Below are 282026 nucleotides of genomic sequence, written 5' to 3'. Positions count from 1 at the left end.
TTTGCAGCAAACTGGTGTCATGGAGTCACACAATGCAAATTGAAAATGGAACAGATGTGCTGTGTGCACGCTATTGCTTGTGAGGTGCATCATGCGAGATACCTGACATGCATCAAAAAGCTTCAGATTAAGACACACACACACACCCCGTGTAAATGTACCTTTATTCTCCCAGGTCACTAAAGTGTTTTTGAAAAATTCAGGCTCTCATCACCACAACATAGTTCCCCTTTACCTTTGATGAAGTCACAGCACAGTTATAAGATAAGCAAGGGTAATCTCTGGTGGTCAAAAGACAGCGAGAAGCTATACACGGATGGTTTTTCAAAAAATGTTTTCAACTTGAGTCAATTGTGCATTTCATTTCTGCCCCACTGGGTGGTGCTCTGATGGCTGTCATTGAACACAGCCCTGTCCAGTTCATTCTTGCACATATGTGAAACTTCGTCTGTTTGACTGAATAAGCTAAGACAGCCTACGAGGACACGGAGGGAGCCCAGCTTTTCCCTTTTCCTAACTTCTGGTCTTTGAAAAGCTTGCTTTGATTGCAAGAGCAGGAATGGTTTGGAGACTTGTTCTGTACAATTTGCTATTTTGAATGACATCTTGCCAGTTACCTTTTAAAAAACCGTGCATGAAAAAAACATCAGAGCAGTTTAGCGGGTTTACAAATCCCCTTAGTCAAGAAGGCTATCCGTCCTGTAAATCAGCCATGCTAGTGCCCCCAAAGGCGAGCCTTTCTATTGGAGAAATGCGAAACATCAAAGCTCATATGAACTATTGTATCTGGAGAGGGCCTCTAACAATCGCCAGCTTCTACTACTCCAACTCCATCTGCAGCTCTGACAGTTTCTAACGCCTGCTGTGAGATGTCTGCAAAACAGTTGCAAGCCATCCCACAAGAATGAGGTGGAAACATAAATGCTTGTTTGGTGCTCTTGGGAGTTGTTGTGACTGCAGTTTGTTCAGTCATAGTCCTGAAGACTGAAGGGAGACTGAATATAACTGGGCAGTTGTTTTTTTTCCTGTTAGCGCTGGTGCCTCAGCTAATCGCTACGGTCTGGGGATCTCTGGCCCAAACCATATGTGACGTTATAGATCAACAGAGATGTTTTTGGTAAGGGCAGACAAAGAGCTAAATTTGGAGGTGATATGACAGACTCCCTTAGGTCATATTTCTACCCAGTTACCAAAGGGTGAGAAAGTCTAAGGCAATAACATATACCCTATGATGCTGAAGGAGGTGTAAATTTCAGTAGAGATGGCCTGCTTCAACTTACATAGTCCTATACCTCCTGTTAGGACTAGTTGACACATACGTTTTGCCAGCAGAGCTATGTCAGTTAGGGCTCTGACTTTTTCGCCAAGATAGCTGCCAGCAAAAGCGCTAGTGTTTATACCAGCGAAAAGTGCTTTTGGTGGTTATAACACATTTCACTCAGAGGTTCAGTCTCTGCTGCCCACCTGACAACAGGGGAACCAACTAACTGGCATAAACCACACGGGCCAAAGGACTGTTTTTTTTTTTTTTCTGATTTAACCTCGCCTTCACAAGGAAGGTTTGCCAGTGTAGCTTTACTGGTATAGCTATACCAGCAAACCCTTTTAAGTGCAGACAAGGCCTTAGTTGCTTTTCTTGCTTGCTCCGTGCTGGCCCTTTTGGAATGTGAGTTAAACCATCTCGATGCTCCGTTGCTCAGTGGGCAAAATTCAGAGGTGACGCTTAAGGGAAGAGTGTAAGTTACAAGCTGGTGAGGAGCTGTCAGTCATACATTAACAGAAAGGAGTCCCATCCAAATATGGGCGCCTTAATAAGTGGGGCGGTTTTTAATTGGGCCAAGCACTGAACACTTCCCACAGATGTCAGGGCTCAGCACCTGAAAATCAGGCCACTTTTTTAGGCCCCAAAATTTGGATTTTGGATCTAACTTTAGTCGCCCAGTTTTGAAAATATTGGGCAAAGGAATCTACGTTGATGTGATGTGTGCTGGGCAGGACCGGCTCTAGGCACCAGCTTGGGGCAGAACTATTCCTGGGGCGGCATTCCGGACATTCTTTTTTTTTTTTTTTTTTGCTTGGGCAGTTGCACTCTTGGAGCTTGGGCAGCAATTTTTTTGCTTGGGGTGGCAAAAATCCTAGAGCCGGCCCTGGTGACAGGGAGTCAGGAGAAGGGAAAAGTGGGGTTCTCCCATTCTGAGACTTTTCTCTGAATATTCATAGATTCAAGGAATGTGAGGCCCGAAGGAACCATTAGAGCATCTAATCTCATCTCCTGTATAACACAGGCCCTGAAATTTACCCCTGCCTTGAGCCCAGTAATTTGTGTTTGGCTAATGCATGTCTTCCAGAAAGGCCCCCAGTCTTGGTTTGGAGACATTAAGAGATGCCGAATCCACCACTACCTTTGGTAGTTTGTTCCAGTGGTTAATCACTCCCACTGTTAAAAATGTGTGCCTTATTTCTAATTTGAATTGGTCTGACTTCATCTTACACCCATTGGGTCTTGTTATGCTATTTCCTGCTAGCTTAAAGAGCCCTTTAGTAGTGAAGGGAGGGAGTGTTGTACTTTTATCTGGTCAACTGTTAATGTTCTAACTTGTTCCAAAAGAATCTACTTTTAAGTGATCACCCCGTCCACATGGCTTTCATGATCCCGCTAAAGTCAATGGAAGCGTTGCACTCCTGGAAATACGTATTGGGCCAGGGGCATGCCTGACAATCAAATTACTGGGTCCCTCTGTCTCTCCCAAAGTGCCTCCGCTGTGGCTCCCAGTGCCTTTCTTATAGGTGAGTCATCCAAGAAGCTGAAGAAATGTCTTGTCCAACCTCCAGTGTAATGGTTCTCAAACTGTAGTCCATGGAGCTTTTGCTACTCACATGTTGCTGGCTCTTTCTTGTTTCCAGCTGCTAAATGTCATTAAAGGAAGTTGAAAACACACAAACCCCTTTCTAGTGTTACTCCCCCACTTACGTGACTGCTGTAGTTGCCACAGGCACATTCTGTAATACAATTTCTAAGAAGTGAGCCAAGTCATTGAGGGAGCACATTTTTAGTACTGCTTGGGGGGGGGGAACTCTCTGATTGGCTGCCTTCCCCCCTTGCCTGCCTCCTGGCATAGAGCAGCCAATCAGAGCTGCTGCAGGACGCAGGCAGAGCTCTTTTCCTGGGAGCTGACACCATTCTCCAAAGAGGGAGTAGAAAATCCCCAGCAGCTCAAGGCATCTTTGCTCTCCCTCCCTCCCTGCAACACCCAGCCTGGGAAAGGGGATCCCAGTGCAGCCCCCAACCCAGCCTGACATAAGGTGACAAGCCTCTGGGGGTGAGGGTGAGGTGTGTGGGTGGGGAGCCAGATATGGGGACTAATTGGGGGGTAAAAGTGGTTGCTGAATAGGGGGATGGGCAGACACAAGGGTAATGAGACCCCCCACACACACACACACACTTGTTTTCAGGTCACTTTAAGCACTGCCACACAGGAGTAGCTTTAGCAAGAGCTAGAGGGGAACTCCAGCAGAGACAGAGAAACCTTCCCTCCTTATCTCGCCATTAAGTTAGTTGCTGATCACATGTAACATAAATGAGGCATAGAGACTTACCTCTTTACCATTAGAAAAGGTTGTTTATAGAGTAAGCTGACCTGGGACTTTTGAGAAAATTTAGAAGTCCTTCTTGGGCCTTTAATTATCCTGAGGCTTCAACCTGCGAGGGGCTGAACAGGTCTGCACTACAGACCTATATCAGGATAACTACATTGCTCAGGGGTGTGAAAATCCACCCCACTCAACAACATAGTTATACCAACCTACCCCCGACGTAAACAGTGCTGTGTCGATGGGAGATTGTCTCCCGCTGACATAGCTACCACCTCTCAGGGAGACGGGTTAACTATGCCGAGTTGCTGATGGGAGAAATCGGTGCAGCTGTAGTACCATACGTGTACACAAACCCCTACTCTTTTTCAGTTTTGGTTAAGTTTGAGAGAACGAGGCTGGAACTCCCCAGTAACACCCATCAGCTATCAACACTAGCCTGGGAAAAGCAGAATCTTTAATCCCTGAAGGGATAGGTCAGACTGATGTTTGCTTCCAAGAAGAATGTAGAGCTTTTAAAACACAACTTTGGGGCAAGCCATGGACTTAATAGCAGCAGCCTTTGAGCTGAGCAAATAATTCCCAGGGAATAGTTTACTCAATGAGCTTAGCCTCTGTGAGCAGAGGGGCAAGTCCTTCAAATGGTCTCATTATTAGATGAATCCCTTAGAATGTTTTATGCCATGGATTGATGGCAAATACTTGAAATTCATGCTATGTTGCTTAGCTATGATTGGCCAGAGGCATTCCATAGTATTGTCCCTGATTGGATGAAAGCATGAAAGCTTCCAGCATCAAGGCTTGAACATGCCAATATAACATTCGTTATTACGCCCGTAACTTCAACATTCACGTAAACATAGGAATTTCCATACTGGACCAAACCCAGGGTCTATCTAGTCCAGGACCCTATCACTGTGCTAGTGGCCAGTATCAGCGGTTTCAGAGGAAGGTGCAAGAAACCCTGCGGGAGGCATATATTAGATACCTGTCCAAAGCTCGATCAGATAGATCTTGGGGAATGAGTTCCATGAGCTAATTGTGCAGAGAGGGTGGAGGGAGGAGGAGAAGAGAATAGTTTTACTAGTTTTGAACTTGCTACCTTTGAATGTCTCTGGGTATTTTGTATTTCTGAGACAAGCTGACTAATTCTACCTTCCCTGTGCCTGTCAATCTTGTGTATGCCTTTACTGTGACCCCACTCAATCACCTCTGCTCTTGGGTAAGCTGCCTCAGACCTTTCATCCTCTCACTGTATACAAATTTTTCTGTGCCCTTAACCGCTCTCCACCAATATCCTTAGTAGGGACATGTGTTTGCTTTAATGTTCTCAGAGAGGGACCGCAAACCAGCATGAGCATGCCTGAAATGAATCTGAAGTGCTAACCGATAGTCACAGCCTTGTTTTCGTAACTGACCCAGCACTAGTCAGAGTGCTCTGTACTGCCGTCCACGAGACCTGGTTTTATTCCCAGTCTGGTGGTGCCAGCAGGTCTGTGGAATCAGCTTCAGAGCTGAGGGCATGATATAGAGGAGGGGCGACCTTTTGTGCTGCTCAGCAGTGATCCTTGTGATGAGCTCTGAAGGGAGCTCCAGGCCCTTCTTTTTTGCTAGAAGGATAGATATGATCCTGCAGGGTCTCAGGGAGGGGAGTGGGGAAACCTTTGCGGCAGTTTTGAGATGATTTCCAGCTCAAGTCATCCTACTGCAAATGCTTTGAGTCAGTCACTTTATTACCATCTATCAGGGCAATTGATCATCCTTGGTACGTTTCAGTATTGAACGTTTCCTCTTCAGAGATGGCTGTATCCCCTGCAGGTACAGTATGGCACTAGCCAGAGACAGCAAAGCACTTCCATCCGGTAGCATCAAGCTAACAAATCTCTCTCCAATAAGTGCGGCATTTAAGTATCAGGGGGTAGCCATATTAGTCTGTATCCACAAAAACAACAAGGAGTCTGGTGGCACTTTAAAGACAATTTATTTGGGCATAAGCTTCTGTGGGTAAAAAAAACCACTTCTTCAGTTGCATGGAGTGAAAATTACAGATACAGGCATAAATATACTGACACAGGAAGAGAAGGGAGTTACCTAACAAGTGGAGAACAAGTGTGGACAGGGCCAATTCAGTCAGGGTGTGTCCCAGGTCCTGTAGCAACTTCAGAAAAAAACCACATAAAAACAGTTCCTTTCCCCACTGACCCCTGGGGTCACCAGCTCTCTATTGCAGGCTTGTGTAAACCTTCCCCTCTTCCCTCCCCCCACCCAAAAAAAAGCTTATGCCCAAATAAATCTGTTAGTCTTTAAGGTGCCATCAGACTCCTCGTTGGTTTTGTGGCATTTAAATACATGCTACGTCCTCTGCTGACCAATACCAGTTCAGCAGTTAATTTCTGGGTGTGTGATTGTTTTAAATAGAGAGAATACTAATAGCCACGCATATGGACAGAAAAGCACAGTCAGTCATTGGATTCGCTTGCTGGACTTTCTAACAGGCAGCCGTGTCTAATAGCTAATGCCAATGGTATTTTTGGTTCTGCCACTTATTTGTAACGTGACCTTTGGCATGTCAAGTGATTCTCTGTGTGATTCATAGTCTGTAAAATGGGGCTATTGCGAAGATTAGTTGGTCAAAATTCATATAGTATGTTGAAGATGTGAAGGGCACCATGCTAGTACTTGGCACGGGGCTGCTTGCTTTCATTTCTGTGCACTGATTTTTAGTTCCTTAATCTCTTTTTCTCTCTTTCTGTGCCATGTTCCAGCCTGACCCATGTGTGTGTCTGTCTAACTCACATTTCTCATTCATCCATCTGTTTCTCAGTACTGTCGAGTGCTACGTACGTAAGTGAGAGCAGCTTCGTGTCTGCCAAAGGAAGGGCGTGAATCTCTAGGAGTCCGAGCGCGTGCTCCTCCCCTAGGTGAGATCCATGTGAGTGATTGTGTTCCAAGAGAAACAGTAACTGTGCTCAAAGCATTTCAGCCTGCACAGAGGTGGGGAAGTTTCATTACCTCCATTTTTACATAAGGGGAAAGATTTGCCCAAGGTCAGAGGCAGGAATTGAACCCAGCTGTCCTTACTCCCAGTCCGGTAGCCTGCCCACTAACAGGCTGCCTCCCCATCTGTTCCCCAGCTCCCTTTATTGGGGGAAGGCTTGCCTGGCTGAGGAGTGCCTTTCATTGTGCCCTCATCCTCATCTGTGGTAATGAGGAATTGCACAGCTGAGGGCCCTCTGCCCAGAACACCCATCCCCTGATTCCGCCCCAGGCCGACCCTGGGCCCAAAGGAGGGGGACCATCCACCGCAACACCCCCAGGGCAGGCAGTGGCTTGCAGGGGAGAGGTAGTCTCTAAACTCATTAGGCCCCAGCCTATTGTGGGACTTTAGAATCAGGAGCTAGGACCCTGGAATGATGCTGAATGTATCTTTCTGCATGAAGGGTTTGATTGCAGCACCCCTGACGAGAACTTTGGCAAAGGGATGGGATATTACAGTATGTGTTAGATGTCCTAGGTTGCTCCCTGTTTGGGAGTGAAACCCTGGCCCTGCCGAAATCAGTGGAAGAACTCCTGACTCCAGCGGGGCTTGTCTCTGGAGCTGGACCCTCACGGCTGATGAAGGGTGACCAAACCAACAGCTGCTCATTAACTGGATTAAAAAAAACAATCTCAATTGGTGTCTGTAGCTATTGTTCTGAGTAGTAGACATAGGGGAGTGGGGCAGCAACCATTAAAGTGTAGAGCCTGTGGGCAGCACGTGGCCTGGGTTCATATTGCTCTTCTGGTTCACATTCACAGGGAACAGGCTGAGTCTGAGCCAGCCAGGAGGCAGCAGCTTTGCTGTGTTTTTCACTGCCTTGGAACAGACGGCTGTGTGCATTCCAGCCCAGTGAATGGCACTGGGCAGGAAGCTGATCCTCCCGGCTTATGTGTGCTTTGTGTGCACACCGCTCTGCCCTCCTGCCCCCGGGCGCACATGCAACCTGCCAGTTTGTTTTCAGAGGGATTTGTTTAGTTTCTGATGGGGCACTGGACAGGACGGTTAGAAAAACGCAGTGTCGCGTGGCAGCCAAATTATGGTGCCAAAACCACACCAAGCTTGTACCCCTGTGCGGCCATGGTTTTCTTGCCTTTGTCCTAAGCAATCCTCCTTTCCTGAAGCTTTTATGGTTGAACATTCCCTTCCTTCCATCGTGCCCACTTCCGAGGGCCTATGAAAATACAAGGGATTTTACTGCAGGCCAGCATAAATCTAAAGAGCCCACAGGGCCAGATTTGCGATTGGTAATGAGAGAGGGAGGCATTCAGCTCTTTATGGCCATCTCATGGAAAACACTGATATAGGTTTGGCCAGCATCCAGCCAGACGGCTATTGTCTTGCAAGGCTTTTCGCTAGACAAGTTTGCAGGCCACATTCCTCTTCCTTTTCCCTGACTCAGGAGAGGTGGAGCCATGTGGAAATTGTCATCTTCCTTTCCCTTTCACTGGAAGGTCTCTGGGGGAAGAAGAGTAGGGAGTGGTGGGAGCAGGGGGTGTTAGTCTACATACCATGCTTAGATAAGAGGTTGGTATGATAGATTAGCTCAGCTCTCTGGGGGCAGGGAAAATGTCTCTGAAGAGTGTCTGCAGTGGAGCTCCCTGATAAATCCCGGGTGAGGACCAGGCCCTTTGAGAAAGTCCCGTTCTAGTGTGTTTTCACAAGGGATTTGAGTGACGTGGTTATTTTTGTGTGTGTGGTTTTACTTTAAAACTGCTTCAGCCCCTAAAACGCTTTCTGCAGAATTAGCTAGACCTGCCCCTACCCCCAGATGCCACCACTTTCTCCAGCACTGCTCTGGCTCTGTGGGAAATGGCCAGACTGTCTCAGTCCAGCTGCTAGCAGACAAGTGCCCACAGCACAGCCACCGCTGGAAGCAGTCGCGGTTGGAAGCTGCTGGGTCATATGGGGAGGAGATGATCCCTCCATCTCAGGGTGGAGGCATGTTGGCACAGAGCTGTGCAGGGAAGATTGTGCTGCTGCTACCTGTGCTGGGCTTATTCTGTGGAAAAAGGCAGGACTCGAGGCCTGTCGGTTCCCTGCTTTTCATCAGCACTGACTTCATTAAAAACCTGTGCAGAAATGTTTGCACAATGTGCTGATTATTGAGATCAGACTTCACCCACAGAGCACATCTCTGATCTACGTATCTAGGTGCTTCCATGACTCCCAGCCAGAGGCGGCTCTAGACATTTCGCTGCCTCAAGCATGGCGGCATGCCGCAGGGGGTGCTTTGCCAGTCGCCGGTCCTGCGGCTCCGGTGGACCTCCCACAGGTGTGCCTGCAGAGGGTCCACTGGTCCCGCGGCTCCACCGAAGCCACGGGACCAGCGGACCCTCCACAGGCATGCCTGTGGGAGGTCCACCGGAGCCCTGCCTGCCGTCCTCCCGGTGACCAGCAGAGCGCCCCCTGCGGCATGCCGCCCCAAGCGCGTGCTTGGCGTGCTGGGGCCTGGAGCCGCCCCTGCTCCCAGCCACATAGTGTTTGCGCACCTCAAAGCCAGCAATAGATTGTATCCCCATGAGACCCCTGGCAAGTAGGGAAGTAGCCTCCCATTCCGCAGATGGGGAACTGAGACACTGGATAGGTTTAGTGCTTTGCCCAAAGTCACACCAGAAGTTTGTGGCTGAGCTGAGAACCAAACCCAGGCCTCCTGAGTCCGAATCCCTACTGTCTTGATCAAACCTTGCTCCCCCAATCAGGCAGAGAGACGGTCAGTCTTACTTCTGATGGAAGAGATTTCCAGAAGGCTGAGAAGGTAGGAGAAATACCCCAGCTCCCTTCTCAGAGCACCTACTAGGCTGCCTGGAATGGCACCAGGGTACAGAGGCAGGTGCTTATGTGCATCACACACCTGGCCTTCTGTGTTGATCACGTAGGGCTGATAAAACTCCACCTATTCATGTTGAGTGCCCAGAACTGTCATTGTCTCTGAACCTGGAGTGAAGAGGCCACCCTGAGCTGCAGGGTGGACTAGTAAAAAATGGGCTGGTTGTTGCATTTGAGACCTCCAACCTAGTCTTCTCTGCTGCAGAGACTCCCTGAGACAGAGAGCACATGTAACACCCCACTTGACATACCTGTTGCACTGGATGAAAGTGGCCTGAATTTCCATGGTTCTCAGCAGGCAACTCCCTGTGAAATCAACAGCAACTGCTGGTGGCAGATATCACACCAGTGACACAGACGCCAAAACATTGATTTAGATGCCTAACTTGGGCACCTGTTTGAAAATGTTGGCTACAGGGCACAGAGAACATAAGAACGGCCATACTGGGTCAGACCAATGGTCCAGCTAGTCCAGTATCCTGTTTTCTGACAGTGGCTAATGCCAGGTGCTTCAGAAGGAATGAACAGAGCAGGTAATTGTCAAGTGATCCATCCCATCACCCATTCTCAGCTTCTGGCAAACAGAGGCTAGGGATACTTCAGCTCATGGTTTTGCATCCTTGCTCATCCTGGCTAATAGCCACTGATGGACCTATCCTCCATGAACTCATCTAGTTCTTTTTTGAACTCTGTTATAATCTTGGCCTTCACAACATCCTCTGGCAAAGAGCTCCATGGGTTGACTGTGTGTTGTGTGAATAAATACTTCCTTTGTTTGTTTTAAACCTGCTGCCTATTAATTTTATTGTGTGATCCCTAGTTCTTGGTGTTATGAAAAGGAATAAATAACACTTCCTTATTTACTTTCTCCACACCAGTCATGATTTTATAGACCTCTATCAATCCGCCCTTAGTTGTCTCTTTTCCAAGCTGAAAAGTCCCAGTCTTATTAATCTCTCCTCATACAAAAACTGTTTCATACCCCTAATCATTTTGTTGCCCTTGTCTATACCTTTTTCAGTTCCAATATATCTTTTTTGAGATGGGGTGACCAGCTCTGCACACAGTATTTAAGATGTGGGCGTACCATGGATTTATATAGAGGCAATATATTTTCTGTCTTATTATCTATCCCTTTCCTAAGATTCCCAACATTCTGTTAGCTTTTTTGACTGCCACTCTACATTGAGTGGACGTTTTCAGAGAACTACCCACAATGACTCCAAGATCTATTTCTTGAGTGGTGACAGCTAATTTAGATCCCATTATTTTATATGTATAGTTGGGATTATGTTTTCCAATGTGCATTACTTTGCATTTATCAACATTGAATTTCATCTGCCATTTTGTTGCCAGGTCACCTAGTTTTATGAGATCTCTTTGTAATTCTTCACTGTCTGCTTTGGACTTAACTATCTTGAGTAGTTTTGTATCATCTGCAAATTTTACCACCTCACTGTTTACCCCCTTTTCCAGATCATTTATGAATATGTTGAACAGTACTCGTCCAGTACAACCCCCTGGGGGGATACCACTATTTACCTCTCTCCGTTCTGAAAACTGACCGTTTATTCCTACCCTTTGTTTCCTATCTTTTAACCAGTTACTGATTTGTGAGAGGACCTTCCCTCTTATCTCATGACAGCTTATTTTGCTTAAGAGCCTTTGGTGAGGGACCTTGTCAAAGGCTTTCTGAAAATCTAAGTACACTATATCCACTGGATCACCCTTGTCCACATGCTTGTTGACCTCCTCAAAGAATTCTAGTAGATTGGTGAGGCATGATTTCCCTTTACAAAAACCATGTTAACTCTTCCCCAACAAATAGTGTTTATCTATGTGTCTGATAATTCTGTGCTTTTTTAACCAATTTGTGTGGTACTGAAATTAGGCTTACCGGCCTGTAATGATCCCTTCTCAGAAAGCCTACTGCCTGGGGTCACCCTGTAGCATGGACAGGCCTGGAGTACCATGTGGCCATGTAAGCTCTGAAGTTCCTAGGCCAGCCCTTTTTCCTTCTCCAGCACTGGGAAGGGACAGGAAACAATTGGATGCCGCTGGCTGCTTGCCTTCCTTAGATCCATAGATTTCAAGGTCAGAAGAGACCACTGTGATCATCTCGTCTGACCTGTTGTATAATACAGGCCACAGAACTTCCTTGACTTAATTCCTGTTTGAACCAGAGGAGATTTTTAAGAAAAATATCCATTCTTGATTTAAAATCATTCCAATGGTTAGTCACTCTCACTGTTAAAAATTTGCACCTTGTTTCTGTTCTGAATTTGTCTAGCCTCAACTTCTTCCAGCCATTGGATCACGTTATACCTTTCTCTGCTAGAATGAAGAGAACTCTGTAAACACATTTCTGTTCCGGTCTAGGTGCTCCCAGTTGGGCCAATTAAGAGGCTGGGGCAGCACCTGAGGGCTATCGAATCTCAATCAGGAGTCAGAGCAGACTGAATCCGTCAGGAGATGAGAGCTGCTGCACACAGAAGGTGGTTCCTGGGAGAGGGCTGAAGGTGGGAGACGTTTGCTGGCTGACATCCCCGAGCCAGAGCTTGAGAAGGCTTGAATTCAGGAGGAGCAGCAGAGGAGATGCCGACTGGCTCTAAGCCAACAGCTAAAGCCGAGGACCAGAGAGGGCTGAAGGCAGGGGGAGTGGCAGAGGGGCTTATGTCCTGACTTCTATTTGCTGGAAAGCTAGACCCCGAGGAACAGTGAAAGGGCCAGGGGAAGTGAGGATGCCCTCCGGCAAGGCTGCACCCAGCAGAGAGGCTGTGGGTGTTCCCGCTGGGAAGAGCGGGGTTGCATCCCAGAAGAAAAGGCTGGAGTGGCTGTCCCAGCAGAGGGCAGAAGAGGACAGACAAGGAGCCTATCTGTGATGGAAGACACTAAGGTGTGGTGAGAACAAGGACTTTATGCAATGGGGTGATATTGGACTATATCTTGGTACTTTTGCTATGTTTTGTTAATAAACTATATTGATGGAGTAGAGGACAAGCTTGCATGGAGTTACCAGGGCCCTAAGAAGGAAACTGAGGTGAGGGGCCAGTTGCAGGGCTGCCACAAGGGGCACCAGGGAGGAGGCCATTCCTTTACATCCACCACGAATCCCAAGATTTTTTCAGAGTCACTGCTTCCCAGAGGGTGTCCCCCATCTTGTAAGTATGGCCTACATTCTTTGTTCTTAGTTGTGCACAAGCACATCCTCCTCTTCCAGCTACTGAGCAGACCTGCCATAGGGGAATGGAGGGCGTGAGCCCTGTGCTTCCCCCACCCCCAATTTCCTACATGTTTTTTCTTGGTAAGGCACGATCTCCTTTTGAGTGGCTAGTAAAGGGTTTGCCAAGGATCCGAGGGATGCTGTCTGGAGCTGCTAGGAAATGGGACCATGGACATTCTTCCAAGTGTAGTGATGGTGGAATGTGCCCCAAATTAGCTGCTCTTAGCTGCCAAAGCTGCGGGCCCACATCTCGTCGGCTGCCAGAGGTGGTGCTTGCGAGAGGGAGCAGTGAGTGCTGCTGCAGCTCATGTGCCCCCGCCTCACACCTGTTTCATAGCATTACAGTTATATTAAGCCCTCAGAAATGTTTCTCATACTTGTGAGTCTAGATCTAGATCTAGAGGAGGGAGGTAGAGGTGAGGGAGGCAGGTTTCCCACAAATCTCCCACTAGTGGAAAGAAAGCAGCAAACTGGGGTAGTCAGCACCAGAGCAAGTCTTGGACACAGCCACTGTGGCATGTCCACTAGTGAAGACGAGGCCTTAGAGTGGGTTGAAGTGGATATCCAGAACTATGTGATGCAGTACACACATACCCAAACAAAAGCCTGACTGGGACCTCATCCCCCCGGCAGACATGGTGACGCATGGCCTGGCAGGGACCTCATCCCACCCACAGCCAGACACGCTGACCTACGGCCTGACAGGGACCTCAAATCACCCCCAGCTGGACATGCTGACCCAGACTTCATCCCACAGCCAGACACGCTGATGGTACTCCAGGCCTGTCCCCTGACGGGGATCTCATCTCACCCGCAGCTGGACAAGCTGACACACGGCCTGTCAGGGACCTCATCCCACCCACAGTCAGACACACTGACACACGGCCTGACAGGGACTTCATCCCACAGCTGGACATGCTGACGCACAGCCTGACAGGGACCTCATCCCCCCCACATCCGGACATGTTGACATGTGGCCTGACAGAGACCTCATCCCATAGCCAGGTACGCTGATGCACGGCCTGACAAGGACCTCATCCCACCCATGACCGGACATGCTGATGCACGGCCTGACAGGGACTCCATGGCACAGCTAACCATGTTGACGCACAGCCTGACAGAACTCCCCCCCCCGCCCCCTGCTCACAGTTGGACATGCTGACACACAGCCTTACAGGCACCCATCCCACAGCCTGCCATACTGACGTACAGCCTGATGCAGATCTCCCCTCATCCACAGGCGGACACGCAGGTACACCCTGGCGCAGACCTCCCACCTCCACCCACACCTTGACATGCTGACTCATGCCCTGACACAGGCATCCCCACCCCCTCAGTTAGACATACTGACACACACCTCCCCTTCCCAGTTTAACCAGCCATACAAACAAACCTTCCTACATCCCACCCTATACAGAAACACACACATAGTCCTACATGCCCACCCACTCATACACGCCAACTGATCAAGGTCCATAATAGCACATACCCTCATGCATGTCAACAGTTCAGTGCAGAGAGACAGAGCAACCAAGACCCTCTGACAGACACAGAATGCTTCTTTGCACACACCTTACCACAAACACCTAGGGGTAGCCATCCTGAGACTCCCCACCAACCATTCACACACACTTGATGCAAACCCACTGACCCTAAGCAGCAGAGTCTCTTCAAGCCAGCGGCAGAGCCAGTGTGAGTGGAGGTCTGTGGAAAGTAGCTGGTGAGTGGTAATGCTGGGAGTGTAAGTGGAGACTAGGTGAAGCAGACAGTGTGTCCGGAATTCTCCCTCTGCCTCTCTGGGATTGTGTGTGCTTCTAGGGTATTCAGAGAGAGACAAATTGTTGTGAGGAAATACGTTCCTCCTCCTGCATTTGCTCATATTACTGCCTGTTTTTCCCTTTGACCCCTGACTGCCTGTCCAAGACTGTGCTGGGATAGAAAAGAAGCCATAACTGTTCAGATAATGAGAAAATCAGTTGGTGTCCAAAGTCCAATTACAAGCCATGTCTGTGAGCTGCTTTCTTCCAAGGACGCTAATTGAAAACACATTGACACTACTATTAGGAATTATAAGATAAGAGGCATTTTGGAGTGGAGAATGACATACAGTAATAACACTTAGCACTTGTGCTGTGCTTTACCTCTTCAAAGCTCTTTACAGACAGTCAGCCTAAGAATCTTCAACCACAGTAAGGAGGGCAAGCACAGGTGGGGAAACTGAGGCATAGAGGGACCACTTGCCAAAGAGCCTACAACGAGGCAGTGCAGAGCTGAGACTGGAACTCTGGAGCCCTGACTCCCATCCCCTGCTCTCACTATTACATCACGCTCCATGCAGGTTAAAGCAATGCTCTGAAAAAATCGGTGAGCTTTGACGAGACATTAAAAATAACCTGGTCTCTGAGACTGGACAAGTCTCTGTGTAAATGAGCCATATCCCAAAGCATCATAGTTCTCCAGTCTTCTCCCAATGTTTTTGCTCCCCTACAGATTCTCAAGTGTATGAAGCATCATGTGACACTGGCTAGTCCAAAGTTCATGAGAGGGCTGGGAAGGAATGTGCTAGCAGCAGACTGTGAAATGAAGGGTCTGTTTTTCCTCCTCCTTTTCGTGCAGCTCCTTGGTGAGTAATGACAGGACCTGTCTGAGAATGGAGAATGAAGGCAAAATGGCTTTTTCCGTTTCAGGCTTTAGGTAATGTGGAATAAAGTCACAGACTCTGTACTTGGTGACGTATTTCTAATGCAAGTGGAAAAACTCATTTCCAAATGGACAAAGACAGAGCGAGTGGGCTGTGATTTGCATCTCCTGTTCACTGCACCTCTGCTGCTTGGGTTTCTCAGCTCTTTTTATTTAAGGCTCTGAAGAGCTGTCTTCTGTTGAATATGCATATGTATTTAATATTCAGAGACCATGATTCCGCAGCAAAAGGACTGATTAAACAGTCAAGTGATGTTGATATCGAGGCAAAAGGTGCATTAATGCAATACTGTCGTGCATAGTTAAAGTCAGGAATTGCATAAACTGAGGCGGCAACAGTTCAGTTAACTTGGCTGCGTTGCGCAATTTGGGGCCAGATCCTCAGCTGTGTAATTCAGCCTTACTTTGTTGAAAGCAAGGAAACTATGCCGATTTACCGCAGCTTAGGATATGTCTGTATGTTTTATGGTACTGGGTATGATACACTTTATAAGGTAAGCTACATATATCCGGCAAAACAGGGATAGAACTTACTACATATATGCAATGGAATGAACTTCTGCATTCTGTTAGAACTTTAACCTTTCCTTTTCCTGACTCTTGGGGATTTTAACTTGGCAGTTGTAGCATTGCATTAACAGTTTTTTGTATGTAATTGTGTAGGGTTTTCATCTAAAAGAAAAAGACAAAACAAAAAAATGCCCATGTTTAGGTTTCAGTTCAGTAAGGTTCTCACACACATGCCCAATTTAAAACTTGTGAATTTGTTCTACTGGGTCGGAGTCTCATTACACTGCTCTGGCAATGTAAAGGGGCCTTAAAATGGATTTTAAAAATTGCCTAATTTAAGGCTCCTTCATGGCCTTAAATCAGACTCATGCCTGTTTGCTTCAATTAGACTACTTGTGTGCTTTAAGTTAGCCATGTGTGTATGCCCCTTGCTGAACCAGGGCCTTAATGTTAGCATTGGAATGGTCCCAGTTTGGCTTTGGAATTCACACTGGGGGGAGGGAGTGAATTCTCCATATTACTGCCACTATGGTGTGGCTGCAAACCCCCCACTGCAAGGCTGGGTTAGCAGGGCAGCAGCATATCTGTTTACAATGCAGCCCTCCCCATGTAAAGGACAGAAACATTTTCATTTTAATGAAGGTGTGACAGTTCTTGGGGTACCCGGGACTGTGAGTCACCTTGTTCCCCTCCCCCCCGCCTCCGGCATAAGGGAGTCATACCTGCGCTAGCTCCTTAACACCACCAGCATGTCAGCCTCTCAAGCTCACTCTTCTGGGATATGCCAGCCCAACCTTGTCTTGCAGCTTACCAAGAGATATGCTCCAGTGCCTGAGTCCCTGTAAAGCATTCCCCAGTGAGACCCAGCCCCTGACACTGGCTACTCCCAGAAATCCCAGAGCCTCTGCTCCCAAAAAAGCAGTGTACCCCAGTTTATCAGTTTTACCTTAAATCACTGTACCTGTATAACACACCACACTTGTGAGCACTTATAATAAAATAAAATAAAGTTTATTTAAGAAAGAATAGAGGTTCCACTAGAAATGAGAGAGAGAGATGGAAACAAATGGTTACAATATAAACCAAAATCAGAAAACGTGAATTAGGGCCTCCATTTAATAATAGTTATCTTTCCTGCCTAATAAAGCAGGTCCCCCAACCCCAAAGTTCAGTCTGTTGCAGAGCCCAGGAACCAGGATCCAAACATTCATGAAACACCCCTACTCAACAAGATGTCTCCTCTGTGAATGGACACAGTTTCTTCCTCCACCCTGCGATATGCTGAACCAGTCTGTTGTCTCTATTCACAGGCTTTTATAACATTCCTTTTTACCTCCAAGTTCTTTCAATTGTTGGCTGTTGTCTTTGATGGTTTGCCATTGACAGTTGTGGGTTGGGGCAAGGGTAGACAACTGAACATTGCATTATATCACTGGCTGACCAGAGAGCAGTGACAACTCCCTTCCACTTGAATGGCCCATCACCAAGACACAGGATTCCCTGGTGACTAACTTGTACTCCAAGACCATAAGGCATAGTTTTCAATATAGTTATGTAATTCCTTAAACATTACCCATGCATACACACCTCACAATGGGAAGTTACAAGCTGTCAGCCGAGACCTCACATGCCAGCCTTCCTGGATGGACACTATGAGAGTGGGTATTAGGTGTATTGAGTTTCTCAGGTCTGAGACAGCAGTTGATTGTAAAGAATAGTGAACCCTTTGGTACCAATGGGCCTTGGGTCACAAAAGAATAAGAATGTGCAGGACACACTAGAAATTTTGGAAAGTGCTTTCTATGGTTTTCAGCCCCTAATGTTAAAGGCGAAGTGGGGGGTTTGTTTGTTGGTTGGTTGTTCTGTTTTGCTGTGTGTTTCAGTAAGACCATAAAACCACACTGTAAGGTGTTGTCTTCAGTAGACAACTGGTGTTATTTTAACATATGTAGGTCTTGGAGGCATAGTCCAGGAAGCCCCCTCCCCTGAGTTTGCCTCCTGCGGTTCCCCACTAAGGTTTAAACCTCGACCAGTTAAAACATGTTAAAACTACAACTGTCCTGTCTACACTATGCTGCTTTTTTGTGTGTGCATATTTTAAAAATACCCCTTTTTTCCTAGTCTGCATATGGCCATACGTAGTGATTGTCTCAATAGCACCCCTGACCAGGCCACACAAAAATAATGTTGCAATTATGTTGCAAAGGAGATCATTCGGTGCTGCTAAAATTTCAGCAGAATCCCACTTAGTCTCTTCCCCATCACTCATAGCATTCATTTTAACATCTCACCACCACATGACGTAAGTAATGGCACAGTTGCTTTTACTGGTTAAAAAAGTGGTTAGAATTTTTAACCATGAGAAAAGTGCAAATTTATTTTTACTGTCCAGTAACTCTCATGATTGAAATCATTTTACTCAGAATGTTGTCAGTTACATCTTCAGAGACCCACCTTAGAAAATGTTAGCACCAAAGGAGAAAGTTTCCATTCCTGTCTCCTGTTTTTGCACAGCATTTTTTAAACAATCTTGTAACCTTTTCTATGACAGAGGCTTTCATTTGATCGTGCTAATTTCTGGAGTGAGATACACTTTCTAAACATGTCCCATTTTTATCATTAAAAGATCCACATTAGTATTGTTGGATGGCAGGTGGTCCTGACTTTGAACCATCATTCCTTAAACTCATCCTCTCAATCCACAACAGACAGAGGGACAGAGACAGAGTGAGACACGCATATTGCTGCACTAGTGACTTTTGCTGGCTGATGGAAGGGTTATACTGATCAGAGCAAATGTTTGTGCCTGTGTCTATAATTTAAAAATATGGCGGGCAGGGAGATGGTTGAGAAGAGGGCTAGTAAAAATGTCAGGAATTCACCAAATTCTTGCAGGATCAGACAATGTGAGACAATTCCCACAAAAAGGATTAAACCAATTCAGTGTTCTGTGTCACAAATGCATGTTCAATGGGTCACACAGACTCCAACAGTAGATATACAAGGAGTGGCCCGATCTGAATTACTGTGTGAACTCCATTTATATACACACTTGATAAGACAAACTTCATTTTCATCTGGTTTGGCTGGTGACTGCCTGTGACTGTTTTGTCCACTGTGGCAAGCACATCTCCCTCTTCCGTTACCTTGGACTCACCCTCCACCCCTCACTACCTTGTCTATTTAGTCACCCCTTCTACGTTGTTTAAATTGTAGACTATGGGGCAGGGACTGTCTTTGTGTTTGTACAGTACAATGGGGCCCTAATCCCCATAGAAATAAATAATAAGTAATTTTAACACACTGGTATCTTGTAGTACAACATTCTCATTTACCACCTGGAGACATTGTACATGCACAGACAGTGCTTCTCTCTCAGCCATCAGTGATCCGCAGCTACATGTTAATCATAGCATTGAAAATGTCCCCTGTGCTCACTGATCGCGAGGAAGGGAGGATTTTGACATTGCTTAATTTAAGACATACGTGCAGGCTATGATGCTTTTTTGCTCCTATGCAGAAAATTCCATCTCTGGCATATATAGAGGCAGAAGGATGCTCTAAGTCTCAGATAAGTCTCTTTAAATCTATCCCCGCAGAATGAAGCAGGCTGTGTATAATTTAATCAGGCCTAGGTAGGCTGGTTGAATACTGCAGATCTGGTGTGTATATAAACATTGGTTCAAATTCCCAACTGCTGCCTGGTACAACCATTGTCATGCTCCTTTGAATTTGCTATGCACAATCATTAGTGCAAACAGGTTTGTGTTTGCACAAGTGTTTAGGGACTGGCTATTCTTCCTGCAATTCCCATATTCATTTGCAAGGCAGAGGACTTGTGGCGAGACAAGTGTGTTTATTTGTCTTGTGTATGAAAAGTCAAGGAGTAGAAACAATATCATGTGACTTAGCTGACCACACGCCTTGAGTAATGAATAATAGTGAAGAGTCCAAATGAGTTGTTTGCAAACAAACCACAAACTGAGGCTGGTTCAGCCAGATTATTTGGCAAATGTTTAGAAATCACCAGTCCTCCCCTCTCTCACCAACGGGCAGTTGGTCCAATAAAAGCCTTTAGCTCACTCACCTTGTCACTAATATCTTGGGACCCCCACGGCTACAACAACACGGCTTAGGCACTACTAAGGCATCTGCAGAAGAGTCAGTTCATAAAAGAAAGGCAACAGCTACATTTGTCAGGTAGTTTATCCACACTGAATAATTGGGCCCAACTTCCTCATTTTTCACTATGGCATTTTGACAGCCACTCTAGATGGTATTGATTGTTCACAAGTGCTTGAGTCACCATGAGATCCAGTTGCTAAATTAGACCTTGTCTACAAAGGAAAGTTGTACACTGCATTAGCTATACTACCGTACTGCCTAGCATGCTGACTCTTTGTACTCTCCGGTCTGTCTGCATCCCTCTGTTGTCTCTTGTCTTTATAAATAATAAAAAATACAGATATAAAGGTGCTTTGGCTGTAGCAGTGTAGCTATTCCTGTATGGGGTGAAGAATAAGTGTTACCCGTATAATGGCTTGTCTACACTTAAAACTCTTCTGCAGCACTGCTGTACCACTACCTATGCTGACAGCAAGGGTTCTCCTGATGGCAGAGGCATGCCATCTCCCCCAAGAGGTGGTAGCTAGGCCAATGGAAGAGGTCTTCCATTGACCTAGCTCTGTCTACTCGGGGACCTAGGTTTGCTTAACAACTTTGCTCAGGGGTGTGCATTTTTCACACCCCTGAGTGACTGAGTTAAATCAGCCTAATTTTCTAGTATAGACCAGGCCTCGGGCACATTTATATAGCTATGACTGTCTCCACATTAGGGGTTGTACCAATATAACTGGATTGGTAAAAAATTCCATCTCTAACCTACATAGTTATCCTGGTATAAAAGCCGTGTCTCGACCAGGCCTTACTTGCTCTTCTTGTTTAAAATCATCTGCATTTTTTTTCTTGATCATTTGCACTTACTCTACACTCAATCCCAGCCCTGACCTAATTAAACTCCTGTCTCCTTCCATGAGTAATAATAATGCAACTGCAGAGATAAATAAGAGGAGAGCTGTAGACTTGGTTGACTGGTGAGGTGGAAGAACATGAAGGAAGGTGCTCCACATGGCAGGAGCCAGTGTCACCAACTCTTATGATTTCATCATGAGCCTGACAAATTGAGGTGTTTTTCTTAAGCTCCTGGAGTCATGTTATTACTTGAGAATCTCAGCTTTCATTTAAAAAAAAAAGTTTCTAGTCCTCCTGGCTGCAGACAAAAGCTTGCAAACATGGCCTGTAAAGGCTCAGAGACCAGAAGGCAGATCAAAAGGACCCAACAGGCAGTATTATTCAAATCTGATGATTTTAAAGCCAAACTCATGGGATGGGGGAGGGGCCTGAATCATGGTGTTTTGAATGCTTTGGGTTGGCAGTCCAGAGGCGCTGCACAGGAGAAGGCTCTTACACCAGCAGTGCGTAGGCTGCAAACCAATGGCAAAGTCAGCAAGTTGATGAGCATTTTGCCTGAGTAAGATCCGAGGAACAGCTGACATGACAGGGCCCTCTAGTTCCAGTCTGAGACACTGGCTGCTCCTTTCTTTGCTGAGTGTTGTTTATCTTTGTGTGACTGTATTAACTCATTCTGGGAGGGGCCTATACAGGGCCAGATCCTCAGCTGGTGTTAGTTCCTGTAGCTCCATTGACCTCAATAGAGCTACAGTAATATACACTATCTGGCCTACAGCGTGTCTGGAAATTGCTGTGTAGAAACAGAATAGAACTGAATTCCATTTCTTTCTTTGCCTCAGCTGCTTCGATTGCTGTGTACAAACAATGGATTCCGAACACCAATTTTGAAAATGCTTCCAACTGGGATAAAGGCAGAATCCCATGTGCTAACAATGTGGTCCATTTCAAGAGTAATCAGGTATTTGATTTTCAAAATAGCATTCATTTGGGCCAATCTCTACCTGCTTACAGAAAATGCCCTCAGCTTTTTTGTATTTCTTGCAGGAGATCTCGGTCTTTGTCCAGTCAACTCACTCTCTGACAGACATGGTAAGGACACGTACTGCAGCACCAAATGTGGTGGTTAGGAGCGCTGTCAAAAATATGAGACAGGGCCAGCTAAGTGACGCAAGGACTGCCACAGTGCAGGACACCTGGGTTCCCTAGCCGCTTCTGGTGTCTCGTCCGATGACCTGGGTGGCTCAGGTGTGTTTTCACAGGCAGCTGGAGTCATGGGGGTGGGTGGACCCCCCCTTCAGGGAGGCTAGCCCCCAGCCCTGCTCCTTCCTCCCAAGGCCCAAACTCCTGTGGCCAGAGCCCTGAGCCCCCTTTTCCGCCTGCCATGGTTGGAGCCCTGAGCCCACTCACCCCCACTCCCCCCTCAGCTGGAGGAGCCCCAGGCAGGCCCGAGCCCCTCTCTGCCCCGCCCCCACCCCATGGCTGCACCTGGCCCCAGCTGTACTTCCCAAGACCCAGAGCTGCTTGGTGGGAAAAGCAAAAGCTCTTCCCAAGGAACGCTGAGCTTTTTATATGCACCATGCAGGTTCTGAAGTGGCTGAGGAGGTGGTATCTGCTCCTCAGCTTCCCAGGTTCATCAGTAATGTCTCTGGAGTCCAGGGAGAACTTGGGAAGCTGAGGAGCAGATACCACCTCCTTAGCTTAGCCTCCCCATGCCTATTATACCTACCACCTATGGTTGGAGTTTTGCTGGGAAGGCCAGGGTGGGTGGAGCGTTACAGAACAGCCCCATATTGGTTGTTTTTGGAACCGTGTCAGAGCTGTTCTCCGAGGAAGCCATTCATTGTCTAGGCCGAGCAAATAGCACTCTTCTTGTGTCCATGGGGAGCAAAATGCTGGTTCTGACTTGCACCACAGAAAAGAGTCACCCCAGGATAACCAGACATATTAATGTAGTTCATGGGGGGTGGTACCAGAGCGGGTGGGAGGGGAGGCATTTGGAAAGAAATCAAATTATCCTTCAGTACAACATTGTGGTGGCAGTGTATGTAGGAGGGATCAGGCCAAGGCTCTGGGGCTGAGGGCTCCTCCATGGTGAGGTTGAACCTTGAAGGTGTGTTCGGTTCTGGGCATCCATATCCCAGAGAGATAGCACTAACTTGGAAGGAGGGCAGAAAAAAGCATCAATAATGGCTCTGGGGGTGAAGGGAGGAACCAGCACAGAATGCCGTATTTATACAGTAGCTTGAGCAAGTGAATGAATAAGATCCAGTGCTGAGAAGTTCTGAGCTCCTTCATCTTCCACTCACTGCTGTGGCAGCTGAGAGCAATCACTGCCTTCTGAGAGGGTATTTGAAGGGCATAAAAACAGCAGGGAGTTGTAACTGAGTGTCATGGGATCAGGTGAAAAAAAGGAGAAGTTAAGATGGCCACAAGGGAGAAAATCCTATTGGCAAAATAATATTAACAATAATAATTTTTGTGCATGAGGCCCCGTATGCTGTAGCATTCTAGTTCATAACAAAAGCTATCAAACGAAAACACCATCAAGTCCTCAAACGGATCTGAGAGCTACTGTACGGTGCCAAAAAAATTGATGGAAAAGCCTTCCTGAGGGAAGCGGTGGCAGTGGAAGACCTATCACTTGAGTCAGAGCTCATTGTCTGTCTAGTCACTGACTTCCATGGGACTACCCATGTGTATAGAGCTAAGCAGGTGCTGTGGTGCTTGGCTGGATCAGGGCCATAGTGAGGAGTGTGGTATAAGAACTATATCATTGGGGCCCAGACACCAGTGTGCCTTTCCTGTCTGGCTCTCTTCCCAATCTGTGGTAGTTCCAGGTTATCCTATCACTGCTTAGCACCATTTAAAAACTGGCAGGACAGAGCGAGATCGAGGATATGCTGTAGGGAGCACTAGTGTTTGCAGGGGGATGAACTAGGCAGCTGAATGGGTCTTTCCTGTTTTTTATTTCTTGTCAATGAGAGGCTCCTCAGGATGTCAGAGGTGCTCCATACACAAGGAGAGGTATGAACTCTCACTTGGCACTTTCCATTCATTCAAAAATATCATGCTTAGCTAATGTCCCAAATCTTTTCCCCTCACTTCACTAAGCTCTCTTTTGAATAGTGACCATTTTTAGAGAGTTTCAAAAATTTATCATCTAGGGAGGAAATGGGAGTTTAAAGCAAATTGTGCGATGTGTGCACCGCCCTGGCAGGCAGCCAGATATTCCTGTTAACCGCGATCATGTCACACCAAAGTCAGTCTGTCTTGATTTCTGTGCAAAGAACATTTGTTCATGGAAATGGCAGCTGTGGTTGCCACGGTGACCTGATTTTTCTAGCTGTCCTTATACCTATTATAATTGGATTTGTTTTGAGCAATTCTAATGTACCCATCACCTTAGCGTTCAGGCCCTAGGATTGTCACCCAGATGTGATCTAGTTGTGACAGAATTGTCCTTGTCATTTATTTTTTTTAATTTTTTTTTTAGCTTCCATAAGTAGTTTGAAAACTGGCCATTTTCCCCGCCCCACCTCCTTTTTTTTTTTGGTGTCACTGTATCCAAATAGGCCCTATACAATTTTGGATTATAATTTGTACAAGATGCCTAAACTACTGATAGCTTTGGTGCATTAATAACACAGAGTGCCACATTTAACTCTTCTACAAATGCTTGGAGGAATTATCATCTATCTATCTAAACTATAAAATACGGAGTTTTTAAATGATGTGAATATTAGCAGGAAAAATAAATGCCAAATATCAGTTCAGTAGATTTTATTTTGTTTACTGATTAATGGATAATATTTATAAAGTACTTTGCAATCCACTGTTGAAAGTGCATAACTGCAAAGTATTTATTATTATTATTCATTATGGCATTAGCCTTTCAAAAAGAAGCTTAACAGCTAAGATTTAAAAAAACCTAAGACAGACCATATTTCCTGACAAAAAATAGACAGACATCATAAAAGCTTAATACAAATAACAACTTCATCTGTAATAGAATAGGAACTCTTTCTTACCTGAAGGACTTATGAGGGAACATTGATTTATCAGGATTCTACAGCAACTAAGAAAGGGTCAAGTTATTAAAGCAGACTGAAGAAACTGTTACTTGCCTGATCTAAGCACCACATTGTGCTGTGGTTTTTAGACAGAACTTGCCATTTGAAATTAATGCTGCAGTTGTGCTTAAAAATAAACAGGCTGCTGCTGACCTCAGTAACTAGTTCATGCCTAAGAGGCAGGTTTGTCGCTTGCCACGCGTAGGCGTTAGGTGGTGAGGATTTAGAGTGGTAAATATAACTCATCTCACCGGCACAGCAGCTTTCCCCTCATCTTTATCAATATACATGATGGAGGGGTTGATCCTGCAACACGCTGAGCATCCTCAAGTGCCCATGGAAGCTAATGGGAGTTGAGGATGCTGCACCCTCCCAGAATCAGGCCCTTAACTAGCTGCTAGCTTTGCTGCTGTGACGTCAGACCCTTAGTTCCAGCCTGACTCCCAAACCTCCTCCCCGCTCCCTTAGTTTGCACCCCAGAGGAAGTGTCTGGCATCAGCTGACAGGAGCTCTGCTATGAGAATCTCAGCTGAAGATTTCATTCTTGCCATGCTCTGAGGGATTTTATCTCTAATTACGGCTCTGAACCTCCTCAGCTTTAGACAATTATTTTGCAGCATATTATATAGGCTTCTAATGAATGGGAATGTGCTAAAGTCATTTAGCCTCAGAATTTATGTTTTATAGGATTTTTGTGAGATAGGAACCCAAAGCGAAAGCCCTCAGTCTTCAGGGAAGTTGGGATCCTCAACTAAATCCAAAGTCCTCTGCTTAGGCCCTTTTCTGTGAAATGGACCCCGATTGGAACAACTGGCTCTGAATTTTGCCTTTTGGACTTGATGTCTATAAAGTGGGTCCAGACACTCTCCAGATCTAATCCCATCAAAAGACTTAAAATAAGTCATGCCAAATCAGAGTGCCAAGTTATTACTTTTTGACATTAAAATGGCACCACAAATGTACGTGGTACTTTACAAGATGTGGAACAAGACTCCAACCTTGCCCGGAAGAATTTACAGTCAAAAGCCACTACAAAATATATGGGGTCAGATCCTCAGCTGGTGTGAATTGTCACAGCTCCTTTGACTTCAACAATTTACAACAGCTAAAGGTCCACCTCAGGACCCTTTGCATACTGACCCAAGTGCTGCTGCTGTAAAACAGGGTGTCTCTAAACAACGAGACTGACATCAGGCCCCCAATCAGCCACCATATATAATGCAGACCATTCATTCGGTCAAAGTGTAACAGACATAAAGATTTACACTATATTGATCAGACCAAGTTTTCTAGGTTTCTGATTCAGCTCAGCTCTCTCCATGTATGGTAGGTGGGTTTCTGTTCTCTGTTCTTTGTCACCAGGTGATAAAAATAATGCCAAGGTTCAGGATTTTTTAAAAATCAAGGAATTGATCTGCCCTCTTACTCCTGGGAATGGCCTGAAATTTGGTGACTGGGTCATCAGAAAAATTGATTTTCAGGATTAGAGAGAAAAGCAAAAATGTGCCTTTTTAGACTGTGGCCTCAATATTTCTGTGAAATTAATCACATAAATCAGCAGGACTACGTTAAGCTTTTGAGTCTCCATGGAGACGCTATACAGCCTTTGGCCAAAGCAGTGCCCATCACATACCGTACAATCAAAGGGCGAAATTCAGATAAGGGACTTAAGCTCCTATTGACTTGAGTGATTTCATGGGAGTTAGGCATCTAAATACCTCTGAGGATCTGGATCTTATAGATCTCTTGTCTGCAAGTTTTCCACATCTTCATTCTCCATTTTCCTTTTCTTACTTCCATCCTATTCGTTCTACTTGTCCCCACCTCAAATAATCTCCCTTTCTCCTAGGTCTTACCCCTTTTCAGATATTTTGTAGACAGTTGTCATACCCATAGTCTATTAGAGCAGTAGACAAGCTAATTCTCGATATTTAGCTCTTTTTATCTTTCCTCAGAAATCAGTCCCTTCGTCCCTCTGATCATTTTTGCTGTTCATCTCTGAATTCTCATCAGTTTCTCTACATCTTTTTGATACTGAGGCACTCAGAACGAACTGCAGTGTTCCAGGGGAGCTCCCAGTTTATGGCTGTTGGTGGTGTCCTGCCTGTTCACATGGGAATGCACAGCATGACAAAACCTGGGTGCTGTGTGTGTGTGCGTACAAGGTAGTGATGAAGGGCTAAATAGGACATGGAGGTTATCATTTTTGTTTTGATAGCCAATTCTGGATTTTGTAGAGAATCAATGTAACTCAATATTCCAGCCGGCTCTGCAATGACATTTAGCTGTGATGCAGGGAGAGAAAGCGTGCTCTCCTTATTCAGCTAGAATCTTAAAAACAGGAACTTATTTCATGCTCTTGGGGTGAAAAAAATCAATGTGTAAAAGCCTGCTGCATCTCTTTGGAAGTGTCCTCAGTGCTGTCACTCATAGGAGCTACCTGTCAAAATCTCACTCCACACATTAATCTGCCCTGGATCTAGCCCAGGTTTAACAAAGCCCATAAACTGGCTGTGCGTGACAGTCTAACAGGAGCTGAGCAGAAGCTGGCTGTTGCAATTTGCCTCAGAGAATACAGGATTCACCCTCTGCATTGTGGGCCATGAGGTACTCAATATACATAAAGCTTGGTGTCCTATAGGCTGTCTCAAAGGGCTTGCTCTGGCCTTCAGCTCCCAATGATCAGCTTCTGAGCTGGGCTCCATGAACATGCTGGGAGTTTGGAGGACTCTGCACCTGGCAGAACTGGGCCCATTCTTGTACAATTCAGTAATTTGGACAGAAGCCAAATTTGGGTTGTTAGTGGATCAGAACCTGGCTCTAGGTCACCACTTCAAATCCAGACTAGGGGTACAATTTTCAAAAGTACCTAAGTGATTTAGGAGCCATTTTCAAAAAGAGCTTGAGCACTTAGGGCACTAAAGGGCAGTATTTCAAAGTTATTGCGGCACCTAAAGATGTAGTAGGTGCCTAGTGGGATTTTCCAGAAGCGCTGAGGTGCCCAGTGCCTATTGAAATCAATGGGAATTAGGTGCCTAGGTGCTTTTGAAAATCCCACTAGGCACCTATTGCATCTTTAAGTGCCTAAATGCCATTGACAATTTGGCTCTTAGGCGCCTTCGTCTCAATGAATGTCAATGGGACTTAGTCACCGAAGTCACTTAGGTGCTTTCAAAGATTTTACCCTAGGTTTGTACTGGCTGGAAGTTGTTCCTATCTGATGGCTGCTCAGTAGTGCACTGAAACTGAGTTCTGTAGCCTCAGGTTAGTTCCCAGTGGATCGGTGGCCAGATCTGAAGAATCACCACCTCAGCTGGCTTGGATGGTGATGCTGCCCACACCATAGAATCATAGAATCAGGTCTCAGGGAGACCTGGGGAGGAGGATCAGAGTCCAACTGGTCAGCAGGACCCCACAGCAGGACCAAATCAAATCATCCCCTTGTCAATCCTGACCTTAACCTTAAACCTCTAAGGAAGAGGATTCCACCACCCTCAACCCTCCCCCATTTTTTCCTTTTCCACCCTCAAAAAGTTTCCTTTTGTTTTAATTCCTAACCCCCCCCAACCTCCCCTGCAAACCATCCACCACTTTCTCTTTCTTCTGTCATCTTTCTGAGATCTCTCTAGATCTATCTTTTGGAACCCCCTTTCAGGTAGTTGAAAGCAGCAATCATCATCTCTCTTCATTCTCTTCTTCTGCTCACTTCCATCAAATCCTCTCTCCTCCTCTCTCTCTCTCCCCTCTCCAGCCCCTCATTTTTTTGTTTTTTTGCCTCCTCTCTCTCCCAATTCTCCACATTCTTGTAGTGTGGGTAGTGGGCCAAAACTGACACAGTACTCCAAATGCCTCACCAGCTGAGCTGAGAGAGAGGGAATGGGATCACATCTCCTCTGCTCTCTGCCCCTACTTATACAACAACCCAAAATTAGCCTAGCCTTCTTCACAACACACTGTTGACTGACTCATCATTTTTCTTTCGTCCGTAACCCCTAGGTCCTTTTCTGCAGAACTGCTGCCCAGCCATTCGGTCCCTAGTCTGTAGCAGTGCATGGGATTCTTCCGTCCTAAGAACAGGGACTAGCTGGACAATGGAGACTGAACCGCGTGCTCCCCTCAGAAATAGGCCCTCTAGGAGAGGGCTGAGGCGCATTGGCCAGAGAGGCTTGCAGTGCTGCTCCCCACATCGGCTCTGTGCTCTGGTCTCCAGGGCCACTCCCAAATCTGTCAAGCAACTGTGCAGCCATTCTATTGACATGGCTGGAGCAGCCCTGTGTGCCTCTAATGTAGCCCTATTGTGAGGAGGGGGCAGAGACCATGCAGATATGGCTTTTTTGGCTCCGTCCCCATCCTTAACCATGCTTCACCCCCTGTCCTGCAGCCTGCCCCCCCATCTGCCTGATCTGCCCCACACAACTGTGGCAACCACCTGGAATCCTTCCCCTCCCTTTGTGCAGTGGAACTGCATTGGGCCTGTGGCCTCGGAGATCCCTTGTCAACATACGGTTATTTTTGTAACTGTCTCCCCCCGCAGTGAGTGAAATGGGGCAGCGCCTGTCTACGGCTGCTGGAACGTGCACTGCTGAATGTGGGTATTGATGAAGAAGCTCTGCAGATGTAAACAAGGGGGTTATTGCAGCATCAGCCAATGTATGCAGGTCGTCTCTCTCCTCACTCTGTTATGTGAAAGGAGAAGAGTGGCCATAGCAACCTCTGCATTGGTAGCTTACGGAGGCTGCTGCTGAGCGCCCAGGCTCTTCTGTGAAACAACATTCCCTGGTTAATGTGCCTTGCACACGTACTCCTCAATAATGTGATAAGGACAAGATGTGCATGTAAACCCTAGCACACTGAGCCTCCTTAAAAGTGCAGGAATGAATGCTGATCCTCATGAGCAACACAATCCTGCAGAGAGAGGGGAAAGAAATATGTTTAAAAACCAGTCGAGTTGCCTGCATGCAACTGGGAATTAGCATTCTAACCCTGGAATCGCTCTCCAACATCTGTTTCACCGCTGTCTGAGTCAGATGTCAGCGTTGCAAATGGCTTCTAGTACTGCCAATCTCATGCAGGCTCTTTGCTATTCAGGCTGGCTAGGTGAAACAAGCGCACAAATGCGCAGGACTGCTGGTGTGCAAAGTGCTCATCTCCCCGGGTTATATTTTTAGTCACCTAATTGAAAGAGCAGAATGTACTAAGTGTTGCAGCAGGACACTCCTCTGTTTCTGGAAGAGGTTGATCTTGAAATGCCAATTGCTCTCCAGGGGCCTGGTTCTAATGAATTGCGATGTTTCACACTAGTCCACTAGGCACTGTAGGTCCCTTAGCTTCTGAAACAGCAGGAGTGCTGGCTAAATATACAGAGAGGAAGGGTGATTTTCCCTGTGATGAAGGTGGAAAGCTGTGCATGTCAAAGGGTATCTTAGGAACCTGTGAGTTAGGTATCTATGTGTGCATAAAATTACAGGGCCAAATCAAACAGAATTCCCATTGACTCCTTGTGAATGTGAGAAAGGACTGCAATCAAAGCCTGTGAGGTCATGCAGCACAACCCCTCCTGGAGCATGGTTGTTCCCTACAAAACAGTTTCTAGTGGAGGAGCTTTTCAGATACCATCATTTCCTGTTACTCTTGGGAACAGCAACAGACTAGAGCAAAACAAAACTCTGTTTAGATTCTTTACACTGTATAGGAGAAGCCTTCTCAAGGGCAAAAAAGCCTTCTCAAGGCCATGTCTACACTACAGCTGTTACAGTGGCAGAGCTACAGAGCAGCACCTGTGTCCCTGCAGCAGCTGTCGCGTAGACGCTTCCTGTATCCATAGAATGGGTTTTTCCATTGATGTAGTTAATCCAGCTCTCCGAGAGGCAATACAAACAATTCATACTAGGGTCTTGCATGCAAACTCTTCAGCACAGGGACTTTGTCTTTATTTGCCTGTCACCACAGACAAACGTATTGCGCTATGTAAAGAAAGATACATACTGCTGTGAGGTCTATATAAGGCTTGACAATAGCTAGATAGCTGGTGTGCTGAGACCACTGCCTGTCGTGCTGATCAATCCTGTCTCATTGTTTCCTTACATTCCCCCCTCTGTCTATATCCATCTGTTGTCTACAGTCTTAGACCATCAACTCTTTGGGGGCAGGGACAGTCTTTCTGTTCTGTGTTCGCTCAGTGTCCTGATCCTTGACTATGATTCCTAGACCCTGTGGTAATGCAAATAATAAATAGTAACAATTGTTAGAAAATGGTGCTTTTCACCTGTTGATCTTAAAGTGCTTTATGAACGTGGGTTAATCTAAATAGCCCCAGTTTATAGATGGGTAGCCACCTGTACAGTCCCAATGGCTTCCTGTTCTGCCCCCACTGACACCTGGACAAGCGTGGAGCTATGCTGATAGCAACCGTTGTAGCTGCTAGCACAATCACCTCATTCCTTGCCACAGGACTAAAATTATCCATAATCCTGCTGTATTTCAGAGAGAAAAGAACAGGAATCTGGAGTATAGGGATCATGGGGGTGGATGTTTTATGCCTATATAAGGCAGCTCTTGAACAAAAGCTTTCTCTCTCATATTATTATCCAGCAGAAAGGGAATTTAAATACCTAGGTTAGCTGGTTGCTGACAATGGCCATCCTGCAATGCCCAGTGTGATAAACTCAGGACAGACAGTTGCAAGGGGGGGGGGAATCAGTCCAGTTAAAGCCCTCCCTCCTCCTCCTTAGAGACAACTGAGACACACAATCAGGTTCAGCTGAGAAAGGGTTACCAAAGGAAAGGTTTAGAATTAGAATCAGCTGAGGGGAGGGACCTGAAGGTAAGGGTGATCCAACTTGGGGCTGCCTGGGACCCCCTTTTTTTTACTTACCTTGGGGGGAGGGAGGAGGAGGAGAGAGAGAAGAGAGCTGGCTGCCAGCCTGCAGGAGCAGCAGAGCACACACCTCTCAGGCAGGAAAAAAAAAAAACTTTAAATAAGGGTGGTGGGGAGACAGGAAGACAGACCCTGAGTCCTAAGGGGGACTGCAATTGCCCAAGCCTGTCTCCCCAGGGCTAAAAACAGCAGAGGCTGGTGAGACTGAGACGGTACTTTGCCACACCAGCATCATACCAAAGCAATTTGGTGCAAATGGCAGGAGCTGACCCCAGTTCAAGATGCCAGTAAAGTTGAAAGGTAGAGTGTATAAAACTGTAATTCAACCTGTTCTAATGCATGGAGCAGAGACCTGGCCAGCTACCAGCGATCAGCATTCTTTCCACTCCAGAAATGATGATGTTGAGATGCAAGCAGTGTCGAGATGGTCAAATGGTTGGACACTCTGTGATAGAAAATGAAATAAGGTTGTGAGGGACCTAATGCAGGTTGCCCGAGTTGAAGAAAAGTCGAGGGAGGCTAGGCTACATTAGTATGGACGTGACCATGGAGACCTGAGAGTGATATTGGTTAGGATGGCTCTTGCGATGGTCGTGGTGAACGGAAGACAATCAAGGGGAAAGCCAAAGACTTGTACGTGGACCAGATATCAGTGGATCTTAGAGAGATCAGTTTGCATGACAGCCAGGTATGTAATCGTGTGTTAGAAAAAGGCTACAAAAGTCGCTGAGCCTGAATAGGGAAGTGGCAAGAAAGAAGAAGAGATTTAGCAGAGAGGGAAAGGAATCAAGTGACAGTGAGGGTGGAGAGCTCTCACTGGGTTAGATCAGTCCAGGACCTGGGCTGGTGGGTGGTGATTTTGCCTTTAGCAACCAAAAAATTGGTGGGCACATTACAGGTATCTGTGCTTTAAAACCCACTTTCTATTTGCTTGATCAATAAATGAGTTAGCAGCTGTGTTCTTAGCAAAAGACCATCGCTTCAGCTATTGGCAATGATCCAGCTGCCCTGAATCGAGATTGTGCCGTCAGGCTGTGTCAGTACAAATGACAGTCTAGAGATGGATTTCTCTGGGGAATCCTATTCATTTGCAGGTGTGCTCCTCGGGGAACAGGAACACTGCACAATCTATTGATACAGCTCAGTGCACCAGACAGGGGCGGCTCTAGAAATCGGGCTGCCCCAAGCAGCCGAGCGCCACGCCGCTTCCCGGTCCGCGGCCGGTCCTCTCTTCTCCGCGGTCCCTCTCGCTGCTGCTCCGCTGCGGCAGGTCCACACCGGGCCGGGGCGCGCGGACCTGCCGCAGTCATGCCTGCGGGAGCTCAGCGAGGCGCGGGAGGGAAGGGGCGCCCGCCCCGCGCGCGCGCGGCAGGTCCGCCCGCCCCGGGCTCCCGCCTGCCGCGCCGGCCGCGGGCGGAGCCACATGGAGCCAAATGCGCGCCGACGGAAGGAAACGCGGCGCGCTTGCGGCGCGCTGGTGGCTAGAGCCGCCCCTGGCACCAGGCATCCAGGACAGTGACCAAAACAGGGGAAAGAGACCCTAACATTTATTCTAGGGCTCTTCCATCCACAGTGAACAAGGGGCTCTGGTCTGGTGATGAGAACAGGCGACTGATAGTCAGCCCTCCTGGGTTCTAGCCTCACTTCCCCCACTGATGGGTTCTGGTTCTGGTAAATCATTAAGACTTTCTATGCCTCGTAATAACTTCCTAGGGGCTGGGTTAGGAACTGCTGGATTGATCCTTTTCTTTTAACTTAAAATCACTGGGTGACGTGCTGGCCCCAGGGAGGTCAATGGCAAAACTCCTGTTTACTTCAGTGAAGCCAGGATTTCACCCATTTTGCCTGGGATTTGCACCTTGATTTCTAGCTGCTTGTAACAGGGTGTGCTCTTTTACCGCTCTGTTGCCTCCTAGTGGTCCATCCGGGAATTAGCCCACCACATGGTCTGACACCCCTTCCTGTGGTTGCTCAGCCTGTTGTCCCACTCGCTCGCTTCATGGCCTCTCTCCTGGGCCCAGACCTGCAGCGCTTTCCTCTTTGTGGTGTAGCCTTCTGGCCAAGACACATTGAAATTCTCCCCCTTTCTGGGGTATTATCCAAGTCTCCATCCAAACTCTCCCCAGGAGTCCCCAAATGGACTGTCCATAGCATGCCACCCCCAAGGTGACTTGTAGGGGAACTCATGCCTGCCCTCTACACTAGCTTCCAATCCAGGGACCCTAGGCCCAGCAATTCAGGGCTTTATTCTCCCAGCCCTTACTGCTTTCCTACACTGCCTATGACAGGGTACTACTCGTCCTCCTTGAATCAGGGAGCGTGACTGCAGGCTTCCTCACTGCAGCCACCTTCTCTCTTGCTGGCTCCCTGGCTTCATAGAAGCCCTACCTGTTTCTGCCCAGGTGAGCTTCATCCCCAATTAAACCTCATTGCATCCTAGCTCCCCTCCAGGTGAAGCCCATGCTAATTGGCCCCCTCTTGCATAGGCACTGACAGGGCTGGAGCACCCACAGGCAGCCAGCTTCCCTCCCACCCCAGCGCCTCCCACCCACCAGCAGTTCTGCTGATCAACTCCTTCCTCTCCCTCCCAACACCTCCTGCCTACCACAATCAGCTGTTTCGCAGCATGCAGGAGGCTCTGGGAGGAAGGGGGAGGAGCAGGGAGGGGGTACGCTCAGGAGAGGGAGCGGAACCGGGCAGGAAGAGGTGGGAAGAGGCAGGACAGGGTGGAGACTTTGGGGGAAGGGGTTGGGTGGGGGCGGGGCCTGGGCGGAGCAGGGGGTTGAGCACCCCCCCCCCAGGCTCAGAGGAAGCTGGCACCTATGCTCTCTTGCCTACATTAACCCCTCCAGGGGGTAGTGTGAGGTGAAAGCCCCATCGCACCGCCCTAGTAACATTTGCCATTATTACTCTAAAGAGGGGAGTGTCTATGGGAGCCCATTGAGGGCTATAGCCTGTAGGGCTTGGGGTACTGACAGCACTTGCCTCTGAGATGAGTAGTGAGCTACCTGCTATCTAGAGGGGACTGGTGTCCCAAAGCCCTCACAGCTTCACCCTGCAGCAGGGTTGGTCACAATACTCTTATAATGAAAGGCTACACAACCTCCTGCTTGGCAAGGCCTTCTCACTGGGCAGTAAGTGTAGGCTGGCCAGGTGGTTAGAGCACTAGCCTAGGACCTGGTAGCCCTCAGTTCAATTCCCTGCTTCACCACTGACACTCTGTGAGACCTTTGGCTTGAGACACTGGTCTCTTGGTGGCTCAGTTCCCCATCTGTAAAATGAGGAGAATAACCCTGTTTTATCTCCCAGGGTTGTTGTGAGGCTAAATACCTCACAGATTGTGTGGTGCTCGGATGTGACAGCAATGGGAGCTGGACCAGTACCATAGAGAGCCAGGAACTGACTGCAACTAGAGGCCCTGCTGTCCTTGGGAGGGTCTCAGGCAGAGTCCCAGCATTGCCAGCAGATCAAGGGAAGAGATTATTTGGCAGTGGTGAGGCCACGTCTGGAGTATTGTGTCCAGTTTTGGTCCCCCCACTACAGAAGAGATGTGGACAAATTGGAGAGAGTCCAGCAGAGGGCAACAAAAATGATCAGGGGGCTGGAGCACATGACTTACAAGGAGAGGCTGAGGGAACTGGGGTTATTTAGTCTGCAGAAGAGAAGAGTGAGGGCGGACTTGATAGCAGCCTTCAACTACCTGAAGAGGGGTTCCAAAGAGGATGGAGCTCGGCTGTTCTCTGTGGTGGCAGATGACAGAACAAGAAGCAATGGTCTCAAGTTGCAGTGTGAGAGGTCTAGGTTGGATATTAGGAAACACTATTTCAGTAGGTGGGTGGTGAAGCACTGGAATGGGTTACCTAGGGAGGTGGTGGAATCTCCATCCTTAGAGTTTTTAAGGCCTGAGGTTTTTAGTTGGTGTGGTCCTGCTTTGAGCAGGGGGTTGGACTAGATGACCTCCTGAGGTCTCTTCCAACCGTGATATTCTATGATTCGATGATATTCATTTAGCTGAAGTTTGCATGGGTTGTGCAGAATCGTTGTTCAAAGTCATCAAATCTTAGTAGTTTCAGTTGGTTGCATCCAGACACAAATGTGGTTCCATCCTAAATCCACTTGACCATTCTGACAAGTCTGGATCACAGGCGATGAAGTGGGTGAGAACCGATGTGCCTCTGCAGTGCTGGGACGGGGAGTTCACATAGTTCCTGCCCACCCTTCATTCTGGCTGCAAACAGCGTGGACCAGCCCGGCTCCGAAATATGCAGCCTTCCATTTTTAAAGTGCTAACTGTTTATGTTTAGGAACCATATGTTATTGGCTGTCCCTAGTGTTGGGATTTAGCTGCCAGAATGAATGAGTTTAGGCTTGGTCCTGCCCAGAGCAGGTGCAGCAGCTGCAGGTTGTGCATATAAACTCAAAGTAAAGAGTGATGAGCCGACAGATCAGGAGAACGGACCCTGCATTAATGAGAGTGCTGCTGCCAAGCTGCTCCAGCCTAGCTGCAGGAATGGGGCTTGTGGGGAAACACGAAATTAAGCGCCTCAATAGCACATGGAGAATTGTGCTTATTCCCAGGTCTCCTTAGACACACCCAGTCTTTGCCCACTCCCCACCTTTTATATCCTGCCCTCTCGCAAGTTGGGAAGGACACAAGGGATGGGTTCCTCAGTGCAGTGGACTGTGCCCAGCACTTACTCTTACTTGTGCCCGCTAGCAGCCTTTGCTCACTTGGCTGGTGGAATATGCTCCCCTCCCCTCCACCCCGCTGCACATTGCACAAGGGCCGACAGGACCAATGCCCCAGTTGAACACTTCACCCCTGGAACAACAGCAGAAGTCTGCTCTCTCCCATGGTAAATGTCCATGACACTGGGCTTCTCAGCATTGAAGAGCACTGTGCGGAGCAAGGGAGGAGATGCAGTTCAGGAAAAAGGCTTTGTTCACAGCTTGCCTGTGGATCTGAAGCAGGGCATGCAGCTGATTCTCAGTGCGGGTAGTTACTGGATCCTTTCTTGCACTGCACAGAGCATGGGACGCGCCGTGTCATCTTTACATGATCTGACAGGCCATGTCCAGTCCCCTCATTCAGTCTAGGCCATTAAGCCTTATTAAAAAGATTTCTGTTCATTTATTATTGCCTTTGGCACACTCTGCTTAATCAGCCCATTTGGGGCCGGCCTGGGCATGGTCATAGTAATGTGATTCTACGGGGATGTCTCTCCTCTCTTGGGACCAGCAACTAAAGCTGTTACAGCCTCAGAACCAAACAGTATGTAAGTAACTGTACCAGTGTTAGTCTGGGAATGAAGCTGGATATGAGTCGACAGTGTGCCCTTGTTGCCAAGAAGGCTAACGGCATTTTTGGCTGTATAAGTAGGGGCATTGCCAGCAGATTGAGGGACATGATCATTCCCCTCTATTTGACATTGGTGAGGCCTCATCTGGAGTACTGTGTCCAGTTTTGGGCCCCACACTACAAGAAGGATGTGGAAAAATTGGCAAGAGTCCAGCGGAGGGCAACAAAAATGATTAGGGGGCTGGAACACATGACTTATGAGGAGAGGCTGAGGGAACTGGGATTGTGTAGTCTGCAGAAGAGAAGAATGAAGGGGGATTTGATAGCTGCTTTCAACTACCTGAAAGGAGGTTCCAAAGAGGATGGATCTAGACTGTTCTCAGTAATACCTTATGACAGAACAAGGAGTAATGGTCTCAAGTTGCAGTAGTGGAGGGTTAGGTTGGATATTAGGAAAAAACTTTTTCACTAGGAGGGTGGTGAAGCACTGCAATGGGTTACCTAGGGAGGTGGTGGAATCTCCTTCGTTAGAGGTTTTTAAGGTCAGGCTTGACAAAGCCCTGGCTGGGATGATTTAGTTGGGAATTGGTCCTGCTTTGAGCGGGGGTTGGACTAGATGACCTCCTGAGGTCCCTTCCAACCCTGAGATTCTATGATTCTATGAACTGGCAGGGACACATTGCAATGCTGGTCTCTCTATGCTATGGCTAAGGTGAGTATTTTTGCCTCAATATCTACCAGGAGTGATATCCTACCTCTACTGAAGTCAATGGGAGTTTTGCCATTGACTTCAATAGGGTCAGAATATCAATCTAGGTTCGAACCCTGCCATGGCTCCACAAAGATTCCAATAATGGGTTGGTACCAGTATTGCTCTGATGGGATGAATCCCGTGTTTCTTAGCCAGGGAGAGGTCCGAAGGGCTGGACTAGTCTATATCCCCCCAAACAGATAGATAGGTGCACAGGCCTCTCCTCATTCATCAGGACAACTTGCCCTCTTCCTTGTTGCAAAAGCTGCTACAAATTGTCTCTCACCTGAGGCTCTGGCTCTCCATGCCTTGTCTGAGCATAGGGAAGTGATCCATGAGCAGGGACAGCGAGGAAAGGGGCAGGTACTCTCCTTTCATGGCCAGCTCCCCACCCCCATATTACTGGCATTTGATCATTTCTGCTTCTTCCACCTGTCACTGCCCAGATGTTCTTTCCTTTAACTCCTGGTATAACAGTGTAACCCTGAGGGTGGCCAGGCCCTGCAAAGATTTTCTTAAGCTTTCCAACTTTTCTTTGGTATAGCTCAGTGATTTATTCATTGCCATGGGCCAGACCCGAGTTCCAGTCCTGAGCTCCCTCTGCTGGCAGAATTGGGAAACAGCATGAGCCAGATCCAGAGCGGGTGTTAATCAGAGCAATTCAGCTCTGCTGATTTACAGCATCTGAGCATCAGGCTCCATGTGTTACTTTCCAGTGGCTTCCTCTGGCCAGCTGGAGCAGCATCCCTGATGGATAATAGCAAAAGTCACATCCAGTCCTCCCCATAGGAAGGTGGTCACAACAATGAGAGGCCAGTAGATGAAAGGCGCCAGTGATGCTGTACAGATCTTTGAAGATGAGCTGTGCTATATATTTGCAAAGTATTATTATAATAGAGGAAAACAGGGGCTTTTCCCCCCTTCAACTCTGCACAAGAAAGAAAGAAAGGCCCTAGAGGCATGGCAGATAGGGGTCTGGAGCAGGTCTGAGTGTGACTTTGGACTGACCGAGGCCATATGGCTTACATGGGCTCTGGAAATGTGCAAAGGAGCAGTGAGGACCCTGTTTTTCAGAAGTGCTCAGCTCTTATGTGTCCAGCTTTTCCGGAGCTCAGCGTGGTGGGGGCATTGGTAAATTTCCTTGGCCCATATTTAATGGCAGCTGAGTGCTTTTGCAAACCAGGCCCCTGCTGTGCGTGCTGAGCACTTGAAAATCTGGCCCATAAATAGGTAGCAGGCAGTATGCGAGGAGGCCCTCTGGGAGAGGTGCTGCCGTGCAAGGAAAGTGTGCATATGTAGGCATGCGGGCGGGCGTGGGTTAGGGTACAAGTAGCAAGCCCAAGAGTGGAGGTGCAGATTTCATCCACGCAGAAAACCCCTTGTGGCAAGTTAATCGGGGACATAACTTGAGTGAAGTCAAAGGAATTGACCCAAAGGTGGATTTGGCCCAGAGCCTTGTCTCTTCCTACAGTAGAGTGACCAGAGAGTAAGTGTGAAAAATTGGGACACTCTTTTTCGGGGGGGCAGAGGGAGGAGGATAGTTGCCTAAATAAGACAAATCCCCTAATATTGGGACGTCTGGTCACCCTGCCCTAGTGCCAACAACCTGATCAGACCTAACTGACCCAGCTACTCCTTTTGTATTAAAGCTTGTTCTCCGAACACCCAGCGCTGCATCAAGAGGATATTAACAAACTCCCTTGTACTCCTAAATTTCCCTTTCCAGTTAAAGAAAGAATGCCCTGCCTCTGCCATCTCCACACTGGGAAGCCTGCCTGTGTGTAAGCTAGTGCTTGGGCACGTTGCTGCCATCTGCAGGAAGGAACTGGCAAGCACACACAAGGACAGATTTGTAAATAGAGGTGAAGGAATTAGGCGGATGATAGTGAAATCTGCTTTTTTTAATACTTTAATTACTGTGGTGGCTTAACTTAACCAGTCACTCAATGATACTGTAGTACTGCTTTTCAGACGCAGCCCTGCAATGTCAGCTAAGGACTCGATGCTGGGACTAAGCAGTCTAGGTACAATATATCACAAATCAGCACATAGCCTTGACTGCTAACTAGCTGCTTGCAGAGCTCACACGTGCTTGTAGCACTGCAGAGCCCAATGTTCTGGTGCAGTCACTGAGTTACAAACAGGGAAATCTGGCACAAACTAGACAAAGCAATCGTAGTTTGGCTCAGTGAATGAAAATAAAGATGATGGAACGGTCAACTGTAATGATGAGCTTTGCTCTTTTGGGTGAGCAAAGGAAGTTTGACATTTTTTTCCTGCATTGATGATTATGACACATCAGTCACGGTGCCATTGCTGATCAACATACTGTAACCTTCATTAATCAGCTGGACCTTTAAAGTGACTGCATCTGGTTATACGCCTTGCATTTTAAAAGACCCATTCCCATGTCTGTGTCCTTAGTAGAACCTTAGATTATTAAAATGGACCTAATTCTAAAGGGAGAATTTGAGTCTCATCATTTCAGTTGCTTGTTCCCCCCCACGACCCCTCCCCATTTCTGAAAACAGGCTAGTCAATTTCATTTTTGCTTATGAACAATTTCTAGTGGGTTTGACTTCCTGGTTCTCAGGCACTAGCACTGTGCTGCAATACTTAGGTTACAGAGGTGTCTTTATATCCATACACACAGCCCTAAAACTGTTTTTAGCTGATACTCTCCAAAAGTCCTGCAAACGTGTCAGTTGTCGTTACATTTCGTAATAGAGACCAAAGAAATAAGTTATTGAACAATAGCCGAGAAGAAAAAAATGCTAATCCTAAAAATACTGACGCTCTCGGTGTAGTACTGGGCCCCGAGTACCCTTTGGCAGGAACAGAGGGCAGCTGAAATCATCAGTTTATTGGAGCCAGTCCCTTGGCACAAGTCATTGCTCAGCTCAAAATGGACCTGGAAAGGAGCCTGGTTTATAGGCAATTTCTATCCCAAACCCCGCCGTGCAGAGAAAGTGGTTTCCAAATGGAAACTCCCATTCTGTCTTCTGCAGTTAGCTCTGGTGAATGGTTCTTCCTGTGGTGTGAGGGACATGTTTCTGAGCTGCCTTCTGATAGGGGCCACGTAAGGGAGAACTTGCTTAGCGCCCAGTCCTGCAAACACTTGTGCATGTGCTTTATGTTAAGTCTGTGAGTAGTTCCAGTGGGACACCTCGTGATTAGTGTTAAGCACGTGTGTGTTTCCAGGATCGGGGCCCTGGCATCAGACATTGGCAATGTGAGTGCCTATCATCAGAGATTGCTGCTATGATGTTAATGGGGCTTCACTTCAGGGTTTTGCAGAACACGTGACTCCTTACACCAGCTCTGACATTTCCATTTAACGTCAGGTCTAGGGTTTATAGCACTGAGCCTGTCCAGACTTTGTAAGCAGCATACTGAGGAGGTAAATGATTGTACATTGCATCAATACTACTTTGGTTTCCCTATCAGTGTCTGCAGGAGCATTGGACACACTGTCTTCAGGTGCTGAAGACCCCATCTTGAATCCCCCATGAGAAGAAGGGGTTGTGGTCTCAATAGGTCCCTAGGCCAACCTTTGCACATGCACACAAAGTTCACAGAGGACATATATTTCCCAGTCTATACACGGTAGCCAGAGCATCTCACCCCTGCGCTTTCCAAAGTCTGTGTTGAGCACAATGGATGCAGCTGACTGTCGATCTCAACACAGAGGTGTGAGTTCTTGTAGGTCTTCCCTGGGGTATAATAAATGTGCAAGCTGCTCACAGAGTTCTGTGTGGTTTCCTGGAGCAGGGCTAATATTACAACAAAACTTAGGAAGCGTTTGTTTAAATGTTGTGTTAGTGACATTTTTTTCCCTGAGCTTGTGAACATTCGTGGCACATGAACTTTTGGGCAAGAAAGTTCAGTGCAGCTGTGGATTCTAAGTGAATATTGTAGAGTATTCTGGGACCTCACATTCCTACTCAGGAGCAGGAGCACTGGAAATGAACCACTTCTTAGAACATGAAATACACTGGGGAAAATCCCAGCCTGTTCATGGGCAATTCGTGAATGGAAAATGAGGTGACTTTTTTTGAATACATTATGTGTTATGAATGAGTCACTTGGCTGTCGTTTACTAATCCCTCCCACCTTGTCTGCACTAAGGAGTATCCTCGACTCCGCCATCATGGGCTGGTTATGAGAGTAGTTGCACCAGCGCTTGGGGCTGGGATCACAGTGGAAACCACAGCCCTGGGTTAGGTGCCCAGGCTCCCCATACAATGCATGGGGAGAGATCGGCATCTAGGAAAGGGATTCTCAGAAGCCAACAAAGCTGAATGGGGAGCTGCCCAAGCTAGGCTGGTGTGAAATGCAAAGGAAAGGGGTTGGGCTTAGGGCCTAGATTTGCAAAGGGACTTAGGCACAGGGGTGAAAGTAAGCGCTTTAACCTCGCTGCCCCTTTTGCCCCCCCCCCCCCGGGCCTCTGACCGGGGGTGGGGGTGAGGGGACAAAAGAAGTAGCTACCCTGGAGCCGTGATTTGAAAGGGCCCGGGGCTCCGGCCGCCGCTGCCACTACTGCAGCAGCACGCGCTGAAGCCCAGGGCCCTTTAATCACTGCTGGAGCCCTGGGTGGTGTGGGCCAGGGAGCGCAGATGGATTGGCTGCAGGATGCTGACTCCAAGCCCTGCCCCTTCCGCCCGAGGCCCTGTTCCTTCCGGGGGGGCCAGAGCAGCCCCGTACCGGAACGAGCTCCATTTTACTTTCCCCCTTGATTAGGTGCCTGACTCCCATTGGTCTGGACCTCAGGCATCGGACTGACAAGCTGGAGGAGGGTGCCTAGTACCTCTGCTTGGTGTCTCTCAGTCCCTTCACTTGCAGCTATTTCAATCTGTAGAAAGAATGAGAGAAACACACACACAAAGTGAGACTGACTCTCTCACCCAGTGCTCAGGGCATGGGGGAGAGTCGGGGGCGAGTCCCTGCACCAAGAAACTTTTCGTTATTTATACAAAGGGGAGCAGGTTCAACAGAAGCGATTGCGAGAGACCCACCCCCGGAGCCTGATGGTTTGACCACTTACATGAGAGTCCTGGGGTCAAATCCCTGCCTTGTATCAGGCAAAACAGAGATTCAAACATGTGTCTCCACATCTTCTGTAAGCAAACAATCCCTGACCAGCTCAGTCCTGGCTTTCTTCTGTAGGGAGTAGGCATGCTCAGAGGCCTCCTACTGGATCAGGCCTGACAGGAAGCTAGGCCTCGGCTGGGAAACCCACCGTGGCCTGATTTTGAAACCCCCCCAGCCACGCCCCCTCAAGCCAATGGTGTCCAAGGAGAGATGAGGCTGCACGGTCCTGCGTGAGATCAGGCCCGGGGCAGTGATTGGCTAGGAATGCTGGGAAGCCAACCCCTCCGGTCGCAAAGTGCTCAGCTGCCGAGAGGCTGTGCAGCCAAGCGATGCTCCCGTAAAGGAGCAGACCCAGCCTTCCCCATTCACACAGAGACAAAGGGGGAAGAATAGCGCAGTTTTGCACAATGTAGAGACAAAGCAGTAAGTTGTGGGGCATTTTGACTTGCTTCACGTCTGCACTCACTTGACCTGCTTCGTAGTTATGCAAAGGTCAAATAAAGCATCTCTCTGTAGCGTTGCGTCTCCGCTTGTAACATGGAGATGCTGGTACTTCCCTGCGACCCTGGGTGCTCAGCGTGGGTGGGGACAGCAACTGTTTGTCTTTGTATAACACGTTGGCAATTGGCCTCGAGCTTTGAGGCATTAGCATCATTATTTGATCATAAGCATGTCTGGCTGGGAGGAGGGCCGAGTAGTAACCCTTTGAATCCCTTTGTTTAGTACCTTCCATTGAATGGAGAGTTCATTATGGCACCTGGTGCAGGATTTGCAGCTTTTGATGGCAGCTGGGATCCAGGCTGTGACACAGGTATCATGTGCCCAATCCGCTGTTGATTAGCCATGTAAATTCAACACACAGACGTCTGGGTGGGCTTTAATTATGGGGAATACAATGAAATAAAGAATTCCTTTGTAGCATCTGCCTTTCCCTCTCCATGGGCTAGTAGCCTGCACTCTAAGTGCTATAGTGTGCAGCTGTGCCACCGTAGTGCTGCTAGTGCAAACGCTCTGTGCCATTGGCAGAGAGCTCTCCAGTCGGCATAATCACTCCACCGCTGCGAGAAGCAGTAGCTATGTTGGCAGAGAGGCTCTCCCGCCGACATAGCGCTGTCTACACTGGGGCTTAGGTGTGTGTAACTTATGTCGCTTTGGGGTGGGGCTTATTCACACCCATGAGTGACATACCGTAAGTTATACTGAAGTAAGTGGTAGGGTAGACCAGGGCCATGTCAGATCTTTTCCATGAGATTGTCTGCCTTCTAACAAAGGCACAGAGAAGACTTTGAAAGGAAGGCTTAAAAAGGGGGGAGGGTGTTGTATGTATTTTCCGCCAATTTATTAAACATGGGGCCCAAATCAAAGTCCCCATTCTCAACACTTTCAAAAAATAGGTTGGTTGGGAATTTACACCTGACCCTTGTTGTTATAATGAGCTGAACCATTCCCACGGGGGAGGGGGGTAGAGAGCTATCCAGCCCATCTAGTGTTTGTGCATTTCAGTAATAAAGTATCATCTATCCCCCATGTTAATCTCAAATTCACATTCCAAGTGTCTGTAGGCTGTCGAGCAGGTTCTGTTTTAGGAGTGGCTGCTAATTTGTGACTGGATCCTGAGGTTCTTACTCAGTTCATACGGAGGCCAAGTCCTCTAGGCTGTTAGATATGGAAAAAACTCCAAAAAACACATTCAGTCTAAAGCGACTTTTAATTTAGAGTCAGAAAAACAAGAAAAGACTCAAGGCGCCGCCATGGGAGAGCACAGAGTGTGTCTTCACTGTGATTGGCTCTAGCAACTCTGAGACCAGGGTCTCTGCACACTGGCCATGTTTCTAAAGACTTACAGGTGCAGGGCACAGAGAACAAAGGCAAACAGATTCAAATTACATACTCATTAACGTCATGGAGAGTTCTCGCCGTGGAAAAATGGAGAAGGGATTTCAGCTTTTGGCCCTGCCAGATTCAGTACCAGCGGTCTCAACGGTAATGTTAACAGGGCAAGTGCAGCTGCAATTTTTCAACCTTTTGCTGCTTAAATTATGATTATATCCAAGGCCACCTCCGTTTTGAGCTAGCCTTAAATTCTGCAGCATGGTTGCTGGATGCTGGGGCGCTCCACTGAAGCCAACTGGGAATTCTGTGGCAGCTTCACTTAAAATATAATTTGTTTTAATGAACTAAATACAAATATCAAACCCAGACAGTGAGCCATACACACAGCCCTATCCTGTGTAATTTATTTGGATATCGAATTCAGCTAGGGAAATGCAGGAGGCAGTTTGGGACTGTGGGATAAGCACACTTGTCTGATGTTACTACTAAAAATGATCAGCCATGAAATAGTTAACTTCATATCAGTTGCCATCTTTAGGTTTCAGAGTTAACCCACTGAGCTTCATGGGGAAGGTCACACCTCTCAGCGCTCTTGTTTCAGGCTATATGCAGACTCAGACAGACATTATTGCACCTGTTGCAATCAGTTAATCTTGTCAAGGTTTTCTCCATAACCCTGAAAGCTGGAAACAGAGGAAGGAAACTGAGATTCACCAGTCTGATACAAGAGGTGGATTCCGTGGGAAACACTATACCTTTAGCATCCTGAAACACATGAGTCCTGACTACAGAAGCCACCTGTCTGGCTTTGCAAAGCACTGACAAGTCTCCAGGCAGTGAGTGCTGCTGTTGTCCTGGGGAGGATGAGCAGAGAGTAGATTTTAACTCCTGCTAAATGCTATTAGCTCCTTCATTTCAATCCCAGCATTCACGCTATTTAGATCGATGAGAGAATTGGAAGAAATGTATCAGGGCGGGGAGACTGGCTCCAAGTCCAGCTCTCACCGAACGCCGTGTCTTTCTTCCCAGGTTCAGCCGTCTCATTCACTGCTGCTGAGCAGTGTAAGTGGCATGACCCTGCACTGTGGCACGCTGCAACCTCCTTGGAGGACCTAGAGCAGGGCAAGTACATCTTCGCAGTGGATGAAGAACGTGTCCCATGCCAGTACGATGATGTTATCTTTCAGCCTGAAACCTCCTTCCGAGTAAACATCGACTCATCTGAGCGAATGATTCATCTCCGAAGCATCTCTATAATGGGACAGGTAAAATGGAACATTTGAGAAACAAAACAAAACGTTGTCACACTTCACCCCCTCCCCTGCGGTGCCCACAAAGTAGGTCATGAGAACAGAAAGTGCAGTGACACTTGCTGTGTGTGTTAGTATGGTTCACTTACAGGCACTTGTTCAGCACTATGCCTGAGTTTGACTCTGGTGGTGCCAGATTTCCAAAAAGGCTTCAACCATGTGCACCACAGTCGTAAGCACATGATTGGCTTGTGCGTGTGCAAAAAATCTGATTTGTGCTTGCAACCTGCATGGGACCCCACAGCCAGGGGAGTCAGGCACTGACTGCCCCATCTGGGGCATGCAAAAGCAATTTTCAACTCCACTGACTTTCTTGATGTGACAAGCCATTCAAGCGTTGCTGAAGTATAAATAAGAGACAGACCCTCTCAGGCGTCTCTCAGAGGAAAGTGTATGGTTGTCTGGGGGGGGGAGGGTGTCATACTGTTTTGGGGGGTTGATCTCCTCTGTCCATTTGTCTCGTTGCTGGCCAGTCCTGAGTGGGTGGTAATTGTTCTTACCCTACCATCTCGGCTGTCTCTTGCCCAAGCCAGAGTTCGTATGTGATTTAAAAGTGGGTGTGCAAAACTGTGCGTGCAATTTTGGAGGCTGCTATGGTAAAATAGGGCCTGACTGTGTCTAAATCAAACGAAGCAGAAACATGACAGTTCTGCTTTCAAATGCTGAGTCCCTGGAGAGCCTGGGGAAAGCTCAGACTGGGTTCCAATGTAAATGAGGGCGCTGAGGCTGGGAAAGCTCTGTTTGATGAGTCTGGTCCTTGATTAGCTTGTTCATTTGAATCCACGTGTTGGGAAGCATTTCAATACAATTAGGCCAAGACTTTCCAAAGTGACCCAAGACTTTGGGTGCTGAACGTGAGACACATTCCAGGCATCTGATTGTCACAAAGTGCTGAGCTCTCACCCTCTGGTGATCAGCCCCCTTTTAGGTGTCTCCGAATGGTGCCCAGAATCACCAGGCCCGTCTGCAAGTTTGGCCTCAGCTTTTCTTGTTAAATAAAAACGGCCAATGTCACAAAAGTTGCACAGTGGTTTATTGAGACTGGCCCCTTCCCCTCCTCCCAGGTTCAGCTCATTGCTTTAGCCACAGCAGGTGCAATACCAAGATGGGCATGAACAACAACCCCAAATCCAAACAGCTCCCAGCTTTGGGATCCAAATTGTGCAGCAGGCTTCCAACTTGGGAATGGGACAAGCTGAGATCCAGGGGGTTCTTCTGGCCACTGGGAATGCATGTATTGGGAGCCAGACTTTGCACCGCAGTGGCAGAGCAGGGACTTGAACGCAGGTCTCCTGGGTTCTAGGCCAGTGCCCTAACAACTGAGCATCCTTCCTCTCTGCCAGATATAGCCATGACGCACAGATGAATTGGCCTGGGAAATATTGTCTGTGTTTCTTGGCAGGTAGGGGCCTGAATGGTGGGATCTTCAGGGCCAGGCTGTTGGGGAGGAAGATGTGGTTGGAGGGGCATTCGTGCTCATTTCCCCTTGGCTGCTGCCACCTATTGTAGGCTTGCCGCTGTTTTTCTATTTGGTAGTTTTCAAATAGCTCCTCAGGGCGCTGGAGCTCGGGAGGCCAAATAAATCCATGAATGTACAGTCCCCTCTGCTTCCCTGGCTGCTCCATTCCTAGATTCACACCTGCACTTGCTGGGCTCTGTGGCTGTGCTGGGTATTGTGGCTCTGGCAGGTTTTCACCATGCAGGACCTCTAGCTTGGTTAGAAATGAGGATTTTAATGAGATCTTCAGAGGATAATGGTGCTGCTAGAGGGAATATACGGAGGCTACGTGCCACTGCATTCAGGGTCGGCTCCAGCTTTTTTGCAGCCCCAAGTGGCAAAGGGGGGGGAAAAAAAGGTGCAATCGGTGGCACTTCGGTGGCCGCTCTACTGGGCCACTTCATTCTTCAGCGGCAGGTCCTTCGCTCCGAGAGGTACTAAGAGACCCGCCGCCGAATTGCCACTGAAGATCTGGACGTGCCGCCCGTTCCCATTGGCCGCCCCGAGCACCTGCTTCCTGCGCTGGTGCCTGGAGCCGGCCCTGACTGCATTGAAGTCACAGCCACATTCCTTTTTCCTCTTGGCTGTCACCTTCCAGCCTGTTGGAGGGTAATTGCAAAGACACTCGCAGTCTGCACTGTGCCTCTGCCCATGGATTAACCATATGGCCACTGCAGCGCTCCTAACCCTGGTGGTCTGAGGAGTTAACTGCGGTCTCTGAAGCAGTGTGCACTGGTTACGGCCTGAAGCAGGAGACACAGCTGGACATCTCAGTGGTTGTTATTATTTGCGTTGTGATAGTGCCCAGGAGTCCCCTTGTCCTCCCTGTACTTGGTGCTGTCCAAACATGGTAACTGCGGGATCCAGTTCAGCACTTCAGAGTTCTGGATCCAAACTTTCCTGCATCAGAGGTGTTTGTGCTGTATCTGTAGAGCTGTAGCCAGCTGTAGTCCCTATGTTCCACAGTCCTGTGTGTGCAAAAACTCTGGCCAGAGTCAGGGAAGGGACACTACAGAAATGACAGAGAGGTGTTCACCTTTACTGTCCCTCGGTGACCTTCCAGACCAAATCCTCTCAGTGAGACAGGGCCTTGTTCATTCACAGTGGGGAGGCGACATGCATTCAAGTTTGTAATGCGCTGTGAGGTCCTGAGAGAGAGGCTGAGAAGTTGGTTTCTCTCACTGGTTGGCTGGGCGGGGGGGATGGGGTACCAAAGGGTGGGGTTTTTACAACAATGTTCTAGACAGGTCTCTTGGTTTGGCCTCGTCCAGACACAGTGGTAACCGGCAGAGTTGATGAAAGTGTTCAAACCGAGCTCACATTGAATAACTTGATTCCCAGCCCTGTGTTGACAGGACCCTAGACATGGATCCACCTATCCTGCTCCCACTCATGCCAGTGGCAAAGCTCCCATTCACTCCCAAGACAGCAGGATCAGGATTAAAAGGAAGAGTGACATAGAGTAAAAAGATGCCCATCAGCTGCTTCTACCCCTCTTTGAAAGGTGACATGCAAAGACTAGTGTGTGCACCCACTCCCCCTCCCACTCCCCCACCCCCGTTTAGGTAAGAAGGCCTATTAATTTCCTCTTGCTTTTACCTTAGGGTTTGTCTCCCCTGTTTTTCCTAAAAGCGTCAGGATGTCACAAATCTTTCTTTGGAAGCCTGTAAATGAATAGGACAGGGGTTTTTAGTCAGACTGTTTAGTGCACTCCAGTTCACTGCTAACAGCGAGTTAACTGAAATGCCTGACAGACAAGTTTGGGATAAAAGATTCTGTTAAAGAATCCACTCCCTAGCCCTGCTGTTACAGGCAGATAGATCTTCAGTCTGGCTCTCGGCTCCTCTAAGCCGACCTCCAGTACAAAGAGGGAAAAGAAATTACCCAGAGTCCTGGTAATTCTCAGCTTAAAAAGAAAGAAACAAATAAAAAACCCAGCCCATGGTGTTCTTTTTTTATTGTTTTCTTAGTTTGGAAAAGCCTTTCAGGCCTTTTGTAGAAGGGGAGGTGGGCATGATCCCATTATTTTCCCTTGCCAGTGCACCTTGAAGGGGATGTCCCAAGTCCCAGTACTTCCACCTTTGAGGGCAGGTAGGCTAAGCGACCACTCTGTCGACAAGGCTGGAGCAGCCTGGCTGCTTGCTTGCAGAGCTGCCAGATCTTACACTCCATAGTCTCAGCTGGTAAGAAATGTTGATCTATTTTTTAATCTTTCTGGGTTGGGAAGTAGAAGTTCACCAGTGATGCGGCCTTAGCTGAGTACATGCAGAGAAGCTCGGCCAAGCTGCAGTTCCACGGCAACGGGACATTCCAGGTGACGAACGCCAGGTGTCCGGACAAGTCGGGCTGTGAGTGTGGAAATGCTGGGGTGAGTTTTTCCACTGGAATTAAACAAATTGTTCCCTGGGATATTTTAGCTCCGCTAAGTCACAACTCCTGGGTGGACTCTTCATGGCCTCAGGATGCGGACAGGAAGTCAGGGAACATCCCAGCACTATGCTCAGACAGGGCAGTGCAATCTCGGTGGTGTTTGCAAAACTGAACAGAAAAGCAGAGCAGGAGCAGCTCTTCAGCCGGGGTGGATCAAAGGAACTTACCCTGGGTTTTCATTTAAGGAACATCAACAGATCTGCGCTGCCTTGCTCGGGGATTCGGGGACTCGGTGCCCAGTGCTTGTGTGCAAGGAGCCCTTCCAGCCAGTCGGACACTGCTGTGAAATATGCGGTGAGTGTAGAATGGGGATTTATTCCTGTAAGCAGGCGTGGGCGGCGTACCTGGCCTTCTGGCTTCATTGTATCTATTTCCTCAGCCTTGAATGCCCTTCTGGAGTTGAATCTTGTGGTTGTCATCTATACTTTGGGAATGCTAAGAATTGACTGACTGCTGTTTGACTGGTGCGGGGTCTGGTCGGTGGGAAGGTCGGAGGCTTGAGTTGGTATAAAAATAATTAAACATGCTGGTGACTCTGCAAGTATCAAGACTCTGGCTTAATAACTGATCCAAAGTCCGGTGAAATCAGTGGGAAAACGCCTGTTAACTCAGTGGACTCTAGTCTCCCTTTGGCTGGACTTTTTGAAGCTGAGGAATAACCCATACTCCACCTGCTGAGCCCTTCTGGTTTTTCTCTGAGGGGTTTTGATCATCCCTCCATATCAGCATGGTGACATCTAGGGAAAGGTCTTTTATATGCTGTTCTAACTCCTCCTCCTCCCCCAGTAGTACAGTATTTTATACTGATGATATCCAAACAAGACAGCTTCCAATAGCCCATCAGTTGTGGTAGAATTTGGTTCCTTTGAGGTTTGGACTGTCCAGGTTCCTACCAGAATTTAAACCATACGTGTTTCTTTGCTTGGTTCTCGTTTAGCCAGCACTTCACTGGCTCGAATAGCAAAGTAGGATGAATAAATACAAAGGATTAATTGATTGAACAAATTCCTGAACTATCCTGATTCTGCATCCGACTTCCTCCTTGTTCCTGCTCTAGGGGCTACTCCACCTCCCTATGAAGTGAGATTAAAGGACACAGGATTTTAGAGTTAAAGCTCTGATCCCCATCCGGACTGAGCCCCTCAGTGGAGCTTTATACACTGATCACCTCGCAGGAAGGGGACCCAAGCTCACGGGATTATTATAGGAAACAATGCTCAGTGCTTCCTTTAGTGCCGTCAGATCTTAAATGCACAACACAAATATTAACTATTTGTCAAACAGCCTCGCTGCGGTTGGTAGCTATTTATTATCCCCGTTTCACAGATGGGGAAACCGAGGCACGGGGACTGGCTTCAGACAAAGGGGTTCAGCACCTCTGAAAATTAGGCTGCGTTTGCTTATATGCCTAAAGGTTGGCCTTAGGGACTTGTCCAAGGAAGTCAGTGTCGGGTTCAAATCAAACCCATCACCTCTTCCCGCCCCTGTACTATGCCTCAAATGCCTGTCTCTGGAGCCCGAGTTATGCAGAGCGCTGTGTTATATTCATGTCTCTCTGAATCGTTATCGTCCCTTTCTGGAGTCTATCTTGGATTGCAGCCTTTTGTCCCCGTCTGATTTTTCCGAGGCCTGCTCCTGGTTTAGCCTGTCAGGGTGTCACAAGTCATCAAGATAGTTCAATCCATTCCTGTTAGTGCAAGCTGCTAGGAACTGCATTCAGTGCTGGCATCAGGGATGTCACGAAAGGAAAATACCTAAGGAAAATGCACTTTCTTGTTCCAATAAATGTCATCTTTATCACCTATGGTAAATTTCATTGAAAATGAAAATATACCCAACAGATTGGTGGAATTTCCTCTACATATGGGTGTTTGTCTGCTTACCTTCCTGGAAGGTGAATGGGAATTTTTCATACACAGTCATCATGCCAAACTCATTAGGGCTCTAGCATATGGTTTTCAAACCTGTTCGTACCAGCAGAGCCTTTGAAAGCAATTACTGGAACTTCATATTTCCAGGAACTTTTACTCCTGCTTTTCAAGAAAAATATTTAGCTCAACTAGTGTGGTGCCAATTGATTCGGTGAATTTAATTGTGCCCTTCCCTGGTGCTTTTTATCCAAGGAGCTCAAAGTACTTTACAAGCATTGATGGATGCTCATCATTACCTCTTTAAGAACTAGGTAAGTGTCAGCAGTGGATGCGGCTTTCCCAGGAGCGTTCTGAAAAAAGTTCCACTGACGCTGGGTTTTTGAAACCTGTAAAAAGACCAGCAATAGAGGAGGTGTTTCCTTCTGAAAGCTTTGTTCAGAAATCGCTAGCTGATAGAATTATCCTCCCCTTTGTGAGCTCTAGAATGAGACCAGATTACACAAATGGGACTGGAGAATTGTTTGGGAATCGTGTACTGATCCAGATCTTGGTAGACTCTGAAAACCACATTGATCCACACTGCCAGCCCCACAATAGCCCACTTGCAATGAGAGGTGTGCTTGCAAATGCAAAATCAATGAACCTGTGTGTGTTCTTTCTTGTCTTTCTGCCTTTGAACTACAGGAGCCACTATTTCACTGGAATACACGCCTGGTTTCGACATTAGGCAGTATCAGAACAGAATTCTTCATGCCTTCCTGAGCCTGGTATGCTAGTCTGTTTGGAAAGACTTATTTAATACATCATTCAGATAGAAGCCAGGAAACCCCACCAATAAGATGCTCACCATTATCTTATAATATAAATACACTGTAATAGACTGGTACGTACATTATTCCAGTGATGTCAGGCTGGGTAGTGGCTGCTTGCAGAGCCCTACCTGATACTCTTGTAACTTGGAAGTCAGCGTGGGGAACAGCTGTTTGTAGCCCTGGCTTCTGACCTCAAACAGGAATTCAGCTGCTGGTGCACACAGAGTTCAGCTAGTAGGAAGTCTCTATTTACCATCTGGCCCATTAGGGTTTCCCTTATTTCCAGCTACATCCAACCTCCTACCCTGAGTATTTGCAGCTAGGTGACCTTGGGCCAGTCACTTCCCCGCCCAATGCCTCAGTTCCCCCATTTTACTAAGGGAGTTAATGATCCTGACCTCCTTTGTAAAGCTCATTGTGATCTAGGGATGAAAAGCACTCTGTAAGAGCTAGGTATTACTACTGAAGCCGGTGATCTGGTTCTGCTCTCACACCAGGATGTCATTGGTGGGAATCCTTATTTACACTGGTGTAAATGAGAGCAAAACCAGGCATGTTGAGTCCAGACTACCCCGAACTGTCCTGCTCTTCCAGTTAACAAGGCTACAGTCCCAGGACAGAAGACAGAGTGATGTTCAACCAGGGCCGGCTCCAGGCACCAGCCCAGCAAGCAGGTGCTCGGGGTGGCCAACGGAGAGGGGTGGCACATCCGGCTCTTTGGCGGCGGGTCCCTCAGTCCCTCTCAGAGCGAAGGACCAGTCACTGAATTGCCGCTTGGGGTGGCAAAAACCCTGGAGCCAGCCCTGTGTTCAACACAGACCCAGGCAGCACAAGCACCAGGAGCTCACACCTGCCTTGTTCAAGTGTTGACAGTCAGGGGCAGCAGGTCCCAAAGGTGGGCTCCTTTGAATGAGGATGCCCAGCCACTACCCCAGAGAGCAGAGGGCCAAGTAGGAGATGCCCCCAGGAGATGCGAGGAAGGAGGTGGCCTGTGAAACAATCAGCCCCGGACCATGCAGGGTTCTCGACTGCCCCTGTACCGAAGAGGGAGTTGTTCCTTTTTGTCATTCATTCCTACTATTGTTTTGGGACTAGGGATGTGAACTGGGGTGTATGGGGAGAAGAGAGGGGGTTGATTTCATCCCATTTCTTTCACTCACCCCTCCTGGCTATGTGGTCTCCCAAAGAAGTTGGCAGAGTTGTAGAGTTGAATGCCAGAAGGGACCGCCAGATTATCTAGTGTGACTGCTTGTATGTCACAGGCCACCCACACCATCCAGCACCCGACCACTAAACCCAACACCCAAAATGAGTTAAAAGTTGAACAGTCCACAGGAGACTAGGCTATGATGTGTGACAGGGAGGGAGGGACCGAGGTCAGTGTCCGAGGCCCCCTCCATGGCAGGGAAATGATTACGTGAGATACACCCATGCTGCAGAGGAAGGCAAAAAATATCCAAAGTCGCTGCCAATCTGACCTGGGGGAAATTCCTTTCTGACCCCAGGTATGGTGATCAGTTAGACCCTGAGCATGGGAGCAAGCCCCTGCCAACCAGGCCCTGAGAGAAGGAATGCTTGGTGCCATCTCAAGGCACCGGCCCACCCCACCCAGTGTTCATCGTCAGCCATGTAGGGTTGCCAACTTTCTAATTGCACAAAACTGGACACCCTTGTGCCGCTCCCTACCCCGCCCCTTCCCCAAGGCCCCGTCTCTGATACCCCGCCCCCTACTCACCCCAGCTCCCCTCCCTCTGTCACTCACTCTCACCCACCCTCACTCACTTTCACTGGGCTGGGGCAGGGGGTTGGAGTGCAGGAGAGGGGAGGGCTACAGTTGGTGGTGTAGGTTCAAGGGTGGGGTCAGAAATGAGGGATTCAGGGTATGGGAGGGGGCTCTGGGCTGGGACAGGGTTGGAGTGCGGGAGGGGGTGCAGGCTGCGACTGGGCTCTGGGATGGTACCGGGGATGAGAGGTTTAGGGTGCAGGAGGGGGTTCTGGGCTGGGGTCGAGGGGTTTGGGGTGGGGGAGGGGGCTCAGGGCTGGGGTCGGGGGGTGGGGTGCAGATGAGGGTGCAGAATCTGGGAGGGAGTTAGGGTGCGGGAGGGGGTTCTGTGCTGCGGTAGGGGGTTGGGGTGAGGGCTCTGGGATGGAGTTAGGGTGCCGGAGGGGTTCTGGCCTGTGGTAGGGGTTGGGGTGCAGAATCTGGGAGGGAGTTAGGGTGCGGGAGGGGTTCTGACCTGTGGTAGGGGGTTGGGGTGAGGGCTCTGGGAGGGAGTTAGGGTGCGGGAGGGGGTTCTGGCCTGTGATAGGGGGTTGGGGTGCGGGCTCTGGGAGGGAGTTAGGGTGTGGGAGGGGTTTCTGACCTGTGGTAGGGGGTTGGGGTGCGGGCTCTGGGAGGGAGTTAGGGTGCGGGAGGGGGTTCTGGCCTGTGGTAGGGGGTTGGGGTGAGGGCTCTGGGAGGGAGTTAGGGTGCGGGAGTGGGTTCTGGCCTGTGGTAGGGGGTTGGGGTGAGGGCTCTGGGAGGGAGTTAGGGTGCGGGAGTGGGTTCTGACCTGTGGTAGGGGGTTGGGGTGCGGGCTCTGGGAGGGAGTTAGGGTGCGGGAGGGGGTTCTGATCTGCGGTAAAGGGTTGGGGGTGCAGGCTCCAGCTGGGCTGCGCTTATCTCAGGTAGCTCCTGGTTGGTAGCACAACAGGGCTAAGGGAGGCTCCCTGCCTGCCCTGGCTCCACGCTGCTCCTGAAAGTGGCCAGTATGTCCTGCCCCTAGGCAGAGGGGCCAGGAGGCTTTGCGCGGTGTGTGCTGCCTGTCACTGCAGTCACCACCTTCACACCTCCCATTGGCTGTGGTTCCCGGCCAATGGGAGCTGCAGAGCTGGTGGTGGGGTGGGGGCAGCAGGCAGAGCTTCCCTGATTGCCACTGCCCCTAGGGGCTGCAGGGACATGCCAGCTGCTTCTGGGGAGCTGTGCAGAGCCAGGGCAGGCAGGGTGCTGACTGGCACCACCAGGTTCACTTTTCGACTGGACGTTCCATTCAAAAACCGGATGCCTGGCAACCGTACACACATGGCCATCCCTGGTGCTTCAGTGGAAGGAGATTAAAAAAACCCACCAACCCAAAGCATGGGGGTGGGAGGGGGGGCATAATCCCTTCCTGACCCCTGCAGGTAGCTGTCTGAAACCCTGAGGCATGCACTTGAGGCTTCAGCTCTTCTCTAAGTCCTGGGTGAGGGTGAGGGTGGGGGACTGGCTAGTGAGTGACCTGGGGCACTCTCTCTTCCCAAGGGATGACAGCGCTGCAGCAGCAGGCAGAACCCACGCTGGGTGGGTTTACAGGGCCAGATTCATAGCCATGCAGGGCCCCAGCAGAGAGTGGCTTTCATCCTGGTGGAGCCGGGCAGGTGGGGATGTAGGAGACTCCTCAAGGAGCATACAGTTGGCATATTAGTTCCTACCCCATTCCACCACTGAGGGCATGGCCAGAGCAAATGGTGCCTGAACAAGAAGGTGGTGCATCTGGCCAATCCCTGCCTGCAGAATGGGTCCTAGGGACTGTGGGCACCTGGGCGTAAACCAGAGCAGTTTTCAGGCTGCTCTAACTTATGCTGGGGACTAGGTTGGTCCCTGGCAGCCATGGGATCTGGAGGCACAAAGGTGGCTGACCAGAGAACCTGACCCAAAGTTTTCTAAATATCCATTCGCAACACTGCCGGAGAAAGCAGAGCTGGGGGTCCCACGCTGCGTGACAGGCAATTGCTCAGGTGTCATGGCGCTCAGCTGCCATGCAGAACTCCTGGCTCTACTCCTCCACGCTGCGGTCTCACGCCCAACTGGCCAGTCGAGGATGCCAGTACTGGGGTCGCTGCAGCAGCCCAGTCTCATGCTCTTGAGCTTAGTGCCCTGTGCAGCCACCTGGAGGACATGGCTTCAGCTATCCCACAATGGATCCCATGGGCCAAATTTTGCTCTGGGGCAGGTTGTGCTTCCGGAGTAACTTCATGGGAGTTACTCTAGATTTACCCTGCTATAATCAAGATCAGAATATAGCCCCATGTAGCAATAGATGTGAGTCTGGTTCTTCCCTCCTTACAAATGTGTACATTCTAATGCGTTGTTTAATGGGTGTGTTACATTCACTGCCTCATTATATAGGGGTCAAATGACACTGTCACCTGACCCAGCTCCAAAGGGAGCAGTATTCCTACAGGCGTAACCTACCCTGAGTGTTTTGAAGTAACATTGGGCCCCAGTGTCTGTTGCTTACAGCCCTGCATGGAAAGAAGACATAATTGTGAAAACACAGCAGTGATGTGATTCACAGCAACACTAGCTCTTGGTGATATTTGCATTAAGATTTATAGCCAGCACTTATTTTGCTGTCCATCACAGCTCCAGATGGAGCCATACCCTATAATCGCTGCCTGCTGACCCATTGTGTTTTGTGCGTCTTGCTTTCTTTGAAAAGCCAAAATATGCAGGTGTTCAGCTGGCTATATCCAAGGTGCGAAAACCTCAGGCTTCACGGAACTCTGTTTCAGTCATCCAGATTGTGCTAATGGATGATAAGACGGGGTCACAGACGGGGACTAAAGCTGAACAGTTGGCTGAGGACATCATGCGTGACGTAGCAGAGCACGGTAACTGTTCCCATTCACCTATGGAAGATTCTTTTTCATTCACCAGCGATGCTTTCTAGGTGGTTAATAGGAATCACAGAAAATCAAGTGGCAGTTTATTTAACAAAGTATGTATTGAAAACTCCTGGTTGCTTGTACATAGCACTTTGGCCATGTCTACCCTCCGAGGACCATAGCGACATAGCTCCAGTGGTGTAGCTATGCCAGCATAACCCTGTAGTATAGACGCAGTCTACAGTGATGGAAGGGGTTTTCTGTCATCACAGGAACTTCACCTCCCCAACCAACGGTAGCTGCATTGACAGAATCATTCTTCTGTCAGCCTAGCTGCATCTACACCAGCGGAGAGGTCAGCATAGCTACAGTGCTCTATGGTCTGGATTTTTCATACCCGGAGCACCGTAGCCATGCCAACGGTCATTTGAAGTGTAGATGAGCATGTTTCAGCTTCTAAGCATTTCACAGCCCCTCTGAATTAATCAGTGCTAGTCCAGCACAACTCTTGCAAATCTATCCTCCCCCACTCCCTAAGGACTTGGCTACACACAAGTTCAATGTTTACTGGTGCAGCTTTGTATGCGGACACTTAAAACTGGTTATATCAGTTTAGTTTGTGCTTGTGAATTTACATCAGTGTCCACATACAGAGTTGTACCAGTTTAACTAAATGAGTATAAAATCATACCTTTAGTCTTGTCTACACACACAAGTTGTATCTGTTTAGTGGTAGAGTTAAAGTGATGAAACCCCCAGTGTGGAGGCAATTCTGTTGGTATAAAGGTGCTTATACTTGTGCAGCTTATCCCCATATGGGAAGAGGACTAAAGTTATACTCGTATATGGCATCTTTACACCAGTATAACTATGTCCATCCTAGAGGCTGTACAGGTATCATTATTTTGGTAAACCATCCCTTCCCTAACCAAAATAGTATGCCAGGACCAAAGCTGTCCATGGACCAGCCTTTCTGTGTAGGCCAGGCTTACGTTGGCAGGAAGAAAGAAACTGCCACTTGCATGTTGTCTATCAGATGCGTCTTTTTTCTGTCCTGGCATGGAAAGGAAAGGAATTGGCTGTCTGAACTTAGGGACTCCACCATTCTCCATACAACCTGTCCATTCTTGTCTCCACCTCAGAAAAGAGGAACAAGCAAAAGGAACAGAGTTTTCACATAAAGTTTTTCACTTTTGCAAAATGCATTTTCCATATGTGGGTTCCTGATATCTCCCAAGAACAGAACTGTTGATTGGCCAGACGAGTGAATTCATTGAACCTTTTCACTGATCCCATAAAAGGAATCATAGTATCTGCTTGGTTCACTTTTTCTGGAGGGTAGCTCCGACCCAAACATTCCTGCATAGAATACGAGACGCGCATGCTAGAGCTGTGCAGAACATTCAAATAAAACCTGGACGCTCAGCCAGGCTCATGTGCAAGACGCTTGAGTGACCATCATTTGATCTATCCAAATCAATCCCCCAGAGCTGAGTTCCCTCTGAAAAGTGTCACGTTATTGATGTAAAGCCTGATTCAAATAGTGTGACTCAAGCGGGAACCATTGCCAACATTAGGAGCCTAAAGTTAGATGCTTAAATCCACATTTAGGGCTTGTCTGCACTGCAAACGGTTTGCCAGCATTGCTATACCAGTATAGCTAACCCAGCAGAGCTCCGTAGTGGAGATGCAGTGTAAGCTGACAGGAGGAATTCTGCCAGTACAGCTAAAACACCTCCTTGAGTGACATGAGCTAAGCTGAGGGAAGCAGTCTTCTATCAGTGTAGTTGTGTCTACACCAGGGATTTTATCTGGCCTACCTATGTTGTCTAGGGGGCGTGGGTTTTTTTTCATAGCTATGCAGGCAAAACTTTATAGTGGACAGCCTCTAACATGTAAGTAAATGACTTGATTCGCAAAGGGGCCGAATACCTTGAAGTCAGTGAGAGCTGTTGGCTGTTCAGCACTTTGGAAAATCTTGGCCCCTGTGACAAGTGAAGGTTTTGACCATTTTTAACCTGAATTGCCAAGTAAGTGACTCTTGTGTGCGTGAGAACCCGTGCGAACCAGAACTGAAGGGCTGCATCTCACAAACCCCTGTAAACTGAAACCACTGACTGCACACAGCCCCACTACCTGCTATTTACCCAGACCCATGTTTGGGGACATGCTAATGCCACAGTGAGTTGCAGAGACTATTTTTCTAGGCACCCTGCTTTTTATGTTCATACCAGTTCAGTACAGGGATTGCAGGTGAGTGGGGGGTGGGTGGGTTGTATTGTATAACCCTGTACTGAAAAATCCTCTTTCTTGCTTTGCAGGTGACTCCTTTGGCATTGTGACAGGTACAGTGCAAGTAGCCACTGGCAGTAATTCTAGTGGACAAGGAGGCGCTGTTACTGATGGCACCATTGCTGGGACGGTTATTGGTCTACTGCTTGGGCTGCTGTTGCTTGGCACAGTGCTGTTTCTCCATAGGAAGGGGATGATAAGGTAGGGACAGGGGCTTTCACACCCCTTAGATTGATAACCACCAAAGAGTCTTGTTTAACAGCTGGGACTAAAAGAATTATCTCTGAGGTCTCTTCTGTCATTCACTGATTCATGAAACAAAGAATCCAGGGATTGGCCCAGACCCTACCCACCGTTAAAACAACTTTATGCTGCTCCACCAGTGTCAAGCTGCGCTAACACTGGCAGAACTGGCCTCCCAAATACCCTCGCATCCTGGGGAGGTCCTCAGGTGACAAAGAACTGCCAGAGCAGCTTCTACGCCCTGCCCTGTCCCTGCAGTGAGGGAAAGGTTGTGGCTGGGCATCCTGGCATTGCAACAATCCTTGGCTGCGTGTGTTGTTGGTAGCTGGAGTAAATGAGGGCAGCCTTGAGGCTGCTCTGACTTGCACCCAGGGACTGGTGGGTGCACAGTGGCCCCAGGGGCAAGGAAGTTCTTTGGTGGCTTCAAGGCACATTAGTGCCCCCTCCAGCTGCAGCCCATGAGCCCATAGCCGTTGCGCTGTTCTCTGGTTTGAGTTCAGTGTGGTTCAGTTTTGTAGCTTAATGGAAACTCCCTGTTGCTCCTGTCGCTTTGCAGCCCCGCATCTGCGTGCAGAACTGACGTTGCCTAGTGGGGCCCATTTGGCAATATTAATGCATCAAAACAATTCTAAACACTTGTTCTGCAACTTTGTGTCCCTGAGAGCAAATTGCACAATGGAGAGAGCCCGCGGCAGCCCCTTGGACCTTGTCGCTTTATTTATTAATCGCCACGCAGCTAGCACTGCCTGTTTACTCAGTCGTCATAAATGGAGACTAGGCCAGGGCAGGGCTCGGCCTTGCATTCCTTCTGCACCCCAAATTCTGACGGAGGCCAAAGAAACCCAGGCCTGAGTACGGTCTACAGGTCTGGGCCCTCACTTCTTTTGGGGGGCTGCACATCTGGGGCCTGTTTCAGTATCTTGGGGCTTATCTGACTGTTCCATTGGCCAGCACTTTATTTAAATCACTCATGTTTTATTAAAGGTTTCCGACTGCTTGCAAAACAAGCAAAGTCAAGCAGTAAAGATTATACCTCTGAAATGTTAACTCTGTGTGTGTGTGTGTGCGTGCGCGTGCACTGGAAGGATGTATAGCTATCAGGGCATAGCTGTACTGGGAGGTGGCTGGATCGGATGCATTTGACACAATAGGTGAGACGAGAAGAAGGAAAAAAGGGGGAATTCGGAAGGAAAAAGGGAGAAAAGTGGGGGTGGCAGGGGAAAGGCCCATCCCAAGATTTCAGTGTAATCAGATGGGCCTTATGAGCCCATTCTGCAGGTGTTTGTCCCACAGGTCACCTCACCACAGCGAAGGACCACGTAACAGCCTGGTCTCTGCTTAAAAAGCTTTCCCAGCAGAGCCATGTAAGGGGTGTGAGTTGCGGTTATGCTGATAAAAGCCCCAGTGTAGACACTATAACTTGGGCCAGGTCTACACTACAGACTCCTGGCAGCCTTGCTCCCTGGGCCAGGGGGTGAAGAGGTGTGATTTTTGACCACCATAGCTGTGCCAGCAAAGGAAGTTAATGTAGACACCGCTACGTTGGCAAAACTAGCTTGTTTCACTCCTTGGGGGTGATCTTACTTCCCCGGTACAACATGCAGCTTTGCTAGCGTAGCAGTGTCCTCACTAGGCATGCTTTGCTGGTATAGCATACCAGGATTCCTATACCTGACCATGGAAATAACACTAGTCCAGGAAAGTACTCCTAAGTGCAGACATAGCCTTGCTGAATTGGAATAAGCTATATCAGTGTAGCTGCTTCCACACTAGGGGGATGGTGTTGGTCTAACTACAATGGCAGAGTTGAAGCGCCAGAACTGTTACATGTAGACAAGGTCAGAAGTTCCAGATGAAACCCCACGTCCAGGCTGCTGTTGCATACCAGAGAGCTTTGTCACAGCTGGCTGGCTCCAGCAGGGTACGAATCAAAGGCAGGCTGCTTCTGCTTTTGCCAACGTATTAGTGTTGCATTTTTCAACAACCAGCGCAGTTCTCAGGCATCATTTGTTTTTCTTGCCTCTCGACAAGCACAGAGATGATTAGCGTTTCCTAGCAATAAATAGCAGATTTATTTCAATTCTAAATAAATCTCTAACCCTCATAATTGTTCCTAGATTATTCATTTCCCAGTGACGCGCGTTTGGAAGCTGGGCAGTTGTTTGCTCGCTGCTTTGGGAGGAAAGTTTATGAAACAATCAAAGATGGGTGGAACCCAAGACCAAAGCCTTTGGCTTGGCTCTCCCTGCCCAGCTGCAGGCTCTGAATTCCAGCGCAGGCACAAATACTGTTTCAGCCAGGGCGGCCACCTAGGGTGCCAAGATTTGGGGGCGCCAAAAAGCGGTGCCCAAAATTTTTTTTTTACGCTATTGCTCTCAGTGGGGGAACGGGGACACTCGCAGCCGCGTTAGCACCTACCTCTGCAGGTGTCCTCTGCAACTGTGGGCCCCGCCACCTCCCTCTGCCATGCCCCACATCACTGCCAGCCCGTGGCCCCCCTGCCAGCCCAGAGCCGCCTCCTCCATGAGCCCCCGGGCTGCCGCATTGCTCCCTAGCCTGCTCCCTCTGGCTCTGACAGTCCCGGACCCCCTGCCGCAGCAGCGGCTGCTGCCCAAGGGCTGCTGGCTGCAGATTGGAGTTGGTGACATCAGCCCGCCTGCAGCTGGCCCTACTGACAGCAATGCAGTGGCGGGAGCGGGGGCAGGGGTGGCAGAAAGGAAGAGGAGACCGTGGCCACCGGGGGGCGGTTCATGGCCCTGCCAGAGGATACCATCCTCTTCACATGCCACCTTCCAAGGCTTCATCCCCATCCATCCCTGCAGCCCTGTGGAGAAGGTAAATAGAGCCCCATTTCTGGGGAAACTGAGGCAGATAACAGGGACGTGACTTGCCCAAGATCACCCAGGGAGTCATTGTCGGAATCCTGCTTTGAACACAGGAGGTTGAGGCTCCTAGTTCTGCCCTGGCTCAGACCATTAGACCAGAGGCCTTCAAGCCCTGAGTTCTGCACCTGCCCACACAAGGTATTAATCTGGGATTCAGGGGCAGCACAGTGCAAGTTTTCAGTGAAGAAACACGACTGCCTCGAGCCCTTATGGCTACAAGGAAAATCTTCCAAAGGTGATGGGCGTCTAGCCGACACAGTTCTGTCTGCCTGAGTCTGCAGCCAGCCTGGGACAACAGCTCTAGGAAGTGCGGCAGTAACTGTTAAGTCTAATTACAACACCATCAGAGCCAGATTTTCATGTAACATGGGTGACCAACCACTGCAAGTGTGCAAGCAACTCAGGTGAAGTGCAGCTGAACCCTGGGCAGGCTGCAGCACCCAAGAGATTTTTGTTCTCCCACTGTATGACAGCAGATGCACCAGTAACTTTACTAGGTAGAAGTTTAGTGACCACATTAGGGCCATATCCTTCCCACTCCCAGCATTGGGCCAACTGCCCCTCCTTATTCTCCTGATTGCTTGTATTGTTATTGATGGGAGATCTGCTGCGGATTGAGGGGTGTATATGGACCTGCCTTTGCAGGCTCAGTCCTGGCCCAGCATTCAAAATAAATTGCCCTGAGTTTCAGAAGTACTGAGAACCCTGGAGTTCCCACAGACATCGGGGGAACCGCAGATGCTCAGTATCTCTGAAAATCAGGCCCAGAATGACACTGACGCTGCTGCGCTGGGCCAGAGCTCTCTGAGTAAGGGGCTCCAGCAGCGATTGGCATGGGGCAGAGTAAAGCAACCAGGACAGTCATGACGGAGGCTGGAACTCTGTCCTCACCTCACCGCTGTGGGGAAGACAGGCCTTCAAACACCCCCTCCTGCCTGCATTGCACTTTCCAGCCCAGAAGCAAGGAACCATTTCACACCTTAGCACTGGGGGAAGCTGAAGCCCAGAATGGGGAAGTAACTTGCCTGAAGTCATCCAGTAAGTTGGTGCCAGGGTGGAGAATAGAAATCAAATCCCGACTCCCAGCTCTGTGCTCTGATCCCCAAAACAGCCCTTTCCAGATCCATGGGCGGGAGGAGGGACTCTAGCCAGGTGCAGGAGACCCAAGGCCATTTATTTTCATTAAATATGTAGACTAAATAATGAAATTAATAAATTTTCAAGCCCAACGTGTATTAATTCTAATAAACAATGCCACATTATGGAGTATTCATTTTTGAAAGTTTATAATAAGCGATGCTCTGGGGGCAGGGGGCGCAAGGTGGAAGTTTGGCTTAGGGGGAAAATATCCTTGCACTGGCCCTGGTTTCAGCACTTACATCACTGCTGTTGGACACCAGTTATTTTCTATAATGGAGAGTGCTGTAGAAAATGGGGAAATGATAGGGCCAGCCAGGATGTGTGAGAGCTTCAGTGGATGCCAATCATCCTAAATGCTACTGAAACAGTCCTTCAGAGAGCCCAGGTTTTAAAACTGAAAACTACAGCCACGTCCCTGAAGAACAATCAATGTCCCTTTTTCAAGAGGGCCTGACACTTACCTGAAATATCCCCCCATCTGTATCATGAAGGAAATCCATCTCACTAGGGGTGACTGGCTTGACAGTTGCCTTCAGCTTTGGATGGATGCACATTTGGGAACCTAAAATGTCTTTCCTCTCAGATTACCATCCGCACACTTGGCAGGCCTGTGGAACAGAAAGGAGGACCAAGATATTGTGGCGGGACCAAGTGACAAAGGGTTTGACAATCCTATATTTGACACGCTGACCAACAGAGCTGTAAGTACTCTCACGTTCTCTCTTTCCACCGTTGGCTCAACGTGTAACCATGTAATCCTTTGCATGTGGAATTGCCATTGCAGGCAATAGGCTGGTGGGGTGATTGGGTTCTGGCTGGAATGTCTGACCTCGGTGGTGTCTGCTAGATGGAACATCGAGTCTATAGGACTGGGCAGACCACAGCAGGGATACGTCCTATGTACTTAGTGGAGATTCCTCTTTAGTTCCGGTGGAAGAGCTGTGTGCTGTTGGAGTGAGTGGAAGATCTTGGGCTCTACCTCGATGCTGCAGATGTGATGTACAGCTGGTGACTGTGCTGGCCATTGTTTGTGACCAGAGGCTTTTTACAATGTGGAATGTAGAAGCTCTCCAGTTTTACACATCCATCGCAGCTGAGGCTTTCAAAGGAGTGGTAGGTGAGGTCTATGCCCTGAGTGCATTGCAAGCTGCCTGGACGTGTGGAACATTTGAGGAAGGCCAGTCCTCTGAGTTAGCAGCTGTAGCTAGGTGCCAGAGCACTAAGTACAAAATGTAGCAGAGGCGTTTCATTTTCTGGATACGTTACTGGCAAAAATGAGCTGTGCTGTTCCTGAATCCATAGTGCCTTAGACTGACATGTTTCTTCCACACTCTCCCCACACTCCTCTCCGTCATAGCTCTGTAAAAGAACCAAATTACCCCATCTAATGTAATTGGGGCGTGACAAGAATGAGCAGCAGGAGAAGAGAATTGCTCTGGGAGGAAGGACACTTGCCCCAGAAAGAGCCATGAATTAACCAGTGTGTGGAATTTGCTGTCACGAGGGATCGGTAGGGTGACCATACGTCCCGGTTTGGCCAGGACAGTCCCTTTTTTAAGCGCGGGCCCGGCCGTCCCGACTTTCTTGGTAGAAGTGGATATTTGTCCTATGTGTTCTTGCCAACTTGATCAGTTGATCAACAAATGGGACAAATGCCCACTTTTGTCAAAAAAGTGGGGTGTGGAGGAATTTGTGGCAGGGGATGAGTGGCGATCCCAGCCCCAGCCTTGTGGGGCGGGGGGGCCATGCCAGGCTCAGGCAGTGATGCCAGCCCCAGCCTCACACGGGGGGGAAAAGGGAGGACAGGGCTCAGGCCAGCCCTGCGTGGGGATGGGGGCTTGGGCAAGCTGCACACAGGGTGGGGCCCTCAGATGAGCAGCTTGGGACAGCCTGGGGGTGGGGGTAGGGCCTCAGGCTATCCCCATGTGGTGTCCCATTTTCCTTTTGGGAACTCTGGTCACCCTAGGGATTGGCTAAAAGCTTAGCCGGTTCTACAAAAGGTTTTTCCTTTCTCTGAATGAGAACATCCACCATTACATTAGATGGGGTCACTTTGTTTTGTAGTTACAGAAATAGGAAGCCTCATGCTTCATGGATGGGCTAAGGAGGAACATCCTCTGTGGGCAGCTCAGTCCATAATGGTCAACTGAGGGGCTTCTGCTGCCGGTCACTGCTGGAAACAAGATACCGAGCTAGACGGCTGGCTGGTCTGAGCCAGTCTGGCCATTCCCATGTGAAATATGCAGCTTGCTGAACTGTAGTGCAAAGTTCCACACTGTCACATCAGATTTGCTTCACCCCTCTCCTTAAACATTTTCTCTCTCTCTGTTGTAGGAGTCACATGGTGCATGCTCCAGCGAGGAGGCCCTGAAGGAGATGGCTAGTAAAGACAGTGGGATTTATTTTGTTAACCCTTTATATGATGAAACTGAACTCATCGCTTAATAGCAAAGTCCTGAGCGGTCCTAGCCAAATGTGAGGTTGGAATATAATTTCATTCGGGCTAATATTTTACCCATTGTACAGCAACAGTTATCCCAGGATAACCCTCTACGGGGACACTTTTATTCTGCAATAAGAGTGGCTTTTATTTGGTTAATCTAAACCTCTTCCCAAGTGTTATAAGTTAAAGCAGAAAAAGCCACTCTTGTATCGGAAAACGTGTGTCCACATGCAGGGATTATACACTGGTGTACGATATCTGTTTAAATTCCCACCTTAGCTTATACCAAAAACCCTTTACCACGTAGACAGGGCTAACTAAAATCCCCCTGCATCATCATCTGTGTATGATTTCTTCAGTTCCTGTCCTAACCTGTTATTTTGTGTTGCTTCTAGAGCTGCTGAGTTCTTCTACCCCAAAGATGGCTGCATTTCAGGGGTGGGTGAAGTAGGGTGACCAGACAGCAAATGTGAAAAATCAGGACATGGGGTGGGGGGTAATAGGAGCCTATATAAGAAAAAGACCCAAAAATCGGGACTGTCTGTATAAAATCGGGACATCTGGTGACACTAGGGTGAAGTGACATAATTGCATATCAATTTCCCTTGTCGATGACAGGAGCTGTATTCATTCATTTGTTAGCTGAAGTTCCCAATGCCTTAACAGAATAAACAGTGTTCATACAGCTCATGCCGTTTGTGTGCGGTAGTTGTTTTTTTCTCCCTTTAAAGATATTCAATTAGATAACAATACTTTATCCCCATTTATCCAAGGGGAAGCTGAGGCATAGAGAGATCAATTGCTTGATCCCTGCAAGATGCTGAGCTCTATGGCCTAGATCCAACACTTTTCACATGAAATCAGCCAGTGATTTGTGTGTGTGGAGAGAAACAGGCCTGGCAGCAAAATATTTCAGAGTCCTTTTTTGTTTCCCTGATGGCTTTTATCATTGAGAATATCTGAACGCAGATTCCCCCAGGCCATCTCACACGATGGAACCCTAAGCAAGAATTTATCTTCCTCTGTCTTGTATTGAAATGGCTGCACTGTCAGGTGTCTCCTGCCGTCCCATTCAAGTTTGACATGTGTTATGAGAACTTCATAGAGCCACCTTGGAACTTTTCATGTTGCTTCCTGAGGTCAGAGAGCAAATATTTTAGCAGGAAAGCAAAAGAGGGGACCCATCATTTTTTATATCCCTGACATTCCAATGTGCCACCTTATGATGTCCACACTAGTTCCATTGAGAAGTCCAGCATGAGATGTTTTAAATGGCTTTATTTTCTGCATCAGAGACAAGGTGGATGAGGTAATATCTTTTACTGGACCAACTTCTGTTGGTGAGAGAGACAAGCTTTAGAGCAACACAGAGCTCTTCTGCAGGTCTGGGAAAAGTACTAAGAGTGTCACAGCTAAATACAAGATCAAACAGATGTTTTAGCATAGCTAGCACATATTCTAAGGAACCTTTATGCTAAACTATCTGTTCCATCTTGTGTTTAGCTGTGGCACTCTGAGTACCTTTCCTGTCCTGAAGAAGCAGGTCTCATTTACCAACAGAAGTTGGTCCAATAAAAGATATTACCTCACCCACCTTGTCGCTCTAATATCCTGGGAACGACACCGCGGCACCAATATTACTTTCTGCATGACATTAATTAAGAGTGGGGCTAAGATGCACAACCTTTCCACAGCTCCTTAGGACATGGCATCAGGAGCAGTATTGGAAGTATGTAGCCTCACTGATTTTAAGGCCAGAAGGGACCATTATGATCATCTAGTCTAACCTCCTGCATAACACAGGCCGGAGAACTTTCAATATGGACGTTTACTTATTTATCACTGGATTTTTATAGCTGGTACCTCTCAAATAACCCACGCAGCCCAGAAATTCATGCAGCAAGCCTCCTCACATGTTGGGAATTCATTGTAGAATAACTTATCAATGGGCAGATCTTGGATTCTGAATGTACAGAGATGTGTGAAAATGTATGCAAATTTGCAGTCTCCTGGATTGTCAATAGGGCTGGTTGGCAGGTACTGTAGGGAAGTAGCTCTGTTTAGTTTATTATATTTTGTTTCAGTCTTTAGCTGGTCCAAGCCTTTTTCAAAGGCTTTGGAACTTGGTTTTATGTCTATCACAGATTCTGACAAAATGTGACAGCTCATCAATAGTGTTTAAAGACATTACATGTCTGTCTGAGTAGCTCCAGTGGGTCATTATCCTGGAGATAAAGTTTCCTTTGCAGACAGATTAAATACATTTTACGGGGGTCCCAAACATTTCCCGGTGCTGATTGGTTCACTTGCCTAACCACTGGCATGAATGGGGCAGAAAAATGGATTCAAACGGCAACCTCCAAAAGGCAAAAGTTTTGCAACAGCCAATGGATTCTGTTGCGGCTTTGGCAGTGAGGTTGGGCAAAGACATTATGGAGCAGACACTTGACTAATTTGTCATTCCGGGCTGCCAGCCCCAGCTGCTCGTGAACAAGAGCTGCCTCAATGGACCAGGGGCCAGAAACGAGGAAAGGGCCTCAAATAACAACTCTCTCCAGCGCAGAGCATCTCTCTGGGTCCAAATGGAAGACAGGCCTTGAGTATTCAGATGGAAGAGTAGAAGCCAAACAGCACAGCTAGGAAAACTGAAGTCAAAGGTGGGAAGCTAATATGTGCTACCAACAAACTCCTTTTCCCTCATGGAGCCTCCCCTGGGAGCCACTGATAGCAAAGGCAGCAGCATGGGAGCGAGGCTCAGTAGCATCATGGGGCTGGAGGGGGGAAAGGAAGGGGGAGGTTTGAGGCCAAGGGATGAATTATCCCAGGGGCTTCTACAATTCCCTTATTATTTGTATTAAAGTAGCACCAGGAGGCCTTTACCAAGACCACAATCCCATCGTGCTAGGTGCTGTATAAACTTATGATAACAACCCCTACCATGCAATGGATACAATCGGCATAGACAGAAAGGGGAGGAATGGAGTATTATGAGCCCCATTCTGCAGGGACAGAGAGATGACAAAGAAAGCCTGGATCAGCACTTGTGAACTGAACTCAGAGCTCGGATTTCTAGTCTACTGCCTCACAGCACTGCGCCTCCTTTCTGTAGCCCCCCCCGGGGGTGTCACCTCTCCGGCCCCACTACCTTGAAGGCTCTTTTAAGTGCCAAGCCCTGGGCCAATGTGTGTGCTGGGCCCAGGGATTGTTGTTGCCTTCAAAGCTGCCTTGCCTCACGTTGTGAGGATTGGTTAATGTTGGAATAACACACTGCAAAAATGCAAAGCTTCTATAAGTGCTTCATAATGTTATTACCTGCTGTGTCCTCTGTCAGAGACCACTCCCTGCTAGGGCCAGGGGCAACCACGCTTATACTTCAACCCTACCTGGCTGTTCTTGAGAAGGGGGCATGTGTCTGCCATGAACTGGGTGATGCCCACTGGCTCCGTTTCATAACTGATACCCACCAGCCCTTATGTGGTAGCAGCTTCAGCTCACTGTTGGGACCGGCTAGGTTTGTACCCACAAACCAGAAGGGGAAGACTCCATAGCCCATTCCCCAGCCACCAATGTGCTCCTATTTGTCCCTATAGGGTATGTCTACACTGCAATGAAAAACCCCTGGCTGGCTTGTGCCAGCTGACTTGGGCGTGGGCTAAGGGACTGTTTAATTGTGGTGTAGACATTCAGGCAGGAGCTGCGGCCCAAGCTCAGAGACCCTCCCAACTTGCAGGGTCCTAGAGCCCAGGCTCCAGCCTGAGCATGAATGTCTACACTGCAGTTAAACAGCCTCTTATCCTGAGACCTAGTCAGCTGGCATGGGCCAAGTGCAGGTGTCTGATTGCAATGTAGACACACCCTGAAAGACCAAGATGACAGAGAGTGAAAAAGCCCAAACTGCCTAACTATCTACATGGGCAATTGAGCATGGGGTAGCAGCCAGTGCCTTGGGACTCCCGGGTGCTGTGGCCTAGAGCTGGCTGTTTCTGGGACAAGTCACTTTCTCGCCCTGCCTAATGCAGATGGTAAGAGCTGTAGAGCAGCGAGTGCCTGGGACCAGGTGGTTGGTCGTCCTTTGTTGATTTCAATTGAAAACAAATTACATTAAAAAAATATTCCAACTTGGATCGTTTTAGTGACAAACAAGGAGCTGAAGTTTTTTAAAAAAAATGCAGCAGAATGTGTCCAATGTGCTGGGGGCCCTGGCAGAACTAGGTGCGGTGAGAATAAAACTAAGAAGCCAGTGAACCCTCCTGGGTACCAAAAAGAAAGGAGACTGGGTGGGAGGGGTGGTGGCGGGGAAGAGATAACTACTCAACACTGCCAAGCCTCTGCCGCTCCCCAGCGCAGTGTTGGGGGCAGCAAGGCCATCGATCTTATGGAGCGGTCGTTGTTGCCAGTGCTGTACTTCACATAATGTTAGATGCCATGGTAACAGGATGATGTCGCTTGCCAAGCTATTAATCTACGAGCTCAGAATTTCACATTCACACTGGCCTCCTGCATCAGTGAGCACTAGCTCATTGTAGGAGCATGCGCAGTACAACACCCATCATAAAACATGCCCCCACACAGCTGTGTGCCGCAGAATTCAACTGCCAAAAGCAAGGACACCCGCCGCAAACACACACACGCTAGGAGAGGAGGGATGGCAAAGGGGTTAGAGTGCTACCGGGGACTTGAGACACCTGGGTTCAATTCACTGCTCTGCCACAGGCTCCGTATGTGACCTTGGGCAAATCACTGAAGGCCAAAGGTACGGAGACATTGCTCTACTTAGTGTTTTTGTGTAACTGCTACGCGCCCTGCTGCCCAGTGGACCTCTCAGGCCTCGGTTGGGTGCCCAGCCTCCCCATACAATGCCTGGGCAGAGTAAGTGATCCCCAGAGGCCAGTAGGGAGGGAACTAGCCATCTGTGAATTGAAGCATGTGGCTGGCGGGCCTGAGTTGGGAACCTCCTGCCTCTTGGGAACATCAGCCTTGACCTGCCTCCTGCAATTAGTGGCCTAAACCAGGCCAGCCAATTCAGTAGCCCATGCCCTGGCCGGATGAAACTGAGCCCTTCTGCCATTTCAGGGAGTGGATACAGCAAGAAAGAGAATCCTAACCTGGTGGATCAGGCCCTTGGACCCTCAAGTTCAAAATCCTGTTTTGGCTGAGTCAAACCAGGGACTTGAACCTACATCCCAGGTGAGTGCCCTAACCACTGGGTAGAACAGCAGGCTGCAGCTCTGTGAATGTTGACTTAGTTCTTCAAAGTGCAGCAGCCCCACCAGTCCCCTCCAATTCACACACCAGGAGAGCTGGCGAGCACTCCACCAGTGCAGTGGTTAGGGCACATCTCAGATATAGGAGCCCTGGCTTCACATCCTGCTCCAGATCAGGTAAAACAGCGACTTGAAGTTGGGTCTCCCACATGCCCAGTAAGTGCTTTAAACACATACACAACGGTTTTGTCATAAAATGCTGATCTGCTGCCTTCCCTCCCCGATCCGCGGTCCATTGTGACAGGAACTGTTCAGGAAGGATAGGCGGGGGGGAGAAAAGGTGCAGGAGTGGCTGTGTGTAAGGGAGCAATATGATTGCTCAGAGCTCCTGTATGAAACTGCAGTGAGGCTCAGGCTCTCATCACCCTCACCCCAGGGCTCAGGCTTCAGTTGTCCCCCTGTCAGTTCCCCTCACCCCCCATTATTTTTAGTAAATGTCAAAAAGTCACAGAAGCTCGTGACCTCTCTGTTTCTTGCCCACGACCTGTCTGTGACTTTTACTAAAAACCAGAATCTTAACCTTAGCCATGGCCAATCTAGGCACTGTAAACAATCCGCCTCCCTCTAGTGGCCCCACCTACAGCCAGTGCTTCGCAGAGGTCGTGGGGGCAAAAACTGCATGGAGTCCACTGTGCAGTGGAGGGATGGATCACAGAGCCTGGGTTGGAGGAGGCGATGCGGCCACCACCCTCGGGTAGCATCCACATGCCTGTGGGTTAGGATGGCATGGTAGTAGCTCCTCTGCTTGGGGACCTGTCCCCCTCTTCATTTCCCAGAGCCCTTTGCTCCAGGGGGCACCCCACCCCACACATGGCGCTGCCAATGCTTTCAAACGCTGCCTGCCCTGAGGCCGTCCCCCTACCCACGTATATAGTTCCTCAATCCCTTGTCAGGTCCCCCCATTCTATCCTACTGAGGTGCCCTCCAGCGCCTTTCATGCTGATTCACCATTCCTTGTGCCATTCGCAAGGCTGTTGCTCTGACACCCCCCCAGTTCTTCTGCCCCCCTTCTCCCTCCCACACATTCCTCTGCACCGCACCCCACATTTTTGACAAAAGTGGGTATTTGCCCCATTTGCTCTTGCCAACCGATGAAGTCGGCAAGAGCAGCAAATGCCGCCTTTTGAAATAAAAGTGGGGACGGCCAAGACAGGGATTAAAAAAGGGACTGTCCCAGCCAAAATGGGATATATGGGCACCCTATGCCTGAGCAGGTCCTTTACTGCCCAATGCCCCAGTATAGATAACTGGCCTTACCTGGTATAAACCCGTAGCCAACTTCCAGTCAGGCACTACTACAGCGTTGCCAATACCTGACTGAGCGGGCTTGGGGCTTGGGATGGGTTGACCAAGAGGGTTAGATCACTCAGTGATTTTTGTAGCCTGGTGGAGGCCTCACACATGAAGGGTCACGGCTGGGGGAAAAAAACATCCTCTAGGCCTGGAATTAGTTGTACTGGGGATGCAAACTGCCACGAGGGCGTAAGGCTTAGGCGCACTGCAGATTGCTGTAGTCAGCCTGTGGGGGAATGCAAGGGAAGCACTTGGGGTCCGTGTCTCCTTCACACCACGGCCCCGTTTCCTCTTCACACAGGCATTTTGGAGGTGAGGTGTGGGGAGGGTGGGGGAAGAGCAATCCTGCTTGCCTTTCATGTGCTCAGCTTCCGCTTTGTGCTTCATCCCCTTTCACGGTTCTTCCCTTTGCTCTCCCTTTTGGGGTACTTGTTCTGTCACTGTTAACGGGCTCCATGACTGCATAGAGCAAGCTGTCGCCAACGAAGCGAGAAACAGAACATCCTGTGACTGAGTGCCAGGAAAAGAAACCAATAATAAGAGGGATCATTGCAAAACATGGCAGCAGAATGACACCGCTTGGCTGCAGTCAGTTGAAAACGTCCTATACATTCCGCCGTGTATGATTGTGATTTTACTGCGTGCCGGGAAAGGACATTTGTATCTGCGGCGATATGGTTTCACAAAACACGCAGCAGAATACAAAGCAGGCAAGGGAAGCAGGTTTTCTCGTAGCACAGATCTGCAGTGGTTAACCGCTTGGCATTCGGGGGCCTGGATTTCCCGCTAGTGAGGATTAATTTGAAATGCATTAGAAGCTCTAGGTCACTTGCAGGAGAGGATTTAATTAAAGCAGAGATCAATTTTGTCAGCATGCTAACAGAGCACAGTCTGTACTCGTCCTGTGGGAGCCACGGCCTGCTTGCCCAGGAAGAAATGTTGCAGGGACGCTGTAGTTTTCACAGAAATGACCCGAGGGGGACAAACAGCCTCAGTGTGCCTTGCCAGGGCCAGGCTGGTGCTTTAGTACCAGAGCGCTGCTGCCACAATGCCTTATCCTACTCCCCACTGCATACGCCTGGCCCACGGCGCAGAAAGGGTAATGAAAAGGGTCTCATTAACCTAGTGGGATTCTGCAGAACCAGCACAAAAAGGGGATGTAATTGGATTTGTACAGTTGCTTTGATAATCAATTCATTAATTAGATTCTTGGACTGGGTTGCTAGGATTGCTCATGCAACATTTGAGTATCCGATGGCTTTGTTAAATTCTTGGGGCTAGGAGTTGGGATTCCCCACTGTACTAGACTAATGCAAAATTACGTTCCTGTTAACAGCTGGAGTCCTTGGTTCCCAGGTTGAAATAGCATTCACAGTATTAATAGACATCAACTGGCACATTATCATCTAGCATCAGTGTACCTGCAGTGGCACCTAGAAGCTTCTCATCCTTCAGATTAAAATCATTTTGTTCAGCAGCTCTTCTAGCATTGCAGCACTTGGGTTCTGGTTTTATTTTCACTTCTAGCAGGAGATGGCAGCATCTGACAAGGTTTGCCCCGTCAACATGGAACCGCATCGCTGAGATGAACCAGCTGGCTGAGCTGTTTCAAAGTGGTGAGCAGAAAAGTGGGCAGCTAATCCCACCAGAATTCACCACGCATCACTGGGGCATCTGACCTTCCTTTCTAAAAACCAGTTTGTCTGGCTTTTCCAGCTTCCTTGGAACAAGGTCAGAGCTGGACTGGAGGCACCTGCCACAGGGAACAAACTTACAGTAAACTGAAAAGGTGGACTGTGTGATCCGCTACAAGGGGAACGATCTCTGAGCCACTCTCTATCTTGCTTTGTCATAGCTCAATGAGGTGTCTCATCTTAGTGAGAGGCAGATTTACAGTGAAACACAGGGTGCCCTGGCATGGGGCACCCGCAACAACAGGGGGCCGGGCAGCTGTGGGGGCAGCTCCGCCCCCACCAGCAACCAAGTTCCCCACTCCCATGCCACCTCACCCAAGTGTGCTGCGTTCCCGCCCCCTCTCAGTGCTTCCCCCACCATCAAACAGCTGTTTGACGGCGCTCCGGGAGGGAGCGGGAGGAGCAGGGCTGCATGGCGCTCGGGGGGGAGGAGGCGGAGAAGAGGCTGGGGCGGGGCCTTGGGGAAGGGGTTGGAATCGGGGCAGGGTGAAGCAGAGGCGGGGCCCCCCACATGTACCCTCCCCAGCCCTCAGCTGTGAGCCACTCAGGGCAGGGGCCTGGGAGCACCCCCATGACCCCAGCCCATGCCCCCGGCCCCCTGCCCTGACTCCTGCACCCACCTCACACACATCCAGCCCTCTGCCCTCCCTGACTCCTGCACCCTCCCCACATCCCCCTCCCCACCCTGAGCACCAAACCAGAGCTCCTGCACCCGCCCCCATTCCCACCTGCGCCCCTCACACTAAATAGGAGCTGCCCCCTGCCCTCCCTGACTTCTTGCCCTCCTGCAACCCTCCCACAGCCCCAGCCCACCCTGACTTCTGCTCCTTACCCCCCACATCCCCACCTGCACCCCTCGCACCAAACGGGAGCTGCTCCCGGTAAGTGCTCCACACCCCAAACCCCTGTCCCAGCCCTGAGCCCCTTCCTGCAACCTAACTCCTGGCCAGACCCTGCACCCCAATCCCCAGCCCACTCCTGCACCCTAACTTCCTCCCAGCCCTCGCATCCCCAGCCCCGAGCCCCCTAAGTCCTGGCCAGACCCTGCACCCCAATGCTTTTTTACATTTTTTTAAATAAAGCACTCGTATCCAAAGAGCTTTACAATAGTCAGCTAACAGTACAAACAATATTTGGAAAGATTGTTAAGTGGTCCGCCTAGACCCTCAGCGATTTTTCAAGTGGTCTGTGGAAAAATAAGTTAGACGACAAAAACAATCAAGGTACCTCACTTTAATTTCATTTACTTCCCATTACTTATAGGAGGAGGATGAAGAAAAAAAGAATGAAAAATGGTGGATGGGGGGAAATAAGAGAGAAAGTTAGAAGCAGGATAGCTCAGTGGTTCGAGCATTGGCCTGCTAAACCCAGTGTTGTGAGTTCAATCCTTAAGGGGGCCATTTAGGGAATGGGGTAAAAATCTGGGGATTGGTCCTGCTTTGAGCAGGGGGTTGGACTAGATGACCTCCTGAGGTCCCTTCCAACCCTGATATTCTATGATTCTTGGCTGGGTCTCAAGGAGGGGGCCCCAGAAATGAAGCTGAGCACTGGCTCCCATTAACTCTAAATCTACCACTGATCTTTGTGGGGGAGAAGAAATGTTTACTGCAGGTATAACATGGAGCCAAGTGATTTCAGATTCTGTAGTCCTCCACTGCTGAACTGCAGCTCTAACTTCCTATTATTGCATTCCACAGAATTGTCATACCCTAAAACAGGGTTTAATTTGTAATGAAGGAGGAGCTGAGGCTATGAACTGCAAAGCCTAGAGGTGCCAGGGATCAGGCCTGACAAGCCCTGGCACAAATTAAGCACTGCCCTACTCTAGCCCTTTAAATGTTGTATGCAGTGTAGTTGTAGCTCTGCCAGTCCCAGGATATTAGAGAGACTTGGTGGGTGAGGTAATATTGTTTATTGGCCCAATTTCTGTTGGTGAGAGAGACAAGCTTTCAAGCTTACACAGAGCTCTTCTTCAGGCAGGGCTGGCTCCAGCTTTTTTGCCGCCTGAAGCTGTGAAGGGGAAAAAAACCCCACCCCGATTGAGCTGCTGCTGAAGAGGACAAGAGGGAGTGAAGGACTTGCCGCCGAAGACCCGGATGTGCCGCCCCTTTCTATTGGCCGCCCCGGGCACCTGCTTCCTTCGCTGGTGCCTGGAGCCGGCCCTGTCTGCGGGTCTGGGAAAGCTACAAGGAGTATCACAGCCAAATGTGAGGTGGAACAGAGAGTTAAGCCTAAATTGTTAGCACATATTGTATGGGCCCATTCAAGGGAGAGTGGCCCGTTAACACCTCTGCAGTCATAGGACAAAAGGAGGGGTTAGTGGGTTAAACTGTCTATACGGGCTTGTCTACACTTACTTTTTATAGCGCTCTAACTTGCTGCACTCAGGGGGGTGATTTTTCACCCCCCTGAGTAAGTGCAGCAAGTCTGAGTGCTTTAAAGTGCGAGTGTAGACAGGCTCCGAGCACGGGGAGCCGTGCTCCCAGCGCTTGGAGCTAATCCCCTCAGGGAGGTGGATTACCAGGAGCGCTGGTAACTTTTGGCTACACCAAAGTTCAGGGCCAGGTCTCTACCTCAGCCCCCCTGCTGCTGCTGTGTGCCTCCCCCGGAGCATCCCACCTGTCACCCCCGGGCAATTTAAGGGCCTGCGGGGCCCCCGCCGCCACCTCTGGCAGCGCAACGGGGCTAAGGCAGCTTCCTACCTGCCCGCTCCACTTCCAGAAGTGGCTGGCACATCCCTGCAACCCCTGGGGGAGGGCGTGTCTCCGCATGGTGCCCCTGCCCCAAGCTGCAGCCAATGGGAGCTGCAGGGGCAGTGCCCGGTGGCAGCGGCGCATGGAGACACCCTCACCACGCCCCCAGCCTAGGAGCTGCTGCCAGAGCGGGGTGCAGTTCGCTTTCGCAAGCCGACCGAGGTAAGCGCTACACCCCAACCCCCTGTCCCTGCCTGATAGAGCCCACAGCCTGCACCCAAACTCCCTCCCAGAGCCCACCTCCTGCACCCCAACTGCCTGCCCCAGCCCAGTTCCCCCAAACTCCCTCCCAGAGCCCACCTCCTGCACCCCAACCCCCTGCCCCAGCCCAGTTCCCCCAAACTCCCTCCCAGAGCCTGCACCTCCTCTTGCACCTCAACCTCCTGCCCCAGCCCAGAGCCTGGGGGGAGGGGCAGCACAAGAGAGAGCGGAGGCATAGGGCCAGGAGCGCCAGAACAGGCCGGGCCAGGGGGGCATGGCCCTCTCCCTTTCTACCAGCCATAGGGGCAAGCAACAGGGGCATAGGTGCTGGAACGAGGGGTGCTGCTACACCCCCTGGCTTGAAGTGGTTTCCATTATATACAGGGTTTACAGTTGGGGGTGCTGAGAGCCATTGACCCAACTATGCAAATTGTTCCAGCAGCTCTGGACAGGGGCGGAGAGGAGCTAGCAGGAGGTTTGGGCTTGGGGGGGAAGCGGTGGCGTGGGAGCAGGGGCAGGGTGAGGGCAGGGCCTTGGGGAGATGAGGGGCCTCAGGGGAAGGGGATCCAGGGCATTGGGAGGTTCCGGGGTCACAGTTCAGGTGCCTGTGGGGGCCCCCCTCACACTTTTAGGGCACTTCCAATGCTCCTGCATAGGGTAATATAAGGCAGAGTGAGAGAACTATTGAGCATGAGCAAATGACAGACAGTGAGATGGGCAGTTTTGGCATGGGCCAAGGGATGTGCTGGCCGCCACTTCCCGCCACCCCCATGGGCCTGAAGCAGCGAACCATGGCCAGTGGGAGCCGCGCTCGGCCAAACCTGGGGACCCAGCACGTAAACAAAGCGGCCCTGGCCCACCAGGGTGCTTACCGAGGCCGGCTGCGTGCCCAAGGTTGCAATCCCTGCGTTAAGCTTTGCTCCACTCAGCCACGCAACACCTAAATCCTTTTAAAATTTGGGCCAAGTGCCTACATTTGTGTGTACCCAAATTATCTCTGTGTATATATAATATGCCTGCATGAAACTGGTCTTTTCACATGCATGCGCACGCCAGTCAGGGGCTATTTTTCATTGTACAAAGTTTTCTCAGAATATTTGCACTGCATATTGGATTGGCAGATGTGTTCGATTCACGGGCAGGAAAGGATTGGAGGAATTAGTAAGGCTACTGGCCTTTCACATTAAGGTTACATATTTGATTCCTACACCTTAGGAGTGACCAAAAAACGTGTAGGTGGCCCCAATCTAGCTCCTAGTGGAGAAGTATCCACATTGCCAAAACTATAGTATTGGCACCAGCCCGTGCCTTGGACAACACAATCTCAGGCCAGGGGTCAGACTCTGAGTGGGAGTTCTGGTCATAACTGGGGCCTAGCAGGCCCACTTTAGTATTTGCCTAACTGCTGAAAAGTGAGTAAAGGTGAATTGTCACAATGAGCTGCTATATAAAATTATTTCAGGAAAGATGTCAGGAGACAAGAGGACTGAATTAATTTAAACACACAGGGTTTTACAGATACCACTCAAGACCAGTGTTAAGATGACTGGAAAACAAGAGGCACAGAGAACCAGAAATAAATGGACCAGAATTGGTGCTTCAGAAATTAGGCTTAACAGATGGGCAAAGTAATGAGAGGATGAACCATTCCATCTATTACCCTTTTGGGGGCCTTAAAAAGAGAAAAATGGAACTTTAAAATTCCTGCAGCTAAGGTGGAAGGATTGTTGCCATGACACACGGCTTTGATACTCCGCTTTGAACACCATTGCTGCACCAATGAGGACCCCAGCCTGATACATGTGAGATCCTGCTGTCTTCCCTTCCCTCATGTTTTCCTTTCCCTTCTCCCCCTCTATCTTCCTTCTGTCCTGCTTTTCATGTGATTCTGAAATCAGCTGCACCGCAGGGCACCGGCACAGCGAGATGAGACAGCCCATCCACCTCTGCCAGAGGACGACCAGTGAAGAGGGACCTGACCAGACCAACCAGATGATGTCCCTGACCAGGGAAGGTGAGCCAGAGACCAGAACACTTGCTGTTGTGGCTGGCCTGCCAGCTGTCCATGACTGACCAGTTCTATATACTGAGAACATCAACAGAAACCATATTTCCCTCATCTTTACTATCCTCTCTCTCCTATGTGTTTTGTCTAAAGCAGCAAAATGACTAATTCCTGACTCAGAATTGAACAACAGAACTAACCCTTCCCCACCCAGGGCTGTTTGACAAAATAAGAGACTAACCAAAATTCACACTCTCTAAAAAGTGACTGACAGGTTTTGGATAATCGTCCAAATCCACTCTCAGTGCCATTTGCCTGGCTTTTTTTCCTTTTGTTTCAATTAATAAAATTTTAACCTTTGGCATGAATTTCAATGTGTTTGCCATAGTACTAAGCAGGCTGAGATCTCTGTATACCCAAACCTGCGCCTTGTTTAACACAGGTGTTGGACTAGGACAGGGTCATGTTAAAACTCTGGGCTCAAATATTCCATTTAAACCACTGCCTCATCCACAGGCACTGCCCCTGCAGCTCCAAGTGGAGCACCAGAGGAGCACGTAGGAGCTGGAGTGGGGCCATGCCGTGACTTCTGGGAGCCGTGTGGTGCAGCCTCCGACCCAGCACCCTGTCTGGAGTGGGGTTGAGCCAAGTGGTGGGGCCCCCAACCCACCCCTGCTCTAAACTAACAGAACAGTGGGGAGAGAATTCTCATGCCTTGGAGGGTTGAAGTGCCCAACCCATCCTGTATCTTTTCCTTGCCATTAAATAGGATCAGTCCGTGGTGTGATCACTCTAACATTTCATGAGCTCTGCATTATTTTTTTGTTTAAAAAGTCAGCCCGATGCTTTACGGATGACCCTTCAGATGACTGGAATCAGAAGCCTGGGTAATTTCTAGTAGAGGAATGGGGCACCTTGCTATGTTGCATTTAAAAAAGGAATTATTTAGTACTAAGTAGTTCATTAGTTTCTAGAAACCTACCCACATAGGCAATGTGTGTGGGGCAGTATGTGGGGTCACAGGTCTGTCCCAGATTTCTGCCAGGGTCGGAGTCAAGCTGAGTATGCCTGAGGGGATGTGCCTGGGAAAGACACTGACACCATGTGCTCCCACTAGAGTCCCGCTAGGTGGTGCCTGGAACTGGGAAGAGGGGATCAGGCTGGCAGCAGGCTCAACAGTGGAGTCTGCCTGATGCGTGGGAGGCTGCAGAAAGGAGCTTGAGGCAATGGGGAGTGGGGGAGGCAGAAGGGACCAGAGGCAATGCGGGGTGGGTGGGTCTCTACAAGTGCAGTTCCCCTGAAACTGTGACAATATTTTATTTCATTTTTTCTAAATGACCTAATCCAGCAGAGTACTTAAACCTGCTAAGTCCAAGCACGGGAGCAGTTCCATTAATTTCAATGGGACGACTCACATGCTTATAACTGAGCATACGCTTAAGAGTCTGCTCGATTGGGGCCTTAATGTTGGAATAGAATAAATAATAATTAAGAACCGGAGAGTCACACTATTAACTTTGTAAAGTTAATAGCAAAAGTGCATCAGCTGTGAAACTTTGATCCAAATTCAAGTTCCTAAACTTCAGATACAAACCCAAGCCAGTTCACAGGAGTGTTGCAGATTTGGAGTTCTGAACTGGCCCATCACAAAAATAAACCTGAGCTGTGAAGTTGAAATCTGGACCCAGATCTGATCTGCCTCATGTTTCTTTGAGTGGTTTGGATTCTATGTCCCAGTTTTGGTCCCTCGCTAGTTAAAAGTGAACTGTAAAGAGAAAATTGTAGGCAAGCTCAGAAACCTGTCTTGAATGTCCCTGTTAACTGGGCTGGGCACAGGCGATTGAGCACAGAAATCTGTTTTACTTTCCATTTTTTCAAACCACTATCCTCCTGCCATGAAATGTTTTTAGAGGTTTGCTATAGATGACCAATATTCAGCATTCTGTAATACTACAGATACCAGAAGAGACATAAGAGCCACCGGTAGGGTTAGCATGAGATTTCTGGTACTTGTGATGCCCAAGACAGCCAATGTCTCCTTATAAATCCAGCAGGGAGAGGGGATTCAAATGGGGAGGGAAAATAATTTTGTTAGGGTTAAATTAGAACTGATTCCTGACATTTATTGGGTACTGATATCACAAGAGCTCTAAAAGAGCATATCAAGCGCATGGTTTGCAAATCTCTCTTCTTTAAATTGATACAGCACACCAGTGCAATGCAGAGCATCACGTGGAGCTCTTTTAGAACAGTCTCCGCCGGCTATTTACATATCGTAAAACGTGACACCAAAAATAGTTCTAGAAATTAAAACTCCTTTGTCTCCTGAGTACCTGCCTTTAACCGCACTGCATGCTACGAGAAACTTTAAATTGTGCACCCCCACTGTCAGCAGTTACTAGTCACCTCTGCTTATCCATGTGCTTAAATTACTCCTGGGGGGATTCTGCACCCAAAAATTAAAGATTCTGCACACAATATTTTAAAATTCTGCAAATTTTATTTGTCAAAATAACACTACATAATCACACCAATTGCAATTATTTTGATAATTTATTTCAAAATACCTGTCAGCAAATATGTCTGACAATACAGACACACAAAAATTCCGCAGGAGTAGAGAGTTAAAGAAACCCCCATGACAATCCAGTTCCCGTTTCTCTGCCCCCTTCCCACCCCGCACCCCCAGAGCCCAGCCGCAGCCAAATACCCGCACCCTGTCACCCCCACCACCATACCCGCACCCTCCTCCCCCAGAGATCCAGAGGGACAAAAGGCTGGATGATCGATCCCAGGCTTGCACGGAGTTTCCTGCGTGCGGCCATCTCCTTCCCTCAGGACATGCTGGGAACTGTAGCTGCCAGGAACCCTCTAGCAGCCTAGTTCCCTCACCCTCCCGCCATCAGTGTCTTATGTGCAATCTGGGCTCCGCCGAGTCCAGTGGCCCCTATTGGCAGCTAGCAGCACTGCAGCCCATTTCTGTGGGGGAAAGGACATTCTGTGCACATGTTAATTTTTGCAAAATTCTGCATTGTGCAGTGGCACAGAATTCCCTCAGGAATATTACATTACATCCAAACCTCTGTTACTGAGTTTGAGTGCTGCAATTTAGCACTGTTATAATTAACAGAGTCAGTTTCTATGTTAAGCCCTTGGAATGCAAAGAACAATCAGCCCAAGAGCAGCAGAAGTGTTTGACTTTTTTAGAAGATGGGTTAGTGTCTGAATACTGCATTTAGAGTTTGTTGTACTCCCTCTTGTCAGCAATCCTACACACACCTCCAGGGAGATTCTTAGTACACCTTCCCCGAACTAGAAAGCCAGCTCAGTTGCACTGCTCTGCACTAGCATACAAGAGACCCATGTGATCCTTCTGGCTGATTGTGAACTCTTAAGATTTCCATCCAGGCCTGCGTGGCTAGGAGGATAATGGTTGCTATGAGGGTGGTAATGATCAACGAGCAGGAAAAAAAATCAAATTCTTGGGAGCACCTATAAAGGAGGATGGAAATTCACACAGGAAGTATGTTAACAATCTAGAAGGGATAAAGTAGAAACTAGGTTTCTTCTAAACTTCAGCTGTAACCTGCCCCATTGTAGCCAAGTACTGCAGCACATGTGGAATTCTAAAACAAAGCATTGTTCAAAATCCCTCAGTACACTAGGCACAGTATGATGGGTTAAAACAATGGAACTTCAGCCTAGGCATTCAAATTCCCACCCTTTAACGTTTTCATAACAGTGTTTCTTTGGAACCACTGCATCTTCCTAACTTTCCTGCATCCACTGCACCATTTAGAAGATGTTTGAACAGATACTGGAGGTCCCTTCACCTACACCTCAATCCCCAAGAAATAATTGTTCTCAATTATATTAAAGCAGCTTACCCGAATCAGAAAGGATTGTCATTTTCATGCTGAGTCCCTCAGATGAAGGGAAGTTGCTGCAATTCCAGCACCACCAGCAAAAGGTTTTTCTTTGCCATTAAACAAGTGCACAGAAATTCACATCTCTTTTGTAATGCTCCTGTATCGCGTTTCAAAATATTTCTCCTTCGTTTTAGATCTTAAGTTTTAACTGAACACCGGGAATTTATTATGAAACTAAATTAAGCACCCACAGTAAAGTATTTTCACACGTCAAGACAGACCACTATGAACTTTAAAACCTCCCTCTTCTGCTTTATTGACAGGTAAATTGTTCAAAAATGTTTTCACAATTCAATAATTACAAAGACTTAGACTTACATTAAAAAAGTAAAAACCAGAAACCCCCAAAAGCAGTAGTGTCCAGCTCTAATTGAGCCCCCTTTATCAATAATCTGAGAAAAAAGAGCAAGTACTGTCAAACACTTAATGTAACAGGATTAAATGTTGACTAGAACACTCCGTTTAAACTAAATATAAGTGCACGTCCTATACAGTGTTTCAGAAAAGAACATTAGCCATTGGTATATTATCATTAGCCCATTTAAACCAAATTTTAAATAAGTGACATCCAACTGTCATAAAATTGGCACAGAAGGCACACTAGTGTGACAATGACAAACTGGATATGCCAGCCACTGAATTAATTACAAGCTTTTAATGAAACATGGTCACAAATCTTTGATTACTAAATGTATAATACATGGAAGCATGAGATTAAATATACACGCAAGACATCACCACTGGACGTGGGCCATAGCAAAATATACAGGAGTGTGTTGTGCATCTTTCTCCATGATCAATACTTGATTAATAATCATGGGGTCTTCATGCATGTGAGGATACAATTAATGAAAAAGCAGCACCCTCGCTTACACATCCTTCATGTTCCACTTTGGTTACCAATAAAATAGACTGATGTTTTAGTATAATACAGTCCCTTAGTTCAAGCAGACTTCAAGGGTAGTGTTCCTGCAAGAATGCTTGCTAGCTAAAAAAATGTAGTGTATTTTACACTGAAAAACCAAGGGAAACTACATCTCAGAAGAGGATAGCAGGAACTAAGAGTAAAATTTGTTTTCACAGCATTATTTACTGATGTCTTAAAAGCCCTGACTAATGATCATGAACGATAAGGACTAAAAAGCAGGGTAAGAGTAAAACGTTACTGGTAATAGTCCTATGTACAAGACTAAAAAGTTGGTAGAAAGATAGAAAGACAGTTACGCAGCTGAAATGTAATGGCTAAATGAGTTAAAAGGCCACAAAACTATCACCAACTTTCATTTGACTTCCTGATGATTCTGTTGATGCTGGGAACAACCTATAGCTTCCTATCATTCCCCTAAAGACTTAGGAAACAGCTACAGGAAAAAGGGAAAAGTATATTTATCTGAGGATGTAACTCAACCTGCTTGTATTTCCTATTCAGAGGTCCAAATTCTGTCTAAAAGGATTTCCTGCTAATGAGACATTACATCATTCTATAGAAAAATAATATTTCTGATACTGCTTAGTAGTAACACTATCAGTACCTCTTCTCTATTTCTTTTTCAGCATAAGAATCAGACTATTTACTGGTGGCCTTTAATCCTACTATGCAATGAAACTGTGATAGCTGTGCAGAAATAAAATGAATGAATCAACCATAACTTAACAGTGAACAATTTTGCATAAAAAGCTTGATCACTATTGTAGTAAAGGATTTTTCTTCATCTCAATATTTTGTATCTACAATCTGGATATATAATTATTCTTGTGCAACACTAGAGATTTAGCATCAGTCTTGGCACTAGCATCGGAGACAGCTTTGCCTTGCTCTCGAATACTCCATGGAGTAGTGAATGATCGAAGCTGGAACGGTAGGAGCTGTAGTATTATGCATCACAGGTCGACTGATCCAGTCCATCTAGTGTAAGCTGATTCCTATGTGGAGAATTGGGACTTGGGGGACCGCTTGGATTTGAGCTGTTAGAGGGAGTAGAGTGTTTGGTAGAATCTGAATCAGGCTGTTAAAGAGAAACAAAAAGGATTCAATTGTGTTATTTAAAATACTTTACACTCAGAAGCTTTCAAGGCACTTTACAAACATAATTCAGGTACTACAGTCGTTTTTACGTTAATTTACATCACGCTCACGAAATGAGGCCTAGGTAGAAGGAATGAGCCAAAGCTCACAGAAGTTAATGTGAATATTTCCATTAGTGCCAACAGGCTTCAGATCAGTCTCTTAAGTGACTTACCAATATCACACCAGTAAGTGGTAAAGTCAGGAAAAGAACTCAGGAGTCCCTGTTATTACTTTCCTCTCCTCTAGCCACTACAAAGCTTTTCCTGTTGCAAAACAAAGTTTCTATTCAAATGTAATTTAGGATTTTTCAGCAATTTTTTCCCAACTGATTTAAGTGGGCACAAAATAGGATTTGTTTGCACATATCGTGAACAATTTCATCCAAATACTTTCTCAACACACTGAAGAACAGAAATTATAAAATAGCTTACAGGTTGCATAAGCTTTTGGCAAACAATGGCCCTGGCAGCATGAGGAAGCCTGTGGGAAGTGTTTTGACTGCATGACAAAATAATCAGAGCATTGCCAAATATCAGGCTGAAAACCCACTGCAGAAATAAGTGTTTACAGGAGACTCCCTCCAGTCAATAACTCAGTTAAGACAGCTCTCTCCCATGGTCATTTTCCAGACACCCTACTGGTTGTTGGAACTCCGCCTCCAAATCTTGGTCCCCCCTCAGCTGGCCAGTTTCCCACTATTTCGGTGAGTTGTAACCCTTAACAGTACACAAATCTGTGGCTCATGAAAAGTTTCATAGGAAAACTGCTATCATCGCAGTCCGTTACTTCAGAAAAGGGAATTTAACTTTAGCTCATTGACTGAAAGGTGACATCGGTGAGGACTGCTGTTCACAAGATTTTGCCACTTCTGTGATATACCACCAATAATGAGATTATTCTAACAAGATACACAATTGAGTTCATGCTGTGATAAGGCAGCAAGCTATGCGAAAACAATGATAAAGGTGAAGGGTAGCGTTAGACCCTGATTTTGCATGTGTAATAATCTATTATATTGTAAGTTAAAATTCCAATGTAATAACCAATGTAAGATTTAACAAAAAAGTGAAACTTAAACACTTTTAAAAATTGAATATATTCCAGTATTTGCATCTACAAAAAACAGCAAACAACTAGAATATGGAATGTGAGGGGGGATCTAGGAAGAATATTGCAATACATAATGAAGTCAACAAGAACTGTAGGTGGTCAGCACCTCTGAAAAAAATCAAGACACTTATTAGATGCCTAAACTTTAGCCACCCAATTCACATTTTTTTGTTTTAGACTTGCATCTGAAGAAGTGGGTATTCACCCACGAAAGCTCATGCTGCAGAACGTCTGTTAGTCTATAAGGTGCCACAGGATTCTTTGTTGCTTTTGTTTTAGAGCGGCTCACCCAAGGCAACACGAGTCAGAGGGAGAGTTGGAATTAGAACTCAGGGCCAAGATCTTCAAAACTGACTACTGATCTTGGGTGTACAACTTGAAACATCTTAAAGAGGCCTGATTTCAGAAAGCACTGAGCACCTGCACTCTGAAAATCAAGTCTTTAAAAAGATTTCTTAAATTGGACACCCAAAATCACTAGTCACTCTCAAAGATCTTGGCCCTGGAGTTTATCTCCCAGTCACATTTCCTAATATTTCACTTGCACAGGGCACATAAAAGTATGTATACAAAGCTTGTAAAAAAAACGGCACTGATGACAATACAGGTGAAAAATCCTATTTCACTAGCCTGGTGAAAGACACTTGAATTTCATGCAGTTTATACTCCTGTGATGACAGGAAGTATCCACCTGCAATCTCTTTCACCTGCAGGTAAAAACTGGCACATACTGCAAGACCTGTTAAAAAAAAAGGTATTACATATTTTAGTGAGTCAATGCATCACTTGTTTAAAAGGTTCTTGGCAACAGTCCTCCTGAACCAGTGTGGAAAACTGTTTAGTGTGGATGAGACCAATTGGTTTCAGCACTGTTAGCGTGACTGAGTGGCTTCAGGAACACTTCAGCAATGGGTCAGCTTCTGACTGTAGACAAGAGTTAACCATAGCCACTGGCACATCCTTGAAGCTTACTGTCAGAAACATCCTTTCAGTGCTCATAGCTGACGCTGGCTTCACTAATTAGCCATTAAAGGCCTTTTGTGCTAGGTAGAATCTTTGCAGAAGGTAATGCAGAATGCAATCTTTTATCAAAATGTTTCCTCACAGGTACCTAAACTTTTGAGGCTAGGAAAGAAATTATATCGCATCAGAACAGTGCCAGTCACCATTTAATAAAAACTACTTTACCTCTTTGTCGAACTCCTGGTCAGTGTCGGACATACTTCTCAGAGGCACGGCTACTCCCAAATCACCACCACCTGCAGAACAAAGGCATTTTACGCCTCACGTTGAAACAATCTAAGCTTTAAATTAGAACAGACTTGCTTGTTTTCAGTCTTACTTGATGAGGGCCATGAAATGTAGGTTTTGCTTCTCTGCTGCTGCCGTGAAGGGTTGGCTGTGGGGGGACATGCTTTTTCGTCTTGGGCGGAAGGTAAGACACTCTGCAGCACAAATCAAACATATCCTTAGTCAGGATCTTTCCAATTAAAGCTCCTTTCTCATGACAATTCTAGCATAATTCGACAGCCATGTGTTCAGAACCATTACATAGAATGGTTTGTAGAAACAAAAACTCAATGTTCCTACTTGACTGCATCCATACAGTATCAGAAATACACCCCTTTCAAACACCCTCAACGAAACACAAGGAAAGGACTGAGCCACAAAGCAGACAGAAGAACTTGGCAGGGGCAGTGACATCACCAACTGCTGTTTTCCTGTCTCCTCCCGCTGGAGGGAAGCATACACTCCCCTTGTCTGGGCTGGTAGATAAGGATGAGAGAGGAATGCTGGGAATTTCAAAATGGAAGGTACAAAAGATAAAGATGCATCTTCACATCTCATTCTCTTACCTTTGTTTTATTTTAGCTGCTGACACCACAGTACATTTGTTAAATCCAAGTACAAAAATAAAGCTGTGAACACTGACTTACAAGCACGTTAGTCATCTTCCAACTGTGTTAGTTTTTGCTCTAGTATTGGCCAAGCGCCACAGCACACCATTCTAGTTCCTAAAGGTTTATAGCTACTCCTACCCTTGCTAAGGAGGCAGAGGAGGGACAGGAAGAGGAAGAAAGCAGAGGGGAGCCTTGCAGTGAGGAATGGCCATTCTGGAGAAAGATTTCTGCAGAGATAGGGCTCATGTGATAGACGTGCTCAAAGCTTGTTGGAGGTGATATCAGAGCAGAGTGACGAGAGGATGAGGGGGAAGGAAATTCATTCTGTTATTTTAACAAAACAAACAAGAAAAAGGAAGGGGGAAGACTGATTATTTACAAAATACTATCAAACTCTTGGCAGTGATATTTCTTTCTCTCTTTCTTTCAGCTTTCCATTTTAAAGCCAGCTAACACTTCCTTGCATAAGACTTAGAAGCACTATGCATTGTAGGAGCACACATTTCTTGAAACCATAGCTTGAAAGTGACTAACAGCTCTGAAAGATTTTAAATTTAATGCTGAAACCTTATACAGTCCATGTGCGTAGCTTTTCAGTCCAAAACTGAACACACATGTATCCCTCCCCATTATATTTATTTTACCAGTGGGAGATCCATGAGAACTTGCATTCCATCTCCTGGTCCCATATGAGCCACATGGTTGAAATTTGTTGGGTTAGAAATCATTTTTGATCTTAGTTCAGGGTCTCTCAGCATCTCTCTGAAAGAGAAACACTTCACGATTAATATTGTTTCACATTCATAATCTTTCCACTTCAATATGTACAAGCTGCTATGTAGAGATATTAAAAACCCTTACCGTCTTTGTTGTAATCTCTCTTCCTCAGGAACCTTGAAGACAAATCTTCTTTTACTTCTGGTTCGAAGCATTTGCTTTTTGCTGTTATCAGAAGTTTCTGGCACACTGAGGACAGCTCCTACTGTAACAACACATAATGCAATTACACACGTACATACCTTCAAATAGTAGAATTTATTTTCCAAAGCATATTGACTCTGTAAAGCACACACTGCATGTTTGAAAGAAACTGGATCTTACAATCTAAAATTTTGTCTTGCTCATGAGTTGGTGATTGTTTCAAGCTGATTGGTCATCCCATCCTAATGTCTTTCATTAAATCACTCCAGCGCTCCCCCAAGACGACTAACCTGAAAACTTGTTCTTGAAATATATAAGTCGTGGAGGTTCACAATTAAGGAGATTCAGTGTGCCCTCCACATTTAATGGTCTGATCTGTTTTGGAGATAAAGGGGGAAAAAATTAACCCAGCTGCAGTGTCCATTGTGAAGGAGCCTCCATTCCAAATCAGAGTTAATTAAATTGTGCAACAGAAGTGAACTACTTACCCTTCGTAGGCCAATTGTCTGAACCCATTCCATAGTGTTAACATCAAAGACATCAACGCCATATTCACTGTATACTGTAACATAGGAAGAATTGCAACCTAGTACAGACAAAAAACAGAAGTCAAGGAGTGTTCAACAAGTCTGGAACTGACATACATTTGAGCATTGCTGTAACAGTGTTATATTTTCAGCTATAAGAGGAGATTAAAATATCCAGTTTTTTAAGCCATCTCTTAAAAGAGAAAACACTACTCTGTACAGTTCATGTTATTTTGGTGAAAACAGAGATTTGCTGTGGCAAATAGCCACCAACCTGCAACTCTTATTATTATTAATTTTGGATACATTTACTACTTTTGACTTCAAATCTTGGTTTAACACTCTCAAGATGCTGTCTGCAGTCTGGACAGCAAGTGTCAGGAAATGAACTGCACTTAACATCCTGTTTAAGGCTACCATGTCTAAGGAAGCAGCTTAGTGCATTTTGAAAGTGATGCACTGACTATAACTATACACTGACCACATGCAGTGGAGTCCCCATGTGTGAGGTAAGTCATCAAGTTATGCTGCACATCTTAATGTTCATTTCCTTCCTCCTTCTATGGGAATGATTTACATGTGCATGTTGCTCTACCCAGGTTAATGGAACATACTTCAAGAGCTTCAAACCTCACCACTTGCTTTCTCTCTTTTTGAATCCTCTACATTAGATGTGTCAAAGAACTTTATTTTAGCTCAGAGAAAAGTAAAAAAGCAATGATCAGAACATCTTAGCACCAACAAACCTGGGCCTGCTCCTGACAAAAGTTCCTCAGAAAGAACAGCCATTACAGATCACGTGGTATTTAGGAGAGAAAAAAGATGTAGTCAGCTGGCAGGATTGCCTCAATAAATCGCAGAGGGTAAAAACCCTAACAGGGACACAGGAGTAAATTCCTGCAAGGAAGTGATGTGTGCTCTTGTAGATAAAAACATGATTTCTCTCAAAGGAAGCCTGGTGTAGCTAGATATCATGAAGTATGACTTCAGAAGAAAACCTTTCCAGAAATGACGTATTCAGACAGACACCTGCTCCACTCAAGTTAGTGTCTTCATGTGCCCGTCAATGAACTTTGGAAGATAAACATACTCCATCACTAGACATAACTTCTCCAGTAAGCAATCCCTTAGGATCGAGTACATTACTAAAGCAGAAAGAATCTTTTCTAGTTTTATGATCTCATGATGGGATAACTAACAGGAAGGGAGAGAAAGGCTTCACCAGTAACACACCAGGGCCAAGGCAAGGGGAGTAGGCTGGTGAAAATAACCAGATTTCTTTAGGCAGTTGAGCTTATGGCCTCTTCCCCACAACAATCTGTGTCAATGCCAAACTGAGAATCGAATGTGCAAAAATCATTCTAAAAATGCTTATAATACTAAAACTAAACAAAAGCCCTCCAACAAACCAGTGCACCTGGTTTGCTGAAACAGAGTTTTAAAGTAAATTTGCTGATTACATCCCATCTCTATGCCCTTCTCCAAACTCCTTTGTACAGAACCAAGTCAGTAAGGCAAGCAAATAGTTTCTATTCAGAATTAAAATAAAACAAACTATTAAGGTCTTGCAGTTTGAGGAATTTTACTATCAGCTGTAGCAGCTAGTTGACCCATTGGTTTAATTCATTATTTAAACAATGGCTCTTTTTTGGTCTTCAATCATTTGGAACATATAGTCATTGCTATTGAAGCTCCAAATAATTTTAGGGCTTATTATAAGCAATCAATGGAATAATGCTTAGAAATCTTTTTTAAGTCACTATGTAGTCCACCAACTCATTTGTGCCTCTTTCAAACCAACAGACCTCAAAATTGCAGCGGGCTGGAAAACAGGATACAATTTTGCATATTTTTGTAAACTTCCTTTTGTTTCAAAAACAATTGATACAAGTTTTATTACCAACTCTGCCCAAAAGCAATATTTTTCTTGAACCCTGTCACCTTCTTTGTTAGTAGCTGAAAACTCTGACCTACAACGTTCGATAGGTACTGGATTTGAAATGCTATAGAGAATGGCCTGAAGACAAAAGTACTTTTAAACCCACTGGCGGAGCAAAAAAAGATTTTAGTAAAGAATTTTACAGTTTATGTGGTCTTTTGCTATCCTACATACAGGTTACGCTCTTAATTAATCAGACATGAACTTATTTAAAAGAACTCGTCATAAGGTAATAGGTAATAATTGGAGATATACCAATCTCCTAGAACTGGAAGGGTCATCGAGTCCAGCCCCCTGCCTTCACTAGCAGGACCAATTTTTGCCCCAGATCCCTAAGTGGCCTCCTCAAGGATTGAACTCACAACCCTGGGTTTAGCAGGCCAATGCTCAAACCACTGAGCTATCCCTCCTATCCCTTATATTGTTGTTAATTTTTCTGTCTCCTGTGACTTCTAAAAACTGCTTTCCTACAGTATCCAGGAGTTTTCCACAAAATGGTCCCTATGTGGAAGAATTATTATTCTGTTAACTCATCAAAACTTAAAGCTGTAGAAATTGAAAGACAAAAAAAGCAAAATAGAATACATGCTGATTAATTTTAGACAAGTAAAGCAGCAACAGGGATATGGCAACAGAAAAACATATACATACTACAGGCAACAGGAGTTGCAGGCCACATTAGTTCCTGCATGCGTGACCTTCGACCTTGTGAATCGACGTACACTCCCATATGGCTGAAGCAAAGCAGGTATTCCTCATTACTGAGTTCCACAGCACAAAGGGCATCAAAAGACTGCTGTGAGAGGAACATAAGCGAGGGGTCATTAGGATTTACCAGGTTTATAGATTGTCCATCTCCCTGGATGTTCAACAGAGAGAACCCAGACTGGTAGCCAACACAAAGCTTGTCCTTGAACACTGCCATCCACTGTACATTTCCTGGAGCCTGAATTTCAGTGAATTTTTTATGGAAAGGTTTAGTTCTCTGAATTTCATAACAAAGAACTTGTCGTTTGACTGCCACAAACAAACAAGTCAAAGAGCTTTTCTTCAGTGTTCCAGTTATAATCAACTGGCAGCCTTTAGTTTCTGGAAGTTTCACGTCAAAGTTGCTTTCTGATCCATCCAGGGATGCCCACGGGTACAGGTGAACATGATGGTTCCTGCCACAGATGAGGATAATAATTTTCTCTTTGGGAGCAAGCTCAATCTGGTACACCTTCTTACAGTCAGCAACTCGGACTATCACTGCAAATAGAACAAAAGCCACCATGAGTAAAGGACAGGAGTATATGTAGGCCTGGAAGTATTACACAGTAATCAGAAATTTAGCCTTATGCACACATCCACTGGACAGAGACACCAGGCCCTGGCTCCAGGCTCTCCTTGCCAATTCTTAATCATACAACCAAGAAATAAACCACTCTAGTAGCACCCCCCACTTTTCAACCACAAAGTCACATAGCTCCAGCAACCCTCAGCAGCAAAAAACATAGGTAAGGTCTTGAAGATCTCCCTCCAGAGCCTTCACATTTCCTCACAGCTAGGGGAAAACAAACATGCCTCATGTGTGACTGTATGGATGCCTGTTAACGACTCCACCCCCAGAGAAAAAACATTTACACCATTAATAAATAGAGGAGAGAGATGGGAAAGGGGGGAAGAAATCATTTTTTTTTGAATGCCAAAGACAGGAAAACTCAGAGTATTGTGATATTAGACAATAGTTCTTTGACTAAAGTGCAGAAACGGGATGGTAGAGAGAACTAAAAAAATGTAAGAGTGAAAAATCAGCATCTGCATAATAGTGACTGGCTCTAGCAAAGCGTTCAGTATTTCATGAGGTTTAAATAGGCCAGACCAAGCAATTATGAAATATGGAACATTAATATATTAATATTTCATAGTAATGTACGTTATCTTATAAAACTTTAATCAATATCAGAGTTTTACTTTATTACTAGTGAAAACATTTAAGTAAATAATATTTATAAATAAAATTATTATTTTTTTAAAAATCCTCCTTTGGTAAAGTAGTCTGGCAAGGTATCTGGTTCTACAAATACCCCCCCAAAAACCTTAGGATTTTGGACCACACAAAATCAAATGTCCTTGTAGATTTTGCCCCACTGGCACAGAACACAATATATTTGCAGAAATGTTCTAAGAGGTAAATAGTAATTTCACAGTTAACCATGTCTTGCCACAAATAAAATGTAACTTTTGCTTGTTGTCCAAGCCTAGCTCTCATATTTTAAGTTTAATGTACTCATAAGCTGTTTACAGAGATCCTGGTCAGAGCCATTAGATATAACCAGATGTCAATGAATTTGCATTAAAAATAACAGCTGCTGTGGAAAAAAAAAGGATGAGAAAATTACTACTTATAAAAACATTTCAGTAAAATCCAGGAATTTGCCGTAGCGCACAGTACAAACATTTAATGCTTACACAGTTTGTCAGCAAATTAAAGCTAAGGCGGTATAATATTCGTACTCTGTACTACCTGTGATAATTAGTTGTACTAGAGAATCACTTTTAAATTCTTAATAAAATGAGTATGCTAATTACATATGTAACTTTACTCATGTAAACAGTCATATACTGAAGTCAATGGGATTACTCACGAGTCAAATTATGTTCGTACTTAAGTGTTTACAGGATGATAGATGTAGGGAGTATAATGAAAAGAGCAGTATTTAATACCACTAAGAATGGATTCTAAATAAATCTTATTTCACAGGCTATAAAACAGTTCCTCAAGCAGTGAAACTTATGAAATTTGTTCATATTCCATCAAGACCATTGCCAATTGCTGTCATTATGTAATATATAAAATTGCACGGGAACAAAATGTTCAGGCATTTCTTTTTCCAAGAAGTAGAACCACCATCTTTTGGAGAGAGAGCTAGAATAAATTGTTGTATATTTCCCCCTTTTCCTTTTTAAAACATTTTACACAATTCCACAGTGTATTTATGTCAGTATTTTCTTATAATACATCTTTGGCAGTAGTTTTTATTCAATGTGCTTCTATTAAATTTGTTTAAGTCCAATAAAAATAATGAATCAAGAAATAATGTACTTTACATTTTGTATTTATTGCTATATTTTCTGTCAAAGCATAATTCTTGCAATACTGCAAACTGAGTATTAAATAATTTAGAGATTAAGTTGTATTAGGAAGAGGAAATTAGATTTTGGATTGCCAGAGGGATTTAAGAACTTCACTTACTGTCTGATATTAACATTGGTGACCTACTTCTTGACACTGTAATTAAAGTACTATAAAAGAAGGTAATTAAAGACCTGTCCCTCAGGGAGTGTCAGGACACTACTCTGGCACACCCAGTCTTTACATTTTTCTAAACTATTAAAGTGTGCCCCTGTATCTTTTAAATCTGCACAACTGCATATCACGGTCTCCAACACCACTTAATTCCTCCATAGCTTTTAGCCAACTGGCTTTGAAGGGGTGGTTAGCTACTATTGTGAGATTAAATAGAAACAGACCTACCATATAGTTAAGGCTGCAAGATCTTAATGGACCACAAAAGCGAGATGTAATATCACCTACCTTTCTGGTGGGAAAGTATCAGTCTTGTACCAGTTTGTTTATAATGCCAGAGAAAACAAAAGTTGGAGATGGAAAAATGCAAGTGGCGGTAAACTAACTTTTAGCATGTATCCCTCCCCAGAAGGATATTTTGTCTAACACATATAATTCAATTTATTAACTAATCTGTTCTGAGCATAGACATCACTTGCAATACTTTACAGCATAACGAGGTAAATATAACACTGCCATGATTCTCTCACAGCCTTACCACTGAACTATTTGTGCTTTGCAGTTTTAAGGAAAAGGGGCAGATCTCAGGATTACTTACCACTGAGAAGCAGCAAAGAATCCTGTGGCACCTTATAGACTAACGGATGTTTTGCAGCATGAGCTTTCGTGGGTGAATACCCACTTCTTCGGATGCAAGACTTGCATCCGAAGAAGTGGGTATTCACCCACGAAAGCTCATGCTGCAAAACGTCCGTTAGTCTATAAGGTGCCACAGGATTCTTTGCTGCTTTTACAGATCCAGACTAACATGGCTACCCATCTGATACTTACCACTGAGAAGTCACCATGTTCATTTCCATTAGTAACCCTCTCAGTTCACCTGCCTTCCCTGCTGAACTAAGGTACACTTCCCCCACCCCTGTTTTGCGTGTATGTGTCTGTCTCTGGAAAATCAGGTTGCAGGGAGAAACACCTCCACTTCCTTAATATACTAGCTGTGATGGCTGGTAATTAAGGGCTAAACCCCAACTCTGCCTGGAGTAAGGCTGCGCAGGATCTCACTGAAGGGCTAAGTAGTAGTCTTCTTTCCACTGTGTTGCCTGGGCCTACTGTGTACGTGTGCTGCTAGCCCTGGCAACCAGCACTCCAGAAAAGGTCAGAAACAGCCTTGGCCAAATCCACTTGCTGCTACCAGTGTAAGAGGAAAGTGGAGGACAGCCCTTAGAATGAGAAGGAGGAGGAGTGGCAGAGAGGGGCTCTGAGTAGGAAGCTGTAGGGGAACCTCAGTGGAAAGAAGTAGAGGAAGATAAGAATAGTAGGCAAGGAGAGGTCCAGCACCTACAGATTCACCACTCTTTTTGACTGCCAGCCACCAACATAGACTGGAATGTTAAGTCAGTGGGAGCAGGAATCAAATTTCTTTTATTGTGAGGCAGGAAAAAAATGGAAGAACATTCAAAAGGCATGAATAATAGAAAGCCTCACAAACCTAACAACAGTATTCAACATGCTAGCAAAAATATAAACAGCAACATCCTAACATCCTGTTATATTCCAGTCTAAATTATGACTGTGCAGGTTGGAACAAATCAGCCTCCAGGTTAACTTATTGAAGTTACCAGTTTTCTCTCTCAATTCATTCTACATAAACCATGTATTTTTCTTCAATGAGTGGCTGGCTAGTGCTGTGTGCTCTGAATCCTGGAGCTTCAGGTGAGGTTTGTGTCACCTATTATGCCCAGTGCGTTGGCCCCTTAATTTTAGGCAGCCAGCTAAATATAATGGTAATAACCAAATTAGTGTTTATACCTCACATTAAAATTTCCATCTTTTGTCAGTTAACTGTGTGCTGGTATAAACTACCCATGAAGGGCTATTATGTAATCTATATTAAAACAGCACTAAAATTTATGGAGACCATTATTCATTATGCAATTACTGTAAACATGGAGATCTAACTTACCATCACGGGTCACCTCTACCACATACAGTCCTTCTTCTGAACCAATTGCTATTCTATCTCGATCTAAACAAGAGGGAAAGGAAAAAACAGATATGAATCCAAGTACGTATAACGTTAACTTTAAAACTATGCTTGTTCTCTTGCTGAAATAGCCTTGCAGAAAATAATTTAAAAAAATAGTTTTATGCGATGTAAATTTATGCTTTATTTGAGATAAAGAACACAGTGTGTTAACTATTTTGCTCAAGAAAATAAGCAAAACAATAAGTACAACCAAATGGTATAGGGCTTTTCTTTAACCACACTTTTTTTCCCCCCTAGTGAAATCAAAATTATGTAAGTGCTTCTTACTGCAAACAGAGTTAGTATTTTGAAGGGAAAATTAAGATTAGCATTTTAAAAAATGTTTCAAGCCATCAAACTTCTATGGGAAGAGATTCAGCCGAGGAATTTATTTAAGGTGTCGGCACATTCAAAATTGTTGTTCACCTTAAAGTTATAGCAGTGCACACAGTTAAATGTAAGGTTAATGGGAACATACCTACAATAGCAGCAGCTAAACTTGTTTTAATAAGAGGCAGTGTACTGTCATAGGCTTCTTGTGGAATATGTACAACTTGGTTTTTAAGTCTGTTTTTGTGCAGGATAGATTGCAACCCCTCCAGGATTCCAACCCATTTTCTCTTTTCATTCTCATTTTCTGTCAGGATTAGTAGTGAACAGGTCTTTGAAGGGAAGCCTAAGAGAGAAGCTGTCACCTTAACAGCCAGAGAAAACAAAATTAACACCTATGCAACAAACACACTCTCTATATAAGCAGGCGTAGCCAAACTCTTTTTTGTGACTCTTTTACAGTTAAAATTTGGCTCACAGAGCCCCCCTCCCAACCCCAGTCTCTGCCTACCAGAGCTTGGGGCTTCTCCCCTGCAGCAGGGTGGTGGTGCTAGGTGCTTCTGCCAGAGATGATTGGTGCCTGTTGAGTGTGCGCATGTTGGGGGGCACGATCTAAAGGTTCCCCCCAACAGCTTGAGTCACCCTCTCGGGCATGCCCCTCCTCTTATTCTCACCGGCCTCTACCTGCAGCTCCCAGTTGTTAGTTCCACACGCAGGGAGAGGCATTGGCAAACAGCTGGGAGTTGCAGGGAGGGGTTACTGCTTTAGCTCTGTGGGGAGAAGCAGCAGCAAAAGCAGTGGCTCTCTGCAGCTCTCAGCTGTTTGCTGCTGCCTCTCCCCACAAGCAGCTCACTGGCTCCAGCAGCTGCCATGCAGTGAGAGGGCCTGACCACACCATGTGACCAAGTGGCACCAGCAAACCCTGGGAAAAAATCGGGGGGGAGGGAGGGGAAATGTGACCCCGCCTCACGCCTGCAGAGGTTGAAGCCCCAAGCCCTGGCAAGCGCACCCCAACTCTCCAACTTCTGAAGATTGTCGTATGTGGCTTGGAGGATCAGTAAGTTTGGCCACCCTGATACTATACAAAAAAGAACTTATAAAAGAGTCCTATAAGTATCAGCTTCAAGATGTATGTAAATGGTATATAACATAGTATGCATCTTACATGCTACACGGAGCACCATAACTACTTTTTCAAACAATGCCGTCTACAGTGATAATATTCAGGGCTTTCACACATTAAGTTAATGAATTTTGATCCATAGATATGAACCCTCCCCGCAAAAAATCTACATTCTATTCCCCAAATGATCTATTTTAAGGCATGCTAGTAATGGAAACTTGTCTTTCCTGTACTGGAATCACAGTAGCATACAATAATTCTTCCTGAAAAACAAACCTTTAATTCTCAATTGATTTCTATTGAAAAATGAATCCTTTTTGTACATTGAAAAAGATGCATTTAAATTGCTATGAACTATACTGAACTTCCACAATTTTGTTGCTTACTGGTATACAGTATTTACAATATATATACCTGGACTGAAGGAATAAGTAACTCATTTCTGGATGAAAAGTTATGGGAGCAGAGTCTCCAGCCCGGACATCTATATTGCAATTTTATAGCCCCGCAGCTTGAGCCCTGTGAGCCCAGGTCTGCTAACGTGGGCCAGCCATTGGTGTTTTATTGCAGTGTAGACATACCCCGAGGGGCTGCGGCCAGGTCCTCTGTATTGTTGGCAGAAATGACCACAGACTCAAATTTGTGGGGTTCCGAAATCATGCCCACATTAGAACCTAGGTTAGAGACTAGTTTTCCTTTTGAGAAGTTTCAGCCACTAGTTATCCAAAGTTTCCCCCAGAAATCCGCTACCCTCCAACTGCAAAGATGCTACTCATTACTTTGCTAGGGCATCTGCTTGTCAGGATCAAAATAAAAGCGGTCTTTCAGCCACTACAATGGATGCCACAGACATGGCAGAAAAAGACGGTATTTACCAGTAACTGGAGGTTCTTAGAGATATGCAGTCCCTATTTGTATTCCACACGTGGGTGCGCATGCACGCCATGCGCCTGAGTCCGGAAGTGGTTCTTAGCAGTGTCCATTGACCTGCATGCATGCAGTGCATCCCCTTGTGCTTGCAACTGAGGGTATAGAAAGCAGTTTGGGTTGATGCCTCTCCAGTCTCCCTCTTACCATTGTGCAGTCCAGTGCACAGCAGAGGGGATGGAGGGTGGATAGTGTAATACAAAGAGGGACCATATATATCAAATAACCTCCTGTTACTGGTAAGTAACCTTCTCTCCTTCTTCGAGTGATGGTCCCTATATGTATTCCACATGCGGGTGATTTGTGAGCAATGGCTGGTGTGGAGACGGGTGCAAGGATGTGACAGGAAGTGCAGTCTGCAGTACAGCTTGGCCCACAGCTGCATCTGTAGCCACCTCTTGTGCAATGGCGTAGTGGGTTGTGAACGTGTGGACAGAGCGCCAGGTTGTTGCATGACAGATGTCTTGCCATGAGACATTTGCGAGGCAGGCTGATGTGGCTGCTTGTGCTTGCGTAGGGTGCGCTGTGACTATCAGGTGGGGTAAGTTGGATTGTGTGTTGCAGATGCATCTGGAGATTCATTGGGAGGAGAGGGCTTGGCTCTTGGATTGTTTGGCTATGGCCACAAATAACTTCAGTGATGTGTGAAATAAGCGAGTCCTGTGGAGGTAGAATGCTATTGCATGATGGACATCGAGGAAGTGCAGGACTTTGTCCATGTGGGAAGCATGTGGTTTGGGGTGGAAAAGTGGTAAGTGGATGCACTGATTTAGGTGGAACTCGAACACTACCTTTGGGAGGAATTTAGGGTGTAGTCATGAGGACGCTTTGTCCTTGTGGAATACAGTGGGGGAAGGGGGAGGGAGGAGGAGGAGAGAAAGGCACTGAGCACAGCCTGTGGACCGGTATAGAGCTGAGGGCGAGACCTGACATTTTGAGAGCAAGAAGGTAGTCAAAGATGATTAGTATAGATGTCGCACAAAGCGGGTAGTGATTGTGGTGAGCCCATAACATGAAGCATCTTCAGTTAGCTCGGTAGTAGGCCCTGGTGGATGCTCTCCTGCTCTGGTTGAGCACGTGGTGTACCGGGGTGGAGCATGCTGTTACCCTCGAGCTCCATCCACTTACCAGGCCATGAGGTGAAGACGGGCAGGACCGAGATGCCGGATCCGGCCCTGATCTTGTGTGAGGAGATCCAGGGTGCTTGGAGGCAGAGCGGTGTGTGTGTGTGTGTGTGTGTGTGTGCGTGTGCGTGTGCGTGTGCGCGTAGTCTGAGGAGGTCCGTGAACCAGAACCGATGGGGCCAGAAAGGGGCTATGAGTACCAGTGATCCAGTCTTAGCAGATCTTGCATAGCACATGTGGTAGGAGGGAAATGGAGGGAAAAGGTATAGCGGAGGTCCCCTGTCGGGAGAGGAGGCGGGTGTCGACTTGCAAGTTCTCCCCTATTGTTCCCCTGCAACAATAAAGGGGCAGCTTTTGACTCTCACGAGTGGCAAAAAGTTCGGACCGAGGGGTGCCCCATTTGTCAAAAGAGGTACCAAGCATGGTGTCGTGTATCTCCCACTTGTGACTGAGGTAGAGAGTCTGGCTGAGGGCGTTGGCCAGGGAATTCTGGGTGCCTGGGAGATACATGGCTTGGTGCTTGATGAACCAGTTCCAAAATGTGGATGGACTCAGAGCAGAGGGAGAGAGACTTGGCGCTGCCCTGCTTGTTGATGTACACAACCATCGCAATGTTGTCAAAGAGAAAGTTTAATGTGGGGAGACTGGATGAGCAGCAGAATGCTTGATATGAGAAATGGACTGCCCACGGTTCTAGCACGTTTATGTGCATCCTGGCTTCCCATGACATCCACATTCCCTGGGCTGTGTGACGGTCCAGGTGAGCTCTCCAACCTGCCAGGAAGATGTTTGTTGTGATGGCAGCCATTGAGAGGGAGGGACGAAGGGAGTGCGACCATGACCTTTGAAGGATTGGTCCACCATGTGTGGGAAGCCAGCGCTGTCTGGGGAACTATGATCCTGACCTGCATATGGTCCGTGTTGGGTCTGTAGACAGAGAGGAGCCACATCTGGAGGCAATGCATGTGCAGATGTGTGTGCGGTGTTACATAGGTGCAGACTGCCATATGGCCAAGGAGAGAGAGACAGTGGCAGACCACTTGCGATAATGGTTGTCAGTGTTGCAAATCGGAACCTGCCAGAAGAATGGCCCTTGCCATGCTGGAGTCGAGCTGTGCTCCAATAAAGTGGACCATCTGTGTAGGTATCGACACAGATTTTTCTTCATTGATGGAAATACCTAGAGATGCCAGAAGAATGTAAAGGGTAAGGATGACGGGGTGACTTCTTGTTGCGTTAACATCACAAGGAGCCAGTTGTCTAGGCAGAAATACATCGAGTAGCTGAGGCACTGCATTTGGACAGCCACCATGGCAAAGCCTTTGTGAACATTTGCAGAGCCATTGCTATGGTGAAAGGGAGGACCTGGAATTGGTAGTGATGGTGCCCTATCGGAAAATGGATAAACTTGCAGTGGGTTGGGTGAATGTCCACATGGAAGCAGGCATCCTTCATGCCAAGAGCCACAAACCAGGCTCCCTTGGGGAGGGATGGGATAGAATTTGAACTTTCTGATAAAGGTGTTCAACACCTGAAGATCGAGAATGGGGTGGTGCCCTCCCCTCCCCTCCCCAGGATGAGGAAGTATGGGGAGCAGAAGCCTCGCCCTGTGTAGTGAGGTGGGACATGCTCTATGGCTCCCTTGAGGAGGAGAGCATTCACATGCGTTGATGAGAAGGGACTCCAAGAGGGCCAATGATTGGGGGGTAGGAGGGTGCAGATGTGGCGGGAATGAGAGAAATTTTATGCAGTGTCCATGCTGGATGATTTCCAGTACCCAACTGTCCATGGTGGTCTTGCCCCTATTGTGGGCAAATAGGGCAAAATCGCTCCCAAAGACAATATGGGGTGCCCTAAGTGGCATGGGGGAGGTTCATGGGTCTCGACTGCCACGTCAACACTGAGGTCTTGGCTCCCTTGACTATCTTTTCCTGAGCACCATTAGGGACAGGTCTAGCTCCTAGGGAAATGTTTTCTAATAGGCCTGGGAAAGGAATCTTTTTGGATATTGCCCTTGAACCAGAGAGTATAACTAACTGATTGTGGAAATCAAATAACTCAGAAAATAGCTTTTTTTTTTTTTTATTTTTAGGTCAAATTCCTCCTTGTCTTCCTTTGACTGAGGAATGAGGCATTTTTTTTCTGCTCTTCTCCACTGTGGCCAGTACCGTGTTCTTATTGGGAGACACTGTGGTGGTAAGTTTTTCCCCTTCTGAGCCAGACGCAGGGGCGGCTCCAGGCCCCAGCACGCCAAGCACATGCTTGAGGCGGCATGCGGCTCCGATGGACCTCCCGCAGGCGTGCCTGTGGAGGGTCCGCTGGTCCCACGGTTTCGGTGGAGCATCCGCAGGCACGTCTGCGGGAGGTCCACCGGAGCTGCGGGACCGGCGACCGGCAGAGTGCCCCCCGCGGCGTGCCACCGTGCTTGGGGTGGCGAAATGGCTAGAGCCGCCCCTGGCCAGACAGAGCCTTACATTCAGGGACATGAGCACAGAGTTTACGGAATATAGACTCAGGCAAGACCATTCTGTGTGTTTTGCATGTCTGGATCTCATGAAGCATGCTGCACAGCATGACTTCCATATTCAAAAGATCGCTCCTCACATCCCCCAAGAAGCAGCTACTCCCTGCACTGAGAAGAGGGGAGCGGGCAGAAAATTAATTTTAAAAGTCGGAAGGAAGTGTAAGAAAAAAAAGTAAGAAAGGAGAAAAAACAGTAAATACAGGTGCAAATTCTCACTGAAGAAAATATCCCCTCTAAGAGGCTAAAAAAGCTGCGGGAGCACTTAAGCTGCCTCTGCTGCCTCTCCGACACAGAACATTCACAGCTTTGCTTAGGGGATGGGAACAAGTGATTGGGATTGCCTGCTCTTTTACTCCTGTGCTCCATGGATATGGGACTCCATCTTAATGGACAGGATCACAAAGATATACTTGGAGAAATTGTTTTCAGATGCAAAACTCAAGAGATTAAAAGCAATGAATATTTTTTGTCTTTAAAACAATCCGTTTAGTACAAAGTCCTTAGATGACCAAATAAACACATTAAAGGTGAACTGAGAACCAAGGAAAGTTATTTCTTCCCTTTATTGATCTTCTAGAATATATAAATATGATTGTTAAATGGTTTTAAAAAAGTATTCCTTATGTGATTTTTACATTAGGCAATCAGAACTACTGACGAGGAAGGGATGCTTCAAGTGGAAGTCTGTCAAGCCACAGCTGAGGTTTCACCCTGCAATGTCACCATGCAAGTCCCTAAGATTGTTGGGGACACAATCTTAGCAAAGAGAGGAAAACCAGGATCTGATCATTCCAATGTAAAAACCAAAACCACTTATTTTTAAAATAAAGGAAACTATTTAAACATGACAATTTTTATAGCTCATAAAGAGCACACAAACAAATCTTTTGCATTTCATGGTTCACCTTTAAGAAGAATACCATAACCCTTGCCACGACCTTTAGAAACTCCTTTTAACATGTTATTTGAGATACTTCTGCAAACTGATAAATATCGTATTGTGCATTAAATGGTAATTGGGAACTGTAAGCATGTATATGGATAACAATTGACAATGAAAATACAACACTAATATTTAACATGCTTTTTTCTAAGACAGAGCAAATTAAAAACAGTCATACCCTGAATATACAAGGGATGTCTTTACGGGTTGCATGTATGACATCTGATGCTAGGACAGAGTTCACACAAAAATCTTCATCTCTGGTAAGAAAATGAAAAATATAATCACTAACAGGCTAACATAACTTAGAGAAACCACCTCAAGTGAGTGCCAACTATCACTATTATTTGTATTGTGGTAGCATCTTACAGGCCACAATTAGGATTGGTGCTCCGTTGTGCTAGGAACTGTATGCACACAAAGAAAAGAAAAGATAGTCCTTGTCCCAAAGAGTTTACAATTTTAGGCCCAGATCCTGCAATTTACAGCAGGGCCTGCTGCATCTGTGGGGGTCCACTGAAGTCAATGGGCTCCAGGCATGCTCAACGGTCTACTGGGATGTCAGTGATTGATTAGGACTATTACCCTAATGATTTGGAGAGAGTTAGTTGCTCTTTGAAGCCAAAGACGACATTAGAAATATAACAATTCACACCTAAGAGTGTAACAAGATAAGAACATGTGCAGAGCCTATATTTGAAGGATTAAGCAACATATCTCGCCTGTTTGCTGGATTAAAATAAGGGCATATTTAGATTTTCAAAACAGCTAGTTTCCTACTTTTTGTGATCGTAGAAATGAACAGTGTAAATCACAACAAACTCTCATGTACTTTAGATGGTGTCCTTCTACAAAGGGATTGTCTATACTGGGATTTTTAACTGCATTGTAAATGTAAGCAGACACCATTATTTGCTACTACCATAGTTAAACATAACCAGGAACAAACCTTGATGTCCTGTCTACACAATAACTTACAACTGTATTGCTCAATTTGTGTTAAAACACAACTAAAAATTTCAGTGTAGATAAGCCTAAAGAGGCAACCTTTCACCAATGGATAAAGCACAAGGCTGCTAGGAGTAATGTCTGGCTGAGCTGCCTCAGGCAATCTACTAATGTGAATGTTATGTGCAGTGCCTCACATTTCCACTCTTGAACACTATAGATTGTCACATGCCCAGGAGATCATCAGTGTCAACGCTCAAAACAGAATTACTGAGAGGAAAGAGCTGAGTATCTGTCACCTATGGCACTGGGCCTTATTGGAGGGGATCATTCATCAAGGTAGTTGTGTAAGCAGATTCTACACTAAAGAAAGGCATAAAGGTGTTTAACATTACAGGATGTGCTACTTAACCAAGAGAAATTTTATTTTAGTTTATTGGGTAAAAAATGGAGAGAAACAACCGGCTTGTTGTAGGAAAAAGTCTCCTGTGCTTAAAAGAAAACAGTTAAATGTAAAAACATGACCTCTGTAATCAATAGAGTCAGGGAGTGCTGGGGTAATCTACAGTCTAAATTGGCAAGCTCAAAGCTTCCTGGAGAACTGCTTTAATGTACTCAGTTTTTCCAAGGTTCCTGAAATTGCTAGCTATGTGTTACCAATGATTTGCTTGGTTGGGATAGCGCTTTCTCTGTTCACAACCTGCACATCCCCTGTGCCCTACTTTATCTTGACTAGTTTCCCCAAGACACACATCAAACTCTAGGAGAGCACACTAACATTATGTGATTTCAAAGAAAATGAAGTGTCACACCACTTCTTACTGCTTAAATTAACCTTAAGTCCACGTATAGGAGGCATAAATCATTTCAGAACAGAGCTCTTATGTTACAAGAGATTCTTATGTACTGCTTACAGAGGCACTTGATGTAGGGAAAAATAATGGAAGTTTTCTAACTACCATGGCAACACAAACCTGAGATCCAACACCTGACTTGCAACAACTCCAGGCTGGGTGGATTTTCCTTCAGGCACATCATATAGAAATAGTTTGCAGTCACAGACAACTGCATAGGCCCTCTGCCACCCCTTCTTAACTCCTGTAGGCTTTGGAACCTGCATGTAAATAATGGATCATTCATTATATGTAAAAATGGTTATACAGACATAAGGAGAGGAAATTTAGAAAGGCATGGCAACTCACATTTGAGTCAAGGGAACCTGAACACCAAATTTTGGTTATATTTAAAATTGGTGGAAAAGTGTCACTGTACATGAAATTTCAAGAATAGCAGAACATTTCTTTATGAAGTTCCCCCATTCTTTGTCCAGGTTTAATAAATACTTTCAACTTTTCAAGTGGTAAACTCAGGACATGTCTTTTCAGAGATTCCACAGATGCCAAATTGGTGACCGAGTTTACTTTTTATCCTACATTTCTCTCTGCCATAGCAAGAATTCTTTTTCCCCTCAAAGAAGGTTTTTCTTTTTTATGTTTGTGGCAATTTCAGCAGCCAACTTCTAGTCCACCAAGTAAAACCACCTGTTTCTCAAGGATTAGCATTAAGGGCATTAGTGTGAATTGTACATAATCCAGGGTGTTAGCACAATCTGGGGATGGAGTTAAACATAGTTAGGGTTTCCAGCTACAATACAAGACCAAACAGCATCTGCAATTTAAGTTTCCAGTTATACTGAAGAAAAATATCACTCATGTCCAAGGTCAAAAGATTCTTACCTTAACATAACCTTTGTACGCCATTCCTATCCCTCTTTGCACATCTACTCCGAGAGGCCTTTTGGCTTGCTCAGGGGGTATAGGACAGACTTGAGGCGCACTGTCCTTGCAGGAAACATGGCATGCGAATGAACACACTGAGAACAAAAAAAAAATCTATAATGAAATCATGTTATGAAGATGAATTCATTTTAATAGGTGATGCACATTTTCTACTCTTGGAATCAGGAGACCAATGAATTCAGTTGAAATTGCCTGCAAAACATACATACAGACGCTCCCTGACTTACGCAAGTGCTCTGTTCCCGAACGCCTTGTGCAAGTCGAATTTTGCGTAAGCTGGGAATGATTTTTAGGTTAGATGGCTGAACATTCAGAACGGTTTAACTGACTCACCATCACAGGCATAGCCTTGTCGAACTAATCCCACCATGAGAGATGTGCAGTGACTGCACTGAGTAGGGCTTGAAAAGGACTTGATATTGAGTTGGTGAGCTTTAGGCTGAAAGATAAATTCAGGATAAAATAAAGCTACATAAGGCAGACCAATCAATTCCAATCTCCATAAAATATGTTTATCTTTTCTTTATGTTATTAGCAGGAGGGAATTACAAAATACTGCTTTCTTGTAACTAACTGCAACTTGTCAGAAGTCCTGCAAGATGGAACTTTCTCTCAAAAAGACATGTTGTATATTCTTTTATTTCCAATTTAAGAAAGACACACCCATGTGAACAGCAGAAACAGACAGGTATTTTAGTACAAATAAAAAACCCAAATCTACTAACTAATCCGAAATAATGTTTTCTCACCTCTGACAAAACTAAAGACTTAAATAATAATTATGTAGGAATATGAATTAAAAAATAGGCTTACAAATAAACAGCAAATAAAAAACTCAGACAGGACAAACTTTTCTTTAGTTCTTACAAATAAGGTGAACAAGGTCCCCCTACCTTTGGTACAGCTAGAGAAATGGACTGAATGGTAGGGGAGGGAACAGCAGGCATCCTCTGAAGCCGTATTGGTTCCTGAATCACAAAAAACTGCAGTTGAGCAAAATGAGGCTTCAATAATTTGTTTTACAATTAGGGTGTTATTAAAAATTTGTCATGATCAGTAAGCGTTTAAATTTTAGAATGTATTGCCATTCCTAATTTACTGTGAATGAATTACATCTTAAAGCACTCATAGGAAAGCCTGCATAATAACAAACAAGCAGCAGTACAAAAATGGGTCTGAAAATGGAGTACAACATACATAGAGACTGGGGAAAGATTCCACCTGCAACTGTTCTCAAAGCCTGTGTGCTTATAACAATGACACATGGTCTGCAAATAAGCAAACACTCAAGACTGGAGTAAGCCTCTTCATGGTGAGTAATGTCTGTGATATACATTTATAACAAACCAAGTGTGCTTAAAGACTTAAGTGAATTACTCTGAATAATAAAATACCAGCTGCCTTACTTCTTGCTGCTGTTCTGTAGTCATAACAGAAGTGGATGGTGAGACTTCTGGTTTAGGACCTTGTGTTTCCTGCTCGCTAATAGAACTTGTCTGCAAAAAATGTTAGCAAACAAATTAGATTAATACTACAGATCTGAAGTAGTGTTCTTGCATCAGCATAAAATAAATCCTAGAATGGTTACAATTAACAACTCAGAGCAAAAAAAATAGTTTGTGAAGCACAACATTAAGAGCACTGCTAATGTCTGTAAATGCTATGTAACGTCTGTTTCAAAAAACAAACAAACAAAAAAATCCCAGACCCACTAAATGACAGCAAAACTGTAGAAATGGAAGTATCATATTTTAAAAATTCCCAAATGGTAGGTGGCATAGTAGCCATAAACATCAGCCTCCTTCTCCCTGAAATCCAAGGAGGACCCTTCATAACATACTTGGACTCCACCAATCACATCTTTGAATGTTGCTCCTACATTCTTGTACTCTGGTATGAGAGGAAGCCAGTCTTCTTGGACAACAAACCATGAAATATTTACTACAGTAGGATTTTTACAATGCAGAGCAGCCACTGATCCAAGCATAAGGTTCTTAAAGTGACTTCATCCAATTTATTTTTAGTATTTAAAAAAATATTTCAAGAATTTTATAGATAGAATTTTGTTACCATTTGGAATTCTAACAATAATTACAACACATTTCACTAATACTAGAAACTAATACCATCACACATCCTCTATTAAATACATATTTACAATAACTACTACTAATTGCCAGCACAAGGGGTAGTGTGCTATATAATTCTAGAGTTAAAACAGCTGGGAGGGGAGGGGGGGAGAATTAGGATATTATATTATTGTACTCTGTGGACATTGGGAAGATTATGATTAGCAAACATTAGATTAAACTTTATAAAATATAATTTAATTAGTGGTAAAGGCCGTTGAGTAAGAGTCATACTCACTCCTCAGCTACTTTAGATTGGAAGATAACACAGTTACACTAGATATGTATCGACATTTTGTTATATGCTGATTGGTAGTGCTAGACTGAGGAATATAAAATAAACATGAAATTGTATCCTTGTGTAAAACAAAGTATGTTACCATGGTAAATAAGATTCATCTTTAGCCATGATTGTATTGTCAGAGTATCTTAAATTGTCAGCCTGCATGGAGGTTTAAAAAAAAACCAAACCAACTATTTCTATTTAGTGGGTTAATTTGTAGTAAAAAGTTATTAAGGAAGAAAAAAATCCACTAGTTTTAGGATGCCAGTTTTACAAATAGGTCATAAATTAAGGAGACGAATGTATCAGCAAGAACTTACTTCTTCCCAAAAGGCTAGCAGAGAAGACGTAGACGAGGAAGAAAGAGAATCCTTTGTTGTAACAGATAGGGATAAAAATGATCATTTATCACCCATAAACTTCAGAGGGATTATTAGTAGGCTAATTAAATGAATGTTTATGCAGCAAACTGATATTTACACAAACCAAAAAAACCAGGAAGATCAGGGGGCGGTATAAGTGTACCTTAAAAAAGTTAATGGAAATTTTGTTAATCAAAATATTCAGACTTCTAACTGTAATTCGTTAGAAAATGATACTCAACTTTCCTTAGCACTTATTTATTTATGGCAGGATATATGACATGGCCTTTTGGTTTATTATGCATTTGATTTTTTAAGCCCTAAACTTTGTAATATATTTGATTTCAATTATAAAAACAATGATTCAACCTTTATTCATACAAAGTGCTTTAAAATCTCATATACTGACTAAGTAATGTCAATTTGCTTTAAATGAGAAACTATCAAGGTCAGTAGACCTAAGAACTCACACCCTGGCAACAGCATGTTTCGTATGCTTTTCATCTATTCCTTTTTTAAAGGAATGTCTGGGGAGTGGAAGTGGAATAGTATACAGAATGACCTGCGGTGTTAATAGTAAATAAACTAGCACACAGATATTATAATAGGAAATAGCACACACATTCAAGGTTCATGTATTGCACATCTCACAGCATGATCCTGTCTTCTTGGCAACAGCAACGATGTGAGAAATATATAGAAAGTACAGTAATCAAATGATAACACCATCTAGATCCAAATATCTATCTAGGTAGACCAGGATTTAATCCCAACCAGTATAACTGCACCCCTCTATTTTACACTATCAGACTTCTTATGATTTTCATTTTTAACTCTGTTTAAAATGTTATATAAAACATGTCCAGAAACATATTAAGGATCAAGAGTTCATAAAGTAAGGAAATGTGATTCACTGCAGTAATTAACAGCTGTTTCCTCAGGGGATGTACAAACTTTACGCACCAAAGCCACACTTTGTATGATTAACTTTCTAAAGAAAATCAGAGGGTGTGTCATGACAAAGCTGAGCTACAGTCCAACAAAAACCTTGGAAAAGTCTTATTTGGCCTAGACCAACAGGCTGGGTCTACTGCATCTCTGAAGCTCTTTCCAGTTCCATCTACTCTAACCTCCACATTGAAGCCCAACACTAGAGGCAACAATTTTACATACTAGACGGGTCACCCTTTGGAGCTCATCAATGCATTTAATCAGCTCGTTTGTCAGCAGATGCAACCATGTAACCAGCAGCTGTACGTGCTGCCCTTTAGTTCAACTTTAACGTGAAGCTTGTTCCGAAAAAGTGAATGCGTTATTTATCCAGTAGAAGTTCTCAGACATTTTCATATCCTGGTTCTTTTGATTACCTTAAAGTGGGATTTTGCAATTATTTCAAAAAGTTATTGCTTTCTCTACTAATGCCTAGCTACATGACATCTGTTATAGGGCAATGTGCACTTGCTACATACTTCTAATTCATCTTGCATATTTCATACTCATTTGTCAGAACCTAATTTACTGCATATTACCCATGAATAAACTTTAATTCAAAATCCCCGTGACATTTTTGTAGTCATTTGATGTAAAAACTCACTCTAAAAGTCAGATCGCGTGCAAGAGGTGAAGTGTTGAAATATTCAAAAATTGAATCTTGAAAGTCTGGAAGTTTGAGACCTGAAAGAAAATAATCAGCTGATTTAGCTCAAAGAAAACACTACAGATAATAAGCTCAAAATTAATTCTAATACTAACTTTAGTTACCTGTATCTGTTCTGTATTTTTCTTCCAGCTTTTTCTTCAATCCCTCCATTTCTTCCAACAGCTCCTGATTTTTTGCTTCAGATTCCTTCAGCTTACTATAACATGAAAATCATGAAGTATTTGAAATGCAAGAAATTTACTGCATAATTTCATATTCTTGTTTTTAATGGCAGTAGTCCCCCTTTTGCCTCTTAGCTTTGGCAACACCTACCTTCTTTTTAAGGCAGATCATTTCCCCCAGCCCACCATTCCTGTGAATTACAATTTCACTACCATGCTAGACTGAGAGTTCTTTAGGTTATCTGCATCTCTCCCTGTGATGTTGCAGGTGGTAGCTAACTGATGATAATCTCTGCGTAGGATGGTCTTCCTTCCCCCATACCACCATCATCTCTCCAACTGCTCTAAGAAAAGGGATTTATGATGCTACTCCTAGAACCCATTTCTCCTGCATGGCAAAGACCCACACATTACAATCAATCCACTCATTTGGGCATGATGCTTTATCTTAAAAATTACTTCAAGAAATCTTTAGAATTTTTAAACGAAGTTCGGGAAGAAACCTGTAATAGACCACATCATTTTCCGTCAGGGTGTAAGATTCTTGGCATAAAGAAGGGTAAATTAAAAAGTGTTTGTTATTTGAACAGGTAGCTAAGAATGGCACATTAAGGGTAACTCAGCATGTTAACATGTTCAGATGAGCAAGACTGCAGGCTTCAGTAATTTATTACCTCTCAAAGGATAAGTTTGCATCTTTAACCTTTCGTAACTCTTCTTGAATTAGCTGTTTGGCACGTATTTCTGCATCCAGAGCAGACTGCAGTTCCAGCCTTGCTGACATATCCAGCTTCTGACTGCGTCGCAGTTTCCAAAGTGGATCCTATTGGAGTAAGTTATTGTACATTAACATCAACTCTCTAAAGTAATTTTCCTCCTTTGTTCACAAATATAAAGAGAACACAGAACCTCTGATCCCCCCGGTTATCTTAATTTAAAATCACATACTAACACTTTCTCTGTTATGATGAAAGAGTTTAAATGGACACTGTCAAAACTGGCCCAATATTTACATTTTATAAAACAGGCTTTTATAAAAAGCCACGACCAATGAAAGTGTTCAGTCAGTAGTTTTAAACCAATTAATGGTTCATCTGCAGTGACTGAAACCCAAACCCTGCAACACTAAAAACTTGAAAATGAAAATGACTATGAACAAAGGTGAAAGTGACTTCACTTATTTTCATTGTCCAGGCTGAGAGAAAAGTAAAAGTACAGTGAAATTGGAGTTTTAGAATGTTCAAATCAATCAATCAAGGGTGCGTTATTACTGACATAGGTACAAATTTCTGTTTGTTTACAACGAAAGGCTTTTAAGTTGTTAGCACCTCTTTGAGAAACCTAAAGACAATACACCTCTACCCCGATACAACGCGACCTGATATAACACGAATTCGGATATAACGTGGTAAAGCAGTGTTCCGGGGGGGGGAGGGGGGCTGCGCACTCCAGCGGATCAAAGCAAATTTGATATAACTCGATTTCACCTATAAAGGAGTACGATTTTTTGGCTCCCGGGGACAGCGTTATATCGGGGTAGAGGTATATATGTATTTTTTAATCTTATTGTACATTATATACTAATTTAAGATATGGATTAGTTCCTCTGCATTTTATTACCAGAAAATGGTATTTTTGATTTTCTAAGAAAGATAATTTTTCAAGGGTTTTTTTTTTTTTTAATTATAGAGGTTCTCAAACATTTTCATAATGAGGACTGTATCTTAATAGAGATGGTCTCATGGACACCTATCCACCCACTCAAGATCATAAAACTGTATAACATTCCCATGGCAACTGCACACTGAAACAGAATATTAAAAAATATATTTTTTGCTCTCTAATGAAGTTTAGCAGCTGAGACGAATGAAAGCAACACCATTTTAACATACTGGTGATCTGGGGAAAGCTGAAAGTGCTCCAAAGAATCTCAGTAGGCCAAGAACCACAATTTGAAAGGTAAGGCCTTATTTCATTTCCATATATACCTGAAGTCTGCTCCAAACACATGATTATTAATTTAGAGCAAATTTGCTAAAGTCTATGAAACCAGCCTTGTTATAGTATGTCATCCACTTTTTATATTTTGACAGTAGGCAAAAAGCAAATGGTCATTGTCTGCTGTAAATTTGCCATTTCCTCCTCTTGCGCTTGTCTTCACTTAGGGTTAGTTTGCACTTCACTCTCTACCCCAAGCAAGGGAGGGGTGGGGCACAGCTGTGCTGTCTCAGGAGTAGATCAGGAAGAAAATTACAAGCCACAATTTGCTCTCTTGCTTCCCACTTACTCTGAAGTGGGGAGGAAAAGGGGATGTAATCTGTTATGAGCATGGGCGGAGACTGGGGAGCATGAGGGCATTGCCCCTCCAAATACACAAGTCAAACTATGCCTATGGTTACCAGTATAAACCAGTAGCAGGTTACTTTCTCCTTGTGTGCTGGCCGGCGTGTTGGGTGAGTAGAGGCCCTATGAAGATGCTTTCCTTCCCCATTCTTGGACTTACCAGGTGCTAAGGACAAGAGAGAATTTTGCCCTTAGGACTGTAACCTTTCCTAGGCAGGGGCTCCTTTCTTTAAGACCGCTAGGCAAACTCGTGAAATATAAATTTATATAACTAGCTGCTTAACATTTTCCCATAAGGAAAACTTTCTTCCTGATCCCAGATGTTGATCATCTTATGCCATGCAGCATGAAGAATGAAACCCTTGTAGTTTTATTACTACTACTGTCAGGGCAAATGGCTATTATTCATTTATGTGTCTAAACCTTTTGGGGTATGGTGCTTTAAAATTATTCCCTTTTATTTCTTTTAGAAGTGTTTATTTTATTAACTCTTCCCTTTAATCTTGTTTTAAGGCATAGTTTGCAATTAACGGCAGATATTAGCAACAAGCAAAATACAGGATTTTATCAAATTCGGATTGTGAGACCCCTGGGCAAAGGTGCCCTGTTCTTCGCAATCAGCTCTCACCTCAGACCTGACAAACTCACTACAGCAAACATGTCTTATTTATCCATAAACCACAACATGTAAGGTATCTACAGAAAGCTCGTAATTTGCCATGACTCAATCACTGAGAAATGTACGGATGGATGTTATTAAAGGAACAATGAGTGTTGTAAGCAAGACATGGGAAGTAATTCTTCTGCTCTACTCTGTGCTGATTAGGCCTCAACTGGAGTATTGTGTCCAGTTCTGGGCGCCACATTTCAGGAAATATGTGGATGAATTGGAGAAAGTCTATAGGAGAGCAACAAAAATCATGAAAGGTCTAGAAAACATGACCTATGAGGGAACATAGAAAATTGGGTTTGTTTAGTCTGGAGAACAGAAGACTATGCGGGGACATGATAACAGTTTTCAAGTACATAAAAGGTTGTTACAAGGAGGAGAGAGAAAAATTGTTTTCCTTAAGTGTCTGAGGATACAACAAGAATCAAAGGGCTTAAACTGCAGTAAGGGAGGTTTAGGTTGGACATTAGGAAAAACTTCCTGTCAGGGTGGTTAAGCATTGGAATAAATTGCCTAGAGAGGTTGTGGAATCTGTGTCATTGCAGGTTTTTAGGAGCAGGTTAGACAAACATCTGTAAGGGATGGTCAGCAATTCTCAAACTTATTTAATTGTGCCCCCCTGCGTTGTAGTAGTAATTTACATCCCCCGGCACACAAGAACATATACCAATAAAAAAACCCATGAAACTCATGAAATATTAAACACAGTAAGTCATTGATTCAAACCGAGCTAACAATCCATTGTGATAAGAGCAAAAGCAACAATGATTGTGGTCAATGCTTACAATTAGATGTCCACACCGTGCCATAGCAAACTGATTAACATACAGATGGCAATGACTTTATAACGCTAGGCAAGCTTAACAAAAATCCATCAAAATGCACCGCCCCATCTGAAGACCTGATACATCTGGAGGAATCAGCTTCGCTAGTTATTTATTGCTGCGGGTAAAATGTGGGTGGTGTTTTTTGTCTAACACTTCTCACAGCCCCTCCTAGCCCCTAGTTTGAGAACCTCCTGTGTAGATAATACATAGCCCTGCCATGAGCGCAGGGGACTGAACTAGATGACCTCTCGAGGTCTCTTCCAGTCCTGTGATTCTATGATAAATCAGTCACAAGGTAATGTGTATCAATGATGATCTATTCAAGCAAGAGGGATTGTCACTTCTCCCTAGTCAGCTGATGAGATAATGCAGGGTTTCATTGTCTACCTTTGCACATCCCAGAAAAGTCAATGGGGAAAACACCAGACACTACAAACCACCAAAACCATTTAAAAGGTAAAAAAGACACTCTACAACAAGGCAGGGGTTCGCCCGGCCTGTGAGCAGAAACAAATGGCTGGTTTCAGTATACCAGAATAGGGAAAAGCACTCTATCCACTCACTGAGGAAAACCCCTGGCAGGATGGGGGTTCTTTCATGAAAATTTGAACCCTGGTTCTTGAGAAACCAGCCAGCTCTGCAACAGATGGAACTTTGGTGAGAAAAATCTACTTTATTATATAGGAAAGGTAACTATTCATAAGTGCAAACTCAGGTTCACGTTTTATGATTTTGTTTTATATTGTAACCACTTGTTTCCATCACTCTCTTGTTTCTAGTTAAATCTCGATTTTATTTAAATAAGAAACTTTTATCATAAGTGGTCACAAGTGCTGTGTGGTTCAAGCTAAAACTGGGGTGTGCAGCACCTTTGGGTGTAGAGGATTTGGGATTTCTGTGAGTAGTCGGTGTCAGGGGCTGCATATCACAGGGGAGTGATTCAGTGCACCTATTGTTAACCTGCCTGGGGAAGGAAGGGTTGGCATAAGCACAGAGGGGAGTGTGGCTGAAAGGCTGGCAGTGTCAGGGAGCTGACACTGCACTACTACAAGACTCCCTCTCTCTAGAGAAGATGGTAACAAGGTGACTCACAGGCCTGGGTATTGCAAGAACTGTCACAGTGGTGTAACTGGGATTCACACACAATGGGGCAAAGTAGACAGGATAATCAAAGCACACAGTGTTTATTAGAAAACACCTCTGGCTATTTCCATACTATTCCCTTTCTTGATACATAAGAGGATTTCTAAATGAACATGGAAGTAAATGAAGCCAAGTATTACGCATTTTAGGCATCCAGAATTAAAAAGCCTTCTGAATGTTTACTGTTGACTTACCAATGTTCTTGAGCCCAGACTAGAAATTCTCAATGACTCTAATTCTTCTGTCATCTTGGAAGCTAAAGCCTGAAGATATCCACGTGCGTCCTTCTCATCACTTACCCTAGAGTGCAATTACAAAGCAGTTACTTAAGCAAGACCTTGTTTAGAAGCTGGAGAAAATATAAAACTTTGATTCTCAGGCTAATGCACCATGAAACAAGTCATCTTGCTGCCAAATATCAAGAGTATTTGTACTGAATTTAGGGTCACAAGCAGGGATAGAACACAGGGGAAATTGCCAGGCCCAGGATGGAGCCTAGCTGTGCCTCCTTTAGGACTTCCCTCCAGCTGGTTCCCCTACCCCTGGATGCTGCCAGGTGTTGCATGATAGTTTCCACTCTAGAACTCAACAGGAACCATAGTGCGTTTCACTACTAGTGCATGGAGTCTGATCTGCTTGTTCCATGAGCAGCCAGAAGCTGAGTTCTATGGGCCTCCCCCAGGTCCCCTCTCTCAGTGCCCAGAAAAGCATATAAACATGCCCTCAGCACCCCTTTCCTTCCTACTTCACTAGCTGAAAGATTCTTTTCAAGCTGAAAGGCCACTCCAGGGACAAGAAACTCTTCTTTCTGAGAAGCACTGCTCGCTAGGCCTAGGCTCCATCACCACTGAGCCGCAGGTGGAGGAAGAATGTGAGCACACCTTTATGAATGTGTGTACGCATGCCTGCCTGTGTTCTGACATTCGTGAAACACTTGCACATAGCCTGTCAAACCAGTAAGGTACTCAGAAATAGAAATTGTGTGCGAGAGAGGGGCTGTCTTTCTGACTGCAAGTGCTTGTCTGGGTGAGGGTGGGAACACTAAAAAAAAAATCAAAGGAGGAAATACAAGAGGCCCGGAGCCTTCTGGGGGCTGCAGGCGATGACGCCGGAGACTGAACTACTACAAGGTAGTCTCCTGCTTTGAGTCTCCTGAATCCTGTAAGTTCTGGCAGCTGCCCTGAGTGAATTAGTCAGAAAATTCTAGAGGAAACCAAGGATCGTGATTTCATGATTTAATAATCATTTTAAATGTTGACTTGAACTGACACTGAAATAGTCTTCTTGTGCATTTAATATTCTATGGCAGTAATTTGCTGCAAAATGAAAAAAATGCTACTACTTAATCCACTGGTAAACAAAAGACAAAACAGATCATCAATAACTACATCCATGTATAGTTTTCCACTAATCTTCAAAATCCACAGAAGACTTGGTTATGTTAAAAAGGCCCTATCTGTATTTCAAAAGCTGAAGATTGCTATCTGGAATAGTACATACCACTGAATAATTTCTGCAATCTGAGCTTCCCAATGAGCAACCGATTCCTTCTTTGCTGCCAGGTCTTGGAGCTCATCTTCTAGCTGCCTGTTTTGTGCTGTTAATTTATCCACAAAGGAACAAAGCTGAAATGAAAAGTCATCGGTTGTTTTCATCTGCCATTTATGTCACTTTCAAACTCATTATGCATGTGGAATACACACAAACAAGACCACTCGAGGATATTAAAAAGCTCTGCCAAATCAATGTAACCTTTGGGAAACGTTTTTCTCAGGCTCTATGAGGGGGACTTCCAGGTCTAGTAGTACTCAGGTTCACATGCCACTTCAAACGAAGGAAATGAGAACTGGAGAAATGAATAGAAAAACCGATGAGTGTCAAAGACACTGTGCAATCCAAGCTTGGGGGTAGTTGGTATCAGCCTCTTTTATACCCTTGGAATACTTCATGGGGGAATGAGGGGGTGAAAATCCCCAGTGGACAGTTCTTCATAAAATTCCACTGCTCAACATCAGGAGGCACCAATCTCACAAGTGTGAGTGGCCTCTGCATACTACAAGAAGAAAGTGATTTGCCCAGGTCCGTGGCTTACATGTGTGATAGTCGGAATTTCTCCTATCCATACTAATGAAAAAATCCCATTTTTAAAGCATGTTTATGATTTCTTCTGTGGTCAGTGAGTTTTATAGAAAACTATCACAATATCAGAGTGACACAAAAGGTAACAAGATTTAAGTGAAGAACAGAACACTAGTTTTCAAGAAGAGTAATTGTACTTTGTTCCAAAACAATGGCTATACGAATTACCTTTTCATTTTCTGTTGTTAACTTTTTGTTATCTTCAAAGAACATGGTTCTTTCCCGTTCATATTTCTCTTTTATTGTTCCTACAGTCTCCTCCATCTCATTGTGCCTGAAGAAAAAATAGAGAACTTATAACTTTACAGACCACTGGGGGTGGCTGGGATTTTCAAAAGGCGCTAGGGGAGTTAGGTGACCAAAATCCCACTACAGTAGAGAAGGAGCGTAAGGGGGGGGGGGGGGGGAATTTCTCCAGCAAAGTGGTTTCATACAGACCCTTACCGCTCTCGTTTTGCCTTTTCCAATTTATCTTTTAGCATCATGATCTCTTTCTGCAGTGCTAGCTGATGGCTTTCTGAATCATGCACCTCCTTTTTTATATTTTTTACTTCCAAGACATGGGATGCCTCTCGCCTGACTAACTCTTCTTCATAGAATAAGATTTTCTTTTCTAGCTCGGACTTCATTTTGGAAAGCTCCTGCTGATGTTCTAACGTGGCACCTGCTGCACGGCCTCCTTGCTTTAGCTGCAGAATAAAGAGTGAAAATTATCAGGAAAAGACGATCAAAAATTTTTCTAGTGTTGCTTAAAAAGTTAGGACAGGCAAAAACCAAGAGATTCACACCAATAACAAGAGGCTGTGTCAGGTTTCTATGAAAGCCCGATTCAGTTAAAAGACATGAAGTGCCACAAACGTACACGCTTAGATAAGTGAAGTTATTGGAGGCTTGGTCTCGTATCAGTAGTGAAAAGGGCATCTGTTTCCCTATATCCTGCGTTTTTTAAATAATGGTACCTTTAGTGCTTCCAGTTCATTTTCCAGCTGCTTGGAGAAAATCTCACTGTGTTCACGAAGCTTGCGTTCCTTTGATGCTTCTGCGGTGGCATCCTCAAGTTGAGCTTCCAGCTGTAAAAAGAAAATCTTAAATTATGTCAAAGGAGACAGACAGTTGTAGCTACTCTGCTTCTTTCCTCTCCTCCAGGCTGCCTTTAGGTCCTTGGAAACAGCAGGATTCCTTCTTTACCTCTGTCCTTATAACTCTTGCAGCCCACACTGTGACCACTCTCTTTCTAGACAAGTATTTCAGGCAAGAGTCATTCCCTTTGTAGCGCAAACACCACCACTCTGTCAGCCAGTGGGGTTACTGTTGGGTAATTAAAAAAAAAAAAAACGAGACAGTTAAGTTTTCCGTAGGTGTGTGTGTGTGCGCTCGCCACGTGCACCAGTGCCGGAAGTTTTTCCCTCAACAGTATCCATAGGCTCTGGCACCCTCTGGAGTGGCGCCCGCATGGCACAGTATAAAGGGCGCCACTGGTGCCCCCACTCTTAGTCCCTTCTTGCCGGAAGCTCAGATGAGGGGAGGAGGGTTGGGTTGGGGAATGGACATGAGCAACACATCTGGAAAAACACCAGTTATGGAAAAGGTAACTGTCTTTTCTTCTTCAAGTGCTTGCTCATGTGCATTCCATATTAGGTGACTCTAAAGCAGTACCCCTGGAGGTGGCTAGGAGTTCACAGATGTGTTGATTGCAACACAGCTCTGTCAAATCCAGCATCATCGCAGGCCTGCTGAGTGATGGCATAATGAGCTGTGAACGTGTAGACAGAGGACCACGTTGCGGCTCTACAGATGTACTGGATAGGAATGTGCGCCAGGAAGGCTGCTGAAGATGTCTGAGCTCTCGTCGAGTGGGCTCTGACAATCGGCAGCAGTGGAACTCCTTCCAGGTTGTAACAAGTCTTTATGCACGAGGTGATCTGACTGGAAATCCTCTGTGAGGACACCGGAAGGCCCTTCATCCTATCCGCTGTTGTGATGAAGAGTTGAGTCGATTTACGGAAAGGCTTGGTACACTCTAAATAAAAAGCCACGGCCCTTCGGACGTCCAACATATGAAGGCACCTCTCTTTACTGGTCTTGTGCAGTTTCGGACAGAACACTGGGAAGATGATGTCCTGGTTCATATGGAAGGTGGAGATCACTTTCGGCAGGAAGGCCGCATGGGGCCACAGCTGAACCTTGTCTTTGTAGAAGACCATGTACGGCAGTTCGGAGATCAAGGCTTTAATTTCAGAGACCTGTCTCGCTGACATCACCGCCACTAGGAACGCGACCTTCCATGACAGATGGGAAAAGGAGCAAGAACCCAGCAGCTCAAAGGGTGGACCGGTAAGCCTAGAGAGAACCAAGTTAAGATACCACTGCGAGACAGGAGCCCACACATGTGGGAAGATTCTCTCGAGCCCTCATGCCATAGAAAAAACACTGTCTGTCCTTGGATTGGTGGATGAAAAGCTGAGATGGCTGTGAGATGCACTCTAATGGAAGAATGTGCCAGGCCCTGGTTCCTCAAATGGAGAAGGTAGTCCAGGACAGCCTGTATGGAAGAACGCAAGGGAGAGATGCCATGTTTGGATGCTCAGTGGGAAAACCTCGTCCACTTTGCCAGGTAAGTCAGTCTGGTTGAAGGCTTCCTACCCCCCAGAAGGACCTGTTGGATTCCTTCTGAACACGTCCTTTCCTCCAGGTTGAGCCACACTGCATCCACCCCAAGAGGTGGATGAACTCGAGGTTGGGATGTAGGAGCCGACCATGGTCCTATGACAGCAGGTCTGGGAGGTTGGGCAGGGGCCCGGGAGGGGCTGCTGACAAGTTCATGAGTGTACCGAACCAATGCTGGCAAGGCCACGCCAGGGCGATCACAACAACCTGCACTTTGTCTCTTGATCTTTGCCAGGACCCTGCTGATGAGTGGAATCGGAGGGAACACGTACATCAGTCTCCCTGACCATAACAGGAGAAAGGCATCGGAGAGGAAGCCTTTACTCAGGCCTTGCTGAAAACAAAACTGGTGGCATTTCCTATTTAGCCTGATGGTCAACAGGTCCACTTAGGGAGTTCCCCATCTTTGGAAGATCAGGCAGGCTACCTCACTCGTGATGAGAGGAGAAGTCCCAGCTGAGCTGGTCCACCAGCATATCCTTGACACTGGGATGGTGACAAGCTTCCAGGTGGATTTTGTGGCTGATGCAGAAGTCTCACAGACAGAGTGTCTATTGACAGAGAGCCAATGAGCATGCTCCTCCTTGCCTATTGATGCAGAACATTGAGGCTGTGTTGGCCATCAGGACTCGTACCACCTTGATCGACAGGAAGACACTGCATGCCAGCTGAACTCCTCAGAGCTCTCTCACATTTATGTGCAACCTTGCCTCCTCCGGGGACCAGATCCCCTGTCTCTGGAGGTTGCTGAGGTGCGCACCCCAGCCAAGGTCCAAGGCGTCCGACACCAACTCAATGGAGTGAGGCAGGTTGTCAAACAGAACACCCTCCAGGACTGCCCCGCGGTCGATCCACCATTGCAGTGAGGTAAGTATCGCCTAGGGAATGGTAATGATCTTTTCCAGGGGGTCTTGGGACTGGGAATAGACCGTCCCCAGCCATTGTTGCAGGGGCGCATCCAGAGCCTGGCAACTGCCATGTGACCCAGCAGGCACAGACAGACCCTGGCTGTAGTCAAAGGGAATGTGGAGACTTCTGTGATAAGATTTGCCATCGTGTGGAAGCTTTCCAGGAGCAGGAACGCTCTGGTGCAGGTATAGTCGAGGACCACTCCGATGAACTCTATCCTCTGCACCGGCACTAATGCTAACTTTTTGTTGTTCACCAGTAGGCCCAGAGAGCGGTACGTGGCTTGAAGCACCGTGACATCCCTTTGGACTTGAGAACTGGAGCTGCCCTTGATGAGCCAGTCGTCGAGGTATGGCTAGATCTGGATACCCGGGCGCCTGAGGTAAGCCGCTACCACTGACATGCACTTGGTAAACACACCCAGTGCTGTCACCAGGCCGAACAGGAGGACCACAAACTGGCAGTGGTGGGGCCCCACTATAAATCAGAGGAAGCATCTGTGTCCTTGAAAGATCGCTATGTAGAAGTATGTGTCCTTCAAGTCGAGGATGGCATACCAGTCTCCCAGATCCAGGGAGGGGATAATAGAAGCCAGGGAAACCAGGCAGAACTTTAACCATGCGGAACTTTAACTTTAACATCTTACAGATCTAGGATGGGCTGTAGACTGCCTTCGGCCGTTGAAATTAAAAAGTACCAGGAATAGAACCCCTTGTTCCTGGACTCAAGAGGAACTTCCTCCACCGCTCCCAGTTGCAGCCACCCCTTTACCTCTTGTGCGAGGAGACTCTTGTGAGAGGGGTCCCTGAAAAGAGACAGGGAAGGGAGGTAGAAAGCAACTGGAGGGTATAACCCTGCTCCACCATCCTGAGGACCCATCAGTCTGAGGTTATAGCGGCCCAAGCAGCGAGGAAAAGGAAAAGGCGGTTAGAGAACACTGGGACAGATGGATCTGGGGAACAGTCTGGTAGGTTGCCCTTGGGCACACCCTCAAAATGATTGTTTGGCCCCTTGCTTAGCACAGGTTGAGCCCAACTGGGCAGAGGGTGAAGGTGGGTGGCTCGGATGGCACTTGTAGCCCTTGGCTCATTTGTGGGGGCTGGTCCTGCTGAGGCTGGCTTCCCAAGCTCTGAGGCTGCTGCGGTTTGAACCGCTTACGCACTGCGGTTGGGATGTAAAGACCCAGGGTTTTCAGGCCTTTTTGGCTTCTGGACTGGATCTGTGGAGGGGGACCAGAGCTGTGGCAAGCACACACATACCTAATATGGAATGGCCATGACTAAGCACTCGAAGAACCCATGTTAAAGTCAAATATAAATCAAGAACATACAACATCTGTATGGGAAAATCATTAATGATAACAGGAGGAGTGAGGTATGTAAGTCACGATGGCAATGACAATGGCACAGGATAAGCCCCTAAAGTTTATAGTTCAGTTGCATCTTAAAACACATACCAACATCCAAATCAGCTTCCCTTAAAATGTTCACCTTTTATGCCAGTTAATTTAAATTTGGTAAATTTTTATACCAAGTACTTGACTATTCTGTCTCATAAAATTGTATAGTATAAAGTGATTATGTTATTTCCATGAATTATTTCTCTCTTATGAAGATATGGTCACTTTGAAATGACAATAGAAGTGGGTCTTGAAGAGGGATTAGGAGAGGGCAATGACTTTACAGCCTAGTTAAGGAAGACCACTTGATGTGTAAAGGTGGCATGGAAGAGACTTGTTGGAGGGCAGATAAATGGGCAATTAACCACGGCAAAGGTGGTGGAGAGAAATAAGTTACAAGCATAGATAAGTCTATTACAGGAGTGGGTGGGTGAGGTTCTGTGGCCTGCAATGTGCAGATCGTCAGACTAGATGATTGTGATGGTCTCTTCTGGCCTTTAAGTCTGTGAGTCTATAAGCAGATGGGGCAGAGTTGTAAGTAGCCTAAACTGTAGGATAAAGCTTTAATTTGAAGGGAGCTAATAGACATTTTAAATCATTTTAATAGACACATTCAAAATCATGGTGACTATTTTAGCTGCTGCGCTTTGAACGGACTTGAGGGTAAGGAAACCAGAGTGGAGGAGTTTTGCAAGCCCCAATACAGGACATTATGAGGGCCTGGATGGAAATGTTGTAAAGGAAAAAACAGCAACGTTTGGACACAGCCGAGATGTCTGGGGAAAGACTAAGGGTGAGGTCAAAGAGGGTAACAATGCCCTTCGATTTACCACCACCCAATCTTTTGTTCACTACTGAAATGTCTACTCCAATGCCCAACTGGCCCACGATGCTCCAGCCTTCATCACTCAACCTTTTACATTTTCAAACAAGCACTCCTGTGCTTGGGAAGAGCTGCCCTCTCTGTTTGGAAGGAGCTCCCAGTGAACATCCACAAAGCTATCTCATTATCCTTCCTTGAAATCCCTCCTTAAAACTCCTTTGTCATGATGCTACAAAAAACAGAGGCACCCAGCACAACAGGATTCTGCTCCACAATTAGTGTTCCCAGGCCATATGGTAATACTACTAATAAAATGATGGTGGTTGTGTAGTCAACTTAATGAACTAATTGAGTTTTTTTTTTTAGCTACATTTGTTACAAACACCTACTAAAATAGCTAATTGAAAATGAGGAGGAAACTATGACTTCCAATTTGCTTACTTCCTGAATTTGAGAGCACTTTGCTTAGTCTGTTCTACTGTTTCCCCTCTTTCATACAGCCACGGAAAAGAAAAATTTTAAAGAGGAAATCGGCAGGGGTACTCTGAATAAACTGCTTTGACCTTTGGAATTGACTAGATTTCAAGCTGACTGCATCTCTTGACATTTTTAAGGAGAAGATGAGCATATAGCAAGAACATATTTTCACTGCAGTACAAACAGAATACATGACAAAAACACTAAACTATCTCCTTCACAAACTACTAAATATTTAAGATGTACTCTGTAAATGAAATAAAATGAGCTAGGGATGTCAGGCCAATTTACAAATCCAATAAAAATTATGGTTACATTGAATTTTTTACTTTTATTAAGTATGACTTAAGTGAAGTGTAAGCAGCAGCTGAAACATGTTAGCCTTAAATATTTTGCCAAGATACCTCTTTTCTGGCTCTCTCAGATTTACGAATTTCCTGTCTCATAGAATCAATTTTCTGCAAAATCACTTCCATCTCTTCCTCTTTGTCACGAAGCTGTCGGGAGAACTTCTGTTTCTGAGAGCGCAAGTCTACCATTCTCTCATTCAGCTCTGAAAACTCCTGCATAGCTAGCTTTCTTTGCTGATGGGCATCCTTCAGTTCTTTGGACTGTGCCTTTAATCTTTCTGAAACTTCTACAAGTTGCTGGCAAAATTAAAAAAAAAAACAACATTAAAAATCCACATCTCCTCTCCAAGGAAAAAGCACACTAAATAAGACAGTCTTTATTTTAAAGTTAACCATTATATGTACTTTTCTAATTTACAAAAATCCTGTCTCATGCAGTGTTTTAATATTGTGCTGCTTCTAATTTGGCATTCCTCTTTGTGTAGCTTTGTTATTCCACATGTCTCATGATTTGTACACACAAATTAGTCACTTCCTTTCATACAACTGCTGATATTCCATCTCCATAATAGTCTCTGGCTGAAGAGAAGGCACAAAACGTACCACCAGCCCAAGGCAGTTAACTTTGTGCCATGTGCTTGATAATAGCACAACACTTAAAAAAAAATACAAAAAAAATTCCAGTATACACAATGCCATTGGATCAAGAGTCAAACCCACAAACTATGGGTGTAAGCACTACGAGATCAGCAAAACTTGTGAAATTCTTCAAGAAAATCTTATGCAAGATTCCACAGACAAAATTATGAAGAATATTCAATACTCTGGTGGAGAGCATTGTAAAAACCACACTTCCTTGTGGGAAGAACCTAACCTTGACATGACAAGCTTACAATACAAAACAGTGTATACTCCTTAATACTTGGCAATGAATATACATGAGAAATGATAAAACTGGACACCAGCAGTTAGGAAAAAACACATATGGAACTTAACTAGTTCCAGCTTCAAGTTTTTGCCATGATTACTGAAATTAAGATATTCAATGACCTGCAAAAGAGAGGTGTTCAAGTCAAGAGGAGCAGAACTGACTAACGCTCTACTCACATCCTTTGGTGTATACGCTCTAGTAGTGGTCCAGAGACACGGAGGAAGAGAATTTAAAAGAACTGCCTCCTATGGTGCAAAAAGTTTCTTCCAAAATAGAAACTTCAGTCATTCTGGCCAGTGGGTTGCTTTTACTGAACTGAAATGCCAACTGAAAAATATGGCGACTCAAACTTTCCAAACCCAATGCCTAGGGCCCTACCAAATTCACGGCCATGAAAAACACGTCATGGATCGTGAAATCTTGTCTCCCACCATGAAACCTTTTTGTGTGCTCTTACACTATATTATACAGATTTCATGAGGGAGAACAGTGTTTCTCAAATTCGGGGTCCTGACCCAAAAGGGAGTTGCGGGGGGGGAGGGGTCACAAGGTTATTTTTTTGGGGGGAGGAGGGGGTCAAGGTATTGCCACCCTTACTTCTGCGCTGCCTTCAGATCTGGACAGCTGGAGAGCAGCGGCTGTTGGCCAGGTGTCCAGCTCTGGAGGCCGCGCCCCGCCAGCAGCAGTGCAGAAGTAAGAGTGGAAGTACCATACCATGCTTCCCTGACTTCTGTGCTGCTGCCGTCAGAGCTTGGCAGCCAGAGAGTGGCAGCTGCTGACCAAGGGCCCAGCTCTGCAGGCAGCAGCGCAGAAGGAAGGGTGACAATACCATACCATGCCATCCTTCCTTCTGCGCTGCTGCTGATGGCAGCTCAACCTTCAGAGCTGGGCTCCCGGTCAGCAGCCACCACTCTCCAGCTGCCCAGCTCTAAAGGCAGCGCTGCCGCCAGCAGCAGTCCAGAAGTAATGGTAGCAGTACCGCAACTCCCCCCCTCCACACACACACAATTCCTTTTGGGGTCAGGACCCCTGCAATTACAATACTGTGAAATTTCAGATTTAAATAGCTGAAATCATGAAATTTACATTTTTTAAAATCCTATGACTGTGAAATTGACCAGAATGGACCGTAGGGCCCTACCAATGCCCAACACTAGCCATCTGAAAGCATATCAATGAAAATACAGAGTAACACTTTAAAAACGCATCATGTATAATTAAACTACTGTGGTGAAATAATAATAATAGAGTTTTAGTGCAACATTGTAAGATAATATACTCTTCTATATTTTAAAAAGAAACAGCATGAAAGGGTGAATTACACACTGTATAATATACGTAGTATTGCACACTAAAGCAGGACAACAATCTTCAAAAAAAATCCTTTAGATGCTATGGCCGTGGCATATTGTTCCTTTATCAAAAAAAGGTAAATTTTTATTTACTGCCAACAGTGGTAGTGGGCTCAGTGAGGAATAGTTATCCAGCTAAACATACTGAATTAAATATTTGCATAAAATACTTTTCAGTAAGCCTGGAATTTATTATTAGCCATAGATTTACAATTTGAAAACTTCTATTGATATTCCAACACCTCGAGAGTAAAGGAAGAGCCGAAATGATTCTACTTAAAAAAAAAATTTGCTTTCTAACAGTTAGAAAACTAACCTCCATACTCCTGGATACATCAAGTCTTTATAAATTATACTTGGATTGGCCAAGGCAAACTAGGTTGTTTTCCCTGACTATCTAGCTTTTCAACTTTCTACTATTTCATGAGAGGTATCATGAACATACTAAAAAAAGGAAGAACAGATGAATGCCCTAAATACTAATGAGAAAGCACTTTTTTTAAACTACTTGAATACCTACCAACATGCAATGTAGAATACATACGTCTCCTTGGACAGCTATGCCTCATCTTGCCACCCTATTACTCATTAAATGAATGGGTGGACTAATATGCTGATATAGCAAACAAAATGGAAAAGCACTGTTTCAAACATTAAGGGAATACAGCAAGTTGGACAAATCTTCCTTGAGCTACCTGATGTGAGCATTAAGGATATGCACTTTGGACCATTACCTTATGAAGGTCCTCCTTCTCTTGCTTTATTGTTCTGTACTGCTTTTCAAGTCCTTTTATCCTGTGTGTGTAGTCTTCATTTTCTTGGTGATGCTGTCGTTCTATCCTATTTAAATCTGTACAGAAATTCAAACTAAGTATACTTGGCTCCCAGATTTACACCAATAGCATAAGCAGCAATTGTCATAACAGATAGTTAAGGGTTAACAAAAAGCTCAGTAACCTGATGAACACCTGACCAGAGGACCAATCAGGGGACAAGATAATTTCAAATCTCTGTGTTCCTTGTTGGGTCTTTGTTCTCTTTTTGGATCTAAGAGAGGCCAGACATATTCTTCAAGTTCTCCAAGTTTCCTGAAGAATTTTCTTCTATTCAGTCTAGTGAGTATTAGAAAGGCGGACTAGTCTTATAATTTGATTTCTACATTTGCAATTGTGTGTTTGCTGAAGAAATATCTTTATTTCTGTTTGCTGTTACTTTGATTATTCTGAGAAGGGGAGGGGGGGGGGAAGAGCCTCTCCAGGTTTATAAGTTAGACCCTGTATTTTTCCATCCTGGTATTACAGAGATAGTGTACTTTCTTTCTTTCTTTTTAATAAAATCTTTTCTTTTTAGAACTTAATTGATTTCTTCCTTGTTTGGATTTTCAGGGGGAGGGGGGAAAAGTGAACCCCTCTTTGTTTTGATTCAAGGAATTTGAATCCAGGTATCTCTCCTAAGCACTAGGAGAGGGGAGGGGAGAAATGGGTTGTTTCCCTTTGTGTTGAGATTCAAGTTTGAATCTGTGTTCCCCAGGGAAAGTTTTGGGGGAACAGGGAGTGTGTCAGACACTTAAAACTTGACTGGTAGCAGCAAGAACCAGATCTAAACTAGAATTTTAGTTTAGAGGAGTCCATGCAGGTCCCCATCTTGTGAACGCTAAAGTTCAAAGTGGGGAATAAACCTATGACAGCAATGTTACATGAACAAACCACTAACTTTTGCTAAGAACTCGTTAGAGTTTAAATATTTCTTCTGCTCCATCTCCCCACTCAGGAGAGCCTTCTAGCCAACCTCTGTGTACCGAGGATTCACTCTTTTTACTTTTATTCTTCTGTCTCTACCAAGAGCCCTGGTGTCATGGAGACAGACATTTCTCCAGATTAAAAAGTTTGAACAGTGGTTTTGGGGGGTCAATTAATGCTATCCTGCAAAATACAGGAATGGGTTTTTAGGCATGGCACTGTACTCAAATTAGGATAGATTTTCGGATGGCTAAATCTAGAGAAAGACTGTTAAGGAAATGACCATTGATACTGAAGTAATAAATGTTGTAGGAAGGAAGATTAGTCATGGCCAAGGACTTCCCCATGAATGAGTGTGGGGCGAAGCCAATGAGTCAATATGACATTAGAAATTGGAGGCCAGGAAGTTGCATGCTACATCAACATGGATGTTCACATCTTCAGCGAGGAGGATGTCTGAAGAGGAAAAAATTTGATATGAGCTAAGAAATCTGGAAGGAAGGCAGAAAGTAGGCTTTTATGAAGTGGAAGATGACAGACTGAGGGCTGTGGAAATTTGAGAGTGATTGCTCAAACAAACCTACATCTCTGCTTTTCCTTTCTTTATAGTAATAGTAACTGAGAGTCTCTCTTCAGTAAAGCTTCATTAAGATTAAAAGTCTGAAAGTTTAGCTAGTACTAATTGAAAAGTAGCTCTCATTCCCTTTAAGAGTCTTCTAAAATTGATCTCATGTGTTTTGGGAGATGTTTACATGGATGAACAAAATAGGGTGGTCAAACAACATAGTTTCAAATAATTGATTAGGATCCAACAGTTGTCTCTCTCTCAGGTAAGACTTGACTAGTTGCCTTTTTCAACTTGTCAGTCTTAGACACTGCCAGATGAAGATGTATTGAGTGGGCTTCAAAACAACCATAACATTTCTTTTTAATGCTTCCCTTAAATATACCTAAATTCAGAAAAATGCCCCTTTTTTCCCTGAGAAAAAAGCAAGATTAAAAGTACAAGAAATCACATTCAGAACATATTAAACTGAACCTATCTAACCAATTCCTTCTACTCTTGGCTCTCAGTGGAATGTGTGCAATCGGGCTCAGGACAGACGTTGATGGAAAAGAAGAGTTTATTTGTAAATACTGAAATGCTGCTTAATAAGTATTCCAGTAAGTATCATTCATCAATAACTTTATTTGTACTGAATTAAATTTAAATTGATAAAGCCAAACATTATTGCTACTGAGATATTAATAGTATAATTAAGTTATTACTTGAAGCATGCCAGACAGAATATCTGCCAGTCATGCCAGACACTTACCTGCTATTTTGTTGTTCAAATGTTCAATTTCTTCAGTTAGCTTCTTGATTTCACCATGAGCTGGATCTGGCACAGGAGATTCTTAAGTTGAAGAAGAAAAAATGTCAGTCAAACTAAGAGCATTCTGCTGCTTTTCATCATCTGAATTGCAAATCCCAGTAAATGTACACAACTAACTTTGCAGTTTTCTGTACAAATCCAGTTTTTCTTCCTCCAGTTTTCGTATTCTCTTTTCATAAGCTTCTATTTGCAAGCTGATCTCCATATCTCCGGTTACAGCACCGGACTGCATTACACTCCTTAAAGAGCCTCTATCAGAAAATAAGCTGCAACCAAAACATGAGTTAGAAAATACATCACTGAATGTCTTACAACAATATTTACAACAAAAAGCAGATAAACAATAGTATTATTCTTTATACAAAGATGAATTCATCCTATCCTATTTTACATTTGCGTTCCAACACTCCTCTGAACTGGAGCAGGCTCTCTTCCTGATATATCCACAATTCAGAGCTCTAAGTACATAACACATTCTTCAGCGTAGCACAAAATCTGTCAGAATGGAGGTCAACTCCATTCTTCAAAATGTTCCAGTTTCATGCTGGAATTCAACAACAGTTACACCTAAATTTCTGAGCACAACACTTAATGTAGTGTTACTGTATATACTGCTGCCAAGGTTTTGCAATTTCTCTCATGCTTTTCTATTCCATGCAGAAAAACAGTGCCTTCACCATTGCCTTCCATCTTCGCCAGTCTCCTGATGCAGTCAGCATCTTCCTACGCCATTTTGATGGTTTTTAATTCTGCTTCTATTATGCATTTCCATACTATCCTTGGTTTATCTTGTCACCTCTTGTTCTAGGCATTCAAGTCCAATGCTTGTTTTATGATGTTATTCAGGTCATTCTATATGTACTAGCCATCTCCATTTTCATTCTGTAATTTCCTGTCTATCGGCTTCTGTATCCTCCTCCGCCATAGTTCATTTGTGATTTTTTTCTCCCGGGCCATCTGATATTGGGATTTTGTCTAAGTCAGCTGTTTATGAAAACTCTGGAGGATAGGAAGGTCTTCAGTCTCCAAGTTTCATATAGTAAGACTAGCTTTACAATGGCTTTAAATATTCAAAGTTTAGTTTGGAGGGCAAGATTCTATTTCTCCAGATCAGCTTCAAAGTTACAAAGGTATGTTATCTGGCTTTTGCTATTCTATCTTTAATGTCTTGGTCTGTTCCACCCGTAGTACTTACAATGCTGCCAAGACATGTGACGTATCAGACCTCTTCTATGTCTATACCAGACAGTGTTATCAGCGTTTCTTGTGTGTTCAGTCCCATAGTTTTAGTTTTCTCAATGTTGATTTTCAACCCTACTAATTCTGCATATGCCTGGAGATCATTTGTTTTGGCTTGTATATCTCTATGCATATGGGATACTGAGTTGATATCTGCAAAGTCAAGGTCCTCATAACTTGTGAGTGAAAGACTACTATACATCTCTTGTTTGCTCTGTGATTTCTCATTACTCAGTAATGATGCTCGTAGTGACCAGGAATGGCTTAGTCACCTCACTATTATGTATTATTTGGCATGTCATACTTCCACAGAAGCTTTGAATGATGTTCACAAATTTCTGAGGGATTCTATAGTGGTGCAACAACTTCCATTAAACTGTTTTATCTACTCTATCAAAGGCTGTTTGGAAATCTAAAAAAAAAAAAATCATAAAGTGGTGACTGCCATTTGATCATCAGACCTGTTGATTGAATGACATGTAGGATTACTACTTGATCTATACATGATTTCTCTTGTCTGTTCTTTTTGTAACCTGGAACTACCACTTTTATTATTATAGACAAATATAGAAAGTAAATGTGTTACTTGGGATAGACATCAAATACTCCTATTTTTACAATGAGACCTTTTTTCTTTGGCAGCGTCTCCATATGACTCTCTTCCCACTCAACTGGTACTTTTCTAAGAGGCCTACCAAAATGTCTAGGGTGTTCTTCAAGTCTGCCTTAAGAACCTCCATGAATGTTATCCGGACCCGATGCCTTTCCACTTTTTAACTGACTGACTGCCCTTTCTACTTTTACCTCTGGTGATAGGTCCTAGGTTGACATCCAGATCTTCTCCTTTCTCTATATGTGGAGGATTGGCCACTGTTTCACCATTCAGAAGTTGACTGCCTCCATATATTTAATTGTTCTGATTTTTTTTGTCATGTTTTGTTTTGTTAAGTTGCCCTCATTGTCTCAATCTCATTGATTGGTATTTGTTTTTCTGACAACCATCTAAATGAGCTGTACTGTGTCTTCATGTCATTTTGTGCTGCAACAGTCTGTGCATCTATTTTGTCTATGAAGTCTTGTTTGTCTTTCCTAGCATTCTTTCTGGCCTCATTGTTCTTTACAATATATTACTCCTGGAGTCACTCTGTCTGTGTTCTTGCTTGATTTCATTTCAGTTCAACTATGTGGGTCTCTATTTTCTACTAGGTATTCACATATAACCATTAGTTGTGATGTTTCTGGCTGACTCCCAGCACTTCAAAAGTTTTAGTGACATTTTCCTTTACTCATTTCCATTTACCTTCTAGTATTCCATTATCTCAATCTTCAAGCACCTGGTACCTATTTGCTAGCACAATTCTAAACTCTTGTTTTGTTGTCATCTGTTTTAGCTTGGTGATGTTGTAACATAGGCATCTCTGCTGTTCAGGTGTCTCTCTCTCTTTTTTTTTAAATCCTCAATATTGCTACCACTAGGGCATGGTCTGTTCCCACATCTGCCCCATTCCTGCTACAAACATCTTCTAAAGTTCTTCATTTGTATTGCATTGTAATGTGATCAATTTAGTTCCTTGTTCTGTGACCTCGTGACCACCATTTTATCTTATGAACAGTACAGTGAGGGACGATAGTTCCTCCAATAACCAGGTTGTTCATGCCAAAGAAATCAGCAAACATTTCACCATTTTAATTCATTTCACTGAGGCCTTGTTTCCCTATAACTACTTCCCTTCCAGTGTGGTTGCTCCCAGATTAGCATTCATAGCTCGTTAATAGGAGGGCATATCTTTTCGGGACCTCATCTATTAAGTTGTGTAAATGCTCAGAGAAGTTTTCTTTTTTCCTTTGGCTAGCTTGATTTGTTGGAATGTAACATTCAATAATGGACACTTTCTGGAACTTTGATGTAAACTGTACTGTTATAATCCTTTCTGAAACTCGTGCCCATTCTGTCAGACCCAGGCCATCTCAGTGTACATCACTGGCACTCGGCAGCCCAGAATAGAGTAGGATGATTAACTGAAAGTTATTTGTCCTGATGTTACCCATCTCATTTTTCTTAGGCTTAGTATATCTAATTTATATCTGTACATTTCTTTTGTTACTTGGACCATTTTACCAGGCTCTTATATTGGCAGTCCATTCCATGTATCAATTTTGGTGAGGGATTTAGAAGAAAGAAAATTTATCAGTGGAGTACTTCCCTTTGGAGTTGGCCACTTTGCGTCGTCATCTCTCTTCTAGGTCTATTTGAACTGAATTGAGTTGGATTGACTTTGTTGAACAGACCAGTAAGTATAGGTTTTCATAACGACTTTTTTTTTAAATAGAAGAAGATCATTGGTTCACTCCCAACCTTTTACCAGGAGGGCTTGTGAACTACTTTTAGTCAGGTTCCTTCTCCAGGTTACGCAATAAATATTCTCATTTGCCTTGGATGTGGAATGAAGAATAAAATTTTGAAAAAGCACCCCAGGCACGCACCTAGGAGCCTGATTCCAATTTGCTTTAAATGGGACTGAGGAGTGTAAGTGACTGAAATGCTTTTGAAAATCTTGGCTCATCATATTCTTAGAATGAGGAAACTCTCAAACAGTCATTGCTAAAGGGTAAACAATCCGAATGCTTAGTACTGCACAGCCACACTTTCCTAAGTTGGTACTAGGAGAGATGGCCTATTGATAACCACGCACCAAATACCTACATAAGGACAATCAAAATAGATGTTGGCAGGATTTGGATACTTTCTGCACATCAAAAATTGCTACTTTGATTCCACTAATAAAAATCAGGTGCACTGCAATTTTGATAGTTACAGCTTCTCTTTGAAATTAGACAAATTTTAAAAGAACTATCACAAGCCAAAAACAACCCTGAAAAATGTTTTCTAGGTCTAGCTGAAAACTAATGTGGATTTTACCAAACAAAATTTAATCCACTGTCTCAAATGTAGGGGAAGTTACATCCCAAAGAGGAACTTTTAAAAGAGAACTTCAGTAGTGATTATATCAACTGTAACTACTTCATGTGATGGTACAGTAAAAAATCCAAAATACCAATGTTTCTTTTGGTCCCCCAGAAAGAAATGTTTATATTCTGTTGCTCCCAGAGTTATTGCTGCAGCAGGTAAAAACTATTCCAACATCTATAACCACAGCAACCATACAAATACGACAAAATGAAAGCGCTTCAAGCACTGTAAGCTCTATTTCAAATAGATGAAGAAAGATTAAGTATAAATAAAAGCACCTTTAATTCTTGTACAGTCAAAGTAAAAATGTTCATATACAGTAAAAATATTTTATCTACATTCTTCGGTGTGCTTGTGAAGGTAAACCACCTAGGATTAGCCCTATTTGAGCAATACATGTAACAAGTAACTGTTTCTTTTGCCTACCTGTCAGTTGTATATGTAAACCCAACAAAAGGTAAATGTAATCCAGAAAAGCCAGTATGAGAACCTGGTGGCACGATTTCCTGCATAAAAAGAACATGAGTGAAAACCAAACAATGTTTAAAAAGCTTAAGTGCTTTTTTGTGCCTTAGTGCTCAGGAGGTCAGACTAGATGATCATAATGGTTTCTCCTAGCCTTAGAATCTGAGTGTGGTACCAGAAATGAACTTTTCTTAAAATGTATTATATGTAACTAATAATGTAGTTATTCGTTGAGTACAACCATCTCCCACTGTTCAAAAATCCCTTATCTCAAACATGGTCATTCACAATGCATAATATACATTGAAAACCCTCTTCGTATCCACACTCCATTTAGAGGACAATTCTGTATGACAAATCCAAAATGCAATACAGGCGAGTCTCATCTTACGTGGGGGTTCCGTTCCACGGTTAGTGCGCTGTTATGCTTTAGACATTTTTATTAGAACAAAGTAGAGACAAGTTGCTCACTTCTGAACTAGTAGTTTTTACTCTTACTATACATACAGAAAGGCCATAATTTAATGTTTAAATGAAAGACTCACAGGATTCCTCAATACATCATCATCTACATCAAAGTTTGATGTGTCAGAAGGACTGCTAACATCTGGAATATAAGGTGCTTCTAGGTTTCGAATATTATCCCAATTAAGTCCTTTAAAAAATGCATGTGACTTGAAATCCTCTATTCCATTCTGTCCTAGTCGACGTTCCCTACTACAGATAAGTCGCTGAATAAGGTCTTTTGCTTCTTCAGATACATCTGTCACATGGGATGGAAACTGAAATCGTTCCTAGAAAAACAAAAACAAACCTCATTTGAGAATTTTATACTGGAAAATTCCTGTGAAAAGGAAAAATACAATTTTTACAAGCTGTTTTGGTAAAGAAGTTAAGTTCTAGACTACAGAAATGACACTGGAAACTAATGGTTATAGCTACTATTTTCAAGTCTATTATGAGCAATAGAAGTCTTCAGCATGATGAACCACAGAATCAAAGAAATGTAGGACTGGAAGGGACCTCAAGACCATCAAATCCAGTCTCCTGCACTGAGGCAGGACCAAGTATACCTAGAACATGCCCACCAGGTATTTGTCTAACCTGTTCTTAAAACCCCCCCAATGATGGGGATTCCACAACCTCTCTTGGAAACCTATTCCAGTGCTTAACTATCCTTATACACCTCTACCTCGATATAACGCGACCCGATATAACACGGTAAAGCAGTGCTCCGGGGGGGCTGGGCTGCGCACTCCAGTGGATCAAAGCAAGTTCGATATAACGCAGTTTCACCTATAACACAGTAAGATTTTTTGGCTCCCGAGGACAGCGTTATATCGAGGTAGAGGTGTAGTTATAAAGTTTCTCCTGTCTAACCTAAATCTCCCTTGCTGTAGATTAAGACAATTACTTCTTGTCCTACTTTCAGCGGACATGGAGAACAATCAATTACTGTGCTCTTTATAACAGCCCTTAACATATTTGAAGACCTATCAGGTCCCTCCTCAGTCTTTTCTCAAGACTAAACATGCTCAGTTTTTTTAACCTTTCCTCACAGGTCAGACTTGCTAAACCTTTTATCATTTTTGTTGCTCTACTCTGACAATTTGTCCACATATTTCTTAAAGTGTGGTGTCCAAAACTGAACATAGTACACGCACTGGGCCCTCCCCAGTAGAGTGGCACAATTACTTCCTGTGTCTTATATATGACACACTTGTTCATACAGGCAGGAATAATATTAGCCTTTTTTGCAACTGCATTACATTGTTGGCTTATACTCAATTTGTGATCTGCTATAACTCCCCAGATCCTTTTCAGCAGTACAATCACCTACCCAGTTATTCCCCATTTTGTACTTGTCCATTTGTATTTATTTGTATTGTGTATTATTTATTAAAAAAACCAATCCTATTTTCAGATCAGATTCATTCATAAAAATAATGTAATGGTAGGCTGTGTCAACCAGTAGTGCACATGTAAGGGAAAAAAATGTGATTCAGTATTTTTGGCATCTGTACTAACAGCATGTGTCTCTATGTAATAATTTGCATTATAAATTATTTATGACAGCATATTTTAATCTGTCAAATATAAAGTTAGTCAACTTAAAAATTACACCTAAAATGTACCTACTATTTACAAATTCACATTTGAAATTACTATAAATAAAAGATGTGAAAATGTTTTTCTATTTGTAGTTTATTTACTTTATATATTTGACACTGTCTATGAACAAAAACAACGAGGAGTACTTGTGGCACCTTAGAGACTAACATGTATTTGGGCATAAGCTTTTGTGGGCTAAAAGTGGGTTTTAGCCGACAAAAGCGTATGCCCAAATACATTTGTTAGTTAGTCTCTTAGGTGCCACAAGTACACCTCATTGATTTTGCTGATACAGACTAACATGGCTATCACTCTGAAACCTGTCTATGAACAGTAAGGTTTCACTGTTTACCCTGTCCAGTCTGTTAGTTTCCCCTTCAGTTTCTGTGGGTAACAACGAAGAAATAAAAAATAAATAAATTAAGTGGGATTGTTAAACCACTAAAATTTGCAAAGTGTTCTGAGATAGCAAGACTTAACCTAATAGATTTTCAAGTTTAAATTTTTAAATGAAAATTTTCAGTATAATCACATCAACAAAACCCAAGACAGACTGAATTATTAAGAAAGCAAGACCATAGAAACTACAGAAACATTTAAAGGTATAAATACCACAAAAATATCACAAAACTAGCAAATCAGACAATTTTCCAAAACTAGTTAAGATAAGACATGCCTGAATACACAAACTCAGCAACATTTTAAAAACAGAATGAAACAACACATTGGCTGTATCAGCACTAGGAAAGCTGCTAGATGTTTTGCATCAGCACTAACAATACTGTGAGCTCTAGTATAGGCAGGGAACTAGTGTCCTTATACCATTTAACTCTTTTGAGGAAGTCCTATTAGTAACAATTGCAGCTGTACCTATGCTGAAAAAACAGCAACAAATTTCCTATTATGGGGGCACCCAAGATGCATCACCCTCTGCATAACTTCTCAAAAGGACATCAACCATGAGCTGTTTAAAACACACTCAAAAGCTTACAAACAAAAATTTCCCTACCAGTTTTGCAGCTAACAGTGGGAGGAAAAAAAAATCTCTGGTAGATCATGTTGTTTAATTTTCTTATTTCCTTATTTGTACTGATTATCACTGTAACAGAAAAATGTGCCAGCTGTGTAAACAACGTATTACTTAACTGCTACTGCAGACTCCAGAGTAAACATTTTATAGTGGGCTCCCATAAACATGGGGGCTGGTTTAGTTCTCATTTTTTATTTTGCAAAGATTAACAAGTATTTAAAAATAAAAATCATAATTTGGAGGCCATCTTCAAATTAAAACAGTAGCTGATGTTTTTTCCATTTTTGCAAACTCAGGAAAGCTAACAGTGTCCTTAACTCAAGCTGATAAGCCTACAAAACTACACTGATATGAGTAGACATAAAGGAATAACTACAGAATTATTGTCACACAAAAATCCTGTTTTCTTTAAAGGCTGTCAAATTCTGCATAAATATTTTAATAAATATGTATAGTTTGATTATATTCCTTACTTCATGATTCATAATCTTCCCATAGGTTTCCACTAATGATTCTGCATAAAAGGGTGTTTCACCATACAGCATTTCGTACATACAGACACCCAGAGACCACCAGTCACATTCAGGTCCATATTTTCCCATCCCATCTTCCATTGCTTGCAGTATCTCAGGAGAGATGTAGTCAGGCGTACCCACTGCCACTGAAGATTGTACCTTAAAAATAAACAAGCGTCATTCTGGAAGGCTTCCAGGCTTCCTCAAGACAGCATTCTTAATCATATCTTAGTATTTTTGGCAGATGAAGACATTAGGAAATGCTTGTTTTTATAAAAGGGAAAAAGAATCATCAATCATAACGCTAAAATGAACTAATTAATATGTACAGAAAATTCAAAACAAAGAGGCTACATTCAAGTGGACTCAGATGCAACTTCATTTAATACATTTTTGGCAAAACATAAAAGTTAATCAAAGGCAAATTCTGATTTCCCAGTGCTCTAATGGTGAAATGTATACTCTGTGCAGTAGGAAATTCAGAACCACCAAACCTGATGGGATGAAAAAGGGAAGGGCGAGAAGACTGATGTAAACACCATTAAGACATGAAGAAAAAATGTTTTGTCTCAGCGTATGTGCATGTTTAAGGATGTAAATGGCTGTCAAAGGTTGGGGTAGGAAGCGGGGAGAGCAGGGGGCTAACAAGCTTCCACTCTGTTTTCTATGCTCATTTTTGTGATTTAATTTTGAAGTACTGGAGGGAGTGCCCACTGAGTCTAGAGCTTGTTTTTTTGTGCGTCATGTGTTGGGGTGGATGGAAAATGGCTTAATGTGGTGGATTACAGGATAGGGGAATTGGATGGGATAAGGAGATGAGCTACTAAGCTTCAATATACCCACATAAAAAGCAAGTTTGGGGGATGGTGGCAGGTATTTAGTTTTATGCTCCTTTGGCAAATTCCATTGAGATATCTTACAGCCAAGTTGGCATGGCTCATTCAAATCCCTTCTGCATATTATTTTGGATAACGCCAAGACAAATGCTTTAGGGTTGTGGAATGTCACCAGGCTCTGGAATGTTTCAGTGACAGTGGATGATGCTACAAGCATTATTTTGCCACGACTGGTTCCACTGGGTACTCATCATGCCACCAGCATTGCGCAAAACAGAGATGGGGCATTAGCTGAGATATTTGTATCAAATTTGCAGCGTACCAGACGGCCAGCTAGCATTCCCTGGTTCTTTTGTCTAAAGGCACTTTCGGTGATTCTCAGGAGCTGAAACAGCTTGGGTGCAGACTGGAAGAGAGCTGGGAGACATCTGAAGTCTGATTTAATGCCCAAGGATTTTATGCCAAGTTTACAAAGATTTCTGAATGAGGCCAAGAGATGTTATTTGTTCTGAGCTGTAGACATCGTGAGCAACTGTACAACAACAACTCAACTCTTGGGTGGGACACAGCCCGATTAATATAGGCTGCCTCAATTCATCCGCTGTTACAAGTTTGTTTCAACCTTTACACATAAGACAAACCGGCTCACAGTGAGGGGGGCTCTGAATCTTATTAACCTAAGAGCTGTGGGCTCCTAATGAATTACTTCCTCCCTCCCCCCTCTAGTTTGGTTGCCTTGATTTCTGTTTAGTTTTTTCCCATGATTTCCAGGTGCCCTGAAGATTGCAGCCTGTGGCTCTAATTCATATAATCAATTAATAATCATTAGCAACACAATCTTTAGATATTCCATAACACCAACAAGAAATTCAACAGCTAGCAATGGAATGGTTGACGATCAGATTGGTATAACTAATGCATATACACACTCTCATGTAGTCTCTATAAAATACTATATAGACAAAATGTATATATTTTGATTTTACCTCTTTCCCCCTCCCTTGGAATGCTGAAAGTCTTCCTAAGGTAGATCTACATTGCAGCCAGGGATGTGAATGGCAGCTCATGTAGAAGTACCTGTGCTAGTCTAGTTAGCTCACTAAGAATAGAAGTGAGGACACACTGACTTCTGCACCAGCTGCACAAGTCAGTATGTACCTGGGAAAAGCAGCGCAGGAGTGTCAGATGGGCTTGTGTAGCTGGTGCTGAAGCTTGCAGCAGAGCATCCTCACTTCTATTTTTAGCAAGCTAGCTAGAGAGTACAGCTAGCACAGTAACTTCTACACAAGTTGCCATTCACATCCCCAGCTGCAATGCAGATGTGCCCTTAGGCTGCAGGCTCTTAAAGAGCAGGCACCTACTACAAAGACCCTGACTAAAATTTTACTTTATACATACAGTGCCATCGTCACTCATCTTCAAGCATGATCCAAAGTCTGCCAGGCGTATATGGCCATTCATGTCCAAAAGAACGTTATCAGGCTTTATGTCCCTGTTGTATTAAAAAAAATAAAGTGATGTCAATACAGTGCAAACATGAAGCCAACGTTCTCATTGAAGTACTGGCTCTGCTGAGAAAACGCCAACATAAATTAATGTAGAAGTTAGTCCACTTATTGAAAGAAAAATTCTTTACTACACTGATGGTGTTCAGTTGATGTTTGGTTATCAGTTAAGTGCAGGGTATGTAGTAAGTTCAGAGAAACCTAATACTATGCCTGGAGCTGTATACTATAATACTATGCCCAGGCCTTTGATTCTGTCAAACCTGCAATGGTCAGGATTTGAACAGGAGAATTATGATAAAACCAAGTGATGCAGAAAGTCAATCTGAAGAGGTGATTCACATGCTGTCTTGAAGAGCACCAATGTCTCAGCATAGTATTCTGCAGGGGAAGTAGAATCTTTTGTATTTGCCAAGTATCCTGACCAAATTCTAATCTGGGTACAGTTTTTCTGCCTCTCTCTAAACCCTCTGTTATTTCAATTCAAGACCATATTTTTCACTTCCTGTCCTAGGCTTATCTAGTACGGTTATGCTCTGTTAAAACAGCTGTGCTGTTCTAGCCCAGAAGTAAGGTGTGTTTTAGGAGGTTGTAAAGTGATTCCTGCAAGTATATAGCGTCTGAAGTGCTTTACATGCCTACATGAGCAAAGGGGCTATAAACAAGTTAAGAAATGTATTAACAATAAGAGTATTGAGAGACAGCCGATTACCAATAACAAGTCTCCTAAACTACACAATCCCACAACTTGCTAGGTAACAGCTGTATAGTTGTGTATAATATGCTGATGTTACTAAATGAAATGAACTACAAGTTCACGTTTGCTCTAGCTCATAACCTGATATTCTCTCTTACATCACTAATGTGGTCACAAACGTTAATGAATGGCCATAATGTAAATTTAGTTTCATTTAGTCTCAAAATTAAATCATGTTTTTCCTTCACCATTTCAAAAGAAGCAGGGTCCCCCAGACCCTAGAACACACAGCAGCCTGGGAGAACTCAGACCCCTGCGGAGGGTAGGGTTTCTCCAGATCCTAGGCGCGCGCACACAGAAAGGGAGAATTCGGGGCTATCAGGCTCCCCACCTCTAGACCCCCAACCTCCCTCTACTACCTCTCACATTCTCCAACCTCTCTTGTCTTCTCTCGTCCCATTCCCCCAATCCCTACCTCCTTACCCTTACCCGAACCACTCCAACACCTTTTCCCTCCCCAGCCTGAAACAACAGCTCTGAGAAACGTATCTCATGCCTGGCAGTTCCCATCCCCCCGCCGCCCCAGTGCGGGAGATTTTCTGATGTGTCAAACATGCCTCTTCTCAGCTCCTCACTCATGTGTTCTAAGCTCCCCCCACCCAGAGGGGCAGGACTTCCTGTGAGCCAGGATCTGGAAGTGGAGTTAGGGAGGCAGGTTAGACCTCCAACTGATGGGCAAGGGCCCCCAGATCCTAGCGCACAAAGGGGGGAGGGACAGAGAGCAGAGCTCAGACACCACAGGGGGGCAGTGATCCATCCAGGTCCCAGGAGGGGCTTAGGGAGTGGGGTTCAGACACCTCTCCAGAACCTGGCTCACATGAGGGGGGCAGGGAAGGAGGGGTCACCCAACCCTGCACATAGGTCGAGGCCCCCAGATCGTGGCACACACAGAAGGGGAATACAGGGCTGACAGGCATCCCAGCCCTATTCTCCCTCAGTTCTTCTTCCCTGTGTCTCACACCTTCCCATAGACCCCTTCCCTGAGCATCCCCTGATCCCCCAACCCCTCTGCCACTATCCTCACCTACTCTCACACCCCTATTCACCATCCCCTCCCAGTAAGCATTTGCTTGTCTCATTTTCTTTTCTAAACAGTTTCAGCACCTTCTGAATATTCTGCTGTACTCAGATTGCACTTCCCCAAAATAAAAATCGACCTTTCATAGGAGGCAGATTAAATAAACAGGCATATTACTCCAATTTCAAATTTCTGCCCTGGGTTGGATTTGAACTCGCAGTGCCCTGGGTGTTCTTGGATTCAATGACCAACACTCTCAGAGCCACCCAGATCCTGCAATGTGCAAGTAGTTTTTCAGATAGTTGGCGTGTCTCTCGGCACATGCTCTGTATAATCCACTTGGTGCATGAGCAGGCATGTGAGCCTTACTGTGCAATCTATTTTTCAAACACTGAAATCTGAATTCTCCCAAAGGGCTGGTGGGTGCCACACACTCTGCTGGAGTAACCCTCAAATGTTTGAGACCCTGATGAAATACCTGAGCCTTCATTTGATCTCTAGTTATAAGCAAAAAATTTGCTAGAACGTGTCAACTTTAAGAAAAATCTGTTTTTTTTTCCAGGGGCTGTCTTGGGAACCAGTTGATCAAATGACCCCAAAATTGAATCACTGACTGTACCCTCACATCCCCAATGAGGCACACCAAAATTCAAGGCAATCTGATTAGCTGCATGGATTTTGAGAGCACTTAGAACAGTCAAGTTTTAAACAGAAAGCTGGTCTTAATAAAGTAGAGCTATTGCTCTGCTATAATAAACAGTGTTGTTTTAAAACAAACATTCTTACTTTAGAGCCTAAGGATTCTATCTCAAAGTAGGACATACTTTACAATTTCACTGGCTTTCTCCAGAGGGCCAAGTAGATTCAAGCAATCTTTATGGCTAACAGAGCATACATTCTCTAGAAATGATACACAATGTACATACCAATTCAAACAGCAGCACAGAAGATTATTTTTCACATGCATGGTTTTATTTTCAGCTTTCAATAGTGACAACTTTGGTGTATATCATTTCAAGGAAATTAAATGACTGACTGTGCCTAAAGCCCAGATGCTTATGCCTACAATATTATCACTTAAATATACACTAGTGATAGTTCAAAAAGTGCAGTATTTTCTGTTAGAACTCTCTAGATCCCTTATGCGTACCTGCACACACAGCTAACTGAATGATATCAATGCCTTACAACACTCCATACTTTACAACTGCACATTTAATCAGAAACAAAGTACAAGGTCAGAACATAAAAACAATGGCAAAGGTTTTCTGTACTAATGTCACTACTTTTTCATGACTAACATACTAAATGTTAAGTCTGAAAGCAAGTGTCAAGAAGAGCAATTCTCCTTTGAACAAGATTCTCACTATGCTGAACAAAACGTTTATCATGTGCTTCTTCCTAACAGCACTCCTGTTTACCCAAGGCTTTTCTGGAACTTGCATTTCTCGGAGTAACCTAACAATAAGGAAGTGTACAAAGTGTTCTTTGCTTTCCTGACTAATTTCCTCCCATAGTCAGAGGAAGGAAGGTTATTTTCTTAACCGTTTCAGAGCGTGAACTAAACTGATAACTCAAGCTTTTTACATTTATAGCATTGCTAAATGTTAGAATAGGTTGACTTGGAATGCACACCAATACGTAAGACAGACAGACCGACCCACTCACCCCAACAACATAACATTTTACAAACAGTTAATATAGATAATGCAGACAGGTAGCCAACAGTTATTATAAAGGGTCCATTCTAAATATTTTCCTGCATGATACATCTGTTGAATTTATTTATTCAGAGAAGCTCAACTGAGATGCATCTGATTTTTGCCTGAATTTTCTAGCTGGGTTGAACTGAGGCATTAAGTCATCAAGTGAATTGCCCAAAGTAACAAACTACAGGCGTGGCAACTGCTCATTAAACTCATTATTTTAATTCTTTAACTACTAAGACAACTATTTTTAATCAATTACATTTCACCACCTCTTAAATTTGTCATTTATAACTTGATGTATTGAGTTAAGAGTTTAAACAAGTATAATTAGCAAACGGACCCATACATTTGCCTGACATGACCACTGTATGTGCAGTTAATTCTGCACTGACACTTTCAAAATTGGGCATATGCATAATGAGGTGGATATTTTACCTGTGCACATAATGCAGCTGATGAATGGAATGTATAGCAAGCACCATTTCAGCGATGTAGAATTTGGCCATATCTTCAGGAAGCTTGTCTTCAAACTTACTGAGAAGTGTCAGCAAATCACCACCCACATAGTAGTCCATTACTAAATACTAAAAAACAAGAGAAATATGATCAATGCATGTTTGAGTCAGAATGGATAAATACAGGAATTAAATACAAGTAGCTCATTGTGGAACAAGAAGGATGCAAAAAGAGATTGTGGAAAAGGTGCGTGTGTGAAGAGAGGTCAAAATGGGCACTTTTTATGAACAAGTTACTATTAATTGCCTACTTTGCTGCAAATATTTCTGATTTTCTTTAATATAATCATAGCAAAAACATTAGCTTAAGGTATTTTAAGCTAGCTCAGATCTGGTCATTATCATAAAAATGAGCAGAGAGAACATACAGCAGAGGGAAACCAAGACAATGATTTATGACAATCTAGCTTAGTTATACAGAGAAGTGACAGAAACAAGGCCCATTTTCTTTAGGGAATTGGTTTTTGTGAGGTTCCGCATTAATTTAACAAAACCTTAACAAAACAAAAATCATGACCAAATCTAGCATATTAAGTTTCAAAGTTTCCAAGTGTGAGGATTCATACGGCATGGAAAAGAGGAAACTAGTTTAAAAACTATTTATGTACTGGAGAATTAATTTTAAATCCCTTTACACATCACAACATTAAATCCCTGTTTAGTTTGAACAGGAAACACTGGATTCTTCTAGTGGAATATGAAACTTTTGGAATGAGGAACAAATAAGATCTGCAATTAAATTCTTGTTTAGACAAGAAGTGTGTTTGGATTATAGGCATATTTTATGGTGTTCATAAGCCTGTGAGCAACAACAAAAATATGAGCCTGGAATATTCATTTTATTCTACTAAGCATCTGCTGCAGAAAACCAACTTTCTCCACAAATATTACATTGATTGATTGATAATGAAGAGAGATCAATCTGCGTGAAATACATAAATTAGTGAGGTAAAAGATGCTTTTCTAAACAAATACTTTCAATGAATTTAGTGCTCATTAAATAGATTGAAAGCCCTTGGCTTTGTGTATGCTAGCATTTTTCTTAAAATTTCTTACCACTGTATTACCACGGTTGGTAGCAAGAGAAGGGGCTTGCTAGAGCACAGGCCAGCATTTTAGCCACTGTGAGCTAGATTCACAAAAGTGCTCTAAACACTAATCTACAGAGTCATTCTCATGCTTGCTGTCTCCCACGCCCCCGCGCTCCCTCCACCCAATGATTCTTTCATTATTTATCCACAGTGGACCACAGACATATTTTAAATTATTTTTTGACACTCCCCCCAGCCACCCACCTGAATTAGAATTTAGCCCATGACCTAGGGACTGATGGCTATATTTCCAATTACTAATCCAGAGCCATTCTGTGTGACCCTTCCTCCCACCCAGATATAAAATGCTAGCAATGATCTTCCTTATCCTCAGTAACAGACTTTTACCAAAGTAAATACTTAATTCTGTTGCTCATGGTAGAGCAATCTGAATTCCATTCAGTTCCTGAAGGAGGGAAAAACAGACTCCCTTTCTACAAGGGAAAGAGATTAAGTCAACAAGACCATAAAGTAAAAGAGAAGGCAAAGGGTAACTGCCCTTTTATTTACTCAAACTTTTTTGCTGGAAACAAAAGGACACCCCAAACGGCATATGCAGTGTTGTAGTTCGGTTGATCCCAGGATATTAGAGGGACAAGGTGGGTGAGGTCATATTTTATTGGACCAACCTCTGTTGGTGAGTGACAAACTTTTGACCTTACACAGAGCTCTTCTTCAGGTCCTGTATCCAATAAAAGGTATTACCTCATCTACCTTGACATCCCAAAAGGTATCTTTCTTGACATTGCCCTCCACACAACTGTTCATGTACAGCTTAACCCTAGGGCAAATATTTGCTTATGCTGACAATGGATTGCTTGTGTAACTTGGCAAATTTTGAATGTGCATTGGGAACAGTGTGTTTGACACAAAGATAAATTTACATATGAATGTACATCCTACTCTGTGTATGCAATGTCCAGACTCCCACTGTCTTTCTGCAAGGTAGTTTTATTATAAGTTCCAATGTGCTTGAATCTGGAACATGGAGTGTTCTTCGAAAGAAATAACTGTTTGAATTGTCTTTTTCAAATTGTATGTGTTTCATAAACCATTATGTGATGTTTCACCTACCCCAAAATATACTTCATTAAGTAAACAAAGGGGTACTTTTAAGTGACTTTTATTCCTAAAACTGTCTATATGAAAAGCAATCAGAACCACCATAACATTTGAGGTTAGACCATCCCAGAGTCTGCAGTATGGAAAACAACATTCCGAGTATCTGTCCCAGGATACTTAGAAATTGCAGCAATGGAATGTGTGGACATCTGGCATGGGCATTCCTGTTCATACAGTCCATGCTAGTGTGAGAAAAAGCTAGAGGAATTTGCTTTTCTTCACGTCTACTGCAAATTGAGGAACTGGTAGGAAAAACTTCCTGCTACTTTAAAGGTCTATGAATATTTCCATGACAAGCACATTTTTTTCAAGTTTCATAAAGTATATGCAAACAATTTGTTGCATGCAAGCTAAATGTACTAGAAGATGAGATCAGTGTAAACAATAAACAGGATCTCAAGACCTGAAGAGTCACTGTTGATTAAAAAAAACTATTTTAGTAAGTAAATACTCTAGAGATTAACACACTGTTCAATATTTATTTCACCAGTCCTTAAATGAATATTGGGAACACTTTACTCAATGTAATAATAGTCTTATAAAGTTCTACTCCTCTCATCAGCTGAAATACTAGGTTGTAATTTCCTACAGCAAAAAGATGTTCCTTCTCCTTTTCCTAATATTGGAATTACTCCAGTATCACAAAGTTTGCTTTATATCATTAATAGAACCAATTGATACTAATAGGTTCTGTATTTATTGCAAAAAACTGAAAGTATAACACTGTAGGTTAAATTATTAGAGTGCATCAGAGCTGGTTTCATGGGTCTTATCTAAAGGAGAAAAACTACCAATAATGGAGTAGCTGCTTGGTGCCAGCAATAGGGTGACCAGACAGAAATGTAAAAAATCGGGGTGGGGGTAATAGGAGCCTATATAAGAAAAAGACCCAAAAATCGGGACCGTCCCTATAAAATGTGGACACCTGGTCACCCTAGCCAGCAATAATGTAACAATTAACTTAGACAAACACTCAAACACACTTACCACCATGTCACAATAACCTGCTCTGAGTAGGTTTTTATGACAGTAGAAAAAATGTCTGAGCCCCACCTTCACTGGTTCAACTACACCATTACGTGCTGTTACTGTAATACGTGTACTATTTTTTCTAGTGTAGATGCACCCTTTGAGGCAGCTCAGTAAAATGTTACCCAGAAGCACTACATTTTGGAAAGGCTTCAGGTGTAATTAAAGGAACAATTCTGTAAAAATGCATGGGTTTGAAGGCAGGGTGCAGACTGGTCACTGAACACTGAGCCTCGGCTCAGAGAAGCTGTGCTAGAGTGGCATTCAATTTATGGTACATCTACACTTATGGCAGGGTACAAAGTACAGACACTGCATGCCACTAGCATGGGTATCAATAGCAGCGTAGACTGAGGCACAGCTTAGCTGAGTAGACTGCCATATGCATTTGAACCCTAGGGTATATACCCCAAATGTCTCTACATACCCAAGCAATGCCTCCCATGTCTACCTGGCTGGTTTTAGCTGTATAGTGTCCTACTGCTTCCCCATTGCTGGAGCCTTCCATTGCTGCTGGAACTTTTTCCCATTGCCTCCCCCTGCCAGAGCCTTCCATTGCTGCGGTGAAAGGCTCCAGCAGCTAGCCTTTCCCTGCTGCCTCAGCCTTTCCCTGCTGCATGTAGCTATGTGTACCCTACACATTGCCATTATGTGCAGATGAGACTTTAGAGAGGTAGAATTCTGTTCTTCATACACAAAGGATAAAGGTTTGAATCAGGAATCTCACATCTCAGAGAAGCACCCTAACCAATGGGCTAAAAAAGTTACAGAGAAAGCTGCATTACCACCAGCTGCTCCACCTCCCATTTTGTAAATGACATCTCAGTCCCAAAAAAAATATTTTTGGGGGTTAAAATTATCCAGTGAATTCATGTAAAATTTCATGAATAATTTTGGTTCGCCAAAAAATGTGTGTTTTTTGGTGAATTTACTATTCACTGAAACACCGCACCCAGCTCTACTGTCTTCATGTTTCAACTACTGTATTTTGTCACGACCCAACCAGCACTCCATGACAGAATAAATGTAGATCATACACTAAAATGATAATTGTGAATGTCTACTGTATAATCCTCAATTTGGTTAAACATTTCTAATGCAAATAAATTTTTTTCTTCAATGAATCACTGCAGATAATATGCAAAAAAACTGAATATGTAATCCATTGAAATACTGATGCATAATATCTGCTACTTAATATTTTTAGGACATGGGTAATGTTTTTCATCATTTTTATTGAAGCTTTTCCAATATAAAGCTAAGCACAATATTTCAAATAAAATCAACAGATTTATGACAATGTTAGTGGAATAAAACTGACCTCTTGTCATTTATAAAATGCTATGAAGGAAATCTCAGTTCAAAAAACAAATTTTTGCACTTTTTAAACTGTAGAGTGAAGTAAAATTAAACTTCATAGCAACTTTCACTGAGTCACTGTCAAGGTAAAGAAAATCTACAGAATCAATATATTATTAACAAGTCATTCACAAAATTAAACATACCTAATATACTGTATTTCACAGTAGATCAGTATATTTTAGATGATTTACATGGGACAATTAAGTATACTCTAAAACTACATTAAATTTGTTTTCAGTGTCCTAGAGTTACATTAAGTCTTCTGAAGTGTTTTTATGTAAGGGAAGAACAAAGATGTGAAGTGCTGCAACAAGAAACAAAGAGAACTGATTTATTGCTTTAAAACCCTCAGACTTATGTTAAAAACAAACTTATTTCTGATAAGTAACAAAACTTTTGTATTTAATGGTGAAGCAAACATACCAAATAGTTCTCATCCTGAAAGGCATAGTGCAATGTAGTAATCCACTGACAATCTCCATTCACCAAAACATTTCTCTCTTCTCGGAAACAAGCTGTCTAAAGGAACGAGGAAAAAAGGTATTGTCACAGTCCACAAGAAGCCTCTGCAGGATTCATACATATGCATGTTTTATGGGATTATTTAAAATTTCTACACAGAAGTCTCTATTCATTGGAATTTAGTCTGCACGAGTGATAAGCCAGGAAAGCTCTGCAGGCTTCTGTGGTTAGGCATCCACTCCTCCTAATCCCGAGTGCTACCTTTTTAAAAACAATTTAGCTTGAGCCACTCAAGTCCTTTCTTCCCTCATGTACTAAAAAATATGTTTCCACCCCACCGCAATCCGTAGAAAAGGACAACTGCATAGAAGGATAAGACCTGTGTGAAAATATATCTATGCAGCCACAGTTTAATGGGTCAGTTTCTAACAATCCCTCTAGTGAGGGCCTCAGATAATATAAACCAGACAGGAAATCTACAAAAATCCATATTGTTTCCCACACTAATATTCTGCATAAAATACTGCACTTTTCAGGAGTCTCCCCATACGTCAGACAATGCACAGAGTAACATTTATAAAATAATTTGCACGAAAGAGTATACCAGCTCAGCTCCATATACGTTTACATACAACCAATCTCATTACATTTTTAGGAAGAAGTCTCATCTTGAGTTTATTAATGGCTTTCTTGGCCAAACACACTGGTCAAGATTCTTTTACCACCATAAATTGAGGCTGCCACTATCCATATATACTTTTTATTTCCATTCCCTATTGTCAAGCTCAACAATCTAATTCAACTGGTGTAGAAACTGATTAAATTGGTGCAACCCTGTATGTGGACACTAATTTTGGATTAAAAGTGCCTCGTTTAAATTAGGGCTGACGATTAATCGGTTAACTCATGCAATTAACAAAAAAATTAATCGTGATTAATTGCACTGTTAAACAATAGAATACCAATTGAAATTTATTAAATTTCAGATGTTTTCTACATTTTCAAATATATTGACTTCAGTTACAACAGAATACAAAGTATACAGTACTCACTTTATATTATTTTTTATTACAAATATTTGCACTGTAAAAAATGATAAAAGAAATAATATTTTTCAATTCACCCAATACAAGTACTGTAGTGCAATCTCTTGATCATGAAAGTGCAACTTATAAATGTATTTTTTGGTTACATAACTGCACTCAAAAACAAAACAATGTAAACTTTAGTGCCTACAAGTCCACTCAGTCCTACTTCTTGTTCAACCAATCGCTAAGAGAAACATGTTTGTTTACATTTATGGGAGATAATGCTGCCCACTTCTTAATTACAATGTCACTTGAAAGTGAGAACAGGCATTCGCATGGCACTGTTGTAGCTGGTGTTGCAAGATATTTACATATCAGATGCGCTAAAGTTTCATATGCCTCCTCATGCTTTGGCCGTCGTTCCAGAGGTCATGCTTCCATGCTGATGACATTTGTAAAAAAAAATGTGTTAATTAAATTTGTGACTGAACTCCTTGGGGGGGAGAACTGTATGTCTCCTGCTCTGTTTTACCCACATTCTGCCATCTATTTCACGTTATAGCAGTCTCAGATGGTGACCCAGCACATGTTCATTTTAAGAACACTTTCACTGCAAAATTGACAAAACACAAAGAAGATACCAATGTGAAATTTCTAAAGATAGCTACAGCACTCGATCCAAGATTTAAGAATCTGAAGTGCCTTCCCCCTGAGAGGGATGAAATGTAGAGCATGCTTTTAGAAGTCTTAAAAGAGCAATACTGATGCGGAAACTACAGAACCCAAACCACCAAAAAAGAAAATCAACCTTCTGCTGGTGGCATCTGACCCAGATGACAAAAATGAACATGCATCGATCTGAACTACTTTAGATTGTTATCGAGCTGAACCTGTCATCAGCATGGACGCATGTCCTCTGGAACAGTGGTTGAAGCATCAAGGGACATATGAATCTTTAGCGCATCTGGCATGTAAATATCTTGCAACACCAGCTACAACAGTGCCATGCGAATGCCTGTTCTCACTTTCAAGTGACATTGTAATTAAGAAGCGGGCATCATTGTCTTCTGCAAATGTAAACAAACTTGTTTGTCTGAGCGATTGACTGAACAAGAAGTAGGACTGACTGGACTTGTAGACTCTAAAGTTTTACATTATTTTATTTTTGAATGTAGGATTTTTTGTACATAATTCTACATTTTTAAGTTCAACTTTTATGATCAAGAGATTGCACTACAATACTTGTATTAGGTGAACTCAAAAATATTTCCTTTGTTTTTTACAGTGCAAATATTTGTAATAAAAAATAAATAAAGTGAGCACTGTACACTTTGTATTCTGTGTTGTAATTGAAATCAATATATTTAATTATGTAGAAACCATCCAAAAACATTTAAATAAATGATATTCTATTGTTTAACTGCACGATTAATTTTTTTAAGTGCTTGACAGCCCTAGCTTAAATTTATTACTTACTGCTTAAGGAATTGGTACTTCTAAACTAAGGTAGTTAGATTCGTACAATTTCACTGTGAAACTGGTGGTGCTGAAAGGTTATGAGAAGAGTCAGGAGAGTAGCAACAGCCACCTGCCCGGACTCAAGGGAGTCTGTGAAGAGGAGCCTGCACAGATTGCTGGAAGGCGGTGAGTTTATCCAGCAACCATTATCACATGCAGCAGTGAAGAGGTGCCTAAGAGGGATGGGGAAACTTGTTCACTGGAGATGGATGGAATTGATTTATATTAGTGTGTGGTGATCCATGTATTTTCTCTTGGGCTAGTAGGCTCAGGCCTGGTCTATGCTTAAATTAGATCATCCTAGCTACATTGCTCAGGACTGTGAAAATTTTCATGCCCTGAAAGACATAGTTAGATCAACCTAACTCCCACTGTAGATGCAGTTAAGTCGACAAAAATTCTACCATTGACCTAGCTACCGCCTCTCAAAGAGGTGGATTAACTACATCTATAGAAAAACCCCTTCCATCAACATAGGAAGTATCTATACCATGGCACTGCAGCAGCTGTAGCGTAGACATGGCCTTAGCACTCAGCAAGGAGGAGTCAAGAAAGCTTTCAAGCCCTCTTGATGCTGTGTAAGTATTTACGTAGTTAGACCTCTTTCCTCAACAGTGTCCTGCATTGTCCACGAGCTGCATTTTACTTTACACAGATTTATGTAACATAAGTTACTGTGACTTGCATTTTGCCAATGTAATAGCAATTACTCTAAGCAGACCTGAGCATATGTTATTTTGGATAATTTCTCTCAGTAGGATCTCTAACCACTATTTATTAATTTGTAAAGTTCCTATTAGATTAGCACATATATGCGCTTTTTGGAAACGAATAACTTCTAAAGAAAAAAACTAAAATATTTCAAATGCTTTGTTTACACAGCTATCTACTCACCTACTTTTATTTCTGTGTTTCCAGAATATTAGTTAATTGCCTTTAGTAATGAAAATCCCATTACAAAATGTAGGATACACTTCCTGAAGGCTTGTTTTTCAAATATAAGAATAAGTTCTTCATTTTCAACAATTTTTTTCTTTCACATAGTCATAGCAACAGAAATCTGAGGCTTCCATGTAATCTTTAACTTGCCTTTATTGTAAACAAAAATCTGGCCAATATAATTCAGGGTAAAAACTAGGGCAGACTGTCTGGTAAACGAATACACAGTAATGCTGAGAACAACAGATGCCTGGAAGGGACTGTCAGACTTGATTGCATTAAAGCAGCTCACTTTTTAAAAAAAAGAATGAAGCTCCTATACTCATGAAATAATTCTCTGTAATCTGGAAGAGCATCAGTGTAATTTTCCCTAATGCCATTTTTTAAAATTCTCTGCATTAGAAAACATAGTACTTACCTCTGCCCTTTTAAGCATTTCCCATTTATTTAGAATTTTCATTGCATAAATGCGTTCTGTGCTCTTCATTTTAACAACCGCAACCTGGAATAATAATTTTGTTTAACAAAAACAAAAGGAATGTAACAGTTTCAACACATTTTTTTCCAACAGCTGATAAATGACGCAAAACATCCTTTAATAAAATCATGATTACTGAAGAGTAAGTAATTAGTAACCAACAGGCAGTGAGCAACTTGCTGAACATATTGGTAAGTTATTTTTCCCTTCTAAGAACTGAGTCGTAAAAGCACATTACTACTCATTTACTTGACACACAGTGTGCCATGTGTGGTCAACAGTTCATGATCAAGTGGATGGGGGATGGTACAGGAGGAGCATGAAGTCTTTTATATGAAGATGTGTAGTAAAGCTACATTGTTTGCAAAGAACAAGCAATGTTTGTATACCATGCCTTTAGCCAATGAAAGAACATTTAAAAGGACAGCCACAGAGAACAGAAAAACTGCTAACCAAAGGGAAAACAAATCAGAAGCCAGCCGGAAACACACTGATATAACCAGACACCTGATATTGGAGAACTTTTATACGCTGCATACTGATTAAAAAAACAGAAGCAGAGCTAGTTAGCATGTACACTATTTTATTTGAGTTGTACCACGTACCCTACTTGTCAAAGACTTGCTTATGCTGCTCCATCTTGGACAGTAGTCGTGTATATGGCTGTATAATGGAGAGAGGGTGGAAGAGAACATTCTCTAGGACTGTACCTTACTAATATGGCAAACTATACACTGAGGCTATGTCTACACTAGAGAGCATACAGCAGCACAGCTGTACTGATGCAGGGAGCTCTCCCGTCGATGGAGCACTGTACACACTACCACATATGGCAGTGACATTTATGTTGCTTAGGGGTGTGTTTTTTTCACACCCTGAGACAAATGTTTTGCCAACATAAACGGTACTGTAGACATGGCCTAAGGTAAAGCAGCATGGTGTCTTTAAATTGCAGTGAAGGAATATAGTTCTATTTTGGAACTGTGAAGGCTACATTTTAGGCAGGGTTTGAGAAATCCACTTGCCCAGGGCTAATAAGAATCTTTCCTGGGCAAAAGCCATCAACTTCTAAAAAACTTAAGGTTTCATTTCGGTGAAGAAAAAGCTTTAATTCTTATGGTTGCAAAGAAAATGTGATCCAAACGTCTAATAATGCAGTGCCATCTTAAGTCTGCAGCCAGACTGCTTGAGTGCCTCTGCTGTTGCTGATCACTTTCCTAGATTTCAGCAGCCTAAAAACTGACTTGCCAGTTTTCACTGTGGCTTTTTAGAACTCAGCAGGCAGCAGTGAAACTGACAGGAATTAGATCAAATACACGCCACTGTTACTTGAAAAGACTGAGTAGCAGTGAAGGCAGGCACTGATGATATTCACTGAGGAGGCCGAGTAGAAAATGAGGCTGGAGTAAAGCAGCTAAAAGAGACACCCCCTCACAAAACAGGAAATTGGAGGAGGGAGACTGAGTAGCAGAGAATCTCACTCACCATTCTAGCCGGAAGCTCTGGGTTGGGGGAGTGAAGGGGGAGGGGGAGAGAATACTCCTCCCATCCAGTAGCCAGAAAGGGATGGAGTGGGGGGTCTTCAAGATGATCAGACACCAATTAGGCAGAGGGTGACATGGAAGATGAAGACCTAAACAGAGTTCAGTGACACATACTGTTCTAAAATGTCTACAAAGACAACTGGCTTGCGTAAATTCTAATTCTTACGCTACTGAACAATACAAAAAAGTATCTAGGTTTATGCCTCTTGTTATCTTGGACTTCTAGCCACCACCAAATTGTGGAGTGACTCACCCACTTTGCATTGCTGTGTGCGGCTTTCTCTTACAAAGAATGGGGATTTCATACCTTTACGTCGATAGTCGCATCAAATTAGTTTCCTTTCATTTTATTTCATAGTTGCTACTATGGGAGTACTCTATCTTTTACTCTCTCTCCTTCCCATAAACTGCATGGATATCCAGAACCTATCCATTTTAGCACTACTGTGTAAACGATGAATTAATCTTCACATCACTCTCTTATGAATGAATTAAGTAATATTCTCATTTTACAGATAAGGAAGATGAAGCACAGAGAGTCTAACCAAGTTCATACAGGAATCAGCCAGGAACAGACTCTAAACCTCACAAAACCAGCCCTATACTACAACCAATGAGCTATGTTTGAGCTTTTTTTTTTTTTTTTTTTGTATTTGTCTCTCAAGAATGAACAAAAACAGGATCTCTTGAGGCACACATGTAAGCCATTGTGAGCTAGGACTCTGATATTATTTGTACTAATTTTGTAGTACATTTTCCTTCAAAATGGTTTTATCTGAAATAAAGCTCTGCTCTACTTGTACTGGAATAAGGAACGAGATAAATCTATACAGTTGAGAGAATATTTTCAGACTTCAGTAAGAGCAGACACTTTGCTTCCAAAATCCTAGCTAAAAAAGCCTCATCTTGTGACTCCATCTTCAAGAAGCAATTTGAGCTTTGAGGATTTCAGGTCTGAAATGAAAATAAGGTAGACTATTAAACCAAGTTCCATGCTGACTTCCACCCTGTTTCATCCCATTTAATTAAATGGGTTGTAAATCAAAGCAAAATTTGGCTCTAAGCACATTGCAGAACCCTCCCCATTACTGAACTCTATCCATTACTGTCTAAGGTTGAGCACGTGTCATCATAGCTGTGTTGGTCTCAAGATACTGAAGAGGTAAAGTAACATCTTTTACTGTACCAACTTCTGTTGGTGCAAGAGAAGCTTTCGAGCTATAGAGAGCTATTCTTCAGATAAAAAAGATTAGCTCTTTCACCAACAGAAGTTGTTCTGACAAAAGATATTACCTCATCCACCTTGTCTCTCTAAGGTTGAGCATATCAGGTAAAATAAGGTATGAATTTGCAAGTAATCCTCTTGTAAACTGTTTTAATGTCATTTTTACAGTCTAAATAGAAGTGTAAGAAATGAGCCGACACTTCACTGAAAGTAAGAAAAGGCTTACAAATTTGATTGACTTGGCTTCCAGAGAATCTAGAGATTGATAAGACACTTTGCTGGATAGCTTATGGATCTTTGGATGTTCAACCTTTTGTAAAGCATGCTAGCATTAAGTCAATGCAAAGGCAAAAGACAATTTGCTACACCATCTACAGTATTTACTGTATATCAAACCTTCAGAAAAAAATTTAAGCAACCAGAGTTTTAGGAAACCAGAGTTCTAAGGGACAAAAACTGCAATGTACTCAGATAACACTTCCCTGATGTTAAAGAGAAGACTGTACAATTATCTAGGCAGCCTTGGTGCATAACACCAAATCTAGTGATTTTTATATCACGCACAGCTATTGGTAATTGTGTTAATTAAAAGTTCATCTTCAGGGTTCAAATAGAAACTTTTTTTTATTTGAGCAAAATCCAGGGATGCTTGGGTGTAACCGATGTTTGTTAGAGAAGGAAGATGCAAAAGAGTCCAGATGTCACGTAGTGTGTGCGTGCTGCATATTTTCCTTTTAAAAGTGTACAAGCTATATACCACTCTTACCTATCAAAACAAAACCTGAGATATTATAAACATGCTGTTAGAGTCTTAATTTATTCAGTTATGAATTTGGTAACTCTTATTGTTCTGGATACAGCTGCTGTAAGTAAGGTAATCTTGATAGTAGCTTGTGTGCTTCATTATGTTGGTAGGGGTATCCTAGGTATTGATTACTGAAACAAACTTGCTTTATGAACTAGAACTGCCGTAGTATTCTCAGAAGGGGAGTTTCTGTGAGTTAATGAGTGCCAGTGCTCCACCTGGACAGAGGTCTGTCTACTTAGAGAAGCTTTTATCTATTCATATAAGTTGTTAATTAGGTATAATTAAAATTAAAATAGAGTTACTAAAAATGGCTTTGTTGGGGTTCATTTTTATTGTCTCAATTTACATAGAAAAAATCAAGTTAGATTTTTTAACTGTCCACCCTTTACATTTCCTTGGGATCTGAAGCTCACACCAAGTTCTTTCCATTTTGCACATCACCACCAGCAATAAAGGTCCTGCAAACCAGTTTGGCCCTCGACACCACTTAAGTTATCCAGTTGCCTTCAGCGAGATTGCACATACATTGATGACTAAGTGGGACTACAAAGAATTGTCTATTTAGGCTTTTATAACATGCCTATCACCATAGTAACTTCACACTTAGATCCAACGGTAACAGGCACTGAAAAAAACCTAAAATAGTATTAAGTTCCTTAGAAATATTTTCAAATTGAAACACTATCTTCATTCCCATGTAAGAATAAATTGCTTGTTTTGATATTTTTGTGAAGAATTTATTGTGGGCAAGCAAAGTCAATTAAACGTTTCGCATTATATTTTCAGTTCAATGAAGTTAATGACCATTGATAGCTCTTAGGGTAGTCAGCTCCTGATCCAGCCCCTGAAGAAGTTCAGTCTCTCGCGCTAATGATTTTTCTCCCTATTGCTCTACAGTTCAGGAGGGAAGGTAGCCCCTTCAGGTAGCTAGGGCCAATCCCATGGAAAGTTCTGAACAGACCTTTAATAGAATCCTGTACCTTTTTTCAGGATACAGGACTTTATTTTTAGATATGATAAACAAAGAAACAGAATCTAGCGCGCTCTCTCTCTCTCCTGACTGTGTTGACAATGCACTACCAACAGGCACAAGAAGTGTTGGCTCTTATTTATCCCTGAAGTGGCCAGACATGATTGAATACTCACAAGACACAAAATGTGTTCACATTCTATGCACTTTTCAGAGTATAACTACCCTCTTAGTCAACACATCCCTGATTCTGAATCATGTTAGTACCTGGAAATCTATGTTTAATCATAAAGTGGGCACAATGGACTCCTTTTGTTTTCTCTCTCCTTATAGCTTGGCAGTAATTCACAAATATGTTCCATTTTGTGGACAACAACAGTGTATGTGGTGGGTGGGAGGTTAAATGTATTGATTAGATTGATTGCCAGAGCATAGTAAGCAGAGGGACAGGTATTACTATAAATTACTATTAAAATTCTGTCTGTGTTGTAATAGTATTGCTATGAAAAGGTGTTTCTAAAGCACCTATCATAATATCTAGACAGGGCACATGATTAAGGATTTTAGCTATTCTTGTGCAAAGCAGGCCCAAACTGTTCCACCTTCCGTTCTATCCATAGTTACTATTTCCCAGAAAACTAGAGCATTGCGTTTGCATGCAAAAATCCTTAGTAATGAAGAAGGGAAGGAAAATAATGGTTTCTAAACTGTATTTGCCAGCTTTCAATGAGATGTCAACTGCCAAACATCCTCTCCTCTTGAGAGAGTTACCCAACACCCATATTTAAAGAGTTATTCTTTAAAAATAATTGTTTATACTGTTAAATGTTTGAGTATATTTTTTTCACACTGAAACATGCAAATACAGACTAATACATGTGCAAGGCTCTTTATAGCAAATAAGAAACTCACTAAAGGATTCTTGGAGGAAAAAAAACATAGGAAAGTTACATAGTTGTGTAAGCAACTTCAGAATGCTGAAGAGTTCACATTTTTAGTCACCTAACAGGAATCTATAAAACTCATTTTTTTTCAGTTTTGTGGAAAAAAATTTCAAATGTACAAATTCACAATTGGATTGAAAAAGCTATTCTGGACAAAATTTTAAAAAATGCTTAAGTCCCACTGACTTTCAATGAGGCTTACATTTCTAAGTACTTAGGTCACTTCTGATAATGGGACTTGGTGTCAGCAGCACACCTGGCTTCAGGCCTGGTCACTAGGCAACCCAACAAGCTCAGCTGGTCCCAATGAGCCTTCTCCAAGTGATCATGCTTCCTAACTGGGCAGGAGATTCTACGGCTGCTATGTAGGCCTGGTCTTAGCCACCTGGAGGTCCCTTCTGGAATGACAATAGCGGAAGCCCAACTCACCCTTGAGGACTTAGTTGGGACCTTACAGGAACTGCAGGCTCAGACTGCATCACTTTGAGATCAAAATGCAGTCCTGCAGGCTCAGGTGGGGCCCATGAAATGCAGGCCTAGGCTATCACAATACAGGACAGGAATGCTGCCCTCCAAGCCCAGGTACAAGACCAGGCAGCAGCTGTGTCCCCGCAAGCCTCACATCTACTGTCCATTAGCCCAAGGTCCCGCTCCTGACAAGTTCACTGGGGACTGTGCCAAATTCCACAGATTCTTGAATTAGTGTCACCTGCTGTTTGTACGGCACCTGCTATCATACCCCACAGATCGGTCCAGAGTAGCATTTGTGATTACCCTACTTACTGGAGAGGCCTAGGCATGGACTTTCCCCAATACTGGAGGGGTCTAGCCCTCTTCTCAAATGCTTCAAGGAATCTGACCAGGCAATGGCATGCATTTTTGACAACCCTATGTAAGTCACTGGGCATTAAATCAAATCACTGTACACAATCAATATCCCCTTCACTGAGCTCCTGGAAAGACTCTGATTAGCCAGTGTCTTCATGAAATTAGACCTGCATGGAGCATATGACTTGGTTAGAATCCAGCAGGGGGACGAGCTCCAATCCAGGTATGGCCATTTTGGATGTCTGGACTCTGTAACATGCCCACTAACTTCCAACATTTCACGAATGGCATCGTCAGGGATATCCCTGAGTAGTTTATGATCATCTATCTAGATGACATTCTCATCTTCTCTGAAAATCAAGAACTTCATAACCATCACATATATAGCTTTAGATCAGCTTCCCCAGAATCAACTCGACACCAAGCCTGAAGAGTGTGAATTTCACAAGGACTGCCTGGTCGTTCCCTTAACATCCCTCCTCAAGAAGGGAGCCAGATTCGCCTGGCTAGCCAACATGCAGACTGCATTTTATCACCTGAAAGGAGTCTTCACATCCACGCCTATCCTAAACCACCCAGACCCCACTTGGGCCTTCATCACAAACTGATGCCTCACACTTTGCAATGGGTGCAGTCTTTTCTCAATTCACTGGTCCCCACCAGCTACTTCACCTCGTGCCCTTTTCTCCCAGAAACTGATGCCCACAGAGAAAAAAATAGAACACTAGAACAAGAACTCCTGACTATCAGGGCTGCCTTTGAGGAACTGCACACCTCTTTGAAGTGGCCCATGCCTCCGCCCATGTGCAGACCAATCATAAAAACCTAGAGCACCTACAGACAGCTTAACAGTTAAGCCAATGCCAGATCCATTGGGTGCCTTTTCTATCCAGATTCAATTTTACTATCACCTATCGCTCGTGGACTAAGTGTGGGAAAGCAGACCTGTCCCACAAGGGTGAGCACCACAAAGTAGAGGAAGAAACTCTTTCAACTGTTATCAAGCCCTCCCAGTTTATTAGAGGAATGGGCGAGGGCCATCCGATAATCACCATCTGCTCTCTGCTCCCCAGCAACTCACTGACAGCCAATCTGCCAGTCCCTGGAAAACTCAGGCACCTCCCTTGGGTCAAGCTTTCTTCTACAGCAAGGTCTCCTCTACCATAGGGATACTGAAGGAAAGCCCCAACTCCAAGTATTGAGGCTGTGCCACAACTCCCCCATGGCATGACATTTTTGGGCAGTTTAAGACCGGGAACCCGATTTCCAGGTATTTCTTGTGGCCAACCTTATGAAAAGACATCAAGGACTACATTAGGATGTGTGATCTCTGTGCCCATGCTAAAAGACCATACAAGACCAGTGGGCTTTTTCCATTCTCTTCCCCCACCTACATGTCCTTAGGCACTCTGTGGTCCTGACAGTTGTGGACTTCCTGACAAAAATGACCCATTTGAACCCCGGAGTAGGCTTCCATCAGCCTGTGAAACAGCACAGCAATTCTTGGAACATGCCTAAACACATCATTTTTAATCAGGGTGCCCAATTTGTTTCCTGGTTCTAACAGGTCTTCCTCCACCTTCTTGGCATCAAGACCCTCATTTCAACTGCCTACCACCCTCAGACTTATTGAACTGAAGTGTCAACCAGACAGTGGAACAGTATCGCTGATTTTTTTTGAATTTTCACCAACATGATTGGGTTCCCCTATTGCCAGGCCAAATTCACTTACAATATTGCAACCCACATCTCCACCCAGCAAAGCCCATTCTTTGTCAACTTTGATTTTCAACCTTGGTTTCACCCTGAACTCTGAGAAGGCTCCTCTGTTCCAGCAGCCACACACTGGGTATTCCATCTCCAACAAATTCATCAGGAGCTCATGGAGTATTTAGTGGCTGCCAAGGAGTCTCATAACAGTTATTCTGATAGACATCAGCAAGCAGCCCCGGACTTAAACATAGGTGATAAGATGGGGCTTCCTGCCCAAAACTTGGTCAACCTGTCCCTCTGCCTCGACCCCTCTCAGATGACCCAGAAAATAAATCCATTGAGTTCAAACTCCAGCTCCCAAAGTCCCTCAAGAGCTACTCAGTCTTTCGTGTCGTCTTTCCCAAACCACTCCTCAACAACCCCTTCCTCAGACAGATGGATCCACTGCCACCACCCATAATGGCCTTGGGGCAGGAATAATGTGAGGTCCAGCAAATCCTTGATTCCCAACAGGTCAGAGGTAAGATCCAGTACTTAGTGGACTGCAAGGCATACAGGCCAGAGGAGCAATCCTGGAAGACCACAGAAAACATCCACACCCACATCCTGTTACAGGAATTTTACCAAGAGTACCATGACAAACCAGGGCCAAGGGCCCCTAGAAGTAGCCCTAGGGGAGAGGGTACTATCAGGAGAACAGCTAGCTCCCAGCACGATTGCTAGGCAACCCAGCAAGTTCAGTTGGGCCCAGTGAGCCTGCTCCAAAGAGTCATGCTTCCTGATCCAGCAGGAGAGCCTGCAGCCCGCTACTTGAGCTTGCAGTGGCAGCTGCACAGCTGCTGCTCAACACATACCACACCCACAGCTGTGCTTATCCTGCTGAGGCTTCCAGCCCTAGCTCCTGTCCCACTCCAGCCATGCCTCCTGTCTGCTTCAGTCCAGTCTTTGCCCCCCAGTTCTGCCCCTGATCTTGAATCCAGTTCAGACCTTTGGCATGGCTTCTCGACCCTGACTTTGGCTTCAACCTCAGCCTGGTACTTAACTCCTGGATCTACACTTGCCACTTCTCTGAACTGCCACTGCAACAACCACAGAAAGTCCGGCTGCACCTATTAAGTAGGCTGCCCACACCCTGGTAGCTTACGTTTGGGTTCCTAAATTGGGCACTTTTGAAACTTTTACCCTCTGTTATTATGAGAGAGATTCTTTTTCCTTTAAAGTCAATGGCAAGATCCCTATTGGCTGCAGTAGTGCAGGATCAGACTATTTCTTCATTGCTAAAAATATCACAACACAAAGTTTAATTGTACATCCACCTCAGTACTAATATGTGACCTGCATTAACTTTAAGGAGAGTCACAAGTACAGCCAGAGAAGAAAAGTTCCTAAAGAGAGAGAGAGACACACACACACACACACACCTGAAAAGAAAGTCAGATATGAAGCATGCCTAGGACTGGATTAAGGCTATTTGGAGCCACGGACACACCCCTCACAGGGCTGCCACATGTGCCCTCCTGGGGATGGTAGTGGCCATCCACACAAGAGCCATCTAAGGGGTTAGTGTCAGGCCCTTCATGCAGGCTGGGACCACACTCCTCAGACTATTTGAAATAGGAAGCAGTGCTCTAGAGAGGTCTGTCCCACAGAAGCCTCAGCCCCATGCATCCCTCTGGGCAGGGCTGTCTGCCTACCACCCACCACCCCAGCAAAACCAGAATAATAATAATGATGTTAGTGGCAGGCCTCCCACTAACCCATGCACACTCCTCTGTTGGGTGGTCTTGGCAGCTCCCCTCCAAGAACAGCAGGTAGGAATGGGGCAGTTAGCACCTCTTACAATTACTGTTTCAGAGTATGTGCAAACTCAGGAAGTCATCATTACTGCATCAGTTACACATTTTAAAAGGTTTTCTTCACAAGAGCAAGAAACATTTTTTTAAATGAAATTACAGGATTTAAGAACCAGGGACATAAACATGTACCCACAGTGCATGTATACATTCAGTTTGGCCCTGAATGGACAGTAACTGTTTGTTTAGCTTATACAGAAAGAAGAATAGATGGCCAGTGGGAATTACTGAAAACTTGTTTCTTATTTCTAAAAATTCTCAACTTCCTATCAGCTTTAACCATCCTCTCACTTTCCCGTCTCTCATTCGTTACATGAATTTTCAACCTGGGTCCCATGAACAGGTGTCAGTAAATGGCAACCACCCTGGCCATTTCTATATTGCTAGAAAGGTCTTTCTAAATTGACAGGAAGATCTTGGCTACATGGGAAGAAGAGGAGGGAAAAGAACATCAGTATAGTACAAGTTGAGAATCATTGATTACATCAGCTTGTTGTATCGTGCCTTAAATTAGGCACCAAATCTGTATCTGTGCAGGCAAACCCACATGGAGTCTAATTTAGCCTGAATATACTCTGAAGCAGGGGCCATGGCTTCCTTTGTTTGCATAATGTCTAGCAAAATGCCTGATTGGGACCTCCAGGCATTATTGTAATAGAAATAATATTAAGACAAACTGTATAAAATCAGCAACTTTGAAGCAAATGCTCAAATGTTCCTGTGTACAACTATAGCAACTGATGGTTTTCAAAAGTGTTTTGAAAAATTTTAAAAAGTGGATATATCCGCATTTGGTATTCAGAGTGGAATTCAATTTTCAGCCAATTTTTTTTATTTTAAGTCCAGTTTGTTTAGCTATTCGCCTTTTTTAACGTAAACATCTTTTCCTTCATGATTAGCGTCATGTCCAGTAACTGCTGACAAAAATATAGATCCGAGCATGGTTTTAATTAGATTCTTCTTACACTCTTACATGCCTTATATATCATTTTACGGTATCAATCTAGGATTTTCTTATTTTAACGCTAACTAGTTATTTACATCGATGTCAAAAGAATTAACCTTGTGTATTCCCTGGATTCCAATCAACTCGTTTCTAACAAAGTTCCCATAATATGTATATAGTTTATAGGAGCAATAATATTCATGTGCCGTAATTCGGTTAAAATTAAGATTTCCAGTATGTTGCTTTACACAGGACTTGGGTACTGTGGCATCTGATCTATATTAGCAAACAAGAGAGTCTATTTACTCTTGGATGGAGCTCCAACTTTTGTCTTTGACTACATGCCTGTTTTATGATGGTCATCATAATACCTAACACTTACTTAATAGTACACAGGGCTGAAAGATCCATTCACCAGTGACAAGCATGAAGTATTACATAGAAACTGGAGGCAGCTTAAGCCTTCAATTTAGCACACACAAAAAATGCAACTTTTCATTTAAAAAAGTTTCTGTGATTGTGAAGGAAACCTTCCAAATACAAGAATATACACCCACTGCAGTATTGTCTTCCTGAGTTTTTAGACAGATACCTAACTCCACTGTGGCTTCTCATAGCTCTGACAAGCAGCTAAATGAAACTAAGATTGTCACTGCTGCTATTCAGGAACTTGTGGGCAGTAACATGAAAAACTATACAGATGCATACAGTCCAGTTTCACAGTCTTAATGTTTAGGAAAGCTCTAAGTGGAGTTTGGAAAAGAGAAGACTAAGGGAGGATATGATAGAGGTATATGAAATCATGAGTGATGTTGAGAAAGTGGATAAGGAAAAGTTATTTACTTATTCCCATATTCCCATAATATAAGAACTAGGGGGTCACCAAAAGAAATTAATAGGCAGGTTTAAAACAAATAAAAGGAAGTTCTTCTTCACGCAGCGCACAGTCAACTTGTGGAACTCCTTACCTGAGGAGGTTGTGAAGGCTAGGACTATAACAGTGTTTAAAAGAGAACTGGATACATTCATGGTGGTTAAGTCCATAAATGGCTATTAGCCAGGATGGGTAAAGAATGGTGTCCCTAGCCTCTGTTTGTCAGAGGACAGAGATGGATGGCAGGAGAGAGATCACTTGATCATTACCTGTTAGGTTCACTCCCTCTGGGGCACCTGGCATTGGCCACTGTCGGTAGACAGATACTGGGCTAGATGGACCTTTGGTCTGACCCGGTACGGCCGTTCCTATGTTCTTAAGTGACAGCATAGGCAGATATTGGAAACTACATTAATGGAACTAAAACCCCAAAATATGAGGCTGGAAAAACAACAGAGTAGCAAAAAAGCTCTGTCCTATCCTTCCTCACAGGAGACTTTATAGAGGGAAAAGAAAGCTCCTTTGCCCCTGCCTGAGCTAAATGGGGATAGAGATTCAAAGGTATCAAACACACACATTATACAATATATTTTACCAATAACTAACATTGTTCAAAGTATCTAACAATGAATTGCAAAGACTTCTTACCTCGCCAAATGCACCTCTTCCAATTACTTTTATAATTTCAAAGTCATCTCGATGAAGTTGCATTTCCTTCACCAATTGTGTAAATGGTTTTGCTGTTAAAAAAGTAAAAATTAAAATTAACATATAGAAGTATAGTTTTTCCTAATATCCAAGCTAGACCTCTCCCACTGCAACTTGAGACCATTGCTCCTTGTTCTGTCATCTGCCATCACTGGGAACAGATGAGCTACATCCCCCTCACTCTTCTCTTCTGCAGACTTCGGGCTTGTCTAAAATTACCAGGGGATTGAAGCATGGCAATTAAGGCATCGGTGGCCAATTTAGCGGGTCTAGTGAAGACCCACTAAATCGACCCTAGATCGCTCTCCCATTGACTTCTGTATGCCACCTGAACGAGAAGCACTAGGGGAGTCAACGGGAGAGCGTCTCCCGTTGACATAGCATAGTGTGGACCCCGTGGTAAGTAGATCTAAGTGCATCAACTTCAGCTACGTTATTCACGTAGCTGAAGTTGCATAACTTAGATTGATCTCCCCCCATAGTGTAGACAAGGCCTAAATAAGCCCAGTTCCCTCAGCCTCTCCTCATAAGTCATGTGCCCCAGCCCCCTAATCTTTTTCGTTGCCCTCCACTGGACTCTCTCCAATTTGTACACATCCTTTCTGTAGTGGGGGCCTCAAAATTGGACTATACTCTAGATGTGGCCTCACTAGTGTTGAATAGAGGGGAATAATCACTTCCCTCGATCTGCTGGCAATGCTCCTACTAATACAGCCCAATATGCCGTTAGCCTTCTTGGCAACAAAGGCACACTGTTGACTCATATCCAGCTTCTCATCCACTGTAACCCGTAGGTACTTTTCTGCAGAACTGCTGCCTAGCCACTCAGTCCCTAGTCTGTAGCAGTGCATGGGATTCTTCTATCCTAAGTGCATGACTCTGCACTTGTCCTTGCTGAATCCTTTTGGCCAAATCCTCCAATTTGTCTAGGTCATTCTGGACCCTATCCCTACCCTCCAGCATATCTACCTCTTCCCCCAGCTTAGTGTCATCCGCAAACTTGCTGAAAGTGCAATCCATCCCATTATCCAGATCATTAATGACTATGTTGAACAAAACCGGCCCCAGGACCAAACCCTGGGGCACTCCGCTTGGTACCAGCTGCCAACTAGACATCAAGCCATTGATCACTACCCACTGAGCTCGATGATCTAGCCAGCTTTCTATCCGCCTTATAGTCCATTCATCCAATCCATACTTTTTTAATATGCTGGCACGAATACTGTCGGAAACCGTATCAAAAACTTTGCTAAAGTCAAGGTATATCATGTCCACTGCTTTGCCCATATCCACAGAGCCAGTTATCTCATCATAGAAGGCAATCAGGTGACTTGCCCTTGGTGAATCTATGTTGACTGTTCCTGATCACCTTCCTCTCCTCCAAGTGCTTCAAAATGGATTCCTTGAGGACCTGCTTCATGATTTTTCCAGGGACTGAGGTGAAGTTGACCGATCTGTAGTTCCCCAGATTTCCCTTCCTTTTATTTATTTATTTTTTTTTTAAATGGGCACTATATTTGCCTTCTTCCAATCATCTGGGACCTGCCCTGATCACCACGAGTTTTCAAAGATAATGGCCAATGGCTCTGAAATCACATCAGCCAACTCCCTCAGCACCCTCAGATGCATTAGATCTGGATCCATGAACTTGCACATGTCCAGCTTTTCTAAATAGTCCTTAACCTGTCCTTTCACCACTGAAGGCTGCTCACCCCCTCCGCATACCGTGCTGCCCAGTGCAGCAGTCAGGGAGCTGACCTTGTCTGTGAAGACTGAGGCAAAAAAGGATTGAGTACTTCAGCTTTTTCCACATTATCTGTCCTAGGTTGCCTCCCCCACTCAGTAAGGGTCCCACACTTTCCTTGACCTCCTTCTTATTGCTAACATACTTTGCTCTATTATAACCATTTAATCGGATATTTCTTGATTGTGCAAAAAGGAAATGTAGCTTGAATAAATGAAATGCACTTTCAGATGCTGTGAACATGGGGGTGTGGTTTAAGTTATTCGGAATTGGTAAATTCCTAAGTAGATTCAAAATAGCAACTTTTGAGAACTGATTCAGCAATGTACACCACACAAATATTAGCAGCAAACTAAAAGGTCATTTTTTTTTAATTACTAATCTAATTTTAACAATCACAGCAAATCCATCTAAAGAATTTTTCCACGTTTTCAGTTGAAAAATATATTTCCATTTTCTCCTTTATACAAACTATGGTAGAGTATTGTGAGAAAATTAAAATTCATGTCACAGAAAGTATAGGTTTGATACAGAAAGTAGGTGCATATCTTAAACAAGGATCTTGTAACAAAGTTTCAGAAGCAATATTCAATTTACAATAGTAACACCCAACAGCCTGATTTGGCTGAACTTAGCCTCACCTGCCTGCTTCTTCACAACACTCCTTATACCATCCACCTACGTTTATTTCTCTAAGTGTGCTTGGCACTGTGAAAGACAAGTAGAACACCCTTTTCCAGAGGAGTTTATAGAAAGAAATAGGATACAAATCAGAGAGATACACCAGGCAACTCAAAGGGTGTTTCCATCTTTGAGCCTTTCGTTGATATATGGTAGGGGCAGGGAGGGGAGTGTTTCTGAAGGGGAAGGATGAAGAGGATAAGGAAACATTTTTACTTAAACTCCCTTAACTTTTCTTCATTCTTGCCCTCACTGCACCCTTTCAAAAAGGAACAACATTCCTGTGATATTGCTAATAGCACAGTACTCAGACAGGTTTAACAAGTTACTGTATGTATACATGTATCCAGGTATTGAAAAATGTATCCACCATCTGGGAGCTTGAGACCAGCTTACTATTCAGGGTGCAAAATACCTGCTCCTCCTCATTCCCTCTTGCCAATCTACTCCTCCTGCAATTTAAAGAAATAAACCTGTACTGTATTTAATTGTATAATGCCAATCAGACCTCCAATATATTTTACAAAGTGTAACTTTCTTTTATTTCTTTCCTCACTTCACTCTACTTTTGTTTTTTTTCTTTCCAATCATAGAATGTGGTACATCTTTTACTGTGATTTTATCTTGTGTTTTCTCTTCCTCTACCCCATATATCACTTTCCCTATATTGTGTCCTCTGCTGCCCACTCCCATATCTCCCCTTTATTTTCTGACTGTCCAATCTCCCCCTCAGCTCACCTCTCATATACACAAACACCCTATTCTGCTTTTCTGATTGACCCAACAATGTTTTTCATACACCATGCCCTGTCCTCCATCCACTCAATCATATACTGTATAAGTCTTGAAAAAATGCATCAGACAGCTAGAGCCAAAGCACTAATCTAATGTACTAGACAGCGAATCACGTACGGAAAAATAATTGTTAGGGGACAAATAAATCACATGGGAGACGGAAACACGTAACAGTAAGTGGGAAAATAGCAGATGCGTCAGATTTTCTACTTGGGGTTGGCTCATGGAGTTTCACAGATAAAGTGCACTGCATAAGAAGCCTTTCATCGCTTATTATAACAATTATAATGGGACCAGGAACAAGATGATGTAGACAGGTCTGTGACTATAGGAAGCAATAATATGGCATTCCTGGCTGCACGGCTATGGCTACACTACGAGGCTTTTAGCGACACAGCTGTTTAGCTGCTGCTTGGGGCCAGGAGAGAGCTCTCCTGCTTACAAAACACTTCCACGCCCCACGAGTGGCAGCGGCTTTGTAAGCGCTGTTCACACCAAAGTTTTTCATCGGTAAAACTTTTGTGGTTCGGTAAAAGTTTTGCCGACGAAGTGCCAGGGTAGACAAACCCTAGGAAAACCTAAAAGGCATAAAGACCGTTCTCATGAGTTTGATGCAACCTCACAATGCTTAATCAATATGGACACTACACACACACACACACACGTTTGTGAACATGTAACTTAACACAAGAAGAAAGACTGAACAAGAATGTCTGCATTAATTATAATTAAGTGCTAGACAGAGAAAAATTTGACACCTACTAGCTTGAGGTAACTATAGAAGGAAGAAACTTCCACCCCAATCCTGATCAGATTCTAGATATCAGCTTTCTCCAACATGGCTGCTGAAGAATGGTGGCAGGCTGTTCCGTTTTTCATATCTGCTTTTGGCTAGTCAATATCCAATGCCTTTGGAACTCACCATCAATTGCCATTGAATGGGGAAGCCCCCTAGCTCTCCAGTCTCTACACCTCATAAAATAAAGAGCCTCCCCATTCGCCTCAATTCTTGCCTGTCTGTTTGTAAAAAAAGGCCTTCCTCCACACTTCCTCTTCTATATTATCCATATTTTGGGGAGAAAAGACGTGGGGGAGGGGGAGGGAGAAGGGGAAGGGAAAAATATACCCTCCATGAGAGATCTACCTACTTGTACTGCTGACAGTTTAGAAGGATTCTCAGTTGTCTTCCCATAAGACACCAAGCAGCAATTATAGGGCCAGAAAAGATTTCCAAGCATATAGTGGGGAGCACTTTCCAGAGGTACAGTGACAGTATGATCAGCTATAACAGTTTTATGTCCACCTGTTCTATTCTGCACAGCATTTGTGAAGGCAAGGTGCTTAACAGACTGAACTGAGGTGGCCTGCGAGCCTTGCTGCAAACCACACACAGCACCACAGAGTGATGCTGTGATTGCTGGGGATGCCGCCTGCACCAAGTGTGCAAGCCAAATCAAAGATGCTTTGTATTCAGATTTCACAAAACACAGAGTGGAATGGAGGTTGACTGAAGCCTGAAAGAGGCACAGTGAAATATTAGCATTTGATGCTTATTGTTTCTTTAGCTGCTGGTGGTGGTGGTTGGAGGCGGCGAAATGGATCTGCCCTCCTATAACAGTGTTTACATTTATCATGGCTTTATATTTGTGATTTTTGGTGAAGACATTATGAGCAGAACTAGTCTTTTTTCTATTAGCTTTTTATTATTTTTTTAAAATATACAGATATAGAGAAAATAAACTATACATCAGCTTCCCATAATATATTAACCATTTGCTACCTAGCTTTAGTGATACTTGAAACATGGCTATAATATGGTTAAAATAGAAATCTATTTGTATAAACTATTACACAATGTACAAAAACAAAATTTATCAAAATCTAACTAATTCAAGTATAATTTAAAAATAAAGAATAGATGCAAAATTCAGGAGGGGTGTAGAGACAGGAAGGGAAGGAAGTGGTCAGAGAGGAGGGACAGACAAGGAGTCATCCCCTGGATTTAATAAGACCATTCAGATGCTTCCAGAAAAGCATGCCATACCTGAGAATTTCTCTTTGGTATTTCTGTTAAAGTATACAATTCGTTCCATGGTGGCCAAGCTTAGGAGGTGTATAGTCCTAAATTGGTCGGCCGTTTTTGGGATGTCCATTTTTATAGTACTAGTCTTTTAGCAATTAGTGCTCTGGTAAGCCAAAGTTTTTCAAATTTATTCAGCTTCCAATTAACATCCATTAGGTTTAAAATTACATGTTTAGCTTGTATCACAATTTTATTTAATAGGAAAATATTAACTGCAATTAAGTTATACCCAAAACATACTGTTATAGGAACATTCCCAGAGCACATGAGTTAAGCTGGCGCTGTGACTCAGCAGGAGCTAGCATTTATCTGATTTAGTGGCACCTGTTTTGAATAGTCAGAGAGGGGTCCAATGATTTTCTGCTGAATTAATCTTAAATGGAGGCCCAAGGAACAGGACAGATCTTGAGGGTAAACCCAAGCATGCTTGATCTGTAAACATGCAGAAAAATGCTAAAAAACAACTTTAAACACTCCAAACATACAGGCCTGCTGAAATAGGTAACGATGCAAAACCCCACATAAAAACAAAGACATGGTTTCTGAACCACAGGGACAGGACGCAACTGGCCTAGGATTTCTTTGTCTGGCTGTTCGACAGGGGTAGAGTGTGTCACAGGAATACATAAGAGGAAGCAGGTGAATATCAGGCAGTCCATTATGGGCTACTACTATCATACCACTATGCTGAGGAGCTGGTAACTGATGAACAAGTACAGGGGCCTATGAATAGGACAATACAAGTTGCCTTTGGCCCGGCACGTACTTCCTCAGAAGTTTACAGTGAACTCTTGTTCTTGCTGCTGTATTTGGCTACCATGATAGATATAGTCTGCCATTGCTTGAGTCTTCTTCATTAAGTCGACATTCAAAAAAAGTTCAGTTTATTTTTCACAAAGTAACTGTTAGCATCCCTTCGTAGGGCCCTCTGAAGGCAGACACGCAAATCTTCTCTTGTTCTTCCAGTTTCAGGCTGGTTAAGCATTCTGTGTTCCAGCAAACCTGCTCCCTCTCCTGCTTTGTGATACTGCAGTATTTCCTAGGCATAACCCTCTTGCAGAAGCAGTCACTGAAATGTAAAATAAGGAGGGGTTAATAGGTTTATTCATTGTACAGGCATCCATATCACAGAATATGGTAAAAGTTATTTAATTCTGAATTTCAGTGGTTTATTAGGCATTCTGTCCTTAGATGTGAAGTAGTAAGGATATAAATCTAAATGTCTTCCAAGTTTTAAACTGACTTTTGGTGAAAGTGGTTCAGAGGGGGAACAGGAACAACATAAATTCAGTACAAAGGATCTAACAGGTGAAAGATTTATACAAAAGTTCCAATCAAGGGAAAGGAAGGATCTAAGTAAGCAAGCAGGGGCAAAGATAATAAGTCTGCAGTTAAGCGACTTTCACAGATGGTAACAGTGAACACTTAAGGACTGGAAAAGTATAGGGTATGTCTACACAGGGATGAAAGCCCCTTGGCACAGCCATAGCTGGCTCATGGAGCTAAAAATCACTGTGTAGACATTCAAGAATGGGCTGGAATCTGAACTCTGGGACCCTCCACCCTCATAAGGTACCACAAAATGTCTACACAGTAATTTTTCAGCCCCAAAGCCCTAAGCCCCATGAGCCGAGTCAGCTGAACTGGGCCAGCCAGAGGTTTTTTATCCCCATGTAGACATACCCATAGTGAGCTCCTGTGTGGGGGAGGGAGTGGGGAAGTTAGAATTACCCAATAAATTTGATTGCCAACTAGAGCATTGGCTTTACCAAAGATATGAGATTACTCAAGAGAACCAGGGAAAAATTATAGCTCAAGTAGTATGTTCTCTGCTAGTCTGATGACATAGCCTTGTTGGCTGGCAGCGAGGTTGGACAAAACCATTATTCCACCCCACTCTGCCTGTGGTTGATGCTGAGCAGTGTGCTATCAAAAAAATGCTTATGCTGGTGTTTCAAGCAGAATGACCTGTAATCACAACTAGATAAGAGCAGACAGCTAAACAGATGCACTAGTCTCCGGTACAGGCTGACAGCTTCTGTGTAGTATACATGCCTGGGGGAGGGAAGATATGGCATCTAATACATATCTTATTGCAATTCAATAACCTTGTTTTGACTTTTTCCTATACTTAATCATAGATAAGTACTGTCTGAAATTTGGGGGGATAAGGAAGAGGGGAAGAAGGGCAAATGAGAAAGCGGCCAAACCTGAAGTGTCAAAGAGAAAAAAAAAAGTTGCCACGTACACTGTTGCAGTGCCATGAATTTGGAGGGGGAGGATGCTTATGTCCTCTTATGAAGATGCATCCCACAGTAATGGTGACATTCATTAGGACCTCCAGCACAAAAGCATGAAAGAGCATCAGTAATAATAAGAATAGATAATATACCTTGTGTAGGAGTCCTCATCTTCTCCTGAACTTGCTCATCAGTAATCTCTAGAGTCCAAGATCCTGTGAGGAGGTCTCATGATTCTGGAAGAGTCAAAAGGCATCTCCAGGTCCTGGTTCACCTCTGCGTTTCATATGGTTCTGAAAAGCAGCATTCTCCTCCCTCTATCTTGGTTCCTCAACAACCCGGTGCCAGATGCTTCCTAGAAGCTGTGACCCTAAGAACGCCTCAACGCCAGCTGACAAAGGGTATATTGTTCTGTAACAGCAACTCTTGGCAGGCCTGACAAATTCACTACATCCAGCACACCACTTTCATAATATTTATCCATAAAGAAAATAATGTAAGGTCTCTAATAAAAGCTTATGTCATACTGATCCTCATAATCATTGTGTATATGCACTGAAAGTACATTTTAAAGTCAGTCCCCAATCAGAGAAAAAACAGATTTATTCCAGATAGGAATTAGAATGTATCTTGGTTCCCATGTAAAGTAAGCATGGTAAATCAACACAATGGGAGCCCAATTCACATATTTAGTCAACAAGGGGATGGGATGACATCAAAGATTAAACCACAGGGGGTTGTCCTGTCTCTGGGGGGAGGGGAAGAAGAGCTTTGAAGAATATAAAGAGATTACAAAGAGATGTTTCGTTATCCATTCACTGAGAAAACCTCTGATGGAGGGGCATGCTTCATGAACACTTGGATCCCAGTTTATCTGAAACCAGCTAGTTCTGCAAAAGACTGACCCTTTGGGGGGAAAATCTACTTTATTATATAGGAAAGATAGCCATTGGTAAGTACAGATCCAGCTTCGCATTTTATGATTTTGTTTATATGTAATCATTTGGTTTTCATTACTATCCTGACTCTGTATCTCTTCAATCTTAAACTTTAACAAACTTATGATTGTTTTCACTATTAATATATCTCAGTGCTGTGATGTTATCTAGAAGCAGACTTCCAGCTGAACCAAACAAACTTGTGTGTACGCCCTCCCCTTGCGTGAGTGTCCTGTGATTAAGGGCTGGACACGACAGGTGGAATTCTTCTGTGGGACTTGGGATGCCCCTACTGGTAAACTGCAAGGCAAAGTTAGGGCTGACAGAGCCCCAAGATTGTTTGAGTGGCCAACAGATCAGTTAAACACCAGCAAGTCTTCCTCTCATTGGAGGCAAGGGGAAACAACTGACTCACAGTCCTGGGTATGCCAAGAAAGCATCACAGAAGGATCTTCACTGATAAAAGTGTAATAATGCAGTCCCATCCCGGCATAAAGGGGCAGATTTTCCTCCCTGTTGCAAAGCAAATGATGGCATCCAATGAGTTGTTATATTTCATCTTCAGCCCTTTTACTTTCTCCTAGCATTTTTTCCCTGATAGAGTAATTCCCAGCTGACAACAGCATTTGCAAATCAAGTCAGAGACCAGGATGTGTCAGAGACCAGGATGTTCTGGAATACAGATCTGACCCGGGACTAAGTCTCTGCCATCCTAGATATGGGCAACAGCTTAACGTCTGACTGTAGCCAACTTATGCCACATTTGAAAAAGTGGCGGCTTCTTGTCATGTTTCTTTGTGATTAGAAGCAGCCTGCAACACAATCTAAGATAACATACCATTATTTGTACAAGATTTCTGGAAAACTTGGCCCTGTGTCAGAAGTACAGACAAATTCAATCCAAAAGGTCACCTACACCAGTGGTTCTCAAACTAGGGCTGCCGCTCATTCAGGGAAAGCCCCTGGTGGGCCAGGCTGGTTTGTTTACCTGCCGCGTCTGCAGGTTCAGCCGATCGCGGCTCCCACTGGCTGCGGTTCGCCACTCCAGGCCAATGGGGGCTGAAGGAAGTGGTGTGGGCCGAAGGACCTGCTGGACGCCCTTCCTGCAGCCCCCATTGGCCTGGAGCGGTGAACCACAGCCAGTGGGAGCCGCGATCGGCTGAACCTGCAGACACGGCAGGTAAACAAACCGGCCTGGCCCATCAGGGGCTTTCCCTGAACAAGTGGTGGCCCTAGTTTGAGAACCACTGACGTACACAGTGACAAATGCACTGTGAGACAGTAGTAAGTTCAGAAGATGTCAATTAAAGTGCAACAATCTTTCAAAGACTGCTCCATGCTAATGGATGAGTCTGTAGAGTTCCAGGTAGTAGAATATCAATGATTCAACCCCTTTCATTCTATTAAAAGGAAACTGCCAATAGGACTAAAAATCCACCCACTTCACAATTACATGATTATGTTCTAAAAAAACAAGGTGAATTATAGCTTTCTGTTGAGTAGTGTTAAGAGTTATGAATGTTTAAAAACAAATTATTTGGAGTTTTCATTCTTTTTCAGGTGGACTCAAAATTGTGTGCTTTTCTAAATCTGGCCATTTCTGACTCAGGACAAATTTAAATTTAAATGTCCTCTATTTTAAAATTACTGAACTAATTTTCTTTGAGCTTCAGTTGATTTGTAGGTCTTACTGCAAGCTAAAAATTTTGCCTACACTGACAACCATATGCTGTAACTCAGAGGTGGGCAAACTAGGGCCCGCAGACCACATGTGGCCCCCGCAGGACCGTTCTGCCTGGCCCCTGAGCTCCTGGCCTGGGAGGCTCGCCCCCGGCCTCTCCCACACAGTACTCTCTTCCCCACAGCCTCAGCTCACTGTGCCATAGGCGCAATGCTCTGGACGGCAGGGACGCAAGCTTCTGGGGTTGCACAGCTGCAGAGCCCGGCCTGACTCGGTGCTCTGTGCTGCGCAATGTGTGGCTGGCTCCAGCCAGGCGGTGCAGCTGCTTGTCCTGGTGCAGCCGCACTACCAGCCACCAGTGCTCCAGGTAGCGTGGTAAGGGGGCAGGGAGTCAGGGAGGAGGTTGGATAGAGAGCAGAGGAGTTTGGGGGTGGTCAGGGGTGTGGATAGGGGTGGGGGCAGTCAGAGGGTGGGAACAGGGGTTGAATGGGAGTGGGGTTCGGGCGGTCAGGGAAAAGGGGTGGTTGGATGGGGTAGGGGTGCCGGGGAGGCAGTCAGGAGAAGAGGTTGGATGGGGTGCCGGGGGCAGTCAGGGGTGGGGATCTGGGGGCAGACAGGAGCGGGGGAGTGGATGGAGCAGCGATCCGGGGAGGGTGTCAGTCAGGAAGGAGAGGGGGGTTGGATGGGGCGGTGGGGGGCAGTTAGGGGACAGACAGCAGAGGGGTGGATGGGGCGGAGTCCCAGGGGGGTCATCAAGGGACAAGAAGCAAGGCAGGGTTGGATGGGGTCGGGGGCCAGGCCATGCCTGGCTGTTTGGGGAGGCACAGCCTCCCCTAACTGGCCCTCCATACAATTTCTGAAACCCGATGCGGCCCTCAGGCCAAAAAGTTTGAGTTACAGCAGGGGTGAGCAATGTACAACATTTCACTTTATATTCTATAATAAACTGACAAATTTATATTTAAGCAACTACATTTCCAGTATACCTACAAAGGGACAGAGTTTGTGCTTGATTTCTAAACCTTAACACCACAACATAACCTATTAAAAACAAAGTAATCGCTTGTCTGCATCACAGCATCACTCACAATGAGTAAGACTATGTCTAAACTGAACTTTTGTCAGTAAAACTTGTGTCGGTCAGGGATGTGAAACATACCCCAGACCGACAAAAGTTTTGCCAACGAAAAGCGCCGGCGTGGACAGCTCTTTGTCAGTGGGAGACGGCCTCCCACCAACAAAGCTACCACCACTTGTTGGGGCGGTTTTATTTTGCCAGCAGGAAAGCTACACGGAAGACCTTACAGTGGCACAGCTGTGAAGCTTAAGGTACGCAGCATAGACATAGCCTTTAGTTTTTCCAGATATAGCTCAAACCCAGACACTGTCCCACAAGACAAGACAAACAACAAGCAAAGGGCGGTGGTGATGAATAAAATATGCAATATATACTTTCAAAAATCTTACCACCAACTATTTCTCTACATATCTATTATTAATTGAAAATAACCAATGCTATTATATAAAATAAGCATCTAGGGAAGTTTCTCTTTTCTGATGACTCTAATTCAGATTTAGAACTCTTTGTTGAAGCAGAGCAGAGGTGCACGTGATTTGAGAGAAATCTGGTTTATCAGGTGTCAAATATTTCTTTGGCATTTCTGTCAAGATCTAAAGTAAACTGTAAGTTGTGTTCACTGCACCAAGACAGGGGCATTTAAAATATTATACATATATTATACTTCCATCTGAAGAGGGTCAGACAGCAATGCCCACATTAAGTACAGACGTGGCACATTTTTCTGTTCATCCCACTTCCCCTTAAAGGCATTAAAACACACCCAGTTTCAGAATTTCCTTATAGCTGGAGCTCTAATTAAAGAGGTCAGTAAAAGTAAAACCTCTGCCTCAGGCAAAAGTCCATGAAGGCATGTGACAGGCAACTACTGCAGCCAGTACCTAGACTATCTGCAGTAGCTCAAGTTGTTCAGAACTTTAACTTTATGGAGAATGTTAGCAAAATCCACTGCAGAACTTCTCAAAATTCACAAGGATTTTTGTGAAATGCACAGATTTCAGGGAGAAGAAATATATAATAGATTAGTTTATTTCTACACTTCACCCTATTCTTCCATTCATCACCTCATGTCAATATAAAACGAAGTTATTCAAAACTGTAAAATGAACTTTTGTTGCTCAACCAGTTGTTACAGAAAACCCACAGAGTCACACTACTAGAGCTGAACACTATTGTTGACAACTATAAAAAAGTCACTCTACAAATGTCAATATTTGACTAATCAAAACATTAATGGCTGGTCTGGTTGCATTACTACGCAGAAACCTAGGTTCTATCCCTTGGACCAGCCTCCTACTGGGTCAGCTTGGAAGCACTGCAGGGAAAGATGGGTTATCAGGTTGTGCACAGCAACGAAGCTCAGTGAGGCCATTAGGGAACCAAGCTGCTGCAAAGCGTTACTCCTGAGGGAATTCTGTGCCAAAAAAAATTATGCACACAATATTTTAAAATTCTGCAAGTTTTATTTGTCAGTAAATAAATATTGCTCCAGCATGGCAGTGGGGAGCACAGGCCACTGGCTGCATTGAGGTGGGAGATCACCCTGAAGCCCCCACCTCTCCCAGTACAGGGACTTGGCAGTGAGGCTGCACCCGACTCTGACACAGTGAAAGGGCCAGGCCTCCCCCAGAAACACTCCAGGGCCCTGCCCCTCTGTGTCAGGCACCCCAGGTGTAGGTGGGCAGGCTCAGCCCAGCAGGATCCCCAAGTGTGGAGGGACTTGGTGTGGGATGAGAGGTTTCTGTGTGGGCAATCTGGGTGCGGGCGGCTCAGTGGGAGATCCGAATGCACAGGGGCTCATTGGGGGGGGTCCGAGTGCAGGGGCAATAGGACCCTGCAGGTTATTCAGGTGAAGGTGGTTGGGGCTCAGCAGGGGGGATCTGGGTGTTGGGAGATGGAGCTCAGCATGGGGGGTTCAGGTGTAGGGCTTGTCAGAGTGACACAGGGTAAGGGTTTGATTGGAATCATCCCAGCTACAAGAATCATCCAAGCAAGTCTCCTTTACATCCACAATATCATATTCTTTATAACTGAATACATTCAAGTTTTATAATTTTAATGACTTGTTAATTTTCATGCTTATTATATTTGTATTGATAATGCAGTATGTTAATGTGCTTCATCTTTTCTTTCAAAACTCCATCTGTTGTCTTGGAAATGCATGTCAGATGATTAAAGTGAAGGCTTCCTTCTTCCTATTCAGTTTAAAGCCCACCTATCCGTTTTGAACACCGTAAATCAGTATCCCTTCAGTTTAAGTAGAACCTCCTATAATCCAAGCAGGCTTGTGTCAGACTCTCAGTTCCAAACCCTCCTCTACACTGATCTGTTGATCTCCAGTCTCCTTCCTTTTTACTTGTATGAGAAGCAGGAAAAATTTAAGACAACTTAAGTTGGAAATGGTAATCTTCCCAGGGTCTGTAAGTGAATCAAGATTCATTCATTTTCTTCCAGCAATCTTCTGCCACATGGAGACAGTATGGCCTTTGAGGCAGCTGGGACCAGGGCAGGGAGACAACACTAAAAGGTCTCTACTAAATTCAAAATAAACCTTGGTATACTTGCTAAAGCCACTATTTTCACAGAGGAAAAAACCCCAAATTTAATCTCCCAGCTATTTCTTTATGGTCTATCTTTAATTTCTCCCCACATTAAGATTTATCTCCCATATCACTTAAAGAAACCTTAGCTACTTTTCCCATCTGGTCACTGTTTTAGCTCTCAAGTATTTTTACTTGCATATAAAAATCTATTCAGTCCCACATCACGTTCATTTAAAACAGTCAGATTACTCATTCTTCATATCCTAGTTTAGGTTCACAGTTTTATTTTTGATACCTGAGTAATACAGAATTGAGTTGATGTAATTCTTTTCTCCAATGTATGTACTTCCAGTTTTCCACTAAGTTTTTGGGAAGACATTTTATTAACTTATTCTAGTCACCTTATTCTCTCCTTAAGATTAAAATATTTAATTGTTGTATTCTACACATTAACCCATATGCAATGGTATATAGGGACTGAACAATACAGCCTTCCACCTGGAGGTTGCCAATGCAAATGTAATTCAAGTCAGCAATGTGGCCAGAAATGATTTTAACCAGGGATCCCAGAAATCCCTTTGCCACAGGGGAAAAAAAAGCAGAAAAACATGGAATTTGCAGTTTTTCAAAGAGTAAGTTTTTACATTTTGTGAAAAAATAAAAATAAAGTAGAACCTGTTTATCTCCGCCTTCATTCTCCGACTATCCATGTCAACTGAACTGGGGCTGTCAGCCCTGGGCAGCAGGGCTCGGGCTGTCAGCCTCAGTTGGCCCAACCCACCACCCGGGCCTGTAACAAAAAGTTTCAGCAAACTTTGGGCACTGTGCACAGAAAAGGACCTCATGTCTGAAAGATGAAAATGTGGCTGGAATGCTGCAACTTTATTTTAACAACCAATATTAACTCAGAAAGCAATAATATAAAAGCAATTTTTGCTTTATTTTTTGTGCATTTTTTAAAAATCGATTTTTGGAAATATAAAATACTGACAGACATATGCAGTATATGTAAGAAATACAAATTGAAATTCTATTAATTTTATTTTATTATAATGATTGATGGCACTGGTAGGGTTTGAACTTGCTAAAAAATTTTAAATATATGAATAAAACATTGTGTTCAACTGATACCTACATATATTGTGGCCAGGGAAAATAAAGTTCAGCATTTCATTTTAATCACAGAAAAGCGCAGATTTTTATGTTTTATCAGAGAATTTTGGTTTTATCATGGAAAACTAGGATCCCTGATTATAGCCCATGGGCTATTTAATATCCTATGTGACGTGAGATGTAGATTTTGGTCTAGTTCTTGTGGACCAGTGTCCACATGACACAGATTTTCATGACAACTAGCACTAACAGATCTCCTCATAAGTAGTTTCAGCAGAGAATGAGATGGGCTAAATCCAGAACCACTCCTTACAGATCAAAGCTGAGGCAAACTGGTGCTGCAATAAAGGTAAATTTGTATTTGTGTTTACTGTATATAAGGGACATCAGTCTCCAAGGCTGCCACTGCAGCCACCTCTACCAATATTAAATCCACAACATTTAAATCAAGTTGGATAATGGACTTCAAATTTTAAAAAAAATTATAGAAATGTAGCACTGTCTTACTCAATTTATATTCTAGAGCCAAGCTCATAATACACTGCTAATTAATCTAAAAAGCCAGTTCCGTACAACCTTTAAAATTAAGGACTGGAAACTTCTGCACATTACTTCCATAGTAAAGAAACAGTACAATGACAAAGACTGCTCAATGATAACTTTGTTATGGCTTCTCTTCTAGCACTCAAGTTTAATGTTACTTAGATGGTGACATTACCAACCTGCTGAAAATTATTCACCAACTGTAAACTAAGACCATAAGAACAGCCATACTGGGTCAGACCAATGACCCATCCAGCCCAGTATCCTGTCTTCCGACAGTGGCCAATGCCAAGTGCTTCAGAGATAATGAACAGAACAAGTAATCCATCCCATCACCCATTCCCAGTTTCTGGAGGAGAGGCTAAGGATGCTTCAGAGCGTGGTTTTGCATTCCTGCCCATTCTGGCTAATAGCCATTGATGCACGTATACTCCATGGACTTATCTAGTTCTTTTTTGAACTCTGTAACTACAGTTGTTTGCGTTTCCCTCACCCTCAACCTTCCTCCCCTCCCCCAAAAGAAAAAAGGGAAATCCAAGTGTTATACAATGGTTTCAATTTATATACACATATAAATTGACCTCCTTTGAAGATCCAAACACCAAGACAGCTTGGAAAATATTTAGAATTCATACCTCTCGGACAGATTTCAGCACTTCCAAACAAATAGTAGGAATGGGGTACTTCTGGTGCATAGTTTATAATTTTTTAAAAAACCTTTGAGAGTTTGAGTTTAAAATCTGAAGTCCTAATCATGATAGCTTAGTAGCTGTCTCCAATGCATGCCCTGCAAAGATCCAAATAAACTGCTCTCTTGTTGATATTTCACTCCTTTGTCCCTCATTATTTCACAACAGGCCAATTTCCTAGCACAGAACACAAGCGATCATATTTTCTCCAACAGTTTTGAAAGTAGTTTTGCCCTAACTACATTCTAACCTAAACTATTTTGCATCAGTTGATGAGTGCCAAAAGAACCTATTCCTGATTGTCATTTTCCTGATAATGTAATGGAAAAGTTGCAGCAGTAGTCCAGGTGTATTCAGTACGGGATTATTCCATCTGCAGGAAAGATTGATGGGATGCTGAGCTGACAGGCTCCCTTTATAAGGAAGTGTCGTCATTCTAAATTCTTTATGGCCCCAGCTTGGTATGGAGGAACTGCATACAAGTGAAAAGACTGATTTACAGTTGAAAAATCCACCAAACACCCTGCTTTAAAACAAAAACACTTGAAGAAGTTTCAATATACAATTTGAGACTGAACTGAGAATCACAATAATGCAAGGCTGGAAGGGACCTCGAGATGTTCTCTCGTCCAGCCCCCTGAGCTGAGACAGGATCAAGTAAAAATACACCATTCTTGACAGGTGTTTGTCCAATTTGGTCTTAAAATTAAAAACCTCCAATGATGGGGATTCCACAACCTCCCTTGGAAGCCTATTCCAGAACTTAACTACCTTTATAGTTAGAAAGATTTTCCTAACATCTAACCAAAATCTCCCTTGTTGCAGATTAAGCCCCTTACTTCTTGTCTTACCTCTGGTAGACATGGAGAACAATTGATCAGAGTTCTCTTCATAATAGCCCTTGACATAATGGAAAACTTACCATGTCCCCCCTCAGTCTTCTTTTCCCAAGACTAAACACACAGATTTCTTTTTTAAACATTCCCTCAGGTTTTCTAAAAATTTTACCATTTTTGTTGCTCTCCTCTGGATTCTCCATTTTTCATCTTTTTTGTTATTTAAAATGCTTGTTTACAAGGCAAGTTAGCGTGCAATCTTGTTTTAAATTCTCCCTGTTGGATATACTTGATTTTTTTTTAGATGTGACAAATGCAGCATAGGTGGATTTTTACTGTAAATTATATCAGTTGTTAGTCTCCAATTGAGCACTTGGAAGTACTACGTTTCCCAGTACTTTGAACTGATGTACTTGCAGCCTCTTAATTCATATACTGATGGGTCTCTCTCCGGATTTGTAGTATTTCTGGATAAGTGCAAAAAATCAGAAGTAGACTGAGTGAGGATTTCCTCTTCCGTGAATTATCATCTCTACTTAGACTTTTCTCAGCGATAATGAAGCTTTAGAAGAAAAGTGGTATAAAACATTTCATATCCTTCTCTCTTAAGAACTAGGAATCTGTCCACTAGGTTTCTAAGTGCTGGAGAAAGGGGAGGTTGAAGTTAAAAGTAGGCCTTGCCCACTCCTCTCTCCCACAAAGGGATAATCCATTATCTTCCACCAGCTGTCACCCATTTTCATCTCCAATAAATGAGTATTTTCATAGGATCCCCACAGATATCTAAAGGTAAATTACTCAAGCACATTTTCCAATAAAACCTTTAGAGTCATAGTTATTTTGCAACTACCAAGCATACATTTGAAGTTACAGCAAATATATTATTTGAAGTGATGCATTAGATTTAATGATTTTCAAGATATGAAAAGTGCTTACAATTTTAATTGTTCTACTCTGCATATCTAATAGAAGTGACGAAGTCTATCTTTCCTTAAAATACAATATTGTATAATATTGGTTTTTTAACTATGGATAAGGTGTTACCTGGCTAATTAAGTGGAGATATAAAAATGGTTAAAGATTTTTAATAAATAAAGGCCAGAAGAAACTGAGGGTGTGAGAGGGATCATACCCCACTGTCAAGCTTCACAGGGCATTCTATGGCTTGAAGAAGGGGGTTTTGCCCTTACCCAGCCACCTGCCCAACGTACATAGCGGTCAGAGATTTTCTGAGGGTTTTGGCTTGTGAGGAATGTGCAGGTGCACCCCAAGACCAAGGAGCTGTGCTGATACTATTGGAAGGAGAATGTTTTACACATCACTTACGAACTTGTGTGCATTTCAGGGATACAAGGCAAGTGTACACTCAGATCACTGCAGCGACAGGCCTGCATGGAGGCTGCACCCCACAAGTACCAGCCCCCAACTCAACACAGACCCTTCCAGACCCCGGTCCTTCAGTGCTGTCCCACAGGCCAAAAAAAATCCTGGATAAAACCCAGGAATATTCCATAGAAAATTGAACACTGAAAATGAAGGGCGTTAATAATACTGTACACTATTGCAACTTTAACCAATTTTAATGCTTCCAATAAGATAGCTAATTTGCCAGATTTTATTAGTTGTAAATATTATGTGTTCAAGTGTTTAGGAATAAAGAAGCTGAATATCTTTCTTTAGACAGCATGTTATCAAGTTATTTGTATAGTTTACTGTCCAGCTTCAGGTTTCAGAGTAGCAGCCGTGTTAGTCTTTATGGTGCCACAAGTACTCCTGTTTTTTTTGTCCAGCTTCAATATCTTTATAGAGACTCGAGAGTTTCCTGCCAATTTTGTCCTTTTCCATGTAGCAAATACAGAGGCCTGGTCTACACTTAGGATTTAGATTGACCTAGCCACATTGCTCAGGGGTATAAAAAAATTAACACCCCAAATGCCAGAGTTAAGCTGACCTAGCCCCCCACTGTAGATGCAGCTAGATTGTTACAGATTTATTCCGTAGACTAAGCTACTGCCACTTGGGGAGGTGGATCACCCACACTGACAGAAAAACCACTTCAGTCGATGTAGGAAGCATCTAAATTACAGTGTTACAGCATTGTAGAGGCAGCATGATTTATTTCTAATGGAGTTTGAAACTGTCTCGGCAATTTTTGGTTTATTGCGTTAAGTGATGCTAGCAGTGCTGGGAACAGGGTTTAAGTTTAACTCTGAACAGTTTGTGCAAGTCTTATGTTACGACAGTGGCAACCTTAAGAAAAACATTACAATTAGAGATAATTTCCCAGATTATAGATTATAACAATTACAAGGAAGATTCCATGTTTACCTTTATATAGATAACTGCATGCTCTGACCACTAAATGTCTGGCAAACAGCTTCAAAAATTACATCTCAGACCCTTTTGCCACCCAGTTCTTGCATCCAACTGACAAGCTAACCCTATATTTTCCACAAGAAATTGCATGACTAGACACTCCATGTAAGGCTCTTAGGAACCCTATACAATAGTGTTATGAATTATTTCAAAACATTTAACAACTAACAAGACAAAAAGGTAATCTTACTAAGAAAAAATGATGAATCCTACATAGTTAAACCATGTTAGGCTGAGAGGACTTGCAACCAATACAGGCAATACTGTCCTATTGCCAAGAAAAGGAGAGCCACTGCTTCTTAACATATGGTTCAATGGATCACTTATGAAGCAAAAAGGTTAACAAGTAGTTCAATTTTTCCTCATCCAGAAGCATGAAGTTAAAGAATTATAAGTGTGCCAATATTTACATTTTCACCATATAAAAAAGGAACGCCCACAAAAACTTGATGCCTGAAAAATACATGATATGGCTGATACTTACATATATCAAATTCAAAATATTCAACTTATTTCAGTAGTATGGACTACTTTATTTTCAGGAAAAAAAATTGTTTCATGCACATTTCTTCTAAATTTATGAGATCAGGAAGAGCAACTCTACTGTAAAAAAAAACCCCAATCTGTTGATTGCACACATACACAAACACTAACATCTAGCTTTTTACATAATAAACTGTTTGAAATGGCAATACAGTGACATGGGGCCAGGCTATTCTGGGGTGGCCCTATGAAAAAAATTTAAGAAAAATGACCAAAAGGTATTGGGTTTGTCCTGATGTGGAAATTTTGAAACGTAAAAACATTTGCAAGATAGGAAAAACATTCTTTCCCCAGCAATACATATGGGCAGCAATGAAACTGACAAGAGATCAGGCCAGTTTCAGGCTGCTACTGCTTAGGAAAATTATGAGCAGCAGCAGACACAGTCACTGGAGTTTTTCCACTGGGGAGGATGAATGAAGAACAGAGGCAGAAGTAGCAAAGACAACCACAATGGCAGGTGGGAAGCTAGGGAAAAAGTAAAGTAGTGAGACTCCCTTCTAGCCTCACAATAGACAGAGAACTCCACACTGAGAGGGGTAAGAGAAGGCAGCGAATTTGCTTACATCCAGAGAGAAGGGGCCTTAAAATTTACCAGACAGATTTTACTGTACAATTCCTACAACATCCCTCTTCCTTAGCAGATAAGATCAGGGGATTGGCTTTTCACCTGTCATTGCTCCTAGACATCAGGCTTCCTTATCATTCATGACACACTGGTTATTACGTGTTTAGTAGAATTTCCAACTGTAATGGGAGAGTGTGCGGCGGGAAGGGTCAAGAGATGTGCACATGGGGGAGACAGATTGACGAGAGGAGTTAGAAGAGAGTACTACAGTATAATATGAAACATTTAAATGATTCAGATCCATTAAGTTGTGCCCATTGTTAGACCATGTAACCATATGATCTTGTTATCATTACCTTTGTCCTCCCCACCCTCCTTTGACTGTTATGCTCACTTGTATTGTGTCTTTAATTATATTGAAAGCTCAAGGGCAGGGACCATCTCTACCTATGTTTGGTGAGCTCCTAGCACTATGTGGTCATGACCTTAATTCAGGCCTTTAGGTATTACTCTAAAGGCTTGTCTACCCACAAAATTTGTGCCGCTTTAATAATACTGGTACAACACCCTTGGTGTTTAAACAGCTATACCAGTACAAAGGTGCTTATACTCCCACACAGAAAGAGGAAGAAGATATACACATATATAGGTGCCTTATACCAGCCTAACTGCTTCCACCCTGGGGGCATTGTACTGATATAACTATTAAGTAAAAAAAAGTGTCACTCTCCTAACCAGAATTCTTACACTGGTAAAGAAACTGTGGCTATGTCTACACTACCATATATGTTAGCAAAACTTAGGTTGCTCAGGGGTGTGAGAAACACCCCCAAGCGACATAAATTAAGACGGCATAAGTGGTAGTGTGCACAGCACTATGTCAGCGAGAGATCCTATAGCAGCGCAGCTACATCAGTACAGCCGTGCTGCTGTAAGGTCTCTAGTGTGGACACAGCCTGTGTATAAACCAGGCCTTATACCAGGGGCGGGCAAACTTTTTGGCCTGAAGGCCACATTGGGTTTTGTAAATTGTATGGAGAGCCAGTTAGGGGAGGGGGTTGTGGCTCGGCCCCCACCTCCCCCGGGAATCCTGCCCCATCCAACTCCCCCTGTTCCCTGACAGCCCCTCTGGGACTCCTGCCCCATCCATACACCCACGCTCCCTGTCCCCTGACTGCCCCCGGACTCCCACTGCCTCATCCAACCCCCCCTGTTCCCTGACAGCCCCTCTGGGACCCCTGCCCCATCCAACCACCCCTGCTCCCTCTCCCCCGACTGCTCCTGGAACCTTGCCCCTGATTGCCCCCTGCTGCCTCATCCAACCCCCCCCTTCCTGATGCCCCCCCCGGGACCCCTGGCCCCATTCAACCCCATTCCCTTGCCCCCAACCACCATCCACACACCCGCCCTGAACTCCTCTGCCATCTATCCAACCTCCCTCCCTCCGGTGCCCCCTTACCGCACTGCCTGGAGCACCGGTGGCTGGCGGCGCTACATCCAGGCCACGCTGCCACCACCGCCACCACCACACAGCACAGAGCACTGGGTCAGGCCAGCTCTGCAGCTGTGCTGCCCAAGGAGCTCACAACCCACAGCATTGTGCCAGCGGCAGAGCGAGCGAGCTTGAGCCTGCGAGCGAGGGGAGACGGCGGGGCAGGGGCTGGCGGCAAGCCTCCCGGGCTAGGAGCTCGCAGGCTGGGCAGGATGGTCCTGCAGACCATAGTTTGCTCATCCCTGCCTTATACAAATGAAATTTTGGAGAGACGTGAGAGAAGAAAGGGTCAAAACAGGGGAGGAGATACAGAACATAACGTAGGGGAAAGAGGTGATGGGCTGGAGCAAATGACTGAAAAATAGTAAACAGACTTGAAAGATAATTCAGGAAAAAGATATACCAACTTTATAGGAAAGGAAACAGTGCATCCAGGAAGGGGAAGAAGGTAGAACAAAACAGAAGAGATGTACGTTACATCAAAGTGATAATATGCCATAATAAAACAGGTGTGTATTGTATTTAATTCCTTTAAATTGCAAGATGAATAGCCTCAGGGGCTGGGAGGGGTTCAATGGTACAGGAGCAAAACATCTTTTTCACTCTTGCCAGTTGGCACTGGATACACATATAAAGCACTGCATATAAAATAACAAACCTTTTACTTAAGCCTCATCCACACAGAAGTTGTATCAGTTTTATCAAGAGCATTTTTAAACTGATTTAATTAAACTAGAACAAATCTCTGTGTAAACATTATCAGTTTAAAACTGGATTTCATCAGTTTAGCTTGCACTGGTAAATTTAGTAATGATGCAAGTTGAACCAATATAAAAGATTTAAATGAAATTAAGCATCCACACAGAGTTTTGCAATGGATTGACTAAGTTAGTTTAAAAACGGGAACAACTCTGTTTAGACCAAGTCTTAACAAAGTAACTGTATGCATTTAGCATCACTGGGGGCAAGGGGAGAGAATATACAGAGCACATTTAGGATGAATGATATTTTTGCTGTTTATTTGGATATGTGCATATACAATTAGCTAAAATGTGCACACAACTGAGATAACTGTACATAAATGAGAATCTCAGCCTAGGTCTTCCATAGCAACTAGTGATTTTGGGTACCCAACTAGGGTATGATATTTAGAGAATGATTGCTCAGCATTTTCCAAAAGTTTGGCCCCTTTCAAGGTGTCTCAAATTGGGCACCCAAAAAACACTAATCATGTTTGAAAGTTTGAAACCTAATAATACTTACCAGGGACTAAAGATCAGACCCTTATGACCTGAACAGTGGAAGTTCACAGCTCGGAACCACTTCAGGATGCCAATGGCCCTGTTCTGCAGACTTACACACATGCTTACCTTCATGCATTACAAGTACTTCCACTGACTTCTATGGGATTAGTCAAAGTGCATAAAGTTAAGCACATGCCTAAATCTTTGCAAGATCAAGGTCTAAAACAGCATCATACATTTTCACATTCAGGAAGTTACCTTCAACAATCATTAGGACTAAAAACTTGTTTTTTAATTAAGTCTTGCATTTGGTCAACCTGTCAGAGAAACTGTAAAAATATATCGAATGGATCAGGAGTTTGACATTTTGGGATTAAGAATATTAGGATATTGCTTATTCCACTATCAGGAAGGAAGAGAGGGAGCCAATATGTGTAACAATGAAATAGCAATGGATTGTAAAGATTTCAGCTACCTGTCACGTGTTGGGAGTCAGTTACAAGGATAATTCATCTTGTATCACAATCTTAACTGCACTTAGACATTCTCAGTCTGTGAATTTCTTTACCAGATCACCTAGGACACACATACATTATTTTCAAAAGATAGTAGTCAGGTGCTCGGTTCCCATGGTGGCAGGTGTGGTATATAACAGTTAGATAACTATGTCTACATTAAGTGTATATTCCCACATTAAATCTTTGGAAGCCTTAAAAACTCAGTCCTGAGTCTCTGCAAATCTTTGGCAATCTGGTACTTTTACACTGTCAGGGACAAATACCAATTAGAAAACATCAACAAACCCACCTGATTTTTACAAACCAAGATTTGCTTGTGGCAGAGCATTCTATTCCTTTTGCTGGAATGAATAAGTCAGTCACATCCACTAGATTTCATCAAGATTCTTTTGTGATAAATTTGGATTTGAGACAGAAAGCATTATTAGATTTTTCAAAGTCCGAATTATACCTTGTTTGCTTAAAACTAGTCTCTCAGAAACTGCTTGTCTGAATGACCTCAAATTATGCCAGTTCTACTCTTGCAACAAACTACACTTACAATATCTGAAGTGCACAAGTTTGAAGAATCTAGATAGGAACAAAAACACCAGTAAAGGAAATATTACTAACTTAACTCTGGACTAGCATTTCTCCATGTTAAACACACATACTGAAAAGAAATCTAAAATCAAATGAGTTTCCATGTAGGAATCTAATGAGACAATTAGTCACTTCAGTTCTGTGACTCTTGTAGTTAAGCCATTTACTTCCGAGAACTATACAACAATTCCATCACTACCAAATCGGAAATAAGCATATTTGTATGAAAGAGCTAGTTTAACTTCACCTGGTAAAGAGATTCAGTGCATTCAAGTTCATTAACTAAACTGACATCCACTCAGTTTTCTTATACTGATGAGATTTCACTGGCATCATCTGGAAGTTGTGGTGACAAAAGTATTTTCTTGGCAAAACTCAACTTAAAGTAATGTTTCACATGCAAAAGCTATGTTGAAAGAAGGTTATTTAGGTTCCAAGTTTCCATAACTGAAAGTTAGGAAACGTTAGCTTTATGATTGCAACCACAGTTGTGCCCCCTTATGCATCCATGCTATGCACGGACTAAGACAAAAGTCCACTTAGAAAAATAGTATGTGATCATGTATTTAAAAAACAGTATAGGGGAAAGAATTTAGGTTGCTTAATTTATAACTGCCAGTACATTTCCTAACTTCAAGTCACAATCAAAATAACATTATTCTAATGTAGTTATGTATTCAATTTCCAGGCAAAGTTTTCCTTAATATAAATAAACGGTGATTTTTAGCAGCTTCTCTCTCAGCAAAACATGAGCAGAATTTCATGGGACAAAGAAAAGGCACTTCTCTAGCCTAAGGACTTTCTCCTTGCTTAATTTCCAAAGCCTGTGGCAAAAAATAGAGGTATGGGGGCCTCAAAAAAAAAAAAAAAAACCCACACACCACTAGAAATTTTTAAAATGGGAAGTATTACGCAACATAAATACAGAGCTTGCTGCTATCTTCACCATAACACCACACATTTTGCCAAAAGAAAGCAAGTTTGTATTCAGAGACCATAATGTTTTCACTAATTAACCAAAATGTATTTGAATTAATCTGAATTTTTCTATAAAAGATTAAGATAGGGAATATAACTTGTTTCTTGTGGCAAGATTATGTCATCTACCATAGATTTATAGATTCCAAGACCATTTATAGATTCCATGGTCCATAGAAGGGACCATTGTGATCATCTAGTCTGACCTCCTGTATAACACAGGCCAGAGAACTTCCTCAAAATCATTCCTAGAGCAGATCATAGAGAAAAGCAGTCAATCTTGATTTAAAAATAGTCAGTGACAGAATCCATCACAACCCTTGGTAAATTATTCCAGTGGTTAATTACTCTAAGGGTATGGCTACACTTGCGAGTTGCAGCGCTGGTGGAGGCTTTCCAGCGCTGCAATTAGTAAGTGTCCACACCTGCAGGGCACATCCAGCACTGCAACTCCCTGGCTGCAGCGCTGGCCGTACTCCTGGCGCAGCATGGGGAATAAAGATTGCAGCGCTGGTCATCAAGTGTGGCCACACACCAGCGCTGTTATTGGGCTCCAGGGTATTAGCAGATATCCCAGAATGCTTTTATAAATTACTCTCTTTGTTTTGTTATGCAGCCTCTCCTTGTTTTGTTGTTAACTCGGCTGCTTATCTACAAACACAGCTCCTGTTTGCTGTGATCAATCTGTGAACAATCAAATGAGATAATGAGGCAGGCAGGGAGTGGGTGTTTGCTTGACAGAAAGGAGGCAGAGGGGAGAGAGGGAGTCCATTGGCTGCAGGCTGTTTGCAGTTAAGAGTTAAGGGTAAGGGAACAGGAACATGTTCTGATTTTTCAAGGCAGGAAGCTAAACACACTGTGTTGGCTCCAAAAATCCACTCTCTCTCTCTCACCCGCTCCCTGTCACACTACGCCCCGCCCCACCCCACCCCCCTCTTTTGAAAAGCATGTTGCTGCCACTTGAACGCTGGGATAGCTGCCCATAATGCATCACTCCCAACAGCGCTGCAAATGTGGCCACACACCAGCGCTGGTAGCTGTGAGTGTGGCCACACACCAACGCTGGCCCTGCACAGCTGGACGACCAGCACTGCAACTACCAGCGCTGCAGATTTGTAAGTGTAGCCATACCCTAAGCATTAGAAATTTAGGCCTTATATCCAGTCTGAACTTGACTAGCTTCAACTTCCAGCCATTGGATTGTGTTATACCTTTTTCTGCTAGATTAAAGAGATCATTATTAAATATTTTCTCCCTGTGTAGATACTGATAGACTGTAATTAAGCCACCCCTTAACCTTCTCTTTGTTAAGCTAAATAGACTGAGCTCTTTGAGTCTTTCACTATAAGGCATGTTTTCTAATCCTTTAATCATTCTCATGGTTCTTTTCTGAACCCTCTCTAAACTATCAATATGGAGTTGTGGGCATCTGCACTAGACAATAGTTCAGCAGTGGTCGCACCAGTGCCAAATACAGAGGTAAAATAATCTCTCTACTCCTACTTGAGATTCCCCTATTTGTGCAACCCAGGATCACATTAGCTCTTTTAACCAGTATCACGCTACCAATAGTTGAGAGTCCCACTATTCATACTTGATGCATTAAAATGGGCGTTCAAAGCTAGGAGAAGCACTGGGTAAAATTTGAAAATGGGAAGTAGATATTCTTGAAGGAGTGATAAGGTCCTATATGCCAAAGTTACTTTTGAAAATTGTATCCTAAGTAATTAATTTGATAAGCCCACTAATTTGGAATATGAAAACATATTATAAAGGCTTGGTTGCATGTCAGTATTAAGATTCAGGTAAGATTTCCACTTAAAGAAGAGATTTAGCCTTTTTAGAAGAAAATGAATATTATGCACCTTCCCAAAATTTACAGCACAATGTTAGTAAAGATGGAATTATCTGGGACTGCCACTGAACTGGTTGCTTAGTTTGAATTAAATTTAAAAATGAATTTTTGAAATGTCCCAGTGATTGACTTTTTGCAGACCCCCTTTGATAACAAGTGGCTGGTTTGTCACCCTTCAATCTTTCCATATAGTTAAGACTCCTTACCAGCTACCTTTGAATGTACATTAGATTTTAATTAAGCAAAGTTATCAATGATTGTCAAGACAGCAGGGAAAACAGGAAAAAACAGACTCAATATAGCTGTCACATCCTATACACCTCTACCCCAATATAACACGAATTCGGATATAACGTGGTAAAGCAGCTCTCCGGGGGGTGGGGGTAAGGGGTGCACACTCCAGCAGATCAAAGCAAGTTCGATATAACGCAGTTTCACCTATAACAATAAGATTTTTTTGGCTCCTGAGGACAGCGTTATATCGGGGAAGAAGTGTACTTATCAATGAAGCTCTTTATCCCTTCAGTAAAAGTTGCCACACCACCACCAGTGGATGATGCCACTAGTAAAGGTAATCACTATTTTCCACGGGACTGAAGCTACAGGCTGCCCTCAAAGATGGCTGCCATTTCACTAAAACCTGCCACTAGTTGACATAAATGAAATGTAGAACATCTATGTTTTGTTGGACACTGTGCCATAATTTACATACTGTAATGTTTTTTCACTCTGAGGTTTCTTTCAAAAGGATATTTTCTATGTGAATTAAATAAGCTATTTTTTTAAAAAAAGAAAACAAACCAACCACAAGAATCCCTGTACATACACATCAGCAGGATTTGAACCCACAAACCTTCAGATCCCCAACTCTAACCCCTACACCATTTGAGCTACTGAAATAGCTTTTTTAAAAAAAAAAGGGTGGGAAGGACCTAACACACACTTTGATCCAGTAAACTGTTATAATTATCTGCCAGTGGTTCTCAACCAGGGATGTGTGTACCCCCGTGGATACAAAGAGGTCTTACGAGGGTACATCAACTCATCTAGATATCTGCCTAATTTTACAACAGGCTACATAAAAAGCACTAGCAAACTCAGTACAAACTAAAATTTCATACAGACAATGATTTGTTTATACTGTTCTATATACTATATGCTGAAATGTAGGTACAATATTTATATTTTAATTGATTTATTTTGTTATATGGTAAAAAGGAGAAAGTCAGCAATTTTTAAGTAATAGTGCTGTGACACTTTTGTATTTTTATGTCTGATTTTGTAAGCAAGTAGTTTTCAAGTGAGATGAAACTTGTGGGTATGCAAGACAAATCAGACTCTTGAAAGGGGTACAGTGGTGTGGAATGATTGAGAACCACTGTAGTAGATGGTAGGAGGAGGCTTGAGATTGCTGATGACTGTGGGAGAGGAGTGTTACCTATGGTCAGAGCAAGGGGCCTAGTAATCAGGACTCCTAGATTCTATTCCTGGCTCTGGGAAAGGAGTGTTGTCTAGTGGCTAGAGCAACAGCTCAGGCAGCATCACCAAGAACTGACATCTAACAAATTCTTTCTAACAGTAGGAGACTGAGGTACGCAATATTAAGAACTTGGCTTCTGCTCCTAGTAAGGACATTCTCAAATAAGATAACTCACAGATTGAACAAACTGTGTGATTGATACTTGCCTACCTTCTAAGGTGGTGGTGGGGAAATGAGCCCTTTTTCAATAAAAAGTTAAAAAGTGAAAAGAAATGTGAATAGCTAAAAGCAGAAGAGAGATATGAACTCCCTTCCTGGCTTCCAGTTCAGCTCACCTTTCCCTACTAAAGGTCTTTTTATGGAACCTCTCACCCCCTCTTCTCTTCCCCAGACTCAGAGCTTGATTCAATTGAAATACTACACTTCCGCACTCTGCTTGCCATAGGAAAATTAGACTATCCTGAGTCAAGAAGGCAGCCTCTTGGCTCAGTTCCAATGGGACTGAAGCCACGAGGAAGATGACCAACCCCTACATTCTAACAGTTAGGAAACAGTGAGGAGATGAGCAGAAGCTTTTGGCACAGACAATCAGGAAACAGCAATCAGAGTTCCAGGGACAGAGCAGCTATAAGCTCCAGTGTTAGGGACTCAGCAGCTTCTGTAAAGTTCTGCAATTCTGAGATGGTCATCCACTGTAAGGAGCTGTGGCCAGCCTGGTGGAGTAGATAGGGTAATTCATATGTTTCTACTGCCCCAGGAACATGAGCTCCCTTGTGCCAGGCTTAGGAAGGGTAGTTCCTCCCCCCTATCCCCCCACCTCAAACATCTTTGTTTCCTCCATATCCCTAGAAGCCATAGGAAATACTGAGATAAATCCTGGTCTGTCCTTCCATGCCCAAAGCCTCCTTTCACTTGTCAAATTAAGAACCTATGAAAATCCATAAACAAAAGTTTCCCTTAGAAGTGGTTAAGTTAGGCTTTGTCTACACTGGAAACTGAACGACAAAAGTTTTGTTATTCAGAGGTGTGGAAAATAAACCACAACCCAACAACAAAAATTTTTTGCCAATGAAAAGCGCCAGTGCGAACAGCACTTTGTCGGCAAAAGAGCTCTCCTGCTGACAAAGCTACTGCCGCTCATTGGGGGTGGAAGTTTTTTTGTTGGCAGAAGAGCTCTCTCCTGCTGACAAACAGTGGCTACACTGTGTGCCTTTTAGTGACATGGCTGTAGTTGCACAGCTGTGTTACTAAAAGGTGCGTAGTGTAGACATAACCTTAGGTTATGTGTGTAATATCCCCCAGGTTAAAACCCAAACAAAAAAATGCCAGTTATAGGTCCCCTCTTACACAGTACATTTCCTTTGACAGTGACAAACTCCATGTTGTCAGAAGGAACTTCCTTCTGCCTCCAACTGACAAGGAGACACATTGATCTCCCTCAAAATATAACTACAACCTCATACTTCCCCCCCAAACATAACAGATTACATTCAACTTGTGCACATCAACCTTGAATGTTTGCTAATACTGATGAGGCTGTAATTAAGATTTTGCATTCTGCCACAAGGAAGATGTGTGTCTCATGTGTTGTGTTTCTTTATTACACCTCTACCTGTATATAATGCCACCTGATTATATCCGAATTCAGATACAACGCAGTAAAGCAGTGCTCCAAGAGGGCGGAGCTGCACGCTCTGGTGGATCAAATCCAGTTCAATATAACGCAGTAGATTTTTTGGCTCCTGAGGACAGCGTTATATCAAGGTAGAGGTGTAGTTGGAGGCAGAAGCAAGTTCCTATTGATGAGGAGTCCATCAGTGGAAATATGCTGTGAGGGTATTAGGGTACAGATAAAAGGTGTCCCATAATTGCATTTATTTGCTTTATAAGGCTTGCACAGTTGCGGGAGAACATATTAATAAACCTGGATCATCTTTAAAGGTAGGTTTTTGTATATGGAATATAAATATACAGAACTACATTTGTAGTCCAGTTTCCTTTTCAAACTGTTTTGATTATAAACTTTTTATCCCTACTTATAAATCCTATAGCACCAGATGGTAGCTTACATGCATTATTAAACAGCTACTCTGTTACATTAAGATGGCCTACAGTTATTGATTTGATAGTACCACAATGCAACAAATATGCTGCTATTACTAGTCATACTTCACATCAAGCCAGAAAGCTTTTCATATTTATTCAGTGAGTATGATGCATAAGAATAGGAGGACCAATTTTACAAGAAGTAACAGATTAGTCTGTCACTAACACACTGGATGACAATATGGTGGTTGTCCAGTAAGAGATGATCACCAAAGAACTACAGAGAAAGTACCTTATCCTTCAGAAATCAGCCTGCCCTAACCTCTCTTCTCAATCTCAAGGCTAGACTATAAACAGTCTGTTACAATCATGGTTGGTAACTTGTCTGCATGTAAATTCAAAAAGTGAAATGATCATACACAATTAGTTACAAGAATGTGGAAACAGAATCCACTTTGCAGATGACATACAAAAAGCTCCCACCACAAAACAAATGAGCAATGCACCCATAGCTGCAGACTTGCAAAGCAGATGTAATAAAGTGGTTATTCAGTTGACAATCACACTACTGACGTCAACAGAAGACTTCAGGAAGTGAATCCCCTTAGTTTGTTAGCATATAACAAAGAGTGGTGGCCCCCATAGAAATTGAGAACCAACTATTCCAATATTTTAGAGCACTAGTCTAATATTAAGGCATTTATTAAGATAAAGGAGTTGACTTCCTTACAACCCCTTCCCCAAGGAAGCCCTCTTTTTTAAAAACGTGTTTCTTTAAAAATCCACTTCACATGTGTGTGACAAAGAGGATAATGAAAGGTGCCCATGGTCTTGCAAGTGTTACTTACCCCACAGTTTTTTATCCCATGAAGAAAGTTAGTCACCTTCACCAGTCAGTATTATTTATTTCAACAACCCAAACAGGTCAGTGACTATCACCAATTTAACATAAATCAGGTCAGTAGTTCCATCCCAGTAGCTATGCCAAATGACTACCTATAACTAAAATTCCTAACATAGTCAGGCACCTTTACAAAAAAAAGGTTTTATTCTATATGCCACCATCTGCGCCTGACTTTCCTTTGTCAGTAGGACTGTGGATTTTCTGTGTGTAGGTTGGTTAGTACACCATGAAACTAACACAAATAATGCTACTATATCAGGGATTGTCTGAAATTGCCCCTTTCCTTCAGATGTGTGCTCAGACTAAAAAAGTGCACCCTAAATGGCAAGTGCCCTCCCCACAAAACACTCCCCCGCCCGTCAACTGATTATAACAAATCCGCCACAAACACGGCACAAAGCCTTGCTAAATAAACAAACAATTTCCTGGCATGCCCCTGCTGCCCCCACCCTTTCCAGGTAGGCACCGGATTAGCCTGACATTTCAGGCTAAGCCAAGCGGGGTTTCAGGCCAAGGGCACTCCGGGGCCACTCCTTTTACTCACTGCCAGGCGGCTCTTTTGGAAAGAAGGCAGAGCTGGGAGGCGGTGGTTACGGGGCTTCAAGGGTCACATCCTGGCGGCTAGGGTGTTACCAAAGGAGGCGTCACACCCAGTGGGCGGCCTCTCCTCTCCATGCAAAGCCCGGGGTTTAACCCCAGGCTGTGTGGGGATGACTAGTCGGCGCTGCCCCTCCCCAGCCAGCTCTCCTTGGTCCAGGGCTGCTCCCAGCTCCGGGGCTTTCCTCACCGCCCGCCCCACCGCCCGACAGGCCTCACCCCACTCGAGGAAGTCGGAGACGTATCGGTCCCTGCGGAGCGGCGAGTCGCGGCTGCACTCGGTGTAGAGCCCGACAATCAGGTCCAGCAGGGTCTCCACACTCAGCGCGCTCTCGTTGTGCCGCGGCCCGTCCAGCAGCAGCTGCTCCAGCATCTTCAGCCGCACCTTGGCCGACATGGTGCTGCCGGGCGGAACCGGGGCGCGCCGGCCCGGGCAGAACCGGGGCGCGCCGGCCCGGGCAGGGGGACGGGGACGTGCAGAGGCCCGAGGCGCCGCCGCTTCAGTGTCCCCGCAGCAGCGGCAGCACCATCCGCTCCGCGGCACTCGGCTCGGCGGCCCGGACCCGGCAGCGGCGGGGTCTCCTCCTCCCCCTCACGCCGACATCTTGGGAGCCCCCCCGGGGGCCGGGCAGCTGCTTCCACGGGTTGTGCCCCAGGCCCGGCTGGTCCATTGACCGGTCCGCCCGGACCCGGCCTCCTGCGCCCGCCCGGCTTCTCTCAGCGCCCCGGAGTCTGCTGCGGGGAACGGGGGTCCGCCGCGGCTGCTCCGCCTAACGGGACCGGAGGCCTCAGGTAGCCCGGGGCAGCGGCGACTCTTCAGCAGCGGCGAACACGGTTCTGTCCGGAGGAGGCACCAAGCGGCCCCAGCCGGGACCCAGGGCCACGCCCACCACGCTAGCGTCCCCACGCACGGACGTGCGGGGCGGGGCGAAGCCGTATTGGGGAAAGCCACTGGCCGTAGGAAGGGGAGCTATCAAGTGTCTTTGAGAATGAACTCCGCAGATTCGCCACGCGTGAGCAGAGGCGAAACAATCCGTTCCCCGGCAATGGACGGGACGTGGAGACTTTGGCGTCTCCTCGGCAGATTCGCATCGGCTCCTCTCTTCTGGCTGAGTAGTAGCGGTGTTAGTCTGTGTCCGCGAGAAGAACACGGGTACTTGTGGCACCTTAGAGACTAACAGAGCGTTCCTGGGCTGCAGCCCGTCTGCCTCTAGGAAAACTGTGGCGGCGGCTTTGGGGGGTTTCAGGTAGGGCCAGTGGGTGAGGTAGCCCCAGGGAGCCATGGCAGTGGGAGGGGTTGGCTGAGCTGCTCAATAAGGCAGCCCCGCAGCTGGCAGGGGCAGGGCCTGAGGGGAGCCCTGGCTGCAGGCCCTTCCCACACACGATGGAGCAGCGCTTTGGGGCTGGGATGGACTTCTCAGAGTAGGGTTACTCTGTTAGGACTTGAACTGTATCTGAGGGTCACTTCATCCCAAAACCACCGCCCAAGCTTTAGTAGTGGTCCATCACGCGGTGGGGGGAGGAGTGCTATACTGTGATCAAAGGTAATTTATTGGTAGCCAAGCTAATACAATTAATAGGTTGTCAAAAAACAACAGGGTATTTTATTTAACCCAGAACAAATGAACTGGATTCCACCTACCTACTAAAACATTACACAGATGAATATATAATAAAGTACATATAAGGGTTTGACTCTATATACACACACAAACTTACTATTAAGTAAAAAGCAACACAGAGTCCTGGCGCACCTTATAGACTAACAGACATATTGGAGCAAAAGTTTCCACCACATGCGTCTGATGAAGTGGGTATTCACCCACGAAAGCTTATGCTCCAGTACATCTGTTAGTCTATAAAAGTGCCACAGGACTCTTTGTTGCTTTTTACAGATCCAGACTAACATGGCTACCCCTCTGAAACTAACTATAAAGTGTTCTTAACTACATATATTTATCTAAATGAGGAAAGATATCTATACCTATCTCAGTCAGCACAGGCGATTATAGGGTTGTTTATTATATCTAGTTCAAAGTTCCCTTTTCCCCAAATATCTCACTGACTTGAGTAGTAGATAGTACCCAATCTCTGAGCCACAAGCACCACTCATGACTTCCTGAAGGAGAGGGACTCAGCCCCAGTGAAGCTTGCTTGTGGTAGTGCACATTAGACCAGACCCGCTGGAACTGCAGTACTTTTGGTGCTCCTATTCTGCATCTCTGGGACAACATGAATCAATGATAGGAGATGACCAGAACAAATACTCAGGAACAAACATGCTGATACTCAAGAACATGCCATCAAACATGGACTGACTTGACTAGCCAACTTTAAACTAACAGACCCTCATCTGCATGTCTGTCTGTCTTGCTCAATCTCCATCTCTCAACTTATTCTTGATGTCCCTCTGTTCCTCTGGCTGCCCTCTCTCACTCTCCCTGTTTCTCTCAGTTAATTCACAGACTCTCAGTTTCTCTCTCTCAAGTTCCACAATGCCTGCCTCTGTCCATCAACTGTCTCCCCTCTTCTCCTCCAACTGTCACTTCCCCTCACTTCGAGGGGAAAAATGAGTGCCTTCACCCTGAATACACCATAAATCCTATGTCCCCATGCAGCATGGAGTCAGGGCCAGATGGAGCATTACATGCTGGAAGCTCTTGTTTTAGGGGACATTGGCCCTCAGGCATGATGTCTTTTCTAGGACACAGTCACTGTGAGCCACAGATTGTGATAACATGCTGGAGATGTTAGTTGGTTCCATGGATTGTGACCACATTGAGAATGTCTGGAATGTTGGGACCTGTTATCTCCATAGCCTCTTCAGCTCCAGATGTAGAACTGTATACTGGTACCTGTCAGCTGCATGTACTGATACCACTTAGCAAGTGTGGTCTCAGAGTGAGACCACAACTTGTCTAGGGGTCAAATTGATTATAGTAAAAATCTGCACTTCTAATGTGTAGGGAAGCTACTACGGAGTTTCTCTACCTTGGTTGTCCCATTCCCTTACAAAAAACATTTTACACAGAATGTAGAGGTATTTTTATCATTCTAACTGTCCATTACTTCCTGGTTATAGAGAGATCACTCTCCCTAAAGCTGCTAACTCCATTGTCACATCTGGCTGTAGTGCCCTAAGCATTTTAACTGTCAGAATTGGCTTATTGCTGCTGCTGAACTTGAATGGAGCTCTTGGCATTTTCTACTTGTTACTTCTGTTGTAGATCTTCCTTGGAATGAGTTGATCAGAACAAAGGGTTAAGAAGGGCAGAGGTTGAAAAACATTGAAATAGGATTCAACCTTCCACTTCTTGTCTGGTGCTGCAGGTGAAGGTAATCTCAGCCTCCCTCAGCCGAGAAGGTGGTGTACAGGGACCTGCAGTTGGATGCAGTAATACATACCCATTATTTGTAAATTGGGTCTGCCTCATGTTATTGATGACCCCAAAGTCAAGGGGTCCAATTCTTTTGGACCCATGTACACCACTTTCACTGTGACACTTTTCAGACTTACCTGAGGTGTTTGGGTTACAGGAACTCCATTGACTTCAGTAGTTACTTCTGCCTTACTACAGTGTGAGTGGAGAATCAGGTCCAAGACTTGGAAAGATGGAGGATGGGCCAAAAGATAATAGTGGAGCCTGCCTTAAAAAGTTTAGGATTTCACACGTCAGACCAGCACACAAGGTCATTTATTAGAGTGGGGATACTGTAGCTGCTCCATGAGAAGTTAGATTTAACACACACACAAGTTTTATATTTTTCAAACAGTGCTGGGTTTTGACACTAAGGACTGCAGGTACAGAAAAAAACCTACCTAGTTTACAAATAACATCCTATGTACACATTCAAACACATTTTTAAGCTTGACTGTGTAGTTTAAAGTATACTGATTCTGTTACACAAATGTGCCAATTCCACATACTAAAAATAGACGTGATTTGGCTAATATAAATGAAATGAGGCATCTTACGTGTTATTTCTCCTGTTACATATTTTGGTGGAAGAGTACTAAATTAGCTGCTACTTTCCAAGAAAGACACAAGCTTTGTCTACACTACTGGGGAAAGTCAATCTAAGCTACGCAATTTGAGTTACATTAGTAGCGTAACTCAAGTCGACATAGCTTAGATCTACTTACCGCAGGGTCCACACTATGCTATGTTGATAGGAGACGCTGTCCTGTTGGACTCCTCTTACTCTTCTTGTTCCGGTGGAGTACCAGAGTCAACAGGAGAGCAATCTGTGGTCGATTTAGCAGGTCTAGTGAAGACCCGCTAAATTGACCCCAGTGCATCAATCATCACAGCATGGATCCTCCGGTAAGTGTAGGCAACCCTTACAATCACCCTGGATAGTTCTCTGAAAACTTCAGCTTGTTGCACAGCAGCAGTCAAAAAGGCTAACAGTGGGTTAGGAACTTTTAGGAAAGGGATAGAAAATAAGACAAAATATCATAATGCCACTATATAAATCCATGGTACACCCACACCTTGAATATTGTATGTGGTTCTGGTTATCCCATCTCCAAAAGGATATAGTGGAACTGGAAAAAAGTTTCAGAGAAGGGTAACATATGATTGAGAGTATGGAACGGCTTCTGTAGGAGGAGAGACTAAAAAGATTAGGGCTATTCAGCTTAGAAGAGGGATGACGAGGGTGGGGGATATGATTAGAGGTCTATAAAAACACCCTCCCCACACACACAATTAAATTCATGTTTACCCTTTCACACAATACAAAAAATACAGGATCTTCCAATGATATTAGAGGCAGCAGGTTTAATATGAAAAAGAGGAAGTACTTTTTTCCACACACTACACAATTAACCTGTGGAACTCATTGCCATGGGAGGTTGTGATGGCCAAAAGTATAATTGGGTTAAAAAAAAACAAACAGATAAGTTCACCAATGGCTGCTAGCCAAGATGGTCAGGGATGCAACCCCATGCGTGGGGCGGCCCTAAGCTTCTTACTACCAGAAGCCGGGAGAGGAAGACAGGTAGATCACTTCATAATCGCCTTGTTCTGTACACTCCTCCTTAAGCTCTGGTATGGGGCCACTGTCAGAAACGGGATACTGGGCAAGATGGACCATGCTCTGACCCAGTAGGGCAGCTCTTATGTTCTAACCCCGCTTTTTATTGTTTTTCTTACTGTAATCTTTAAAATTCTTTCTTATTTCAGATCTAATGCAAGCAGAGGGGGTCTCATTCATACGTTTTCTGTAATTGTCCTTGACTTGCAAAACTGTCAATGTAAATCCTTATAGCTACTGTAAAGGTCTTTCAAATTCAATCCAACTCAGGGCTCTGCTTTTTGTTCTGTGTTGTACTCCATGAATTTGGTAACCAGTAAAGAGAGAAATTCTGATGGCAACAGGAAATAACTGTGTCACCACTTTGTGACTTTATGAAAATCCACTCTCAGATCAGTTTTGGATTTAGGAGAATACAGTACAGAAATAGGAGAGACTGGGCAGACTGAGATTACAAGTGTATTTTTTATCCTTTCTATCTGACCCTTTCATGCTAAAAAGGAAAGAAGAGGGGTGCTGCAGGCACCTCAGTGACAGAGTCCCTCCATTTAAAGGTACTTCTTAAAAGCAGAAGAAATTGGGTTTGTGCTCTATTATGCTTCTCTGTGATGTAAAAATAAACATCTCTTTTTCTCTGTATACTTCTGCTTGTTTTTACATTAAAAAATTAATGGAAGACTATGATTGGGAGAATCTAACAGATGCATGAGGTTTAAAAAACCCAAGCAAGTGAAACCTTTAGTTGAGAGGAGAAGTGACTGACTTGGGAGAAAAAAATATTTTTAAGGTCCAACTTCCCCTCCATTTTTGAATTAGGGCCTGAGAAAGTTCCAACTCTGAATCCAAGTCATCTAAAGAATCCTCCAGCTAATGCAGGGAAGACAAGGCTTCACCTCTCTGATATTTTGAAGCAAAATAAAAATAAAGACTGTTGATTTATTTATGATAATTAAAAACAGACATTCAGGCCTTCTTTAGATATAAAATAAATGCAACTAAAGGCCTAACCCATATATTTCAAGATGACCTGCAAAGGAAAAAGATTACTGTAAAAATTTGCACTGCCTCCATCCATCCTTTAAGTCCCACTCCCCTAAGAAAAAAAAACCCCACCACTTATGGATGTGCTTAACTTTATGAATGGAGTCACTGCATCATGTAAGCCAGCTCTTGTAACTGGTATAACATTAAAACACCTGCAGCCCTCTGCACTAAGAATTCTGCCATTGTTATCACCATTGGAGCTGAGCATAACACTAGTGGGAAATTCTTAGAAAATGTCCCTAAACAGGACCTCCATGGCTTCAGTAGGGATGGTGGATGTTAGAACTCTGCTTCTCTGTCCAAGAAACTGTGTGTTCCAGCTTCCAACTGACGTGCTGCTTTAGGAAAGGAATCTCCCAAGTGTTTTTGCCTTTGTACATGATGATAAATCAAACAGCTTCTGAGGAAGGGAAGTTTCTCAGAGAGGAAGTGGGAGGGACTAAGGAATCTGTTCATGTGTTTTCCAGTTTTAAATAAATGTTTCCTTATAACCATGACAAGGACACAGGCAAAAATCACTTGGAAAACTAACTCCTATTAAGTGCATTTGCCACCAGTGTTTATACTTTGTTCCAATAAATAACTGGAATATATCTCTCACAAAGTTTAACTTGAAAAGTTTGAAGTGGAAGTTAAAGTAAAGCCCTCATAGGGCAATCCAGGGATATCCTCCCCTGGAAAATATTTTTAATATTTCAGTCAATTATTATGACAAAAATGTTCAAAATATTTCCATATATATAGTTTAGAGATGTATTTGTATTAAGCCCCAGAGGTCTGTCCCCCTCTGGCAGGTTTGTTAGCAGAATCCAGAGAACAAATGAACTCCATCAGAGGAAGAGAAATCATTCAACCTTGTCTTTGAATGTGGTAGCAGAACTTCCACAATGGCTTGAGTCCCTCTAGCACAATGCAGTGGCTCCACCAAGCTTGCTTTCAAACTGTATCTTGTCCAAATGATTTGTGTTAGTTTAGAATCCCCCATGAAATGTTGGAGCCTAGCTCCCTGCTGTTTTCTCAGCAACCCTCCAATGTCATTGATCCAAATGTTCCATGGCTGCAGGCAGCTCTAACATAAGGACCACAAGATTGATCACTTCAATTTTAACTTACTCCCTATTCCATTAACATTTGAAGAACAGCATTAACCAAGGACAGTTGCTGCCATGAAATCCATTATGGAACTGTCATAGAGCAATCTTGCCTCATTTCTCCCTTTCAAAGTCCCCAGAAAATCCACTGCAGGGTTTCTTGCTTAAATAAACTGGCCCCAAGGAGGGATGTTATTACCAAAACACAGTTTATTGAATCCCCTACAAAAGTCCCAACATCATACATCTCCAGTTCATAGTCTTGCATTAATTTTTTAATGTAAAAACAAGCAGATGTAAAAATAAACAAACATCTCTGTTTCTCCTTATAGATCAGAGAAGCATAACAGGGCACAAACCCCATTTCTTCTGCTTTGCAGGTCACTTTTAAAAATTACCAGTACCTTTATATGGCTGGACTTTGTCACTGAGGAGAAGCCTCCATTTCCCAAACCAAGTGCAGGAAACTCCTGCTCTTCCCAGCAGGCATTTCCATCATCCTCTCTGATGGGAGTCCTTCCAGACCACACCTAGGCTCTTTGTTGGTCCTCTTCTGTCCCTCTGCCAGGACAGCCACCCCAACCCTAACAAGTGAGGTGCAACCCTGCTCTGCCCAGTAGGCATCCCTACAGCCTGTGCTGGGAGGGCATCTTTACCAGGGAGCAACCCTCACTGCCCCAGCCCTCTCACTGTTCCTTGGGGTCCTTCCAAGGCTTCCCATTCTTTCAGCCCTCTCTGGCCCTCAGTTCTAGCTCCCTGGCTTAGAGCCAGCAGGCACCTCCCTCTACTGCCGCTTCTACTACCACCACTGCAGCTACCTTCATTCCTCTCAAACCCTCTAGCCCAAGCTCTATGGCTTGGGGAAGCCAGCTAGGAATCCTTTCTTGTTACTCTCCTTGCATTCAGCCTTCCCCCAGGAAACACTTTCTGGCTCTAGCAACTCACCTGCCCTTCCTGACTGACCAGGCAGCACTGATTTACCAGCTCTCCCCCCTTAGATTCACCCCTGGATAACCCCCAGGTGCTGCCCAGTCCTTTTAATTGGCCAAATGGAAGTGCATGTGCTGACACAAGTGAGCTGAACCTACTTCACTTACTGTGGCTGGCCCCGTGACAGGAACCACCTGGCTTTTCTAGAATTTGTCTTAAAATGAACTTTTTCAGTGATGGGAGAAATGGTGTTTCATATTTAAGCCATTTCTTTTAAGATGAGATAGTCATTGTGATGTTTAGATCACACAACTGCTTCACTTACCCCATTTCCAGTTCTGTTCATTCCAGCAAGTCCATCATGCCTAGGGAAAAAACTTTGGTTCAGCTGATCCAGTGTGTTCAGATGGGTGATACTGGTGAAATGCTGCCTGTTAGCAAGACAAAAAGGAACTCTGGCGTATATGTGCTACTTGGTGGTTCATCAGCTAGGGTAGCAAATGTGACTCTGAAGCAGAGCTGTGGAGGAGACCAAAAAAAGAGACTGATAATTACAGAAATCCTACAATGGCACCACCAGCCCTTAGTATCTGTAGAGTATTTAATAGTCACTCAGTTAATAGTACTGCATTATGGCAACTTAACAGCTGTCAGACTCAGTAAAATCAATCCTAGTCTAAAGAGTGAGAAGTGCCACATTGCTAGAAGGGATTTTTTTGCACATGATTTGGTGCAGTACCAAAATCTTTAATTTGTTTTTCTATTTTTCTGAGCACGGTGCTTTGGCTTATCAGAGATTAAAACGGCAGTGTGTGTGTAGCAAAGAATTAAAAGGAGAGAGTTAGCTGATAGTTATAAAAAAAAAAAAGAAGAAGATGTGAACCTTCCTCGTTTCTGTTCTCCAATCTGCAGCAGTATTAGTTGCTCTGGGATGTTGAGGATAGTGGTAAATATAAAATATTAGGAAAATGTTGTGTGTAGTGGTGCGGACTCACCCCTGTGGCACCTCCTACTGGTTGTCTTCAGGAATTAGCTCTTTTCCAGCCAGGAGCACCCTCTGCAGGCCGGTGATCCGCCTGTCCTCTTGGCCTCCATGTCCCTCCCTGGACCCCGGTGCCCTTTTAACTGGGGTGCTACCCCCGGCAGTACCTCACCAATCTGGGTCTCCCCTCCCTGGGGAACTCCCAACCCACAATCCCCACTTTGCCTCAGTTTTGGCTACTGCCCAGTCTCCACCTAGCCCCCGTTCACTGGGGCAGACTGCAGTATCAGCCACTCATCATAGGCAAAGAGGTTTGGACCTGCTGCCTTTGCCTACCCCTTGGGCTGCCCCCTGCTAGTACCTCTTGGCCTTATGCTAGGCCACAGCCTGGGGCTTTCCAGGCAGGAGCTCCCCAGCTCCTCTGCCTTTCCCCAGCCCTGCTCCACTCAGGTACCCTGTGTCTCATGCCCTGCAGCCAGGCCCTTCTCCCTCTAGAGAAAGAGGGAGACTGTTTGGGCTTCTGGCTCACAGCCTCTTATAAGGGCCATCTGGGCCTGATTGGAGCATGGCCACAGCTGAGCCTGCTTTCCCCAATCAGCCCAGGCTTCTTGCCCCAGCCACAGCCCTCTCCCAGGGCTGTTCCAAGCCCTAAAGGGCAGGAGCAGGGGGACCACCCTGCTACACATCTCCCACCTCAAGATCCCCTCCACCGGGGAAGGGGGAGTCTATCTGCCCAGCTTCCTCCTCAACTGGGCCCTCAGGACATCCCTTTCCTGACGCAGGCTCTCCAATGTTTGGAGCAGCCTGCTTGCTTCCTCCTCAGTCTGGGTCCCCATGGTAGCCCTATCGGCTCTCGATTGTGGTGGGGCCTCTTTGTTCCAGCCCCTTTCTCTCCAGGGACCTCAGTCTTCACCACCCCCTCCTTTGGGGCAGTCTCAGACCCGTCCTGGTCCTCTGGCCTCCCCCTCCTTCTCTGGAGACTTGGCCACTTTCCCCGGCTCCCGTTGTGGCCAAGGAGGCACAGCCCATGCCCACCCCTGACCACCTCAGGGCTAGCGTGGGCCCTGCGAGTTCCATGAGGGCACTCCCTCTTCCAGTGGCCCAGTTCCCCACAGGCCCAACAAGTTTGGAGCTCCCCTGTTGGCTTCACAGGGGGCACTCAAGTCTGTCCATGGTCTGTCCCCAGCACAGCCCTTCCTTCAGGGCTTGCCTGGGCCCTGTGAGTCCTGTACCGGCACTCCCTCTTCTGGTGCCTCGGCTGCCCACAGGCCCAACAAGTCTGGGCCCCCCGTTACCCTCACAGGGGGTGCCTTTTCTGGGCAGGGCCTCCTTACTCCCTCCTGATAGGGGCACTCCCTGTTCCAGTGCCCTAATCGCACACAGGCAAAACAGTCTTTAAGTCTAGGACTTGGCCTCTCGCCCCCGGGGCCTGGTCTCTTATATGGTCTGGGTGCCCACACCCGTAGCAGCCAGAGCAATGTCCTCTGCCGCTCGGCCAGATGGGCTGCCCAGGCCCTCCAATAACTGCTCCTCTTCTCCACCATTTTGGACTCAGTCCTTCTTCCAGGCAACTGTCCCACAGTCCTCACGCTTGCTCAGCCCCTTTGTATCAGGGGCGGACCGCTCGTGCCCGCATTCTCCACCACGTGTAGAGGTGCGGACTCACCCCGTGGCACCTCCTATTGGTTATCCTCGGGAATTAGCAATTTTCCAGCCAGGAGCGCCCTCTACAGGTCAGTGATCTGCCTGTCCCTTTGGCCCCCATGTCCCTCCCTGGACCCCAGTGCCCTTTTAACTGGGGTGCTGCCCCCTGGCAGTACCCCACCAATCTGGGTATCCCCTCCCTGGGGAACTCCCAACCCGCTATCCCCACTTTGCCTCAGTTGTGGCTACTGCCCAGTCTCCATCTAGCCCCCGTTCACTGGGGCAGACTGAAGTATCAGCCACTCACCATAGGCAAAGGGGTTTGGACCTGCTGCCTTTGCCTACCCCTTGGGCTGCCCCCTGCAACACCTAGTACCTGTTGGCCTTGTGCTAGCCTGCAGCCTGGGGCTTTCCAGGCAGGAGCTCCCCAGCTCCTCTGCCTTTCCCCAGCCCTGCTCCACTCAGGTACCCTGTGTCTCGTGCCCTGCAGCCAGGCCCTTCTCCCTCTACAGGCAGAGGGAGACTGTTTGGGTTTCTGGCTCACAGCCTCTTATAGGGGCCATCTGGGCCTGATTGGAGCATGGCCACAGCTGAGCCTGCTTTCCCCAATCAGCCCAGGCTTCTTGCCCCAGCCACAGCCCTCTCCCAGGGCTGTTCCAAGCCCTAAAGGGCAGGAGCAGGGGGACCACCCTGCTAGATTGTGTTTTAGGGGGAGGAGACTGGAGATGAAAGCGTTATATGCCCAATCCTTCTCCTATTGAGTCACTGAAAAAACTGCCACTGATTTCAGAGAGAGAGCAGTCCCAAGGAGTTTAGCATAACAAGATCTAACTCAGCTGCAGGAAGAAAAATTAGTTTGCTTTAAAAATAAAAGTATTTTTGCATTAGGAGTCATGCTACTTTATTAACAAAAATATTCACTCTCTATGGCAAAGTACTCTAGCATTTTGCAAGATGTTTGTTTAGATTAAGATGTTCCACGATTTGTATCCTTTTTACTCCCCACAACAGAGAACACATAGATAAGCATTTAACCCTAACGATAAGCTTACATCAGAAATGGTTCCAGTATGTTACTACGGTACTCTTAAGTTCCATTAGCATCTTGGAAAACTGAATTGTATTTTGGCCAAAAAGCAATGGGAGATGCTGTGAAAATCAGTATTAGTTGTTCAATAGCGAACTGGCAAATGGCCATCTATTGTTGCTTAAGGCACTTAAACTCATTATGAAGTTACAGGAAATGCAATAGTGGGACCTGTTTGCAATATTGTTGTAGCCATGTTAGTCCCAGAATATTAGAGAAACAAGGCGTGTGAGGTATTATCTTTTTGTGGGCCAACTTCTATGGTGAAAGAGACAAACCATCAGGCTCCATTAAGCTCTTTGCTTCAGGTCTGGGAAAGGTAATCAGAGTGTCACAGCTAAACATAAGGTGGAACAGACTATTAAGCATAAGGAGTTACATTGCAAGAAACCATTCAAAATGAGTGGGTAATTAACATATGTGCATTCATAAGACAAAGGAGAGTTACTTGGATACAGATTATTGTAATGAGACCTAAAACCAGTGTCTAGCAGAGTTATTCAAGACGTACTTGGATAATAGAATAACTGAACTGAGTTCATCTTCAAAAAATCCATGCAAGGCTGTTTATGAAACTGCCTGCTTTTCAGGAACACTGTTAGATAGATCAGTGTTTCCTCCAGAAATAATATGATTTATTCCACACAGTGGACAAAGACAGCTTGCGTTCTACTTATTTATATTTAATGAAATTTTCACATAGGGATGGATTCGGATCTCAGGTGCAAAAATTGTGTACATGGAGGAACGCCATTAGGTTCAATCTGGATTCACACTGATGCTACTGAGATCAGAATCTGGCACATACAATCTAGTTTAAGTTCCATCAAGGTACTAGGTTTCACTCTATCACGTCACTAATTGTATGTAATATATACAAATGCTCATACCTTAAATACCATTGACAACAAAATCCACGCTCCTATCTGTATTCATCACATAGTTTATTTTTTGCACAGCATTATGCACTATTTAATGAAGAGTTGTATTAATGTTTTGTGCATTTTTACCTGGGCTACAATTCAGGAAATTAAAATAGTCATTTGCTATTTGGAATTTGAACTTCTCAGATGAGACAAAGTGAAATGTTGGAACAAATTAATCCCTTCTGTAAATTGCTGCAACTTCTATTGAAGCCACTTATGCCGGGGATGAATTTGTCCCATTATGCTGTGTTTATTCACACCTTTTCATCAGTGTTACACTTTCAATGGAAAAAGATGTAGTAGTGATTAGGCTATAAACACCACTCAGCAAATGTCATTAGTCTCAGGCTATTTTTCGTACCTGGGAGAATGGAGTCAGAATATCAGAAAGGTCCCAAGCAAGATCAGATCACAGGCAAGAATGAGCTGTAAGGATTCAGAAGATGGGAGTAAGTTCATGGAGAGCATTCCTTCCCTGATGCATGAGAGTTTATATAATAAACATGTAATTTAAGATGAGGCAGTTGACATTATTGTTTATCATGTGGTTCTGTGTTTGTGTGAGCTATTTATTGGATTGCAGCAGGGGATGGGAACTTCTCTGTGAGCAAAAATGATGACATTTCAAATGCTATTGATGCAAAACTGACTGCACAGTGACACACAGCTGAACAACCCAGAAAAGCACAACAAAACTTCGGGTGGGTGAATAGTACCTGAGAAGAAGATTAAGGGCTAATTAGTTTGCTTCTTCTGCCTTGAAGTTAATCGGGGGCAGATCCACAGCTGGTGTAAATGGTCACAGCTCCATTGAAGTTCATAGCAAATATCACAGTCCCTTGATGTCAATAGCCAAACTCCCAGAGTCAGATCTTCAGCTGGTCTAAATTGTGATAGGTCCAGTGAAGTCCACCTACCCCTGGAAGTTTTGCTGTTGAGGTCAAAGAGAGCAGAGCAAGGTCTAAAACTTAACTTCAGGATGGCCAGGAGACACAAAGATAGTTTTGGTAAAGCAGCCATCTTTATTACAATTTTTATGGATGTGTTTTGGATAAGGCGGTCTCTTGCCTATTAAAGTACAGCATAGCTCAGAGGAATTTACCCTTTGGATGTAAAAACCTGCACTGGCATAAAGTATGTAAAGCAGGAGGGGTTAGGGTACTTCAATTTTTATTTTATTTAATGTAGCCTAGCCCTAGAATAGCCTATGGTAACATTGGGTAGCTTACGGTAACATGATAAAGAAACAAATCCATGTGGCTACTTTTAATAAGTCCTTGCTCTGAACCTTAGAAACAGTTGCAGTTTGTAAGGGGAAAGGCAAAATATTGAGAGTAGCATTAGGTTCAAGCAGAATCTCACAGACTTCTTCCAATTTCAGCTGTTCATGGTCAGACTAGAAAGCTGAGGTCACCTCTGGCAAAAGTGTTGTAAATATAGGGATGTGTTACTCTGTGCATGATTCTTCTCTGTTCATGTTGGACCAAGTCCTCCCTCCTCTGCAGGGCCTGAGGAAAAAGCTTTGTGGAGGGATGGAGGTGATGATATCCTCCAGCCCGGCCACGGAGCTAGAGAACCAGTTCAGCCATTCCACTTGCAGCCCATGCATGGAATATCTTCTGGTGCCCAATACCACAGTTAGGAGAGCACTAAACTGGCCAGTGGATCGATGTTGGCAGGAGTCCACTAGCCACACCTCTGCACCTGTCCCACCTCCAAGTTCTCTGTCCTTGAACTGTGGAGGAAACCCCACCAAAGAACAGCACCAGCAAGAAGTGCAGTCTTCCCTATGTGAGCTCACTTCAGCCCACCTCTCCTCCACAGAAAAGCCACATTGTGCTTCTGGGGGAATTCTGCACCACTGTACATGTGCAGAGTTTATGTCCCCCACAGATTTCTTTGCTTCCCCACAGAAAAGTGACTTTTTTTTTTTTAAACAGGGAAGCCACAAAAGCAGTCATGCGACCCTCTCCAGCAATACGTTTTGGGTGCCCAGGGCAGCTGGCAGACAGGTAAATCACTGTGGGGTGGGGGTGGGGGTGGGACTGGGAAAGATTGGCGTCTCCTATCCTGTGGCGGGCTCAACTGCTAGTCCCGGCTGGGTGGGGGAGGATGGGACTTCCTCTTCCCCTGCACTGCATCCAGGGTCAGATCAGACCCACCCCCAGATTTCTCCCCCATCTGCAGGAAGCTCTGCAAATGCTCCCCCATCTTGCTTCCTGCGCCCATCACTCCTCAGCTGCAGGGGGAGGGATCCCTGTGCAGGGAGCTGCTCCCATATCTGCCCAACCCCCATGCATCCAGACCCCCTCATACCCAGATCCTCCAGCTGATCCTCACCCCTTTGTACTCAGAACCCACGCCCCCACTGAGCCCCACTCACCCTGCATCTGGACTACCCCGACAAGCCACCACACCCAGCTCCCCACCCCACTGAGCCCCATTCTCCTAGCATCTGGACACCCGCCCCAAGCCCCTCACACTCAGACCCCTCTGCCAAGCTCTATTCCCCCCCCCACACACACACACACAGACCCCCTTGCGGAGTCCCATTACCATTGCACCCAGAAACACCCCCACACACAAACTGCCACACCCAGATCCCCCACTGAGCCGCCTGCACCCAGATTGCCCCACAAAACTCTCTGAACCCACACCTGAATCCCCCCACATTAAGCCCCTCCACACTTGGATCCTGCCTTGCTGAGCCTGCCTGCCCACACCTGGTACACCTGGCATGAAGAGGCAGGGCCCAGTGTTTGCACTGTGTGAGAGTTTCGTGCAGCATCACCACTGAGTCCATGTCGGGGGGAGGGAGAGGGGGACAGAAACTGCATAGTGATCTCTCACTTCTGTGCAGACAGTGGCCGGTGCTCCGCAATGCCATGCTGCAGCCTCCACATTTATGTGACAAAGTTTTGCAGAATTTTAAAATATTGTGCACAGAATTTTTAATTTTTTGGCGCAGAACGCCATCAGGAGTAACATTGGTCTGCTGCCTGCGTTTGCTGCAACAGCATGTGGGAGGTGGCAGAGGGAGGATTTAGTGCAGTACAAACAAAATGAACTGGTGCAGCAGAGGTTTGGAATTTTATCCTTAAAGTTTTTCAAGGAACTCCACCAGAGAGGTCCTTTGGGGCCATCTGCCTGTCCCAAGTCAGGGTAAAGGAGGAGGGTTGGGCGTGGGGCTAGCAACTCCACCCCGTAAAAATCAGCTTGCTACAGAAACGCCAACAATAGAGTTAACAGAGACTTTTAGCCTGGAAAAAGAAGGGTCTTCAACTCGAAGACGCATGACGCTGGGTGGTGAAAGCCGCGAGGAAGCCACTAAGCCGATCACCCTTCTTACAACCAGGAGGATTACCATCGGCACATGGAACGTGAGGACCATGTACGAGTCAGGAAAGACGGCGCAGGTTGCAGCAGAGATGAGGAGCAACAACCTGACCCTACTAGGCATTAGCGAGCATTAATAGCTGCCTCAGAAGGATTCTCCAGATCCGCTGGCCAGACACCATCAGTAACATCCACCTCTTGGAGAGGACCCGTCAACTCCCAGCAGAGGAGGAAATTAGAAGGAGAAGGTGGGGCTGGATAGGACATACACTACGCAAGCAGCCAACCAACATCACCAGACAGGCACTGCGGTGGAACCCCCAAGGCAAGCGGAAAAGAGGCCGCCCAAGAAATACCTGGCGACGCAACCTTCAGGTTGATAGCAAAAAAATGGGCTATACCTGGAACCAGCTAGAGCGAATGGCCCAGGATAGAAGACTCTGGAGATCTGTGGTTGGCGGCCCATACCCCGGTTGGGGTGACGGGCATGAATGATGATGAATGATGATGTTTTTCAAGGGGACAGCCCACTGTGCTGAATCTGCTTTGTGAGCATCCTCCCAGAGATCCCCTCCCATTATGCCTGGTTCTCCTCCCACTTCCAGCAGTTTTCCCATCCGTGTAACTCCAATGACTTCAGTGGAAGTACACCTCATTTTCACTAGTGGAAGGGAGAGGAGAATCACTCCCCATTTTGCAGGAAGGTTGTTGTGATTTGTTACATATCTTATGTAGCTGATTGTGTTTACTGCAAATTATAAACTAATTATGTTTCAGTGCAGGTTGTGTCCTGCATACTGTATTTATGAAAATACAGGATTCTGTTCACACAGTAAAATTACTATTATGCACAGGTCCCATAACTCAGATGGTTCAGTGTCTGCATTTGCCAAATGTGTTCTATAGCTGTGGTCATATATTTATTTTCCCATAATTTTTATAGCCACACCCTAGGCTAGAGGCTCAATGATTATCTGACCAGGATTTCCAAATACTTGGTAGTGCATCGCATGACTGTGCCATTCTCAGTTTGGTGTCACAACATGATTTACATTAGTCATCTACATTAAAGCACATTTCCCATTAACTGGCTTAGGGTACGTCTACACTACGGGATTATTCCGAATTTACATAAACCGGTTTAACAAAACAGATTGTATAAAATCGAGTGTGCGCGGCCACACTAAACACATTAAATCGGTGGTGTGCGTCCACGGTCCGAGGCTAGCGTCGATTTCTGGAGCATTGCACTGTGGGTAGCTATTCCGTAGCTATCCCATAGTTCCCGCAGCCTCCCCCCCCTTTGAATTTCCGGGTTGAGATCCCAGTGCCTGATGCGGCAAAAATCATTGTCGCGGGTGGTTCTGGGTAAATGTCGTCAGTCACTCCTTCCGCTGGGAAAGCAACGGCAGACAAGCATTTCATGCCTTTTTTCCCTGGATTGCCCTGGAAGATGCCATAGCATGGCAATCATGGAGCCTGTTTCGCCTTTTGTGACTGTCACCGTATGTGTACTAGATGCCGCTCACAGAGGCGATTCAGCAGTGCTACACAGCTGCATGCTTTTGCTTTTGCATGATAGCAGAGATGGTTATCAGCCATATGTACCATCTACCATACCATAAATTGGTAATAAGATGGGCATGGCTACCAGTCCTTTTGCACTGTTCCATTTGCTGCTGTCATAAGTGCCCTGGCTGCTCTTAGCCAGGGCGCAAAACAAAATTGGGAATGACTCCTGAGTCAATCCTCCTTTTGGTATCTAAAAATAGAATCAGTCCTGCCTAGAATATGGGCAAGTGTACTAGAGAACCACTGTATCAGAGAACCAGAGAGCACAGCTGCTCTGTGTCAGATCCTGCATAGATTATGAGCTGTATGCTATTCACAGGGGGTGCTCCTGCAACAACCCCACCTGTTCATTCCATTCTTCCCCGGCCATCCTGGGCTACCATAGCATTGTCCCCCCACTTGTGTGATGAAGTAATAAAGAATGCAGGAATACTTGTTAGTGAGAAATGAGTGGAAGGCAGCCTCCAGTTGCTATGATAGTCCACATAGGACATTAAGGAGTGTGGAGGAGAGGAGCCCAGCATCCTGCTGCTAGTCCAGGGGCAATTGAATCTTTTCTTTACACATGAAGGGTGGGGGCTGATGAAGCTCAGCCCCCTGTTGCTATGATGATGATGGTTATCAGCCATATTGTACCATCTACCAGGAAAAATTAGGACCAGGCGCCCTTGATTGACCTAACAGATGCTGGTCATCATGGTTACCAGTCCTTTTGCACTGCCCCATGTGCCAATAGGCTGATGATGAGGACGGATTTCCATCTTTTTGTACCATCAGCCATCCATAGCGTGGGGGGAGCAAGGATGTTGGTGTTGAGTGCTGCACCATCGCGTCTATCTGCAGCATTCAGTAAAGATAGGGTGACATGTAAAAGAGTCATCTTTTGTAAAAGAGGATTGTTTTCCCTTTCACTTCTGGGGGTGGGTGGGGGGGTGCGTAAATTGCCTAGCTATGCCCTGACCCACCGCGGACACTGTTTTTGACCCTAGAAGCATTTGGAGCTCAGCCAAGAATGCAAATGCTTTTCAGAGACTGCAGGAACTGTGGGATAGCTTGAGTCCTCCAGTCCATGAGCGTCCATTTGATTCTTTGGCTTTCCGTTACGCTTGCCACGCAGCAGTGCGCTGAGTCCCTGCTATGGCATCTGTCTGGAGATATTTAAAAAATGATTTTGAATTTTGTCTTCTGTAACGGAGCGCTGATAGAACAGATTTGCCTGCCCTTACAGCGATCACGTCCGCATCGTCCATGCGGGAGCTCTTTCTTTATTTTGATTTTTAACTGCATCACCACCCGTGCTGATCAGAGCTCCACTCTGGGCAAACAGGAAATATTCAAAAGTTCGCGGGGCTTTTCCTGTCTACCTGGCCACTGCATCCGAGTTCAGATTGCTGTCCAGAGCGGTCAGTGGTGCACTGTGGGATACCGCCCGGAGGCCAATACCGTCGATCTGCGGCCACACTAACCCCAATCCGATATGTTAATACCGATATTAGCCCTACTCCTCTCGTTAGGGAGGAGTACAGAAACCGGTTTAAAGAGCCCTTTATACCGATATAAAGGGCCTCTTAGTGTGGACGGTTGTGGCGTTAAATCGGTTTTACGTGCCTAAAACCGGTTTAAACGCGTAGTGTAGACCAGGCCTAGGTCACGCTGAGAAGTACCTTACTCCAGAAGTATTCCCACTGATTTCTTAGGTGACCCCTAGTTCTTGCGTTATGAGAAGGAATAAATAACACTTCCTTATTTACTTTTTCCACACTAGTCAGGATTTTATAGACCTCTATCATATCCCCCCTTAGTCATCCTTTTTCCAGGCTGAAAAGTCCCAGTCTTATTAATTGCTCCTCATACGGAAGCCGTTCCATACCCCTAATAATTTTTGTTGCCCTTTTCTGAACCTTTTCCAATTCCAATATATCTTTTTTGAGATGTGGTGACCACATCTGCACACAGTATTCAAGATATGGGTGTACCATGGATTTATATAGCAGCAATATATTTTCTGTCTTATTATCTATCCCTTTCTTAATGATTCCCATTTCTTAATTATTCCCTTTTTCCAGATCATTTATGAATATGTTGAATAGGACTGGAGCCAGTACAGACTCTTCCTGCTTCTTATGTACATGAAAAAAAATTGCTATTATATTTTAGTCTTTGGCTAGCTGTTCTTCAAATTCTTTTTTGTCCATCCTAATTATATTTTTACATTTCATTTGCCAGAGTTTATGCTCCTTTCTATTTTCCTCACTAGGATTTAACTTCCACTTTTTAAAAGGATGCTTTTTGCCTCTCACTGCTTCTTTTACTTTGTCGTTTAGCCACAGTGGCTCTTTTTTGGATCTCTGTTTTTTAATTTGGGGTATACATTTAAGTGGAGCCTCTATTATGGTGTCTTTAAAAAGTTTCCATGCAGCTTGCAGGGATTTTACTTTTGGTGCTGTACCTTTTAATTTTAACTGTGTAGTTCCCCTTTCTGAAATTAAATGCTACAGTGCTGAGCCGCTGTGGTGTTTTCTCCACCACAGGGAAGTTAAGTTTAATTATGTTATGATGACTATTACCAAGCAGGCCAGCTATATTCACCTCTTGGACCTGATCCTGTGCTCCAGTTATGAGTAAATCAAGCATTGCCTCTCCTCTTGTGGGTTCCAGGACTTGCTGCTCCAAGCAGCAGCCATTTAAAGTGTCAAGAAACTTTATCTCTGAATCCTGTCCAGTCAGTATGAGGATAATTAAAATAAAAAACTCAATAATAATGGGGGATTTCAATAGCCTCTCTGATCTCCCTGAGCATTTCGCAGTCACTATCACCATCCTAGTCAGGTGGTTGGTAATATATCCCTACTGCTATATTATTATTTGTGCATGGAATTACTATCCATAAAGATTTTACAGTACAGTTTTGGTTCATTTAAGATTTTTACTTCATTTGATTCTACGCTTTCTTTCACATATAGTGCCACTCCCCCACCAGCACGACCTGTTCTGTCCTTCCACTGTATTTTGTACCCTGGTATTACTGTGTCCCATTGATTCTCCTCATTCCACCAAGTTTCTGTGATTGCTACTCTATCAACGTCCTCGTTTAATACTAGGCACTCTAGTCCACCCATCCTATTATTTAGACTTCTAGCATTGATATAAGCACTTAAAAAGTGACAAGTTTTTAAGGTGTCTCCCATTTCATTCAATTACATCATGTAACTTTTTTTTCCTTTGACTGTTTCTCATCAGATCCTACCTGTATTTTATCATCTTCCATCCGCTCCTCCTTACTATACTCTCCTCTATACTTAGACCCATTTTTCTATCACTAAACTCTACATGATTGCTTCAAATATTTTCCACCTCTACTAATTCTACACTGACTTGTCTCTTCTTGCAATGTCTTTTGCCTTTTTCTGGCAAGCTAAACTAGATGATGTCCCAGGGACTAGAAAAGTCAAGACACTTGTTGCTTCTGTACTCATGCTACTCCCACCCCCCAATTCCAGCTGCTGAAGTGCTCATGTACCCTAGTCTTTGGGTATGGCTACACTTGAGAGTTGCAGCGCTGGGACTTACAGCTGGTCGTCCAGCTGTGCAGGGACAGCGCTGGTGTGTGGCCACACTCACAGCTACCAGCGCTGCAGCGTGGCCACATTTGCAGCATTTGCAGCGCTGTTGGGAGTGATGCATTATGGGCAGCTATCCCAGTGTTCAAGTGGCAGCAACGTGCTTTTCAAAAGAGGGGGGAGGGGTGGAGTGTAGTGTGACAGGGAGCTGGGGAGAGAGAGAGAGAGAGTGGATTTTTGGAGCCAACACTGTGTATCGGCTCCCTGACTTGCAAAATCAGAAACTTTTTCCGACCCCTTACTCTTTAACTGCAAAAGCCTGCAGACCAGATAAGCAGCTGCCGACTCCCTTTCTCGCTGCTGGTCAAGCAAAAAGCAAACACTCAACCCCTGTGAATCACGCAGGGAGGGGGATATCTCATTTGATTGTTCACAGATTGATCACAGCAAACAGGAGCTGTGTTTGTTTTTTTAGATAAGCAGCTCCCGGAGCCGGGTTCACAACAAAACAAAGAGAGGCTGCATAACAAAACAAAGGGAATAATTTAGTTAAAAGCATTCTGGGATATCTCCTAATACCCTGGAGGCCAATCACAGCGCTGGTGTGTGGCCACACTTTACGACCAGCGCTGCAGAACCAGCGCTGCAATGCTTATTCTCCAAGCAGACCCAGGTGTATGGCCAGCGCTGCAGCCAGGGAGTTGCAGCGCTGGATGTGCCCTGCAGGTGTGGACAGTTACTAATTGCAGCGCTGGAAAGCCTCCACCAGCGCTGCAACTCTCAAGTGTAGCCATACCCTTTGTGCTGGTATGGTACCACTACTCAGGAAAAAAACGCAATAGGCATTTCAGCTGCAAGGAAGGCTCTAGCACCTGGTAGGTTGCAAAAGGCCCTCTGGCACATTGCCTCCAACTGCCACATTCCTTCCAGCGTCCCACAACATCCTGCCTTCGTGATCTAGACTGCACCAATTGTCTTCCCAACTGCTATGGAGCTTTCCTCTGGCAATTTATATCCCCACCTGAGCAGAAGGAAAAGGGAAGCAGCAGATTCATCATAGCCTCTTCACCACATTTCAATAAAAAGAAGAATATATTTTTAAAATATATTTTCTTTTTATTCCTCTCATGCTGTATGCCTGTCATACCAGTCAGCTTTGAAGTCACCACGAAAGAAATGCAAAAAAATTGTTGAAGGGCAATTTTAACAATAGAACGTATTCTTCAGTGAAATGAGATAACAGCTACAGTAAAATCTTTGAATGTTAATTGGTTTTGTTGAATAAATATGGAACAGTTATCCTCAGTAAAACAAATTTCCCACAAATTCTTTGATAATCAACTTGATGATTTTTCTCTTCTAGCAGAAGGAATATATTTAGGAAAGCAGCAAAATTCATTATGTCATGCTTTACAGTGAGGAGGCTAGAAACAGACCCAAAACAGCTCAAGAGCAATTGAGCTGCAAGGCAAGGAGAACAATTTATATCTTATTTTCAGAAAGCTACACAGTCAATTAACTAGCTGTTCTGAAATGGCTTTCACATTCTGGACACAACTGGGGCTTCTAACTAGCACTTCATGGCATTCTAAGCAGCGTCTGATCCAACTGCATTCAAGTCAAAGGGAATTTCTCCTTTGAGAATTGGGCTGGGCCCATTATATCCAATAAATTAGAGGCCTGTTTTCCTTATTTTGTCATGGGTAAGATCTGTTACCACGTACCCCAAGCAGCAGATTTCTAAGTGATTACTGCACTTCTTGGGCGGTTAAATGTGTTTAGCGTTCAGCTTTGGGCTTTACTACACTAACAGAGGTGTGTTACAACACGGCTGGCATGTTTAACCAGACAGTAGGATTCTTTCGCTGGTTTTCTTGCTTCTGGAATAGCATTATATTCATGGCAACATCTCCTCCTCTAAACGAAGCTTTTTCAAAATACAGAAGAGTGCATCCAATCCAACGCTGCCTCTTTCAGTTGATTTCTCATTTGTTGAGCAACAACCAAGTTTTGGCACAGTACCAAATGGCCTACACCCAAAAGTGCTGACAATCGAGTGGCCTGATCCCAAAAGGTGCTGAGTGGTAAGAATACGACCCGCAGCCAAACATGTACTTTCCCTCAGGATGCCTTTTACCTCAGAGTAAGGAGAGCGACAAATAAACAAAATTCTTCACAAGCAAGGGAGAATGTGCAAAGTCTACCTCTAACCACCACCTGCCTGTGACTCCTCCTGTGACAGACACCTGGACCTGACTTGCACTCTTGACCCTCAACAGACAAGCAAGGAGATTTTACACTTATCAGGTAGTGCATGGAATGCAGAATCATAACCTTGCCCCTACATTTACATAGACATCACACTGAGCACCCATAAGTCCTTCTGAAGTCACTCCAAGAGAAGTGTTCAGGAGACGTTGATACCCAGCACTTCACAGGACCAGACCCAATGTTGACAATACTATGAAAATTATTAATATAGTGCCTAGGTGCTTTAGTTATGAACCAGCACCCCCGTCTCTCCCTGCATTATGCTAGGTGCTGTACAAACACGGAACAAAGCTGGTCCCCACTCCCGAGAGTTTATCTAGAATGCACCTACTGACCAGAAGGTGAATTTAGCACTGAGTGGTACAGATGTCTGATTCTTCCCCCTGCCCCCCCCCCTTTTTTTTTCCTTTTTAAATAAAAATAGCAATGATTCCTTGTTTAGCATCTCATAGTCACTAGGCTTCATGGAAGCTGTGTATTTTAAGGAGGGGATGTAAGAACTGCATTGCTCTTCCCAGATATCAGTGGAAGTCTCAGAAAGACTGACCTGTTCATTAATCTACAAGTGGCACATCATTTTCTCCCATCTGAGTCTGGATGCAAATCTAGGTCTCTTCCTTTCTCAGGTGGCCTAGAGCTCCAGTCTTCTCTGGATGTGAATGTTAATGGGAATTACTGTATATGTGCATGTCAAGAGGAAAATAAAGGCCATACAAATCAGGGGCAACACGTGAAAAGTTGTGGTGAATGATTAAAATCTGGGAGCCCTGTAAAATCCAGGGAAAGCTAGAGCAAGTGATTTTGAGTAAACACAGAATATTTTTTTTAAAAAACATGGTTAGTTCAGCAAGGAGCAACACTAGGCAGAAGAGGGACAGAAAATTTATTATGCTGTTTCAATGACATGCTTGACCATGAGGAACACTTGAAAGATGTTAGGGTGAGTGCATATATAATGGCTGAACCACACAGAAACTGATGTTCCACCCTCAGTGAGACAGTTGTCTACAGAAATGGGATATGAGCTAGAGGAACATATCTGGGGCTCCCCCTCAGTGACACTCTTTCTTGATTAAACTAAAGGAATTCATTCAATGAACACAGATCGCACTTAGTGGCAATGGTTGGGCAGCAGGTATGTTGTGATTGCTGTTTACTAAGCTCATCTGAGCTGAATGAGGACCAAAGGAGGGCAGAACAAGAAGCCAGTGAACAGTTCCCTCTAAAGCTATTTCACCAATTAGAAAAATATATTGTTGTATAAATTGTCTCACTGTTACCTTGTGCCCCCCTCCCCCTCGGTTTGCTGTATCCATCTGTTGTCCCTTGTCATATAATTAGATTGTAAGCTCTTTGGGGCAGGGACCATCTTTTGTTATGTATGTGCATGGTGCCTACCACTGTAGGGCCCTGATAGGGCCCTCTAGGTGCTATTGCAATACTCATAAATAAGGGGAAATATGTTACACATGTTGTCTTTGAATCCCAGTTAGTGCTCAACAAGCATTAATGTTAATGTGATACAGTATGTGAGAAAACATGTTTAACAGAGACAGGGGCACTCCTTTTGCTCATGGCAAAGGCTTGAAAATTCAGAGGGTAAGGAGCACCTCTTAACACATTCATAATTATTCGCTGAGCTCTGACATTGTACAGGACATGTTGAAATCCTGGCCCTGTTGTATTCAATGAGAGTTTTCCCATTGGCTTCAATGGGATCAATATTTCATTCATAGATGGCATGAAGGATCACATTTTATGTTCTGTTACGGTGGCATAAATCCAGAGGCTTGGATCTCAGGTCAGTAGGGTGTAGGGTGACCAGATGTCCCAATTTCATAGGGACAGTCCCAATTTTTGGGTCTTTTTCTTATATAGACTCCAATTCTCCCCTCCACGCCCCCATCCTGATTTTTCACATTTGCTGTCTGGTTACCCTAGGAGGGTGGGGGAGGCCATCACAACTCCCTCATTCTTTGGGCTAGGGCTAGGGCCAGGGCCAGGGCCAGCTTAGAGCAGCCCAGAGAACAGAGGAACCATAATCAGCTCCCTGATGCCCCTCCCTCCCTACCCCACCTTCTCTCCTAGGGGCTCTGCTATTTTATGCCAGCTGGTGCTATTGTTCCCCAGGCAATGAGGGAGTGCAAGAGCACTCCACACTATGGCCACATCCTGTGTGCTGGGAAGTGGGGGGAGCAGAAGATGTGCTACAGGAGAAGATGGTATAGGCAATCCTCACATGGGAAGACACAGGGTCAGGAAAAGGAAATGGAGTTGAGCAGGAAAATGTGGCCCAGAGTAACTCCAATGAAGTCAATACAGTTGATCTAGATTGACAGGGGTATAAGAACAGAACTTGGCCTCTAGCCCTAATCCCTGGACTATTTAATGGAAGAAGAGCAAATTCCTCCCTTAACTCCCAGCCTCCTTTGGCAGAGCTGAATGAGGACCAAAGGGAGGACAGGACAACAAGCCCGTGAACAGTTGACTCTAAAGCTATTTCAGCAATTACAAAAATATACTGTTTGATAGTGAAGTGCAATATATTGCACTTCAATTAGGCAGGTGGAACGGGTGCATCTGGCTTTTACTGTTTAACAGAAATCGTCTTTAGAGGCTAACATGGATTGTATTTTAAAAGCTGCTGCTGCTGCTAAGATACTGAATTAAAATCCATATTTCTGGTTAGTCTGTAAATTAATACAGGGCTGCTCAACTCTATTTTATTCAAAGACCTATGAGTGAAAATTAGCTCTCAGGCTGAGACTGTTTCATTTACCATGTTTTGGGGAAGTCCTATGTCCTTGTTCTAAAGGAGGTCAGAAGGGATGAATCTAATGGTTCCTTCTTGCCTTAGAATCGCTGAACCATACTTAGATTGTAAGTTGTTCAGAGAATGGGCTGTCTTTTGGTCTGGGTCCGTACTGCACCTACTATAATGGGGCTCCTAGGCACTACTGCAATACAAATAATAATACACCACTTTCAATCTGGAGCATGTTTTTCTAAAGCTGATATAAACCCTTTTCATCCCCCACCCCCCTCCAAGAGTGTGTTGTCTTGATGACTACTTCTGTTCCCAACAGCTCTGAAAAGGCCCTGGTATCCCATGGAATCTCTTACCCAATTATTAACTAAAAAAGAAAATAGCACCTTTTGAATGCTATATTGCATGCCTACTTTGAAAAAAATAACTGGAGTGCCCTCTAGCGACAGACAACCAAAAAGCAGGTCTGAGCCCTACTGTGTGCCAAGTAGAAATAGATCAGGGGTCGGCAACCAGCAGCACGTGTGCCAAAGGCTGCACGCAAGCTGATTTTTAGTGGAACTCTGCTGCCAGCCAGGGTCCCGGCTGCCGGCCCCCACTCAGCCCGCTGCCTGCCCGGATGAACGGAACCCCAGACCGGCAACGGGCTGAGCGGGGCCAGCGGCCGGGACCCCGGCTAGCAGGAGCTGGCGGCCAGAACCCCAGACCAGCAGCAGGCTGAGCCGCTCAGCCCGCTGCCGGTCTGGGGTCCCGGCCTCCGTCCCCCTGCCAGCCAGGGTCCTGGCCTCCGGCCCTGCTCAGCCTGCTGCAGGCCTGGGGTACCAGCAGCTAGCCCAGGGCTCTGCTCCTGGCCTCGGCCCAGCGCTCTGCAGCTGCCTCTAGCTGTGGCCCACTGGCCCCAGCCTGGGGCAGTGAGGGGTGCAGACAGGGGCAGTGAGGGGCACAGATCAGCACCCCCACCTTAAAAATTGTTCCAGGTCCTGGTTTTCTGCTTATATCAGACCACGTCTGTGTTTGACCTTGTGCATGCCCTCCGTCGCCCTTTTTTCCCCCACCCCCACTGGGAGTTGAGGGGAACATTTGACAAAATGGCAGTTCCTAAGAAAGCAAAAGTCTGTTCATTTCAGCCTTCTTGGACAGACACATTTGGATTTATTCAAAAGAAGGACAGTGCTGTTTGTGCTTTCCATTGTGAAAGTTTTTGTCGCACATCAAGTGTTCAACGACATTTTGAAACGAAGCACGAGAAAACCTTTCTTGACGAAGCAGACAAGACTGAGTCAATCAAAAATGCAGTAGCAGGATAAGAGAAGCAAAGCAGTGTTTTTAAAAGCTTAAATGTAAGTAAAAATCAAGCTACAGAAAGAAGTTACAAGATTGCACAGTGCATTGCAAAAAACAGAAAGCCATTTACAGAAGGGGAATATATAAAGTTTTTCTCAGCAGTTCAGAAATTTTGTTCAATGATTTGCCAAATAAAGATACGATCATATCTAGAATAAAAAAAACTGCCTGTCTCTGCCAGAACAGTTGAGAGACGCATAAGTGAAATGGCAGAAAACATTAAGGAAAAGCAAACGACTGTATTAAAAGACACAGCAGTGTTTAGTGTTGCAGTTGATATAAACGACGTTCCACGTTTGGCAGTTGTTGCAAGATATTGTGCTTCCAATGAAATCCAAGAGGAACTTTTTTTGCCTAAAACCCCTGCCTGGCACAACAAAGGGGGAAGATATAGTGGAAAGTTTTGTAAACCATTTTGAAGAATGAGGAGTTGACATCAGAAAAATATTTTGTGTCACAACAGATGGTGCTCCTGCCATGGTTGGAAAACAGAAGGGATTTGTAAAGTTACTTGAAGATCAAATTGGCTGCCGGACAGTCAAATTTCACTGTATCATCCATCAAGAAAACCTGTGTGCTAAAATTTCTCATTCAGAGCTTAATAATGTGATGAATACAGTGGTGAGAAATGTGAATTTCCTTGTTACTTGATCTGCTTTAACTCACAGACCATTTCAAGCACTGCTAGAAGAGATGGACAGTGCTTATAACGACATTCCACTTCACAGCAACATTTGGTGGGTAAGTCATGGCAAGGTTTTGGTGCGCTTTATAAACTGTTTTGATGCAATCAAGGCCTTTTCTCGGAAAAAGGACAAAACTACCCTGAACTGGATGATGACAAATGGCTGTGTAAGCACATGTTTCTAACTGACATCACTGCTCACCTAAATGAGCTCAACCTCTGTCTCCAGGGTGAAGTGCAAACAGTTCTGGATCTTTACAAAGCCTGCAAGGCATTTGTTGTAAAACCAGCAGTTTTTTCTCAGGATATTCGAACTTCAACTTTCCGCTACTTCCAACACATAAAAGAGCTATCAATACATTGCATTGTCAGTGTCGATGAGATTGGACTGTACATGCAAGAACTGGAATCAGAATTTTCTGACAGTTCAAGATTTCCAGAAATTTGGCCCAATGCTTCCTTTTCTAATTAAGCCTGAAAAGTTCAATGAAAGCGACTTGGATTTGTCTATATTTCAGTGGATGGGTGTTGAAGATTTCAAAATGCAGCTCATTCAATTAAAAAGTTCAGAATTGCGGGCATCAAAGTTTGGAGATCTGCAGAGTGCTCTTGAAGCTACTGAGAGAGATCATGGGCCTCTATTCCGACCTGCTGAACGTCCCTGCCAGTGAAATTTAACTGTTTGAAGAAAAAGTGCATTTGCAATGCTTTCAGCATTTGGATCCAAATACCTGTGTGAACAGGTATTTTCACACAGGAAATCTGTCCTCTGTCCCTCTCGGAGCCAGTTAACAACTGATCACTCAGAAGCCTGTGCGCAGCTTAAAGTATCCAAATATGTGAAAGCCATTGGAAAACTCAGCAAGGAAAAGCAAGGGCAAGGATCACACTGAATTGATAAGATCTGCATTTTAATTTAATTTAAATAAAGCTGCTTAAACATTTTAAAAACCTTATTTACTTTACATACAACAATAGTTTAGTTATATATTATAGAGAGAGACCTTCTAAAAATGTTAAAATGTATGACTGGCACACGAAACCTTAAATTAGAGTGAATAAATGAAGACTTGGCACACCACATCTGAAAGGTTGTCAACCCCTGTAATAGATCATCCCTATGAAGTTATGAGGACCATCATCTGCACATCCTCCCTTCACCGAGTTCCCATTCCTGGTGGAAGGGAGGACAACATCATGTCTAATAGTCTGCCTATGGTATGGATGAAGCACTCATCACTGTAGTATCTAATTAGAATAGAGTTTTCCACATTCATTCTCTAGTCTACACAGCTTCCACCAGAAACTGCATTGGGGAAGACTGGTGGCAGAAAATGACCACAAACGTTTCTGTGCTGAGAACCTTGCAGGGGACGACACATCCCTGTAACATGACTAGTGTTGAGTCTATACCAGATCTTCTTAAAACTAAATTTGGCCACCATTTTAGAAGCTGTTCTACTTGGACAGTAAAGCAGTAGGAGCTCTGCAGACACAATAGGCAGGCAGCTTGGCAGTCCTGATCATGCAGTCCATACACAAAGCATTAACATACAGTGCTTTCTGCGTGTCTCTTTACTCACCTCTTTATTATTAGGCTTATTTGCCCAACAACAGGATCTTTGCTTTTTCAGTTGTCCCGATCCTGCTACTTATTCCTGGCTTATTTTTCTGTGGGACCATACAACTGGTTTCCGTGGCAGAGAGTAAGGTCACCAAGTTCCAGACAGTTCTATCCCTGAGACATCCACTGCTCTTTAAAATAAAGTAGGACGCCAGTAGGACAGGCTGGAATATGTTTATTCAGTGCATTTCCAGAGCAGGACTCCTGTGGAGATCCTGGCAGAACTTAAAGCTGTTCCACCAGAGCCCCAGAGGGAGGCACAGTGACAGAGACACATTCTAACCTTCCTGCACAAACAGAAGCAGAATGAAGAATTTCCACCCCTCTCAAATAGTATCTCCCTATATCAGTGGGAGTGCATCTGGCCTAGAATATCATTCAGTGTCTCCCTGAGGTGTCAGCAGTTCTTTAAATTCATTCCTGTACAGAAAGGAAACTGATGAATACAGCTTCCTAGTGGCACCCAGGAATCACCAGCACAAATCCAATTTGTTGACTGGCCTTCTGGATGGAAATCCATTGTGTAACACACCAATTGGGGAAAATGAATGATTGAACAAATCAAGTAGACTCCTCACCTGAAAAAGCCTCATTCTGCATGCAGGTTGGAGTGGCATTGTAGTTTATATGATGATGCAGTCAATCAAAATTGATGGCTGGACTGCAAACATGTCTTCCTAGGAACTGGGGATGGAGACATACTGAAGCACTGTGATGACAGAGTTTTTTTTTTTTAAAAAAGAGGACAATAGGATGTGTAAGGTTAAATTAACAATATGAATATTACCTATGGCATGTTACCTTATTACGAATGATTAAACTGTAATTATTGGGTCACACCAGTGCATCCTCATTTTTCAAATAGCTCTTCCTCTATTTAGATCTTAAAACTAATATCTACTTATTAAAAGGCTCAGTGGACTATTTCTTGGCTTTGTTTTGATGAAAAAAGGATGCTTCTTGCCTACATGCCCAGGTTGCATAGTTTTTTTCAGTTGCTCTCTTGAAAGATAGTAACAATTATTAGCTTGGATCATAAAATAAAAGCAAATGAAAAACATTCACCCATTTTTTTCAAAGTGCTCTGTCAATAAAGTTAAAGCTATCCTTTGAGCCTCTTATAAATCAAGTACTTCTGCCCTAAATCTTCTCTGACAGCTCTGCCACCAGGTTTTGCAACAGTGGGTGAGCTAAGGTGCAGACAGTCATCCATGTTTTTGATGCTGTGCTGTCTAACTCTGTTCAGAACAAGCCTAGATGATACAGTAGTCAAAATGCCAGCAATGGATGGTGCCTTATCCACACTCCCTGTGCTGGTTATAGCCATGGTAGGACATTCTAGGGGAAAGACAAATATAGTACCCATATTTAAAAAGAGGGAAGAAAGAGAACCCAGGGAACTACAGACCAGTCAGCCTTACTTCAGTCCCTGGCACTTGGAGGAAAGGAATATGATCAGCAACAGTCAACATGGATTCGCCAAGGGCAAGTCATGCCTGACTGACCAGATTGCCTGCTACGATGAGATAATTGGCACTGTGGATATGTGGAAAGCGGTGGACATGATATATCTTGACTTTAGCAAAGCTTTTGATACGGTCTCCCACAGTATTCTTGCCAGCAAGTTAAAAAAGTATGGATTGGATGAATGGACTATAAGGTGGATAGAGAGTTGGCTAGATCGTCAAGCTCAATGGGTAGTGATTAACGGCTTAATGTCTAGTTGGCAGCCAGTATCAAGCAGAGTGCTCCAGGGGTCAGTCCTGGGGCTGGTTTTGTTCAACATCTTTATTAATAATCTGGATGATGGGATTAATTGCACCCTCAGCGAGTTCACAGATGGCACTAAGGTGGTGGGGAAGAGGTAGATACGCTGAAGGGTAGGGATAGGGTCCAGAGTAACCTAGATAAATTGGAGGATTTGGACAAAAGAAATCTGATGAGGTTCAACAAGGACAAGTGCAGAGTCCTGCATTTAGGAAGGAAGAATCCCATGCACCACTACAGGCTGGGGACCAACTGGCTAAGCGGCAGTTCTGCAGAAAAGGACCTGGGGATTATAGTGGATGAGAAGCTGGATACGATTCAGCAGTGTGCCCTTGTTGCCAAGGTGGTCAGCTGCATAGTGGGCTGTATTAGTAGGAGCATTGCCAGCAGATCAAGGGAAGTGATTATTCCCCTCTATTTGGCACTGGTGAGGCCACACCTGGAGTACTGCGTCCAGTTTTGGTCCCCCCACTACAGAAGGGATGTGTATAAATTGGAGAGAGTCCAGTGGAGGGCAACAAAAATGATTAGGGGGCTGGGGCACATGATTTATGAGGAAAAGCTGAGGGAACTGGGATTATTTAATCTGCAGAAGAAAAGATTGAGGGGAGATTTGATAGCAGCCTTTAACTACCTGAAGGTGGGTTCCATCCATCCAAAGAGGATGGAGCTAGGCTGTTCTCAGTGGTGGCAGATGACAGAACAAGGAGCCGTGAGGAAGGTCTAGCTTGGATATTAGGAAACACTTTCACTAGGAGGGTGGTGAAGCACTAGAATGAGTTACTTAGGGAGGTGGTGGAATTTCCACCCTTAGAGGTTTTTAAGGCCCGGCTTGATAAAGCCCTGGCTGAGATGATGATTTAGTTGGTGTTGGTCCTGCTTTGAGCAGGGGGTTGGACTAGATGACCTCCTGAGGTCTCTTCCAACCCTAATAGTCTATGATTCTAAAGAAAATAATGTAAACAAAGCTAAGTCCATTTCTAGCCTTGTCAAATATCAAAGGTGTGATGGGCTCCCCCTGGGGTGCCACCTGGAACTGGGGTGCCACTGAGCCACCCTGACCCACCAACCTGGGCTCCCTTTACACTGTACTGCTATGACTAGCCTGCCAAGCCCTCTCCTAGGCTCCAGCACACATACAGGTAGGGACACACCTAACTGCAGAACATACAAACATTGAGATCAGTTCTGCATGGGGACGCTTCAGCTAAGGAACTGCCCAGCCACTCAAGTGCAGCCACCCTCCTCTAGAGTGTAAACCCCAAATTATACCATCTTATGCTGCACAGAGAACTGTACAGCATAAGTTCATTAAATTTGCCCCTGTCCTCAATGTGGAGAAGGATATGCAACAGCTTTCTGCCCCAAGTTATGACTCCCATAAACTTAGGTTTTTCTTTGTCTAAAAACAGTGTAACTACAGAAGATAGATTTTAAGTGATTATAAGGGATAGAAAACAGATCAAAGCAGATTACTTAGCAAACAAAACATGCAAACTAAGCTTAATATGCTAAAGTGATTGGATATGAATAGTAAATTCTCACCTTAAGTGATTATTCAAGCAGGCTGCAGAGATTCTCCAGGGGTCAGCTGCATTTGCTTAGAGTTTAAAACCCCAGGTGTTGCTTTCAGAGGCTAAAAATCCCATCAGGCTGGGTCCAGTGTGCCCCCCCCCCCGTCAGTCCTTGTTCCTCAGGTGTTTCCAAGAATCTCTTTGGGGCAGGGAGTCAGTGAAGAACCTCAATTGCATCACTCCCCTGCCTTATCTAGCTTTTGCATAAGGTGGAATCCCTTTGTTTCAAAGCTTGGTTCCCATGTCAGTCAGTGGAAAAACACTGGCATCCTAAGATGGTGTCCAGTACCAGGTGACCTGGTCACATGTGCCAGTAGTGTCATAGCAGCCATGAGTCAGAGGCTGTTTGTAGCATCCTCAGGAAGCCCCCCCATTATCCCCCAGTGGGAGATAAGCTGCTTCTAAGGCCTACTGTTTTCTCCTAATGGCCCTTTAATCTGAATGGGCCCTTCCCAGCCAGCCATCTAGACCGAGTGCATTCTGCCTAGTGGGCATTCCCTAGGTGTAAACACATATGTAATACAGATATATATAGTCAATATTCCTAACTTCAGATACAAAAATGATCATGCATACCAATTGGATAATCATCTTCATTAAATCAACATTTGCAATGATATTTCACATGATCTATCTTGCATAAAATACATCAAAGTTATGCCACAATCATATCATAATATCACTGTGAAAAACATGGGGTGCAGTGTCACAAAAGGATTATTATGTTTTTAAAATTCAAAGACAGACTGGTGTGGACTGATCATTTTTCTAGGACAGCTATGAATGAGATAAACAAGTTTAGTACTAGGATGACACATTATGGACTATGAGCAAAGTTTTCAAACCTGACTGCCTGTGTGTGTGCGTCCTCTGATATATTTTCTCCCTGAAAATTACTAAGAAAAAAAAATCAGTTACAAACAAGTAACAGGAAATATTAATTTGGGGATGGAAATTACTATGGCCATTTTCCTTTAAGTACCATAAAATGTTATAGAACAGTTGGTTACATTTGTTCGTCTAGAATACTTCTCACCTCCAAAGGCCTTCCCAAAACTCTGCCCCAGACTATTTCTTTTCTCCTGTGGTGTCCCTGTTCAACCTCTCCAGTGCTCCCATAATGCCAGTCTTTTCCCTCCTTCAGTCCCCTATGCACAGAATGCCCTTTTCAAGCCAGTTTGCCAAGCCAGCTTCCTCTCTATTCAAATCCCTTCTACATTCATACAGCACAGAATTGCGCATCCTGGGTGAAATCCTGGCCCTGTTGAAGTCAGTGGGAGTTTTGCCACCAACTACAATGGGGGTCAGGATTTCACCCCCTATATTTTAGCAGCCTTTTCCTCCCTCTGCCCTTGCTTGTTTGTCCCATTCACCTGACACGTCTTGTCTCAAACGGCAAATTCTTTGGGTCGGGGACTGTCATTAACTATGTTTGTACAGCACCTAGCACAATAGGATCCAACCGGATCTAGGCCCCTAGGTGCTACCAAAACAAATGTGAAATACAGTAGGAAAAAAAATACTTCTTTTGCAATGGTCACAAAATGTGAATCTTCTAGCAGAGTAACAAACAACCTCCTTCCCCCAAAACCCTAACTATGAACTTTAATGGAAACATCAAGAAATGTACATGCCTTCCTGAGGAACATCACGGTTATCATTGCTCTTCCTGGCTCCCTTCTTCTCCTGATCATAGATCTGTTTAAACAGTATGCTCTTCAGGGAAGAGCCTGTCTCTTTGTTTCTGTGAAGCACCCAGCAGATGCGGGTGCTCAAAACGGAATAAATACCATTAAAAAAGAGCCAAGTTGTAATACATGCCTCCAAGTGCTGCTATGTTCAATACTAAGAGATGGACATTAAATCATTCACTGAATAATTTCTGCTAAAGACACAAAAGGCAGACTGAGAACATGTGAACATTTCTTTGAACAGCACATTCTGAGCTCAAAATCCTACAGAGCAGCCAAGCCACAAGCCAGCATTCATTCCCCTGATGAAAGAATTCAGTTGAAAGTGGATTCCAAGCTGCATAGGCCCCGAAACATTAGAGTTGTGAACTGTTGCTCTTTCTGGCAAACACCGGGCTATTGACAATCAAGAGCTATTCACTGACTGGTGGGTAGCACAAGTGTCACACTCCTTCTCGGATGTGCTAACCACACAGCACTGGAGTCAGGGATTTGTTAGCTACAGGAGTTATTGCAAGACGAGGGGGCTCAGCGGCTGAAGGATTTGCCACTTGCCAAGGCTCAGCAGCCAGGAGGCCTTGCCATTATTTATAGTCAAATCCTGTGCCCACTGAAGTCAGTGGGAGCAGAACTGATCTCTTAAAGCTATTAAACGCTGTGCCATTCCCTCAGCTGGCATGGAACTGCCAAACCCTGGGATCAATCCAGTGCTGCTAAAGTCAATAGAAAGACTCTCACTGACTTCAGTGAGAAGTGGCTGAGGCCCCCTCTTTCCAGTTGCCCTATCATTGCTTAAAGCTTTGGATGAATTCACAGTCTAATCAGTGTAGCACAGCCCCCAAACTGGCTATGTATTGCAGCTGGGTGAGGGCCGTGTTCTGCTGTTTATGGTTCTGGGAAGATCCATGAGAGAGAGGCTAGTGCAACATGAAGATGCAAAGCCAATTCTTTCTTTGTGCCCTTGTTTTTTCTCCTTCACTTCTCTAGCCTTTTCCCTTTGTGGGAGTGGCCTGGCCTCCCCCATCCACGTTGAGCCCAAGTCCTCTTCTCCCTTTCCCCTGCTGAAGGGGAGGAGGCCATGGGAGGACTCCAAGTCTATTGCTAGAGAAGGTGAGGAGGAGCTTTCCGTAAGAGGGAGAAAGGCAGCCGAGAGAAGATGGAGGAGTCCAAGAACAAGAGAAGGAGCAGGAAGGAATAATAGGAGTTGTTGGGGGATTGAGACAGAACAAACATACAGAAGGAAGAAAATGGCTGGAGAAAAAAAAACCCTATAGCAGGTAGATATTTATATTTGACTTCAGTGGGACTCCCCCACATGGGTCATAACCAATGCTGGATGGGGGCCTTAGTAACTCCCTGACCTTACTTCTGTAGTTTCAGGTTTCTGTTCCACATTGTCTGGTGCTCCTACTTTTTGCCTCTGCTTGTATGCTCTGCAGGGAAGGGAGGGTGGTGGTTGTTTAAAATGTTTGTCTCAAGTGCCTTGTACATTTTGTGTGCTGCAGAAATGAAATAATCATATGATGCACTAAACTGCAGAGACATTTGCAAATAAATGCATCTGTCCTAGGTGTGGGGCATCCCCAGAGGTTTGTTGTTGGCAAAGGTATCCGGGAGCTCAAGAGGGTGCAGTTGCTGAGTTGAAAGGAAGCAGAGAAGTTACTAGAGGGATTAGTGGGGGGTGTTGCTATAGGGTGGCATTAGGTAGCTCCCCTATCAGATCTTCTCCCTACCCTGCCCCACTTAGTTCTTCTCCCATTCTGTTTCCCCCATTAGCCTCTCTCACTCACACCTGCTTCTCATTCTGTCTCTGTTAGCCCCTCTCAACCCTGGCCCCCCATTAACTCCTAATGCCAAACAAAAGCTCCTGGTCCCCTCATATGTCCCTCTCCCTAGCTGGTTATCCCTATTAGCCCCTCACTTACCCTGCATGTGGGGCACTGACCTCCATGGACTCCTCCTCTTTCCCTCTCTGCTGCACCCTGTGCGCTGGGAACTGGCCAGGGAGAGAGGCAGCCAGACTGCTTTCACTGGCTGTGAGGATCAACTTGCTTCTCCCCCTAAGCCCATATGAATGTGTGGAGCTGTCTGGGCTCTGGGAGTACACAAGGGGGCCTTATAGATGTGCATGTCACACAAGCTGCCTGACACTGGCAGGTCTGAAGTTAACAAGCTGCACCTGCCACAATGAGTCAACAACATCTCTCCCCTGAGTTCTAACACCTGCTAACAGGGCAGGACAAGAGGAGAGCGCTGCCACCCACTCATGGTTTGTCTCACTGCATCCTGATGTAGTAGCAGCGTCTGCGTTTAGCTCTCTGCATCGTGAGCTCTGCGGTGTGTTGTTCTTGCCAGCTCCATCCCTGCATTCAAGCTAATTTCAGTGCTGTCAGTTCTTACCAGTCTCAAAAGGATTGACACCAGCAGGGCGCAGGGAAGATTGAGTGAAGAGTTCACTTGATTTGGCACCAATTTCTAGCTGTCACAGTCAAGATTTGGGCCATCACAGCCCGGTGCACTAGCCCTCGATTGGCTTGATTTTACCAACTCATTCACTGACAGCTTTCCTCAACTCTCCTATTGCCACCCTTCCTTAACCTTCTCCTCAGGTCCCTCTGGCACCGCTGTTACTGGCAGATTCCCATTGTTATCTAAACTTCAACAAGCATGATGCTGATCTTATCACATGTCAAACCATGGCCCAAATTCCGGCCCTGGATGTGTATGTGTGTAGAACTCCCACCAGTTTGTTTCTGAGAATCCAGCAGGAGTGTGACAGGAATACCAGTGCCCTGGCAATCTGGGAAAAGCTTCTAGAAGAGCATGGCCGTTAGTGAGGCCAAAGAGGCCAAACAGGAGGGATAGAGTTCCTCAGACCGTATAGTCAGGAAGCGCGGCCTGAAACCTCCACTACTTGCTAGCTGGAAATCTGGGCCCACTTAAGGGAATGGTTGATTCTAAACCTTTCCTGTGACCTGCCAGTGTCATTTCTGCAGCTGAACCAAGCAATAATTGGCCGTGGAGAGTTGGCAACCCTAGATGAGGAGTGGTGCAACATAATTTAACTGGTTTTGAGGAGGAACTTGTCTAAACCTGAGTCACTTCCAGAGGTACAGCTCCTCATTGGCCCCAGCTGAAAATAATTTGTAGCCCAAAACATAGCATAATTCAACCCAAATTTGCAAAGCTGGGAGGACCCAGAAATATGCCTTCCTAGGGAGCTCTCCTGCTGACCCAACAATACCTTTGTTTTACATTAACATTTTTCTGTAACGCAGACCTTGTTTCCTCACCTCATGAGAGAGACTCCAGGCCAAATCCAGTCCTGTGTCTCAGAGCAGAACTGTATTCAGTTTTTTTCCTAGGCAGCATACTTCCAGTGATTAAAGTATGAGCTCCTAATGGGAGACTTATTATTTTACATTAAATACAGTTCATTTGTGTGTCAAAGTGGGTGGAAGTCAAGTTGGCCTTTTTCCTAGGGAGGCTCAGACAGCCCTCTGGAGTCTCAACCAGTGAAAGAGAAGACAATTTCCTTCAGCTTCTATGCAGTGTATTCCTATTTAAAGGCCAAATTATGCCCTGACTGTGAAAGCCCATTGATTTGAATGGGGCATACAGGAGACTGATGTAGCCTTTTTGTGTTTGCAAAAGGCTGGAGCCAGTATAGACATGCACAACTGTTAATAAGTTTCCTGACAAAGTGACATGTAAACAGTGTGGACTGCACAAAAAGGAGCCTGCATTTTTCCACTTCATTGATACCCTTTGCACCACCACACCAATTAGCTCTTCTGAAAGCTCTGGGTGGAGTGTGCCAGGTGCAGGGGTGGTAGGACATGCTGGTTGTTCTCTAAATAGACAAGTGAGCCTATTCAATGAGAGAGTGGGAGGCAAAACGGCATCTCCTCTGTGAACTTGCAGTACCTCTCAGTGACTGTTGTTTTGGAAAAAAGCACATCACGTACAGCATATTGGACTGCTAGGTGAATGTTCTGCAGTACAGTACCTCATAGCTGCTTCTTCATATACTGTGTATCACATTGTCACAAAATCTTGTGGAGTGAGTTCCCCTGCTCAGGGTCTAACTGATTGCCATACATGGGGACGGGAAGGAATTTGCCCCCAGGCAGAGGTGAAAGTAAGCCGGGACACCCCAGTACGGTGTACCAGCAAGAGCCGATCCTGGAGCCCCGGGCCCTTTAAATTGCCACGAGAGCCCTGGGGAAGCAGCGGTGGGACTCGGGTGGCGATTTAAAGGGTCCAGGGCTCCGGCAGCTGCTACCACCCCGGGCCCTTTAAATTGTCCCCAGAGTCCTGAGGTAGCGGCAGCAGGACTCTGGCGGTGATTTAAAGGGCCAGGGGCTCCCGGCTGCCGCTACTGCAGCAGAGCCCCAGGCCCTTTAAAGCTCCGCCAGAGCCTGGGGCCCCGGGGGAGCGGCAGCAGCTGGGAGCCCCCTCCGGTGGTAATTTAAAGGGCCCAGGGCTCTGCTGCGGTAGCAGCAGCTGGAGCCCCAGGCCCTTTAAATCACCCCCCTGCCCCCCGGGGCTCCCAGCCACCTCTGCAGCTGGTAGCTCTGAGGGTGATTTAAAGGGCCGGGGGCTCCCAGCTGCTGCTGCCACAGCCACATCCCCGGGCCCTTTAAATCCTGATTTAAAGTGCCTGTGGATTTAAAGGCCACGCCTCTTCCATTGAGGTCCCGCCCCTCCTAAGGACTCTGGAGTACTGGTAAATCCTTTAAGTTACTTTCACCCCTGCCCCCAGGTCAGATTGGCAGTGACTTGGCAGGAGGGGTCATAGAATCATAAAATATCAGGGTAGGGACCTCAAGAGGGCATCTAGTCCAACCCCCACTCAAAGCAGGACCAATCCCCAACTAAATCATCCCAGCCAGGGCTTTGTCAAGCCTGACCTTAAAAACCTCTAAGGAAGAATATTCCACCACCTCCCTAGGTAACCCATTCCAGTGCTTCACCACCCGCCTAGTGAAAAAGTTTTTCCTAATATCCAACCTAAACCTCCCCCACTGCAACTTGTGACCATTACTCCTTGTTCTGTCATCTGGTACCACTGAGAACAGTCTAGATCCATCCTCTTTGGAACCCCTTTTCAGGTAGTTGAAAGCAGCTATCAAATCCCCCTTCATTCTTCTCTTCTGCAGACTAAACAATCCCAGTTCCCTCAGCCTCTCCTCATAAATCACGTGCTCCAACCCCCTAATCATTTTTGTGGCCTTCCGCTGGACTCTTTCCAATTTTCCCACATCCTTCTTGTAGTGTGGGGCCCAAAACTGGACACAGTACTCCAGATGAGGCCTCACCAATGCCAAATAGAGGGGAATGATCATGTCCCTCGATTTGCTGGCAATGCTCCTACTTATACAGCCCAAAATGCCGTTAGCCTTCTTGGCAACAAGGGTACACTATTGACTCATATCCAGCTTCTCATCCACTGTAACCCTATAGGTCCTTTTCTGCAGAACTGCTGCCTAGGCATTCGGTCCCTAGTCTGTAACAGTGCATGGGATTCTTCTGTCCTAAGTGCAGGACTCTGCACTTGTCCTTGTTGACCTCATCAGGTTTCTTTTGGCCCAATCCTCTAATTTGTCTAGGTCCCTCTGTATCCTATTCCTACCCTCTAGCGTATCTATCACTCCTCCCAGTTTAGTGTCATCTGCAAACTTGCTGAGGATGCAATCCATGCCATCCTCCAGATCATTAATGAAGATATTGAACAAAACCGGCCCCAGGACTGACCGTTGGGGCACTCAGCTTGATACCGGCTGCCAACTAGACATGGAGCCATTGATCACTACTCATTGAGCCTGACGATCTAGCCAGCTTTCTATCCACCTTATAGTCCATTTCACCTTCCTCTCCACCATGGGATACAGGTCACTTGTCAAGTTATTGAGTGAATCTCACTTAATCATTTTCCTGCCATTGCCAGGGCCTCAGACACTGTTGCAACTTGGTTCCTCCTATTTTCTGCCTGTGGTATGTAATAGCCGAGTCTCCTGTGGGTTGTATTACTTTGGTCTCATTTCAGAAGATCAGGCTAGATGATCTGGGATCCTTTCTGATCTTAAACATTCTGACTCTATGAGTATCTCAAGTAGAAAATGAGATAGCACTGAAATAAATTGGACTAGAGCAGTGTTCCCCAAACTGTGGAGCAAGCCTCCCATATAGGAGAGCAGAGGAATGTTTGGGGGGGTGCAGTGAGTCCCAGACCAGCCCCCATGGGGGGCAGGGAAGGAGTGCCACCCAGCCCCACTCTGCCCCCAGCTCTGCTCAGGCCCTGCCCCCAGCCCCAACTGCAGCTCCAGCTCCAGCCCTGGCCTTGATCACCAGCTCCCAGCCAAATAAGGGTGGGGATGTGGCTGAAAAAGTTTGGGGACCACTGGCCTAGAGGCAGGTGGCAGTTCATGGGCTGCATAACGTGTGTCACACTCTAGTGAGCTGCACTTCAGTTATGTGCATTTGATTAAAAAATATTTTTTAAAGATCTAGAAACAATACTAGGGGGGAGGGATAGCTCAGTGGTTTGAGCATTGGCCTGCTAAACCCAGGGTTGTGAGTTCAATCCTTAAGGGGGCCACTTAGGGATCTGGGGCAAAAATTGGTCCTGCTAGTGAAGGTAGGGGGCTGGACTCAATGACCTTTCAAGGTCTCTTCCAGTTCTAGGAGATTGGTATATCTCCAATTATTACCTTTTATTACTATTATTATTTGTGTTATTAGTAGGCCTAGAAGTTTAATGGAAATCAGGGCTCCATTGTGTCTGGCATCACACAATAAGAGACAGGAGCACCAGAATGGGACAGGCCAGGGGGCCCTAGTCCTCCCATTTTTTGAAAGGGAACAGGCCTGGCCCATCCACTTTTCACCACAGGCCTGGCCCTGCCTGTTCTCTTCCCCACAAAGCCCTGCCCTCCAGCTCAGCCAGCAGCTGGAGCCTGGCGGGGGAGCCTGGGCAGCTGCAGACTCTTCACCTGCCCAGGGCAGGGGGCCCCCCAAAAGCAGCCCCCAGCCCGTGTCCCCACCCCTGGACCTCCCACCCAGAGCAGATGGAGGGTCTGCGATGCCATATATCTGCCTGGGCAGCTCTTACCGTGGCCGGGTTGTGGCTCGAAGGCCCACTCCCTGGCCGGAGCCGGGTCAGGGTAAGAGCCACACAAGCAGCTGTGGGGAGCCATGGATCCTCCACCTGCCGTGGGTGGGGACATGGGCTGGGGGCTGCTCTGTCCCCCTTGCCCTGGGCAGATGGAGGGGCCTAGGCTTCCCAGCCCTGATCCAGCTTGGCTGGGGGGGTGGGGAGGAGGCCTCAGGGGGAAGAGGAGGGGCAGGGTGGGGCCATGGAGGGCCCTGCCCCCCCACCCCCCCACTTTTGGGAAGGCTCCACGGCCACTGCTAAGAGAATGTCCCTATCCCAAAGAACTTGCAAACTAAACAGGAAAGGATGGGAGAGGAAAATAGACTTACCCCAGGTCACAAAGCAAGTCAGGAACAGACCCTGGAATAGAACCCAGCTGCCTGGAGTCCCAAGCCAGTCCCCAACCACTAGACCACACCAGCTCCTTCTCACAATGCCATTTTATTTGGCACAGCGTATTTCATTCCAATTGCATCCCAAAATATTTTACCAATGTAAATAACAGTTACAGAATTAAAGTAAAAGCTGATGGCACATAGGGAGAGAGAGATTGGGAGATCTTGGCAAGGGAGGAAATACACATTTTCATGAGATTTGAAAAAAAAAAAAAAGTGAAAGAATCCATAAGGTGCAGAGCTGCAGAAAAGCTGTTCCAGGTGGCAGGAGTTCTGGCAGCAGTGAAAGCTCTTGCAGTAGCAATGAGAGCCGGTTAGTGCTTCTTTAGCAGAGGGAAGAAAGGAGAGAGAGAGAAAGCCCATTGGATAAGCTGGAGCAAGGCCATGGAGCATTTTAAAACAAGGAGAACGAATCTGAACTGGTTCTGGAAATGGATGAGGCGCTAGCAGCATTGTCTGAGCATGGAGGAGAAGGAAGACAGCGGCATTCTGCACATGCTGGAGTCTAAAGCACTGGCACTTGGTGAGACCTTTTAAAGAGAATTGTGAAAGTCAAGGCCTCAGGATAAAGAAGAGATGAGGATTGAAGCAGGGGTACACCAGGGACAGTGGCAATAGGCAGAGATGTTGGGCGGACTGAGCTACAGAAGAGGAAGGAAAACAGGGGAGAGGATAAGTTAAAGTTGCAGATAGTGGAAGTGAGTGGGGTGTGTATAAAGGAGATGATCCCCTGGCCCATGGGAAAGCATTTTAGTCTTTAATACGCTTTGATTAAGGAAGCTGAGCTGGAACCATGAGTTTACTTGGTCAGACAAGCAAAGAGGATGAACACATAAGAGTCATTTAGGCTTAGTCCGAAGTCCACTGAAGTCAGTGGAAGGATTCCCATTGACTTTAATGGGCTTTGGATCAGGCCTCAAAAGGTATTAGTTGGGTATGTACAGTTGTACCGCTAGTGTGCACAGATAACTTCAGAAAAATGTCACAACAATCATGTAGCCTTTTGATAAGATCCACAAGAGGGAGCTAAAAGTAAATTAAACATTTGTACAGTCAGTGCAACATTCTGGAGACTAGAAGAAAGCTTCAGGCAATACTTGGCTCCTCTGCCTAGGAAGCGTGCTGAAGGCGTGGCTAAGGTCCAAGTCTGGCCGTTTAGAACAGGCAGGACAGGGCTCCGCATGCATGCAGGAACCCACCCTTGTGTTGCAAACTGCAGAATCAGGGCCTAGCATTTGACAATAAGTTGGAGTGACTAGAATAGATATTGGGCCAAATGAACCCTGATGTAACCCCACTAGCTTCAGCAGAGTTCCCCTCAGAACACCTGTCCTGGAGAGCCAAATTCAGACTTGGTGTAAATGGATGCAGTTCCAGTAAAATCTGAATTTGGCCCATAACTTATTTTAAGAAAAGTTAAAGAAGTGATTAAGTCATAATGATTTAGCATGAAATAAAAGATTGTGGACATATCTACTGACTCCCTTGGGGCTATACAGCGATGAATTTGGCCCATAATCTTTACTCTCAAAGCTTAAAATGGGTATGGGGTACTGATCACTTATAATGTTAGTTGGAAATACCCTTCAAATACACTTAAAGCCCTTATTCCTGCTCCTGTAACACTCAGATTTATCTTCATATCTTAAAGAAACGAGACATCATATTAGAAACAATTTCAGCCTTAAGTAGTACAGGTGCATTTTCATGTTATTAATTTGTGAGATTAGTCAGAGACGTATAAATGTTCCATCAACTTCGTAGCATAGCAGCTGGATTGAGTGATGGAAAGAACATGGCGCTGTCCAGTGCTTTCTGAGACAGAATTGTTAGGACTATAAGGAGACCTTTAGGAGGCCAATGAATCCAATCTTTCCCTCTCTGTGTGTGAGATGATGAAGAAATTGTGATGAGTGTGACTTGAGAAGGAATGATGGGTGTGAGACGGTCCCAGATTTCCTGTGCAGATTAAAGCTGCTTTTCCAGAGCCCATTAAACCAATGGGAGTCTTGCCATTGACTTCACTCACTCGTTAAATCGGAATCCAGGTGATAAGCCCTCAAGAGCCTATCCAGTGAAGAAGTTAAGCCCGTGCTTCAAGCTACATATGTGAATAGTCCCCCTGAAGTCAGGGGGATTATTCATGTGCTGAAATTAAGCATGTGCTAAAGTGCTTTGTTGAATCACAGCCAGAGTGCTTAGCACTTTGCAGGACTGGGTCCTATACGTACAGTAGGTAAGGCCCAGTCCTGTTCCCACTGAAATCTACAGAAGATTTGCTTTTGACTTAAAAGGCAGGAAGATCGTTAGTCGTTATGGATCTGACCCTGTAAGGTGCTTAGCCCCTTCTGTGAAATAAGTAGGAGCAGATGTCGCTTAACTCTTTGTAGGATCAAGGGCCTGTGGAGATGTTTCCCTCTGCATCTAGGCTGAACTTGGACCATTACAAATAAAATCTGCATTTTTGAAATGTATAAAAAGAGAAATTCTTATTTAAAGGTAGATATCTGACTTGCCTTTTTCTGCTGAGTGTTGAATCACCTGCATGCAGGGTCCCTTTTGCTAGTAGTCTGCTGCCGCTCCCTAACATACAGTGACAGACACGAAAAATGAATCATTGTCATTTTTCAAACCACTGTGAAATGAATAGGCGATGGTATTTCAAAATTTCCATGAGTTATCAACTATCCCTCAGGCCCCTTCTCTCTCTTACTAAGGTTGGGATCAATCTAGATAACTCACCAACTACAAAAAAATAATAAATAAATCTCATTATGTTGAAAAATACTTTGTTGTCCGGTGGTTGTCAACCTCTTTTCATTTGCAAACCCCTACAAATATTTTAAATGGTCATACGGACCCTTTTGGAAATCTTGCACAGTCTGCGGACCTCAAGGGGTCCCCGGGGTCCTCTAAAACCACTGTTGTAGACAAACATAGCAATTTAGATGATTAATTCAGGCCAGCAGGAATGATAGCTGCTGGCTAGAGAAGGGCTGGACACCAATTACTGTTCGCATTCCCTGCTTCCATGCATGGGGATTGGGAGAACACCTGCTATGCATGAATAATTCTCCCTGAGCTAATATACTTTCATTCAGAGCTGATTAACTCTGTACCACATATGGGGTGATGATAACAATGTGATTAATTCCTTTATTTCTGCAACCCTCTGATAAACTACATTTATTTTTCACCTTTGACCTTCCCACTTGCACTCTGCCTATTAATCCTTCTCAGTCAGGACTGCTGCTAATATTCCAACACCCCTCCCCCCTTGGTCAGCAGTATCAAACAGTTTCCTCTCATTTTCTTTCTTTCTTCATTTTTTTTTTAAAAGAACCTGCCATAAAAATGTAGGTCATGTGAAAGAACAGATTGCAAATGACAGTTGGAGGACCTTTTTGTTATATGTGAACACAGGGTCCAACATACTGGGGGCCCAAATCTTGATCGGGGACTCTAGGTGCTACCAGAATACATAATAATTAATAAATATGCTTGTCATATTCAGTCCTCGATCAATTATAGTTGTACGGTATGATATCTTGCAGACTACCAGGGCTGCAAACACAGGGCCAGACTAACCACTTAAAGAAGCAAATATAACCATCGGAATAACTGGATATTAGCCCATGTCATGGGATGGGGGTATTAACCTTTATTTCCAGACTCCAGACATGGCTCTGTGTTGCAAAGGTTAATGAGTCAGTGTTTATTCTTACATCAGGCCAATATGAATTGACTGTGGCTGTGATTTTTGTCAGCTCTCCTAAAATTAGCAGGATGAGATTTGGTCAGTGCATGGATGGGAGACCATCAAGGAAAAACCTGAATCTGCTGTAGAAAATGTTGCTTGTGACTAACCTGGTTGCGTTTCTTCCTCCCAGTCAGCACAGAACCAATGTGTTAAAGGCTGGAGGGATCATCTCTGGGTGAGATGTAAGACTGAGAAACTGCCCACTAGTGACAGTTAATGATACCATGACACTTTCCACCTGGGTAAGTGTATTGATCCAGGAGTTCTGATCAGATTCCAATTTGACTAACTATGTATAATTCCGTGCATTAACACTGAAAGTTATAAACATTTCATTTACTTGTATGCCACGTATCCTGTTTCATCATGTATCCTGTTTAGTTTTTATATTTCATTCCCCTTGGACAGTGAAAGAAGAAGTCAATTTTACTTTTCTGGGTATAGGCAGAGTCGCTTTCCAATTCCCATGTTTTAGCACAAATATTGTTGTGTTTGGATTTCTAGCACTGTAGGCAAAACTTAAAAAAATTCATTTTACAGGATTCTCTCCCCACCATTCCAGAACCTAATTGGGGACCAAAACTATTTGCCATAATATCAGTAAGAAACCTACTCTTTGTACATTTAAGTCTTCTAAACATTCTCTGTCCAGTATTAATTCATATTCATCCAGTTCTTATGGTCTGATATAACACAGATTTCCTGATCCAGACAGACATACATCTTTTACTTCCTATCCCTTCCCCCACACCATCAGCTGTGAAATTTTTTTTCTTTCCATGTTTGTACTACACACAATCTTGGTCTTCTGTGTGTTCACCCTAAGGGTAAACTCCTTCACTGTGTTTGCCTCTGACCATTGTTTCAAAAAATCTCTAGGGGGTTCAGCAACATTCTCTATCTTGATATCCTTTCTTCTCATTCAAGGTTTCTGAAAATCTTCTCTAGGAATGAGATAAAAAAATTACACTGAGATACTGACACTTTTATCTAACTCCCCAATCAACTTGTTCTCCTCATTAACCTTGCCAGGCTTAACTATTCATGTAGATGTTTCAAGGTAGCTTGTAGTCCTCCCTCTTCCAGTATTTCAAACCATATGTCTATTTCCAGCATGTCCTGGGTCTTTTCATATTCTTAGTAGGAAGCTGTATTCAGCAGCTTGCTCTATTCATCTCGCTTCTTCAGAACCTGAATCACTTTGGATGAGCCAGGGTTGAAGGATTAATTTGGTAAACTGCCAGTTGCCAAGGCTGATTACAGTTCAGACACTTCTGTGGCCTCTTCACCAGTACTTCAGTGATCAACTTGTATCAGTTGTGACAGACCCAGACCAGTGGGGTACAGGAGTCTGGTCGAAGGCAAATATACCGGCCACGGGGTGAACAGTTTTCTGTTCCCTGAGTGACCACAGCAGAGGCTGCCCTAGAGCAATCAGGAACCTGCTAGAACCAATTAAGACAGGCGAGCTAATCAAGACACCTGGAGCCAATTATGAACTTTCTAGAACAGGGGCGGCTCTAGCCATTTTGCCACCCCAAGCACGGCGGCACGCAGCTGGGGGCGCTCTGCCCGTCCCATGGCTCCAGTGGACCTCCCGCAGATGTGCCTGCAGAGGGTCCGCTGGTCCCGCGGCTCCGGTGGACCTCCTGCAGACGTGCCTGCAGAGGGTCCGCTGGTCCCGCGGCTCCGGTGAACCTCCCGCAGGCTTGACTGCGGATGCTCCACCGGAGCCCCGGGACCAGCGGACCCTCCGCAGGCACGTCTGCGGGAGGTCCACCAGCGCCGCCTGCCGCCCTCCCGGCGACCGGCAGAGCGCCCCCTGCGGCATGCCGCCCCAAGCGCGCGCTTGGCGTGCTGGGGCCTGGAGCCGCCCCTGTTCTAGAATCAATTATGGCATGCAGGCTAATCAGGACACCTGGTTTAAAAAGGACCTCCCATCAGTTAGTATGGGGGTGTGCAAGGAGTGCCGCTGGAGGAGTGAAGAGTTCAAGTGTGCTCAGGTGGCAGATCCTGCAATGAGGATAAAGAAGGTGCTGGGGAAGGCCCTGGGAAAGCAGCTCAGGGAGGAGTTGTTGCTGTCACACAGCTGATACAGGGAACATTGTAGATGGCTGCTATCCACAGGGCCCTGGGTTTGAACCCAGTGGGGGGGGGTCTGGGTTCCCCCCATCCCCTGATCTGACACAGGAGTTGACCTGGTTTGTGAGAAACACCAGAAGGAAAAGTCTAAATTGGAAAGGGATCTGGCCTGTCCCCAACCCACTAGGTGGGACACAGAGACTGGGGATTGTTCTCAGTTTCCCCCATGCTGGCCAGTGATGAGATTAGCAGAGTAGATGGCAGGTTTGAGCCACTAGCAAAAGTGGCCAAACTGAGGGCTACTGTGAATCTCTGAGGCGAGCAAATCCACCTATAAGTGCAGGACCCACCAAGGCAGAGGAGGAACTTTGTCACACAGTCTAATAATAAACTGCTGTCTGTCAGGGCTTGTTGCACCCCAGCATGCAGGGAAGTTTGGGGGAAAAGAACCAGGGCAGTGCAAGTAGATCTGTGAGGGTTTGGATCCACCGATCATTCTCCCCAGTGGAGGTGAAATGTGCCAGCTGCAAGGGTTACTGGAGCCTGGAGGTTATTCTAGCAGTGCCATTCCCTCTTTGTAGGCTGGGGGCAAAGATTCCTTTCCCTCAGGCCTGAGGAAGGTCCCTAGAACACAGTCTGATCACTTGGGGTGAACGCTCAGTTCCCCAATTTGGCCCTAATGGTCTTTGCCTTGTTGGTTTGTCACATCGCTATGTGATGCCCATCTTTTATTGCTCGCAAGGTTGAGCATTACAAATTGTCAACTTTTCTTTTCGTCAATTCAACTCCTTTCCCAGTGTTGACCCCTTTGCCTGGAATGACCTCTCCATCCTAGTTTGCAAAGCCAATATCCTCCCCCTTCATTCAACACCCCACCCCTCCAAAAATCCCATCCCTTCTGCAATGCCTCTATAGTGCAGGACATAAGTTACCAAAAATATTCAGTTATTCCCTCCTCTGGAATCCCCAGTGCACCCTGCCTTTATATTTGTCTTTTAGATTGTATCCTCTGCACCACAGTTTGAGCCAGATCCTCAGCTGGTGCAAATCAACAGGGTTCAATTCAATATACCAGCTGAGGATCTTGCCGATTGTTTTTATGTTTCAGTCTTGAACAGCACCGAATCCATTATTAGTGCTAAACAGCCAACCAGTAAAATAATAGAATACAGCAACTGGAACAGTTCTGCTCTCTAGATCAATAGTCAGTAAAAAGATATGCATTTAAATACAAGTGTAAAAGGCCCTTAAAGTGGGTTTTATATCATCCATCCATGGCAGAAACGGTACGATTGAGAAATTTTTTAGGTAGGGACCATATATAAAGTTAGCTAACGGATCAAAGTGGCCTGCAGCATGAATCCATTCAGTTTAAATAGCATGTGGCCAATATAAAGGTAAAAGCCTGGCAGGACAAGATGACATCAGCCCATCAAAGATGTGTTGAGATTTTCACTCTAGAAAAATAATGTAATTCACCAAATGTTTTTGTGAAATGTGGGTTGGCTTTCCCAGGCACTAATGCATGTGTTGAAAGAAAGTTGTCAGTTCTGAAAAACATTCACATTTGAGAGGGAACATAATTGGAAAGAGAGCAATGATTGGGGTTAAGGCCCATTTGGGTGGTAATTACTGAGAGTTCAGAAAATAGAGGATAAAACAGCATCTTTGGGGAGAGGAGACCCAATTTTTTCTCTCTCAATCAACCTGCATATTGGATGGTTGTCCCCCCCCTCCCCTTCCTCCTTTTTCTGATTGTGAGTTGGTGATACCCATTAAATATGGTTTCAGAATTTGTCTAAGTGGATTTGTCTTTTACTGCAGCGTTACACAGTGTGCTACTGTGGGCGTTACAAATTGCTAAGCAGATTTAAAGTGTTCTTTTGAGTTGCAAACTGCAGTATTTCTGCACATACTGATTATTATTCATGTCTTCCAAGATGCTCAGGGCCTGATCCTGCAATCTGCTGCACTCTATTAAAGTCAGTGTTAGGGGAGTTTTGCCTAAGTAAAGTCAGCATGATTAACACCCAATTAGTAGAGCTGCAGGGTATAATTCCATGAATCCTGAGAGGTTCATGCCCCTCCTCTTGTTTTTATAGGGCTCTGGAAAGGGTTTACAAAGACAGACAACACAGATGGCATTTACAACGGCAACATGGCGCAGGGCTAAATTGTGCCTTCAAGCGCAGAGATGCACTAGTGGGTAGTGGCCTCAGTGGGAGTAGCTCTAGGCATTCTGACTGCACTTGACAGAGGTAGATCAAAGCCTCAGCATCCATGTTTACTGCCCATATAAACCCATCCCCTCCCACTGCACTGTCTGTGCAGGTGCAAAGGGTGGATGGCTCTGGCCTCACTTCTCAGACACTCCTCTTTTGAGGAGTACGACTCAGCCATCCACACTAATGTAGATAGCGCTACCTAGCTAATCTGATCTCTCTTTCTAGGTTCTTAGATCACACACATCTCTGCAGTATCTAAATTCCTCTCAGTTACACGCCCCGCTCCCCTAAATGCCAGTCTCTCTCCCCTTCCCCTGCAAGAAGGGGTAGATTGCTCACTTTGATTCTAGAGTTGGAAATTAGGTTTGTGTTTTTGTTGGTTGATTATTCAATTCTGAAAAAATGGAGAAGCTAATTCAAAGGGATGAGTTTCATACCGAGTCCTGATCAGGGTGAGGTCCGTGGTCCTTTTCATCTCTGGAGGGAGGGGGAAGAGAGCAAGCTCCATAGTCTTGCTCTGGACTAGGTGAAAGTGCTGTCTCTCTCACTTATGAGACTCCCCCACTGGTCAACAGTTTCATCGTTACAGTGGAATGCAGCTGTTGTGAAAGGTCACGGTTGCAGAGGAGGAAGCTAGGGACCGTTCCATGGAGGGCTCTGAATCATAGACCAGAGACCTTGAATTGGATTCAGTATTGAATGGTGAGCCACTGCAGACAGAGGGGCACTGACATGATGTGTTCATGGAAACCTACGTTGCTAAGCAGAGAGGATGCTATGCTTTGTACCAACTTAGCTTGTGAGGTTTCATTCTTTGAGATGAGTTCCAATCATTGAGCCTAGAAATCAGATATGTGGATCCTATGGGTAGGTCTGAGTATGACAGGATGGGGTGCAGTTCTCTGGCCAGCTGGGCTTTTCCCCCACAGCTAGGACTGTATCCAATAGCAGGAGGAGTCTGAAAGAGTCTAAGCTACACCCTTAAGGTATGTCTACATTGCAGTTGGGAAGTGTAAGTGCAGCACATATAGACATATAAGCTAGCTTTGATCTAGGTAGGTCAATGCTAGCTCAAAGTAATATATCCAGGGTCCTGGGTGGGCGGGGCTAAGTCGTGTCACCAGCCATGCTGAGGTGGCTTCATGGCTACTGTCACTCGCTAGATTCTTGCTATTGTTACTTCCTGCTAGAACAAAGCTAACTGAGGTATGTCTACACTTGCTGCAGCCACACCTCCCCATTGCAGAGTAGACATGGAGGCTGAGCTCAGGGTGTGCTAACAGTGGCAGTAGCATACCTGCTTACTCCTGTGCAGGGGCACCAGGGCCAGAGCAGATCCCTGCAGCATCCAGGTCTCGCCCAGCCCAGCCCATCGTGCCTGCATGGAAGAGAGCCTTGATTTCTACCTAACAATTACTTACTCAGAAAACATGTTAGGTGAAATCTTGGCTCCAGTGAAATCAATGACAAGTCTCCCATTGACTTTAATTGGGCCAGGATTTCACCCATTGTGTCAGCAAACACCTATGAGAGTGAAAAATGCTCAGTCAAAAATGTAAGCAAAGAAGCAACTTTTAAAAGGTCGCAATTAGTTAGTTTTCTACCTCATGGGTGTTTAAGAATGAAAATTGGGACCTAGACCACGTTGAGCTATAATTATAGCTCATTAAATATTTAGATAGCTTCATCTTTTCTAACCTGGCTATTTTTTTGTTGCCATATGACGTGTTTGTGCTGCTGATCTATTCCTTCTAACTCACTTGTGTCTGTTCACATTACAGGTTTTTGATCAGCCATCACTCTTGTTTTGAAATGAAAGGGGTGGGAATGCATCACACAAAGAGGAAACCCAAAAGAAATAAAAATACACTGTCAAATAAAATTGATGACTTAAACAATCTTCTTTCCCAAAGTAGTTCAAGCAGATACTTTACTAAAGAAAAACCAAGATATTTCATGAAAATTAGTCACCAGATGTCCCCAAAGGGATCAATTAGGACAACCCAACTTCATTTTCACTTGTGATCTCAGCTAGATTGGAAATGACATGTCCAGAGGTAATAGGCTAGTGTGTTAACACTCTTTGCCACCTCACCCTTTTTGTTGTTCGTTTCTAAGGACTCTATATTAAATGTACTAGAACTGGCTGGAAGAGAGAGAAGCTACAGATGGCTGCTGTTACGGAGTTAAAACTGTAGTCCCTTTCCTTAACTCTTCTTTTTCAAGTCCCTTCTTCAAATACCTGTCTTTCAAAAGACCTATAAATCCTAGTCCTCCTTGCAGATACTGAAAATCCAAAATAATAAACAAACAAAAATTGAGGAAGTAATACAATGACTGCTAAACTCCACTCGTCAGTCACACTGTACACTGACCACTTAGTTTGTGAGCTCTCTAGGACACAGACTGTATTTAAACAAGCCTGAAAAGCATTTAGCAAATCATGAATGGTATATAAATAAAAACCAAGAAAGAACAGCTAATATTCACAGCAGAGGCTGGGAAGCCCTGTGGTAGTCTCAAGTTGGTCACACTGAAGGCTAATAGCCTATTGGGCTGCATTAATAGGAGCATTGCCAGCAGATCGAGGGAAAATGATTATTCCCCTCTATTCGGCACTGGTGAGGCCACGCCTGGAGTATTGCGTCCAGTTTTGGGCCCTCCACTCCAGAAGGGATGTGGACAAATTGGAGAGAGTCCCGCAGAGGGCAATGAAAATGATCAGGGGGCTGGGGCACATGACTTACGAGGAGGGGCTGAGGGAACTGGGCTTGTTTAGTCAGGAGAAGAGTGAGGGGGAATTTGATAGCCTTCAACTACCTGAAGGGGTGGGGAGTCCCAAGAGGATGGATCTTGGCTGTTCTCCATGGTGGCAGGTGACAGAACAAGGAGCAATGGTCTCAAGTTGCAGCAGGAGAGGCCTAGATTAGATATTAGGAAGCACTATTTCACTAGGAGGGTGGTGAAGCACTGGAATGGGTTACCTAGGGAGGTGGAGGAATCTCCATCCTTAGAGGTTTTTAAGGACCAGCTTGACAAAGCCCTGGCTGGGATGATTTAGTTCAGGGGTTCTCAAACTGGGAGTTGGGACCCCTCAGGAGGTCATGAGGTTATTACAGGGGGTGTGGCAAGCTGTCAGCCTTCACCCTAAACTCCGCTTTGCCTCTAGCATTTATAATGGTGCTAAATATATTAAAGTGTTTTTAATTTATAGGGGGGGGGAGAAATCGCACTCAGAGGCTTGCTATGCGAAAGGGGTCACCAGTACAAAAGTTTGAGAACCACTGAGGTCTCTTCCAACCCTAATCTTCTATGATTCTAATACTTGGTTTCCTGACTGGTTGTTAGCACTCATACTCCTGAACCTGTTATACAGTCAAAGAAATACATATGTATTACAGGATGCTTCTAACATATTATTCAGTGCTAAGTTGCAAGGGAGATCTGTACCTCCTCTGGCTGGTTCATGAACTTTCCAGGGAAGTGGGGAGAATAGAATAGAGAAGGCCTGCAAAATGAAAGCTACAATAGCTCAGAAAATGGATCCAACCATTATTTGTTTTTCACCACTGATTTCTATATCATTTATACTTTTTTCCATTTGAATTGACTCTTTCATACTAGAAAAAAATGGTCTATCAGTTTTATGTAATAATGACTTCTCTTTTATGATAACAGGTTGCTATTTAATATGCATAGTGGCATCAACAGCAATCATGCTGTTAGCTGAAGGTCTATAGAGAAATAATGTTTTAATCTAAAAGCTTGTTCTTTGCCTGACACAGCACAAAGGATGAACAATCCATTGTTAAGTTGAAATCTTTACTTGTTACTAAGCAGCTATCCCAGTAATACATGCTAAGATAAGGGGATCAGATCTCATACTTCAGGGTGAAAGCTAATCACAAGACTCATGCTGAAAATGTTTTCCTTCCTCTGACGCATCATGTATTGGCCACAGCTAAGGATACCGTTGCCCCTTTTCAACTTGAGGAGCTAGTCAGATTTTGGGGCTCTGTGGATGTTCCAGCTGAGAGTCAAAATTGACAGGTATTTCTTTAGTAACACTTTTATTTATTTACAAAGATACATACAGTCTTGTGTCTCTGCATTCAGAGACAACCAAGAATAAGGAGATGCATTGCAGCTTTTAGCCCCAAGCCTCTTTAGCCAACAGACCCAAAGCCCTTTAACTTTCTCTAGGGTCACCCTGGCCTTACAGACTCCTGCTTGGAGTTTTTGTTTTGCCTCTGCCGCCTCCTCTCTGTTTTTATGTGTTCTCAGTTTGTGTGTTCCCTCACACACCAACACACAGCCCCTACCCAAAACAATACTGAGCCCAAAGCTCCTAGGTTTCACGCACATCTTTCGTCTTAGCTGGGGGCTTATGCTTAGTTATGTTAATAGATGTGAACGCACCCTTCAATCAGTCCCATTGGGGATTTAAATTAACCCATAACAAGGTTTCCCCCCCCCAATGCTTAACAATGCCATATTGGTTTAATGTAGTGGTTCTCAAATTTTGTACTGCTGACCCCTTTCACATAGCAAGCCTCTGAGTGTGACCCGCCCCCATACATAAAAATATATTTAACACCATTATAAATGCTGGAGGCAAAGCGGGGTTTAGGGTGGAGCCTGACAGCTCATGACCCTCCCTGTAATAACTTCGTGACCCCCTGAGGGGTCCCAACCCCCAGTTTGAGAACCCCTGGTTTAACGTAATATAGCAAATCCTACTCTCCTCTGTTCCTAATAAGGGCATTTTCTTTGCTCTAATAATATGCCCTACTCCTTCCTTATGTTTATTTGGTTTTTGAACCTGACTCTTTGCTATGTATCATTCGTTAAGCAAAGAAATGAAATGACGTTGGCTCACCTTTGTTTAAGGGTGAGTAACAATTGAGCTTCTTGTTGCTATTTACCCATGCTTTGCATCCAGCCAACATCTAGCGGCTTCTACCTTGTGAAGCTGAAGTTTCCCCACTTCATCATATTGCTTCAGAACAGAGCCGGGTGAATCCTATAAACACCATTTCTGTGACTGTTCATCTGAATATTTTAATGGATATGCTTCAACTATGTTCCTACCCCTTTTGTGTTTGCTTTCCACAAATGTCCTAGCAAATGAGTTTGCAGGTAGAAACAGTTAGCAAGAATGATCTTTTCATGTGAATATTTGAAGAGAAAAACTGAATTTATAACCAAAAGTACACGCACCAGAAAGCAAATTCCAAGAGTTACATTTCTGTTCTGGTCTGAGTGTATCATGTGATCTACTGTGAAACAGCTTGAATATCAAATACTTCCAATGAGCTGCTTGCAAATTAGTTAAGATCAAGAGGTATTCTCTGAATTTACTTAGCAAAATAATTAGGGCCCTACCAAATTCATGGTCCATTTTGGTCAATTTCAGTCATGGGGTTTTAAAAATAGTTAATTTCATGATTTCAGCTATTTAAATCGGCAATTTCACAGTGTTGTAATCTTTGGGATCCTGACCCAAAAAGGATTTGTGCGATGGTCAGAAGGTTATTGTAGGGGTGTGTGACAGGGTGTTGGCTAAGGAAATCTAAGCCAGGCTTCTGTCATGTCAGCGCCAATCAAGAAAGGGGAATTGGAGCTGGCTGAGTAAGCCCAGGCCTGATTGATAAACCGCTGCCGGCCTCGTTAGCAAGGGGCTACATAAAGGCTGGCAGGAAAGAAGCTGGGAGAAGGACAGGGAGGAACCAGAGATTTAGAGGGAGTGCGTCTCGGCTGGCTCCAGGAGTTAGCCGTCCCAGAGGCTGTTCGTAGCTAGAAGGTGGTGGGAAAGTATACTGTAAATAAAGAGCATAGGTGATTGCACCAACACAGAGGTCTCTGGCTGATTTGTGGGCCCAGCAACACCCTGTTACAGGGGAGTTGCAGTGCTGCTACCCTTACTTCTGTGTTGCTGCTGGCGGTGGCGCTGCCTTCAGAGCTGGGCAGCTGGAGAGCGGCGGCTGCTGGCCAGGAGCCCAGCTCTGAAGGCAGAACTGCTGTCAGCAGCAGTGCAGTAAGTATGGCATGGTATGGTGTGGTCACCCTTACTTCTGCACGGCTGCTGAGGGGGTGTTGCCATCAGAGCTGGGTGCCTGGCCAACAGCTGCTACTCTCTGGCTGCCCAGCTCTGAAGGCAGAGCTGAAGAAAGAGTGACAATACCACAACCCCCCTAAAATCTTGCGGCTTTCTCCCACTCCCACAAGTCCCTTTTGGGTCAGGACCCCCAATTTGAGAAACGCTGGTCTCCCCCGTGAAATCTGTATAGTACAGGGCAATGATTCTAGAACTGTGGGTCAGGACCCCACTTTAATGGGGTCACCAGGGCTGGCTTAGACTTGCTGGGGCCTAGGGCCAAAGCCTGAGCCCCACTACCTGGGGCGGAAGCCAAAGTCTGACGGCTTCAGCCCTGGGGAGTGGGGTTCAGGTTACAGGCCCCCTGCCTGGGGCTGAAGCCCTTGTGCTTGGGCTGCCCACCTGGGGTGGGGGGGCTCGGGCTTGGACTTTGCCCTGCCCACCCGGGGTGGTGGGGCTTGGGCAGGCTCAGGTTTCGTTCCCCCAACGTGGGTTCATGTAGTAATTTTTGTTGTCAGAAGGGGGTCGCCGTGCAATGAAGTTTGAGAACCCCGGTATAGGGTAAGAGCACAAAAGACCAGATTTCATGGTCCGTGAGGCATTTTTCATAGTCGTGAATTTGGTAGAGCCCTACAAATAATTCTCAACAACAAAGGAATCTGAGAAAATTGATCTGTTCACATACAATCCATGATCAAATACAATATTTGTTATGTGAATGAGTCACAGGAGTACTCAGAAAATAACCAAGATACAAGAACAACTGGTCTTGGAGAAATTCACCCTTTTAGATGGGTTTCTTAGGTTAGGTAACTTCTTCCAGGTTTCCCCATGAGAAGGAAACTCCCCCTTCCCCCCACCACCAGAATAGCTATTTCCTATGGCTCACTGAAAAATTACAAAAATATTCAGATAACATCCTTTGTTTGCATTTGGGAGCGAAGGAGTAGCAAGGAGTCTCTGGTAAACAATAACCATCTCAAATCTTACCCTTTGCCTGGACTAATAGTTATGTCATAGTCTAAGGTATACTGAGGTATTGGATGGCAAGTGACTCTAATGACATAATCCAAACACTGTTGCCCAACATTTCTGAAGAGATGCCCAAGATCACAGTTATGGGTTTTTTTCTAGCACACTTAAGAAAGCGGTATTCCTGTGCTTCTCCATTTACTCTCTTGTTGAGCCATGAACTAAATTTCCCTTCTCTTGTACTTCTGCTTGACGTTAGATCACAGCACCTCACTAAAAGAAGATTAACATGTTCACTGGTTCTCTCTTTCAAACCTCCATTCAAAAGCCTCTGCATGAAAGGCAGACCGCATCCCCCAGGGCAACTAAGTCTGCCATCTGGTAGGCTTGTTTTTTATAGAGTCATTTAGAAGATATTAAATCATCTTTTGTATGCAGTGAATTAGGTGGTAGAGGGGCTTAAAGTTCTATTGAAGGAGAAAAAAAAGTTCAGAGACATTGTGTTGAGTACAAAATATAGAGAGGCATTAGTGGAAAGACAAAAAGGCAAGCTAGCATCAGTCTCTTTGAAAGTTATAACAACACAAACTCCTTGGGTAGTTGGTTAAGTTCATTGTTTGCTGGGTAATCATTGTCCTGCGTTAGAACCTAAGCTTCCAAGTAGTTTCTTTTGAAACTAAACAATTCAAAATGAGCGGACAAAGTCCTAATAGTGTCAAAAGGGAATCATGGAGAAAATAACTTAAAAGAAAACTTTTAAGCGAGCCCATATATTCTACTTATGCTGCTAAATTGTTTATCATTAGAAAATTATAGTTGTTTCAGGCTATTCTTTGGCCACTGAACAGGATGCTGAGGGTAGTTGGTTTATCAAGCAGCTTTCTTCCCCCCTGAGGAACTTACCTTGTCACCTGCAGTAACTCCATGGGCTGAAGCTGAAGATGTTTCCAAGTCTACAGCCATTCCAACAGATGTCAGCAGCTATGTTCTTGGTGTGGTGCCCCTCCCGTTACAATGAAATGACTGGAAACCTGGCACAAGTTGTTCCAGAGGCCAGAACCAGGACGCCCAACTAGAGAGAGAACATTTGGCAAGTATGTTGCAGGAAGTTCAGAAAACTTTGGCAAGGTCTCAGTTTTGAGCAAGTAGCACATCACAATCCACCCATACTATCAATATATAGCAAACACCTAGACAACGTGCCTCTTCATGCAAGCGTTCTCTCATAATATGCACCAGGGAAGTAGTCTCATTGATTCTCCAATGGCTTAGGGTGACATGGTAGCAGTCCTGGGTGCCATTTTGAGTGGCCTACTAGCTTGAAACAGCAAACTTATTCAAGTTTATAAGACATGGGTGGCTCAGTTACTTACCAGGGACTGTACAATCAGCTCGTAACCTCTGCATGATGAGAGGGAAAGTCTCCAAAAAGGAAGGTCTGATTACCCCATGGCAATCATATTGTAGTCCCAAAATTGTTGCATGATATCTTAGTAAAGATGCAAGAGGCCTCACAAAATGCAGGGAGTGAGCTGACAGCCGGTTTGCTGGCTCAGCATAGGGCAGAACTTAAAATACAAGAGGGAATCAGGCAAGTCAAGCAGAATGACCAGAAAAAGTAAATACAAAGAACCTCTCCTACCCACAGCATTAGCGGCTAGAACAGCACTAGAATTAGCAGCAGCAGAAGAGCACTCCGAAGAAAGAGGCCATACCTATCTGGCAGTCATTGACTACGTTTTCTAGACCACCTGATTCTTACCAGACCCATGTTAACAGGTCAGAGAAAAGTTTCAAGGCATGGTTTCTCCCTTTGGCATTCTAAAAGGAATAGTCACTGACAGTGAGCTACCACTGGCCAGCTCTGAATTCTAAGCTGTTGGGATACAGTATGACTTCAAACATATTGCTTCCAGTCCCCTCTACCCACAGAGAATGGACTGGCAGAGAGAGCAGTACCAATTGCTAAGAGAAGTCTACAACACGGATTCCATATTAGCTCTACTAAACTGTAGGGCAGTGCCCGCATCAGTCACAAGATTAGGCCCAACTCAACTGCTTGAGGGCCAACAGATCAGATTTGCCAACCCACAGAGGCCATAGTTATAGAACGTGGATTGAGAGATGCCAAATCTAAGAGGTCTCAAGCTTTCTTCCCTTATTCATCAGAATGCAGCCCCAAACTTACCCGGACTTAAACCAGGAGACCTATTTTTGATAAGACTGAATGAAGAAACCTATTGGAAATCCCCAGCTGTTGTCACTGCACTGTTGATTTGATAATGACTCCAATCTGCTGTAACAAACACAGAGGACTGAAAAATGGAAAAACCCCAAGGGAAGGATGGGGAGAGACAAAGGTGTTAGAATCTGCTGTTAATTGGAAGACTCTAGCAAGGAGGGATCAGAGCAGAACCAGAAGAGAAGGCTGTGGAGGAGGATACTAAGACTCAGGAGGGGTGAGGAAACTGAGACAGGGTATTGCATACAGGCATGAAGGAGTGCATGGTCATCCATTCCCATCAGTCTCTGAGGGAGACCACACCCCTTCACTGTCAGGCCCCTGTTCAGTGATGGGTTACTGGGGAATTAGCAATCTCAGAAGTGCTGACTCTATAAGCAAGGCCAGCAGCAAGCAGTTCAGGGCTTGGGCCCTCAGGCGGGGCAGAGCCCCAAATTGTCTGCCAGAGCTAGGTCATCAGACTAACACAGAACTTCTGACCTAAGGTGGGGAGGGAGCCACCCCAGGTGTGGGGTTGGCAGCAGGGTGTAGCAAGACCCAGGCCAACCCTACTCCACTGAGTCCCAGCCCAGGGACTAGGGCCATCCCTAGCTATTCTGGGGCCCTATGCAGCCCTTCAACCCCAACACCCCATGGCAGGGGGGAAAGGCCTCTGTGGGGGAGGGGACGGGGGAGATGGGAATTGCCCAGCTTGGGGGGCAGGGGCAACAAATCACTCACCAGTGGTGCAGCTAGGTCCAAGTCGCTGCACTTCCCACTGCCAGTGAGAGCAGGCCTGGCCCTGCTGCGGTCCTCAGGGGAGTGGGGGCGGGGCTGGGGCTGAGCAGGGGTGGGAACAGGCAGGGCTGAGCAGGGGTGGGGGCCATGAGGAAGAGGTGGAGCGGTACACAGCTGTGTAGGGCACCAGGGAATTTGGTGCCCCAAGTTTCCTGATGCCCTATGCAGCTGCGTACTTTGTGTATGGGTAGGGACAGCCCTGGTTGCAGAGGGTTCTGCCATTGGGTCAGCAGGGATCCAGCCAAACCACACTGACCTGGATTCAAGCAACAACACAACTGGACTAAAGGCTGGTGTCCCTGGACTACTTCCTACATTCCCCTCACTGTGTACCTGTGTCTTGGGGTTGTCCTCCATCTCCCCAGGGTATGTTGCCAGCAGTAATCCCAGGTAGCAAGTGTGAAAAATCAGGTGGGGTGTAACAGGCACCTATATAAGAAAAAGCCCTGAATATCAGGACTGTCCGTATAAAATCAGGACATCTGATCACCCTAATCGCAGTAGCTCCTCAGCTTCCTGGTTGGCTGGCAGCTCTGACAATCCTAGTGAGTGCTCAGCACAGTTGAAGTCCACCCTCTTTGGATAGCAGCAGGTGGAAAGCATCTGTTTCCCTCAGAGTCAGCAGCTCCAGCCCAACTAAGCTACAGGTCCCACCTTTCATACTTCCTGTCCCGCCCTCTGCTTCTAGAGGGGCAGGTGTGGGAGTCCTGGCTCCGCCCACCAAGGGGTGGGTGGGGGTTCCCCCCTGTCTGTCTCTGAGGGAGGCCACGCCCCCTCACTACAAGAGCCCTGTATATCTTGTGCTTTGTGTATGAGTAAAGTGTGTGCGTTTTAGAAGAGCCTGTGCAAAATGTCTGTTATTTACTTTAACTGTGAAAAAGTCAACAAAGAGGTAAATCAAGGTATCTCCAAGGGTGGAGCTCCAGAGAGGGCATATATGAGCTACTGGGGAGACTTGGAGGTCTTGGGACCTAGGGCAGCTGGGGCATGTGCCCCACATCACAAAGGGTACCAGCACTGGCATCTGTATCCCAGGAGTGGGCCTGAATGGCCAGACACAGATCCAGTGTCTGGATGCTGCTCAGACTCAGTAAGCTTGAGTCGGGTCCTTTTGAGTGCCGGCACATGGGCAGGTGCTAGCTCACCTACTGCTAAAAGCTCCTCCCCCAGCCTAGGGAGGAGCTCCTGAACCCAGAACCCATCCAAGTTCAGAGGACAACAAAAGCAATAACGGGAACAGGTGTGGAGGTCCAAGGGCCAAAACTGGGGAACTGGAAGGGACACCGAGCAGAGAACCCCAGACAGCGCCCATTGCTCCTCAAAGGCATCAAGAGAGCCGGCAGCTGCTGCCCAGAGGAACTCTGCCCGGATACGTGAACAGATAAGGGAATGAAAGACAGCCCCACAGCCACAGGGTGCCCCTTCTGCCAACCTCTTCTGCCTGGTGTTACAAATGGCCACCTTGGCCATGGCCAGGAGGAGGTTGACAAGGCTGTCCTGCGACTTCGTGGGGCCTCGAATTGAGTATGCGTGAATAAACAAGTGCGGGGAAACATGTAGCCAGAACCTCAAGCAGAGGTTCTGGAGGAGCTGGAAGAGGGACTGCAGCCTTGCACACTGAAGGTACGTGTACGCCAGGGTCTCCCTCATGCCACAGAAGGGACAGGCTTCAGGGACAGAGATGAACCATGCTAAGTACATGCCTGTGCTCACAGCTCTATGTAGGAGCCCCCAGCTGATATCTCCAGCAGGCCGCGGGACTAAGATGGAATACAAGCTGGCCCACCAGCGTTCCCTGCCCTCTATTGCTGATAAAAGGTCCCACCACTTGGTATCTGGGTGGGACACGAGGGTGGGGAGATGAAGCATTTGCAGCATGAGCGCATACATATGGTCTCTTGGCGTGGTTCAAAAACGAACCAGCTGCAAGACGCACAGCTGGCTCAGGGTTTGAAGAAGGGGAGGCCAGGAAGGTTCATGGGGCAGGGGGCCAATGGAAAGATCCAGAGGGCCTGGAATGAGAGGCGGGTGGGGTACAGTCTCTGACAGAACCCGCTCAAGATAAAACCGAGCCACAGGGGGCAGGGCTGCCTCCACCTCTGGAGAATATGCTGGGGGGTTTTAAGGGTAGAGAGCCCCATGTGCCAACCGAGCGCCAGGGCATCCACCCACCCCCCCAGGTCATAGTCCAGGAGGTCTCAGATCTTGGTGACTTCTGCCAGGACCAACCTCTGGCACACCAAGGGGGATTCTGCCACCTGCACAAAAGATGGGGATTGTGTAGCAGGGGCTCCGGGAGGAGATCTACCCCCTTGGTGACCACCACGGACCTGGTTGCTGAAACCAGCCTCCAGGTCAAGAGGAGGTCCTGGTAGAAAACCAGCAGCTCAGAGAGGTCTCATGGAAGACCTCTCGGATGGAGATAAAGGAGCTGCTGGTCATATCGGAGCCCTTGCAAGCGGTGGAGGAAGGCGTGCACCAATATGCCCCACGCCGAGCCACCTGCACTATAAAAGACCCTCTGCAGGGCCTAGAGATGGAAGACATGGACCTGCCTTTGCACGCATGTCTGGCCCTGTCCTCTCTCCTCCAGGGGAAGATGGAGAACCCCTGCAGAGACTCAGTGCAGCCCCAGCCAAAAAACTCCAGAACCAACCTCTGGAGATTGGCCAGGAACCCTGGGGGTGGGCAGAGGGTGTTGAGCTGCTGTCAGAGCATGGACAGGACCAGTTGGTTGAGCACCAGGGAGAGGCACTAGAGCAGTCCTGTCCAGCTCTGCAGCTGCTCAACCACCCTGCCCTCTAAACCTTGCCAGGTTATACAGTGTAAACTCATCTATTGTTCGCCCTCTATAACACTGATAGAGAGATATGCACAGCTGTTTGCCCCCCCCCCCCCAGGTATTAATACATACTCTGGGCTAATTAATAAGTAAAAAGTGATTTTATTAAATACAGAAAGGAGGATTTAAGTGGTTCCAAGTAATAACAGCCAGAACAAAGTGAATTACCAAGCAAAATAAAATAAAACACACAAGTCTAAACCTAATACAGTAAGAAAGTGATTACAGATGAAATCTCACCCTCAGAGATGTTCCAGTAAGCTTCCTTTACAGACTAGCCTCCTTCTAGTCTGGGTCCAGCAATCACTCACACCCCTGTGGTTACTGTCCTTTGTTCTAGTTTCTTTCAGGTATCCTTTGGGGGTGGAGAGGCTATCTCTTGAGCCAGCTGAAGACAAAATGGAAGGGCCTACCAGGGGCTTAAATAGACTTTCTCTTGTGGATGGAGACCCCTTCCTCTCTCCTATGCAGAAACCTAGCTACAAGATGGAGTTTTGGGAGTCACATGGGCAAGTCACATGTCCATGCATGACTCAGGACTTTACAGGTGGCAGCCATTGTTCACATGCTACCTTGAATGTGTTGGGATCAAGGAGGGGAGTCAAAGAGGTTTGTTAAGCAGGGTCCCGAGCTCTCTGAGCTGGGCTTTTTTTATTAGTTATTAGAAAAGAGCAGAGAGATCATAGTTACTGTAACATATTGATTTGTTCCCCACAGCCATCTCCCTTTGTGCAAAGGAAATGTAATAAAACACGTGTGTGGTTTGCCAGCACAGCATGTTTCACTACATCTCCCTTGGCTAATAAAGGAAGAATACACAATATGCAGCAACAAACTATTAATCCTGCAGCTATAACAATAACATATGCAAACATTTGCTTGTTCATCATATAAGTGTATGTTGAAGTCAGGGATGGGGTTGCTCAGTCCCTGATGCCATGCCATCGATTAGTGGCACAGGTCCTCCACTCCGGGCCAGGTAGGCTCTCGCTGAAGAGCAATAGGGGCTGGGCCATGTGTTTTTAAAGCTGATGGCTTTCCCATCATTACAGACATGTTTTTTTTTTCCTTTTTTTGGCGTTGCCCCATATATATCAGAATAAGTGTCTATGACTACATGCAAATAGGACTAACGCTTGTGCATCAGATAGTGGTATGGAAATTTAAGGTTATCAGCATATAGGCATTGCCTGCGAGATTTCTCCGGGAAAGGCTGATGACTTCTAACATGTGCAATAAAATTGTAAAAAAACCAAAAAAATTATTATCCAGATGCAGTAACACACAAAGAAGTAACTAACTACAAAACAATTTGCAGCATACAAACTCTCTGTTATGAGGTGTTAACGGTTGATCAGAAAATGTGTTAAAGGCAAGAATTAATGCTACTTTAGGGGAATATGCTGAGAACTTCAGGTGGCGATGGGGGGGGGGATAATAATGTTTACTAAATCCATGGCAAACAAGTTTAGTGCTCGAGTGATTAATTGAGCAAACATTCCAGACAATGGGACGTGTGTTTTTGTGTGTGTGGTGTAAATACATCCACTCGAGGATAAATTCTCTCTCACTTGTATGTTGTATACCATCTGTCTGCTGCCAGCTCGTGTTGACCATGCACTACCCTGTGTGTCGTTTGTGTTAGATATTATGTCTCCCGGTTGCTTTCCTAATTTTAGGGCATTAAACAGTGGAGTTAGCATAGATGATCAATTTATGAGGATCCCATTTGCTGAAGTACTTACATTTTTTTTTTTTGGCAAAGGTAAGTTTTGAAGTATGGCATGGAGTATGCTGTAAGCATTTTATGACCTAAATATTGAACAGACCCGATTGACTTAAGATATCAGTTAACTCACTTTTCCATGTGGTGCGTGTTGTGTTGTGGGGGGGTGTTCAGGACTGGCACTGTGAATGCAAAATACTTTCTATCCTTTTCCAAATCAATTATTGCTACCTGGTAGTCATATTATGGATTATTTGGGAGGCCACACTGCAGGCCCATAGGGTTCTCTAGTATTTTATTAATCCTCAAAAAATGAAGGAGAGCCTCCATTTCCTGATTTTTCTTAATTACAAAATACAATGTGTCCATCTTTTAATTGTTTCTCAACTAATTGCTGCAAAGCTTCTAATTGTTGTTTAGGTAATGGCCATTGTTCTACCCAGACTGGTTTATCAGTTTACTCCTTCCAAAACCAGTTTTGCCTATCTGTTCTAACAAATCTCTTCCCCAAATGTTAAAACTGTAAAGGCATATGCAGGGTTGAAATCTCAGAGCCCATTTAGGTTCCAAATCTTTTTTTCAGCTATGACAAACATCCCCCCCTGTGTCCACAAAACCGGTCAGCCACTTACCTTGGAGGTTATACTTACGTTGAGGTTTGTGCAGGGATATGATCCAAAGCCTCCTGTATGTGTTACCTGTGATTTTTCCAGGTGATAATCAGCATCAATCACTCCTGGAACTACCATAATTCCTTGTTTTTCCTGCTGGTTTATTACCTTGTCTTATAGCCCTGCCAAAAAAATAGTCTTTCCAATCTTGAGCCATAATAATAGCCATTTTTTCCAATTCCTTCTAAGATGCCTGCCGAAATTAGACCTAATGCCTGTCTCCGTGATAGCTTTTCTCACTTCCAGATCAGCATGATCATATAGTTACTTGTAACATATTGATTGTTCCCCCAGCCATCTCCCCTTGTGCAATATATCATGAATGGTGAAAGAGACTCGTGAGCTATTATCAATAACCTGAGCATTGCTTGACCTTAAGCCAGGAGTAAATGTAATAAACACGTGTGTGGTTTGCCAGCACAGCATGTTTCACTACAGAATGTCCCCAGGTAGACTTCTTATGTGGATTGGAGTCTTCCAAGGTTCCATTGTCCGTTAAGTGTTTCTTGATTGGGCACTTAACTTGCAAATTCCTTTCTTAAGAAGCTGACCAAATGCCTTACTAAGGCTACTTAAAATCAAACAAGTACACAGCCAATATTCATAACTTCGAATACAAAAATGATCCATGCATACAAATAGAATGAATATATTCAGTAGATCATAACCTTTACAGAGATATGTTACATGGCATATGTAGCATAAAACATATTCCAGTTATGTCATATATACATTCATAAGCATATTTCCATAAAGCATTATGGGGTGCAATGTCACCGTTATTATTTATAAGAATTGATTTTGTTGATTCGCTTGTGGTGATGATCAAAGAAGAGATGATTTAAGCAGCACTGAAGGAAGAAAGGGTAGCTGGGGTGTGGTGACCAGAACTGGATGAATATCTCCTATAGCTATATTATGAAAACAAGGCAGTTTGTTTCAAACTTGAGTTTGCAATTTTTTCCAGGGATGCATTTAATTAATAAATAAATCAGTCTAATAAAATAAACAGCAGCTTACATTATCCATTAAGGGAAGGAAAATCACTAGGGATGGAAAGATTATTTTATGGTTAAAGCACAGGAGTGGAAGTTAAGAGAAGTTGGTTTTGTTCCCAAACTCACTGTGTGACCTTGGGCAAATCACTTAATCTCTTTGTGCCTCAATTTCCTTACGTGCATTCCTTCACAAGATAGTGTGAGGTTTAAGGCATTATTGTTTGGAAAGCATTTTGAAAGTTTAACCAGGGTAAAGGAGATCAGAAGCGGCTGGATACTGTGAGAGTTGTTTAACCACCACAACCCGTTCCATACTCTGACTTGAAAAGGGAAGAGGTGATACAGTCTGATACTAAAGGCCTCACTATTGCTTCCTGCAAAGCAATAAGCAGCCTGTTCTGTCTAAGAGATGCACTGACAATCTCCACAAGTAAGGGACTCAAGACTTCTACACTGGCCTTCAGCAGCCAAGGAGGACATGGCTCCAAAGCACAAGTTGTGGGACAAAATTCTCCCAACACCTCAGGGAGCATCACTGGCTGAAACTCCAGCCAAGACAAAAAGTCCCTTCTTCCCTCAAGACCTTGTTTTGTCACCACAGAAGTGATCAGGGCATCGCTGATCTGATCAATCTGGATTGCAAAATAGCAAGCAATTTCCTTAGAACAGAAGGGACTCACACAAACTAGTGAGCTGAGACAGACTGGATTTACCAGACTATCTACCATACAAAACAAATCTGCTCTCTGAGATCTTGCAGATGCTTCGGTAGAGGAAAAGAACTTTTTCCTTGCTTCCCACACAGCCACAGAATAAGAGTTTAAAAAATCTCTATGCTGCAGACAGTCAGGCTTGGCTTGAGACTTCTGCCATTGGCACTCTAATCATCTTTCTTCTCGTTTCATTTATCACAGAAAATCAGTAAACCAAAGTGACCAACAAGAACAAAGCCAGTGAAGAGGATGGCAAGGGGACACCTTATCAATAGTACAGAGTATTATAATAACCTACCAACCCTCAAGGGAGTGGTCTGTCAATGTTCTCAAACAGGGCCAAATTTCCAATTAGGCACAGTAGACACATGCCTAAGGGTGGCGGCAGTCTAGGGACGCCGACATTCTAGAGGTGCCTAAAAGTTTAAAATGAGTTAAAAGATTCATTTTTTACAGAAAACACGAAAGTCAGCTGTAGGCAGGGGCAGGGCGCTGAAGATGCTCTGGCTAGGGGTGTTTAAGGTGTAAATCCGGCCCTATTCTCAGAGCTCTCTGGAACATTTCTTGTTCCTTTAATCCTTAAGGGCGGACCACCAAAACAGGTCTCTCACCCTGACAGGAGAGATGAGCCCGAACCATAGGTGGTAATGGTAGGTCCATGACACCAGGTTTAAGGTGCAATTTACTAATCTCCACCTCCAGTCCAAAAACCATATCCAAAGTGTGACCAGCTATATGAGTTGAGCAAATAACTACCTGGGATACACCCATGAGCTGCTTCTGAAGATTCATCATCTCCATGCAGACTGAAATGGCCAAGAACAATCAATCTCTGTATTTCCAATGCCACTGTAGTGATGAATTTAGTCAACTCATGAAGTGATTTGGTAGTGCAGCAAGGCGAGCTTTTCAGTATGACCGGTCCCATTTTAGTCCCATCCCAAGACTCAGATATTAATGGACACAACTCTATAAGATCCAGGTTTGGAGAGGGCAGTGCCATGCTGAGGGTGTTCCAGGCATGGTTCAAAGACTCAAATCTGGATCCCCTTTCGCCCACCACAAAACAAAACGAACAAACCAACTACCACCAACAGTGCAATCACCGCTAAGTAATACATTTACAAAGGGGCCTTCCTAGCTTTCTCTAAAGCAGTGGTTCTTAACCAGGGGTCCAGGGCTATCGGGGGGGCCGTGAGCTGGTTTAAGGGGGTCCACTAAGCATGGCTGGCATTAGCCTCGCTAGGGCCCAGGGCAGAAAGCCGAAGCCCCGCCATGTGGGACTTCAGCCTGGGGACCCGAGCCCCACCACCCGGGGCTGAAGCCGAGGCCTGAGCAACTTAGCTTTGTGGTGCCCCCTATAGCATGGGGCCCTGGGCAATTACTCTCCTTGCTACCTCCTAACACCGGCCCAGGCTTTTATATGCAGAAAAACAGTTGTTGTGGCACAGCTGGGCCATGGAGTTTTTATAGCTTGTTGGGGGTGGGGAGAGGGTCTCAGAAAGAAAAAGATTGAGAACACCTGCTCTAAAGTCCCCCCATTAATTAGCTCAGCTCAGTCTATCTGCCTTGCTTCCAAGTCCTCCATAGAAATAACTGCCACACCCATGGGCAGCAAGTATAATAGGCAAGGGGAGGCATTGCCTCCCCCAGCACTGCCATCCCAGCCACCCGACACCCGGGCTGTGATGTTCCCCCCCCTCCCCCCGCCTCTTCCTCTCCCTGCTCTGACCCTTCCTCGAGGCTCCCACGGCTTGCTGCTGCGCCTTGGGGTGAATCTTCCTCCTCTCCTCCACCCCATCCCTTTCCACTCTCGGAAGTCCCCGCGGGACATGGTGTGTGTGTGTGTGTGTGAGAGAGAGAGAGAGAATGTGAGCGGAGGGTCAGTGGCAGACAGGGGGGTGAGGGGGCTGAGGAGGTGAGCGGAGGGGGTCCCTGAGTAACTTTACACAGTGAAAAATCCTTCCAGAGCCCTAGTAGCAGAGATCACTGAAACTGTTAAGAGTCATTAAAGTGGTAATGAAGCCATTTTTTTAAATCAGTACAAATCTTTATGGTTTGATAGCCAGTTCTCAAGATTACAACAGGATGTAACAGTATTTTTGGCATAATACAAAATATTTACATTATGGCCAACACATTTATATGTGTAGTGTATACAAAATATTTATAAATGCAAATTTATTTACAGCTAGAGCAGCAGTTCTCAAACTGTGGGTCAGCACCCCAAAGTGGGTCACGACCCCATTTTAATGGGGTCGCCAGGGCTGGCTTAGACTTGCTGGGGCCTAGGGCCAAAGCCAACCCCCAAGGGCTTCAAGCCATTTAACAGGCATTTGCCAATGCCAAGGAAGCCTTTGGCCACATTCAGCTGGCTTTTATATTGTAGGAAAATGTGATATTGGGGTTAAAAACAGTTTCCAAATGAGGACCCTTCAGTTAGGGCTTGTCTACACTGGCACTTTACAGCGCTGCAACTTTCTCTCTCGGGGGTGTGAAAAAACACCCCCCTGAGCGCCACAAGTTTCAGCGCTGTAAAGTGCCAGTGTAGACAGTGCACCAGCGCTGGGAGCGTATCTATTCCCCTCGTGGAGGTGGGGTTTTGCCATGACTACAGTGCTTTAATGTTGCCAGTGAAGACGTGCCCTTAGTCTCTGTACCCAGAAGAAGTAACGGCTAACCTGGCTCCAGGAGGAGCTGACATAGCCAGTGAGTTTATTTCTTGATCTAGTCATCGTTTTATTCAAATCCAGTTTAAGTAAATGAGTCTGGCAGGGAATTCTGTATAAGAAAGGTGATTAAACTACTGCCTTCATGCAGGCTGTCAATGACAAGCACTTTTTCAAAAGGAGAGATTAGGCTTCAGGTCTCTCTGTACAGCGTACACCGAACTCCCTGCCATGCAGAGGAGAATCTATCTGGCAATTGAGCTGTACCTGTTTCCTGTTCAGTTCCCTTGGGGAATGTTATTAGTGCTTTAAGGTGAAAAGGGGAGAGGGTGTCATGATGGAGGGGAGGGGGCAGCAGCAGGGTGAGAAGAGGAGCATTGAGCCAGCTGCACAGTAGGTGGGGGGGTCTCATGGCAGGCGGGGAAAGGATCTGGTGGGAGTGGGTGAGGAGGTGAGCAGCAGGTGGACGGGGAAGGAGGTGAGCGGAGGGGGGAATCTCAGGGAGGGTGAAGAGATGAGTGGCGAGTCAGTGGTGGGGCCTGGGGCAGAGCAGGGGTGGAGTGTGGGCAGGGCTGTGGGTGGAGGAGGCAGGATAAGGAGCTTGCCTCCCCCAGGGGAAGTTTCACCCACATCGCTTAACCTTTCCTGCCTGTGGGGGATTGGGGCTCTCCTGAGTCCCCAGCAGACCCCCGATCCAAGTTGTTCATAATGTCCTTCCTGTGTCTGTAATACACAAGGGGTTCTCCAAACAAACCAAAGAAAGGTCCTTTTCTCTCTCTTTCCATTGACAGAGGGGAATTGGAATAAAAGAAAAGAAAGGCAAAGGTGGTCTGTCTCTTAGGCAGTCTTTTGGGATTGGTTTACCAGGTAATAGTGTCTTTAATTAGGGTCTAGCCGTCCTCTTGGTGGGATACCTTGCTTTATGGCTGGTCTATGCAGTTTCAGAGGATATGAAGCCTGCTACTATCTCCCTCTGGGCTGATCTGAATCTGTAGTCAGCAGTCTCTGAGGTACAGCAGTCTTCTTCCTGTTCACCACCCCTTCCTGTGTGGCAGGTTTTCCCTTTAAAGTCCCGTTCCTCCCCACCCCCCTGCCCTCCAAGCAAAGCAAGCCTTACCGGTGCACCTTGGTAGTGACGAACGAGCCCAGAAAAGCTTGATAGTCTCCTCTCTGAGTGAGGATGTGCCCCTTCACGCTGCCCCATGGACATTCTTAGAAAGGTCTTGATTAATTTTAGCTTGGTGAAATGTCTTTCATTAGCAGCCACGGTTACAGGAAGACAGCAAAAAATATGCAGTGCTGTTTTTATGTTAGAGAAACTTGCATCTAAAGAGCTTTTGTGAATGTAGCTAAGGCGATCAATGGGCACCTTTGTTTCTAAGTCATCCTTAAAAATATGCTTGCAAAAACTGGCGAAGAGTTCAATATTGTTCTCAATACTCTCAGTGTTTAAATCCTCAGGTTAAGTGCTTGCTAAGTTTCACGGAGGCCTCTTTATGTCTTCCTTGTTGAGAACGAGCAGGTTTGCATGGCTTTGTCAATTGTGAGACCCTTTTCCAACCGTTCTGCAAGTTCCATCCAGCGAGAGACTGCCTCCATGTGTTCCTTTGAATGTTCATGTTGGCATACTCACTCGCTAAACTGGAAATAGTCAGTGAACCCATTTTTATGGTTCACAAAGGAAGATGAGGAATTTGGCTAGAAAAGAAAACAAGCAAAACAGAACAAGAAGGAAGGAGTCAATCCGGATATCAACCAAGATCTCTGGCATAACTCCTCATTAGGAGTTTTGACAAAGAATCACAATTTTAATAATTGCCTTCCTTTGCATTCGTTAGGTGAAAAGGCTTGTTGTAAATGAACAACGGCACTGTTTTCTACCAAAAAAACCCCGTGAACAGAACCCACTTGTGGCCTAGTAGCCGTATCTGCCTTGTCCAAGTCAAAATTCTGCCCCACGCTTTCAGTAATCAAACCACTTTGTGTCCAAATCCACAACATTTGTACTAGCAACGAACAGACAACTTTCTGTCCCAGAATCAGACTCCAGGACCAAACAATTCAATGCCAAACTCTATGCTGGAATCAGGGACTCTGGCACACAGGAAGCCTGACAAACCCAAATCAACGTCCTCATGAGATAAGGAAGGCTCAGAAATGCGAATAGCATAAATGCCTGTGGATTGTTCACCAGGAACATGGTTGTATTTCACACATTTCAAGAAACTTTGTAGACCACTCACATTTTTCTGATCTTTTACACAAGCCTGCTTTTGACCACCACTTTTGCGCTTGTCAGTACTCATGGAGGGAATCGTGGTTAACTCTAAGAATTCACCCACCAAGCCCTTCACGAATGAATTGCTAGGTTTGGCATGACTGTGGCAGTGGGTAAAAGAACTAATATCTCCGTGAAACTCAGAGAAATCAGGTGAAAAATCATAATATCTCTGTGAAACTCAGCACTATTCCAGGTGAAACTAATAGCCAGAGCTCAGGAATGCGGATAAAATCAATCAAGGTGAAGAGAAGAGAGAAGTTACAGAGAAGGCGAAGGCCCCATGGTGGAGGAAAAAAGTGAGAAGTAAAAAGGGACCCTTTGTGAGCCCCTAATGGGCCCGGGCCCAGTTATATGGAACCATTCAAACCCTCCTTTGCACAGCTGTGGGAGAGAGAGACCTACACTCCGCTGATCCCTGTGTTGGTTCATGATGTACCAAATGCCCAGCTGGCAGCAACTGTGCCAAAACTGGCCCAGCAGCAGCATCCAACAGGTGTCAGTAATAAGTGTGTAAGCCCCGTGGCCTGAAGCCTTAGAGAGGAGGGAGCTCGCTATTGTCACCTATTTTTGAAATGGGAGAAGAGCAGCCCAGAGCGGCTTAAGAACGGCAGATGGGCAGGGGCTCCAGTGGGGATGGAATTCTCTGCCACCTTCTGCTGGAGAGCAAGGGGAACTGACTGAACGGGTATGACCTATTTACATTTTAGTTATGTGACAGATTGGGGGAATTTTGGTAAAAAAAACAAACAGTTAAATTTTGAGTTTGAGGGCAACAAAATGCTATTGACCTTGGTAGGAAATATAAGGATAAGACATTGACATCAAACATGCCTGGGGCCACCCTGACTAGATTGCTGTCAGGCACAGTTTGGTGAGGGAGCCAGAAGACAGCACGGGAGGGACAGCTGCAGGAGTGCCTCTCTGATGGTGAGGATGCTGTTAAGGATCAGTGCCCCTTATGCCTCTCTAGAGAGCTGAACGGAGACTGCAACAGAACAGTGGATGGTGCAGACTGGCAGTGGCAGCTTCGAAGTGACGGACAGCACAAAATGGCTGTGGTGGCGGACAGCAGCTCTGAAGTGATGGTTGGCCCATTGCAGCAATGGCAAATTTGAGGCAACTGATGGAGCAGAACAGCAGGGGCTGGGACAGAGCTGGGGCAGCTTGGCCTGAAGGCACAGACAGAGCAGCAGCCTACCTAAGGATTGTGGTGCGGGCCACCCTACCCAGCAGTTAAAGCTGAAATCATCTCAGCTGGGCCAGGTGGTAGAGCCTTCTGAGGAGCCTGGGCCTGCCAGGATCCTTGAACTTTTCCTGTTCAGGACAGCTAACTCAGAGTGGAGAGCTGGGAAGGAGGGAACTGGCTGGCACACCAACCAGACAAAACCACCAGGAGCACTGAAGCTGATTGTTATGGGCCCCTGGGGGGAGGGAGTCTTACCTCAGAGAATTTCTCAAATTATTAATTGCTAGTTTTCCCAAGTTTATTCTATCATCCCCCAACCCCCAGTGACTCCCTTAATATAGTTTTCTTTATTTTAACCCTCTGGACTAAATGCTTGCAAGTGGGGAAGTACTGCTCATCAGGGTGCCCTTAGGACTTGATATAGTTTCCCAAGATTCTGGATGTGAGCTCCATCTGGTGTTAGTTAAGTCTTTACGGAAACCCCTAGAAAATGGAACCCAGCCCTTTTTGCTGACAGCAGCACCTGGCAGAATCAGGTGTTTCACCTTTTAACAAATCATAGAAAGTTGATGTTTTATTTCTCACTTTACCAGGATCTTTATCTCTTGACAACTAGACCTCCTGAGAGACCAAAGGAACAGAAATTAAACCTTTTGTTCCTGGTTTAGGGTCTCCTTACGAATGTATTATCATCTGGTCTCCCACTGCCAGCTACCACAGGGATTGAGGACTCCAGGCCCCCACACCCACACCCCATGCTGAGCCTCCCTAGTCTCAGTATTGTTCCATTCTCTTGGCCATTTGACACTGGCCACCAAGGGGATACATCTGGGTACTCCAAAAGACATCTCAATAAAACCCCTACCCCCCACACCACAGCCTTTCCAACCCACCACACACTCACTATTTCACATTGAATAGCCTCTCACCTTACAGTGCCAACCCTCTCAAAACAAGAAAAAAAATCCTCTTCATTTCTATTGTCATTGGGTCTTTCTCCCTATAACCACACTGCCACTGTGGCCCAATGGAGAGGAACATCAAGACAATCACCCAAATGCCGCATGCTATCCACATTTCTGATGCCACCATCACCTATAGCCATACTGCCTGCCACAGAAGCTAGCCCATAAATTCCATCTTACAGGAGTCTCATTTTAATGATTTCTTACCCTGCCGGCCTTTCGTCCCACCATGGGAAACCCTCTTAATCACAACAAACTACTCCCAGATCTAAATCTCTCAACATGAAGAATACACCATAACAAAATAACAACCCACAAACAGCCCACCACCCAGAAGGTCTGAAGTTTTCTCCCAGCCCTCTGCTGAGTCCCTGGTGGATGAGAAGAGGCCCCTGTTGCCCTTCAGTAGCAGTCTGCTCAAATGGGCCATCAAAACCAAAACTCCCTCCTTAGCAGTGGTCCGTCCCGTTAAAATGCAAGGCACACTGGGATGATGATGATGGACTATATGGTGGATAGAAAGCTGGCTAGATCATCAGGCTCCACGGGTAATGATCAATGGCTCCATGTCTAGTTGGCAGCCAGTATCAAGTGGAGTGTCCCAAGGGTCTGTCCTGGGGCTGGTTTTGTTCAATATCTTCATTAATGATCTGGAGGATGGTGTGGACTGCACCCTCAGCAAGTTTGCATATGACACTAAACTGGGAGGAGTGGTAGATATGCTGGAGGGTAGGAATAGGATAAAGAGGGACCTAGACAAATTAGAGAATTGGGCCAAAAGAAATCTGATGAGGTTCAACAAGGACAAGTGCAGAGTCCTGCATTAAGGATGGAAGAGTCCCATGCACTGCTACAGACTAGGGACTGAGTGGCTAGGCAGCAGTTCTGCAGAAAAGGACCTACGGGTTACAGTGGAGGAGAAGCTGGATATGAGTCAATAGTGTGCCCTTGTTTCCAAGAAGGCTAACAGCATTTTGGGCTGTATAAGTAGGAGCATTGCCAGCAGATCGAGAGACGTGATCATTCCCCTCTATTCGGCATTGGTGAGGCCTCATCTGGAGTACTGTGTCCAGTTTTGGGCCCCACACTACAAGAAGGATGTGGAAAAATTGGCAAGAGTCTAGCAGAGGGCAACAAAAATGATTAGGGGGCTGGAGCACGATTTATGAGGAGAGGCTGAGGGAACTGGGATTATTTAGTCTGCAGAAGAGAAGAATGAGGGGGGACTTGATAGCTGCTTTCAACTACCTGAAAGGGGGTTCCAGAGAGGATGGATCTAGACTGTTCTCAGTGGTAGCAGATGACAGAACAAGGAGTAATGGTCTCAAGTTGCAGTGCGGGAGGTTTAGATTGGATATTAGGAAGAACTTTTTCATTGGGAGGGTGGTGAAGCACTGGAATGGGTTACCTAGGGAGTGGTGGAATCTCCTTCCTTAGAGGTTTTTAAGGTCAGGTTTGACAAAGCCCTGGCTGGGATGATTTAGTTGGGGATTGGTCCTGCTTTGAGCAGGGTGTTGGAATAGATGACGTCCTGAGGTCCCTTCCAACCCTGATATTCTATGATTCTATGTTGTATAGAATTTTGCACTGTATCTGTTTGTATGCTCTCATGTTTTAGCCCTGGGCAGATGAATTCAAGCCATGAAATTCAGATCTGAATGTTTAATGTGAACATCTCAAAGTTTATGGGTGTTTGTACTGTGGTTTTTCATCCTGTTTATGATAAAGGTCATTTGCAGGGTAAGATGGTGAAACTCCCTCCAGCCCCAAATCTGGAGGTGTTTGGTTGGTGTCGTCTCTCCTGTATTAGTAATATAATTTCTCCTCCTTACAGAGGTGGGTAGAAATTGCTTTGTTGCTTCCTTTATGGAAAAGTGCTGTAGAATGTAAAAGATATTTAAATTGAGAGGTTTCTGTACAAATATCATCGTATTTTATTAAAGTTACATTAAAAAACCCATAGAATTCCACAGAGCATGATCTGCTTATGTCTCTCTAACATCCTGGCACCAACAGGGCTACAACAACGTCTGCCTGTAGGCATGTTCAAAAACCATCCCACAAATTTCTGTAGCAAAAAAAAAATATATGTTGTCCCTGTTAAAGTCTATAGGCCGGTTTAAAACAAATGTGTAGAAAAGCAACCACGTGCTGCTCAAAGCGCTATGCAGGACTTTTCCATAGGGCCTGCAGTTTAAAAAGCACTTAGCTCAGTACCCCTCCTGCCTGCTTTCCAAACTCAGGAGCTTCGACACAAAGACGGGGGGGGGGGGGGGAGGACATGGGGAATTGAGGCGGCTCAGACCTACTGTAGTCGTGGCCCGTTGCTCTCTCTCTGTTCCCGCACCGCGGAGTCACGAACTCTGCCTGCACTCAGCCTAGGGGAGTGGTTTCTTCGCCCGGGAGTCGCAGAGCTCGTTTGCATGCGAGGAGGTGCAGCAGCAGCAGCAGCGTGATGCCAGCCCCTGGTCACTGCTGATGTGGATGTGCTGAGGAGCTGAGGCTCCCTCTGTTCCCGTGCATGGGAGGTAGAGGGCTGCCTGCCTGCCTGGAGCTCTGCCTCTCTCCTAGCGGCACAAAGCGGCAGCTGCTGCCCATCTCCTCGCAGCTTCCCCGCTGCACTGGGCAGCCCGGGCTGGGACACGCGGAGGCGACAGGGCGCCTCGCACCGCAGCAGCAGGTGAGCCGGCAGCCGCCCCCCGGGAGCCGCTGCGCTTTCGGGGCTCGCTAGGGCAGCGGAGTGGCGGGGTCCCAGGCAGCGCTGGAAGGCGGGGGGCGGAAAAGTTGGGAGGCTGGGGCCGCGCTGCCCGGGCAGGGAGCCGGACGGCGGGGCTGGGGCACCCCGGCTCGGGCTGGGGCAGGGGCAGGCACCGGAGTAGGAGGCGCAGGCAGGGAAGGCGCTTGGGGCAGGAAGCCAAGGCAGGGCAAGGGGCCCAGGCACGGACAGGACGCAGCCGTGGCGGGGAGGAACCCAGAGCCACCCCGCTGCAGGAGGAATTCGATTCGATTCGATTTCTTGGCGACGCAAAAGACTTATTTGTATTCAAGATAAGGGCACAAAGTGGTGTGGTATAAACAGGGGCAGCAGCCGGCAGTGTCACGCTCTCCTTATTTTCACTGTGTGTAGGGATGAGCATGCACAAGCCACTCGCGGCTTCAGTCTGCTACCCATCGGTTCACAGGGACCTATAATTAAATACACCGGGCACATTTCCCCTCAGTGTATGGGAGATTTATATATCAAACTCCCATTAATGGGAGTTGTAGTCATAGGCCCCAAATACTTCCAAGGAGGTAGATTACACTTCTAACAGCTCTCTCCAGAAGATATTCTGCATGCTATACCACCTGGAAATAGACTCTCCCCTAGAAATCAGAGACTCTGACAACACTAATAATGGAATCAACAACCGTCAAAAGTTTATACCTACAATTTCTGAGCAAAAGCCACTTCAGGAATAACTATAATCTATCGCTGTTCACAACCATTTGTGCCCTTGTTTAGCTCCAACTACTTAGGAGTTATGCAGTGAAATTAAGAAGTGTGTATATAGATGAGGGCATATGATATACTGGAACATCTTAGAAAATGTCTTTTACTGCTTGCAAATAGTTACATGCATCGTAAATTGGGTGTGAAGGAATGAATAAGAATTGCACGTGCATTGCTTTTCCCCCTTTAAATATAGTTCTCTTACTGAGCAAAGGAGGTTAAGGAGGATTAACTAAAGAATGGTTATTGTCAATGCGTACTTTTAAAAAAAAATCCCATTTGGCAGCTGGATGGCCTAGGTTTGAAGGAACCATGATGAATAACAATAGCATCAAGAGACTTTGGTTTGTGATTATTTTAGCTACTCATTATTTCACTGTTTTCAAGATGAATTTTGAAAGATAACATGCATCCAACGAAGTGGGTATTCACCCACGAAAGCTCATGCTCCAAAATGTCTGTTGGACTATAAGGTGCCACAGGACTCTATGCTGCTTTAAAAGACTACACTTTTACTTGTAGTTTGGATACTCTGATTAAACGTACCCTGAGTTCTGGTGCTTTCCATTAAGTTAGCAAATATCACACTTATAATTTCATTTATAGAAATAATGAATCTACTATACCATGTAAACAGGGATAATGATTACTCTGAGCATGGAGTGTGAATGTTTTCATATGATCCCAGAGATTGCCAAATGAAAAATACCACAAAAATTTTCATTTATTTGGTACAGAGATCTGTTTGTATTTTTCTGAGTGTGGCCTCAGTCACTGGGGGAGAGTTAGGCTTAAAAATATGATAGAATAAACCTTCTAGCTAAAATAAGCAAATTGTACTGGACATATGCTGTCAGGGCAACTTTCTCATTTTAGTAGGTTTTGCTGGCTGACATCTTTACTAAAATACTACAAACTAATTGGTGTAGTGGATTGGGACATAGCAGAGTGTACTCACATCATAGTCCTAATTTGTCTGCATTACAAATCCGCCTCATAGTTTGGCACTATAAGCAATCTTGAAAGAAGCCCAAGAACAAAATAGCACTTTTCTGGACTGAAGTGTACTGGCAGAGCTGGAGAGGGGGAAGCTTGCACACTGCGTGCCTACACAAAACCCCTTCCAAAGCCACTGTTTTATGTCCCTTAGCTTTATGAGCAATACATTAGGTCCCCAGAAAAGAATGCAGCACATAGCTCAATATTCTGATAATTATTATTCCATTTTAAATGCATGGTTCTTAGAGTCAATCTTATGATTACAGAGAAGAAAAACAAGGAACTATTTGACCTGATTTCCCTGCTTTCCTGATGTGGCTTGACAATATGTCAATCATGTGGTGTTTCCTCTAACGTCTCTGGTACATTAGTTAGTAGAATAATGAATGTGCAAATACAGTCACTACCTTCTCTCTTCCTCACAATGATCTCTTTGTATTGAGCAACATGTTTTTGCATAGATCAGCTATCCAATCTGCAGAGTATCATCAGATAGAGTGAAATTACTTTTGTCCTTTCTAAAAGTATGTGCATGCACATATGTGTGTGTGAATAAATCCACCACCCTTTCCTTTTTCAAATCCCTCCCCCAGACTCCCTTCTACTAGGAGGCCTATAGAAACTGGCAACTAATAAAGACTAGGTACAAGGAAAGTGGGGTAGTGACACAACCATTTTTTAATTTGAAAAGAAGTATGTCTTATCCCTCTCCCTCATCCTTTGTTTGTGCTTTCTTTGATTGTGAACACTTTGGGGAAGGGATTGCATCTTATTATATGTTTGGAAAGCACCTAGCATATTGTGTGTGCCACCATAATCCAAATAGTAATAACAGGAGATCTCTGGTCAGCAGTGGGGTCCAAATTTTGCTGTGCTACATCTGTGCAAGCCTGTTGCTGTCAATGGGTGTATGGGTGTACTGACCTAGAATCTGCAGTCACATGTTAGAAGTCAGTAAAGTTTTGAAAGTACAGCACATCTGTTCAGACCTCTGTAATATTGGTAACAAATTGCCCGAATTTCCAACTAACGTCTGTCAATGTGCCCACAGTCTGAGTGGGCATGTGCATTTGCCCATGCTGACTGGGTGACTAATGTACATCAAACTGCCTGTTTGCACGCATTTAACAGACCTGCAGATCTTTCAGGTGCATGTTTAGAAACTGGTTGGAAGGGTGGCCCTTCGCGCTGTTTAAGCATGTGTGCTGTTAGATTTCATGGCTTATTTCAAGACTAAGGCAGTGTTTTTTTAAAAAAAAAAATTCCCTTCTTTATTTTTTCCATGTGTTGCCTGCTATATGCAACCGGACTATCCCTTCTGGGACAGCACATTGCATTCCCACATTAGCCAACTCAGAATGTGGCAATGTTTAGTACTTTGGAAATTCAATTTAATTCTTGTTGCTGAGCTTTCCATTTTTAAATCAGAAAGAAAAACTCCTTCATCCCTAGTGCTAAGAGATGGTATTGTGACACCTTCCATTCTTCTGTTAATTACCAATGCTGAACGTTAAGAGTCTAGTCTGTATCTTTGGCCTTACAAAAGAGAACCATCTTTTACATTTCTGTTCAAATACTTTGGCTATATTAAACTCTGAACTAAACGGCGCAGGGTTACAAGGTTGTAGTGTAGTGTCTATAGTACCTCATTGCATATATCATAGATTATATAGGGAGGTATAAGGAAATACCTAGTTTTCATCTTTTAGGTAACTGCAATTCCATACATCTAACCTGCTCTTGTCCTAATTCTGCTACCTATAAATCTGCACTCTGTGTGACGGACAAACTGGGACGTTCTTTCATGATGCCTTCCAAAAAGAGAACAGACAATTTGGAATCCATCTCAGACTACTTTTCCTTCTAATAATTGCCTAGTCTGTGCTGATGCTCTGACATGCATAAATTCTTCTGCCAGTGGAAATGCTGTCTAATACTGAGACAATCCAGAAGTATTTGCAAGTAGTGAAGTACAGGAATCCAATTTTCATGCTCTAGAGAACAGAAGAGTCAGCCAGCACAACCACCTGTTCTATTGATCAGGAGCACTAAAATTAGGACCCTGAACAGAATCTTGTCTGCTGTCTACTCCCAAAGCTACTACAAGATGTGGGACAGCCCTAATATGAGTCTAGTATCCTGCTTCGAACAGTATCAAAAAAAGAAGTACCAGCTTCTTTCAAGGAAGGTGCAAGAAATCATTGTGGATAATTATGAAATTATTGGAAGTTTCTCCCTAACCCCATTTAATGACCAGTTGGCTTGTGCTTTGAATTAGGAAAGTTTATATGCTTATTTGTAAAGTGTTTGGTGTGTAATACTTCTTGAACAAACCAGGAAGCCCACAGTGGCCTCTGCAGTGACAAGAAGAGTGTAGGAACATGCTGCGCATTAAGGGCATTTTCAGATTCCAAAAGTAAGTTCTCAACAGAGATGTCATTTGTACAGCAAGTAACAGAACACATCTCTGTAAAAATGTATCAACAGCTTGTTGAGGCTTATCTTTAGTATCTATGGGGTTGATTTTTAATGAGGTCCTCTCGCATCAACCAATTCCTGTATCGAATGGCAAAAATCCTTCCCTTGGCACAGATCCACAGTTCTCTGCGGAGTCTATGAAGATTTCCATGATACTGAGGCCTACTAGCATTCAGAGAAATTCATTTAGTCACTCTTCCCATCTGCTCCATTTCTCTCTCCCTCTGTTCCTCTGCATATTGCTTCCCTGCTGCCTGGCCCTCCTCCTGCCTCTGCTCATGCTGGCTTGCTGCCCTTGCCTCCTCCCTTCCTACCCCCTGCCCCTGTGGAGCACCTTCTTCAGAAAGCTCCAGTAATTAAGTGTTGAGATCAAGGGTTCACAAACGTTAAGTGTCTGTAAAACATCTGGAAAAGAGAAGTATCAAGCGGTATTGCCAATCCTATGTGTTCAAAAACCATGAGTCAGGTCACCCCCAAAAGCTATGAGGTTTTTTAGAATAAATTTTGGATTTTCCTTCTGTTTTATTTATTATTATGTTTGAGTGGTTAGGATTCACTTTTCCAGCTTTACTCTGCAACTGGGAGGGCGACACACTTACTAAAAAAAAGAAAAAAAAACAACTCAGATTCTCATGTAATCACAGGACTCCAGGAGCTGAGGCTTTAAGAAAAACACTAAATATCATTAGACTCACAATACAATCACAAAAACTTAGACTGAGTAGAATGACTTGCCAGCTCTTTGGGGGCCCTAAACCAATACTTTGTAGATCAACAGTGGTCCGTGGCAAAACTCTAGCACTAGTTGATATGGAGACTGGTACAGAAAAAAGTAAAAACTAACTCTTCATGAAGTTACCAAAGAGAGAGCAGCACACTCCAGAAATAGAAGCCTCCTACCCCTTTTCACTTTGTAGAACTCCATGCTGTGTCTCATTCTGAAATGCTGCTCCTCCACATCGAGTCATTTTAGCTTGCTGCTGCTTTTTCAGAGAAAACAACATCTTATACCTAACATAGGAAGCTGTGAAGAGGAAGGCAGCTCTGGACCTGCGGAGAGGAGAACTCAAGTACAGTGTCGGAGGGAAGAGACAAGAGCACCTTCTGAAATGAAAGAACAGAACAGATATCTAACCTCCAGACTCTGAGATATATTTCACTTGTCTCAGTTGCTTAGGAAAAAGATTTGCATCCAAACAGAAGTGGGAGGTTTAAGCAAGATCTCACACACATGTAAATCCCGATTCAGTGGTCCATGTTATAAGACTAATTTACATTTACATAGCTGAAGGGTCGGCAACCTTTCAGCAGTGGTGTGCCGAGTCTTCATTTATTCACTCTAATTTAAGGTTTTGCGTGCCAGTAATACATTTAAACATTTTTAGAAGGTCTC

The 282026-nt window shown here is 44.6% G+C and overlaps 2 protein-coding genes and 3 long non-coding RNA genes across 5 annotated transcripts; 2 read left to right on the top strand and 3 right to left on the bottom strand.

Moving 5' to 3' along the window:
* The first annotated feature begins 13643 nt into the window (after positions 1–13643).
* Positions 13644–66424, top strand: AMN (amnion associated transmembrane protein). The gene is made up of 13 exons (XM_039534091.1): positions 13644–13685; positions 15171–15303; positions 21701–21819; positions 21906–21950; positions 43673–43760; positions 45812–46047; positions 49821–49958; positions 50206–50314; positions 52576–52658; positions 57164–57335; positions 59651–59822; positions 64473–64590; positions 66224–66424. The coding sequence occupies exons 1-13, from the start codon at positions 13644–13646 to the stop codon at positions 66332–66334; spliced, it is 1566 nt and encodes a 521-aa protein (XP_039390025.1). The 3' UTR covers positions 66335–66424.
* Positions 66425–83695: 17271 nt separating this feature from the next.
* Positions 83696–199368, bottom strand: CDC42BPB (CDC42 binding protein kinase beta). Its single transcript, XM_039533488.1, has 37 exons — positions 199191–199368; positions 166765–166856; positions 154352–154435; positions 150410–150505; positions 145303–145451; positions 141277–141370; positions 139001–139201; positions 135931–136179; positions 135347–135426; positions 130828–130976; positions 130651–130731; positions 128330–128445; positions 125367–125609; positions 119647–119757; positions 119132–119376; positions 118856–118961; positions 118049–118173; positions 116743–116848; positions 112240–112388; positions 111506–111600; positions 111339–111418; positions 108377–108466; positions 107864–107938; positions 107304–107409; positions 106908–107044; positions 106146–106285; positions 104402–104483; positions 97731–97947; positions 97190–97252; positions 92589–93185; positions 89960–90057; positions 89762–89846; positions 89412–89532; positions 89195–89312; positions 87992–88094; positions 87838–87908; positions 83696–85477 (listed from the first exon to the last, which is right to left on the bottom strand). Exons 1-37 carry the CDS (start codon positions 199366–199368, stop codon positions 85346–85348), a joined length of 5064 nt encoding a protein of 1687 aa, XP_039389422.1. The 3' UTR covers positions 83696–85345.
* Positions 199369–200963: 1595 nt separating this feature from the next.
* LOC120402908 lies at positions 200964–236629 on the bottom strand. Its single transcript, XR_005597353.1, has 5 exons — positions 235832–236629; positions 212077–212141; positions 207402–207595; positions 202489–202619; positions 200964–202350 (listed from the first exon to the last, which is right to left on the bottom strand). It is a non-coding gene; the product is annotated as an uncharacterized LOC120402908 (long non-coding RNA).
* A 7376-nt stretch (positions 236630–244005) lies between these two features.
* LOC120402910 lies at positions 244006–257545 on the bottom strand. The gene is made up of 3 exons (XR_005597355.1): positions 257497–257545; positions 250822–250902; positions 244006–244040 (listed from the first exon to the last, which is right to left on the bottom strand). It is a non-coding gene; the product is annotated as an uncharacterized LOC120402910 (long non-coding RNA).
* Positions 256882–266842, top strand: LOC120402909. The gene is made up of 3 exons (XR_005597354.1): positions 256882–256974; positions 257511–257687; positions 266764–266842. It is a non-coding gene; the product is annotated as an uncharacterized LOC120402909 (long non-coding RNA).
* Positions 266843–282026: the final 15184 nt, after the last annotated feature.

The sequence above is a fragment of the Mauremys reevesii genome, linkage group 4 (assembly GCF_016161935.1).
Source record: "Mauremys reevesii isolate NIE-2019 linkage group 4, ASM1616193v1, whole genome shotgun sequence".
In the NCBI taxonomy this organism is placed as follows: Eukaryota; Metazoa; Chordata; order Testudines; family Geoemydidae; genus Mauremys; species Mauremys reevesii.
Note: the sequence above shows the minus strand (reverse complement) of the source record. Positions and strands in the feature narration are given on the sequence as shown.

What these genes read in the sequence shown, in the direction of transcription:
- CDC42BPB (XM_039533488.1), bottom strand. Translation starts at nt 199,368, where the DNA reads ATGTCGGCCAAGGTGCGGCTGAAGATGCTGGAGCAGCTGCTGCTGGAC. An exon ending in CTCCGACTTCCTCGAGTGGG is followed by an intron (nt 166,857 to 199,190) that starts GTGAGGCCTGTC and finishes CTTTTTTAACAG; the next exon opens with CAAAACCATTTACACAATTG. An exon ending in TTTCAAGAACAAGTTTTCAG is followed by an intron (nt 89,533 to 89,761) that starts GTTAGTCGTCTT and finishes GTGTTGTTACAG; the next exon opens with TAGGAGCTGTCCTCAGTGTG.
- AMN (XM_039534091.1), top strand. Translation starts at nt 13,644, where the DNA reads ATGTTGACATGTGGCCTGACAGAGACCTCATCCCATAGCCAG. An exon ending in GCATCTCTATAATGGGACAG is followed by an intron (nt 46,048 to 49,820) that starts GTAAAATGGAAC and finishes GTTGGGAAGTAG; the next exon opens with AAGTTCACCAGTGATGCGGC. An exon ending in ACACTGCTGTGAAATATGCG is followed by an intron (nt 50,315 to 52,575) that starts GTGAGTGTAGAA and finishes TTTGAACTACAG; the next exon opens with GAGCCACTATTTCACTGGAA.